Raw genomic sequence first — 288,358 nt, forward strand, 5'->3', positions numbered from 1 at the left:
GCAAAAGACAACATATCAGCCAGGTATTGCAGCCTCAATCAGGAATAACATGTGTGGCTGGTTGGTTTTATTTGGTTTCATGGGTCACATTGCATTAAGGGATTCTATTTGCTGAACTGATCCAACATAAATCAGAACAGAGAGAATCTTCCTGGAAGTCTACTTTCTTGATTGGGGAGCCAACCTGGAGTAATCTAACATTGTTTAATTCTCATGGAATTAGTCAATGATTAAAGAATAACAAAAATAGCTGATTTTGGAAGATTCTCTTCCCGTCTTGTTTCTCAATAAATTGAGGCTTTCATGGCTGGTGCAAAGTTTTTTGTTTAAAGGAAAATGTGACCCTTTCTGCAAGGACAATACGGATTTTGATTTAAGTGAAGAAGTGGTATTTGCCCTTTGCTCTGAAGTCTCATGCAACGGGCTGCAAACCACAGATTATTCTGTTCACTTAGTGAACTTTGCTGTGTCCGAACTTAAACTACAAAGCCAAATAAAGTTATCCACGTTTAAGGCCCTATCCACGCTATACCTTTAAAGCATCATGATACTACTTGAAACAGTCATGTTCCCCCTGGAATCCTGGGAACTGTAGTTTGTTAAGGGTACTGAGAGTTGTTAGAAAACCCATATTCCCCTCAGAGAGGTATAATTTCCAGAGTTCCCTGGAAAAAGGGCTGTATTGCTAAACCACTCTGAGAATCTGAGGGCCGTAACTCAGTGTTGACCACTGGCTTTTGATGCAGAAGGCCCTAGATTCATTCCCCAGGATCTTCAGGTAGGCCTGGGAAAGACTCCTGCCCCAAAGCCCTGGAAAGCCAGTCGGTGTCTACAAGACCACACTTAGATCGTTCAATAGACTGACCCTCTGAGGCAGACTCCTATGCTGTTCCAGAGAATCTTCTGGCACCTTAAAAGACCGGCACGTCTATTATTATTGTACAAGTTCCGGGGTCCTTTCCATTAGATGGGCAAAGTATTATTCTTAGTTGGTCAGTGCATGGGAGTGGGGAGAGGAATTCTGAAAGGTGGAGCTAAATGGGAACAGAACGCAGAAAGGCTCATTCACTGAAGCATCCAGAGATGCCAAATATGCAGAGTCACCTTTCAAAACGGCACAGAGTGACAGTGGTGTATCTCAACACAGTGGAGGAGGAGGCAGAGTGGTTGATGAAGTGAAGGATTGTGGAGTGGCAATGAGGAACCAGTTGGGACTAGGCCCAGTGAGGCATATGGAGTGATTCAATGAGGACAGCAATGTGACTATCTCATCAAGGTGCTAGGTTCTAACTCGCCCTGTGACCACATGGTAAAAGGCGAGCTATAAATTAAATAAAAGAATAAAGAGATACCAGTGGGAGGGGAGGAAAAGTTCAAAGGAAGTGGATGAGGGTGTGTGGGAGAAAGAGTGAGTGAGTGAAAAAAGTAGAGGGGTTGAGGTGAATAGCTTTATCACTGGAAAAAAGGAGGAAATGGTTGCTTTGCACAAGTGTCTGTCTCCTTCCATGGCTCTAAGTAAAAATGCTGAATCCCAAAAGATCAAGCAAGATGGTGTGGCTCTGCCCCAGTAAGCAAGCAAAGCGGAACATTCTCCTCAGAGCCAATGATCTGGACACCTTATAATACTTGAATTCTTTACTTTGAATGCCTGAGGAAAAATTTGCGAGACAAAAAAGCTTGATGAATTGGGTCCAATTGCTTGCTCGAGCATCGGAGTGACTTCCCTGAAGGAGGAAGATCAAATTCAAATGAGCAAAGTAAATGTTTCTCAGACAGATTGGAAACTGATTCAAAGCATGTGGGGTGTCACACATTCCTGTACTGTTTGATTGTTCCTGCAAGGCTGATGCACTTTGCTGCACATCCACTGAGTGTTTATGGAACACTCGGTTTCTTTTGGAGCCAAAAATGTTTATAGGAATCAGACTCAAAGCAACTTCTTCCTACCACTGTAGATAATAAGTGAAAGGTTTGACAGAACAGCTTGGGGTCGAAAGCTTTCTTCCAAGACTTTTTCGTCCTCATTCCCATGTCCACGAGATTCCAATCAGAAAAGAACCAAACCGCAACACAATGGAGCCATTAGCCAATGGTCTATCCCAGTTTCAGTGGCCATATGCAATGAATTCTGTCAAGTGTTCATTCTTACTCTTGTGTCCCAATGAACCCTGCACAGTACTTGGAAACCCATGCACTGTTTTTCGTTCTAGCAATCTTCCCTTGCACAGCTGTAATGTAAGCTTTACCCTCCTTAAAAATAAAGATTTCCTCATCTGATAAAAACTGGTCTGCATTTAAAGCCAAGCCTACCCAGTTTGCACTTTCTGAAACAAAATGCAAACCAGAGCACAGCTAGCCTTCAAAATCTGCACAATGTTCACACGAATGCATGTATCAGGGGAAAACGTGCATGGAAATGTAGATGTCAGTGAAAATACCATGTGAAAATGCATTATATTTGGGGAAATTAATTGCAAAAATGTGTATGTTAATCAAAACTGCGTATAAAATGTATTTATTGGGAGAAATTCATACTAAAAGGCTGATGAATTTTCATGAGATTTATTTTTAAAAGCAATGTGTATGGAATGGAATTAAAAACTGAAAAAAATGAGAAGCTGACAGAACCAGAATTGACAGATCCTTCTGTCCCTACACTGATGGTGTGAGATTCCACCTGTCCTCTTATGTCAGCATTTGCAGGGATTTGTTTTTCCTAGTTGCCTGAGAAGATTTTGTAGCAATGTCATCCAAAATGCTCTTTTGTGCCAAGCCACAAGGTCATCATGACCTGTTCCACTTCTTCTGTTTCACTACAGGCCAAATTGGAACTCTGTCCCTACCTAGAATGATGGAGATGTCATCAGTTTAATCAAAAAAAGAAGCTGGTTTAGCAAGGTAGTACCTATGAGGATTCATGTGCTTATCTCCTTGACCACTAAATGAGGCCATATGATTCCAACCTTGATATGACTCTATATTTAAATGCATTTGCATATTTCCAAAATCTCACTATTAGTGCCTTTTTTTCATATGCTGAAGGAAATGTGAGATAAATATGATTAAACAAAACAACATTTTTGGATGCAAGGGCTAACCATATCATTTTCATTGTCATTCCTTTTTATTGTAGCACAGCAAAACCACTAAAACCAGTTCCACCAAAGGAAACTCACCCACACCAATTAAAAATGACCCTCTGCTTGACTGATCAACTAAAGCTTTAGCCGATTAATCTACTGGTAAGCATTCCAGTCCCCTGAAGTAACTCCTATCAAGTTCAGCAGGACTTACTCTCAAACAAGTGTGAATAGGATCGTAGCCCTAGACCATTTAAGGCTGGCAACCCTGATGTAGAGGTGGATGTAAGTTCAATTCACAGTTATATCTCTACATATACTATTGTATATTCCGTTTAACCCAGATGTTTCATGCGTTGCTCAAATGTAGATAAAAATATCTTGACCTCCACATAGCACCCAGATGTCATGTCATCGTTGTCGTCACATGATATTATTTTTGGATTGCTGCAAAGCATCAGTGCCTAATTCTCCAACCCCCACAACCATTTCATTGCTTCATGCAAATTTTCACAAGTCATTCTTCAAGTCTCTCCCATCCTCCAGACCCTAAACTGTCACACCAAAGAAGGCTAGCAATTGGATAGAATCTCCCCAAAATAACTGCTAGTCTGCACTCACTCCACGAGCTACACATGCTACACATTACACAGACTGAAGTGTATGAGCAGAATGGGACTGTACTGTAATCACTACAAACCAAAGGTTGGAGGTGTCCTATTTTCAATGTGCTCCAATATAAAAGCATCCCTTCCATTTCTGTAGTAATCTAGAACATCGGGAAAAGAGATTTGGTGAAGGTTTCTCCCTGATTGCTTGTTTACTACATGCAGGGATTATTTTTTTAACAGGGGGCATTCAAACATTTGTGAAACCTCCCCACCTGAACTCTCAAGTAGTACTGCATGGTTGATGTCACTAGGGATGGAGGTATATTCAGTTTAGTTTGCATTTAAAACCAAAATTTTCAAATTTGAATTTTCCAAAACAGAATGAGAAATCAGGTCCTCCATCATGGAGGGCACGTGTTGCGGTGAGATCACCAGAAACTGCCTCTCTGTTGTGAGGCGGGACTGTTCGGGTGGCCACAACACCCCACTGGTTGCCCCACTGTTGCTGGGGTAGAAATTTGGCTAGTTGGGTTGGCTATTGGCTGCTGAGGGGCTATTTAAACTGCTGCACGTCGCTGGAGAGTTTCATTTTCTTGCGACGTGCAGCGGATCAGCCTCCCTCCTCTCCCTATATTTTAGGGTTGTTCTTTTGGCCTTGGTATGCCTGTCTGGGAGCTGTCTGTTTTGGAGTAGGGGCCTGGTAGGAATTTTGCCATTTGGCTGATTGGCTGGTGCCACTTGGTTTTCGCCTACCATGTATCAAATCGTCACAACTTTGTAAGGTTGGCAGTTAAGCATTTGGTTCAATGTTTTGCGGAGGGGACGTGGTTGTCTGTGCCTGCCCCTCCATTGCTGCTGCTAGGGAATTCCATTAAAGGAATCCACGGGCTCGCCTTGCCTTTGTCCGAACCCTGTCAAGGGGCTAGGGCCACGTCAGACCCCCTGGGAGCATCTGGGGTGAGCTGTGAGATTGAAGCCAGCTTCTCACTCCCCCAGGATGCTTTCCCTTACTGACATATGGTGGAGCCCAGTGTCAGTCCTGTTCCTGCCACCATGCAGGTTCAGGTAGTCTGGAACCAATGCCTAAGCAACTACTCACATGTTGTAATCAATAAAGTTGTGGCCAAAATTAATGCCAAAAACCTTAAACTAAATACTGTGTCTATTGTGTCTTTATTTGGGGGTGGTTTTGGGGGTCATCACAACTGAAACCTAGCTATTCTTTGGAATCGTTGTGTTGCAGTTCTTCAACCAACTAGTGTTTCCAAAAAATGCGTATACCACGTAAAAGTATGCATAAAAATGAATATATTATTGAAAAGAACACAGAAAGATTAAGACAAAAAAATGTTTATTAGGAGAAATCTGTACTAAATTGCTGCAGAATTTTCATGGGGATTTTTTTTTACAATAAAATTCTCAAATTGCTGCAGAAGTGCAGAGAACCAAATTTAACAATAGGAAAACATGAACACTGACATTGATAGAGTCTTCCATTCCTAGCTATCACTTTCTGGGCAGTTTTGTGAATAGTTTCAAGCATCAAAAACCACTTTCAAAAGTCCATTTCTTGAACTTTTATGGATGCATATTGGCTGGGTAAATAAAGACCAGTGGAATCCGTTTACCAGCCTAGGTTTTATGTGAAAATCCATTGTCAGATGCTTACAATAATTAATTAATGAGCAATCAAAATTTCCTGTGTTATGTCATTTGCAAATGATGTGTGAATGCATGTGGTTTAATGGAGATAGAGACAAACTCTTCTGTTCACCATTTTCCCTTTTTTAGAATTGCAGTAGATCTATAGCCAAATTTGGAATAAAGGCAGATTACAGAAATTGCCTGCAGCACTGCCTCCAGGGGAATAAAACTGTAAAAAAGCTACCATTTACAGCCCCAGTCTGAAAACCTCAGCTGCGTAATCAACAAGAGACCAGGATTAGTGAAAAATACAAGCTGCCTTCAAATGGAACTGTTTTGGAGAGCTTTCTGTTCACCACAATGTCATGCCTGTATTAAATTATAGTTTGTCTAAACAGAAAGAGTGGAATTGTTTGCTTTGTCTGCCTCTCAAGCCCCCTTGACCCATCTCTGAAGAATGATCAATAGAGCTGTGGATTTTCATGCTATCTTACATTATTGCATTTGGTGCTGGAAAAGATCTCAGGAGAGCCTTCAGAAACCAGCCTCTCCAATGAGAACGTGTGTTTTCATTTCTCACAAGGAATTGGATACCCACATGCTTCTGATGTTTACGGGTGATTAAATATTTCACGTTTATACATTGAAGACTCTTGGGGAAAACACATTGATGTTAATGGAACAAAGGCCTACTTACGGATCTCCCACGCCAATGTCATTTCTTCATAGGAAGTTAAGAAGGGTCACCCAGACTGAGAACAGCCTCCACAAAACAATTTTGGAATGGCAGATATTCTAGCAAATCTTCAGCTGTGATGGAGTCTCTGCTGTTTGCAATCAATTTATTGTTATTGTTATTTATTAAATTTTTATACTGCCCTTCACATGAAGATCCCAGGGCAGTTTACAATATAATAACACAAAAATAAATATCACAATAAAAACAACAACACCTCCCTAGTTTAAAAGGCCATAGATTGTTTAATTCGAAAAGACCCTGGAGAAGAGGAATGTTTTGCCTGGCACTTAAAGATGTGTAACGATGGTGCCAGGCGAGCCTCCCTGGGGAGAGCATTCTACAAATGGGGAGTCACTGCAGAGAAGCTCTACTGAATTGCACAGTGCAGTTGAAACGAAGGCAGAAAGGTATGCCTTCTTTGCTGCTGCACTGTGTGACGTTAACATATGAGAGTGCTGGAGGTGAAATAGTTAAACAGGTTACCCAATCAGGACCGGGGGGGTTGGAGTCAGAGGGACTATAAAACCAGCTCTGGGAGGGGCAAAGGAAAGAGTTCGTTGGGAGTTGGGTGGTTGGTTGGAGTGGGAGTGAATTGGGATAGAGTTTGTGGGTAGGTTGAGTTAGTGTAGAGAAATAAGCTGAGTCAGGAATAGTTAGGCCTAGGAAGACAAGTAAATATCTGAGAGGTGGTTTAGTGAGTGAGAGCAGGCAGCGGAAGTTATAGGTCTGGATAGGTACCCCATGATTGTAATTGACCGATGCCATTTATGAAACCACACGCTTGTTAAACTGCAATAAATAAACAAAAGTTTATGTTCCAATTTAACCCTGACTGGACTCAGTATTGTACCAAGTAAGGCCTGGGTGGTGGCAGCGAGTTTTTCTCCACTTACATTTCAGCTGTCTCCTTGCTTGTTTCCTTGCCCTAAGTTCTGCAAAAATATATCCACACACACTCAGCTGGTATAGCAACAGTTCTTAGGTTCCAATTCTATGGAGCTGAGGACAGCTCAGCCACATACAAAGTATGCAGAGACAGGGCTGAGCCCCACCCCCATTTTGAGGGGTCGGGCCCCACCAAGCCTCCCTACAGTGGCAGCAGGCCTCTCCGGGCGATGTGGCCTCCTCCGGCCATGCGTTACCTCCCTTGTGTGACATCACTTGCATGCAACAATCCCCCTCAATGTCACGTGGAACTTGGTGTCTCTGCAACAGTCCTTTGCAACCCGCAATCTTCTGAAAGAGTTAAATTGGAATGGAGCAGTGGCTTCAAGACACTGTAAAATGGTTGTCTGAATTGGATTTGTATGCATTAAAAACAATTGGCAGCTTGTCAGAAATTTGCTATCCTTAAATCTCCAAAAACACTTCATGGGAATTTGGTGGTCAGGAACGTTTGATTCATTATAAAGAGAGGAGAAAGAAGGACTTTGCGTAGATGGCCAACAAAATGTCAGAACACGTGAGCAAGAAAGCATTGCAGCACCACGCATTGTAATTCACCGAATATGTGAAAAAGTGACAGTTATAATGATAAACACTGTCATAAACATTGGCAGGGGATGAATGCAGTCTCTCTGCAAGGATTTCAGCAGGCACGCAAACAGTTAGAATTTGCATTCTTCTTTGTCACATGTTACAGCTTGTAATCCTTTGCTCTGATCTAAGGTGCCATATGGCCTTAGAAACAACACACCAAACTGTTTTCTAGTGGACTGGGGCAGACATGAACACCAAACAACTTTAGAAAACCACTAAATATTTAGCCAGATGGTTGTCTACCATAATTATTATGTAAATGCCAGAGACAAGTGTTTATGCAGGGAAGGAACTGTCCCCAGAACTGTCAATGAATGGTTAACTTCAGCTTTCCCATACGTGTGCATTCAGTTATGCATATTTGTATGAAGAAACTACCATAATAATCAAGCCTTTCTTTTGCCTTGAAAATTTTTGCGAGAAAGGCAATGTTTTTTGGGATCCTCTGGCATGTAATGTGCGGAGCGTCTGGCCAACTCTCTAGGCTACTTTCCTAGATCTCCAAAATAATTTTACCAGACACCCTTAAAGTAGAATCCCGAGTTTGCCAATTTCCATTTCATGTACCTTAGAAAACAAAATATTACAACTCAAGGGGCAGTGAAGGCTGAAAGTATAAGCCTGACAGCCTTGTCCAAACTTTGAATTCACATTGGTACAAATTAAACCATTTGCTCATGAACCACAACAACAAAGAGGCAAAAATGATTTGTGCTTAGATGTTGTTGGTTTCGAGAGAGAAAAGAATCCACTTGCTAAATCAAGTGACTGGAAAGAATCAAGGTGTGAGCTTTCCACGCTGGTTTCAGAGATATTGTGGACAATTGATCACAAGAGCACATATAATGCCAAGCTCATTAGAGAGACATAGGGTCACTGATGGATCATACCAAAGGTCTATCTTGTTTTTCACAGTGGTCCAAGGAGATGCCTTTGGAAGGCCCAGAAGCAGGGCATGGTCTATAGCAGGGGTCAGCAAACTTTTTCAGCAGGGGGCTGGTCCACTGTCCCTCAGACCTTGGGGGGGTGGACTATATTTTTTTGGGGGGAATGAACAAATTCCTATGCCCCACAAACAACCCAGAGATGCATTTTAAATAAAAGGACAAATTCTACTCATGTAAAAACATGTTGAATCCTGGACTGTCCACGGACCAGATTTAAAAGGCAATTGGGCTGGATCTGGCCCCCGGGCCTTAGTTTGCCTACCCATGGTCTATACTCTATAGCCTTCTTCCACTGTTTCCCACCAGCAATTGGTATTCAGAAGTATACAACCTCTGAACTAGAAGATCATGCACACTAACAACAAAGTCAACTGTCTAAATCATGGGTTGGAAAACTAAGGTCCGCGGGCTGGATCAGGCCCAACTGCCTTCTGGATCTGGCCTGCGGATGGTCCGGGAATCGCTGCGTGGATCGCCAAATGCAGGTTCTTTCCCTCACACGGCGGCGCCTCCACCCTATCTCCCCCCTCCCTTCTCCTGGCTTCTCGCCGCCCTGCCTAGAGGAGGAAGGGAGCTGGGCTTTGTTGGTGCCAGCAGCAGCAGCAGCAGTGCTCGAGTGGCCGCCATTTTAAGCAGCCCCTCTCCAGAGCCCTTTCACACGCCGCTCACCATCCATCCGCCACCTCCAGCCCCTGCCGCTCACAAGACGCAGGTAAGCAGCCACTGGGACTTGTGGTGTTCTTGCATCATCCCCCCCCCCAAAAAAATATAGTCTGGCTCCCAACAAGGTCTGAGGGACAGTGGACCAGCCCCCTGCTGAAAATGTTTGCTGACCCCTGTCCTAAATGCTTGTCCTTATATGGTCAAAAACGGCACACATAAGAGGGAGGTTTTAGTGGGCTCAGGGAACCCCTGGGGTTTGCAGAGATGCAATACCCCTGCAGAAAAAGGAAGAGCAAATGCAGTCCAATGTGGATTGAACATGCTCAGTGCCCACAGAATATTTGTTGACCAATGGGAGGGAGGAGAGAATGGAATGTATGCTAGCCTGGCTGAAACCTTGAACAGGAACACTCCACCAAACACTGTTTTATTGTGGTTCTCACTTGTGACTAGCAGCTCTGTTAGAAAAGCTGCTAAAATAGTGCGGACAGAGTCAAGAGAGAAAAGAAATCCTGGGAACAGGTTACTGAGGAAACTGAACAAAAACAGTGCATAATTTGAGGAGAAATAGATAATGAGGTTTTGTCTTTCTTACTTCAGGCCTCGTAGGGAGACATTCAGTCAAACACACAGAGTAAAAGTTTCATCAGAACTTCACAGCCAATCAGAGCACATGAAATCTGAACAAATACTGTGCCACTCAGCTGGCTGCTAAGCAACACCTTCACCACTATGTCTCTCTGGGTTAGCCAACATTAACACAAACAGAGTTGACTTTTACATTACAAATGGAATGACCCCCAGTGTTGCACTTCGAACAAGCTACTGATAGATTTCTCATCCAGGAACATGTCTTAAATTCCTCTTCAAGCCACCTATGTCAATGGTTATCACCACAAATTGTGGAAGTGACTTCCATAAATTAATTCTGCAAAGTAAAGAAGTATTTTTGGAGTTTCCTTAAACTAGACTAGCATGTCTAGACAGACCAGGTACTGCTCTAACTCTGATCAACAACAGTTAAATATACACTAGTCTGAAATTGTGGACAGATTGTTGTGATAACATTTCTGTGAACTTACCCATCTACCAAGAGGGGAAAAACGAACCCATTCCTCAGTGTCCTTGTACTGTATATAATTTTCAATTATCTCAATTTTCTGACTTTCAAGCACTTTTTCGAGAAATGTATATGTCAAAAGAAAATTCATCAACAAAGGTTTCATGTTCTGATTTCCTTGGACTTTAGAGCTAGCGGAATTCAGATTCTTTGTTTAACAGTGTCAAGCCTGCCAGCATATGAAAAGAGCATTATATAGTGTTTCAGATGATAACGTAGTCTAGTCTGCCTTGTTCTTTAGCCAGTGTTGTAAAACTGTCATTTCACCAGTGGGAAATCAGACGTTGGCAACTTTATCCTGGATAACATTGTAGTTTGATTGACTGCTTGGTCCATTGGATATCCTTACCAATACCTTTGATGATAACAGCAAACAGGCAAAACAGTGAGCTCCACGTCCTGTTGCTTCTACTGATGATCAGCCATGGACAAACCATGAACAGAATACTGTTATGAGATCAATTTAACTTTGATTATTTTGGATACGGGTAGCCTGTGCATGGAATGGAAGGCTGAAATTCTGGGAAGGCGTAGGAGCAGCCTGAGCCATAACCAAAAGCCAGGTGAAACACTTATTCAAAAATGCTGCAGCCTACGTATTACCAAGATTGGTTGTTAAATGGGAAAATCAAGTTTAGAGGTGTAGGGTCCTGGAGGGGGGGAAATAAAAATGGAGAGGCCTTCACATCTCTCATTAAGCCCCCAAGCTAGAAGTCCTTGTGAATGCATGTTTAGAGCTATTTTTGAAATTGAAGTGAATGGGAAGCCTTTAACAGCAATGCTCCATGTGTATGGTAGACTTCCAGGGGGACTTTGGGGACTTCTTTTCAAAAATACTGTACTTCTTTTCAAAAATACACAATGGTTTCCAGGCAATAATGTTGTCCAGACATCAAGTCTTCTTGAAACAATTTTCATGCATTAAAAAAAGGGCACCTGTTAAGTGTTTCTTGACTAGGGCTGGGTGAATATGTCGATTTTGGTTTCTATCTCATTTTTCCAGTCTTAGATTTGTAAAATTAAATTGGTACAATTTTGCCAAATATACACTTTTTGCAAAACAATTTCCCCTAATAATAGTATATTTTGTATTTTGTTTTCACTGGAGTATATATTTACATGCACACTTTAACCTAGACTGTGGATTTTTATAGATATCACCTGACTGGAGAACTGCATTGCAAAATTCGGAGAATTTCAAAGGATGACTGTGTTTTAGTCTGCTTATTGTTTTGGGAAGGGCGAATTAGATAATTTCACATTTAAATGTGAACTGGTAGATCCTGATAGATCGTGGGATCCTTAACAACTCTTGGCACTTCCACCCACCCCATGCATGCTCCTCCTCCCTCCATGACAATGGGTAGATCACTGCCAGTTTTTTTTATACTGGGAGTAGATCACAGTCTCTTGGGAGTTGGACAAGCCTGTCCTAGTAGTTCCAAATTTCCGGTTATTCATGAAACTCTTTGGAGAGACTTATTGGGATCAGGATAAAAAAGGATGTCATATTTGATTTTTTTTAAAAACTTGTTATACAATTAAATGTATCATGGTTATCATGGATACGGGACAGTTAATTTACAATGTATGCAAAAATAAGTACATCAGTGCTCTTCATTGTTATTGTTATAGTTTTATGGAACAAAATATGAATTAACTCTTGGAAAGGGGAAAAGAAAAGAAGGCCTGGGAAAGTATCTTTGGAGGAAGGGCTGAATAGAAAGGAGTGAAAACCAAAAGAGTGGGGTGGGGAGGGATCACAGAACAGTGAGTTAGTCAAAGGTAGCAAAGAAAAGCTGAACTGTCGTTTGTTCCAATTCAGGTTTTTCTGGGGAAAGCAGCAGGGCAAAATAAAAAGTGTTTGCATGTGGACCAAAAAAGTGTGGACCTGTGCTTAGAAAGCAGTAGGTAAGTGTGGGTGAGCCCTCTGTTCATATTTTGCATCACTCAAATCTAATTAATCGTCTATTTCCTTGTGACACACTTTGCAGATCTACTAATTTGTACCATTCTTCAGCCTGAATCACTAGAATCAATAGGCACTGAAAGCATTTTGAGAGGGTTGTTTTTTTTTAACATTTCCCTGACAGATTTGAACAATAACATGTAGACTGACTAAACCCCCCCAGTCGAGTGAAAAAAAAATTATATGAGGAATCCCATCAACTTTGTAATCAACAGCAAATTATACCCACCCTGTAATGACAAGGTCAATCTTTGTTAGTTTAACATCAAACTACATTTGATGCTCAGTGGATAATTCCTTCCCCCCCCCCCTCAACCTGGTCCAGCTGTAGTATGCTGAAATCTGAATCACACAGCGAAGAAAGGACACTTATTCCATTCACTGTAGGACATTTCTCCTTATTAAAATCCCTTCTGCCTCCCAAAGATAGCAATACCTGCCTTGGGGAAGGCAATTTTGATATGAAAAAACTGCCCATGGGAAGAAATCAACACAAACAACTCCCACCCACCCTGAACATGTCCAGGCTGCAGCTATTTTGAGTGAAAAGCAAACAAAAGCTCAGAGAAAAACATTCACATGACACGATCTTTGACCCAGAGGCCCAAGTTAGGCTGCCACATAGTTTGCCCCAGGGTCCTTGATTTAAAAATAAATAAATAGCTGCTGTGTGCAGTAGGACTAGGCTGGATAGGATGATAGCATGACCATACCAGGCTCTTCTGCCCTGGTTTGACCTTCAGCTACAGCTTCTGCCTTGCTGCTTCACCCTGTTTCCTGGTCTGTCCTTTGGCCTTGACCAACTTGTCAGTCTCAGCTTCTAGCTGGCTGGCTCTGTGACTCCTGGCTCACCCCTGATGGCTGTGGCCTCTCAGCTGACCACTGATAATGTAAGCAGCCTCTGGAGAGACATGGAGCATCACATATGGCTAGCCCTAAACTTCAAGAGATTTTGTTGTTGTTGTTGTTGTTTTAGTGTTGCTGCTCTTTCCTCCTTAAGCTCGTACTTTTACCCGTTTTCTAGCCCAGTGGACTGTGAAATAAATAAATAAAAGCCTGGGTGCCAATACCTCAGAATTTTTGTGTGTGTCTTTATAATTGTGCTTGTGCAGTGCAAAGGATATGGCACATCACACTGTTGAGGAAGCTGTGAACTTCCACCAAGCTTCTGTCCAAAAGCAATAGAACAGAAGTAAAATGCACTCTGGGCAGTACATACACATAATACTTTGCAGTCAGCTCAGAGTAGCCCTTCATCCTGTCACATACCATCAGGCAGCTTCCATGGCAAATCGTTCAAGGATTGGCTTACATTCTTCACACAGATGCTGTGTATTTTGATTTCCACCCTGCATGCATTCTCAATATAAACTCAGGGAGCCATACATAAATGTTTTCCGAAATCTCATAAATGGAAAAATAACAAAGCATAAAAGGAAGACATCTCCTCAGTCCTTCTCAGTGTCCCTTCTGGTAGACAAAATGAAAAAGGCAGGTTTCGGGATATCCGTTGTGTGTATGCAAATATAGGAGTGCTAACCCCACTGGGACACGGGTGGTGCTGTGGGTTAAACCACATAGCCTAGGACTTGCCGATCAGAAGGTTGGCGGTTCGAATCCCCATGACAGGGTGAGCTCCTGTTGCTCGGTCCCAGCTCCTGCCAACCTAGCAGTTCGAAAGCACATCCAAGTGCAAGTAGATAAATAGGTACCACTCCGGCGGGAAGGTAAACGGCATTTCCGTGTGCTGCTCTGGTTCGCCAGAAATCAGCTTAGTCATGCTGGCCACATGACCCAGAAGCTGTACGCCGGCTCCCTCGGCCAATAAAGCGAGATGAGCGCCGCAACCCCAGAGTCGGCCACGACTGGACCTAACGGTCAGGGGTCCCTTTACCTTTAACCCCACTGGGCTGCACTCCTAGCAAGGTCAGGAACAAAGGTGTGGCATAAAGAGGCCACCTGCCAGGTTCTGGGACACGCAGATGATGAGGGTCCAGAGGTTGGAGACAGAAGACATCACTAGATCTTAGGTACAAAGCTTTTTTCAGTGACCATCCGCAATGGAATTATTTGGAGGAGCCACACAACACTGATTCATGCAAAAGGAATAGGCCTAGACTGGGCTTCTATACATTGCTGCTGTAAAGCTTGTTCCTTGTAAAGAGCTTCTACTTGGCCAAGCCACAGTTTTCGTGCATTTTTAAACTTCCCTGTCATTTTATGTGATTATGAGAGAAGAATGTCTAGTCAAATAAAACAGTGAGCAAAACTGGATTAAGCCTTGCATTTCAGACACGGAACCTTTAGGGTATTAAATTCTCAAGTGGATCAACACAGCGGAGGCTGTTTGTGAGACTCTAGGTGTCAAATGCCAACAATGTCAATAATTCCAGTGGTACTCATGGGAGGGGGGAGAATAGTGTGAATTGGCCTTATTATAATTTGGGTGAGCTGGTGCTAAGTACTCGCTGACATGGCAAACCTTAGGAATTCTGTTGGGAAAGTAGGCATAGGCATTACACAGAGAGTAGCAATCTCCATGTGCACTTCTGCTGGCCTCCTCTTAACATTTATTGCATTCGGACCAGCATCCTTTTTCACACAGGGACCAACCTGATGCCTCTGGTAAACCCGGAAACAGGACATAAAGGCAATAGCCCTTGCCCATCGCTGCTCCCAGCTGCTGCCACTCATCCTGCTTCTGGACCTGCAGGTTCCAAATCACCAGCTACATTGCTGTGCTAGTGTGATTTTTATGTATTGCATTTGTTTTATCGATACAATGTTATTGCTGATCTTATGTTGTTCACTACCATAATTGTTTTTTTAAAAAAATATCACCAGTATAGGATTTTGTTTTGTTTTTGCAAATAAATAAACCTAGGGTCGTGGGTGACAAGAAACAACAGAAGCTGCACCTTGGGTCAGAGGAATGAGAAGACAGAGAGATGCTGAGAGCTGAGCTTTGAGGGGCTCTGCTAGCATTGTAGAAACTGTCTCTCTGGAGATCTGGGGGGGGGGCAGTGGATTTGGCTATCTGTTGGAGTGTTTAAGCTGCATGCCTCCATCTATATTCAAACTCCAATACAGTGGTACCTTGGTTTGCATACGTCTTGGTTTGCATACGTTTTGGATTACAAACCCGTCAAACCCGTGCGTGTCCCGGTTTGCAACCTTTTTTTGGATTACAACCCAATTTTTTTGGTTTACGAACAAATTTTTTTTGGAGGCCCCATTGGCGAAAGCGCGCCTTGGGTTACAACCTGTTTGGGTTTACAAATGGACCTCTGGAAAGGATTATGGTTGTAAACCAAGGTACCACTGTACTGCAAAGTGTCATTAGACTCCAGTGACCTCCATCCAAAGAATACCAAAGCCAGGTAAAAAGATGCACCCTAGACTTCCACGTCCTAGTTCAACACTCTCACCACTAAATCATACTGGCTTTCCCACTGTGCTTGTTGTTGTTGTTTAGTCGTTTAGTCGTGTCCGACTTTTCGTGACCCCATGGACCAGAGCACGCCAGGCACTTCTGTCTTCCACTGCCTCCTGCAGTTTAGTCAAACTCATGCTGGTAGCTTCGAGAACACTATCCAACCATCTCGTCCTCTGTCATCCCCTTCTCTTTGTGCCCTCCATCTTTCCCAACATCAGGGTCTTTTCCAGGGAGTCTTTTCTTCTCATGAGGTGGCCAAAGTACTGGAGCCTCAGCTTCAGGATCTGTCCTTCCAGTGAGCACTCAGGGCTGATTTCCTTAAGAATGGATAGGTTTGATCTTGCAGTCCGTGGGACTCTCAAGAGTCTCCTCCAGCACCATAATTCAAAAGCATCAATTCTTTGGCGGTCAGCCTTCTTTATGGTCCAGCTTTCACTTCCATACATCACTACTGGGAAAACCATAGCTTTTACTATACGGACCTTTGTTGGCAAGGTGATGTCTCTGCTTTTTAAGATGCTGTCTAGGTTTGTCATTGCTTTTTTCCCAAGAAGCAGCCCACTGTGCTTAGGTGCCTATAAAAATATGCAGCATATCCACAGGCTGTATTTGGTAGCTGCCAGATTTGTGAAAATGATATAGGAATTATTTAAATTTAAACCAATTTTTACAATTGGTTGTGGACTTTGCACTTGTGTTCTCCCACTGGTAAAACACCCAGAAGGCAGAATCTAGCACATCAGTGCAAAAGTCTAGGCTTGAGAACCCTTCTCCTTGATGTGTTAGCTTTCCAGAGGCATGGCATTTTTGATGGAGCGGCATTCAGTTATGTCATGCACACCTGCAATCTGAGGTTTGTCTCTTTAGATGCCTTTAGAAAGGTTAAATATTGTTAGCTGTGTTTTGAGATAGAATGTAAAGCAGAGAAAAATTGACTCATTCACCATTGTTGACTTAGCAAACCAATGGGAAGGGAAAGGTATACAACCCACATCTGACTCCCATTTCTTTCCCCTTTGCAGTCTGGCTGCATAAACTTGCTAAATTCACCATGTATGTTGCTTTGAGTCACTCAGGACGTTTATACATTCAGTGGTAATTAGCACTAAAGCATTTTTCCCTCTATGGTCTAGACACAGAAATATCCAGATTTTGTTTCCCTTGAAAGGCAGCCATCGTGGAGAATGTACTTGATCGCCCATTGCCATGTGTTTTTAAGGCCAGCTGAGGCTAAACATGATTTGAAGATTTCTCCCCCCCTCCCCTCTCCCTTTAATGATTCTCTTCCTTTCTTTACTGACTAGCAGCTTGTTTGTTTTCTTTTGAGGATGATGCCAACTATATATATTTTTATAAAGCAGTTGCCAAGGTGGGAAAATGAATGAACTCTGCCAAGAAGAAATAATAGCCCCTTTACTTAGAACTGTGCCTAAAGGAGGGGTGGGGCTGTTAAGAGTCTTTCCAGGCTACTGGTTTACAGAGCAATTCATGGTCAATTGTTAATTTTTTGTTGCATGTGATCCTGTGAACTTTCCTCAAGGCAGTATTTTGGTGGCACTCAAACTGCAATGCTTTGTTTCTGTGTCCCCACCACCACAATGCTAAAACGTGTGTGGGGTGTGTGTCATCCAATGAAGTTAAATGATTGACGGTTCAGGATACACAAGAGGAAGCACATCACACTGGACATAGTCAGACAGCAGCATTCACTACTAGTTGTGGTGGTCACCAACTTAGACAGTTTTAAAAGGAGACTAGGGGGAAAAATCCATGCAAGATAAGACTTTCAATAACTACTAGTATGGATGTCAGAGAGTTCCAACGAAACTCAAAACAGGAGTGGAAATTTCTGGTGGTCAATTAGTTGTCCCATTGGACAGAAATCAATCGTGCAAATATGATTGCTATTTACTGTTGTTGTTTTCAGTCCTCAAACAAGACATAATTGCATACGCACATCCCCCCCCCATGACATTTACACTGCATTTCCTTTGTGTTGAAATGAATGAGGTAGGATAACATAATGGCAACATAACTTTTTGCAACTGATTTATGGAGTTGCATCCAACTAAGTTCTACTCAAGGCAGACCCTTTGAAATTAATGAACTTTAAATTAGTTATGTCCTCTAATTTCAATGGATTGTATTCCTGTGACTGTAACTTGTTTTAGCTGTTTTGAATTCTGAGTTTAACCCACCCTGGAATCTGTTGGGGAAGGGAGGGTAATACATTTAATAATAAAAAAATACTACTACAAATACTAATACTAATGTCAGAGGGTTGTATCCAGTGATTAGTGTTTTATCTCATGGTTTTAAAGCCAATTTTCTATTGGTCTGTTGGCGTTCTTTGTTGTCTCGTAGATTCACCTAATGTTTATTCATTCATTGACATTTCCTAGATTGGCAAGAATTCAAGAATTAAACAAAGCACATTGACAGCAAGATTTCAAATGCAAGATCAAAGCAGATCATCTGGCAAATCTTCATATAATCTTTGCTAAGTCAATTTGCCAAACAAATTAAAAACAACAAAAACAACTGAATACAGTCTTTCACTTACTCTTCAGTTTCAAAGGATGGCAACGTGAAATTTCTTAATATTTCTGCCTTCAGCCTCTGTTTAGCAATTGCACCTAAATGAATGCATTTTCTGTAAGGTCTGTTTTCCTTGTTATTCTGGGATAAGCCAGGGGGACAGAGGTTCTAAATGTTAAGGTCAAAGGAGAAATCAGAAGAGAATTCTAAGCATGCTTAACCTGGAAATATCCCATCGAAATCAGCATGATTGGCCACCAGTGGTTGCAATTAGCTTGTAAATCTTCTTCTGGATTTTAAGTTCGGCAGGCATATAAAATTACAACTGAGGCCAGTGGAGTTATACAAGGTACCCATCTGCACGTTGCTTGCCTGGAGATCCTTCACTGCAGTTTTTATCCTCCCATGCAATTACTATTTAATCAGACTGTTAAATTCTCAGCCTTGCCTGTCTGCATGGCATCACACTCTATTCTTTTACTCAGCAAATAGTTCACCACCATGCACTGACTCTATTAATGGAGCATAAGTATGTATACTGTATTGAATTCATTAACATCAAGCTCTCTTTGTCTCATGCCATTTCCACGTTTCTGGGTCACAGAATTCACTCCCACATTATTATATAAAAGCAATTATATCATAATCTGCCAATAACAAACGGGCTTTCACTGGCTAGAACATACCAAGTATTAGGACTCCTTCCAAATGCTAATAGCCTGGGCACTTGACTAACATTTGTTGGACGTAAATGCTGCATTACTCCTGGCTTCGCCATCAAAGCCAAGTTTATGAAGTGGACTTACTGCAGTAGTGGTGTTTACATAACAGATGATAACTTTCAAAAAACTACTTAAAGCAATGCTGTGTGTCGGGGTGATAAATTTCTACAAAAAATACAGATGATTTGCCATTCAAAACCCCAGTCTTAAGGCTTAAGGCATGCAGATAATTCTAACTGCATAAGGCACACTTTGCCACTGTGTTGCTCTCGTATTACTGCCTTGGTTGCAGCTGCAAGGATAGTCCTGGTGTAACATTCGAGAGAGGGCGTGCAAGCAGCATGAATCTGAAAGATGTTGCTGTTAGCCTAAGCAAGCTTTTGATATGATGCACTACTGCTAGGGTTTTGTTGGTTTTTTTGTCATTTATTTTGATGCTTATCTGTGTTTTATTGATCTTTTTGTGTGTGTTATTTAAGGGTTGCAATGCTGTATTGATAAAAAGCTCTTAGAGTGCAATCATGTAGGTGTCTACTCAGAAGTATTTTGCACTGAGTTCAATGGGGCTTAATCCCAAAGAAGTCGGAACAGGATTGCAATCATAACCAACTAAACAAGTGATCCTGATTTATTGGATAGCACCACAGAAACCCACCACATGTTTGCCCCATATTGCGTATATCATGTTTTAGTCTATTTGTGCAAGATTGTTTCTTCTCCACTATATATGAATAGCCAGCTTTTCGGTCCACTTGGTGCAGCTGATGAACTTGTCTCTTGTCACTGAAACCTCATACTGCAATAGACTTGTTCATCTCTAAGGTGTCATTAGAGACTTAATTAGTTTACTTGTATGGAATGAGCACTTGCATTCCAAATGTAGTTAGTCCTTCTGGAAACATCAGCCAAAAACTTGTGAAAGCCCAAAAATCATTTGTAAATGTTACAATTGACCTTTTACAAATCACATTTTATAAACACATTTAGGAGTGAAGACGAAAGTCACCCTCTAGCATAAGGTTTTGATTAGAATATGTTTACAGTGTTCAGACTGTAAGAGACAGTGTATACAATTAATTTATTTGCTGAAGACATTAATCCCATGTTCAATTTGTTTGTATGATAAATGCACACACAACATATATTCCTATTTGAGGAAATTAAACAACAATGTTGCCAGATACTTTGGGGTCTTGTAAATATATTCAGGGTGCTGATCCAGCTAACTTGTGGTGCAGCTGACAGCTTGTTTACAGAGATTTGCAGCTGAAATAAAGTGCTTTGTGCTTCTCCTATTAAGACCGGTGAATAGACAAGAAATCACAAGGCAGCAAATGACTATTGGGAAGACTCAGGGATCAATATAAGCTGCCTTATACCAAATCAGATCATTGGTCCACCTAGCTCAGTATTGGTCCATCTACATCAGGGATGGGGAACCTGTGACCCTCTGTGTAATGTTCAACTTCCAGCTGCTTCCATCAACCCCTCTGAGCACTGTCGGCATGTTCCAGCTGGAAAATGATAAGGGTGATGATGATAATCAATTACATTTCTTACATGCCCTTCACCATGAGGCCCCAGAGCAGGTTACAATAGGACTATATTATGCCTCTTGTCATGCCTCAGAAACTGGTATTCAGTGGGATACTGGGGGGAGTGTAGTTGTCATGCCTAATAAACATGGCTAGCCTTATCTTCCATAAATCCATCTAAATCCCTTTTAGAGCCATCTTGTGTGGTGGCAGTCACCACATCTTGTGGAAGTGAATTATACAGCTCAGCTATGTGCTATGTGAAAATGTCCTTCCTTTCGTATGCCCTGACTCTCCCATCATTAAGCTTCATTGGATGTGCCCAGGTTCTAGTATTAAGAGAGAGGAAGATTTATATACACCTTTATCATGTCCTCTGATGTGACTTAAAAAAAAAAGTTAAGAAGTCCCAAACATTGCAAATTTTCTCCGTAACAAAGTTCCTCCAACCGTCTGGTCGTTTTTTCCCTTTCCAGCTATACAATAACCTTTTCTTTTTTGAGGAGCGCTTATCATCAACATCATCAAGATTGCCTTTCTCATGTGCTGATTCAGATTGAACGTAGCTGTGTGCCAAATTCAATCTTTACAATCTCAGAGTAAGATTCTCTTAAACAAACAAACACTAGAAAATTTCTCCTGTAGATGGGTAATATAGTGCAATGTTGTGGAAAATGGTAAAAGAGTAACTTCACTGGAATACAAAATGCAATGTGATTATCAGTAATTATTGCTTGAGCTTCTGTTAGATTTTTGAAAACAGAGAGGTATGCATACTCTCCCCCCACCCCACCCATCATAAAGGACACACCACGAGAAGGGTCTTATGAGTTAATCAGCACTTTATTTGGCATTGGATTTAGCCACATAGTGAATTGGCAGCACCTTGGACAGCACATTGCTTCTTAGTGCCCTTTAGACTGAGGAAGCGGCTTCCTTAGTAGCAGAGCAGATTCTACTGAGAACAGATTGAAACCCATAGCTTCCTAACCTACCCTGCATTTAATTATGGAGTGGCTGCATCCTAATTTGCCAATACACCACCAGATGGTACTGTCAAGCATCCAGTTATAACCAGCTGATAGTGATAAGGACATGTCAGTTTCTTGCTTTGTCTACCAGGACTCTTTATTTGGTTTTTTAAAAAGACACATTAAAGGGGTTAGACTTCCATATGTATATAACTCAGCTAGCCCTCTGGTAGGTACAATTGCATGGATTTTTCTTACCACCTTTGTCTCTTTCATAGAATCATAAAATTGCGGAGTTAGAAGGGACCCCAAGGGCCATCTAGTCAAACACCCACAATGCAGGAATCACAGCTAAAAAATCCCTGATAGATGGCCATTCAACCTCTGTTTTAAAACCTTCAAGGAAGGAGAATCCACCACCTTCCAAGGTGGCCTGTTCCACTATTGAACAGCTCTTACCATCAGAAAGTTCTTTGTAACGTTCAGTCAGAATCTCTTTTCTGGTTTTTTAATCCATTTGTTTGGTTCCTACTCTTGGGAGCAGGAAAAAAACAAGCTTGCACCACCATCAATGTGACATCCCTTCAGATATTTGAATATGGCTATCATATCACCCCTGAGTCTTCTCTTGTCCAGGATGCACCTTAAGGAAACATCAAGGATGTTTTTAATGCCCTGCCTAGTTTTGTCCTTAGAGGCATTCCCTCTGCCTGAAAGAAGTGAAATGCCCATTCTAAGATGGTGCCTGCTTTTTACACACACATATATTTAAAATACAACACCCACCAGCCCCATAGCTAGTATGCTCAATGGCCAGGAATGATGCAGTCCATAACATCTGGAGAGCACCATGCTGGCTGTACCTGTATGTGTAAGTGTAGTGGTGGCCCTCCAGATGTTGCTAGACTCCAGTTCCCATCAGCCCTCAGTAGACAAGGCCAATAATCAGGGATAATAGGGCCTGTAATTCAGCAGCATCTGGAGGACCAGAGGTCACCACTCCCATTCGATTGGATCAGTTAATAAGGCTACGACCTTATGCCCACTTTCTGGGAGTAAGCGCTACGTATCTCAAAGGACTTACTTCTGAGAATGCATGCATAGGATTGCACTGTTGATGTTGCCGCCCTCCTGGCTCTTCATCATGAGGTTTGTGTGACTCATGGCTCAACTGTGAAGGCAAGTGTGACCCCGGGCAAGCAGAAAGCCTTCTCAAGAGCAGCTGCTTGCTAAATGCGCTACCCACTTGTCTGGAGCTCCCACACAGTTCCATGAATCAAAGGAAAGTGTTTCCTCTGCAACTGTTAAAGAGTTGATTTAAATTTTCATAACAAAGCCCCTTGTTCCCATTGACGTTAGAAAATTCCAGTGTCTGCCTAATGTTTTATGAGAGCATTCTTAAAATACTTTATTCCTTAGACCGTAATACTTTCACTTATAAAAAGGAATGGCGCTGATAGCAGTTTTAAGAAGTTCCAGAAAGGGACCACTGATATTTTTAAATTTCCATATTAGTCCAGTTTCAAGAAAAAAGATAATGCCTCAGTTACATATTTTGAATTCTTTCGCGGGGGAAGAAAACCCCACTGGCTTCACATGCCAAGCTAAGAGGATAGGAAAATCAGTCCTTACTTCCTTGATCAACTTGCAGAGCTTCTGAGAACGGATTCCACTCAAGCTCATAATCAGGCTCAGTCACTACCTGCTTTATAACTAAGAAGCTGGGCTTTCCAAGCAGTCTCTGTGTGCTTCTGTTACACAGGTAACATACAAATCTATTGGTCTGGGTGCAGGTGAGGTTCCTGACCAGGAATGCTGCCTAGATCAGGGCCAAAATTACATGCTACATGTAAATACACATACGTCAAGCACTGTCCAAGCAACATTCCATTCAGGCAACAGGGACTTCCTCTTCTCCTTCTCTCTGTGTATGTTCCCCATATCTGCTGCAGAGGGTCCCCCAACCCTCTGGAGTTCAATTTCAAGGATGCACGGGGGACCACGAGGAAGAGGAAGTTCCATTGTGCAAATGGTAGTCTGCTCCATGAATGGAATGGTTTACAACCCAGTAAACCCCCACCCACCTTGCATGATGACTTCTGGGAAAAAGCAAATGTTGATCAGGACTGGAGAAGAAGCAGCAGTTTATGGAGAGATGTGAAACTTAACCCATCCTTTACCTACTGGCATGGGTTTCTGCAGAATGTCTTTCTTTGAGACGGCGGGGGGGGGGGAGTCTATGACTTTTAACTACTATTGAGTTTTATTATATTTACAGTGGTACCTCGGGTTACATACACTTCAGGTTACAGACTCTGCTAATCCAGAAATAGTACCTCGGGTTAAGAACTTTGCTTCAGGATGAGAACAGAAATCATGCTCCGGCGGCACAGCGGCAGCAGGAGGCCCCATTAGCTAAAGTGGTGCTTCAGGTTAAGAACAGTTTTAGGTTAAGAACGTACCTCCGGAACGAATTAAGTACTTAACCCGAGGTACCACTGTATTAGTTGTGTGTTTTTTTTGGGGGGGGGAGGAAGAGAAGAGCCACAGCACCATAAAAGGCTGTATGCCAGGACACTTCTAAACTTCACCACTTGGGACTGCAGCTGGGAGACTGGAAAGCAGGCATGTCAGGGAGAAATGAAGCAATGTTAGGGCAAATGGGGTGCTGCCCCACCATCTTCAATCTAACCTCAGCAAATCCTCATCTGCTTGCCATCAGTCCAGTGGCACTGGCTGTCAGCTTTCCCCAGTCTCTGTTATGCTGCCCTTGTATGGAGTAGGAAGAAGATGGGGCAAGACTAGAATGAATTGTCTCTACCTGTCATTGGTTCTGGCTCCACTTGCTGTTGGCTTCCCTGATTTCTGCCTCACCAATATCAAAGGGCACCAGCCACCAATGAGTAGGGCATACAGAAGATATAGTAAAATGATTCTAGGGCTAGAACCACCTAGTGGAAAGGACACTACTAATTTCAACTAAATGTTAGGAGGCACTTCCTAACAATAAGAGCAGTTCAGTGATGGAGAAGGCTGCATCAGGAGGTGGTAGGCTCTTCTTCACTTGAAAGCATACAAGCAGATGCTGGACAACCATCTGTCAGGGATTCTGAAGTTGCATCCTGCATTGCTGAGCTTGGAAGTAAGCAGAAGACTGGAGCAGCTGCCCTCCAGGGTCCCTTCCAACACCACAATTCTTTTATGATTCAAATAGGAAGTGGCATGGGACCAAGGAATGTCTAGGATGGCTCTTTGGTGCTACCTATTCTTCATGTTGATCTGGTGAGTATGGATAACATTAAAACTATAGTTCTTGTTTTCCGAACTTGCATTTAGAACTCATGTATTTTTTTTCTCTTAAGATGGTGAATGGTCATCCTTATTCTGTTGCATGGGTTTAATTCCTTCATATACAGATTTGGGTACCTAAAAGAGAAGCATTATATATTTCACCACTTTGGGTCATTGTGTCATGATCTGCTTCAATACTGCCTGCCTCAGTCATCCCCTTGCAGGGAGTGTGCAGTAGATGCGACTTCTGTACCTACAATACAAGTTGATGCCTGCTGCAAGTACCCCATTTGGTCTATTTAATACAGTGCTCTTCAGTCGTGGGTCCCCAGATGTTGTTGGACTACAGCACCCATTATCCCCAGCCAGCCTAATTAATAGTCATGAATTATGTGAGCTGTGACCCAACAACATCTGCAGAACTGAGGTTGAAGAACACTGATTTAATAGGCTTGACTGTACTCCAGTTTGGGGAAGGGCTAAAACAAGCTTTCCCAACATTTTATAACTTTGTATAAAATTATTTTTAAGACACCCTCTTTGGCCGTCATAAAATAAAATGTTCAGATGTTTTTAGTCTGGGACATGAAAAGGGGAAGCTCACAATTCCAAACTGCCGAGAAACCCTGAAAATACTGTATTCTTCTACTGTCCTGGTATTTTGGCAATGCCAGCTACCATTAAACTATGAATAAACAGAAAACAGGCTGCTGGGAGTGTAGACGAAAAAATATAAAGGCTGAACAAAGTAATTGAAGATGACAAATATGCCACATTGTCTTGAAGTCTTCCAAGAATAATTTGCAATGCTTATGAAAAAGAAGAAAAACAGTCAAGGCGAACTGCCCTGTTCTCACAGTGGCACTGCATTAGTAATAGGGTGGTGAGAAGGATTTGTTTTGTCCGTTAAAGATCAGCATTCTGCGATTCAGATTATGGAATTTCAACTAGTATTGAGTTGAAATTTCTAAGAAGACATGTTTCTGCGGTTTTTACTTCTCTCTTTCTCTCTCTCTCTCTGTGATACACACACCAGAAGAAGAAGAAGAAGAAAAGCAACTATGCCAAATTTTATCTCTAGAGCTGTTCAGCGGTGGAGCAGACTGCTTCTTGAGGTGGTAGCTTCTCTGTCATTGGAGGTATTGAAGCAGGAGGTGGAGAATCATCTGCATAAGGCAAGGATGGCTATCTATGGCCCACCAGATGTCATTGTATTCCAACTCCCAATCAGGCCCAAGCCAGCATGGCCAATGCTCAGGAATGATGCAGGTTATAGTCCAACATCATGTGAAAGATCATAGGTTCTCCATCCGTTATAAAATATAGTCAAAAGGCTTCTAGGTCTTAGAGAAATTCTGCTCTAAAAGTCATGGTTATCATAGAGCTGGAAGAACATTTTCATACATTGGCCCTTCATGGACCACACAACATGACCTGTACCTCAGCCAGTCACAAACACAACAAAGATTCAAAGGAACAAAGCCATTGGCACAAGTTGCTTTAGATACTCAAACAACTAAGCCAAGCCACATTTCTAGGAAACCAAAGTACAGTGGCACCTCGGTTCTCGAACGTAATCCGTTCCGAAGACCGTTCGAGTTCCAAAATGTTCGAAAACTGAGGCACAAAGGGCTGTCTGCAAATTCAATTGAGAAAATTGAAAAACACACAGTGCAAGCCATTCGACTTCTGAGGTGGGTTCGAAAACGGAAGCATTTACTTCTGGGTTTTCGGTGTTCGGGTTCTGAAAGGTTCATCAACGGAGACGTTCGAGAACCAAGGTACCACTGTATAAAATACCCTCAAAACCCTGATGGTCGCTGGTGGTATATTTTCCTGCCATCTCAAAACAGAACAGCCTGATTAATCTACCATGTCTTCCTAAGGGAAGTTTTAAATGTGGCATGAAGTTCATATCACCAGGCAGCCTAGGAATGATATGGTTGTAAAGAAAGAAGACCGGCAGGTGGGGGGCTAGCTGAAGGCAGAGTGAGGTTGGAGTGGCAGTTCTCCATTGCCCAAATGGACCAGCTGCACTGTGCAGGAAGACCAAGCAGCTGGAGCATGAAGGTTGATCTGCAGTGATTCTACGCTGTTCACGTGTTTTGAGGGAGTGCTTCTCCAGCATCCTTAAAAACAGGACATGCTGTGTTGTGGTGCCATATCCCCATTTATTTGGGAAACTCTTGTAGCGATACTGTTGACTGATTCTGCCAGTGTTCCATGACGGTAGGAGGATAACAACTTTCCACCTACATAGGTTTGTTGGGGCAGCCTGCCTCTCCCAAATGGGTTTGTATGAGAACAACAAAGCAATGTTGTGCAACAAAGTGAGAGGTTTTGAAAACATCTGGAAAGAGCCAATACTGATTTATTCAGTAATGCTGTCATAGCTATTTCTGTAGTGGAAACTTTATCTCAGAACATTTGCTGATGTACATTTATCCTTGCTTCATGTATACCCAAACTGCTTATAATGCATGTTTCATTTATCTGCAAGTCCTACATACTGGAAATCATTCTGGTATTCCTCTTCTACATTTGAGTCCCACACTAATATATTCCTCTGTAACTCTTTTTATTTGGACTCCAAATTGTATGCATTTTGGATACCCTCTATCCTTACTAAAGTAATCAATACAGTGGCACCTCAGGTTAAGAACTTAATTCGTTCCAGAGGTCCGTTCTTAACCTGAAACTGTTTTTAACCTGAAGCACCACTTTAGCTAATAGGGCCTCCTGCTGCTGCTGCACCGCCCGAGCACGATTTGTGTTCTCATCCTGAAGCAAAGTTCTTAATCCGAGGTACTATTTCTGGGTTAGTAGAGTCTGTAACCTGAAGCGTATGTAACCTGAAGCGTATGTAACCCGAGGTATCACTGTAATTCTTTTTATTTGGACTCCACATTGTATGCATTTTGGATGCCCTCTGTCCTTTCTAAAGTAATCAATAGTATGATGTAGGACTTGGATCTTATATTTGCCATTTACTGAGACAATGATGAGCCTACCTGTGGAGCAAGTAACTTGCTCCCAGTGCCGACTAGGCCACTGGTGAGAGAAGGTAACTGCCGATACACAGAATCCTTCTCAAGTCAGATGATGCCATATAGCCAATCCAGTGCTACTACTCAATATAAAACTTCTGTCTGACTGATCAAGAAGAGCTTCACTTTTAGGCTAGCTGGTGCTTATTATGAGGCTACGGGTCTAAACTTTATGTGCTTCTACACTGTTGCTATGTTTACGTAGGCTTCAGTCACATGCTGGCAAATTCAGGTTGCACAATTAAATGCACTCCCTTTGATACCACGGGTGGTAGAGAAGCAGAGAAGATGGAAAGCTATTGGCCAAGTTTGATCAGCCCTGGCTAGTTATCCTCCAAATATGGGACAGTGTAAGAATTAGGCATTTTTAAAAGAAAAAGAAATTGGTGAAGAATTCATTCATTGTTGTTTTGTTATATTATAACAGTTTTCCTAGTATGGCAGGTTCTTTATATATCCAGCAATATTAGAAAATAAATAAAAGTAACTGAAGTAGTAACTTGCACAGATCATGCCCCTATAAAGATGACCAGGTTGACTGGTAATAAGAAGCCTCAAAGAAGTTGTGAAGACTTTGCTGCAAAGAAAGGATATGGGACAGTACCGAGCAGGAAGGTTGCAGAAAATATACTAGCATCTCTCCCTAGAAATAAAAAGATAACAATAACAATAACAAACGACAATTTGTGATCCTTTCATAATACCACAAATCAGCTGCCCGAAGCAGCCATCTCTCTCTACCTAATGGTACGGCTGGCCCTGTTTGCAGCTCTGAGATAGATTGATTCAACAAGCGGTGGTAGACAGTGAATTGGAACAACTTTGTGTCCTGAACTGCATGAAGTTGGTTGGGGGGAGTGTTAAGTATCCTTACATGAACTTTCCAAAACATCTTCAAAATGTTTCTGTTTGGTTTTAACTTTAGTAGGAGTGAGGTTTGGATCAATGTTTATTTTCACTGGAGAGCTCCGTCTCCCTTTACAGTGAAATCATGGCACCTGCAGTTCCTAAAACAAACTAAGTGAGAGGACATTGCACCAAGGATTATATGAGAGGGTGGCTTGCTTATGGGTGCAGCGGAAACCACGCCACCTTGTAAACCAGCAGAATGACTCAGGACAGGGAAGACACAGCCGTTATGAAGGTTTTACAACCAGATGAGATTATTCCTTCCCACCCCAACCTTGGAAACAAACTCATGTATCATGAAAAGTTCACAGCACAGATGTGTGCACCCACAAGTGCCTGCTTTGTACATTAAAAAAGAACTATAACAGCAATGGTCCCCATCCTAGGGTCCCCCAGCTCTGTTGCAATACAATTCCCATCAGCTCCAGCCAGCACAACTTGTAGCCCAAAATATCTAGAGTGAACCAGGTTGGGGGATAAAGTACAAGCAATGGAACTCTGAAATATTAATTGGGCGGTGGGGAGGGTAACTCTAGTTCAAATATCTGTGAACTCCATTGAACTGAACTGAAAGGCCAGCAGTTAATGTAAGCTGAGCCACCCCTTCCCAAGACGAGAGACTTTATGTCTCGAATGAAGAGTGGAGCCTCTGGCTTCCCATTATGGGTTTGCGTGCTTGCGCTCTTGGTTAAACAGACTGGAATTTCTCTGAAGTACATTTTAATCAATACTTGCTATAAAACCTACAAGGGAAAAAGTTTCTCTCCAAAACAATTGGGGTCTGAAGTTTTGTTCAAAGGCAAACTATTGGCTACCTGAAAGGTGAGGGAAGAAACCATGAAATTATTCAATGGAAGCCAACCCAAACATTGGCACTTAGACCAGTGAACAACTGTTGTATGAGAAATGAGAATAAATGTACATGTACACACACACACACACATATACTAAGCAAATCTACTTCAAAATAATTGGGAAAAGCTATAAAGCCAACAATCAAAACTCATGACGGCCCCATGTTTGGCTCTTGTTAGAATCCTGAGTATTATCATTTTTAAAAACTATTGTTTCTAAGAACCTAATCCAGTCAAAAATTAAGCACATTGATTTTGATTAAAGTAACTTAAATACTGGAAAAACTAAACCTCCCATTGAAATCAATGGTGTTTAAATGTGCTTAACTTTGAGTGGGATCATTCCCATAATGTCACACTATCATGCAGAAGGATTTGGGTCCTGGATATCAGTCCTGGCTAATGATAAGCTAAAAAGAGTGCCCACAGTTTTCGCAAACACGTTTACATCCATTCTGGTGATTTTGGGGGCATGCAAATATATTCTGCCTTTCTTTTAGGGACAGGTGGGGGAAATTGGGAATGTACCCCCATTTTCTTGGTGATGGAGTCAGTGAGTTGCTTGTCTAGTTAATTGCATTCATGCCCTGCTTTTCAGCCTTTAGCTCACAAAGTAGTTTACCCCCCACCCAAAGAAAAGTCCACACAAAGTTACATTATGATTAGTGATGTGCTGGGATGTGTGGGATAATCTTTTCTTGATCTTGCCAGTTGGTGATACAGTCCAGTTTCAGATTCTGCCCCCCAAGAGATAAGAGACAGAAAGAGCTGCAGGGGCTAGCTGTTGATTGATAATGATGATGATGATGATGATGATGATGATGATGATGATGATAATAATAATAATAATAATAATTTATTTGTGCCCCACCCTCCCCAGCCAGAGCCAGGTTCAGAGTGGCTAACATCATATAAATAATACAATATGCATAAAAACAAGCAATCAATCAATTAAAATGCACCCCAAAATTAATTCAAATAAATTAAAATTAAAACTGGACAAATTACAATCCTCAGGTTAAAACTGAAAGCAGTTAATACTTGTCAGGACCAAGTGTTTCCACTGATATTATAAGGACCTGTGAGCAGGCTGGGAAACTCCTTCGTGCTTGTTTTTCATGCTCAGAAGAAGTCATATTGTTCATTCATAGATGCATTCCTTCCCTGCTCCCATCCCCATCTTTAGAGTTAGGGCAAAAGGCTTTGTTTGCCTTCAGTTTCTTTACAGGACCACTCATAGGAGGGGGGGAGCATTGTGTGTGACAGCTTATAGTCAGAAAGAATAGTAACTTTCTCTGTTCCATGCTGCCCTTGCAAATAAGATACCCAGGTGTCCTGGTGAAGATGGAAGAATAATAACTTTGCATTTATATAAGGAGTTTCTTAGTGGTGTTATTCCATCACTGCTGATGGAACTGCATGAAGTTGGTTAGAGCTGAGCCCAATCAGCAAATTCATGCTTGATCCGACATTTGAACTGAGACATCTAGTTCTTAGTTCATGCTCTAAACCACTATAACTGCAGTAGCCACTACAGGAAAGAAAGCTATAAACTGCTAAATATTTATTCTGCTTGTGTTAGCAGGAACCAAAGGAGCTGGAAATGGACAATGCTTTCTGGTGCTGAAGTAGCATAATCTTTTAACAACAGCTGACGTGTCAACTGCTAATCTTGTCCTGTGGCCCTCCAGATTTTATTAAATTCCAGCTCCCATCAGGCCCACCAAGCATAGCTTAATGGTCAGGGATGATGGGAGTTGTAGTTCAACATCACTTAGAGGACCATAGGTTCCCATCCCTGTCATAAGGGATAGTTACACACACACACACACACACACACACACACACACACACACACACACCCTACAGCTCTTTCCTTTTGTGGGCCTCTGTATATTTGACAGAAGGAACAGGAATAATGAAAGGTCTTCAGAAATGCTTGAGGTCAAGACTGTTCCAAGCACTTTTCACAAATAATGAGGGCCTCTGGGTCTGTTGTCTTTGGTGAGCTTCCCTAGGAAACAGCACAAGAGATATACACTGGACAATGAGAAGTCATAATTCACATTGGCAGGCTTTGTTTTCGGCAACTTTAAACTAGCAGCAGTTGGTGCCTTGCCTTCTGTGCAGTAGGCGAATTTCTTTACAACGATATATCCCTCTTGCAAGGAGCATTATCAGAGTTCAAGGACACATTCCAGTCAGGCAAAAACATGCAAGGAGAGGTGATGGCTTTTCCCACCTGCCTTGCCCCCAGCTCTTCAGCCCAAAGAGAGCTGTTTCCAGAGAAAGAACTGGGAGGGGAGAGCGGTGGTTGGTTTCACCTCTGCTGCTCCACCTCCAGCCCAAGAAACCTTCAGAAGGGAGCCACTGCTGCAGGCATTATGTGTGTGTGTGTATTTTAATGAGCTGAATAGAGTGAAAGATTATGAGTTGTGTATGAACATAACAGTGCTTAGTTTATTTCTTGGCTGTTGTTTTGCTAATGTGCTTTATTTTCTTTTATAGATTATAAATGCCGTATTATTTGTTAATCCGTATAGTATGACTTCTGCTTTAACTGTGATGCTTAGCTTATTTTTTTAGTTGTCGCTTTGTTAACAGTCTTTTATAGATAGTAATTGCTTCACTGATTATTTGCTCATTATTCTATATGATTTGCGCTGCGTCTGTGAAGTTCTATTATGTTCTATCATGCTATTCATTGTTCATAAGCTGCTTTGAGATTCATGAAAAGCAGCATAAAAATATTATAAGCAATCAATCAATTGCTGAGACTTGCAGGTATAGTGTGGTGTATAAATTCAATTTAAAAAATCAGTTAATGAAGCAGATGTGGCTTGGAAAGTTGTGACTTGAAGGGAGCCTTGAGCATGAGATGGCCACTGTTCCCAACCCCTCCAGGTCTGAGATTTTCCCATCCCTGCTATAAGGTTTAGCTTTCAGAAAACATTAAAATGGCCACACCATCCTGGAGCACATTGCCTAGGTACTTCCTGCCCAGTTCTGCAATACCTTGACAAGGTTTCCTTCATCTCTTCCTCCAATTCCTAGAGCACTGTTTTCTGTTGGATTCCCTGATGTACCACTCCTGAATCCAGGGATATCCTGAGGAATATCCTTTAGATAGATCCCATCTCTGTTGTCCTGCCCACCCAGCCCCTAGTTTCGTATCAGGCCTTGCATCATTCTCTTGCAGCTCCTGTTCCAGGACAATCAGCACAAAGCAACTCTTAGAAGAAAAGGAACTTTCTTCTTAGAATATTTTTTTTGCATTAAGAGCTTGGCTTTTTGTTTTTGCAAATGGTAAGTGCTGCAGTTACTGGTTATCACTAAAAAACACTTTTTTAAAGGAGGACAGGGTCCTTTTTCTGTTACTGTGACTCAGTTTTTTAACCATCTATTTTGTAGCACTTCCTGTTCCAGAAATAATGATAAAATGACAACAGTTACAGCAAAACTATTCCAGGAGTCTTGGCTTAATCAAATATTGATAAAGTTTATAATTTTAGGAACAAAGTAGCCTCAGCAAAGAAGAAAAAAAATAGATCTTGCAAACTGATATACTTAGTTTAAACAATAAATAAAAACATAGTCAAGAGCTGGAAAAGATTAGGGTTTGTTTCATACCTGTGCATTTCAGTATTTTTCCCATCACTGCAACCACGGTGTCCTAGGCTTGATAAAAAGTAATATACAACACGGAAGTAGCATACTTTTATGGAAAACCTGCAGAGATTGTGTTTAAGTCATGCTTCGTTGCTCCACTGGAAAATCCAATTCAATTTATAGGAGAATGCATAGTTTAGATCTCTATGCAACTCTGTGTGTGATGTTGATATACCTATATCTAAATCTATAAGGAGTGTGTGTGTGTGTGTGTGTGTGTGTGTGTGTGTGTGTGTGTTTTAAAAGGCTATATTTTATTTACAGGTCCAGCCCTACCATGCAACAAGGTGAAGCAGGCAGCTTTAGGCAGCAGAGCTTAGAGGGATAGATGAAGGCAGGGATTTAAAGTGTTGGGATTTAAGTGCTGGGACCTAGCACAGGAAGAGGCAGAAAAGCAGTTATCGGTATTTAATATTAGGCTCCGGATCCAAGTGTGTAACACACTTGGATTCAGAGCCTTACAATGTATCACCACCAATGTTGTGTTGTCAACACACTATTGGAAATTAGCTCTGTCTCCACATCAGCAGGAGCAACCCAAGCAGGACAAGCAATTCAAGCTGTTTTTTTCTGTATAACCTGCAATAAATAGGTGTATTTTATATATGAAGCATTTTAATAGAATAGCTATTTCATTCAAGTATGATCATCCATTGTCTTCTGAACTATCATCCTTGTCAACTTCATCCTAAGGGCAGGTTGCAGCAATTTAAAACGCAACATTAAAAACAGCTTTAAAAAACTTACAATGACAAAATCTGCAATTACAAAAATAGGGTGGGTCCTGAAAATATACATCTCAGGCATCAAAGGCATGGGTACCAAGGTGCACCTAAGGCATTATGTGACAGAAGTTTTTATTTTTCCTTCTAAGCCCCTTTTCTTTCTGTTTATTTGACTTCCCTTATGACTGTTATTGACAAAATACTGGCTTATCTTTGGCCCAAGAAGAATGCATTTGTTAGGTTACTTTTTAAACAAAGACTTCCTGCTGTCAAATACTTTGCTTTGCATCCTGGCTTCATCTACGGGATAATTATTTTCCCATTACCTCTTCACACACGTGAATTTCAATAAATCTTTTGCCATATTTCCAGTATCACATTTAAGAAACTGTGCTTCCACCATTTTGAGAATGACCCTATGTAGAACTTGCAAACACAGCATGTTGTGGATGTGGGCTGTATTTTTTATTAATTTAAAATAATTTTACCCCACCTTGCTATCACATAATCCTCAAGGCAAGTTGCAACTCATAATAAAAAACAGTATCTACACAAGGGAATCAACCAACCCCGCCCCCCAAAAATAGAAAGATAACAATGAAAGCCTGAAAAAAAGCAAATCAATTCTCTTAATAGCAAATGCTCAAACCCCACAACTACTAAAACAGGTTTTGCTTGGTGCCTAAATTAAGGTTACCAGATTTTTTCAATTAATCCAGGTACACTTTAATTAATTAATTAATTAATTACTACACATTCGGGATGTTGATGCTGCAGCAATGGCAGTGGCAGAGGGGCAGCCACCGCCTTGACCTCAACCACCACATTTCCCCTTCCTCCAAGACGTCTATCTCCTTGCTTCATGAGCCTGGGCAGCCCCTGAGTTGTTGGTTCTTTGGTGGTGGTGGTGGGGAAGTGGTGTGCGGTGGGTCAGGCATGGAAGGCGGAGAAGGAGGGCCGAGAGCAGCGGCGGTGGCGAGGCTCGGGCAGTGCGATGCCTCCCTTCCCATCGGAGCAGCCCCATCCCAACTCCTACTTGCGTGCAAGCAGGAGGGGGTGGGGATCCCTCAGCTGGGAAGGTAGGCTTCCTGTTGCCTAACTGAGAGATCTCTGCCCCCTCCTGTGAAGCCTCCCTTCACAGCTGAGAGATCCTCGCCCTGCTCCTGTTTGCACGCAAGTAGGAGTAGGGAGGCTGCTCTGATAGGCAGAATGAAGCCTCCCTTCACAGCTTAGTTGCTGGGGTCAGGGAAGGTGAAGGCAGCCCAGAAGCTGCATCTTAGAGCCCCTGCACCACCATCAAATGGGGACTTCCTAGCAGCTCCTGAAGCCAGCCAGAGCCAACTGCTCCAGGCTGCTGAGACTGTGAGACTGCCGCCGCTGTTGCTACTGCATTTCCCGGGGACATTAGATGAAATCCGGGGACTGTCCCTGGGAAACGGGGACGTCTGGTAACCATAGCCTAAATGATAGCAAGGAAGACCTGATGAACTGCTCTTTGGAGGAAGTTCAATGGATGAGGCATCAGCACAGAGAAGGTCCTCTCCCCAATGGCCATCCTGTTTTGTCTTGCACTGGACGTTTAGTGAGCTGAAGATGGAAGCAAAGCCCCTGAGGTATAGAGAAGGAGGGCAGCAAAGCAACAACTGGGCTAGTGTAAAAACAGCAGCAGGTGGCAAAGGCGGTATCACAACAGCTTCTATCCATTCTAATCTTCAACATCATTTCCCCCCTGCTCCAGAAACTACTTTGCCCTTTTAATGGCACTCCAGTGACAGGCTCCCCCCAACAAGATCTAGGCCAGGAATAGGGACCTGTGTTCCTCCAGATGTTGTTGGACTGGTTCACCATCACTGATCTAGCCAATGGCAATGCTCCCAGGACCTTGAAGAACACTCACAGATAAGGAGACATACCTCTCTGCTCAAGAGTGGAAGAAACAACTGGGGCATGTCTAGTTGTGACCATGTGAAACTTGTTTTCTATCTCTACAGAGGTGGAAATATATGGTTGTTTGGAATCATAGCTCTACATCAGGGTCCTGAGGTTCACACTTCTGAGCCCCATACATAAGAATCTTCTTCATACTGATCATATTTACTATCTAGCTATCTTTGTTGTTGTTGTTGTTGTTGTTGAAGTATCCCTGCTTTCCCAGATTTCTGATTGGTTCCAGATGTAAATGTTTCCTTATCATGTGGATGGATGTCACAGACCACTTTGTATTCACCTCAACTTGAGGTGTAGTGGTTGAGCCAGTGTGGTGTAGTGGTTAAGAGTGGTGGACTCGTAATCTGGTGAACCGGGTTTGCTTCCCTGCTCCTCCAAATGCAGCTGCTGGGTGACCTTGGGCTAGTCACACTTCTCTGAAGTCTCTCAGCCCCACTCACCTCACAGAGTGTTTGTTGTGGGGGAGGAAGGGAAAGGAGAATGTTAGCTGCTTTGAGACTCCTTAGGGTAGTGATAAAGTGGGATATCAAATCCAAATTCTTCTTCTTCTCAACTGGAAGCGTCAAAATGGTAGCTGGTCATCTGAAGACACACAACTTTGCCCACAACAGATTATTTTTTTTAAAAAATATTATTATTATTATTATTATTATTATTATTATTAACAACAACAATAGTACTGTTATGTTAAGTGCACTGTTAATATTAATGCCTTGCTTGCTTTGTTTTACACTTGGTGTGTCTTTGTTAAACAGGGAACAGAGGCTCATGTCCAAATTAGGAGATTCCTGATTCCAAGGCTGCATTTGTGGGAAACTTGTTTGGAAACTAGTACATAGGATGTGCCTATCAGAGTATGAGTGATTCATGCATTTTGCTGACAGGAGCTCAGACACACTTTCAAAATAGGATTGTAAGTAAACATGCAGTAAATTATTCAGTGTTACATTGTGCATATTTACAGCCCTTTGATTAATGAAGGAAGCTGTGTGACTGATGGACCTGCCTTTGACTTAAATCCATATAGCCATTAGGTAAGGTAAGGAGAGATATAATTAGGACCTAGCTTTTCCTGTTGTAGAGAGTTTTCTTAGGCCTATACCATGAAAGTGGGGCTAAGAGCACTGGCTTGTCTCTTTAAATCCATTACTGTTAGAGAGCAACAATGTGGATTGGTACTGGGGTGGTCATGTGTCCTATTTTGCAGTCCTCTGTTTGAGAGGTTGTCAGAGGATTGCACTCTGTTCGAAATTCTCTGTTATAAGGTTGAAAGACATCGAACCGTAAGGACAGAAAGCCATGACCTTGAAGTTGCCCATCAGCCATTGGACAGAAGACTGAGCATAATTTAATTTTCTACTTAAATTATATAATTTATCTCTACATTTGCATCTATGCAGATTGCATCACAGCCAGAGCAGTGTAGTGGTTTGACCATAGACTTAGAGGACCAGGGTTCAAATCTCCACTTTTGCCTGTCAAGGGCCTGTATGGTATATTCCAGCAAAAACTACCCCACATGATTCTGCTGTCCCAGTTAACTGCTTGCTCATGACAACTGTCCCTAGGAAGTGTCTTGTGATGTTCATCACTTCACTCTGTCAAAAGGTGTGTCAAAGGAAAGACCTTTTATCACCGTGAAAGAACTAGGCATCTCTTTTCCTGACCAGCTGACAAGTTTCAAAATGAACCTCATTCATCAGTGTTCACAGGAGGTCCGTGGAAGGGCTAGCAATGTCTGCCGAATCAGATTCACTTTTGTGGGAATACAGTCCTGCAAATGCAGCCCACGTTACCTCCATTAAATTCTTCACTGTGGAAGCTTTTAGGCTGCCATGGTCGAGAAACAGGAGTCTCAGGCTGGAAAGGGTTGTTTTCCAATCCAAGCCTTGAGAGACTCTGAAGTCAAACATCTAAGAAGGCAAGCAGCAAGGGAGAGCTGTTATGGTTAACTCACAGCCATCAACATAGCTTCTGGCTATTGAGGGTAAGTGATTGTGGCATAATGTGAAATGATTCTCTTAAACAGAAATAGCTCCAGGGAAAACATAATGGGCTGAGATTCCTGCTTGTTAACTGAATATAAGCACAGGCTTAAGAAATGACAAAGAATTGATTTTAACATAACACTGTTTTAAGTTCCTTGTCTTTTGCCATGCCAAGATTAGAGCAGAGGTCCCTCTGAGCTTCAGGTTTCTTTTGCAGTGAGAGATAATCCTCACTCCTTCACAACAATCACAAGTGTATTTTGGAATTGGATCCCTTGTTGGAACATATGTGATTCCTGCATACCTTTGGGACCAGGGGCGTCAGCTCCCGCAAGCCACCTGCACAACTGAGAGTGCTACTTGTGTCTGCTGTTCCCCTGTAGGCCCAAGTTGGCAAGTATTTGCCCAGTGGAGTTAAAGAGATGACCTGCCAGGCATGCCTCTGCTTCTCCACTGTCGAGTGGGGACAGGACAGGCAGCTGCCACCCAGAACCATTTGCCAGCTTCATTGTGACAGGAAAGCATTGCTTTCAGGCAACCGAACAATGAAGCTTTTGAAAGCAGGAAGAGGTTTGTCTCAGTTATTGATGCGCCACAAAATGAGCAACATGACTATGTCTGGGCAGGTAGACAAGGGAGGGAAAGGCTGCAGATACAGTGGTACCTCGGGTTAAGAACTTAATTCGTTCCGGAGGTCCGTTCTTAACCTGAAACGGCCTTAACCTGCGGCTGTGCCACTGCCACACGATTTCTGTTCTCATCCTGAAGTTCTTAACCCGAGGTACTATTTCTGGGTTAGCGGAGTCTGCAACCTGAAGCGTCTGTAACCTGAAGCATCTGTAACCACTGTACTTGGAATGCCAGGAAAAGGTATTTCTTCAAAGCAACTCCAAGAGGCATATGGAGCCCTCTGAAAGTCCTGACGTTTAGGGTGCTGGCAAACATTTTCAAGCAACATAGTTTGTCAACTGAACAGGTGCCCCATTAACTTCTGTTTGAAGTGCTTAGTATAAACCAGACATAGCCCTGTAGCCCTCCAGATACTGTTAGACTACGGCTCCCATCATCCCTGACCATTGGCCATACTGGCTGGGACTGATGGGAGTCAGAGTCCAACAGCATCTGGAGGGCCATAGGGTCCTCATTCCTGCAATAAATAGTGGTGTTCTAATGTGGCACTGTGGCTTCCTGAACTTCTCTTCCAAGGTTAGCTACAGTGCTGCTGTTTTAAGTCTTGTGATCTACTCATAGCCACAGTATTACTAAAATAAAATAAAATGGCTGCAGTAGATCTTTTGCTGGAATGAACTTATCCTAAAGGTTTCGGGACAAAATGATCTTGGCTTGGTGTTTACAAATACACTGAGCATAAACATTAAAGTGTTTTAGAGAAAGTTAACAGTTGGATACTTTTAAAAATCCAAAATAAATACCAACAAATGTGGGGTGGGTGAAAAAAGATATGAGAAACTGTCAAATCTGAGATGAACGATGACACAAAATAACAAAATCAGCAAGAAGTTGAGGAGTTACAGGCTTCAATAGAAAATGTAGATCTGTTGGAGACTGTTAATTAGTGATTCACTTTGCTAACACTCTGAACTTATTTAACCTACACACATGGATTATTTTTGGAGAGCAGCAATACCATAACTTGGATGTGCAAAATGAGAAGATCTCCTGGGAGCGGCGAGAGAGCCTGTTTCTTGACAACGTGATCTGTGGAAAAATAATAAGGCAGCATGGAACTTCCACTCATGCTCTAAGCTGAATGGTCAGTGTATGAGTAGCTTCAAATATGTCTGTGTTTTCCCTATAACGTGCATCAATCTATATTATCTATTTCTGCATCATCTTTCTCTTACAGCAGTCCAGCAGCTGAAATGTGCACTAGAGACCCAAGACTATTGCCATCAAACTCAATCAAGGAGGATTAGCAAAAGAAAAAGAAAAAAGAAAAAAGCCTGGTCTTGAAAATTCAGCAATCTGCTGTCTTCTGACATGGGGTAGAAAATGCCTACAGGCTAGTCAGACAGATAAAAGGCAGTTATTTCAAGTGGTGAGACTAAAGGGTCAAGTCTGTCTGTGAATTTGGAATATGTTGAGATTAAGGCCAGTGCAGTCATGACTGGATTTAGCTTCTGTTGTATGACACTGAACCCTTAAAATTTATCTATAGGAATCACTATGTGGAAGATCTAGAGACAGCAGCAGATTGTGAAGTATTACCACCCACAGCACACAGTAGGTTGAACTGTGTGAATCTGCAGAATCAGGGCTTTGTCAGACATTTTATTAAAGGGCAATGCGAGATTTACATTCAAAAGAAAACTTTTAAAAATAACCCTTCCACCATTTTAAATGCCATTCCATTGACATCTTTGGAAGATGGGCTAGACAGAACAATCAGATAGTAATTTGATTGTACTGGTTCATTATAGCTCAATTCCCTTCCAACCATTATGACACAAAAGCCCATTAAATGTGGCACTGTAACTCTTAACTGAAATGAATGTTGCCCATATCTTCTTGAGAAAAGGAAGTTAGGCTTCATGTTTGCATTAAAAATAGGCTTAAGGTAACAAATTCATCTGTCGGGCCCGAGTGAGAACTCGGCACTTTTTACAACGTAACATAAATTACAATAAATGGAATATATATGAAACATGTTAAAAATGGTCCACGCAAGGCAGGTTCCCAGGACTGGAAACAGTCTTCAGGCTATGTTCTCAACTGCTAGGTACCCATGAAAGGACCAAGTGCAGAGCAATCATATCAATCACCCAAGCCACAGCCAAGACATGACATTTCCTTTTTGGAAAAGGCCTTAAATGCTTGGCGGTGAACAATAATTCCTCACATGAGTGGTCTCCATTTTGCGAAAAGCAACATTTATTTATTTCATTGATTAATGCTTTCCTTTGAAGCATCTCAAAGCAATTCCACAATAACATAAAAATAAATATGAAACAACTGGGTATACAAAAGCAGTCAAAACAACTGCATATATAAAAACAGTTAAACCCATTACACAAAGTGCTTTTCTGGGAGTACTCAAGGGTACTCCACCCTGAATAAAAGTACTGATTACACATATATTATAAAAATCCAATCCAATCCAGGCACTGGCTGGGATAAAATTCTGTACTCCTGAATTGACCCAATACTATTTCTGACTTTTGTTCTTACCTCAGAAATTCTGACTTTTTAAAATAGAAAAATTATTATTATTATTATTATTATTCATCCATTATCACCAGAAAATATTATTTAATATTGTGCATTGCTCTAGGATCTTTTGATAAAGTGTGGCATATGAATTGAATTATTGTTAATATTAGTATTTTATGCCAAATAAAATAGTAATTAAATAAAAAATGAGGTTATAAAATGGTGCTCACCAAATAGGTTATAGGAAACGTGCAATGAGCTGTGCTAAGTTCACCTGCTTAGTAGGTCACTGACCATGTCAAAAGCACAGATCTTTAAAAATGGGAGTGTGAAGGGTTCTACATCTGTAGAAGCTGTGCAAATCTTCCATTTTTCTATTTTAAAAATAATAAAAATTTATTATTTATACCCCGCCCATCTGGCTGAGTTTCCCCAGCCACTCTGGGCGGCTTCCAATCAAGTGTTAAAAACAATACAGCATTAAATATTAAAAACTTCCCTAAACAGGGCTGCCTTCAGATGTCTTTTAAAAAGAAGATAGCTGCTTATTTCCTTCACATCTGATGGGAGGGCGTTCCACAGGGCGGGCACCACTACCGAGAAGGCCCTCTGTCTGGTTCCCTGTAACCTCACTTCTCGCAATGAGGGAACCGCCAGAAGGCCCTCGGAGATGGACCTCAGTGTCCTAGCTGAACAATGGGGGGGGAGCTCCTTCAGTTACACTGGGCTGAGGCCGTTTAGGGCTTTAAAGGTCAGCACCAACACTTTGAATTGTGCTCGGAAATGTACTGGGAGCCAATGCAGATCTCTCAGGACCGGTGTTATAACTCCATGATTCCCAGCTTTCTTTCTTTCCTTCTTTTAAAAAAGAGTATGTTCTTGCCATTGGTAGAACCTGAGGAATGAGGCAAAATTGAAATACACATTTTTGTATGTGAGAAATTGGCCTGCTCCCCCTTTCCGTGTTTTACTTCACCCCCTGAAAAAAACAAACCCCAAACCCCCAAAATTCCTGTGGACATCAATAATAGGTGGTTTCTCTGCAATTTCAGAGAGAGAAAGCAAAGAGGAATCATTTGAGCGGCATTCTGGGAATCTGCCCAGAGAGACCCACAATGTTCTATTCTAGCACCAGCACCCTAGAACTGTGAATATAATGCAAATTATACAAATCTGTTCCATACATAATAAAATATGCAGCTTAAACTGATAGCTTTATAACATAAATATAGTCACAATTGCCAGTCATACCACTGCATACTCGGTCCACACCACTGCATATGGATGCTCGACCCCTAAGTGAAATCGTTATTATATGCAATTATCTAAATCAGCAGAAAATACTAGAACTGCAAAAGACCATCATTTGCCTCTTCAGCGCCTGTGTATTCAAACTTTCCATGTCACTGTTAGGTGGGAAGAATTAAATGCTGAGATCAATAGCAACACCTTTTGCATCATGTCATCAGTGGAGAAGCTGGAATACAAAGAGAAACAAATAAAAAAGCAAAAAGCTTTGTTCTCAGCATCCACTTCTTAACTTTGTGAATTCATAAGGTAAATCAGTTGTTCTTCCAAAATGCAGTTCTTCAACATTGACTCTTTCAAATATAAATCTGCCTGAAAGTCTTTGGGAGGTCTTTGATAAATGGAAGATGGAATGTTGCTTCAGACCACTTGTTCATAAATATCTCTCTTGACAACTGAAGAAATCATTAATGTCTTCTATCCTACAGTCAATAAATAAAATGAAAGGAAGAGGAATTACTTCTGAAATGGTGCTGTGTTGAATAAAAAAAAAGTTATGTGCAGGATTTTTTTTTTTTAGGAATCAGGTTATTTAATTATAAAGAGAATTTTTTTAAAGTCTGTTTTTTTATATATATAATGATGAATGCAAGAAAAAATAATTCAGAGGTGGAAAATTACTTTGGTTTATATCAGACGTCAGGGCCAGTTCTGTAGGGCAACAAGGTTAGACATTTGCCAGAACTCCAAGACCAGTAAAGGACCCACCACCTTAAAGAGTGCTACCATTTCTGCTTTGCAGCATATTCAAGAAACTCAGAATCAGCCTAGGAGAATTTTCCAGCCTGCCTTGGGACCTTAGAGTGAAGGGTAAAGGTAAAGGTAAAGGGACCCCTGACCATTAGGTCCAGTCGTGGCCGACTCTGGGGTTGTGGCGCTCATCTTGCTTTATTGGCCGAGGGAGCCAGCGTACAGCTTCCGGGTCATGTGGCCAGCATGACTAAGCTGCTTCTGGCAACCCAGAGCAGCGCACGGAAACGCCGTTTACCTTCCCACCGGAGTGGTACCTATTTATCTACTTGCACTTTGACGTGCTTTCGAACTGCTAGGTTGGCAGGAGCTGGGACTGAGCAACGGGAGCTCACCCCGTCACGGGGATTCGAACCACCGACCTTCTGATCGGCAAGTCCTAGGCTCTGTGGTTTAACCCACAGTGCCACCCACGAGTGAAGGGTAGTTAATAATAATAATAATAATAATAATAATAATAATAATAATACACCATCCTACAACCTATTGGGCAATAAAAACTAAGGTCAGATCCACATAATATAGTTAAAGTACATGACCCCCCCCATAAGAATCCTGGGAACTGTAATTCCCTCCATAGAACTATAATTTCCAGCACCCATAACAAACTACAGTTCCCAGCATCCTTGGTGGGGATGACATCATGTGCTTTAAGTAGGCATTGGGTGTGCTATAAATGCGTGATGTGGATCTGCTTTAAATCAGGATGCTGTTCTCTCTCCCCCAGGTGCCAGACACCCTCCTCATCCCTTAAAGCAAAGTATTTATACTGCTAGTCGCCTCTGGCTACTGCCTGACTCTGCTCTCTGCCCACCTACTTTGAACAGCAGCTCCTCCCACCTGGACATAAAAGCTAACTGCATGCTACCGGCAGTTGATCAGAGCACTCTTTCAGTCTTCCCAGCGTGGTGAGCCAGTGATCTCCCCTCTTTGGGACCTTGCAAACTCAAGGTAAGAATGCTCCTATCTCAATTGCTTCAGCTGCATCCAGATGTTGTTGTGTGACATGTGCCAGCATTGCTGATAATCGTCTTGGGGCTGGGGATGCTTTGTCGGTATTTTGCAACTGACAAGTAGCAAACTGTTTTCAGAATGAAAGAAAATGGCTTAAATTACTAGGAAATGTATAACATCTGTGGCTGTGTTTTTCCTTTCTGTATTTTATATGTATCTATAAAGCAGCATGCCTGGAAATGTTATTTAACATTTTAAAATTCTGTTGTTGTGTTAAACTATGTTTCTGTCATTAAGTTATCAACAAAAATGTGGGCTTTCAAGAAGTGCAAAGATTTTCCTTAATACCAGGAAAAGGGCCTGTTGTCATATTTGGGAAAGCTCCCTCCTAACTCTTGGAAAGAGCATCTTTTCACACATTTTATTGCTCTGCAAATAAGGCATGTTTGGATTGCTGCCTTCGTGGAGGAACACCGGTCAGGTGGGTGTTTGACAACGGAGCGAAGTTGTCAAGCCAGGAACCTTGAGAATATGCCTCGAGATCGAAGTCCCAATTCCTGAAAATATAGGACAAGCTGTGCTGCACCTTCTTAACGGATAAATTGCGTTAGATATCTCTGCCTGTGTAGCAGCATAAAGCAATAGATCTTCCACATGTTTCTTAGGCAGGGGCCAACAGTGAGCCAGTAATGTTTACATATTCTAGCCTCAATAGAAAGAGTGCTGGCACTGAATTAGAGGCATTAAAAGCAAAGGCTTTGGAAAAGCATTTCTTAAATGCACCCCTCTAATTGTCTGTCCACAGAAATGCATTTCAATTTCTAGGGGCAATTCTCACACTGCAAGTGAGCCAAGGCATTAGCCACATAAGTCCCCTTTCTAAAGGAATTCCATCATATAAACCCTAATCCAGGAATGCCTGCATAGAAACACAAGTGATCAGGAATTAGTATTGTGTAAGTAGGGGCAGTTAACTGTATCCAGAAAAACAGGGGCTGCATAGCTTTATATATAACATTTTTGTACTCTTTAAGGCAGATCCATGCCATTTCATTCCTTTTCTGAACCCTGCTTTGCTATTACTGAATATTATTTCACACAGTTTCTCTCTAAATGCAGCCTCACAGTTGGTGGGATGCCACAAATCCTGTATTAATTTAGTTTGGGAGGTGTGGTTTGATACAGTAAGCATTGCAATTCTTTTTATAGAGTAAGCAACTGAAATTTTATCTCATAGTAGCAGGAAAAAGTCCAACCGAAAGTTACGTAAGTGTCTGATGTCCTCTGAAATTGCTATTAAAGTACAGAACATTTTGCTAAGCTTTAGAGATGGAGGGGGGGCGAATCTGTACTTTTTGAAAAACAAATTGTGCACACAATTTTTTTGGACAAGAATAGCTCAATACATTCCTAAATTATTTCCTTATTCTTAAACTGTTGTTTGAGCACACTCTTTATTATTATTATTTACATAGATATTGATAATCAAGTTTTAGTCTTTAACAAAAATAATAAAATGAAACAAGCCACATACAACTGAGGGGGGAAAACTTGCAAGGCTATAATTTAAGGAATGCGCTATCTGAAGAATTCAGGTTAAAATAAGATCCTACTGTGAAATTCCATTTATCATGCAAGTTTTTCTTAACCAAATATGTCTGAAAATGTACTTCAAGTAGTATTCCCAGAAGGAAACACTTGACAAAATGTGTTTAACACAGAATAGCTGCATGTGTTGAAAGTGAGACACTGCTGTAAATCGAGCTGGTTTGTTTGCTTTTGTAGTGTGTAGTGGCAGATTTTTGATTAGCAAAGAGGAATATTCCTGATACAAACTAAACTCTCCTACAGGTGCCTTTCCCGCCTTGAAAAATAGGTCAGGAGTTCAGAGAAGTGTCACTTTTCAGCATTGGACTGACCAGAGGAAATTAAGCAGTGCCTAGCTTCAGAAATGATTATCTATCTCCAAATGTATTTTTGGGGAGGGAGGAGGGCAGCTTGTTAGAACCATATATTTTATGGCAGTATTGGCACTGAAATCCATCTACAGAGTGAGGTCAATGCAGGAAAGGCTGTTGAGTTAGATCAAGAAAAGAGCACAGAAGTCCAACACAAATGTACCACATTGTAAAAGGGTGGTATTCTCAGCAGTTTCCCAGCACTCCAGTTGGACACAGGGTGTTGGTGTGTACAGGACTGCTGTAGCCACATCCACACCACATATTTAAAGCACTTTCATTCCACTACGTGTCAAGGCTTCTCCCAAAGAATCATGGGAATTGTAGTTTGCCGGGGTCACTGAACAACTTTCAGCTCTCTTAACACACTGCAGTTCCCAGGATTCTTTTTTTGGGGGGGAGCCATGACTCTTAAACTGGAATAAGAGTGCTTTGACTGTATGTTACAGATGTGACCTGTGATTTCCTGGAATATACTTACTCCATTGTTCAACTCACTGCAGAAAGAGGGTTGGGTCCAGACTTATTCATATGTAGAGTCGACCTATGGATATCAATGGGACTTGTTAGTCATGGCTTACATAAGTCCCACCATAGGAGCCATCTCTTAGGGGCCGAGGTCCCTTCGCCCCCCAATAAAATATTTGAGGGGGCTGGGTCCCCCCAAAGTTGATGGCTATTGCCATTAACACGGTGTGTGTGCGCCATGTCATGTGATCAATTATGCAAGGCGAGGCTTACCTGTCCCCTCTACTTTATTCAAGTTGACACCCCTAAGCCCCACTTATTTCAATGGGTCTAACTTGGAGTATAATTGGTCTAGAACCAGCCTAGAATTTGAATGCCTCTTGCATAAGAGAACATAAGAAGAGCCAGCTGAATGAGGTCAATGGCCCATCTTGCCCAGCATCATCTTCTCACAGTGGCCAAACTGGAGCATAGGAGCTCTCTCGTCTCCTGTGGTTTCCAGCAACTTGTATTCAGAAGCATCACTGCCTCTGATTGTGGAGGCAGAGCATAGCCATCATGGCTAATAGCCATTGAGATAGCCTTATCCTCCATGAATTTCTCCAGTCTTCTTGTAAAGCCATCCAAGTTGGATGAACATTCTCTATGACAGAATAGTATTTTGACCTGTTTTACAGTTTGCTCCATATTTTCTGTTCAGAAGATTTTCCTTCCATCTCACGCTCTCCAAATGTCCTAGCTGTAGTGTTCTGGCTCTCTCAAGAATTCATTGGAGTTCAAAGAAAAGTCAGCGGTTTATTTCATTGTGATACGTAGTCATTTTTAACATTTGCTTCCCCTATGTTTAAGGCTGTTAGCTATTATATTTGGGGGATGATTGTAATTTCCACATAAATTCCTAAATTACAGCTTTCTGACTTGCTTTGAGCCCTCTTGAATTCTAACTGCTGGGTTTCAAATAAGGCAAAGTGAACTGCTGCTTTCCTGATGGATATTCTCCTGCCAGAATGTTATCCACAGTCCATAGTTCTTTTCAGATGGATATATTAATTTGTTTCTCTCTGTGGTTTTCTCGGTCTTTTGTTGAAGGCCTGTTCTTAAATCTGTTGAATGAAAGGGGGGGGGGACCCTGCTTTGTTGGAAAAACACTTTGGTTTAAGTTGAGCATTCTTTACAGTAAAGGCTCCCTGCTCCATGATATTCACCCAGGTGTAACACTAAACTATGGTTTAGCACAGTGGTTGCTAACCTTTTTGGACCAATGGGCACATTTTCAATTTTGAGAGCATGTTAAGGGTTCCAGACACAAAATAGTTCCAGGGGAGAGGGGATAACAAAAAATGGCTGTCATGGGGAACATGGAACCACACAAAGTTAGACAGGCCACCCTGAACAACCTTCCATGGGAATCTTCCACTGGTCCCGATTGTGGAGATCACACAATGTTGATTTTGCACATGCACACACACACACTGATGCTGTTGATGTCTAATAGCATCAGGGAGCATTCCTCAGTACCAGAAAAAAATATACAAGGTGGAGAGGCAGGGATACTTCCAGTGTCTGGCGATCCTGGGGTGGGTAGTGTGACAGGCTCAAACAGCTGTGGAGAGGGAGGCGGGGCTTGTGGCTCACATTGTGAAGACAGGTAAGGCGAGAGTGCAGGTTGAAGGAATCTTCCCCACCTGGACCCTCCCCAGCATTCTCATCCTCAGGCTGTCCCGACTGTGGCAGAGACTTCCCCATCCCACCAGAGCCCTCCCCTGGGTACTCAGGAAACCATCCATCTGCCTTGTTCTGACTTGGCCAGCCCATGACAGGAATGTGAGGTCTGGAAAGTTCCAGGCAGTGCTTAATGCCTACAATGAGAGATATTTAGATTCAAACCTACCTGAAACTCCTACCCCTCTGTTTCAAAAGTCAATTCTTCTAAATCCACAGTGGCCTAGTGTTGTGTGCCGATGGTCTCTCAAAATTCTCCACCCTATATGTGGGTGGCGAAACTGGAGGGGCAATTTCGCCAAGTTTCTCTAGAGTGAGGAGAAACTCTCCAGCAGGTTGCTAGGAGTGGGGCTCACCTTTAGCAGTGGTACTAACACAGCTTCCGTTTATTTCCTATGGGGTGTGGGTGTGTGAGATTGCTGTTGCTGCTCACTAGCTACACAGGCAATTGTCATGGCAGCATGGACATCATTTTGCGTCTTCCAGGGCAGTGGGGTGGGGGAGAATGGTGACCATGAAAAATGAACTAAAATGGTGGAGAATGTTTAGAGATAATTATGCAATGTAGTCTTCATTTTTTAGGGGAGTGAGAAAAAGTGGGGGACAAGATAATTTCTCAGAAAAATATATTGGCTTTAGTTCAGATGAGCAATGTCAGGAATTCAATAAATTGTGAGTGGATAGCAGAAATGTGTCTACTGACCAATCCCCTTGCACTCTGGCATGCATGCCAGCCATGCCCTGTGACAGTGTTCAACATTTGTGAGACAGTAACCCTACAAACACGTAAAGTTTTTCCACTCCCAGTCTGCTGGAAGAACTTGGGCAGGCAAGCTGTATGTGTGTGGCAGAATTCCTGGCCACTAGGGGTGTGAGTGTCATGGCATTTTTCTGGTACCTTATCACACACTCATTGGATGTTGGCATGTATGTGGAAGTGGGACCCCTTATGTGGATCCTAGCTTTAGTTATTCAGTGATAAGAGAAAGGGTCTTGACACATATTCAAAAGAGCCTTCTTCTGTATTATTTGTGTAATTCAGGGCTTTCCCATTAGAAACAGATTTCTGGTCTCTGTCCAGTTGAGCCAATATGTGGTTTCAGGTGTTACCACCTGCAATGTGCTCTCCTGATATGTTGCCCATTTCCTGCCCTCAGATGTTATCCTAACAGGCTGAACCGATAGCATGACCAGGCATCCTGTAAGATTGTTTTCACAAATGTACGTTTTTGATGTGTGTCATTTGACTGGAACCACATATTGGCTAGAATGCATGTACAACATTCACATTGGCATTCTTCCACTATCCAGTCAGTCTGGTGTCCTTCAGATGTTTGGCTGGGGATGATGGAAGATTTAGTCCAAACCATCTAGAGGACACCAAGTTAGTGAAGGCTGATCTAGTCCATATTAATTTGCACAAGTGACCTCTTCCAGACTAACAAGTTTCTTAGAGTTTTTGCTTTAATGCAGGGGTGAGGAACCTGCAGTCCTCCAGATGTTGTTGGACTCCAGCTCCCATCATCCCCGACCTTTGGCAAATGCTCGCTGAGGCTGATGGGAGTTGGAGTCCACGAAGAACTGGAGGGTCACAGGTTTTCCACCCTTGTACCTTGTCACTTCTCACTTCTAGTGCATTGATCAGTTCTGTTTGTGGTTTATATCAAGGGGCAAAAGTGATACAGTGTTTACCAGTGGTGATTTTTACCAGACAAACTAATAGCTTTAAATATGCAGGGAAACACACAAACTTGTTTTCCCACATTAAGACACTGTCTGCTTTGCAAGCCGTTTTGTTTACACGTGCCACATTTCAACAAGTTGAATTAGGAGTTACAGAAAACAGGAAGATGTAAGATTCTTTTTGCCGTTTTAATGATCTAATGAATTGGTCATGCTGCAGTGTTTTGACTTGACTTATTCTACACGCAGAATGGAACTGCAGACCAGAGAGATCAAAAAACAAGTTGAGGGCTTCACATTTTATATGATAGCTGAGCGCAACAGAACCGAACCATCTGGAACTGCTAGTGTCACTCCTTTGTAAGTTGTGCTTTCATGGGACATGATCTGGCCAAAGATTTAGGTTGCAATTGTAAACTTCTTTATGAATAAACATGCATAGGCTTGTGTTACACACATCTTATTCTCATTGGGAAAGCTAAGCAATTTTAAAACCTTTATTCTACCTCCATGTTTAGCTTCATCCATTTATTTTGCTTAAATTTGCTTTAGTCATGAGGGGTGCAAACTTGACTGCTATGTAATATGACAAGAGGGTGTCAAGATGTCATGTACCAGTCCATGTACCATGCATAGATACATGAAAATAGCATTACATTATGGGGAAATGCTTTGCAGAAATGTGTATATTAGGCAAAAAGGCATCAAAAATTGTGCTTATTAGGACTTAAATGCTGATTAATTTTCACAAGCATTTTAAATTGCAAACTGATGTGGAAATGTGAAGTCTTGAATTTAAGAAACTGAGAAACCAAAACCGACAGATTAGCCCATCCCTATATACAATCCAGTGGTTTAACACCATTCATCCTGGGATGGCTAGAATGTAATATCTCATTCAGCCATAGAAGCAGGCTGCATTTAAACCAATTCTTGCCTAAATCTAATGAGTGATCTTTACCATTTCTTTGGAGCAGGTTGCTACCTACAGCAAATTGTTGTGTTTCTTTGTTACAGACGCCAAGCAGTAAAAAGTCATGTAAGGATGAAAAATCCCTGAGACTGAGGCAGACTAGTTGTGATTGTTATTTGCAGCTGGCCAGTTGGGATGAACCACCCCAAGGCCTACAGATTGACTGAGATTTCAACTCTCCACTTGAAGATTTTGATGATGTGCTGAGTGATCCCTCTAATGGTGTCTTGAAATAGTTATTAGCTGAGCATGTTCCAAAAATGCAGGCTTTAGGCCTCTCTTAAGCCAATGAGTGTTGAGTCAAAACATTTTGTTTCGGCAAGTCAAAACAAAATGTCTCCAAAATGTCCAAACAAAATAAAACATTTACACATTTTTTAAAAATGTCATACTGGAATGTTTCATCTCAAATGTTTCTGAAATTTCGGTTTTAAAAGAACCCACCAAAACGCTTAAAAGATCAAATTTCTCCCAGTTGAAAAGAAATAAGAAGTTTGCAGTTGTTTTTGGAATGGAAAATATATTTCTTACCCAACCCTATGTAGCTGCTGTTTGCCAGCAGAATTTCATAGATGAGTTAGTGGTAATTTGCCCTTGCTAATTCTGTCAAAGGAAGATGAGTTCTGTAAAGGCATGCAAAATGACATAATTTTTCTGAAGTTTTGCGGAAGACAATTAGCGGTGCTGAGACAGTTTTTCCTTCTTCCATTCCATTCCATTTATTCCAGAAGTTCCTCAGGATAGCCTCTCTGTGTTATCCTCAGCACCCTGTAGTAGTTTAGAGTCCAGTGACTGGCCAATGTTCCTGTGACTGAGTGGGGATTTGAACCATAGAATATATATTTTTGGCACACCGCCTTGGTGGTTTTGCCAAAGGCAGAATCCGAAGTATTTAAAAAGAAGGAAGACAGTTTCAGAGCTGCTCCCAATTTGGATTCTAAAAACATATAGCAGAAAAACAGAACAGAGCAGCTTAAACCCCAGTTTGTATTATAGGCACTTTCTGTGACACCTCTTGAAATACGATGCTTATTTTCTGAGACTTTTCTTTATGGCAGGGTTGGGTTGGTTGTTGGGATGGAGTTGGTTTGAATTTGTAGCATGGACATAACCCATGGCACGCAAATACCTTTAGATCCATGCGAAAGTTATTCATTTCTGGTTCTGGTGAGGGGGCGAGATACTGAATGCATCCAGCCCTCTTGTTCTGAGAATTCACTGGTGTTCTGTTTTCCACTTCTCTCTGCTGTCTGGCTGGGTGGCCAACAGCTTGCAGTGCTAAGGCTGCACGCTCTATTCCCAAGGCTGCGAGTACACAGTAAGTGGATGACTGCTATGTCTGTGCATGTGTCTTGGATCATTTGTTCCAAGGTCTTCTCCACAACTGCAGTAGGAAGGCACTCCAGTGACAAGAGAGTTCCTGGTAGCCAAAAACACTCTGCAAACTAGGCCCTGCCAGTGCAGCAGTAACCAAAGCAACCTTCTGTCAATAACTACTGAATATGGGCAGCCTTCACACCATACACTGAAAGTGCTATGACACAGCTGTAAACAGCCATGGCTTTCCTGCATTGAATTCTGGGGACTGTAGTTTATTAAGCAGGCTGAGAGTTAGTAGGAAGACCCCCTATTCCCCCTCACAGAGCTACAATTTTAACAACCAATCCCTCTCAGCACCCTTAGCAAACTACAATCCCCAGAATTATTTGGGGGAAGCTATGACTGTTTAAAGAGGTACCATAGTGGTTTGAATATAAGCTGCAAATGTGGGGGTGGTTGCATTATGGCTACTGTGTCTGTCAACATTCTTAGGAGTATATTTATATAGGGCTAGTTTTTGTATAATGCCTTGTCCCTTTGGTCTTGTATTCCGCTCTTTGAGTTGGTGGTTTTCATTGTAGCAGAGACAGATTATTCAATACAGGATTGCCTGCCGTCTCAAAATATACCTGTCTCCCAACAACAAATCCAGTTGATATCAGTCAGTGCTACATTCAGAACCTACATTCAGAACCCATGTCTGTTACCTAAAAGAATTTCTTTGCAAACTGCTGAAATGAGACCTGTTGTATGGACAGTATTCCGGTGTTTCAGATAACAACTTCTTATTCTTTGGCTAAAGTTGTCAATATTAATGGCAGGTTGTTGTTTAAATAAATAAATAAATAAATAAAATACTGTCCTTCATCACAAGATATCAGGATGGTTACATATTTGAGGCGATAGTTACTTCAAATTCAAATTAGTTAAATCAAGTTCATGTTCTTTCTTTCAGATTTCTGGCATGAATTCCATTATTTCATTCATTCAGCTTCTCTGCTGAATCTCTGTGGTGTCACCTTCCTTTTAACTGGTGGTCTAATGGCATACTGATCCCCATGGCCTATTGATTAATGGGCAAGTTTTCCATTTTAAAAAAAATGTTCTTAAAATTAGCAAATTCCCTGTTTGTCTTATTGAATATCTTTTGATTTAGTAAGTTTAAATATCTTGGGCTTTATCCTACCAGACATATTTTTAATGTGCATTCATTATGATTTGTGCTCATGGCCGTAGCAGGACAGTTTATACGCGATCCCACTTTCCATGCTGTTTGTGCCTACAAATGTTTTGGAGGAGACATACTGATTTGTTTCCAAACAGTGCATGTCCCCTAAGTTCCTGCTGCAATCCTGTAACTTTATATACGTTCAAGTACAGTGGTACCTTGGGTTAAGTACTTAATTCGTTCCGGAGGTCCGTACTTAACCTGAAACTGTTCTTAACCTGAAGCACCACTTTAGCTAATGGGGCCTCCTGCTGCGGCCGTGCCGCCGGAGCGCAATTTCTGTTCTCATCCTGAAGCAAAGTTCTTAACCTGAAGAACTATTTCTGGGTTAGTGGAGTCTGTAACCTGAAGCGTGTGTAACCTGAGGTACCACTGTACTGTACTACAGAAGCCGGGCGGGGTGGAGGTGGGATATCTGTTTTCACTGCCACACTCCACTCCAACTTTTGTTCTTTAGTTCTCATCACCTTAGTTTTTATGCCTTCACTCCAGTTCTATGCAGAGTTGTGATCCATCATACAGGCAGAAAAATAGAATTTGGCTGCTTGCCTCAGGCAGCTGCAGAATGAGCAAGAGATATTCAGTAGAGCTGAGCTGAAATTTCTCAGAAGACATTTTTTCTGAGATGTCTCTTTTTCTTACCCCACTCGCCAAGGAGAAAAGGCCATGGCTGACTTTTTCTAAATATTCCTCACCATTTTTTTTTATTGGCTGCCATTACCTTCCCACTCCTATCAAAACACACACACACACACACACACACTCTATATCCTAGAATGATGCTAGATCTAGGGCACTGTAAAAGATGTAAAAATGGTGATTAGGTCACAGAAAGAGTTGCCAGGGCAGTGGCAACATAAAATAAAGGGTGCGGAAGGGGAAGAGAAAACCTGAGGGGAAGGAAAAAGAAGAAGCCTTGCAGCTACTAGTGCTAATAAGGAGCGCTGCCATCGAGAAGCTGTTGGAGAATTTCTTCTCCCCTGGAGAAATTTGATGAAATGACGCCTGCAATTTCTCTGCCCACTGTTGAGAGTGTAGAGTTCTGAGAAACCATTTGTGCACAGCTATTGTATTCAGTTTTCCGGCATTTCTATGGGATATAAAAAATGTTTTATATTTTTATATATGTTGAAAGCCGCCCAGAGTGGCTAGGAAAACCCAGTCAGATCAGCGGGATATAAATAATAAAATTACTATCATTATTATTATGGAATAAGACATCCCTATTTTCATCAGAAAAATCTTTTGGTGGTATGTGATTTGGGAGATATCTGTGGAGTTCTACTGACGTGAGCATCCTCACTGGGGTCTTTTCTGGGAGACTCTGAAGATATACAAGCCCTAAATAATCATGGAAGGGATATACCCACAATGTGCTTAAAAACAGATTCCATATTTAGGAGTCAGCAAAATGGCAAAGAGGTGAAAGAAGCTTCCTTTAACACAGGAGTGGGTAAACCTTTTCATAGGGTTGCCATATTCTGGGGATCAAGAACCTGGACACGCCCCCCACCATCGGGGCACATCCAGAATTTGCAATAGCTCTCCTCTTCACTCCTTACAAAGAGGGGAAATGAGTGGAAAGGGGCCAGGAACTGCACTTTTGGTCCCACCCCAAGAGTATGTGGTCCTCCCACCCCAGCCCTGGGCCTGCTGTCCATGTGTTAGCATGGCTGTGTGTCTGGGGAGGGACATGGGTGGCGTGTGGGTTAAACCACAGAGCCTAGGACTTGCTGATCAGAAGGTCAGCAGTTTGAATCCCTGTGACGGGGTGAGCTCCCGTTACTCAGTCCTGCTCCTGCCAACCTAGCAGTTCGAAAGCACCTCAAAGTGCAAGTAGATAAATAGGTACTGCTCCGGCGGGAAGGTAAACGGTGTTTCTGTGAGCTGCTCTGGTTCGCCAGAAGCGACTTAGTCATGCTGGCCACATGACCCGGAAGCTCCCTTGGCCAATAAAGCGAGATGAGCACCGCAACCCCAGAGTCGGCCACGACTGGACCTAATGGTCAGGGGTCTCTTTGTCTTTTTTGTGTCTGGGGAAGGAGAGAGGCTTTGCTATTTTAGTATTGACCTGCAGGCTTCCCCAGAACACAGATCATGCAGAGTTCCAGTATCTAGGGAAGCCTCCATGCAAAGGATGACCTTCAGATGGCTATGCTAAAGCGTGGGTGGCAGGACTGGGGTGGAACTGTGTGACCTGTGGGCGGGGCCAGGAGCACTGTTTCTTAGCCTCTGTCTTCTCTCCTTCCCTGTTTGCACAAGTAGTATGTGAAGTAGGATACTACTGTGCTACAGAAATGTCTGCATTTCATTTTTTCAAAAATTCAGGGGACCATGCAGTCCCCTATGGCAATGAGCACAATGCACGCTCTCTCTTTCTCTGTGTGTGGCTTTGATTGTCCCCTAAATCTTAAGTCTCCCTGAGGAATTTTAAGCTTTAATGTTAAGACTCGGCTTGCCAAATGCAACACTTTTATATTATGGATTCCCTACCCCACTCCTCAAAATCTCAGCCCAGCAGCGTTCGTAAGGGAGGAAGCCAAATTAGACGGACATAAATTGTTTCTTTCTTTATACTTTTTACAAGCAAATTTAACTAAGGAGAATTGGCCCAGTCCTACTTTGTGCTAAATTTAATTCAGCTCCACTTTAGAACAGTTAAGCCAGCACCTTCCACTGGCATCCACTTCTTATAAAGCACATTCTTTGAAAGAGGAAAGAAATAACTCTCTGCTCATTTCCACTTGGCCAGCAGATGAAATGTGCCATAGTAGCATTCAGATTGTTTGCTGCAGAAAATGCTAATTTGGACTTTAGGAAGAAAGTCCCTCATGTTTTAGTTGTTCCAGAAATGCCATTACTTGTCAATGTGCGCTGGAAGTGAAGAACAAGGCTTGAAAAGTGAGCTTTCCAAAACAGTCCAGGCCAAAGCTGATTCTTTGGTTTTTCATAAGTAATAAATCATATCCTTAGCTTCAAAGGGGACACGGCCACAACCCCAAACCGAAAGACTTGGGATCATCAAAGAGCTCTGTGCTCTCCATTAAACAGCTTTGTCCAGCCCTGCTGAGAAGCATACAAGAAAACTTTTTTTTACATATGGAATGGATTCTCTAAGGAGATGCTGACCACGGTCAAAAGTATTGTGAAGTTTCCCAGTCCCTTCCCCGTGTGAGTCTTGGTTGGCCTGTGTGGCATGTTGCCAGCCCACCACAGCTGTCAATCAGGGTGGAACAAGAGTGGAGCCTTCTCAGAACTAAACAAAAATGAAGCATCTCAGTGCTTGGGAAGAGTACATTTGCAAGGATGCAATATAGTAATAATAATAAATTATAATAATAAATTTTTATTTATACCCCACCCTTCCTGGTTCAGAAAACCGGGCTCAGGGCAGTTAACAACAGATTTAAAACACTTAATTGATGCAACAAAAACAGCATAAAATACAGTATAAAATGTGAATAACAATACATTCAGAATTCAAAAATCAATTTAGGGGGAAAATCCATCCAATAAACATTAGATGATCACCAGGGCTAGCTGGCTAAATTAGTCCTATTTGTGCCAGCGAGGAGACCAGGGGAGAATTAGCTGTGGGATCTCAGAGCGGGTAATCTTCATAAAAAGGGGAGCGGGGGGGAAGGAAGGGGAATAAAATGATGGGTTGGGGTCAGAGGCAGGCTGGATAGGGGTTCCTATGTCAAAATATGAATATTTTGCCATGTAGGGTGGGAAATGGCCAATTTGTCAACAGGGATGACTGCTTAAAGCCTGGTGCTTGCATCATGCAGAAAGAGCTAACTGTGTAGTCAAATGTGGTTGCACATCTGTCCATGGGGACTCTTGGCTGTGCACTGAGGCGCCAATTTGTGAGGGAGTTTGAGGGGGCAGACCGATGTCATGCATGCAACACCAGGAGGAGCCAGGGGCGGAGGCGAATGCTACAGCAGCGTGGCTTCAATGGCTGGCAGCTCCTGCTGCTGCCGCCGCTGCCACTAGCCAGGAACTGCCACATGCCACACAATTCCCTGCTTGCCCAGGGGCTGCTTCCTGCCTCCTTCCCCTGTGCGGCAGGAGAAGGAGCCGGCTGTTGAAGCCACACCATGCTTGGCTCCACGCTTGGTGTCCTCTGCCCCATGATTTCTTCATACATTGAGGCGCCCAGCCCCTCCTCAAAAAATTTGGAGGGGCCCCAAAGAGCTCAGCCTCTAGGAGACGTCACCGCTGAATGTGCAGAACCATAATATGGCTCTTCTCCCATGGCAAATGTTTTTGGAGCTGAATGCTAAAGTTGTAAGCTCACCTATGTAGGTAAAAAATTTGGTAGACCTCAGTGGGATGGTTTAACTTGCACAAGGTTAGGATATCAATTGACACAACTAATCACAGTTAGAACAGGCCACAGTCCCCTGCATTTGGACACCACAAGGAGAAAAGCTGGTAGGAGATGGGTTGATGGTGTGAGCCTAAGGCTCAAGCAGACTCAATGCTAAAACCATGGTTTAGACCACAAACCATGCTTCAGCATTAAGTCTGAACTATGCTTATAAATGATTGCAGTTCAGTGTGTTAAGTTGGATTTGGTTTTGACCACGAGTGACCTGCATTGTCTTTCAACCATTCCTTATACGACTCAGCATCCAGACCCCCAGCTATCCTGGTTGTCCTCCTCTGGTTATGCTCTAGTTTGTCATTCTCTTTGAAATATGGTGCTCAGAACCAGACACAGCACACCAGTGTGATATGACCAGTGCAGAAGAAAGCAACAAAACTACTTGTTATCTGGACACTATGCTCCTCTTAGCTCTTTCTAAGATTGCATTTGCTTTCTTTAGCTGCAATATCACACTGCTGACTCATGCTCTCTAGGACACATGGAACCTTTTCATGTTTACTGCTGCCAAGTCAGGTCTTCCCCAGACTACACTTGTTCCTTTGGGGCTCTGTGTGCCTAAATGCAGGACTTAACATTGATTTCTGTTGAATTGTTGTTTTCGGCATGGGCCTGCCCTGTCAATATCGTTTTGAGTTGTGATTCTGTTTTCTGCGGCGTTTAACTATCCCTCCAGCCCTGTGATGTGTTATCTGCAATGTGTGGAGAGTGAGTGTGTGTGATTTATGTCACATCTGTTTTGAAGAGGGCTTATATGTTCCTGCAAAAAGTAGCATGGTGTAAAGGGAATGGGGGACAAATGGCTCATTAATCCTAGACTTGGTCATTGATCTGGCAGCTGCATAAAGCAAGGTTGACCTCTCTTCTGCTCTCCATTGTCATCATATCTGTGGTGTTTCCCCGTTCTACCTGGTAGGTATTGTTCGAAACCAATTTTCCATTTGTTTCATATTTGTTTCTTGGTTTTAATATATGTCTGGAAAAGTTGCTACTCATTATAGAAGGGATAGGCAGTTGGACATTTATCTGGGAGACTTAATAAACCATTTAAAAGGACAGTTGATGATGATGGAAGAGAGCAAAACAAAACCCAGCCAACAGGGTGGGAAAGAAAACCACACAAAGTTTTAGAAAGCTTTATTGGCGTGCAAGGGTGTATACACAAGTTTTGCTTGTAATTTAATAGCAGTTGAAGAACTAGCTGAGGAATAGACTGAAATAATGCTAATGTAACTGTTAGATCCACCCGCAAGCACAGCTAAAGCACATCCCATCACACAGTCTCTTTTTAGTAAACGGCCTTGGAGATTTCTAATGCAGAAAGACTGGAAATCTAAATCTAAATGATTGTATGACCTTTTGTTACTTTTGATTACTTCTTTTGTAATTGTAGGTTTTAAATTTGTTTTTAATGTTTTAAATTGTTGGGACCCTAGGGTGAAGGGCAGGTAATACACAAAAATAATTAATAGTAATAATAGTATTAGTGGCTAGCTGCTTTCTGTTCATCAGCATCAGCATCAAATCACTAGTTCTATTAGAGCATGGGATGAATATGCCAACTTCTTTCCATGCCTTTTCTCAAGGCCAAACCATGGGCAGCCATTAACAGAAAGCAACTATTATCCTCACTGTCAGAATCTTGCTCCTGCTTCCTATCTTATAAGCAGCAGTGTGGTTGTAGCCATTCTGTGGTGTTCCCACACTGCTCCTGCCTCCACCCATGTGGTTGTCATGCATCTGATGAAGTGGGCTTTTGCTCATGAAAGCTCATACCACAATATATTTGTTAGTCATTAGGGGGCCACAGAATTCTGTTTCTTGCTGCAACAGGTTATTACAGCTACCTGTCTGCTATTTGTGAGGTGATTTTGGCAGTTTGGCTAGGGTTACAGATGTGTATTAACACTGCAGAACATTTATTTTAAAAAAGTTATTAAATGTTGTAAAATGTATTTTTAATAACCAAAATATGTTTTATTAAAGACATTTAATTATACACTAAAATAATGTAGTCAGATTTTTGTTTACTGACATTGTAGACACACTATACCTTTAATGCACATTCAAAGCACCTATCTCTCCTAAAAGAATTCTGGGCACTGTAGTTTGTTAAAAGCTTCTTTGCATTGTAACTCTGTGAGAAGCAAACTACCATGGCTGGTGTTCTTTAAGGGAATGAACATGTTTTGAATATGCTTTAAAGGAATGGTATGTACATGGACCTTTAGTACGCATGAATATGGGTACAGAGGGTCGCCAACATGGTGCCCACAGGCATACATGTGCCCACAGGAGACTTCCCTGGCACCCGCAGTGACCCTTCCCCTCACCAAAATTCAACTTGAAAGAAGCATTATCTTGTAGCCAATAGACTAGGTTGTGGGGTGTGTTTGGTTACGGTGTTTATGTGGCGCCGACACCAGTTTCTTTAGTTTGCCATTGTGCCTACAGGCCCCAAAAGGCTGGCCACCTCTGGCCAAGAAGAATTTTAAATTAATATTGTGGTTTTAAATGAAGCCACAGTATTTGCAGTTAGTCACTTTCCTGTGGTTTGCAGCTGAGGCAAACAACTTGATTCATTGGTCAAGCTACTCATGAAACAGTTATACATGGGCGGGAAGGGGGTGTGGTAGATTTTTTTGAAAACTGACAAGGATGACTGGATTATGTTCTCCCTGATAAGATGAAGACCGTTGCATCATGTTAGTCTCTTTGTTCAGAAATGGGTGCAGAGGGATGTTGAGATGTGCACCCAAAATCTGTGGTCCAGATATGATGGTACAGTCGCTTCGCTTGATGATGCCTGATGAATGCTTCAGGAAATTTGCCCCTGTGTGTGTGAAGCTGAGCTCTTTGGAGAATTCCAGCTTCAGCCACTTGGCGAAAAACACTGGAAAACTGTACCAGCTCCAGAAACACAAACCAGATCAGTTAATTCCTATCCTGGTGCCTTAACCGCAAGTCTATACTTGTTCCTTAAAAATAAGTGGAAAGGCTAGGCATGGGCAAAATGCGAAGTGCCAAAGAAATGCAGATATCTGAGTCAGCCAAGAAAAAAGCCAGATGCCTGTAGGTAAGCCAGACACATTGGCAAGGAGTGTTAAGTTGTTCTTAGCTCTACCTGTTCCTTTTTGTAGCCAGTCTCCTGGCAAATTATATCCATACAAACAGTGCTTTTTTCATGGGGGATACAGAGGTATGCATACCTCTAAACATTTTGTGAATCTTCGTACTTTTGTCCATTTACTGTACAGTGATACCTCAGGTTACATACGCTTCAGGTTAAAGACTCCGCTAACCCAGAAATAGTGCTTCAGGTTAAGAACTTTGCTTCAGGATGAGAACAGAAACTGTGCTCCGGCGGCGCGGCAGCAGCAGGAGGCCCCATTAGTTAAAGTGGTGCTTCAGGTTAAGAACAGTTTCAGGTTAAGAACGGACCTCCAGAACGAATTAAGTACTTAACCTGAGGTACCACTTTAGCTAATGGGGCCTCCCGCTGCCGCCGCGTTGCTGGAGCACAATTTCTGTTCTTATCCTGAAGCAAAGTTCTTAACCTGAAGCACTATTTCTGGGTTAGCGGAGTCTGTAACCTGAAGCATATGTAACCTGAAACGTATGTAACCCGAGGTACCACTGTATTTATTTTCCCCCCATTTGAACTATAAAATGGTGACTTACTTGTGTCAAAATGAGAGTACCCCTAAACATTTTTTTAAAAGAAGCATTGCATACATATATGCCTTTCCACATTTTCCATCACAAGGAAATGGCTGGCAGGAATGGCCTAAATCTTGGGACATGTTTTGCAAACCTTTTCATCCCTTGCAAAAATGTGGATGGTTGGCTCCTGCCCTGACCCCCCATTCACCTTGAGGACGCTGGCCTTCAGTCCGAATTGGCATGTGACGTGGACACATAGCCAAATCTGATTAGCGGCAGAACTATGATCTCATTATGTTTTATTACGTACTCCTGCTTTGGCAAGGATCACTCTGGGAAAGGAGCAGCTGGTGGTTGGGAGGAGTTGGGGGCTCTGGAGCAACAGCAGAGGGGGAAGCGGTTTTTGCAAACAACAGCAGCAATAAGAATAGCAACCTGCAAAGTTCCCCCACCTAACCTAGAAAATGTATGTTGGCCAGTGTGTGGCACAGCCTTAGTATAGTACTGAGCTCTTTCTTTCAAGGAGACTTGGGTTTAAATCCCTGCTCAGCCACAGAGTTCAGGTCAGTCACAGGCTTATTGTGAGAATAAAATGGAAGGGCAGAGAACTGGGTGGAGTGCCCTCAGCTTCTTTGAAGAAGAATGGAATTAAAGATGTAGTAACTAAATAGCCCATGCACCCTCAACTTGGGAAGCGCTCTTGTGTAATTTCTGGAAAAGTTATGGAGTTAATACTTTGGAAAGTTGCTTGTCTGTTTGCTATCCAGTTGGACACATCTTAAAGACGTCATCATCAAATTTTGCATGATGATTCCTGGGATCAAGGAGCAGGTTTCCGTCTGTGTTTGGCTACCACTGGACTCCATTTTGAATCATGATGGTGGACTGAAACTTTAAGAATTGCACTGGTTTTGCTGTTGTTTTGTGGAATTCCAAGCCATGGCGGCTTTGAAGCTCCTAGTATGCTATACTCCTAGATGAGGTGATATCCATGCATTTTTATCTGGATTTTTGCAGTGCATAATGGCTCTGCAGGCATTCTGTTTGAATAACAAAGGCAAGTGAAAATGCATGGGGAGAATCTACTGATGCTGCCTTTCCTAGCCATTGCATAATTGGTGTTGCACACATAGGGTTTCCAACACAGGGATGGTAAGCTTGGTTAACCAGGGTTCTCTTTTCCACTTTGGAAGCTCTATGTGTTGGGTATGGCAACCCATTTCAAAATAAAGCAGATTGCTTGCTGGCCATTACTGAGTTGGCAGGACTTCCCTTGCCCATTCCTACTTGCTCCTTCATGCATCCAGACTGCACTGCTCAAAAGGGCTATATTCTAATGCTAATCTGTTTTGACATGGCTCCTTGAATCTGAGCATCTTAAGATCCTCAAATTCCACAATAAATTCTGCAAGCAGTAAATCTAAGATTTTTATTAGAATATTTATGCATATTACAGCCTACTTAATCCTTCTGCTTCTGCATGCAGCATGTTCCATTGCCTTGTGATGGATTGAAAAAGAAAGGTTCATATGGATTGGAATGGTACTCTTGGGGCCAAACAAAGGGGAAACAATGAAGCTGATTGGCGGTAGAATCAGGGCAGGCATTCTAGCTATGTTCCAATTGAATTCCATTTCACACATTATTAACTTCTGGAATTCAACACCGCAAGTTGTGGCAATGGTCACTGGCTTAGATGGCTTTTCAAGGGAAGGTTGCCATTGATAAGACCTATTAGCTAAGGAGCCACCTGGCTTGGAGGCAATATGCCTCTGACTTTCAGCTACAGCGAGGGGGGAAGGGCTGTTGCCTTCATGGCCTACCTGTGGCTTTCATGGAAGCATCTGACTGGGAAACAGGATGTTAAACTAGATGAATTGGTAATTCAGCAGGGCTATTGTGCTCTTGAAGTACTGATGCCTGAGGTGGGTGCCAGGAGCAGGTCAGTAATATCTCACACAGTATCAATGAAGCTAACTCTTTTATTCAAAGGAACAAATAGCTCAGGAGGCTAGGCCTAGTGAGCACAGCAACTCTTCCTGGTAGATCTTGGCCCAATGAAGCAGTTGTGAGGACTGAAGGTCCTCTCCTCCCCATAGTTACCTAAGCCTCTTCCCCCACCAGGTCCTTCCCCAGCAACCTGAGACTCCTTCACCTTCTCTCTCTTTGCTGCACCTTCAAATGGGACACTGGGTGCAGGGAGAGAACTGGTTGTTTCAGGAGGGAGAGACCCCTGGCTTCTTCATTAGCCTCTTGGCCCCTCTCGTCTTCAGCCTCTGCTTCTGCCTCTGATTCTGGACTGCTCTCTGCAACAGCCTTTTCCTGCTCACTAAACCCTGTTGCCTCATCAGCTTCCGACACCACCTTCTCCCAGACTGTTCCCTCCTCTCCCTCTGCCACTCATTGTGGTCCCACCACCAATCCCCTGGCTCTGAGCCTTCTTCCCTTGGGGGTTCCCTAGCTGGTGCCTCTTACCACTCCTTTGCATCCAACCAGTCCATAACAACTGATGTGCCCCTTTCAAACTCCAGTTTCTAATTAGGGGTGGATGAATATGCTAGTTTGGGTTCTCTCGCTTTATCCTTTTTCCAATCTTAAATTCACAATTTGCAGCTTTTTAAATGAAAGGAAAAAAATCTCATGAAAAATTGCCAGCATTTTAGCACAAATTTCTCCTAGTCAGCACATTTTTCTATGCAATTTCTCCTACATTTTTTTAGAAAGCAATCCCCATATAGAATGCCTTTTTGTATGTTATTTCCACTAATATATGCATTTTAATGCACAGTTTAATATAGGCACTTTTTGTACATATTGCTTGTAGGAGAACAACACCGCAAAATTTGGAGAAGTGCCAATTTCAAAGGCCAGCTGTGTTTCAGTTTGCATGTTGTCTTGGAAAGTGCTACTTTTGTAAGTTTGCCTTTACAATTGCTCCTCTATCGCTAGTTCGAATTCTCGTTCTGACCAGCATGCAGATGATGGGTTGGTCTCAAGTTTTTGCCTGGACTCCCTTTTGAAACAGTTTTCTGTCCATGGTGTTCAAAGTGTTACTTTCTATACTAGCCTGTTTTTTTATTATTTATTTTTATTTATATACCGCCCTATATCCGCAGGTCTCAGGGCGGTTCACAGAATAAAATCAGAATATAAAACCACAAAATACATAATCAAAATAAAAACAACAACCCAATAACCCTCCCCCAATACATTTTAAAAGGGCATAGGATGTCAATCAAATCAATCAAAGGTCTGGTTAAAAAGGAACGTTTTTGCCTGGCGCCTAAAGCTGTATAATGAAGGAGCCAGGCGAACTTCCCTGGGGAGAGCATTCCACAGACAGGGAGCCACTGCAGAAAAGGCCTGTTCTTGTGTTGCCACCCTCTAGATCTTTTGTGGAGGAGACACATCTTGCAAAGACATAAAGTCAGAAGATGATCTGGACTGATTGTGATACTACTGAGGCTGTTCTGGGAGTCCATCCAGTGGGTTATGCCTGCAAGATGGAGAATCTTATGTATTCAGTGGTCTGTTTGCCTGAGCTTGAATCTGAACTAAGGATTCTGAGCCCCTGTGTTCTGATTTGATGCATGATATCCAATCACAGATCATTTCAGGATTGGGGCCTCTGCCATGAGCCCTTAAACTCTGAGTCATGATTTGCAGCTTTGAAGTTTAGACAGCCAATCACATTGCGAGTGGGAGTGGCCCAGGCCTTCAGAAATGTATATAAGCAGTTGCTTTGCCCCTGTTTGTCTGGTTCTGTTAATTTAATAAAGGTTTTTGCCGTTATCACTGTGCCTTGACTCGTGGGAACCCTCTCATTTCTCTTCTCAGCATCCAGACTTGATGTGCCATGATGACCTAGTTGCTGTTCATTTTACTGGTGCATAAATCATTTAAATTGTGATGTAATCACAGCTGAGTAATTTGTGTGTTTGCAAATCAGCAATGCTAACGGGGGAGCTCACTGGCTAATTGGTGGATGGAGACTGAGCCGAGACTTTGTACAAGCCCACGGTTCAGCTGTGCCTTGTCTCTTTGGACAGCTAAACTTGTTCCGTGATATTGTGATGAATAATAAAATCAGATAAGAAAGACGGGTGCCTGAGCCAGGACAATTTTGCACGGTATCTAGAAACTGGAGGGAGTTTGTACACTTCCTTGTCACATATTTACAAAACATGGGAAGCATTAACATGAAGGCGGTGGAGCTGCTTTAATGAGCAGCAAGCATTAAGGGGAAGGGCTGCAACGCAGTGAGACAACAAGTGCTTTGTATGCAGAAGGTTCCCAGATTCATTCCCCAGCAACTCCAGGTAGGCATGAGAATGTTTTCTGTCTGAATTGCTGGAAAGCTGGCTGCCAGTTAGTATTGATAATACTGACCAGCTGAACCCTTGGTCTAAACCAGGCAGTTCCCTGCATTCCTATGTCCCTGGGTCACCGTCACTGTCTTTCAATTTAAAACGCCTGGAAAAAAGAGGCAGCTGAAGGAATTTCACTCTAGACCAGAAGCTTTTAAACACTGGTGTTAGTACAGTGGTACTTCAGGTTACATACACTTCAGGTTACAGACTCCGCTAACCCAGAAATAGTGCTTCAGGTTAAGAACTTTGCTTCAGGATGAGAACAGAAATCGTGCTCCGGCGGCACGGTGGCAGCAGGAGGCCCCATTAGCTAAAGTGGTGCTTCAGGTTAAGAACAGTTTCAGGTTAAGTACGGACCTCCGGAACGAATTAAGTACTTAACCTGAGGTACCACTGTATTAGCATTTATATCCCTCATTTCTCTCAAGTTGTGTTTCAAGGATTATTTATTATTCTTATTATCTTTATATCCTGCCTTTTTCTTCGACGGGACTCAAAGTGGCTTACAAATTAAAACCAGAATTATTGAAAACGTAGGAAAAATAATTTAAAAACAACCAAACATCAGTAGAATTAACTGTCTGTCTGTCTGTGTCTCTAATTTGTTTACAATATACAAATAATTGTGATAAACCTTTTAAAAACAACATTATAAAATACAAAGCAATAAAAGCAAGCTGTTCAAAAGCAATCATCAAAATGCACCAGAAGACATTTAGAACGAGCAGTTAAAATACAGTCCACCCTGACAGCAGCTCAGTGATCAGCACTGCCTGTGCCTTCGTCGCCAAAGGCTGGCCTGAACAGGATGCTCTTAGCCTTTTAGGAGAAGAATAAAGAAGAAGGAGATATTCTGCCTTGGGAACACTTCCCACATCAACGTGTGTGCCCAGGAAACCCAACATGTCTGCCATGCAGTGGCAGAAGCAGTGGGGTGGGCAAAGCCTCTTGCACGCCTATCACTGACCCACTTCTTGTATGACCCACCTCCTGGGTAGACCAGCCCCGTAGGCAGTGCAGGGGGCTACAGCATAGCTGTCAACTTTCAGATTTGAAAATAAGGGATCAGCAGCCTTGAAAATAAGGGATCAGCAACTTCACCTTGCTCACTGGAAGGACAGATCGTGAAGCTGAGGCTCCAATATTTTGCCCACCTCATGAGAAGAGAAGACTCTCTGGAGAAGACCCAGATGTTGGGAAAGATTGAGGGCACAAGGAGAAGGGGACGACAGAGGACGAGATGGTTGGACAGTGTTCTCAAAGCTACAAACATGAGTCTGACCAAACTGCGGGAGGCAGTGGAAGACAGGAGTGCTCTGGTCCATGGGGTCACGAAGAATCGGACGTGACTAAACGACTAAACAACAACAGCAAGCCTCACCTGTCCCAGGGACAGTCTACGGGATATCTAACAATCCGGGATAGCAGCGGGAAGCAGCAGGAAACAGCGCTGGAATAAGGGAATTTCCTGCAAAAAAGGGGAAGGTTGACAGCTATGGGCTACAGGGAGAAAAAGGAACAAGGGAATGTTGCTTTTGCCACCTACCCACTCACATCTTGCACTTCAGTTTGCAAAAGCACCGGAACTTGTGAACTTCAGTGAAGAACTGCTTTTGCAAAGGGAAGGGCTACTTTGGATCCAACCACAGCATTAGTTTGCTTCTTTCCCTCGTTAGATTTGACTTGTCAGCTTGAGGTGTATAAGCAAATGATAGACACCAGCAGCCCAGATTTAAAAACGTAATGTTGGATCTTTCTTAATCCAAACAAATGTATTTGCTTCCCGTTGCTTCTTGACAAGTAAAATCTCCACCCGCCCCTCCCTGCTTCTTCCCGATCCACCCAGCCACAGGGCAATTACATAGGCTCATGTCTTTGTCCAAGTCTCTTGTAGAAAATTCATTCTTTCATAACAAGAAGTAGTTAAGCTTTGAACTTTCCATTTTTTTTGGAAAAGCAAGAATGGAAAAAATGTTTTCATGGGAGAAGAGTGTGCATTTTGGATCTGTCAACTGCTTTTTGCTTATTTCGGGCAGGGGAGGGGGACCCAACTAGAGTATTAGCTGCAATCCAGTCTGGTGTCTGATAAGCCGCACACACTAATTTTGGATTAAGCAGATGAAATACTACTACTTTCATTCTTCTCCAACACTCATTCATATTGAGGAATAGTTTCTCAGAGTTTTGGTTCATTATAACAAGCACATAACTGCTGCAGAAATGCAACAGGTAAACAACAACAACAACAACAACAACAACAACAACAACAACAACAACAACAACAACAACGTTTACACCCTACCCATATGACTGGGTTTCCCCAGCCACTCTGGGCAGCTTACAGTGCATAAAAACGCATATCTGTTTTATGAACTTGCATTGATTTTATACTGGCTTGTCCATTGACTTCCCCCGAAGAATACTGTGAACCAGTTCAGGGAAGCTGCTGGGAACACTCTTAAGGATTGTTAATCTCCTCATAGACTTCTAAGTCCCCAGAATAGAGGGAATACTTATTCACCAGTTTGCCTCTGTGGTATAGATATGACAAATGAAAGAATCTGGCATCCTTTGACAGAAGTTGCAGGATATAGAAAGCAAGAAAGGTGTCCAAGGAATATTGAACTGTGGAGATTTGAGGGCTTTGCACATAAATTTTATGAAATAAATAACATTTAAAATGTCAATATAATGGTCACAACCACCATAAATCAAGTATTCATGACCCAAAAGAGCACATTCTGTTTTCCTGTGCTGCCTTCATATTAATTTTATTCCTGCATTTCAGGGGGTTGGACTAGATGACTCTTGGGGTCCCATCCAACTCCACAATTCTAATATCAAGACTTTACCCAAGCCTCCTGCCACCAACATATCCCAAATATCTGAATAATGTTCGGCTAAAAGGGAATGTTGGCAGTAGGATAAAAACTTTCCTATACCCAGGATTCACATTTGCCTGAGCATTATCCAGATTGAATAATCATTGGGACTGTTATGTACTGAGTTGGATAGCATCCAAACTGCAGCAGTCTGATTGGTCCTAGAACAATAGGATCCAAAAGGCAGCAGTCTGATTGGTCCTAGAACAATAGGATCCAAAAGGCAGCAGTCTGATTGGTCCTAGAACAATACAGCAGTATGATTGGTTGGCAGGAACTACCCAATCATGCTCCAGATAGAAGTGAATCCACAACCTGATTGGCTTACAGTAGAATTCCGGAATTAGCCAATCATGTGCAGCCCATTGTGTAAATAATGTATATAAAGCAGATACTTTGAGGGGACATTCATTCATTCCTCCTCACCACTATGAGCTGAATAAAGAGCATGAAATCACTTTGCGACTCTGAGTATATTTCAGGGACTGTGCTCTTATATGACCAATACATTAGAGCAGGAATGAGGAACTTCAGGCTCAAGGCCCAACCATGGCCCTTCATTTCTCTATCTGGCTCTTAGGACTTTCCCCAGGCCACACTCCACATTGGCCCTGCTCCACAGCTTTCTGCTCAAGTGCTCTTGACCACCTGGAATGTGTCCTTAAACTGTACTAATGCTTCTTGCTTGGTTTGCTGGATAGGGTGGAGAGGTGTGTGTGTAGAAACCTCAGACTTTCGCGTGACTGGAGTGTGGTCTATTCTAGAAAGGTAAGAGCCACATACAGTGGTACCTTGGGTTAAGAACATAATTCGTTCAGGAGGTACGTTCTTAACCTGAAACTGTTCTTAACCTGAGGTACCACTTTAGCTAATGGGGACTCGCGCCGCCACCACCGCGTGATTTCTGTTCTCATCCTGAAGCAAAGTTCTTAACCCGAGGTACTATTTCTGAGTTAGCGGAGTCTGTAACCTGAAGCGTCTGTAACCTGAGGTACCACTGTATCTAATAATAATAATAATAATAATAATAATAATAATAATAATAATAATTTATTTATACCCTGCCCATCTGGCTGGGTTTCCCCAGCCACTCTGGTTGGCTTCCAACCAAATATTAAAAACAATACAGCATCAGACATTAAAAACTTTCCTAAACAGGGCCACCTTCTGTTGTCTTTTAGAAGTAAAATAGTTGCTTATTGCCTTGACTTCTGCTGGGAGGGCGTTCCACAGGGCAGGCGCCACTACCTAGAAGGCCCTCTGCCTGGTTCCCTGTAGCCTCGCTTCTCGCAGCGAGGGAACCGCCAGAAGGCCCTCGGCGCTGGACCTCAGTGCCCGGGCTGGATGAAGGGGTTGGAGACGCTCTTTCGGGTATACAGGACCAAAGCCGTTTAGGGCTTTAAAGGTCAACACCAACACTTGGAATTGTGCTCGTACATCCATTGTTCCGCACACTTTTGGCTCTGGCCCCACTCACTTCTGGCATGTGGCCCCAAGAATGTTTCCTACAAAGGAAGGTGGCCCTCAGGAGCCCTCACCAAAGCATTAGAGTTTCTTAGTGCACAGAGGCATTTTTGCTGGCTTCTTCAGAATTGCAGAACTTTCTGTCCCAGGAGATCTGTTAAAGAACAGTAGATGGCCATTTTTTGTTAGAGTTTCACAGTCTCATAGATAAATGATGATAGAATCAGAATTATAGAATCATAGAGTTGGAAGGGACCCCAAGGCTCATCTAGTCCAACCCTCCTGCAATGCAGGAATCCCATCTAAAGATCCATGACAGGTGGCCATCCAATCTATGCTTTAAAACTTCCAGTGAAGGAGAGTCCACCACCTCCCAAGGGAGTCAACTCTACAGTCAAACAGCTCTTACTGTCAGAAAATTATTCCTGTTGTTAGTTGGAATATCCTTTCTTGAAATTTGAAGCCATTGGTTCAAGTCCTACCCGCCACACCAGGGGCAAAAACAAGCTTTCTGCATCTTACCTGTGACAGCCTTTTAGATACTTGAAGATGGTTATCATACTTCCTCTCAGTCTCCTCTTTTCCAGGCTAAACATACCCAGCTCCTTCAACCGTTCCTCATAAGGCTTAGTTTCCTGACCCTTGATCATCTTGGTTGCCCGCCTCTGCACACATTCCAGCTTGTTAATATCCTTCTTAAATTATCTTGATTAATAGCTTTGATGTATCTAGTCTGGAATAGCTGCGCTTTCAGTTCTTCATTTCTGACTCCCCTTGAAGCATACAAACACATACATGCAATATGGATGCACATGCGTGTAGGGATCAAACTGCAGCCTTGATGTGATTTCAGCTACATCCACAAACAGATCTTTTCATGGTCGCTTGTGGCATTTTAGCACTGTGATGGAGAACATGGGCACATCAGTAAAAATAAAGAATTTTGATGCAATTGTACGTCATTCACATCAGAGCTGAATTTTGTAGTCTTTGATTGATGGTGGACACCTGCATTTGCAGCCAGACTGGTGGTGGTGGTGAGATGTCAACAAGTGGTAGGAACTGAGAGCTGATGAAAACTCTGCATGCTTGAGTTCCAGCTTGAATTCCTTATTAAAAGCACAACCCACAAGGCGTGGAACGCAGGGCAGAGCAAACCCTCTGAGCAGTCACAGAATGGAATGGGGAAGCTGGCTCATCCTGAATCACTTGCCAGTTGAAGACTTGGCATAATCTCTGAGATGGTCTGAAAAACGGTTTTTAAGCAAACATGACTCGTAGGCTTCCCCCTCCTTTTTTATTCTCTTCCAGGGCTTAATAAAATTTCCTTAATTCTCAAACTTTTTCCTGTCTGCTTTACATACCATTCTTTCAACCATGAGGAGATGAATTGGTCCAAAGTCAGCTCTTGGCTCTTCTGTACTTTCCATTCAGAATGTGTCTTGTTACATTCTGTGTTCCTATCTGAATGTTACATTGGAGGGTTTTCTTTCTTCCTGAGCTCAAATGCATGCTATGTTGTGTGGGCAGTAAAAAGAAGAAGGGGGGGAGCACACTGTTCATCTTGACTTTCTCAAACTAGGTTGAATCAAAGGTTTTAAGAGTAATTGAAAACATATTTTTACAACTGTAAAGAGACGGTTAGGCGTGGAAGCCATAGAAATATATTCAGAGCCACATTCTTTTCTCAACGTTTATTTCTTAATAAGTGTAATCTTGCACCTAAGGAACCCTAAAAAAAATGTTCATTGCGCTGGATCAGCTGGAGAGCAAAGCCTTGAATGGCACATAATGAAGATTGGTGCAAATTAGATGAAGGGTTCCAATACAGTACGCTAAGCCTTTAATCAAGTGGGACTGGAAATGTTTAGAACCTTCTGACACACATTAGATGCCTTGTATGCCTCCACACAGGTGGTATCAATCTAAAAAAAGCCCCAAAAACCAGGACTTCCAGTTTTAGGAGCAAGCAGAAAAAATAAACACACGTGCATGTATTTAGGTGCCTATACGGAATATGGCCAAAGCTCATTTTTTCCATTAGTCAAGGGGACACTCAAAACAGCTGGATTTTTCAAAACATGAATTAATTGCTATTTTCATTCAGTTAGACTGAAATGGAGCTGGTGAAGGGGTCAGTAACGATTCTGGAAGGGGTGTTCCCTGCAGTTGCCCTGCAACCCTGTGGGTACCTACTATATCCTTCAAGGAAGCAACTTCAGTGAAGAGAGCGAGGGAACTGATGGCTGGGTGCACCTGTGCTTGGCTGCAGGCATAATGGCCCTGAGGAGGGGAAATTCAAGTGTGCCCATGTAACATGCAGTAAGAACTCATGCAGATGAGCCAGTGGGGATGTAAAGGATGTGCGGAGCAGGGTAAGAACAGGGCAACTTCTAAAATAGCATCCCAGCAGCCATACAGCAGGTTCTGGGAGAATGTGGTTTCCCCATGGCAGCAGCACTTCATTGAAGAGACTGCCTGGACTAGGGATGGCTGAGTCAGACTATTTTCTGTCAATTTCAAACATATTACTGTATTTTCAAACATATTACTGTAATTGGCATGCCTGCTCTGTTCCTTTTCTGTGGTTTTTTTTTAATGAACAAAAATGTGTATTTTAATGCATATTTTATCACAAAATGCACATTAAGTGCATAATTTGTCTCCACTTATTTTATTCCAAAATAGGCAAAATAGACATTTTAAATGCATTTTTGTGTGTTTTTAGCCAAGGCCTGTATTGCAAGATTTGGAGAAATGCAAAATCTGATTGACTGCTATGTTTTGATCAAGCCATTTTTTCTGGGATCTGTAAACCAGGTCAGTTCATGTTGCAATTCATAAATCAAATTCCTTGAGTATCCCTACTCTGGGGACTCCCCCCTTTCATTATAAATCCAGGGGGTTAGGGATAGCACACACGTTAAATAAGGTAATTTATTATACCTGAAGAGTTGGGAGGAAGAACTTTGTAGGGAGAGTAACAGGATTGAAATGTGTCAGATGGTTTTCTAAAACTAAAACCCATCCTCCATGGCACTGTTGTATGCCTTCTTTACATTAATTGGTGCAGATCTTTTCTGTGGCATCACATATAGGTCAACATTTAAAATATACACAGAAACCAGGCTAATGTCAAGGTTTCAAAGCCTGTCAAAGCCCACACCCCAACAGGGGTCTGACTGCCAACCACAGAGCCCAGGCCAGCTACAGGCTTTGATAGGGGCTTTGGGGTATAGCCTTAATAGGCTCACTTCTTGCCGCTTGTGGTACTGGGTGGTCACCACTTACATTTCCCACAATGTCCTTGAGGGACACTGAGTTAACAACACTAAGGAATTTAAATGGTGGCCACTTGGCCACCCAACACTGAACACCATGAGAAATTTAGAGGGAGGGAGCTGCCTAGTGACTCCACATGGCGATGTCGGGTTTGGCCAGAGCCCTTTGGCTTTCCTCTTCCTCCTTGCTCTTGCTGCCTAATCACCTGCCATCACTGAATATAAGCGGCAAACCATGCCTACCCAAAATACATAATAAAAGCATAAATGAGAACAACCCAATAATCTCTCCCTCCTCAACATGTTTTAAAGGAACATTGGATGTCAATCAGCCAAAGGCCTGGTTAAAGAGGAACGTTTTTGCCTGGCGCCCAAATGTGTATAATGAAGGCACCAGATGAACCTACCTAGGGAGAGCATTCCACAAACGGGGAGCCATTACAGAGAAGGCCCATTCTCATGTTGCTACTCTCCAGACCTCTCATGGAGGAGGCACACGAAGAAGGGCCTTAGAAGATGATCTCAGGGTCCGGGTAGGTTCATATGGAGAGAGGCGGACATTGAGGTATTGCGGTCCTGAGCACTTGACACCGTATGGCTGCAAAGGAACAATAACAATCTCAAAATGAGTCCACAGTTGTTCCTTGGCTGTACACTGGCTGTGAGTGGCTCTCTGTGGTTTCAGATGAGGTTTCCCCCTTGGTCCTACCTAGAGACGCTGAGAACTGAAGCTGGGACCGTTTTCATGCAAAGCATGCAGTCCACAGCAGTAGCCACCAGTGTGGTGATATGTGTTTTTATATTGAGCTACTGCAACTATGTGGTGGCTGATGGGAAGGCAGGCCTAGTCAACTTGGCACAGGTGCTACATGAAGTACCATTGGGCCTATGTGTAGCAGTACATATACTGGGTGAACCAGGCCTGACTTCCCAACCCCATATTGTTACATGCCTGGGTCTTTCTCTTTCGGCCACTGGTCTGAATACTGCAGCCTGCAGCTTGGGGGCCTGTGTATATTGTGCAAGGAGGTAGTTTCTATCCTGAAAATAGGAAGTTGATTCAAAGCCAGGCTCACGCTTTCCTCAGTCACTTTAACTCCGCACAAGGTTCACAGAAATTTAATCCAGGAGGAATATACAATCTGAAGACGGGATGTTTCTTTTCAAAAGAAACAGAGTGTATCGACAGATACACTTGTCGCGGCACTTGTGCTGCGACTCTGCTGGCTAGTCCTCCGGCATTATAGAACATTATAATTAACACCAGGTGACTTGGAGGAGTTTGATGAACAGCAATACATTGGGGGGGCCCTCCTGTACAGCCACCTGTAAATCATCAGAACCTTTCCCTTAATGAAGGCTGTGATAGAGAAATTCTATGTCTTTTCATTCTCATCAGTGGTGCTGGAAAGGCTGAGTGTGTGTGTGTGTGTGTGTGTGTGTGTGTGTGTGTGTGTGTGTAAAAAATTAAAATGAGGTGCTGGTACTCATATCTTTATAAAATGCCGTCATGTGTGTGCACAGGGGGAGAGATGAGGCTTCTCCATACGTACCATCACAGAAAAGCCACATATGTATATGAAAATGAGATACCAGCACACACCAGAAGAATTTCCTGTCTCCAGTTATTCAGAGTTACAAACTGGCAGTTCGGACATCATGAGATGGCCTTGGAAATTTCCAAAAGATTGCTTTTGTTTTCCGGGACTTGAGAATAAATACCGTACACAAACCTCTTGTTTTCCTTTGAAACCATAGGGACTGGAAACAAAAACAAGCCACATGAAAAGAATGGAGCTAATATGCTGAGGATTCAGAGGAGAGTTTTTAGGAAGGTTCTTGAGAATCTGTGTGAGTTCATTCTCCTCATTCTTACTCCAAAGAGCTCAGGGTACCATGCCCCCCTTTCCCCCGTTTTATTCTTACAACAACCTGTGAAGTAGATTAGACTGAGAGGGACAGCGACTGCTGCACGGTCCTCTGAGGAGCTTCATGGCCGGTTAGGTATTTGAATCTGGATCTTCCTTATCCTTATTCAACTCACTCACACTTTCCCCTGCCTCTTCTCTGCCCTGAAAAGTGATGTAATGGCTTTGCTCATATCCAGCTCTTAATATAATCAGCTTGCAAAACTATTGAGACATGACATTTGCAAACTGTCTTGTTCCTACTTTTAAGGATGAAAGCAGAAGTCCAGCAGACTAAACTATCAAATTATTGTGATGATACAGTCTAATTTCTTGAATAAGACGTAGTAGAAATAAGTAATGACAACAACAATTTGCTATTATTAATTGAAGCTTTCCAAAGAACTTGGGTTTCTTTATACTTCTATTGAAAACTATATGCCAAGTAGGCTTTGCTTTTTGGATATAAGAAAATTACTGTCACTATTCCATTTCTCATGACAAATGATCTTTATAACAGAGACCGAGAGGGCTGTGTTTATTTTATTATATACTATTTATATCCCATCTTTCTTCTGTCATGGAATCCAAGGTGGCATGTGTGTAGTTTCCAGGAATAGGAACATGGGAAGCTGCCTTATATTAGGGCAGAACATTGATCCATGTATCTCAGTATTGTCTACACTGACTGGCAGTGGTACTCCATGGTTTCAGGCAGCCCTACCAGGAGGTGCTGTAGATTGGATCTGGGACCTTCTTCATTCAAAACAGATGCCCTACTACTCAGTTATGACCTTTCTTACTTTGCAATAACATATTGATAATGTGTGGTCTGAGAGAACTCCTATTAAAATTGTTGGAGATTAAGTCAGAAGCATCCTTCTTTAAAACACATGTTTTTACAATGCCCTACACTTTCTAAGTTTTGGGAGAAAGTAGTGGATTACATAAATATGACTGTGCAGAAAAATATTCATAGGAAAATATTCTTTTGAGCTACATATGTGGAATGTGACATCCGGACAACGTAAATGGGTATTTCATGCCCCTTTTGTGACCAAAATACTGATACTGATGCACTGGAAAGATGAATGTACAGGTCCATTTAATCAGTGGATTAAAGATATGACTACAGTTGCAAATTATGAATGGACTGCTTATAGATGTAGACTTTTCATGGACAAATATAGTGTTATCTGGAACGCATTCATAAAAAATATAGTAGGTTTCTTATATATGGATAATAATACTTGTACATTAGATAAATATATAGGGAATTGTAATAGTTAACTTTTATAATGATACACCTTTTTTAAATTATGTTCAATTAAAGTTTTCATTAATTTAAAAAATAATAATAACATGTTAGTCCTCCCAACTTTAGACTGGAGAACTGTGTGTGCTAGGACTGAAATGAAGGATCAATAAAAGATTTTTGTGGTGATAGTGGGGAAGTGAAAATGGACCGCTGAACATGTTCTGGAGGCAGCAACTTCAGGGAACATGGTTAGTCTTAGCAGTGGTGGACTTCCTTAAGACTGTGGCAGCAGCAAACCTTTCAGATTTTTACCTCTCAGAATGGCCCCAAACAGCATTGTTCCAGGGGAAATGGTAGATGGGCTGCAGAGCCTATCACAGATACCCCACCCCCAATTTCTCCACCCCACAAAAAAATTAATACCTCCTCTTTAATGTATGGGCTGCAGAATTTGGGCCATTTGTAGTATGCATGTGCACACACACACACACCCAACCCTTGTGTCCCCTTGTTAGTTTGTTAATTTGTCAAACCAAAGTTTCCTGTGAGGTTCAGACCAGGAAACTGTGATTAGAGTGATCCACTCAAATACAGGTTGCGTACCAGAATAAACCTGTGGTTTGTAATCCTGGTTCAGAGGGTTTACTCAAACGACAGTTTGTCGATTTGGACAATACTGAAAAGCTGTGCTTTGACAAGCTAGGATGTGTTCTTTTAAACCAGGTTCACAAGGAGAGGAAGGACCATGCATGCATAGGATTTGTTTGGTTTTCCAAACCATAGCTTGGAGGATTAGAGAACACAATGTCAGAATGGAGCCACTAAACTTTACCAAATAGATCAGTCTCATTTCTTTCTGTCAACAAATCCATTTGTGAGTTTGATTTTTCTTCTTCACCTTTTTAGGGTTTACTTCTCATGCATTTACCTCTGCCCCCCCCCTTTTTAAAGAAATCACAAATAAAAATGTTATGCATGTACAATAAGGCTGAGAAGTCCGAGAAGGGTTCTAATCTTACTATAATTAGTTTTTATTGAAAAGGCCTGCTTCTTTTTGTAGCTGAAAGCTTCCAGCTCCTGCTTTCAAATCCACCCTTGGTATAGAATATCAAATTTTTGGTCTCATTGTTCATGTTCTTGGTTTGGCATGGAAGCATACAGTGAGAGGATTTGGAGATGTCCCTGGAAAAATTTTACCTTCCCCCTTTCAGCCAGAACCAAAGATCCAGCTCTACTGCTTTCAGAGTCTCAAAATTCCTACAGTTCACCTTGTCACTGAGTAGACAGGCCAGAACTTCCTGTGCCTACTTTCCTCCCAGACAGGTGATTTCCCTCTGATAGTGCTCATCGTCTGTTCAGGAGGAGTCACCCTTGAGTGCAAAGGTGGATTGCTGTGCTTCAGCAGTGCTGAATGGGGGTCACCGAGCCCATGGACATCTCTCCTAAAATGATGTATTATTAATTTAATAATGATGTAAGTGTATGCGGGAGGTGTGGGGGAGTCCCAAGTAACAATTGAGAGATGTTAAATGGACAATGATAAGTGCTTATCTAATATATGCTCTATTTGAAAACTTTAATAAATATATTATAAAAAAAAAAAAATAAAATGAGATTGGAACTCAAGACACCCTTCATGTCACAGCTCACCAAACCACTGAGTCATTGCATCAGCAGAAAATATGCAGACTCCCATTTTTTTGGAACTGCCCACAGATCATTTCGGCAATCTCACTACTCAGAGGTTTATAACACAGCATGTGCACACATATAAATAATTTCCCTACTTTCCCTCTTCCTTCCATCTTCAAAGAGCAAGCACTGCATGACCAGATGTTTTTTTTAAAGACATCCAGAACCTCCACACTTGACCCTCATTTGTCTAGTTAAAAAGAGATAGTTGCTCTGAAAAAATAATGATGTGTTCTTGAAATCGGGCTTTAAAACAGACAGTGAAACTCTAGTTATAAATTTCCACTCCACAGTTGAAATTTAAGTTAGCTTGCCATTGCCGTGTGATGTATCTAAGCTTAGCTGTGTTACTCAACCTGTCACACAGCTTATAGCAGCACTGTGTACATTTAGTCAGAAGTCTGCTCTATGGAGTTCAATGGGACTTACTGCTAAATTAGTGTGTACGACAGTGGTTTCCTGCAGGTTTGGAGAACCCCAGTGTGCCACTATGAAATCTACATTTGAAAATTCAGCAGCTATATTGGATGCCTCCAACACACTATGCTCTATGGAACCAGAAGTCTTCAAGCAAAACTGACCTGTACCCACTTCTCAGTGTGGACTCAATTCATGCCAGAGCCAATATGAGCAACTTTGGCAAACTTCTGGAGAACTTTCAGCTAAGTAATCTAGGAGGCTCTCCCAACTATTTCTGGAATAAACTGCAGATGAAGTTTCCATCCATCCCTAGAATTGAAATATATATCTAGCACACACACACACACACACACAAACACACACACACAGTGGTACCTTGTGTTAAGTACTTAATTCGTTATGGAGGTCCATTCTTAACCTGAAACTGTTCTTAACCTAAAGCACCAATTTAGCTAATGGGGCCTCCGGCTGCCGCCGCGCCGCCAGAGCACGATTTCTGTTCTCATCCTGAAGCAAAGTTCTTAACCCAAGGTACTACTTCTGGGTTAGTGGAGTCTGTAACCTGAAGTGTATGTAACCCAAGGTATCACTATATATATATATATATATATATATATATATATATATATATATACACACACACACACACCCATTATTTTATTTAAGATATGATAACACCATCATACTGGTCAAAATCTCTGAAGAGGTTCATTTTTTTCAACCAAAAATAAACACAAGGCATGTTAAGGCTCATTATCCTGATCTGAAGGGTTTGGGTTTTTGTTGTGGTCAGACTAATCCATTTTACTTTCAATATATGATTCTATTCTCTTTTTTTCAAGTGTAAAGCAAAGCTGTCCACCTTCCCTTTTTTTGCGGAAAATTCCCTTATTCCAGCACTGTTTCCCGCTGCTTCCCGCTGCTATCCCGGATTGTTAGATATCCCGTAGACTGTCCCCGGGACAGGTGAGGCTGCTGATCCCTTATTTTCAAATCTGAAAGTTGACAGCTATGGTGTAAAGTGATGTAGAGAACCCTCCCACCACTACTGCTTTATTTATTTCTTCCTCCATCTACCCACTAGTAGCTATGTTTAAGTGTGGGACAAAACAGCAGAGATTCGAATATGAAGTAAAAACAAAATACATTATATTTTATTTAAAATGCTTATTCATATGAAGACACGTGGGGAGGTTCATGTGCAAATCCTTATATGTTTCCTGTCACTTTAAATGATATAGAAAACACAATACAGAGCTTCTGCCGCTGTAAGAGCTTAGTTATCTAAGCCTTTGTCCCCTTCCTCCATTAGGAACTGCAACCAACAATGCTATATCACTCATTCCCAGTTAACAGTCATCAACAAGGCACTGAGGAGTGCACTTGCAGTCTTCCATCAGGTCCATAACCACTTTCCATTGGAGTCTGTTCCCCTCTGCCTCCCAACATTTAGCCCTAAATGTTGCCCAGGCTCTGATAAAGCAGAATGACATCATCATCATCATTTTTAATTTGTATAGCGTCTTTCTATCTTACAATACTCAAGGCGGTTTACAAGCTGAAGAAACAAAAAATGTACATCTTATAACAATCTAATGCAATAAAAAATGTGATAATAAAACATAACTTTAAAATAGGTAACCTATATCAAAAAAGTAACATTCAACAATCATTAGAATAGTATTAAACAATAATAATAATAACATATAAAAGTTAAACAGAAATCCACTCAGCAGTTACAATAAATAATAAACTAAATAAATAATAAAACAGTGGCAAGCCACGGTACATAAAATAATACAATACAAATTGAGAAGCAGAGACTAGAGGGTGGGGCAAGGCAGGTGGAAGGAGGCCTTGCCTGACTGACGAAGTCTCTCCCCTCACAGTTCTTCCTCCAGGACCAGCTCCCTTATGAGGACTCCTAGGGCCAAAGAGTGGGGCAAGGCAGGTGTAAAGAGGCCTTGCCTGATGGAGTCTCTCCCCTCATCAATGGTTTCCCCATTTCGTTCCTGCTCTCTTCCCTCCCAGTTCCTTGGCAGCACACAGCAGCGGAAGCCCTCCCCACCCACATAGCAGGACCCTTAGAAAAAGGTCATAATAATCCTCTCAAAGCGTTCTCACAGAAATCTGCTTTCAGACATAGTTTTGACAAATTCCTGTTTTTATCTTGGAAATCTTGTCTACGAGGAGCTGCTAGTAGGGTCAGATTGTTCATGGCCTGTGCAGTTCTAAGGATGGAAAAGGCACATTAGATCATCCTGCCTCCCTGCCAGAACGGCATTGTTCCTCGCAGTACGTTTTCAAGTGCTTATTTTTATGGGTCCCCAGGGAGAGGAGAGATTCTCTCACTTCCTTTGGAAGACTATTCCGCAGCCTAACCCAGCCAGGGACTTTCCCTGGTATTTGGTCTTGTGTATCTCTGCTGGTCCCCCTCTAGTGGTGTCCATTACTGAACGACACTCCCTTTCAACCAGTCAAACACCCATATTTTCATCTCACACTCAACGTTAGGGATCACGGAGGAAATTCAATCCAATTTGAATTTAAACCGTCCTAATATGCACTTTAGGGACGCGGGTGTAGCTGTGGGTTAAACCACAGAGCCTAGGACTTGCCGATCAGAAGGTTGGCGGTTCGAATCCCCGTGACAGGGTGAGCTCCCGTTGCTCGGTCCCTGCTCCTGCCAACCTAGCAGTTTGAAAGCACATCAAAGTGCAAGTAGATAAATAGGTACCACTCCGGCGGGAAGGTAAACAGCGTTTCCGTGTGCTGCTCTGGTTCTCCAGAAGCAGCTTAGTCATGCTGGCCACATGACCCAGAAGCTGTACGTCGGCTCCCTCGGCCAATAACGCGAGATGAGCACTGCAACCCCAGAGTTGGCCACGACTGGACCTAATGGTCAGGGGTCCCTTTACCTTTACCTAATATGCACTTTACGAAACAAGAGCAATCCTTTGAAACTCTCATGTCTACGAATTTTCGCAATATACATATACTAGGGTAAATTGGCTATTAAAATATACGTACAGTGGTACCTCAGGTTAAGAACTTAATTCGTTCTGGAGGTCCATTCTTAACCTGAAACTGTTCTTAACCTGAGGTACCGCTTTAGCTAATGGGGCCTCCCGCTGCACGATTTCTGTTCTCATCCTGAAGCAAAGTTCTTAACCCGAGGTACTATTTCTGGATTAGTGGAGTCTGTAACCTGAAGCATCTGTAACTTGAGGTACCACTGTATTAGGGAGAATATGTTATTTTAGTGGAAACTGCTCTGCAAAAATCATGAAGACTGTTTCTGCACGTGCTGTGGAGGGAAATGAGGGGCAGATGGGGCTCGTCAACTTGGGATGGTAGCCCATCTAAGAGAAGGAAAACTGTGGTCCTGAACTTCCACTGCCTGGCAGCTATACTCATTCATGAGAAAGGTTTTGGGAGTAAATCCTGATGAAAAATCTGTACCTGCTGCCTTGCCTGACAACACTGGGAGAAGAAAAGGCTAATGAGTAAACCCTACGCAAATCCGGAGTGGAGTCCTTAGGACAGTTGGATGGCTTCTTGTACTCCTCCTTCCAGCAACTCCTGCTGCCAAGCTGGTACCAAATGTATTGCTCTGCTTTCCTTTGGACCACATCAGCGAAGCCAAGAGGAGGGCCAGTCTGCCTAGGGACCATTCCACCATGGATGTGATGTGCTGAAATCAGCATTTTAACCAGTGCTGGGAAAGGTATGAGCTGGTGAGCTGGTTCTGGGAAACACACGCTTAAGCAGTTGGAACACAGCATTAGTTGAATGATAAGCCAGGAGGAAATGTTTTGTGCGGCAACAGCTGCTCTTGGCAAGGTTGTGGAATGCACAGAAAGATTTGGTTGGTTTGTCTGAAGCGAGCCTCCTCACCCTCAAGGTGCACTGCATCCCCTAGAATATGCTGCCATGTGGTTCCTGGCATTAGTATTGACTGAGATACATGTGTTGGAAGCAATCAGGCCATCACATGTTCCTTTCCCACTAATTAGAATGAGGGACCATTCTGCAATCTGATTATGGTAAAGCTCTCTCAAAAACCAGCACCATCAGTGCTTTTTTAATGGCAGAACGTGCCAGAACACAATTCCGGTATCTTTTTTGGTCAAATCCGCTCACCTTCTCTGGTGGGTGCATCTATCTCCTCAAGCGAAACCCTCTTCTCAGGGTAAGAGTAAATGGTTTGCATGCAAAAAGTCCCATGTTAATTCCCTGGGCATTTCCCCTTACATAGGGCCAAGAATCCTGCGTATGTCCCCTGTCTAGAATCCTGGACTGCTGCCGTCTGTCAGTGTAGACAAAACTGACTTAGATGGACCAAGATTACTCAATATAAGGCAGCTTCTTATGTTCGTAGATCTCCCCGCTGCCATGCACTTTGGCAAACCACTCAATCTCAGCCCTGCATCTTCAGTGTGAAGATTAGAATGCAACCTTATGGGTTTGTTGTAAGGCTTGCAGGAGATAATGTATGAGATGCTCATTTCTGAATGCTAAAAAACACTATGCAAAGTGCTCTGCTTCTCTGGATGTGATAGGGTGTTGTTTCTTATTAGGAATGTGTTCAGTAACACGTCTCCATTGTCTGAGCTCCAAGGGAAGCCTTGCAACAAATTTGTCCCTCGAGCACTTTGGGTCCAGGACGCAGGAAACCTGGCAATTGCAGAAAAATGTTGGCAAGTGGATTTTGCAACCTACCGTTTGTGTAAAAATCCAGTTTATTAAAAACAATAAACACACAGCCCAGTGTTATGCCAATTTAATTATACAATTTTAGAGATTTAGTGCTCCCACCGATTTTTTTTTTTAATTGTTTGAGCATTATGAGTAAGATCCGGACAGATTCTGTTTCTAGTTTGGACTTGATCATAAAAATGACGTAATAAAAGGAATTCAAATGAATCACCTCTTGGAGAAAGAGAAAATAAGTTACTGAATTCTACAGAAGTTAGACAGGAAGGTGTAGTGTTTCTTTAAACACTTTAATTAACAAGCATCCTGATTCCTTCTGAATAGTGTAGGTCAGTGACGGCCAAACTTGGCCCTCCAGCTGTTTTGGGACTACAACTCCCATCATCCCTAGCTAACAGGACCAGTGGTCAGGGATGATGGGAATTGTAGTCCTAATCAGCTGGAGGGCCAAGTTCTTTCCACATCATAATATAAGGAAAGATATTCCATATATTAATAGCAAACTCATTATCTGAGTGTGGATGCTTATGTAACCAGAATGGCACCAGCCATGCTCAAGAGAGTAAAGGTAAAGTGACCCCCGACCATTAGGTCCAGTCGTGGCCGACTCTGGGGTTGCGGTGCTCATCTTGCTTTAATGGCCGAGGGAGCCAGTGTACAGCTTCTGGGTCATGTGGCCAGCATGACTAAGCTGCTTCTGGCGAACCAGAGCAGCGCACGGAAACGCCGTTTACCTTCCCACTGGAGTGGCACCTATTTATCTATTTGCACTTTGACGTGCTTTCAAACTGCTAGGTTGGCAGGAGCAGGGACCGAGCAACAGGAGCTCACCCCGTTGCGGGGATTCGAACTGCCGACCTTCTGATCGGCAAGCCCCTAGGCTCAGTGGTTTAGACCACAGCGCCACCTATGCTCAAGAGGGAGGGATCAGCAAATATGGAGAAGCTTCAGGGTTTGCAGAAGTGCAAAAGATTTGTTGGGGGAAAATCCCCGGGAGTGGTCCTTACTCCTCCCCTAAACAGTACAATGAAGACAATTTTGGTATACTGTATATATGAATTTAAAACAGACTTTTATTTAAATCAGCCCTTTCATTGTAGATAACTAAGGTAAAAAACATTCATAGCAAGAGTCCATGTCATAATGGTGGTCAAATGGCCAAAAAGAAGGGAACCTGCTTGATAGTTCATTTTCAATGAATTCCTCCCAGATACTTAAGCCCAGGTAAATTTAAGCATCATAGAAATCCCTTTCACAGGTGGGACCTGGTTGTATGGATGCCTATATGATAGGAGCTGCGTATTCATGAGCTTCTTCAGTGCAATGTCCAGAAATGTGACCGTGTGTCCTCTCCTGTTATACAGAGCATAGTCCTCTTTATGAAGGGCTGTCCAAATCTGGTTTCAAAATAAAGGAGAGAAGAGGTTTTGATGTTGCCATCAACAATTAGCACCAGGACAGCAGACAGATCATGCACACAGGTCACCTAGTTAGTTTTCTCTGCAGCGGTGAGATTATATTTCTATTTAAATTATAGTACTGATTTCAAAAATGACACACACATATGCAAATCTTATGGTGATTATTTTACACATCCTTTATGAAATTCATGCATGAAGTGGGCTACAGGGTGGTGGCTCTCATGATTCTGCTTAATTAATTATTATTTCCAAAAGACTCAACCTTGATTTCAGCAAGTCCCATCAAGGGTGCCATGTATCAATTCAACTGGTGGTCTATCAGTAAGTAGCAGTATGTGTGGTGTTGTCTGATATACAGCAAACAAGCAAGAGATATTTTATTTCATGGTTCTTCCTAGAACCTTCTTTAGCACAGTTTGCCTTGCCTTTACAACTAAGGTCAGCTGATCCACTTGGTCTCATTGGCAGAGAGGAACTCCTCCAACTCTTTGCTGGTGAACATAGAAGTACTGCTTGACCCAGCTGTGTGTGGGAAGTCTGTGGATACTGAATAATTGGCATAAATCTTCCATTGTTATGGGCAAAGGTCTGTTTCAATGGAAAAGATCCCTAGTCACTTGGTGGTTGACCATAGTCCTATTTCACTTTCCCCATTCAACAACCAAACTGTTGAAGAAATTGCTGCATAAAACTGCATTTAGCATAGACGATCCAGGACAAACACCCATTTTAAAAAGATGAATGGACAGCACCACATACTCTTTGAGGTGTGAGAATATCTCGAAATGACGAAAGTCGATACGGTAAGTTTCCTCGCCTAGGTGTCATTCCAGCCAGTGTACACATGCTTCCAGCAGCAAGCGCAATAATTCTTCACTGTCACATCAGAAATGCCAATGGCTCCAAAGAGGTATAGACATTGTTGTCTTGATGCTGCTTCTCCTAATATTCTGGCAGAAGTTGCCAATTCACTGGTGGATTGGATTAAATCCTTTGTTTATCCATCACATTTCCAAAGTGTGCCTGTGAATGCAACATGCAACCAAAAATTATAATCTACCAACAAAAATTACTGGAGCAGATTAACAGAGAATATTGAATAGTTTCATCACATTTCTTGACTCCTTTACCATTGCTACTTCTAGCATTCTCTTCTGAAATGAGCAAGAGGAGCTTTAAAAGACAAAGGTTCTATGTGCACTATACATTTGAAACAATATTCTACCACTTTAAACAGTCATGGCTTCCCCAAAAGAATTGTGGCAGCTGTAGTTCGTTAATGGTACTGGGAGCTGTTAGGAGACCTTTAGTCCCCTCAGAGAACTACAATCCCCAGAGTTCCCTGGGAAGTTTAGTTCTCCACATTTCCATATCAGTTCACAGGTAGGGTGGTTGTTTTTTTAAAAAAAAACTCACAAAAATTCATCAGCATTTAAATGCAAATTTATCTTAACATACATGCAATTTTGCCTAATATACACATTTTTTTCAAATCAATTTTCTCTTTTTAAAATGCATTTTTTTGGTACTTTATGTCCACTGGTATATGCATGTTTATGAACCCTTTACTCCATTATATAAATTTTGGTACCCATTACTCAGCCAGAGACCTGCCCTGCAAAATTCAGAGAAGTGTGACTTCTCAAAGTATGGCTGTGTTTCGTTGCTCCTATGGTTTCAGAATGTGTGGATTAGGTCGATTCACATTTGATGGCAATCTGAATGGAATGTCTTCATCATCCTTGCTGCCAAGTAAATGTTCCTAGGGCTGCGGTCCGAGTGCGCTTAAGCCCTTTCCACCTTCGAGTCACTGTAGCCCTTTGAGGCATGTGAAGGGGTGTGGAGCTCGTACTGCCCCAGAATGGATTCAGCTGTTGAAACAAGTATGTGTGGTTTGGGAGTGGGCATTGCCACTGTGATGCTTCTTCACTCCCAGGTGAGTTTCATTCTACTTGGATCGAAGTTTTGAAATGGGCCTATGAGTTGGGCAACCACCTTGTGAATGTTCCCACACACCTCAGGGCTTATTGCCTCTTTCAAATATGTTGGGGCATTTGCAAGGCAGTCAATCGCAGTAAAAGGGGTGGGGTGGGGGTGAGGGGAAAGAAAATAAACTTGTAACAGCTTGACATCTGAAATCACTGGGATCAGGGTCATTTGGGATGCAATCCCTTTGCGACCGAACCTTACAGTGAAAACAGTAGCAGAAGGTCATGTGTTTATGAGCCTCAGGAACAGATCCCTGAAGTATCAGCAAAAGAGGTGCTATTATTAAAACTAATCCACGGCATGGGGGTGGGGGGAGGGGAGAGTCATTTTAGGACATCCTGTTTGCACCGTTCCATCTGGAATTCTTTCCTACACTGTAGGAAATGAACAAGAAATGTTAGTAGTAGGGGTGTGTCCTCTACTAAAGCAGCACATTCTTTGAAATGCTGCCGCCGCAATCCAAGAATCTGGAAGCAGTCAAATAATCACCATCCTCTTCCAGCCAGAGCCTGGAAGAAGAAGAAGAAGAAGAAGAAGAAGAAAAAGAATATCTTCAGGATGATGTGCATAGCATGGCTTCTTGTCACACATACACAGTTCCGCTCGGACCTGTGTGAAATTCTCTGCTGACTTACACTCGGCATTCATAACTCCCTGAAAACCAAGGATTTCTGAAAAGGTTCAGGACTGGCCTTTTCACAGCTATGCATTAACCAGCTTAGGGGGGAGTCACAGGACATCCCAGTGATAACTATTTTCTCAAAGGCAAATCAACACTTTAAATGGAATCTTTGTGTTAGAGTTTAGTAGAAATTAATGCACTCCTACTCTCTGTGTCACTCCTTTGTTGGGTCACATCCATACCATCCATTTAAAGCACTCTTATACCACTTTAAGAGTCATGGTTCCCCCTCACATACACACATAATCCTGGGAACTGAAGTTTGTTAAGTATGCTGAGAGTTGGTAAGAGACTCCTTAATAAACTACAGTTCCTAGGATTCTGTGAGGAAGAGCCATGACTCTTAAGGTAGTATAAGTTTGTTTTATATGTGTGGTGAAGTTGAGTGCTTGGTCTCCAGCACATTATGCATAGACACATGCGAAACTGACATGGACCAGATATGAACTGATCCATCCGTTCCTAGACTACAGCCTCTAAACTCTTGTTTGTATGAGCAAATGCCTGTACGGTGTGTACAAAATTAGTGCTTCTTCCATTATCCCATAAGAGAAATGATAGGGAGAAATCCGGCCCCATCACCATTAACTTACTAAGGTGTTAATGACTAGAAATGAGTTTTCACACCCTTCATCTTCTGCACCCCCGCAAAAGGTGTTATACTGCTCATTGAACTGGTATTTCACTATTACTTAGAGTTTTTAACCAAGAGAGAGAGAGAAGATTTTGCTGCCAAGTAAAATATTCGTTCAAAAATAAATAGGTGGTAAAATGGTGCCGCTGCGAAGATTATAGTGAATGTGTGCAGAGCTGTGATAGGTTCGCATGTCAAAATCTTAGCTCTTAATGAAGACAGAAGATTGTTGCCAATGGCATTGACCCCTGTGGAGATTTCACTACTCTTCTGTCTTTCTTGGGGGGACGGGACTGGGCTTTCTGTGATTAGAGTAAAGATGGAAACATCACTTGAAAAAGAGGGGAACAAATGGATGACACCATTGTGTGGCAGGAATGTACCCTACTGTACAAAGGTAAGAATTATATCCATTGCTCTGCCTTCTTTTACCTCTGGTCTTAACCAATTTTTGCCTTTGGCTTTGTCCACCACTGGACTAAACACCCACAGAATTATTCATGGGGGGATGCAACTGTTGGGCAGAACAAGGTCTTCCACCCTTGGTTTAACTGGGTCCAACTATGGCACAGCTTTAGGGGTGGGGTCAGTGCTGGATTTACTTATAAGCTAAACAAGCTATAGCTTAGGGCCCCACTCTCTTGGGGGCCCCCAAAAAATTTAAAGGCGAAAGAAACTGGATGTACATTTACAAAATATAAGATAAAAAACAAATAAAACCTATGTACAGCAACAGTGTTTTGTGTTGTGTAGGCTCCTATGATGTAAGTAATGGCCCCCGCCTGCTAGCCTGCTCCCTAAAATATCAGTAGTTTGCTCGTTTCTATATCAATTACTTTGATAAAATACATATTTTGTTATGTGCAAATGGCTTTAGATACCTATTGGGTCTATAAATTACCATATAGCATATATTCAACACAAAAAAACAGTGACGTTTTGTTATTGACAAAGGACATCTGGACATATAAAGGGCCCCATTACCTTCAGTTGCTTAGGACCTCATCAAACCTAAATCTGGCCCTGGGTGGGGTGAGGGTCTTTTCCTCTCTGCACAACTTGTTCTCTGGCAAACTGATGAAACAGACACTGTCTGCTTCAGAGGAACATATTTATTTCTTCTCCTTGCATATTTGCAAATAAAGCAAATATCACCAGTGTTCTCTCATCCAAAGAACATGAAACCCTGTAGCCCTGGGTCTGGAACTTCTCACAGTTTGGAGAAGTGAGGTGAGGGTAAAACAGTATGTTCTGTAGACAGTTCTGGGTCATTGCAGCCTTAGTACAAGGGCATCGTACTGTGCAAGTTCATTGGTCTGGGCACTCAACGAAAAGGTGAGTAAGAACCTCAAAGACTAGCAGAAATATTAAGGAGAGTTTCTAAGCCATGTTCAAGGCGGACTCATACACAATGTGTTGAAATAGATCAAATGGATGGGGGCAAATAGTTCCTCATGCAATGGGCTGAGTTGTGTGAGCAATATAGAACATGGAAGAAGTATATTCTGGGCCAGGTGGTTCATTTGGAAGGGTGAACCTGTCTGGTGTAGCGGTTAAAGTGCTGAGACAGCAGGGTTCAAACCCCCACTCAGTCATTAAGCTTACTGGTTGACCTTGGGCCAGTCTCCCTCTCTCCCATCCTGACCTACCTCGTACGACAGTTGTGATGTTAAAATGGGGAGACGGGAACAATGAACACCACCACCTTGAGGTCCTTGAAGGAAAGATGGAATATACATGGAAGAATTAAATAATAGATTAAATTAGATTAGATAGAGTTATCCACTTGGAGAACAGATCAACCAATGACTTTGAGAAGAGAGCAGATATCCATAAGGATAAAACAAAATAAGAGGGGCATAATAATTTAATAATAATTTTATTATCTGTACCTGGCCTCTGTACCTCTGACTAGTTTGCCCCAGGCACTCTGGGCGGCTTACAACATATATAAAAACAAAAGCATAGGATGACTGAGCATTACAAGGGTGTTTGGCTTGCAAGTAACCACCAAACGATCAACAGGAACAACTGGTGTTGTGGGACAGAGCCACTCACCCACCCAACACTGGCATCACTGCAGCTTAACTGGATGGGGATGGAGCAGGCCACAATGACAGCATGAGTGGAGATGAGCAGACACACTGGTGGGAATGCCCCATCTCATCCAGGTAATCTGCATCAATGCCAGTGTTGAGAGGGCAGCGCCTCACCACCACACTGGCAACTACTGGGGACCCCATCCATCCCTGGAAGTTACTCCTTTAGGACAAATGAGGCATGGCCCCACCACTGTCACCCTGCACTCAGGTAGCCACCACCTTGCCTGTCTTCTTTTTAACAACAAGCCCAGGGGGTTGGCACTGCTTGTCAGTTTCCTCCTCCTTAGTCTCAGTGTTGCCCTTGCAGGACTCAGCAGCCGGGAGGAGGATGGGGACAAAACTAGAATTAGCCGGCTCCACTTGCCATTGGCTACTGTTTGTCTGCCTGCCTACCAGTCCCAATGGGCACCAGCCACCACTGGCATCTATGTCCCCAAATGTTAACTAGTGTTGAAAATGAATCAAGGCTAAGAGGTTAGTATCAAGTTATGGAGATTTAGTGGGGGGAGACGTTACCCGAGCACATTTGTTCATCTCCTACTGTCATTTGCATTGGATAATGACAGTGTAAAACTGAGCCTGTAAGGTGATGTGTTTATGAAAAAGAAACTATTTCTCCCATAAGGTTTTGCACTTGACAAAGAAAACGTAAGTATCCTTATTGATACTGCATGAACAAAAGGATCGTGATATGGCAGTGAGCAAGTGTAAATGGGGTGGATCCATGACCCTGCCAGAGAATTTTTAGAAGATTAACTTGAAATGATACATTTCCCAACAGTTTAGAAAGCACACTGGTAGATTTTTATTATTATTATTTGCTGTCGTCACACAATATTCCCTTCCAAGTATTTAACATTTGCAGGATTTCATATTTTAATGTGTACAGTCCATAAATAAGCTGAAAAATGTCATGTCCGCCAAAGAGACTAGTTGTGGGGCTATTCTGTGATGTGGGAAAATAAGCCACTCTGAGACCCGTAAAAGGGTTGTCCCTACATTACACTGAGCACAGGTCCAAGCTCTTGTGCAAGTGTATACACTTGTTCATTTGTATAGCTCAATTGTTGCATGCACAGACTTCAGATAGTACACTTGTTGAATGTAACACATGAACACACAAACAGTGTGCCATAAAACAGGGTAAAGTGTGGGAACAAATACAGGTTGCATAAGCTAAAAGGTTTTCTGCGTATACTCAGTATACCTGAAGGAGCATCTCCACTCCCATCATTCAACCCAGACACTGAGGTCCAGCTGGTTCCCTGTAACCTTGCTTCTCACAGTGAGGGAACCACCAGAAGGCCCTCAGTGCTGGACCTCAGTGTCCGGGCAGAACAATGGGGGTGGAGACGCTCCTTTAGGTGTACAGGATCGAGGCCGTTTCGGGCTTTAAAGGTCAGCACCAACACTTTGAATTGTGCTTGGAAACATACTAATATGACAGTCTCCGCCATGTCTCAATTCTCCAAGGGAACACAGACCCTGGAACCTCATGGGCTCTTGCCACCACTCAGCAGAGAGAGGGGGAGGCACCCAACTTTTGTAACAATATAATAAATAAAAGATTCACGTCCAAGCTCTGACATTAGAAATAGATTCTGGATCAAATCCTTGATGATCTCTGGCATGGGTTTATTTTTGTAGTTGAAGCTGTTAAGTGTTTCGGTTTGGAAAAATAATAATGAATAGATATAGCCCTGTCCACGGCACATTGCAATCAGAGAAAGCAGGAAAACAAATAGGTCCCTGTCCCAAGGAGCTTACAGTCTGACATTTGAGGATGGGTTGGGGTGGAAAAGGCAAAGATAACAAATGAACACTGGCGATTACATGAACTTAGATTACCTTTGTGGCTGGGCGAGTAGACTGAAGGGCTAAGTCAAGCCCTGCTTCCAGCCAAGCAGTTCAGGATGGCAGCTTGAGTAGATAAATGCCGAAGATCTAGATCTTGCTAAGAGCTTTTTCATTAGCTAGGGTGTTTTCAAAGTTTTCCACAAGGCAGCAGTGGGTGGGTCTCCAAATGGGAGCCAAGCATGAAAATGGCATGTGTTTTATTTTATGTAAAGCTCTTCCAAGTACAGAGAGGTAAAGGGAGCCAGCTAAGTAAGTCTGTGTTGACATGTAAAAAAAAAAAAAAAAGGTCAGACAGGAATAAGTGGCCTCAGAGATGTTATGTGATTGAAACGAACCTCACATTCCAAAGTCGGAAGGACAGGGAAATGAAAAGGAGCCCAAACAAGCGCCCCACATCATCCGTGTAACCGAGCGGCTGTAGTCACCGTCCCTTTGGCTCAGGATTTCTGCTGCGTTCCAGTAGACAGAAAGCACCTGGGAACACTCTGCCGAAAGGGCTTGATTCCTTGACAGCTCTGGATGATGGCCTACATAAGCGAGGAGGGAAGAAAGGGGGGCATTGTCTTCCTCCCTGCTACGGTGCTGCTTAATAGATCACCTCCAGAAGCTAGCATTCATTACACTCATAGAACTCCCCCCCCCCCCGCTTTTCTCTAGACAGTCAGTGTAAGAAACTTGTTTTAAAAAACATGTTTTTGGGATTCTGAGTGCTTGCTGCTCCAGGATAAACTCGCTGCACATGTTGAGGGGTTTGCATCAGTTAATTTTGGGAAAGCTTGGTGCAGGCGTTAGTTTCAGAACATGTGCGTGGGCAGCCACATCCACAGGTACATTCCTATGTCTTGCAGCCCCATCTGTTAATCCCCTGATGGACACGACTTTATTCTGCTTTTTGGAAATCTTACAGGCTGATGAATGTTAGATGGCTTGGAGCAGGGTTCTTTCTTGATTGACATTCAGGGCCTTTTTGAATCAAGAAAGAACCCTGGATTTTGATTTCCCCTCCACAGTGCAATACTTACACCCAGTGCTTTTTTTCTGGGGGGACGCAGGGGTACGCATACCCCTAAACATTTTGTGACTCTAATGGGAGAAGAAACTTTAAAAAATTAAGTTTCTTCTCTGGAACAGTGAATCGTCAGTTCTGTTGCTACCCCTTATGGTGATCTCATTTCTCGTCACAGTGTTTCCTGAGTCTCAGATGGAAGCGGGCATTTAATGTGTGAAGTAGGAGTTGGACTCTAGCATGGTGATTGGTCAGTTTTGTTGTTACCACCTCCATTTCCTTTCCTGGTGATTTTCTTGAGTCAAAATGAGAGTACCCCTAAACATTTTTTTTAAAGAAAAAAAACACTGCTTACGCTACTCTTGATCTATCTGCCTCCTTGGTAACAGAGGAAAGATGTGCCGACCAGCATTGAAAGCAGAGGGTCCATATACTTCACAAAAACATCATAGGCTGCTGCATACATACCATACATTCAAAGCACATTTTAAAACGCTCTCTGCTAGCCCACTGCCCTTGAGTGCAGCGAAGGATGCTAGCCTGTTACTACAGTTGAAGTAAGATTGAACTACCAGTCCAGTTGTCCTCTCTAAGGCTACGTACACACCATAACTTTATAGCACATTCAAATAACATCAGGGATTGAGGCAGCCACCTTGGGTGGTGAAATCCCAAGGGATGGCACTCCTGTGGGGGCCCTGCCCACCCCTCCTGCCACTCCTGGAGAAGTAGCTTCTGGTGAGATCTTGCAGAGCTGTCACAAGATCTCACTGCGGCTGCCATTTTTCCTTGCTTATTCTGTGGCGGTGGGATGCCCACCCCCTGTTGCTGCAGCTTCTTGGTTCCAATGAGATCTAATGGAACTCTTGGAAGATCTCATCAGAAGCCGTATAGCCCCAGTAAACAGGGCAGGGCAGGGCAGGGGGCGGTAGCAGGAGGAGGCAGACCTTCCTGTTTTGCCTCAGGCAACAAAATGGGACAGGCTGCCTCTCAGGCCAAAGAATCCTGGGAACTGTGGTTTGTTCAAGGTGCTGGGAATTGTAGCTCTGTGGGGGATAAACTATAGTTCCCTGGATTCTTTGGAGGTGGGTAGAAATGTGTTTTAAAGTTGTGGTGTGTACACAGCCTATGTGGAATGAGGGGGTGTTTTGTCCTTCACCAGGGAACATAGAAGCTGCCTTACAGCAAGTCAGAGACCATTGGTCTTTTAGCTCAGTATTATTCACACCGACCAGCTGTGGCTCTCCGGGATTTCAGGCAAGAGCCTCTCTTACCCAACGTGAGATGCTGGGGATTGAGCCTAAAATGGACTACGTGTAAAGTGGATGCTTTATCAGTGAGCTTCAGTCCTTCCCGGAATGTCTTTGACTGGCCTTCAGTGCTGTACCTGGGGCACTGTGGGAAGTTAAAATGGCATCTAGATTCAAAGAGCTGCATGGTATGTATCCATAGTGAGTCCTGCCATCATCCTGGGTCTCTGGCCTGAGGGGTCCAGGTGCTGACACCAGCCCTGGTGTGAATGCCACAAAAGCCAAGCCAATAAGAAGCCTGAAATCCTAAACGAAGGAGGAAGAATTTAACAAGGCAAAGTCCAGTAGTCAATGCTACAAGAAGGGATGCTAAAATGCCCCCATTTTCTGTTTCCGAAAGTAAATATACTATTTTAAAAAACTCCCAGGATGCTTGTTATGCACATCTGTGTAGCTATTGTCAGTTCCAGGTTCCCAATCTGGTCATGAACCAAACTGGCCTGAATTTTCCTAGCAAGGGGCTTAGCCTTGCCAAACCAACTGTGGTGACCTCATATTCACAAGATTTCATAAAAAGCAGAAATGACACATTTATTCACTTTCAGCACAGTATTTAAACTCTGAGGGGGTGTGTGCTATTTTAGGCCTTTAGAGGTCCCCAATAGGTCTCACAGTGCCTTCTGAGTTCTGGAGCCCTATGGATGATGCCGTGTGTGTTTGTTAAAGCAGAGCAATGTAGCGCTGTTGTCATTTTTTAAACTTAAATGAGAGCCAGTGTGGTGTAGTGGTTAAGAGATGTTGACTTGTAATCTGGTGAACCGGGTTCGATTCCCTGCTCCTCCACATGCAGCTGCTGGGTGACCTTGAGCTAGTCACACTTCTCTGAAGTCTCTCAGCCTTACTCACCTCACAGAGTGTTTGTTGTGGGGAGAAAGGGAAAGGAGATTGTAAGCCGCTTTAAGACTCCTTAGGGTAGTGATAAAGCGGGATATCAAATCCAAACTCCTCTTCTTCTTCTTTTTTCTTTAAAAATCCTCCACTGGTGTACTTTAATAATAATAATAATCCAGAGCTTTTCAATGTTCCAGAGGCAACATTTTGGACTGCATTTGGAAATACAGTGCAGAAACAAAGCAACAAAATGACACGAGTACTAGAGAGTCCCAGGTCTGACTTGCGGGGCGGCGGGGGGCAGGGGCGGCAAGTATTGACAATGAGTTTTGACCCAGGAAGGGGGGAAACCCCTGATTCACTCCAATTCACTTCACTGTTTGGTATATAGGTACAGGTAAAGGGACCCCTGCCTATTAGGTCCAGTCGTGGCCGACTCTGGGGTTGCGGTGCTCATCTTGCTTTAATGGCCGAGGGAGCTGGCGTACAGCTTCTGGGTCATGTGGCCAGCATGACTAAGCCGCTTCTGGTGAACCAGAGCAGCGCACGGAAACGCCGTTTACCTTCCTGCCGGAGCGGTACCTATTTATCTACTTGCACTTTGAGGTGCTTTCGAACTGGTAGGTTGGCAGGAGCTGGGACCGAGCAACAGGAGCTCACCCCGTCGCGGGGATTCGAACTGCCGACCTTCTGATCGGCAAGTCCTAGGCTCTGTGGTTTAACCCACAGCGCCACCCACGTCCCATTGTTTGGTATATACAGAGCACCAATGTACACACCTGGCAATGGTGTCATCACACAGAAATACTACTTGTGAGCTGTTTTATGCAATGAACACAATTTTTAAAAAGCACATTGGAGCAACAGTTTTCATTCTCGTGTCCAAAGTGTGTAGAGTTAAGGGTCTACTTTCAACTGCGCATAATTTTATAAGTAAGCAAATGTTATAGAGATATCTAGAAACTTTGCCAAGCTGAGGGCTGTATTTCCTTCTGGGCAATCCTCTGCATACACATAGATGAATATATAGAAATGTTTACTTTCCCCACCACTTAGTTTTAATGTATCTATGTAGGTTTTTTATTTGGTTAGTTGTTAAGTTGCTCTGGGTTGCCTTGGGCAAGATAAAGCAACTAACAAGAAACAAAATAATAAAAATAATAAAAATGTAAATAGAGTGATCTTTCCCATCGTGGGAGAAAGCTGTGACCGAGTCAATTGTGTGCCTTCTCAGCTTGCTGTCCCACTGCTGATGGGCAGATTCCTGCTCTCCCTTCTTACGGTTCTTTTTCTGGTCAGTGCTTCAAATATAGGACGCCTTGAAATAGAGGACTGTCCTCTGTTAACAGAACATGTAGATACTGTAATGTACTGTTTATGTGTAGGTACTATGTATACATGTAGGTACTATAATGTACTGTGAGCAACAGCTCAGCTGTTAAAGTGGACCAGTAGCAAGGCACAGGCAATATGCTGCAGTTTTATACCTCATTAACTGTCATGGCTTCCTTCAAGAATCCTGGGAATTGTAGTTTGGAGAGGTGTTGAGAGCAACCCTACGTCTCCACCTCCACTAAACTTCAGTTTCCATATTTTCTTGAAAAAAGGGAATGGCTGTTAAACCAGTTTACATTTGTATTGTGGAACTAGCCTTGCAGTTCTGTCTCCCTGGCTTTTAACTGACAAAATCCCTTTATTATGTCTCCTTGTAAGCCTTATATGACCTTTATATACACAGCACACATTCAGATATTTGAGTAGGTTGTTCAGTACTTTCCTAACTCATAATGAAATTCCTGGGAGTTCTATCAAATGACTTCAGTGGAAAAGAGAGGTAGGCCAATCAGACAGGCAGACTTTTTGTAAATCCAGCAATTAATATTTCAGCAACTTCATTTATTTTTATATCTCTTTTCTCGGATCCAGGTTTGCTTCAACAGTACATGCCTAACATTTGTCTCACAAGAACATCCAAGGGAAGACTGTTGACAGGCAAATGGTGGCTAATACATTATATACGTTATAAATTAAGCAACTTTTAGTTGGCCCATAGAAATTTCTCACTGAATGCCATTATAAATTGCATTCGTTGTACGTTTCCATTTCCACTGGTTCTAAGGGATTTTATTTCTTTTGAAATGTCAGCTCTGTAACGACTTATGGCCAGACACTTGCTTGCAATCCTGTACAATCATTGAGCTCAGTGGGGCTTACTTCTCAGCAAGGATTTCACTGCAACTTGTTTACTACTGAGAGGCAGCCCGAGTTCAGAATGCAAAACCACTATAATTGGTGAATGGTGCATGCCAGTAGAGACACAAGTGGGCAGAGTATTTAATATGACTCTTACCTTCAATCCAGCCATGCAGAAGTCAAAGTTCTCTCTCTCTCTACACACACACACACACACACACACCACACATCCCTCCATCCTTCATTCATCCAAGCAAGCAAGACACACTTGTACAGTTCAAAGACACACTCCAGCTAGCAGATTTTTTCTAGTATCACTTCCAAGTAGGGATGGGTGAATCGTCTGGGGTTCTCGTTTTCCCAGTCTTGAATTCACTTTACTACATTTTCACATCTGTTTGAAAATACTTTTTTTCTTTTTTAAAAAGTTCTCATGGGCATTCATCAGAATTTTCTTGTGAATTCCTAACAGACACATTTTTTTGCAAGCCATTTGACACTATATAATGTACATTTAATGTTATTTTTGCTCATATTACATTATGTATGTGCACTTTACTTAGGATACACATTTTTCCATACATTAATTGGCCGGAGAACTGCAATTCAGAATTTTTTTGTGGGGGGGGGGCGGATTTTGAAGAATGTCTGTGTTTCAGTTCTGATACAGTTTCATGAAATGTGAATTATTATTATTATTCCGCCCATCTGAATAGGTTCCCCTGGCCACTCTGGGTGGCTTCCAATAAATTAAAACACAGTACAACATTAATTCACCTTTAAATGTGAAGCCGCCTGAATTGCCTCCCCATCCCCACTTTCCAGTCCAGTTGCTGTTGTGCTGTTTTCTTCGAATTGCTCACATATATTCCCCTCAGGTGTCGCAGAAGGAAATGCTTTCTGCTTGCATGTTCCAAACATTCTTTTGGTCATATAACCCTTTCAGAGTTAAGCACCCTGGCAGACTGCTCCTGCTAGGAATGGCTTAATTCCCCCACCAAAGAAGAGGTGTTGTTGTTTAAATAAAGTAGCTACTGTAACAGATTTGCTGATATGTTAAGAGCATTACAGGATCTAGAGTTAGCTTTGGGAAGCAAATCTCATAAAATACTGACAGAAATTAAACAGTGAATTACTGAAAATGCAGAAGACATTGTAAAACAAGGTGACCTGACTTGTACCAGATAACAATGGGAACAAAATTGCTGGCTGAAGAAGATGCACTAGACGACATGAAAATTTTGTATCACTTGTTTATTGAGCATTCATAGGTGCATGCAGTGCTTACACAACATTGCCAACTGGTGGTTGTTATCCCATATTCTTCCCGTCACTTTTTGGACTTTTTGCATTAGACAATGCACAACCTAATTGCGCTAGAAAGTGCCGACTAGCAACCATATTTTAAGGCAGGCATGTCCAAAGTCTGTTTTGGGGTCCTAATCTGACCCACCAGTTGATTTAATCTGGCCCCTGTGGCCCTCACGCATGTTCACTTCATCAAATCTAGTGCTCTTTGAAAAAAGTTTGGGCACCCCTATTTTAAGTGAACAATTTGTCTGGAAGCACCCAAAGACTGCATTCAGATGGTCACTCACAGGGCCAGATTTAGGTTTGATGAGGCCCTAAGCCACTGAAGGTAATGGGGCCCTTTGTCCTTTGTCAGCAACAAATTGTCACTGTTTTTTGAGTTGAATATATGCGATATGGACCTAATAGGTATCTAAAGCCATTTGCGCAAGTTGCCATGCAACCAGTCCATGCAGAATGTAGGCACCCAATATATAGAAATGAGCAAACCAGTGATATTTTAGGGAGCAGGCTAGCAGGCGGGGGCCATTACTTACATCATAGGAGCCTATACAACAGAAAATACTGTTGCTGTATGTAAGTTTTTTATCTTATATTTTGGAAATGTACATCCAGTTTTTTTTTCCTTTACATTTTTTGGGGGGCCCCCAAGAGAGTAGGGCCCTAAGCTATAGCTTGTTTAGCTTATACGTAAATCCGGCACTGGTCACTCACTACACAGTCAATAAGGGTAGCAAAATATACACAATCCATTGGGTGCAGTATCATAAAACACCCACATGTAATTTGAACTAGCCTTCAGGAGGCAGCTGCTTCTCTGCTTCTTAGCTTCCATATGTAAACAGACTACCGCATTTCTTGGCTGCAGTCATTTGTGTAACCAATATGCTGTTAAGGGTGGGATCCATCCAGAGGCCCCTATAGGTCAGTGATGTGAAATTAAGGGCATTCAGTTTCCCATTCCTTACCTGTAGGCAAGTTGACGGATGCATTCTTGGCATGAATCTCATAACATCTATCCTTGAAGGCTAGCGCTCATTAAAGCAAGGCATCAGTTTTACGGATATGTTTCACTCTCTCCAAAGAATGAAATTCAAAGCAATTCCACCCCCACCGTTCAACCCAGACACTGAGGTCTAGCTCCAAGGGCCTTCTGGTGGTTCCCTCACTGCGAGAAGTCAGGTTACAGGGAACCAGGCAGAGGGCCTTCTCGGTAGTGGCACCCACTCTGTGGAACCCCCTCCCGTCAGATGTCAAGGAAATAAAAAACTATCTGACTTTTAGAAGACATCTGAAAGCAGCCCTGTTTAGGGAAGTTTTTAATGTTTGATGTTTTAGCGTGTTTTTAATATTCTCTTTGGAGCCGCCCAGAGTAGCTGGGGAAACCCAGCCAGATGGGCGGGGTATTAATAATAATAATAATAATAATAATAATAATAATAATTGATGATGATGATGCACATCCATAGATCAGGTCCTCTCCTTAATTCTATGTCTCAGGACAATGCAGCATTAAGAAAGAATGGTTCAAAGCAGTGGCAATCATACTAAAATAGATATAATTAAAATAAGGAACTATTATTGCTTGGTGGAATTCCCCTCTGAACAACATATATTGTTTTATTGTAGAATGACAGCTTGTGGCTGTAGATGCAAAGTTCAGGCCAAATAATTTATGTGCCAAATACACTTAGAGCTCTTAAGCCAGTCATGCCATCAGACTGTCTGCTACTTCAAAAGCTGTACAACTGGAAACACAAGACTCAGCTGTGCTCTTACAACTTGTGAAATTTCCTATGTGAGGTCAGCATCTTGAATTAAAACCTAGGGAATTTTCTGGGAAATGTTCCCTGCCCCGCTTCCCCTCACCCCCCGCAGCTTCAATACAGTCATAGATTGCTACAGATTTTTCAAAACTTCATTGTCTCCCTGTGAACATTAAGAACATTTCTCAACAATCTTGGCTGCTTTTCATATATTTAAAGGGTTTTTTGTTTTTGTTTTTAAAAGCTGATTTTCAGCTACCAGATTTTCAGCTCATGCAGAATTAAATTATGGAGGTGAACACAATTCAATAAGCTAGTTGGCTTTATTTTTAAAAACTTATATTTGGTTTACAGTCTTAATGGAAAGATGTGACTGATTTTTAAATTCATGATAAACTCTCTCTCTCTATATATATATATATGACTCATGAGTCATGAAATAAAATGTTTTTATTCTGAAATTATCTTTTCTGCATTTCTGAAATTGCACAATTAATGCAAAACCTATATATAAACAGGAATGTGTTCTGACAGCTGGTATCAATTTGGTATTGCATGTATATGTAACCAAATATTACAAGTTTTAATTCATTGATGTATTTTGTATTTGTTTTATAAATGCAATTTTACTGTTCATCTTATGCTTTTCACTACCAGGATAATTTTTCTTAATATTGGCGATATTGTTGTTGTTGTTACTGTTATTGGTGGTGTGTAGGTGTGTGTGCTTTGCAAATTAGTAAAGGAATCTTACATAGAAATGCCTTCTCTGGATAACTTTTTATATATCATAATTGACTTTAAATGCTACCTGAATAAATTGTATTATATGATTTTTTTTCTAAGCTGTTCACCAAGAGAAGATAGAAGCTATTAATATACACTTGTTATATCTTTAGATCTTAAGACAAGGATGAACCTTCAGATGTTGCTGGACTCCATCTCCAGTCCCAACCAATATGGCCAGGCATTAATTGTCAAGGGTAGTAGGAACTGGAGTCAAAAGCATCTGGAAGACCACAGGTTCCTCATCCCTGTCTGAAGGATTGTTTAAAAACACGTTTAAGATTGATGTTCAAAATCTTCTTGTTTACAACATATTCGGTCATTTCTCTTGAGAGCTAGTGGTAGCAGGTCTTTTTTAGAATGATCTGTCAAGCCCTGCTGCTAACTCTTTATTGCCTGAATGCCTTCCAAACCTGACCGTTCGTTGTGATCCCATCCCATGCAAACATACTTTCTGTCTGTGCAAGTTCAAGTGAGACAAAGAACGTATTGTCCTCTGCCGTGTAAGAGCTGAGACTCTCTGGATAAATATTTGGGAAATCCTTCAATGCTTCACTTGTAGACGTTTGCTAACATCCTCTGCTTTGCCAGACCATTTTATTAATTGTTTATTTGACCAATGGAATCTGTATTGTTTGTTACTAAGCTACAATGAATATCACTGTCTGCAATACATGTAATTACAAAAAGACCTTTATTGTCCCCCACTGTATTAAATGGGTCTTAGTCCTTAACTTGATCCCACTGAAATTATAGAAGGAAAACTGGTTAGGTCATATGTCCTCAGAACAAATGCAATTTTGAAAGAATCAGGAATTTAGTGCAATGATATTGTTTATAATCTTCATAATCTTCATCATTGTGTTTTACAACTGCAGTCATAACTAATGGGCAAAGTTATAAAAAAAAAATTGCAGGTTAAGTTTTGCTGGCAAAGCCAATGGGCAGACTGGCAAAAAGTGCCACCAGTGAGATCCCCACTGGGAGCACCAGCAGAAGATCCAAGAAAGGAGTATTCCAGGGCAATGCTATTTTGCTAGAAAAAGAGGAGCCAGAAATCCGCTCCACTTAAATGTGGGGAGGAGTTGCGGTGGACCACGTGACTGCCCACTCCCCTCCGGGGGCGGGGGGCGGAGTCCCGCGTTGCCCGGAGGATCCCGGCCATGTCATCACAAGCCAGTTTCAGTGCCACTATACAGCAAAATTGTCCTTGACCTGGCCCCAATCACTGAACCAGCTCCAGACTAAAGCAATCTTCCTGCCCCCTGCCACATTTGGTCCTGGCCATGTGCTGCAGCGCTGTTGGTGTGGCAGTGGCCTCACCTCTCCATGCAGCCCTGCTGATCGGCATCTGGGATTTAGAGTGCACTCTCTGTATGGAACCAGCTCAATACGTCTTCTGACACTGCGCTGCACATATCCCTGTTCTTCTTTAAAGTCCCAAAGCCATAGTAACTGAATGTTGACAGCCACTGGGAATTAACTGGAGCGTATACTCTATTAACAGCATTACTGAGGCTCTTATAAATACTTTTGTGTTATACACACACACACACACACACACACACACACACACACTTTAAAGGTGATTATTTTCCTTTTAAAATAGCAATAAAAACAGAGGGTTAAAAAACAAAGAATGTCTTCAGATGCTGCTGTGGTACATGCTTACTATTAACTGACATATTTCTTCAGTCAAGTATTTGGGAAGGCAGCCAGAGGCCATTGTTATGAAAGAATAGCTTGTGATACCTCTGCCTGTCTCACAAACTTTGTGAAATCTCTTAAAATCAGTCTAGGTGACTTGCTAGCCTTAGGACCAGTATGTACTTATGACTTATTTACTCACCATGTGCATGTGACTAGCCTACAGCACTGGGTTCAGTCCAGACTGAGTTAGGCCAATCAACTATAATAGTAAAACCTAAACTGCTTTGATGTTTTCTACAATCAGTCAATATATACCTTTTATGAAATAAAATAATAAATAAGCCTGTGGTTGAAGCCCACCCAAAAGTAGTGACAGTCTGGGAGTGCTCCTGGCAGAGTGGACAATAGCAACAGATTGTATTATTAGAAGTTGTCAGAGACTAACAGCACCAAGAAGATATTGCATCCATGCCTATTTGCCAGCCAGTCAAAATGGTGACACTCCGCCAAGACTGTCCTTGCTATTTTGTCCAGCTGTTTTTGTCATCATGAAGAATTAATGCCTTGGGAATGAAAGGAATGAAATACAGTTCTTATAATGTTAAAATGGGTCTGAATTACTGCCTCAAGCTATCTGAGAAAATCAGAAAATATATAATTTTATCTGAGTAAACGAGAAAATTGTATGAAGTAAAGTTTGCACACTTTCTACCTATCTCCTCCTCCTCTAATGGAAGCATGAGGAGTCAGATTTTTTTTTGATAACTCCAGTTTACTGTTACAGCTGAACTCTGAACTGGAATTAATCTGAACTATGGTTGAGTTAAGATCAAGTAATAATAAAATATATAATAATAATTTATTATTTATACCCTGCCCTTCTGGCTGGTTATCCCCAGCCACTCTGGGTGGCTTCCAACTGAATATTAAAAACAATACCGCATCAGACATTAAAAACTTCCCTAAACAGGGCCGCCTTCAGTTGTCTTTTAAAAGTAAAATAGTTGTTTATTGCCTTGACATCTGCTGGGAGGGCATTCCACAGGACAGGCGCCACTACCGAGAAGGCCCTCTGCCTGGTTCCCTGTAACCTCACTTCTCGCAGCGAGGGAACCGCCAGAAGGCCCTCGGCACTGGACCTCTGTGTCTGAGCTGGATGATGGGGGTGGAGATACTCCTTCAGGTATGCAGGACATGGAATGAGATGAGCCTCACTCTCTGGAATTCTTTGTAGACAACATGTCCCTTTCCCCCATTCTACTGCTATTGGAGCATCAACGGTAGCGCAATAGGGAAGGGACAGCCACAGAGTTGCATGAAGGAGGCCTCTGTGGGTAGACCTGCGTGCTGCAAAGAGGGAGACCTGCCCAACCCTGTGGCTCCTGGGACGCCTTCCCATGGACCACAGAATTGCACCTTTAGTCTTTGAGGAGCATTCTGTAGTCACTGGTTTACATTTACTGGTTTTCTTTATTGTACTTTCATGCTGTTTGCATTTTGTACATTACCTTGAATGTTGTTGTTTTTCAAAAATGTAATTAAAACATTTATATATAATAAGCAGTACTATTTTTCTAGAAAAAGAGGGGCCAGAACTCACCACAAATGCCTCCTTTGTTCTCTTATAATGGCAATAGCGCACACCTGAGAGGTGCCAGAATTGAGCTCTGCTGAGTTCCTGCTGGAAATAAAGCCCTGATAATAAGCGATGCTGATAATATTGAATACAAGTATTCTGAAACCTGATCTGGGACCTAGTTTCATTCTGAAATGCTGGGACATTGCCAGGATTTTAGTGGATACTTAACACAATATTTACTGATGTAGCACACTGTACAGTCAGAGCTGTTTTTGCTGTTTAATTTGTCCTGGACAAATTGAAATGTTACTGTCCCCACACCAGCCCTGTGCCTTAGGAAGCACCAAGCTGCAAAACAATAAGCGCATTAAACGATCAGGAGTTGACCATAATACTATTTCCCCTTCCTATCATTTTTCTTTTCTTTTTTACTTTCTTCCCATTACAACCACATTTGCAGCTGGTGGAGATCAGGAGACTCTCATCACATCCTATGAAATGCATCCAAAATATCATACCAAGCCCATGAGCTTCGAAGCTGTCTCTGTGTATCACCTCCAAAGAGCTCTCCCTTTCCAAGACATTTGCATAGCTGAGTTTTTGAAACCCAAACAGTTTTACCTAGTTTGCCTCTATAGGGGAGTGTTGTCTTTCTGCCATGATTCCTGCAATTGAATGGGAAATTCAAGACCCATAGTCTTCATAAATTGTTGTTGTTGTTGTTGTTGTTGTTGTTGTTGTTGTTGTTGTTGTTATTCACTATGATAAATAATGCCCTGGAAACTCAGGCTGCATACACATCATACATTAAAGTATGTGGCTTTCCCAGAGAATCATGGGAACTGTAGTTTCCCCTTCACAGAGCTACAATTCCCATCACCCTTAACAAAGGACAGTGCCCAGGATTCTTGGGGGAAAGCCATGTGCAAATGCATCCTCAGTTTCCACAAAAGAAGTCTCTCAGTGAGCTAACTTCAGACTCTTGGATAACTACTGCTTCAAGCATATGAGGTCACATGTGCAGTCTAGTATTTTGCTGGACCAATGTGTTGACTTGTGAATATAGTGATGTCGTAATGTCTCATAAATCTGTCTGTGTCGATCTTCCTCCTCCTAAGACTGAAGAGACAAGAGTGTGTGGGAAAGCTGAGAGTGAAAGGGAAAGGCTGGATTTGAGGAACTGACAACACCTCATCTAGAAGATAGCTCCCCGAATAAGGCTGTAAACACATTACCATCTTAAAACACAGCAAAGTGAGGTTATTTTTCACTGTGCTTCAATTCAAATGTGCATGGTACTTTCCACATCACTATGCTTGGGACGCGGTGGTGCTGTGGTCTAAACCACAGAGCCTAGGGATTACCGATCAGAAGGTCAGTGGTTTGAATCCCTGTGACGGGGTGAGCTCCCATTGCTTGATCCCTGCTCCTACCAACCTAGCAGTTTGAAAGCACGTCAAAGTGCAAGTAGATAAATAGGTACTGCTCCGGCGGGATGGTAAACGGCATTTCCATGCGCTGCTCTGGTTTGCCAGAAGCGGCTTAGTCATGCTGGCCACATGACCCGGAAGCTGTACACCGGCTCCTTCGGCCTATAGAGCGAGATGAACGCGCAACCCCAGAGTCGTCCGTGACTGGACCTAACGGTCAGGGATCCCTTTACCTTTATGCTTGGATGTGTCACCATGCTGCCTGCTGTCTGTCCACAGGGTGGAGACAGAGTTGGGATGTCTTTGCCTGATGTGAATTGCCAAGTTGGTTTCCCTTCCCCTCCACCCATCCCCAGTTCCATCCCTCCAGTTGAGCACCCCCAGAAATTGCCTTCGTGCAGCTGTCAGCTTCAGCTATGATCCCATACATCTCCCAGATACAATGGAGTTTACTCACAAGTAAGAGAAGAAAAGTCCAGGGAGCACATCGAAGTTTAAACCCATTCTTAGAATTTCTAGTCCCTCCTTAGCACCTACAAACATCTGAGAGAGAGAGAGTGGGTGGTGAAAGGAAGAATTTTTAAAATCCACAGAAATGCATTAAATGTGGTGCTTGTTTACATGTCACATTTACAGTAGGCTCCTGTTAATGATCAAATAAATAAAAACACACTCTTCCTTGGAGAGGACCATCTTGTCATTAGCAATACTGGCAGAGGTATAAAGAATTTAGCCCTGATCATCTGTCTTCACCAATTACCCATGACATTTTTATTGCAATGTGATTTATAAAGATGCTAATCGAGTTTTAACTTCTGAGGATCTTGAATGGTTACTAGTGTAGGCTACTTATTCCTGAATATGAACCATATTGTACTGAATGAAAAACCACTGTGCTTTGAATAATACACTCACATCCAGTGGGTGCTGGAGTAGACTCATCAGCAACAGCTATGGTGGCAAGAACATCCTGGGATCCTAGAGATGCATGGAGAACCTGCTTATAGCTGTGTATCTTCTGGGAGCTGTGATCACCTGCAGAAGAATAGCCCTCCACTGTACTAGGGGCGGCGGCGGGGGGGAACATTACTGAATCCCTTAATGCCAGCATTTGATCCGAGGAAGAAATATCCCCAGGCTAAGAGAGCTTAGGCCATGTGCCTAGTAGAAGTCTAATCGCTTGATGACATAACATGACACAGTGAATGCTTCCACTCAGCTCAGTGGCGCATGCTTGCAAGTCTCAATGCACAGGAAGCCATCATCATCTGCCCTGTTTAGTCCTCCTCCAGTGAACTGAAGGCAAGGTTATTTTCTTCCTCTTAAGCAAACTACTTGCACAGTACTGTATTAGCAGAGATATGGTTAATGTGCTGCTTTGCCATGAACAGAATGTGGCAGGGGGAAGGAAGAGATTTCTGTTTGTGTGCGTTTTGCACTGCAAAAATTGATTCGCTGTGTGGAGGAACAGCCTTGGAACTGAAACAGGTGATCCTTCCAGTCAAGAAGTGAGAGCAAGTGTTGTGATTCCAGACTTCCCTATTAATAGATTATAGCTAACGGAGTGCAAACTTTGTCCTAAATTCAGGTGCATTGGGGGCAAAACATGATCAAATAGTTTTTTCATCCTGCTGCTTCTGTGCCTAGCACCACTCTATGCATGTCTACTCAGAAGCAAACCCCACTGAGCTAAACTAGTCATAAATATGGCCTACAGGCATCAGAAAGAGCAGAAGGAATTACTAGTATCTGTGGTATCTCACAAAGGTGAGGTATAAAAGGTGTGGTGTAAATACCATAAACAAATAATAAACGAGACTTACACTCAGTAAGAGAGCATAGGATTACAGCCAAACTGGACAATCCTACACATGTTGCTTCAGAAATGGTCTTATTCAATTCAATGGGATTTACTCATAGGATTGCAGCCTTAGTAACCGAATTATTGGCAATCATTGCCTTGGTATGTTCTGCCAGGGTTTTCAAATTGCATATCTTTTGTGTGTGCTTTGCTAATGTTTTATATGTAATTAAGTTATATTTTGGGATTCTGCCTTGCTAAAGGTCTTGCTCTACCCTGATTTTCTGTCCTGCTTCCTGATTTTTCTGATGGCTCAATATATAAGAAAATGCAATGTGACTCAGCTGTCAAAAGCTGTTGTAGGCTTTTTCGTAGAATCTGCTTAATGACAACAGGGAAACGTTGCCATTATATAAGAAAGACAGCCTTTATGCCCAATAGTCTACAGACCTTTAAATTTCAGAAACAAATATTTGAATCTACAAGATGGGAGGAAAGATACATAAACATATTGAAAAGCCCTCTTGTTGTTAAAACTGAAACAATCCTTATAGTGATCTTGGTTAATTGCAAAGTTACCTCTCTTTTTCAGCCTTTGTCAGAATAACAGAGATACAGTACATCACTTGATATAGCTTTCATCTTCAACCCCGCATCAGAAGGAAACGCTCAATCTAGTACATGTCAGTAATAAATCACAATGATCGTACCCCACTGTGGACATCACCTCATTTCATCATGGCTCTGGACTTGTTTGATTTACCTTTTCCCCTAGTTAAAGTTACACATATAGTTTTTAAGTGTGGGTGGAGATTGCAGTTTCTTGTTCTGCCCATCAGATGCATTTATAATGTCAACTGGACCATTGGCCCTCTATGTGTAGCCAGTGGTATAATGAATAAACTTTTCATAGATGTATAAGGTCCTATGCATGGTTGATGTCCAGATCATGCTCGCCATATATAAGTTGGACATCAACCATGCAGTGGATTTTATGCATCTAAATAAAGTATGGAACATTGTATGGAACTGATTATTTAGTAGAATTCAATGGATTTTATGCATGTCAACACTAAAGAAATGTTAAATCCATGCATAGATGCCTGGTGAACCTGAAGTTGAAGCAGACACACTTGGTGAGCATGATAAAAAGATACAGTCCTCTTTTGTTTGAGAGAGTGTGTGAACTAGTCCAGTGTCTTTGGTGGAACAGTAACTCATGCAACTAGGTCTTAAATCAGGATAATTTATCAACCTGCCTGTATCATACTGAGGTCATCTTTGGAAGATGGGCTTCAACCATCTAGAGTTAGGAAGGTGACAACCAGAGAGAGGGCCTTCTGGGTTGTGTGCACCAAATTTATGGAACTCATTCCACAGAGAACTTCTTTGCAATGCCATATAAAGACATGTTGATGTTCTTAAGCCTTTTGATACTTCGTTTATTCTAATATGCTATTATTTCTTTATTTACACACAACTTCTGCACTGACTGCTGCAGACCAGTAGGGCTTCAGAAATGGCAGTTTCTCCACCACAAAATCCACCACCACTTCAGTATTACTTTGGCAAATCTCAAATTTCACTGTAAAATCTTAAATTGGAATTGAACTATTTATGGTTGAAAATTCTAATCTAACATTTGAATGCTTTTTTAAAAATATATACAGGATTTTTGTTTGTTTGTTTGTTTACAAAGGGGTGATTTATAGTTCAAAATGTAACCTTTCAACTTATTTTTTTCTAGGCGCTGGTGATAAAAATATTTCTTTCCTTTCCAAAGTCTGATGAAAATCCAAGGCTTCTAAACACTCTCGTGCACTAACTCACAGCTCCATCCTTTCCCCCAAAATCTTAATGTAAGTACCACCATCTTTTGAAATTCCAAATTTCATATTACATGTACTAAGCCTGAACATAAATGGTTTAAAACTCTGGGCCCTCTTATCATGATTTGGACTTGAGAACTTGGATCAGCTACTCAACTAGTTGTTGTATGTCTTAGTGCTTAAATTCTAAGAGAGAGGAAATCTGCTCTGTAGACAATTTGTAGACAATGTTCCATATGTTTATGCAGAGAATTCAAAAATGCAAAAAAAAAATTGTTGAAAGATAGAAAGGATGGCGATTTGATGGAATGCTTAGAAACCCCCTCATTAGTTCAAAGGTTTTTCTTGAAGTTCTTTCAGCTGTGGAATTGAGGTGGAAATATTCATTCGTAATAATGGATGCTTACCTCTTCTTCAGGGGACTTTTGGGATTTAAGGGATTCTTATTGATTTATATTACCATCATGTCAACTGTATCCAGAGTAAAAAGGGAAAAACAGTATCACGTTTTTAATGGTAATGCTTAGGGCAAGTAGGCATTTGTTCCTAGTATCCACAGTCATCATATGTGTATAACTATTCACAAGCATGACTTCGGGAAGAAACATTCTTTTGCTTAGCAAAAGCTTCCTTTATTCTAGCTTTGCGAGTGGGAAAGAAAGGAAGGAAGGAAGGAAGGTTCAGTTTGCATGCCATAGATCCCTGCATATTTTACATAAACTAAACCATTCAGTGTTCCATTTTTACATCTATCAAAACTTATTTACACTGTTTATCTTAATGCTGCCAATGTTTTCAAATGTACACAATTTTCACCCATATATTCATTAAACATTTTCCAATTTTCTTTAAACGTATATTCTTCTTGTTCTCTTATTCTGTAAGTTAAGTCTGCAAGCTGAGCGTATTCCATCAGTTTAAGTTGCCAGTTTTCTTTAGTTGCGACCTCACTCATTTTCCATTTTGGGGCTAACAAAAAAGGCTATTTATGTATGCCACTACTGCGGCCCATGTTTTGTTAGGGGCACAAAATTTCAACACCCGGTTGAAATACAGTTGAAATGCCTCAATACAGCTGCGTGCTCCTGTCACTGGGTTCCGTTGAAAGCAGCTTCTCCATGCGAACCAGAAAGTGACCTCTCCAGACAACAGAACGACTCTTCTTTTCTTATCTCTGAGGCTGTGATCTCCTGGATGACACAGATGCCATTAAGCCATTGAATGTGCATGCCTACTCCATCTATTTCACTCCCTCCCACCCCTCCGTGCAGCCCAAAGCTGGCAACCCACACACTATGCCACTGATCTCCCCCATGTCTCCTATTCTTCCCCCTGCCCCCTCTCTTACTTAAAAAAAAATATGAATCATAGCATTAAAGAGTTGGAAGGGGCCCTGCAATGCAGGAACCACAGTTGCTTTTCTGCTGCTCTAGCGATAGCAACTATGGTGATTGCTCTGCCGCTGCTGGGTTCTGGAAAGGAGCCAAAGCAGGAATCCTTCAGAACCAGGTATTCTGGGAGAGGTGGCTAGGAGAATACTTGAGCTGTCACACAGTTCGCTGCTGTAGTAGTGTAGGGATTTTCCAGGCCACCTTGCTCAGAATGGCTGGATCTAGGAAGGACACCCTTCTCCCTTTCTCAGAGTCCAGATGGCAGCTGGTGGCAGGTAGCCCACATGCCATTGTGGATGGGGTCAGATGGGACCAGCCTTCACTCTACCATCTGGGCCTGGCACACATGGTCAGCAGGTTGGACTGGTTCAGAACCCTGGGCCTTCTGGTTGACTGCTGGCTCTAGGCAGAAGGAGAGGACAAGTGAGTGGGCTGCAGAGCCATGGAGAGGAGGAGTGGTGTCGTGAAGACACCTTACCCAGGGTCCCCACAACACCTAGAGCTGGCACTGCTGGGAATGGTGTGGGATATAGTGTAGGGGGCTGAAAGTAGAAAGAGGAGTTGATGGACATACCTTGCATGAACAAAAGAGCAACTCAGGACTCAAGCCAACGTATTCCTTCTTTTGGACATAGGGACTAATACTTGGAGAAGTTATACAAGTCCGCAAGCTAATCGAAGAAACAGAACCTTGAATACTGACTCCAGCGCTGTCCCTTTTAGCAAACTGGTGCCTTCTCCTTCCTGAGTCGGCTGCAGCCGCTGAAAAGAATCGGAATGTAATGAAGGTTTAGACAAACCTTGGCACAAATATTCCACCACAATGAGTGTTTATCTACCGAGATCAGCCAGCTTTACGAAATTGAAAACACACTGTTGATGCGAACTTACCCCCAACGCAAAGCTGCTAACGCTATATGCAAACTTCAGTGGCAGGTCCCATCTCCCAAATTTACAAAGATCTGTAAGCTTTTAGGCTTCACGTCTGTTGCCAAGGACATTTGTATCCAATAGAGATTCTGGGCTCCAACCAAAAGCAACACTATAATTGTCTCCACCAAAAACAGGAGGTCCTCTCTGGGATTTCCTGTCTCTAAATCCCACCCACTCCCCACTTCCCTCACAAATGGCCTTCCAATGTTGCCTTTTCTGAAACCCCAAATGAAAATATGTTCAATTTATGCAGGTGAAAAGAAGATGCTCAGCTTTCATCAGGATTCTCTCTGAAAGCATTAGGCAAAGCAGAAATATACCTGTTGGCGGTTTTAAAGACATTTTATAGAAAAACACACACACAATCATGTGAAAATAATAGTCAGACTTAAGGATTTAGATTAAAGTAACAAAATATTTTAAGAATGCGCTTGCCTGAGTCTCTTCAGTCTGTCTGGGATTCCTTTGCTGTAATCCAATGTAGGATTGGCCCAACTTAATCATCGCCAAGTGGATATATATAAAGGACTTAAGAAAAATAATGTATGCTTTTTTGAACATACAAATGAAAGAAATAGAAATACATCCAAATAGAAAACTCTGTACAGTTCATTCTCTCATTCCAGCCGCAACGCAGAGGGGGGAATATATCTAGGCAACCTCAAAGGGACTCACGAGCTTAGTATCAGTTACGCAATGGTCAAACTGGAATTTTTGATTTTAAATTAAAGGCACAAGCTAGCACAGGTTTGTCACGATTTATGCATTTTGGTCTGCATGCAGAAGGTCACAGGAACTGTCTTACACCAAGTCAGACCACAGGCCCATTTAGCTCAGTGTTATCCAAACTATCTGACAGACACTGTTAAACCTGAAGACATCCCAAGCCAAAGCACAGGCAATTTTGGGTAGTGGTTGGAGTGTTGGATTAGGACCTGGGAGACCAGATTCAAATCCCAACTCAGCCATGAAGCCCCTGGGGTGATGACCTGTCTCTTAGCCTAGCCCACCTCATGGGTTTGTTTCAAGAATTAAATTGGGAGGGGGGAGAACTATGTACACTGTCTTGACCTCCTTGGAATATAAAAGGTGGAATTTAAATGTAATAATGAAATAAATAATAAAATATGTAGAAGAAAATGAGGAACTGGAGGTGGGCACCTCATAATAAGCTTTGGGTCACCACAAATAGTTCGTCCATACCTCCAGGGAAGTGTCTTCTATGTGATGGTGTTAAAGCTTATCTGCTTTAATGCTTTATTTGAGCACAAGACTAGGGCTTTTTTTCAGCCAGAACTTACCGGAATTCAGTTTTGGCACCTCTCAGGTGGGCCCCAAGGGAGAACAAAGGAGGTGTTCATGGTGAGTTCCGGCACCTCTTTTTCTAGCAAAATAGAACCGTGCAAGACATTGTTAAGCTCAGAAACCCCATGCCAATAATAGCCAAAATCCAAACATAAGGATTTCTGTTACGAATGAAACATTGAAATGGATTTGTTTTTAAATGTTCAATAACTTTAAATAATTACAGTGGTACCTCAGTTCTCGAACATAATCCATTCCGGAAGACTGTTCGCAATCCAAAACATTCAAAAACTGAGGCACAAAGGGGCTGTCTGCAAATTCACTTGAGAAAATTGAAAAGCACGCAGTGGAAGCCGTTCAACTTCTGGGGCGCGTTCGAAAACAGAAGCATTTACTTCTGGGTTTTCGGTATTTGGGTTCTTAAATGTTCGTCAATAGAGACATTCAAGAACCGAGGTACCACTGTATATAAAAATGACATGGCACAATCTGGCCAAATATAGCACAGCCAAATATACCCCCCTTGATTTCCATGGGAAATAGGTGAGAGCACTTTCACTTGATAATTTCTCCTGTTTGAAATTGGTAGGGCATCAGCGCTTAACTTTGGCCGGATCACACTCCCTATGAGTTGGAAAATGTTAAGATTAATTGGACTACATCTTGTGTGCACAATTATCTAAAGTGTAGCATATACTTCATATTATTCCAGGAATAACCAAACTTGTTCCGTATGTTTGCACTAAATGGCAAGCTTACAATACTTTATTTTATAGCAATTATTAAATATTTGTGTAAATTTGTACTTTGGTATACATTGTGTCCAACAGTCATTCCAGTTAGATCCATGACATATTTACCTAAACCAAAAGGGATGCACAACATTTGCATGCGATATCATTTGTTATGAATTCATATAACTATCCAATGGGTTTGTGGGGGGTGGAGGTGTGTGAGTTAATGAATTCTTCCTTCATTTTTTCTGGGATAAATCATACCTAGAATCATGTTCCATACATTATAATGTTCCTAAAAGCAAGCTCTACATGTTAGTATACCTAAAATAATTCTGTAATAAAATATCAGTGCTCAAATTTTCTTTTTTTTTAATTCAACTTATGTTGGGCACAGTACATCTTGAATTGCAGATTCAAAGCATTATATATAAATTTAATTTTAAGCTTGCGGTGTGCCCTTTCAGATGGTGGGAGACGCCAAAAAAAGGGGCATGCGGATTTTTCCCAGAGCGTGGGAGTCTGGGAGACTTTTTGTATGCAATAAAAGCTCATCTTTCAGAGCATGCTGGTGTATGATATGCTTCTGTTGCAATAAACTTGAGGTTCAACCATAGACTGACTGGACTAATCTGGAGAAATTATCAGTGAACCATGTTCACTGGGTGATATTGCCAGGGTCTTTGTGCTAGTGGCTGCCACTGCACAGTGGCGTAGCGTGGGGGTGCAGGGGGGCCGGCCGCACCGGGCGCAACATCTGGGGTTAGGGCAAATCCACAGGTTAGGGGGCGCAAATCCACGGGTTAGGGGGCGCAAATCCACAGGTTAGGGGGCGCAAATTACTTGCCTTGCCCCGGGTGCTGACAACCCACGCTACGCCACTGCCACTGCATTCAGTTATGAATGAAGCTGGATTGGGATTTCTTTTCCGGGGGGGGTCATGTAAAGGCACTGAATCTGGCAAGTTTGTAGTAAACTTTGAGCCTGAACAAAATTTAAGGTTTAGGTAATGAGGGATGGCATGGGAAACTTAACTGTTAAACTGCTATTCCAACTGTAGGTGGCGCTGTGTCCGAACGGGGGCAGTTAGCTATGCTGCTGTTCTAGGCTGTCCTTAGCAATAAAATTGTTCTGTTGGGCATCTGTTTGAGTCCAGGGGCACCAGATAGGGGGGCCGAGGGGCCTTGGCCCTTCACAATTTTTTTTTCAAGCAACGGGCCAGGCTCCCTCAATATCCCACATCAACGTATGGATGCGGTGGGTGCATGCTGCTTGATGTGCTCACATTACTCATGCACGCTGTGTGGTGTGCTTGCGTCATGTGTGCAAGCCATGTGGCGTGTGCACAACATGTTAGCATGGCGTGCTCATGCGGCAGGAGCACGGCATGTGGCGCTAGTCAACGCGCCTGTTTGGGCCTGTTCCCTTCTCTGGAATGACCTGACATTGAAATTATAAATTGTCATATACATCACATCCTGTGGGATTTCCACCCCGACTGAATAAAGGCACCATGGATTGAGAATGCCACATCCACAAGTCAAACTGGGAAGGCAATCACAGTTCCTCAAAAATTCATACTCAGAAAGAAAATTTGGAACCTTCTGAAATACAGGTATTTGGATTCAAATTGTTGGTGAACTTGATATTTGTCTCACATGTCATTTCAGGTTTAGTTCCTATTTTATAAGCCTAGGGGTTTTGTGAGGGTGAGACAGGTCACAAGGAAAGCAGCATTTGGACCAAGCCTTGTAGTCTGTTGCAATGTGAAGCGAGTAGCCTTTGGCTGAAAAGAAGCTGTGAACTTACAGCGGCTGTCTAGACGGGTGACGGTAGCAAGTTCTGCCACCTCTCTTCCATGTGAATAGCATCCCTCTTCTTGGGCCTTCCATATTTTGGGAAGGAGCCACAGACTTAGAAGCGACGGTTTCAAGAACAAGGTTCAGCATTTACTTAGACAAATGCTCCCATTCCTCACTTTGTTTGGCGAACTGTCACTAAGTAAGTAATGGCAGAGGAAAGGAAAGGAAAGGGTCTGGCTTAGGGCCTGAGTAATGATGCCTAAGTATGCATTACGCTTAGTGAACAAAGTTCACAGTTTGCAGCTAAAGGTCACCAGGAATTCATGCATTCTTGGCACTCTCACTCAGTCCAAAGGAATGTATCAGACTTTGGTGCTTGGTATTTCAAGGTCGTTCCTTTTCCAAAGTTATATGAAAGCACAAACCAAGGGGGGATGAGAAAAGGTGGATGTGTCAGGGATTCTTTTTTCACCATGGTCTTCATTATTGCTATCTGTCAAACAGATGAAGTATTAACAAGAGAGAGGTGTTGAAATATCTATTGTGGTTTTTTATTTATACGTCAAATTTATTGGGTAGGATGCTCTGTAGTTGTCCTATATGTTCTTCTTAGGCAAAGGTAAAGGGACCCCTGACCATTAGGTCCAGTCGTGGCCGACTCTGGGGTTGCGGCGCTCATCTCGCTTTACTGGCCGAAGGAGCCGGCGTACAGGTCATGTGGCCAGCATGAGTAAGCCGCTTCTGGCGAACCAGAACAGTGCACGGAAACACCGTTTAACTTCCCGCCGGAGCGGTACCTATTTATCTACTTGCACTTTGATGTGCTTTTGAACTGCTAGGTTGGCAGGAGCAGGGACCGAGCAATGGGAGCTCACCCCGTCGCGGGGATTCGAACCGCCGACCTTCTGATCAGCAAGTCCTAGGCTCTGTGGTTTAGCCCACAGTGCCACCCGTGTCTTCTTACTAACCCTAAAAAGACATGGGGCCAACATCGCTTAAGAGATCTCTTCTTCAAAAGTGTTGCTGACATCACAGGATTTATGGTTGATCTATGTAGGGGGTGCTGGATCTTGCAAAAGACGACTCCATGCAAACCCAGTAACCCTGAGTGTGCCCTGGATTATGTTCCCACAAAGGCCACTTTGAACTGTCTCTGTGTGGGACGGCTGCTCAACTGAAATTATTGTAAGAAGCACATGTTTTGCAGATATTCAGATCATAAAAATGTCTCAGATATTTCTCACACACTGTATTGTGGTACGATGAGCTGTAAACTTGAAGTGCGCTTGGAGCAATGAAGCATTATCCAAGCTGATGGTTGTGCCAAAAAGATGAGTTCATGGTGGCTTAAATGAATAGCCCTCAATTATTTTTTAAAAAAGAAAATGGTTCTGCAGATAGGCCATTTGGGGTGTTTCCCACCTTGTAAAATGCCTTTAAAAATGGAATTACATTAAGAACATAAAAGAGTCCTGCTGAATCAGAGCAAAGGTTCATATAGTCCAGCATTTTGCTCTTAGAGTGACCAAGCAGATGCCTATGGGAAGCCTGCAAGCCGGACATGAGTATAGAAACACCCTCTCCACTTTTGATTCCCAGACGCTGGTAGGAAATAATGCTTATTTTGTGTATGTTGGTCCCATGCGATGATTGCGCACCTGGAGTTTATGGCTCTGTGTATAATTTCTGAGAAGCTGTACTCGATCACAGCTTCTCAACAGGTTTGGCTGCATGTGCACAGAATGGGTGAGAAAACCCAGGAAATATTCTTACAGAAAGTAAATGCAGCTGTACTGAACCACAAGGGAAAATAAAATGCAGGCTGATGAAAGTTTCTGGGAGACTCAAAAGTTTGCGGACTATTTTGTAGCATTTAGGTTGGCCTAATACAGGTATTGCACTAGTGTGGATTCAGCAAATGTCTGTGATAATTATTCCACACAATTCTCTATGTGCACAATTCAAGTTATGCATTTGGTGTAGGGATTTTGTGATGTGTAAGGTAGCCTAAATAGTTCTTTTATTGGCTTGCTCTGCATAACGCACCTGTCATGGCACTGAGGGATTTATGAGTTTCCAGCTCATCCTCTTCAAAGCATGACTCTGTTGAAACTGAGTGGATCAGTGGTGCCACCTAGTGATCAGTATAAAATCAGAATTTTCCCAAGTAGAAAAGCACAAACTTTCTCTCCCTCCCCCCCCCCCCCCCCCCGCCCCTGCACACTTGTATTTGCCAGTAGCATTCTATAATAGCAGCCAGGGTTTAAACAAATGCTCTTATTTCACCAGCTACATTCAGCTATTGCCATGTTTTTGGTTAAATTTATAGAATTTAGGATGTTTGTAATTGGGACGTCTGGTTCCCTCCCCCTCACTGGCATACATTCTGAAATTACATTCTTTTCTTTATGCGTGCAAGTATCTGTATTTAGAAAGATTTCTGTTTCTTTTCTGGCACAAGAGGTCAGAAGAGATGGATGACTTGTAGGCTACAAGATCATATTATGCATACCTGAGCACTGGTTTAAATATTAAGGTAACCAGCTTCTGCCAATGAGCAGCACTCAGCACCATTTCTCAGTGTTGAGATATTATGGTGGGGTCATGGGAGCACAAAGAACTCCCTTTGACCAAGTCAGACCATTGACACACCTAGCTCAGTATTGTCTACATTGAAAGGCCTGGCAAATTTTGCATGCGTTTTACCATTGAGCTACAGCTCCACACACCCCAGGCTTCCCTCAAGCCAGACCCTTGACTTTTTTATTTTCCCAACCTGTGTGGCTAGACTTTAAAACTTTTAGCCTCCTGGCCCAAAAAACAGCCTGAAGCGCAATATATTTTGCAAGAGATTTTATTCTCTTCAGCTTTTGTATTGCTGAATAAAACTTATAAACTTGCAGACTGACTAGAGTTTCTCCCCATGCTTGGTTTGTGGTTTCGTTTGAACGTTCTGGGGTTTCTGTTGGTCTTATTTATCTGAAAGTTTCTTCACAACAGTAAAAACAAGATCAGAGAAAGGAAAGGAAAGATCATGGGCGGCGTGAGTTCACTAAAAGTTGGTTCAAGTCAGGCTAATCTACTGCCCTGCTTTTTTCAACAAAGGAAAACAACAGATCCATTCTATTTAGATTTTAAGAACCGAGGAGCAGCCCTGCTGGATCAGGCCAAAGGCCCATCCTGTTCTCACAGTGGCCAACCAGGTGCAAAGGAAACCCGCAAGACCTGAGTTCTCTCCCCACCACAATGCTCTTCCCGCTTGTGATTCCTAGCAAGGTAAAAAAAAAAGCCATTGATAGTCTAACCCTCTTTTAATAAGAGAAAATAAATAGAAGGAAGTTTAGGTAAAAATTTGACAACATTACTGCATAAGAAATTATGATTCAAACTGGAAATTATGGCTTTCAGCAATATATAAGCCTGGGCCAGACTGGTTTTATGTTGGGGCCACTGTGAGGAATGGCAGATAGATCCAACTGCTTAGAAAATCAAATCACAAAAATGGGCCTTGCCAGGGTATGGGTTGCAGATGTCCAAGGGTGAGACGTTAACGTTGAGCCTATGGTGAGTAATATGAATAGTTCAGGATAGAGTTGGTCATTACCCCTTTACTGACTATATTAACCCACATAATCAGCATGGGGAATGGCTGTGTCTCAGTAATAGAGCATAAGGTAAAGGTAAAGGACCCCTGGACAGTTAAGTCCAGTCAAAGGCGACTATGGGGTGTGGCACTCATCTCGCTTTCAGGCCGAGGGAGCTGGCGTTTGTCCACAGACAGCTTTCCGGGTCATGTGGTCAGTATGACTAAACCCCTTCTGGCTCAATAGAACACTGTGATGGAAACCAGAGCGCACGGAAACACTGTTTACCTTCCCGCTACAGCAGTACCTATTTATCTACTTGCACTGGTGTGCTTTCGAACTGCTAGGTTGGCAGGAGCTGGGACAGAGCAACGGGAGCTTACTCTGTCATAGGCTGCAGGGTTCAATCCGTGGTGTTTCCAGGTAAGGTTGGGAAAAACCCCTGCGTAAAAGTCTTGGCCGCTGCTGCCAGTCTGTGTCAACAATACTGAGCTGGAAGGGCCAATGGTGTGACTTGGCATTAACGTCCTATGTTCTTAGGATTCAGATGTGCATTTAGCTTTGTGCCCTAGAGACACTTGATGCAGGAATTCATCAGTTCTCTCTTACGCTACAAACTCTATGAATTAGCCTTTCGTGGTAACATTTCATGGTAAGTGGCAGCTGGACACCAGCTTATCAGTCCTTGATCTCTAGAGTAACAGTTTTTCCACTATGGACAGTCAGGCCCCCAGAGTGCTTTCTGTCTGGAGCCAGAGACATCAAAGTAAATCCGTTATTTTTATTTGCCATTACTAAAACATTTGCAGAACATGCTGGAAGAATTGTCTCCCTGTCTGTTCTTCAAAGAGCTTACTGTGCTAGGGAAACCTTAGAGACCCTGTGACAATGTAAACAGATGTGCTGACTCCTTGCTGAGATACACAAGGTTCAAAATGAACCAAGATGATCGGCTTGCTTAGGTATAAATCACTCTTTGTGTACATAGCCTTTTAAAGAGTAGCATGAGCAAAAAGGCCAGGCCCCTGACCCAAGATGCTTACAATCTAAATTAGATAGCGTTCAAGTGATGGGTTCTTATACCGTAGAGTCTTCTTTGAATATCTGGGGAATGGATGAAACTCAGTGGTACAGTAAATGCATAAATTCACTGGTTCAATTCCCAGCATCTCCTGCAGTCAAGCAATTGTAAATGCTCAGCACACAGTTTTTAATGTGGTATGCTTTTGCAGTTTTCTAGTTTTGTGCAGATCTGAGGGTTCAAAAGAAAAGAAAACATATATAATGCCTCACTCTGTTCAGGAGCATATCTGAAATATTTACGAGCATAACTAAAAAGAAACCAGAGATTCAAGGAAGCAGTGGGCCTGGAAAGGGGAGTAGCAGAAAGTAATGATTGAGTCACTCACGCCAAAACACCTGTGACCCTGAGTGGAGCTATATGGGGCCAATTTTCCCCCAATATGTTTGATTATTGGGTAGATATGAATTTACAGAGGAAAACCATTAAAATTGGTGTTGTTTAAAGGTAGAATTATAAAATTGTAGAGTTGGAAGGGACCTTGAGGGTCATCTAGTCTAACCCCCTGCAATGCAGGAATCTTAGTTAAAGCATCCATGACAGATGGCCATCCAGCCTCTGCTTAAAAACCTCCAAAGAAGGAGAGTCCACCAACTCCTGAGGCAGACGGTTCCACTGTTGAACAGCTCTTACTGTCAGAACGTTCTTCCTGATATTTAGTCGGAATCTCCTTTCTTGTAACCTGAAGCCATTGGCTTGGGTCCTACTCTCTGGAGCAGGAGAAAACCAGCTAACTCCATCTTCCAGATGATAGCCCTTCAGACTGAAGATAACTATCATATCTCCCCCCCGTCTCCTCTCTTTCAGGCTAAACATATGCAACTCCCTCAACCGTTCTTCATAAGGCTTGTTTTCCAAATCCTTAATAACCTTGGTCACCCTCCTCTGCACACGTTCCAGATTGTCAATATCCTTCTTAAATTGTGGTGTCCAGAACTAGACACCGTACTCCAGGTGTGGTCAGACCAAGGCAGAATAGAGTGGTACTATTACTTCCCTTAATCGGGACACTATACTTCTGTTGATGCAGCCTAGAATAGCATTAGCTTTTTTTGCTGCTGCATCACACCGTTGACTCATGTTAAGCTTGTGGTCCCCTAGATCCTTTTCACATGTGCTATTGGCAAGCGAGGTATCCCCCATCTTATATTTGCACAGCTGGTTATTCTGCCTAAGTGCAGAACCTTACATTTGTCCCTGCTGAAACTCATTAGGTTAGTTTTGGCCCAGTTATCCAATCTGTTAAGGAATGCAAATAGCAGCAAACCCACACTTGGGTAAACTTGGGTGTGGCAAATCCTGACCAATGGTCTGACTCAGTATAAGGCAACTTCTTATGTTCTTCTTATCAGAAGCAAAATTGCCTTTGCGTGGATTTACCATTTTAGTTAACAATTCAAACATGAGTTCATGGATAAGCAGCTTAGCTGAAGACATTTCATATTTTTAAGTCAAATATTCAATTTCCTTCTGGCACTGTATGCTGCCACCTCTAAAATAACAGACTTACAGGCCTGCTTAGTTTTCACTGATGTCAACTGCTTGGTGTCTGCAAGAAACAAGCACCATGCTAACAGGCTTTTCAGAGAAACCCAACCCTTGGTTTTTTGGTCCATCTAGATTATTAAAATATCAGTCTTCTTTTGAAAAATAATAATAATACAGAGGGCATTTGGGGCTGTTGTATTTTCTTCCATCCGGTCTCTGTACCTGGGTAAAAAAACCCAATCACAATGTTTCTTTGCGTACAGCCAGCGAAGCAACATGTTTGATCGTTTCTGTTAAAAGCAGAATATGGCTTAAGATCTGACTTATCCCAGTCGTGTTATTTGGCAAACTAATGACACAGTGATTAAACCACTCAGAAATATATATATCAAAACCATCTGTGCCTGATTACATTTCAACTTTATTTTCAATTTAGCTTTGTATGTACCAGAGGAATTCGGCAGTTCCATTATTTCCTCATCAGGATAGCAGGAGAAGTTCCAAACAAAAGTAATCTCCAAGATTTATAGGCTTGACAGTAGTGTTGACACTTGGCAGGCAAAGCCTCTTAGGAGGAGGAGGAGGAGAAATGCTCACTTCTCCAGGTATGGAGCAGACTGGCTGCTGAGGCAGCTGTGCATCCCAGTGAGTGATGTGAACAGAATTTTGCCTTGACAATCCCACTTCCAGATGCATTCAGAGACCTGTGAACGGCGATCAGCTGCTTTTTAGAATGTATTAAAATTGTGCAGGAAACAATACATGTGTGCCTGCTTTCTCAGCTTTCTTTGGAAAGCAAGGATCAGCCATATATGTAACTTTCAATGGAATACCATTGCCTGCTTCTCTCCCCTCCCTCAATGGGATACAAGGGCTACTGTTACTGAAGTCGCTGTTGGAAAAATACCCTGGGGTGCCCCTGGACTCCGAGCGTCCTCCAGTAAAAGGCATTTCCCTTCTTCTCCAGTGCGCTTCAGCAACATATATCAAATGATATATGCACACTAATCTTCTAGCATAACACAGCAAGAAGCGTGAGACATCGTAGAGCTAATCTACGTATTTATTTACACACTGTGTACAGACAAACAGAATCATGGCGTCCTCTCTCTCCAGCTCCGAGAGAAGAAAAAAAGGACAAGTAAAAGCAAATGTACAGTACAATAGTACATACAGCGGAAGAGATAAGACTGTCTTCCGTTCCCACACTCTTTCCAGACAGGCATGTGATTTACACCAGTCTCATCTGCAACATCGGAGGCGTGAAATACTAACAGTTACTTCTTTTTGTTGATTTCAGCAGGAAAAAATAATTCATTCAAACTGTTGTAGATAAAGAACAAGTAAAAAGTATAGTGAGAGGGAGTTGGTGGGGTAGAGGTAAAAAGGTAAAGGTAAGGTGAAGGACCCCTGGATGGGGTTGCAGCGCTCATCTTGCTTTCAGGCCGAGGGAGCCAGCGTTTGTCCACAGACAGCTTTCCGGGTCATGTGCCAGCATGACTAAACCGCTTCTGGTACAACAGGACACCGTGACAGAAGCCAGAGCGCACGGAAATGCCATTTACCTTTCCACCACAGCAGTACCTATTTATCTACTCGTGCTGGTATGCTTTCAAACTGCTAGGTTGGCAGGAGCTGGGACAGAGCAACAAGGGTTCACTCCGTCACGGGGATTCGAACTGCCGACTTTCTGATCGGCAAGCCCAAGAGGCTCAGTGGTTTAGACCACAGCGCCGCCCACTCCCTATGGTAGGGCAGAAGGGTCCCTCTATCCAGCACTCCTAACTAAGCTGATCTCTTGCCACCTGTCAGGTGGGTGGGAGTTCCACTGGTGGCAACTAGTGGAAGGCCCCAAAATGTAGCATTCCAGACGCAAGGAGACAATGAGTCTGCCTGGGATCCATTGGATCCCACATCCGTCTCATTGCCATTGTGCAGCAGCATCACGCCCAATTGTGGCACCACCTGCAGGCAAAGCAGTCTTGCCGCTCGTACCTTTTGCCCTGACCACCACGTATAACAGGGCTGCAGTAGTCTCCCTGCTCCATGAGCAGCCTATGTAGTAGTTATAATAAATATATGTTCAGGAATGAGCCGATTAGGCCCACCAACTGCATGAAGCACCCTTGGGCAACTGCTGGGGACCCAGCTGCTGCCACCTGCCCTAAGGCCCCTATCTGAAAAGAAAGGAAATTCTGGCACTCCCATTAGAGTTGGGCAGCTGGGTTTAGAAGCTATCATTTAAATTGCCTACAGCGTCAAAGCAAGGCTACATCCAATCTATAGAACATTCTCCATATCAAACGACAGGAGTGTCCTCTTCTAACAGCATTCAGCTGAAACATCTTTCAGACCTTGGCATTAAATGCAGAGAGGGGGTGAGGAAGAGAGGGTGCAGCCAGCATGCAGAGGATGTTAATGCAGAGGATGCTTATTTATTTTAAATTGTATATCCTGCTTTTTACCGTCGAGGTCTCAAAGCAGAGAGCAACATTGAAATATGCAAAAAATTACAGCCTCTAGAATTTAAAATCTCAACCATTAAAAAAAAAATCTGTGAAGCATTCATGGTGCAAAGTCTTCTGAAATTTATTTTATTTTATTTATTTCATAAAATGTATACAGTGTTTGATTATAACACAGAGACACACGACACACACACACCCTCAACGTAGTTTACAAAAAGAGAAAACAATAAATAAATACGACAATCTTGACCAAGAATCTGACATTTAATAAGGGCAATGCCTTTCTAACTTCTTGTGGGAGGTAGTTCTAGGGAGTGAGGTCCAAAACACTGAAGGCATGACTTCTCATTGGGGTATACATGAAAATGTGCACATGCTTGTCTACCTGCACACGTTTATCCCTCTTGTGATCGAAGTGAACACCTGAAAAGGGCGACAACAGTAAAGCAAAAGAGATGGGAGGGGCAGAGACATATGTGGCCAGTGGTTTTCAGCCTTGTTTTCCTTTGGGGTGGATTGTAGCACTTCATTTTGCTTTTTTGGATAGACATACCTTCTCTTCCAGAATTGGAGGGAAGGTACGCACAAGACAAGATTTCTCTCTTGCAATTGGGTGGGGGAAATGCTGCCTTCCAATAAAAACGGTCTGAAGGGCCAGAGACCTTTTCAAGAAAAATATTGTATAGACATTTTTCATGGTTTGAATATCTCCCTTGGACTGGGATTTGGGGTTTCTAAGGAGCTATAAAATTAATACAAAGAAAAGAAAACAAGAGAGGCGGTTGTCTTTCTCTCCCCACCCCTTCTTGGACGGGATAATCAAAGTACAGTGAGCTGAATTACTGTACATGGCAGAGACTCAGGCCCAAGACACAAACTTCAATTTTGCTGTACTTTTCTGAAAGACAGATAAGCCATAAAGCAGCGTGGAGGCAAGAACTAAGAAAACACAGTGTGCACAGCATCAAAGTGAACAAATGAAAGGCCAATGCTGTGTTTTGCTAGTTTGTACAAAGAAGTGGGTAAGAAAGTATTTTATGGCAAGGAATCAAGCCATAAAACCATGGGATTGCAACAGAGAATCACATTCAAGAATAATATTAAGCAAATTTAAGCTAGCATCATACTTAAGCATTTCGTGGCTGCTTCATATGCAGTGGTGGCTGATGGCCATTGGGATAGGTGGGGTGGAAGGAAGAGAGGGAGGGAGGCCAACAGCAGGGGGAGCCAGAGTCAATGACACAGGTAACCACAGACGACAATGGGCAGAGCGAACTAATTCTTGTTCTACTAATTCTTGTTTTGCCCCAACTTCGTCCCTGCTGAGTTATTCAAGGGCACCACTGAGACAAAGGAGGAAGAAGCTGGGGGGGCAGCTTTGGGGGGGAGTTGTAAGGAAGAGAGTAGGCATGTGGGGACTAGCTGGGGGCAGACTGAGGCAGGTGGGGTAGGGCCCCATTTGCCCTGATGAGCCAATCACCATTGTTCACATGATACTTTTTGGGAGCTAACAAGTTGTTGTTTCCATACCGCCCTTCATCCATGGATCACAGGTTTACATTATAAAAATATATAAATTCATACCGTACTAACAAACAAAAATAATACCACCACCTGCCACAGTTTAAAAGGCTATAAATTGCTTAATCAACCCAAAGCCTGGTTGAAGAGGAATGTTTTTGCCTGGCACTTAAAGCTGTGTAACCGAGGCACCAAGTGAGTCCCCTGAGGAAAGCATTGCACAAACTGGGAGCCACCATAGAAAAGGCCTCTTCTCATGTTGCCACACTCCATGCCTCTCATGGAGGAGGCAAGCAAAGAAGGGCCTCAGATTATGAACACAGGCAGGGAGGGCTGCCATACATCTGTTTTTCCCCCAGACATGTCTAGAAATCGGACTGTCAAAATGGCGTCTGGGCGGATTTTCGCTGAATCTGCAAAATGTCCAGGAGAACCGGGATGTATGGCAACTAGGGAGATTTTTCAAGAAAAATGCTTTTAAATTAAAATAAAAGCCCAAAGACCTATTTATTTTAAGGATATGTCCCCCCCCCTTCAAAAACACCCCCCCCCAAAAAAACACCCTAATCACAGGGTCTGGGTCAGTTCATGTGGGGAGAGTCAGTCCTTGAGGTGTTGAGCCCTGAGCCATTTAAGGCTTTATAGGTCAAAACCAGCATTTTGACTTGAACCCAGAAACTATGGCAGCCAGTGCAGTCAGACCAGGATCAGTGTGATATACCAGTTCTCTTCTGCCAATAGCAGCTTCTAGTCATATGTCCTTGGTGGCGGCAGTCGCTTCTCCAGGGTCTATAGTCATACATCCAACAGATGAAATGTTTACAACAAGCTATAGCTGGACGGATTGAGATATTCTCTCTCAACCTCTCTCCGTGTATATTTATATTTATTATATTTACTCTATCTGATGCTTTCATTGAGGTAATATTTTTAATTGCATTTTTAAAATCTAGAACAACAATAAATGCATTTTCTTTTACAAATGCTACACACTCTATCATGGCAATGTTGTAGAGCCTGCTTGGGGGTCTTTTCCTATTTCAAGGTAGCCTGCTTTCACCTTTGCAGATCTGCTGTGCCGTTCCTCATGCTTCCTAAAAATGAATAGAAGAGCTTTGTTGCCAATGTCACTTCCCTGCTTTCGAAAGCACAGCGAAATTGACAAAATCCCCTTAAGGAAATCAAAATAGCAAGAAGAAAAGACATCCCGTGGGGACGATGGTTTTAAGAGGTTCATGCAAAAGGGGAAATGAAGTGTAAGCTTTTAGGACCATCTCACAAAAGCTAAAGGTATTAGGGGCATGCTTTGAAGCTGAAAACGCTCCCATTTCAACAGTCAATTATCCTTTCAAATGTCAAGATATTTTAATGGAATTGTTTAGATACTTGAAACATTGGTGGAACCGTTAATTTGCATCCTCCTTTTGCAAGTTGGCTTTGTCAGCACTTTGCAATATATTAAACTGAACAGCCTGATTCAAACCAGATTAACAAGAACAGAAAAGGGGGCAAAAAACCCCTTTTAAATGTAGAGCAGAATGGATAATTTTGCATATCTGCATTTAAATGGGTATATGAGCAACAATAATTCAGGTAATTGTACACAATCTTGTTCCCAGCTCTCTAGGCGATATGCTATTCAGTTTAAAAACTAGTGCTGCAGTGTATGGACTAGAACCTCCATTTACTAGCTTTAGGATTGCTGAGTCATCAAACAAGGGAAATGCAAAAGAGGTCTACATTGCCCCCCTGGGCTCCTCTGGGATGAAGGGCGGGGTATCAATTTAAATAAATAAAACTGGGCAAGAATTGTGCTCAGATAAGCCTTTTCGTTTGAAGTGCATCTTCTGTTTTAAAATGTTGAAAAGGTGTGCTTACTTTTGAACTTTATTTAAGGATTTCATTGCTGTTTAGTGAAATGATCAAGGGAGTTTCAGGGTCCTTAAATTTGCTTTGACTTATTCAATCAAATGTAAATATAAAGCAATACTGAATCATGTAGAGTAGAATTGCTCCATACTTTAAGGTGTGTCCTTTTTAGGCCACAAAGAATCCATTCAACCCAAGTTTTTCATTATTCCTCCTCTGTTCTCTGCTAGTGAGATGCTAAGCCTAGAAACAAAACTTGCAAGTTCATTCCAGTTGTCTTCAGTGGAACTACGTATTTGTTTACTGATTTGGGGGCAAAAGGAGCTTCTTGGATCATGCTGAGAAATTTCCCCCAAACCATATTTTTGTCACTTCATCTCCTCCATGATGAGATATGCTTTCCTAGAGCTGATTTGTGTAGTGACTGTAGTCCATGAGAACAAGGAGGAGACTCACGATTCTGTCGTAACCCTTGTATCAGGGGCACATCCACTTGCAGAGGGGAAATTGATGGGATGACTTGGGTTGGGAAGTCCAAGACAGAGCTTACACCTGTTGTCAGGGAACTGACATCGGAGCCCAGAGTGGAGGTAGGGCTCTCCAACGATGCAGGAGAAGGGACCAGCAGGGAAAGGGAGAACACTTCCCTTGGGGAAGGAAATTGGCGTGACACCAGGAAAGAAGGGGAGGAGGGAAGGTCTTTGGAGAGAGGGCTCCAAGACCCTTCCACAGGGTCCAGCGGGGAGAGCCCAGGACCTCCGCTGGCCACGCCCACTCTGCGCAGGAGACTTCCGCGCAGGGAGGCTAGGCGGAGACTTGGCGTCAAACAGCTTTTATGTTGGAAGAAGTTTAGGGAACGCCCACTGACGGATTCTGCCAGTGACTGAGACAGTCGCCTTGTAAGGGCTGTCAAATCAGGGAAAGGTTTAGCTACCCCAACAGCTGGGAGCAGTTTGGAATTTACGCACAAGCAACCCCAATTCCCATTACACCTGTATTGCAATATTCTAAATACAGCTTTAACTCTTTTTGTATTGTAAATGGCATACACAGGCTCAAGCTGATGAAGACTATAACTGAATTGTGTATCACATAACAGATTTTCTTTCATGAAGATAAGCTGTTTTAAAAATCCGGACCCACACGTTCAGCACTAAAATATTTAAACCATACATATAATCCTCTTCCCTGGCCATGTTTGTGAGGCTTAATTATACACACACACACAGGCAATTCTTTCTGAAGTGTGAAAACTGTAACTATTGCTTTTCTGCTTGATAGCAAAATAAATGTTTTTAATAGAAAAAAAACCAAAAAAAAACAAAATAGTTTTGTTTATCAAATGGTTGCATTGGAATTATATCTACATATGCAAATGACGAGAGTGTCATACTGAGGGCTTCATTGAGTGTGAAAATCCATGCATTCCTGGTCGTTTTTGCCTGATAAGTCAGGTCTTAAATTAGCTGACTTTTAAATCCACATCGACTGAATATAGAAAGCAAAGAATGGAAGCTGTGTGTAATTATGAACTGGCACATTATGCATTACTCAAATATGTTAATACTGTGCGTGGCCCCCTCTCCCAAGTATTGAGACATTTGTTCTTAACTTTCACTACTTAGTTAAAAAAAAATGTGTAAAGAATGTTTGTAAATGCCTGAGGCTTTAACTGTCTACCCATTTTGTGGGTGTTTTCCCAAAAGAATAGTCATTGTTTAAGGTGAAACTATCTGTTTCGAGTCTGTGTCATTGCACAACTATGCCCTGTGCCACAGCCTCAGCTGTGCAATTCTGCACCAGTTAGCACTTCCTAAGCAGGCCCAAGGGCAGCCCTGCATAGAGCACATTACGGTAATTGAGCCTCAAGGTTACCTATGCAGTGGTCAAGCGATCCCTTTCCAGGAGGTTTCATAGCTAACAAATCAGATACAACTGGTAGAAGGCATTCCTAGCCACAGAGGACATTTGGGCCTCTAGTGACAAGAAGTATCCTTGAGGTAAGAGCCCTTGATCCAAGCATTTGTCCTCATAAACTATTCTAAGTTGGATCGCTTTCATAGCAAATCTAGCCATGCTGAACATAGCAGACTTAGCTGTACTTGACTGCAAATGTTTGATTTTATCCATTATTACTGTGGAGCGCTACTGACTCTCAACCTCTCTTCAGATATTTCCCCCCTCGGAATTTCATATAAATGCAACGTGAAATGACTGCTTCAAATTTAATTATGATGCAAACAAAAAATCTGGATTTTCAGAAGAGTGGGGATTGTATAGAATTGTACAGCAAACACCCCCTCTAGTGTGCACTTACAAATACTGCTTCGTGGTTTCCACCCTCTTTTTTCTGTTTAGTTCTATTAGGCCAAATCTTAGCTTCTTCTAGCTCTTTCTCTCAGGGAACTTGTGAAGAGCCTTGCTGCATTCAACCAAAAGTGCATCAAATCCAGCATCCTGTTTTCCATAAGTATGGCAGCCCAACTAGATATTTCTGGGAAGCCTACAAGCAGTGCATGAGGGAAAATGACCCCCTGCTGCTGCCTGCTGCTGTAGAATGTGCCTACAGTGGTACCTCAGGTTCCAGACACTTCAGGTTACAGTCTCCGCTAACCCAGAAATAGTACCTCGGGTTAAGAACTTTGCTCTAGGATGAGAACAGAAATCACACGGCAGTGGCGCAGCGGCAGCAGGAGGCCCCATTAGCTAAAGTGGTACCTCAGGTTAAGAACATTTTCAGACCTCTGGAACGAATTAAGTTCTTAACCTGAGGTACCACTGTATAGCCATCTTGACTAGCAGTTGACAGCCTTATCCTGCATGAATTTGTCTCTTTTAAAACTGCCTATATTGGTAGCCATCACTGCACCACGGTAGCAAATCCCACGGTTTAACAATGTTATGTATCAGAAGAGCAGGAAGGTTACATTATTTGACAAAGGAAGAGCAGCATTAATTGAAGGGTCAAAGAAACCCATCCCAGATTGCTCACTTGAAAGTGTTACATCTCAAGAAATAGGATGGAGTTTGTCCCCTCTGCCAGTCGATCTGCACATGAGCAATAAAAAAACCTAGCAACTGGGTTCATGAAAATGCACACACAAAAATAGCTAGGAACCAAATAATTCAACAAGATTGAAAGTTCAAGTCCTCCAAGTTGGTCTTCCAGGCATCTTCTCTGCTGACCGAATGATGGAGGAGAAGGTGTGGAACCAGCTTAGATAGCCTTGACGGCTGGGACCCATGGACTCTAGGTGTGACTGATTTCAGCTTCCTTTTTTCCTTCCTTTTAATAAAAAATGTTTGAAATGTTGTTACCATGCAGTGCCATGGGAAGAATACGATGTGCCACTGGGAATACGATGGTGGCTACAGCTATAGCTGCTTCACCCAGTACTATAAAGAAAAGCACTTAGGTTAAAGAGGTTAAGATAACTGCAGCCACCACAAACCTCCTTCTTCTCAATGCCTCTGGTTCCATCCCTCACATACAGTTGCCTTTGCCATTCCCCACTCCCTTGCAACTGCTGTTCTGTTCTGTTTTGTTGCAGGTTATGGCTTTGTTGCTAGCACCTATGTGGCTTTTGACGGCGGTTGCATCCCTTTACCTTGGGCTACTGAGGCCCACCCAAGCAGGTGCTTATTATGGGATCAAGCAGATGCCTCCCCAAGTGCCGCAGTACCAGCCCCTGGGGCAACAAGTACCTCACATGCCACTGGGCAAAGATGGTGTTCCAATGCAGCACATGGCCAAGGAGGGGCCACACTTGCCCTATGGGAAAGAATATGTGCCTCAGTACATCAAAGAAATCCCACAGATACCCATGCTTGGCAAGAAGGGGATTTCAAAGAAAGGAAAAGGTAACATTGGCAAGACGTGAGCTGTCCTTCTTCCTGCTCCTTCCTACTTCGGTTCTTAACCATCCCTCTGTCATCTAACAGAAAATATGTATATTTGTTTGTATAGTAAGTGAACATAAAGAGTTATTTCTGGATGGAGCTCTGCGGGGTTTCTGCATGGCATGCCGAAAAGGTTTTTTAAATACTATGTCTATAAATATTTCCAAGTGACCTAAGGCATGTATTTCTGCATTTTGATGAAGTTTCATACCTATTCCCCAAATATTCAGAATTTCCAAATTCATTACACACCCTTAGCTTAAGAAATAGAACTCTTACTTGAAACATTGTAGAGGAAGGGAGCTAAGGCATGTACATCTGAAAGCAGGAGTCTTATATTTGGAATGCATTCAGAGAATAACACTGTGCCACTGAAAATGGTGGAGATAGCCATTTAAAATATGCAACGTGGTTTTTAACTGTTAAAATGGCAATGCTGTTTGAAGACTGTGGTTATCAAGCCACCTCAGTTGTGGTATCAACTGCATTAGCAGCAAATCTGAGAGCCAGTGTGGTGTAGTGGTTAAGAGCGGTAGACTCGTAATCTGGTGAACTGGGTTCGCGTGTCCGCTCCTCCACATGCAGCTGCTGGGTGACCTTGAGCTAGTCACACTTCTCTGAAGTCTCTCAGCCCCACTCACCTCAGAGTGTTTGTTGTGGGGGAGGAAGGGAAAGGAGAATGTTAGCCAATTTGAGACTCCTTCAGGTAGTGATAAAGCGGGATATCAAATCCAAATCCAGGCGCAAGCTTACTATATTAATTCCCCTTGAAGTACTTAGATGATTGGCCTGTCAACTGACATAATGGTTAATTGTCGCTCCCTCTTTCTCTCTTGTACAGCAGAACTTCCATTAGCCAGTTTGAGAGGTGAGCAGGGTCCTCCTGGGGAGCCTGGACCAAGAGGCCCACCCGGACCACCAGGGATACCAGGACATGGAGTGCCAGGAGCCAAAGGAAAACCAGGTCCACAAGGATATCCAGGGATTGGCAAACCAGGCATGCCTGGAATGCCGGGAAAACCAGGAGCGATGGGGGCTCCGGGATCAAGAGGAGAGATGGGACCAAAGGGAGAGATTGGACCTATGGGCATTCCAGGGCCCCAAGGGCAACCAGGACCTCATGGACTCCCTGGAATAGGAAAGCCAGGTGACAGAGGATTGCCAGGACAGCCAGGAGGAAAGGGCGAGCCAGGGATGAAAGGGCAACCTGGAATGCAAGGCCCCCCAGGCCCAAAAGGAGATAAAGGTGTTGGGATTCCAGGATTGCCAGGGCTAAAAGGTCCACCTGGTTTACCTGGTCCTCCAGGTCCTGTTGGGCTTCCAGGGGTAGGCAAGCCAGGGATGGTTGGTTTCCCAGGCCCACAGGGACCTGCAGGCAAACCAGGGCTTCCCGGAGAGCCAGGGCCTCGGGGGTTAGGTGGGGCTCCTGGAATTCAAGGTCCTCCTGGCCTTCCAGGTGTGGGGAAACCAGGCCAAGATGGAATTCCAGGGCAGCCAGGGTTTCCAGGTGGGAAAGGTGAGCAAGGCTTGCCAGGCTTACCTGGACCTCCTGGCATGCCTGGGATTGGGAAGCCAGGTTTCCCTGGGCCTAAAGGTGAGCGTGGCATGGGCGGTATTCCAGGACCACTTGGGCCTAAGGGTGAAAAGGGGCACATGGGCCCACCTGGTATGGGTGGGCCACCAGGAGAACCAGGCCAACCAGGATTGCCAGGGTTAATGGGGCCCTCAGGTGCTATGGGGTTTCAAGGGCCTAAAGGAGAAGCTGGAGCTGTTGGCCCTCAAGGACCAATTGGTCCAAAAGGTGAAGTTGGTTTACAGGGTTTCCCAGGGAAGCCTGGTTTCCCAGGAGAAGTGGGGTCTCCAGGCCTAAGAGGCTTACCTGGCCCAATTGGACCAAAAGGGGAAGCTGGTCACAAAGGCTTGCCAGGTCTGCCTGGTACTCATGGGCCCATGGGTCCCAAAGGAGAGCCTGGGATCCCAGGGGCTCAAGGCCTCCAAGGCCCTTCTGGAATCCCAGGCATCGCAGGACCCAGTGGCCCAATTGGACCTCCCGGGCTTCCCGGGGTGAAGGGTGAACGAGGCCTACCAGGCCAGCCAGGATTTCCAGGAGCAGGGAAACCTGGAATTGCGGGGATGCAAGGCCCACCTGGGAAGCCTGGGTCCATTGGTGCTCCTGGCCAGCCAGGCCTCCAGGGACCTCCAGGGCCTCCTGGCCCACCAGGCCCACCAGTCATAATACAACCCACACCGCCAGCTATGGGACAATATTTGCCTGAGGTGGGTCCAGGCCTTGATGGAGCAAAGACGCCATACGGCTACAAGAAAATCAAAAACGGCGCCGCTTCCTACGAGATGCCAGCTTTCACAGCTGAGCTCACCACACCTTTCCCACGGGTTGGAGTTCCTGTGGTGTTTGACAAGCTCCTCTACAATGGCAGGCAGAACTATAACCCACAGACTGGCATCTTCACCTGCGAGATCCCAGGGATTTACTACTTTGCCTACCACGTTCACTGTAAAGGGGGGAATGTTTGGGTGGCTTTGTTCAAGAACAACGAGCCCCTGATGTACACATACGATGAATACAAGAAAGGCTTCCTGGACCAAGCTTCTGGGAGTGCCGTCGTTCAGCTGACGCTAGGTGACAGAGTTTATATCCAGATGCCATCCGAACAAGCAGCAGGACTCTATGCTGGGCAATATGTCCATTCATCTTTTTCAGGATATTTATTGTATCCCATGTAAACCAAAACACTCGGACAGAACAAAAACTCCCCCTGCCCGTTCTCCAAATCTATACCATTGAAAGGTGCATTTAATGACTTTTATTTTGTTTTCTTTTTTGGACCAACATGTACAATCATTCAAATAAAATTACAACTTCAAACATTATTTACAGCTTGTTATAGAGAAAAGTGGTGGCAAACCCAGTGGAGATCTATTTGCTGCTGTACACTGAACATGTTCAACATTTGCCTTGGATAATGACTATGTCGGGGTTCACACCAGGTGCTCATGTGATGCGCTTTTACCGTTTGCTTACCTGAAACATTCAGCTAAAGGGGGATATGGGAAAGAAAAAGAAACAGTGGTGCTGATTTTAGAGTACTGTACAGCAACAGTAGTGCTGGTCACATCCACATCAAGGAAGGAATTCAGTGGAGCAATAAGTTGAAGTCCCTCAGCAATGTACTAGTTGCACTAGTATAAGAGTGTTTAAAATGTACGATGCGGATGTGAACTAGAGGTGTAGAATCCTGCAATGTAAATTAAGCTTCTCCTTCCCATAGTCCTTTCTTGCTGTGCAGGACTCTTCCAACTTGTACCTGCAAAGAATGACAGAAAAGAATCGCTTTTGGTGTTAGCTAAGCAAAGAAATGACCCCAAGTCCTCAGAAAGCCAAGGAAAACTTTCCCAGCTCTTTTTTCCAGTGAGCAGTGGGTCATTTCACCAGCAACTGGGGTACTTTCAAAGGCATTTATCTAGATCTATAAGTACTGGAAAACAATGACTTTTTAGATAAAACTTTCAGTCCAAGTGATTGTATCTGTTATGTGAAGACAAGTGAAGGTGAGGACAGAACAGGTTTGTGGTTGCTAGATAATCCCTGCTGCCTCACAGATCAGCCAACAGACCTCTGGAAATAGGTATATGGAATAGTGAACATGTAACAAAGGCAAGGTGCTGAAAGATATATCTCAAACAAGCACCAATGGATGGAGCAAGAGTTGAGCACTTCTACGTTGCTTTGATTTCATTCGGTGAAAGCTACGTACTGTACATGCTTAGCACCAAAGTACATTTGACACAGAATCACATATTCCCACCCACCCATCTGCAGTTTACACACACACACACAAACACTGCAGCCACAGAGGCTGAAAAAAAAAAGACTCCTGTAGGAGGGAGGAGAGCAGCTTTTTAACTTTCTCCTCTCTTGACAGTTTTCCAGCTAAAAGCAGCCCCCTTTCCCAACCACCTTTTCTCCATAGAAAAGCTGCATGGGAACAATTTTCAGTGGAGTTATCTTCAGACGGGAAAGAGTTTAAAGTGACTCCACTCTCTCCCTACTGGTCTTCCAGTTCTCGATTGCAACCTCTACTGCTTCATTAAGGAGGAAGTTACATGGAACTCCATGTAGTGTTTAGTTTGGCCACTCCTGCACCTAGTGAAATCAAAAGCAACATTAACAAACTTAAATTTGGCTGAATTACACCCCCACCTCCACCTTGTTTGCCTCTTTGTTTGGGACTCAGTAGTTTTCTTTGGAATAAGCTGAGAACTGAAGTTGCCTCTTCATTGGTCCACTTCTATCTTCACTTAATAAATGGTGGATAAGACGTGGGTAGCGCTGTGGGTTAAACCACAGAGCCTAGGACTTGCCGATCAGAAGGTCGGCGGTTCAAATCCCCACGACAGAGTGAGCTCCCATTGCTCGGTCCCTGCTCCTCCCCACCCAGCAGTTCGAAAGCACGTCAAAGTGCAAGTAGATAAATAGGTACCGCTCCGGCGGGAAGGTAAACGACATTTCCGTGTGCTGCTCTGGTTCACCAGAAGTGGCTTAGTCATACTGGCCACATGACCCGGAAGCTGTCTGCGAACAAACGCAGGCTCCCTCAGCCTATAGAGCGAGATGAGCGCCGCAACCCCAGAGTCATGTATGACTAGACCTAATGGTCAGGGGTCCCTTTACCTTTACCTTTAAGCTAGCTAGCAATGGTTCAGGATAGCACAGCGGCTTCTGTTTTGTCAGTCGTCTCCTGAAAGGGCCTCCTTGCATGGAAGTCACGTCACGTGGCTGGCGACTGCTTCCCAGTCCTTTGAATGTGTGCTTCGTTCCTCATTGCAAATGCTTGCCCCTGAGAACATGCAGGCTTCAGATTCTTAAGAATGTGAAAGCAGCAGTATGCTGTGGCTGCAATCCAGCACAGAGTTAGACCTGCTTAAATCCATTGGCCTTGAGCAAAATGTGTGCATGTGCAAAAGGTAGCTGAAACTAGTGACAACCATGAAGACTGACTTTCTGGTAGAGAAGAGGAAGGGGGGGCCTGAATTCATCCCTGCTTCCTTCCTGATGAACATCTGATCAGTGCTATCACCAAACAGCTGAACAGGACTGTGTGGAGGCAGAGAAGGGAAAGAACTGCATGTACAAGAATGGCCCTAACCCAACAACTGGGTTTCAAGAGACGCTGGGCTACTCTGGAGACCTCTCAAAGGGTAACAGAGTTTACCCCTCCAGAACCTTGGGGTATGTCTACAGCAGGAGTCTGCACCCCCTAAGATTTTCCTAACTGCAGCCTCTTTTCTTTACTGCAGTATTTATATAGAGGGGGAGGGTAGCTCTCTGCCACATGCAGCGTGATGTGGCAAATGCAAACTGTGCCGAGCGCAGCAATGCAGCTTGAGCTGGTCCTCCATATGGGCAGCACTCGTGTGGGCCCAAGGTTTCTCGTACGGATCTGGGTCTAGAAACCTTCTGGAACACGTATACAAACCCCTAGCATGGAGCGGCATCAATGAGCTTTAAGCGCTCTAACCCTTTGATGGATTGTGTCCTCTCTCTTCAACAACGGTGCTAACGTCACAGTGAAAAAGGATGCATTTCGAAGCTGCACATCACTTTTGTTACATTAGTTTAAACGAGGTTACGTCATTTCTTCATGTAAGCGGAAGCCTCTGGGTGAAATTCAACGTCGTGCCCTTCCGAGTGTTGCGTCTGCCCAAGCGTTTCAACTTGCCAGATGGAACAATCCTCTCTCTTCTCCTGCTGTGTGCTGTTCTGGGGTTTCTCCTGACACCACCACCCCAAGCCAGTTTCCAGGGTGGGGGTATGTGGGGGGTGAGGGGGAAGAAGCCCTGTTGCACAAGCGGAAGTCCTTACACTTGACTTCCACTGAAAGGGCTCGTTTGCTGAATCCTCCCAACCATGTTTAACTGAAAGAAGCCTCTTTCACGTGCAACGAGTATGGACTCAAACTAGCACTTCCATTATTATGATGATTTTTAAAATACTGTCATTAATTTTCAATTTTTATATCACACATACAACATAACTCAGCCATTCCATTATTTAAACAGAGTTTCATGCAGCATATCTTTTAGCACAAAACTGCAATAACGGAGACATGAAAATGAGAAGTTTTATAGAATGCTGAGATGATAGGAAGCTTCTAAACTGGGGTATCTTGGGGCCCGTTGCTAGGCTATAGGTATGGAAGATATGAAAATAGCAAATAAATTTGTATTTAATTTTTTTGTACTGATTGTAAAAGATCTTATTAAATACCTTTTTGAAATGTTTCAGCATATTTATTTCTTGTCATTCCATGAAAAGCAAGAACAATGACATTTGTTGGGAATTATGATGATTTTGGGAGGGAAAGTGTGGCGTGTCACGATGAGTTATGTGCTGCACCCATTCTGTGATTTGTAAAAAGGACCCTAGGCTTGCACTTACCTGTACTTAGCCACTTACCTGGAAGTAAGCCACACTGAACTAAGTGTGACTAACTTCTTAGTAGGCATGTATAGGATTCAGATTAAATTGTGGAGTTGTATATATGCTTTCTGCAACCCATCAGTCATATTTTTTGCATCATGTGTGCCTATCTAAGCAATAGTGATGCAGAACTGGATGTACTTAATTTTCAAAAGAGGACAACAAATCCATGTGTGGCATTTCAGTATGTTTATTATAACAAAAATAGGTCTCTGTATTCACATTGATAGTTTCATTTTAAACAAATAGTAACAACAGACCACAAAATTTGGGTCAACAGACAACAAAGTTGAAAAGCCATGAATATTTTCATTTAACAAGATATGAATTTACACACATACGCACACATACATACATACTTAAAGTATAAAACAATGTCAACATTTTAAATGGTAAGAAAGCTAAGGTGGCTTTGGGGGACAGAAAAAACAAGCATTTAAGGTCTACAGTGACGTAACACTAGCTGATTTTCACTACAAAATACATTTCTTGTGACAGTGATATCTGCTGCTTGATATTAAGAATTCTAACAATAGTATATCAGAATCAAAATACTGACGAGTTCAAGAGTGCAAATCTGAGCCATCATTTTTTCCATTCTCATATTCCAGTACTCCCTTAAATTATTAAACCAACTGAGAGAAATGAAGCTGCTTTCAAGAATGGAACCAATGACCTCGATATAGAACCTGGAAAAGCCAAAGTACTTAAAGGACTGGGATTAGTTAACCCAAAACATGGTCAAAACAAAAAAAAAAACTTTTCTTCCAGTAGCACCTTAAAGACCAACTAAGTTAGTTCTTGGTATGAGCTTTCGTGTGCATGCACACTTCTTCAGATTCTTCATCTGAAGAAGTGTGCATGCACACGAAAGCTCATACCAAGAACTAACTTAGTTGGTCTTTAAGGTGCTACTGGAAGAAAAAAAAATTTTTTGTTTTGACTATGGCAGACCAACACGGCTACCTATCTGTAACCAAAACATGGTGTTTGGGATGTGGTGCTGTTAGACTGCACACTAATGCTACATTTTAATCACTTAAAGTATGTGTTGAAATACTATTCCAGAAGGGTGAGGCTGGGGGTGGGGATAAAGGAAGCCTTCTCAAGTGTTGTTGTAGGAATGAAAATAATGCCGGGTCACAAGTGGACATCACATTTGAGCACTGCTGTACAATCCACAGGGCTGGCATTTGTACCTGGCCAGCTTGGGCAGCAGCCAGGATCCCAGGACCCTCTCAGGGCCCACCACTGATGCCTGCCTCTGAGGGGGGGCTCTTTTCCTCACAGCTCAGCTCTCTGAACCTGGCTGCCTAGCTGTCATATAAATATCGCATCATTCCCCCTGCATATCATTGCTCCAGGACATTGTGGGAAATTAAAATGGCAGCTATTCTCAGCCACTCAGTACTGCCTAGAATGCCACTCTGACTGGCTGCTGTCATGGACTGGTCAGCTTGCCAAGGCCCACCAATAGGGGAGGGCATTTCTCAAACCTAGAGAAATCACACAACAGTTATGAGACTGAAACAGAGTGGTGTGGCAGAGGAAACTGACCTTACACCACAAATAAGTATATTTTTTAAGAGACAAATCAAAGTAGTCTACTTGCAGTTTTACCAAGGTGCTAAATGAATGTCAACTTTTAAATGTATAAATGGGCTCATTTATACCTTTTCAAAATGGCTATACAGTACAACTGTTCATTTGTTATTTTAAAAATTCACTTTTTACAGGTAGGAATAACTGTGTTAGGTACAAGTCAGCGAGGATTCAGATATATATATATTTAGATCATATGCTGTACCTTTTTTCTACCAGCTGTCAGGAGTTATACAGAAATCACATAATGGTATGAATTTTTTTCCCCCAGAGAAAAGTAATCGGTATGCCAAGGCATATAAGTACCTTGCCACATAGGCCAGTTCCTATGCACAAAATCAGAACCATAAGCCATGCATGTATATAAACAATGGTAATGAGAGGTGGGGGGGCATCTTAAACATACACAACAATTGCAAAATTATTATTAGTTTTATAGAAGAATATCAAGCAGAGACCTTAAATGCTTTCAGAAAAGTGCTCTAATTAATGAGAAAACCAGGTGGGAGGAGGGTTTAAAACTGAAACCAAATAGACCCAGAAACTTAGGATCATCTTCCTTGGGAAGAATCATTGCGATCTTTGGTATAGATAATTTGGGAGAGCACACTTGCATTTGAGAGCAAAAGGGCATTGAGTGGGTCCAATGGAAGATTTAGCAAGTGCACACACACACACACACACAAATTACACAGGCACTTATTACCCACTTAGCTTTCCTGAATATGGCCCTGTTCCCAAATTTCTATTATCAGACCTTATTGAACTGATTTGCTCCTAGAAAAAGGTACAGGGCTAATCAGCTCTAGATTTCCCACCAGTACAGTGCTTACACCTCTGACAACAGCCCAATATGCCAAAAGGTAAGGAGATGAAGCACTGGCTGTCACTTTGTCTCCACGTAAAGAAAAGGATTCACTCATTATTAGTAATAATAATTTGTGTTGCAATGCTTTATCTTGCAAGGTTTCCGTGAACCCTAGACATTTCATGGATGAACAATGCAAAGGAGAGAAAGTGGAGGCATATGCAATAAAACCTGCAAGCATTGTGAACTGGGTTTCTCTTTACCCCTTTGGCAAGGCTCCTGGATCTGGAAAACAGAACAGAAATTGACAGGTGAAGCTGTCCGCCTCCCCAGTCCTGAGTTGCAGCTGCCTGATTGCCAGCCCTACCATACTAATCAACAGGTGGGACTCGAATCAGGCAGCTGAATACATGCAGCACTTATGAAGGGAAGACCACAATTTGTTGGGTTTCTTCCTTCCTGCTTTGAAGCTGTTAAGCGAATGGACAGCCCCATCAAGGGAAAAACGTACAAGTTGGGTTTTCTTCATTCACACACATCTCTGTGAAATTTTCAGGCAGACTTTGGCTAAAACTATGAAGCTGAAATCACCAACAATGTGCATTGTTTAAAAGAACATCTCAGCTATTAAGAGTTCTTTCCCTTTTAGGGAGAGACTTCAGCGTTATGCTTAAAAAATGAACAGTGCAAGTAATAGAAAGCAGAAAGGGTGTCTCACAGTTGCTCAACCAATCTAAACATTAACAACACAAAAGGGATGCATAAGCCCTCAACGTTTCTTAGCCTTCAGATTGCATGCACTACCAACATAAATTATTGTTTATGGCTTCATGTAGGATTCTAAACCACTGACTGTTTGGAACAAATATCTTCAGTTCTGGAATTGTTCAGAAGAAGATTCACCAGTGGCCACCAATTCAGCCACTTCAAAATTTCAGAGACATTTTAATTAATTCATGTAGAAACACACAAGTTTCCTATTACAAGATGTTGGGGTTTTAGAGCAGAGCAACTGCTTTAGCTTCAGCAATAATGCAATTATTTTAAAAACTCAGCTACTCTCAAACCACTTTTTAACAGTACCAGTGAGAAGACTCAGACCATCAAAATCAAACTTTCCATGTTACTTATGTATTAGGAACAGAGTTGTGAGCGGACCATTATATTTACTGTCCCTATCACACCTGTGTCGCCTTAACCCATAATTCTCCTTGGAAAGGCCAATGTTTGTATCCATCCAAGCTGGATTAAGTAGCATAAATGACTTCTAGCATTTCTGCCATCCTGGAGCTGGATGAAGATTCATTCATGGACCTCTCTTTTAACACCTCTCTTTTTCACTCACAAATTTGACAGAGGACTTTGTATATGCCCCACTTCCAAAACCTAGACCTCTGAAAGTCTACGATGGTGCTAAGTGATCACATGGAGACAAAGCAAATTGGGGGTGGGCGTGGAAAGAAGAACATGAAGAAAAAGAAACCAGCAACTGAAAACTCCATGTTGTATCATTTTTATAGATCTCCAACACTATTTGCGGAAGGTTGCGTTTCTTCCATTATTCAATAAATCCACACATGTCAGTTAACTCTGATGGTTGCTTGCTGGTCAAGTATCAACAAGGCAGAGGCATTCTTCAGCGTTTTCAACGCTTGGGGGTTATGCACAACGTGTCTTCTTCAATCCTCTTCTTAAATAACTTGGCAGATATCTTATTAAAAAATAAGAATCCAAATAAAAAATGAGTCCACGTCCCACTCCAGATCAGTCTGGTGGTGAATAGTGATTATTCTTCCATGTTTATTTTTCTGTGAGATTGACCACAATGCTGCGGTCCACAAGTTCCTTCAGAAACCTTTGTTCAGCAGAAATATCATGGTATTCATTCTGTGCAAAACAAAAATAACACAGAATTTTGTAATCTTTTTTAAAAAAGTGAAAAGGGGGTATCTGTATCTTAATCCCGGGGCCCTATCAGGAGAACATTATGTACCCTAAATCTCACTGAAATAAATGGGATTCTAACCAAGGGTCCTTGATTTTTAACTGGACTCGGTAGCCAAGTCAAAAATGATGGTGCCACTTCCCTGAACTTGCTTGCTAGTCTTGCCACTGCACAGCTAATGTGCTTCAGGTGCTTCTGAGCAAGGAAATGGGAAACCTGAACAACTGCTCAGCCAAGTAAGCTCCCCACCTCCCTTTCATGCCCACCTCTGCAGCTCCAAGGGAGGAAGGCTGGGGCTTGTTATGCTTGCAAGGGGGCAGACACATCCTTGCCATGGTCAGCAAAAATGGTGGAAGATTGTCCCTAAGTGACAACTTAAGAAAGCCCCTTTATGTAAATTGCAACTTTAACAGAGAAAGCTTTCTCAGGTAAAGTGCTGCAGACCACCATCCAGTTCCCTTAGGTTAGTTGACAGCCTTTTCAAATGAGGGTCCCTGCCAGAAAAGCATACAGCTGGTGGTTTGTCTGTAAGCAGGACAAGGTATGAGCCTGGGTTTGGACGACATGCTAAGCCAAGCCTTGGCTTAGTCCGCAGCAGCAGGACTAGAGGAGGAGCAAAGGGATCCCAATCTCCTCTCCAGGAAGCCACAGATCCATGCTAAGCCATGTTTCACTTTGCCTTATGCACCAACTGAGCCCAACCATAGATTAGAAATACAGGGTTAAAGCCAATGGCGGCTTTGCGCTGGTGGAAAGCATTTCACTCACACAAGATGGAGCAACCCATTGCAGCCCCTTGAAACTGAAATATCCTACAACTGGGGTGGGGCGTTGAAACAATATGTACAGAGGACTGGAAGGGGTTCTGCGAAAATCAGGCACCCTCTCTTTCTGCTAGCACCAACCTACTATTTGATAGAATCCAGTCAAAATTAAAATAAAATGGAATGAACAAGATATGCATGCTAAGAAGGAAGTAGCACTTTACCTGGATCATCAGAGACATGGTGTCATGACCATAGTAGTGCAAAGAACTGTTTCGGTCCTCAAAGTTGTACCTGAAGCCTGCCAGGTGAACTTCGCTGCATATATGAAATGCAAAAGCAATGGCAATTAACCCTGTGGTGGGATGCTTGGGTTTCTAAAAAAGCAAAACAAAGCACAAAAATACAAGCTGCATAAAACCAAAAGCATTTTATCTACAAACACACTCATCACACGAACACAATGTGTTAGTGTTTGGCAGTGCTATTTTTCTAGAAAAAGAGGTGCCAGAACTCACCATGAACGCCTATTTTTAATGGCTATGGTGTCCATCTGAGAGGTTCCAGAACTGAGTTCTGGTCTGGCGAGTTCTGGCTAAAAAAACAGCCCTGGTGTTTGGTTACTTATTAAGGAGAAAGAAATGTTTTGCCTAAATTAAAAACTTTCATTTCAAGCTTCAGAGAACTAAAAGCCAGATTCAAAACACTTTGCAGCCTATATTATAGTCAAACCAGGGACTCAGCTACACTGGCAAAGAAAAAACATCAGATGGCGCTGTGGAGTTCTGTTTTTGCTAACCTGATTTCTCATACAAAGTTTGCAATGTGTTTAACTGAAACACTGCTTTGATGTGTCTAGATCCAGCCCAGGATTATACCATTATTAGGAGCATCTAATATTAGGAACCTCTTGAATTTCACAAAACAGCAAGGAAGCTTTTAGGTTCTCCAGAATTCACCTTCTGGCTGGATATTAAACAAAAGAACAAAAGGGTCTGCTTGGCCATCTAGTATAAAGGAGGAGTCCTGGAGAACTCAGATGCTTGCTCACTACTTTATGACATCTGAATTCATCCTAATAAAGGCATTACCCGATTGTGGGTTTATGTGTCTTCTTTCTATAGCACAGGCTTCCTGTGGCATTGGCTGTGTTACAGAGTTCCTCACAGGAAACTCCAAAGCCAAATGGTATTTCAAGGTGCTTGTGCATCATCATCATCATCTGGTTTGATAATAGCCCTAATCGGTTATCCTAAAAAATCTTGAAATAAAGCACAGAAGGAAGGAAAACAAACATGCTGACTTCTATTCGTACAGGCTCACCATGTGACTTAGGGTTTATACAGCCTCCAACTCATGTAGAATGGCAGGGACAGTAATAGTTCTCCTGAAATGAGCAGTGTGAAATAATACTTACCACGTGTTTGGAGAACCTTGTAGGCAAGTGGAGCAGTTCATAGGCTGTTTTCCTGGTAATGGCGGGATCAAGGATTCTGATTTGGTGGGATTTATATATCATTTGTGTTGCTGGTTTTTTCCAGAAGGCATTTGTTCTCTGTGGAACAAAGAGCTTGCATTTAGCATTTTAAAACTGTGCCTCTGTTACATCTTGGCAAGTCACATTACTGGAAGGGAAATTATCTCGACGAGTTCACACATCACTGAGAGGGGAGAGGTAAGGGAAAAAAACCACACGTTGCCTCACCCTGAAAGAAGCCGCCCCAGTTGTAAATACTCAGTCACTTTGAGTTCCTGAATGCATTCTGTGTCATGGGGCAACATTTATGGGAAAGGGAAATGACTGAATAACGAATTTCCTAAATGTGAAAACAATAAGATGATAATTCTTTTTCATGGCTAGATAACAAGAAAACTGTATAACAGAACTGGCAAGAAATTTAAAACATTGTGCTGGGAATTTGTGGGAGAAACACAGCTTTTCAGAATAGATAGTGTCAAGGTCAAGAGGAGTCACTGAAAGATAGCCTTTCCTATTACAACATAATTCACATATTTTTGGCACCTTCTTAAAAGCTATATATCTGGCTAAACTATATGTAAGCGATTACAACAACCTTTCAGATCCTAAGAAAAAATGCAACACAATTTGTTTACTTTTTCCACTTCGAGGAATGAACTGATCAGAGCTTCAGTGATTATACTGATAAGCAGCTTGATGAAAAGCTAATACCTGTAGCTTCATCTGCCTGCTGACTTTGATGCAGAGTAGATTCTATTTATTAGACAGATCTACGGTTTCTGGTAATGTCCCTTTGCCCAGAGACTGGAGGGGTTAGGAAAAGGGGTTTCCATTTTCAAAGAAGCGCTACATTTTGACACACAGTCAGGCCTGATGTTTTGATTACAGATGAGGATTTTGATCACTGCCATTTTTAAGTGAGCATGTGGGTGAGGAACAAATATACAAGGAATGTAAGTATTTTCTGAGAAAGGAAACAGTTGGACAAGGACAGAACAAGAACATCTTAAATCTGCCAAACTCAAGGACGAGAGGCAGACTCCTATAGCATGGTGCCGTTATAGACAATGGGCACAGATTGAAGGCGTATTGATGAAGGTTTTGTTCCAGCATTATGCCGTTGGGAAGGGGAAGAAAGAGAGCTCTTGTGCTTGAGTCCTGCTTGCTGGTTTCCTACAAACATATGGGACTAAATGGTACATTGGCTTGATCCAACAGGCTGTTCTTATGTTTGTTGTGGTCTTTTCAGTGCTAGGTGAAGACATTTTTAAATCACCCAGGCCTTTGAAACGTGTTGTAAAACAAACACTAGGCCTTTATTGTTTATAGTAGGTGTTAAATAAACCTTTATATTCCTGCTCTTTTAGTGGAGTTTTAAGCTGAGCTATAGTTTTATTTGGTCTCTGTGGGCAAAAGTTATATAATATTTTGAATTTGTTGTTGCTTTAATTAATGCATTTTGTATTTTTTTTAAAAAAATGTATGAGAGCTTTATATTTTATTTTGTAAGGGCATTTTATTGATGAGAAGCCATGTACATTTCATTATCAACATCATTTTCAACAATGTATGCATACTAACAAATAAAATAAAACTGGCTTACTATTAAACGCTGGCCACTTAGCAGATCCCAAAGCCATTTTAAGTCATGGGTCTTGAAGACAACAAGAACCGCAGTTGTGTTAGGGTCATAATGAATTGGATCTGAAAAACTGGACTCTGGATAAAAGAGCCGGAATGTCGTCTTTCGTCCAACGTCTTCTTCATAGCCTACAACAGGTCCATTATTCATTCTGTTGAAGAACATTAAAAAAAGAATTGGTTATACAAAACTAAATCCCATTTTTCCGCAATACAGCTTCATGCCTACACAGATGCCCAGTTCCCATTTAACACCAAGCCAAACCATGGCTTAATAAGAATGGGGAAGCATGCAAGTTGTAGCCCAGGTGCTCCAGCCCTGTTCCTGCTTCTGCCATGCTACCTGCCACTAAGACACATATCCCCATCCCCACACAAAACAGATCACACATCCACATACAGTCATACCTCAGGTTACTGACGCTTCAGGTTGTGTGTTTTCAGGTTGCGCACCGCGCCGAACCCGGAAGTATCAGAACGGGTTACTTCCGGGTTTCGGCGCTCGTGCATGCGCAGAAGCACTAAATTGCGCTTTGTGCATGCACAGAAGCACCAAATTGCAACCCGCCGTGCGCAGACGGGTTGCGAAAGTGCCTCCCGCACAGATCACGTTCACAACTCGAGCGTCCACTGTACCTAAAACAGGCAAAACTAGGATGGAAAAAAATGGTCAAATCACCATAGGCCGCCATCCCCCAAACTTATCAGGCAGGGCCCTTTCCAAAGAATTTTAGAGGGAGACCAGAAGACAAAGCACTGGCCTCCAGCTGCCCATTCCTCTTCTGTCCCTAAGGAGAACATTTCTGTGCACACCTGGGTACAGTGGCCTTCTAGGGAAAGCAAGGGAAGAGGGCAGGGTGGGTGGAAACCTCCACTTCTCTTTCTAGGCCAGCACTGATGAAAATAAGGCCACTTCTTTTACTATAAAAAAAACCCCCACCCAACACCATTTTTAAAAAAATTGGGTCGGGGCTGCCACAGTGTTAACAGGAGCAACGTTGGGCAATGTAACAATACTCCTGCCTATATAAGGAAGTTAAAGAAGAAGAGATCTATAAAGAAGAGACGGTTTAGTGAAATCACTCATAGCTTCTCTAGACTTTTCATTGCCAATATGCAAATCAGTCTTGAGCAAACACTTCTATTGCTGAAGAAACAGTTCAAGAGTAAAGTGTACATTCTCTTTAATGAGAAGCAAGTTATTGAGGAAGCTCACTGGGTTCTGAGAGATTACAAAGCCCGGGCTGGCTGCTGCTGCTGGTGGAACAGAGAAACCAGATGTCCAGGAATAATTAACCCTTCAACACCTTCTCATACGCTGTATTTCTCTTCTTGTCCCTATGCTTCCTTCCTATTCCACAACTGCCAGACCACCACCATTAGAAGACAACACAATAGTAAAGGTATATCTTGCGGATGGTTGCCAGTCACACAATTTTCTGGATGTATCTATTTGCAAAACTTCAAATATTGCCTCCCACCCACCCCACCCAAAAAGTTGAAAATTATAGGATTTGTACCAAAAAGAGAAGCTGGCTGTTTTTTTAAATACTAGCACCCAAGACTGATGACAGTGGCCTTTAATTCAAAAGGGAAAAGTCATGGTAGCCACTATTTTGCAGATGAACAAAAGATTCATATAGGGAAAATGATGCTGAACAATAGAAATACTTACTAAAACTTATTAATTAATGCAAAAAATCCATTTACCTGATTACCACATCATAAGAATCAATTGTCTCCCCCAGACTCTTGTTTCGAAGCACCCCTCCATTGCCAACAACAACACATTTTTTACAGGATGGGCTGCTGGAACAAAGAGATTGTGATCAATCAAAGTTTTGTGGAGAAGATGCTTTACTCCACCTCACAACATAATTAGCACAAACATTTAAACTCTGAGACAATTTGACAATGAAAGTGGATAGCCAACCACTTGAGGAAAAAAGAATAGGGAATATAACCAAATGATTGGAGGAATTAGGTAGAAGGGGGGGATTTTAGGACCGGCCAGCCCTCCTGGTAGTTTTCTGCTCCTGACTGCAGCTTCTGAAGCTTCTTTTCAGGTTTTCCTCTTTTTAAAAAAGTAAGAGAATCCAGGTCTTGTATTGCTCTTGGACTCACAGTAGGGTCCTGTCCAGATGCTGTGGACTACGATTCTCATCATCCCTGGTCATTGGCTGTGCTTGCTGGGGCTAATGGGAGCACCACAAAGCTCTTCTTCCACTATGTGTGCTTAACTTTTTCATAAACCTTCAGTGAAGCCCCTTCTCTCCTGGGCCATACAAGCGGTTAATAGATTCTTCTTCTGAAGGACCTCAATTGCCACTCCAGCCACCTACCTAGACAGCACCAGGCAGTGGGTACGTCCTGTCCTTGAGGTCCTTCTAGCCTCACAAGCCTCAGCTTATTAAACAGGCTGGGCATTCTCAAAGGAGGCATTGATTGCTTATCATTCTCTTCCTTTCTTCCCTCCCACCCAAGAGCCTGAACAAGAATGCACAATGTGTACAATAAATTCATGAATATATCTTAGCTTGGCACTTTGCTTGCTGACATAAATGCATATAATGTAACAAACTTATTTGTTATCTGTGAGTGGGGCATGGCGCTCATGAGCCAGATTAGGAAGCAGCAAACAACACTGGTTCATGTAACATTCTGGTGTGGAAAAAGCAGACAAAGGCAACTGCTGTGTGACAAGCTCCCCGAAACCAAATATCAGTGCTTAGCACACAGCAACCAATCTACAATAAAACAACACAATACCCTCCCACCTTCCTCTCCATTCCCCAGCAACAGTAAGTCTATTCTGTGGTGTTGTTTGCACTGCACAACCCTTCACCTTTATCCAAACCAACCTCTTCACCCCCCAGGAGAAATCAGAAATGTTCTTTCGAACTCTGGCATTGTTTTAAACTTAACATACTTTTCTCCCTTCTTCTCATCCTTTTAGAACGAGGGTGATCCAAATGTTGGGAGTTGAAGCTAAATGTTGGGAGATCTGGGACAGACAAAAAGAAGTACTTCTTCACAAAGCACAATGGAATTCGCTACCACAATATGAGAGGTGAGAGACTCTGTGTTGACCAACATGTAATGGCTTTTTCCACCTGCATTGCCTCACCCTCCAGCCCTAAGAGAGCCGCTTCCAGAGAACTGGGAGGGGAGAAAGACTCTGTTTGCCATCAGGTGGTTGGTTTCCCCTGTGCTGCCCTAAGGAATCTTCAGAAGGGAGTTGCTGTCACAGGCATGAATTGAATAGAGTGAAAGATTAGTAGTCATGGGAGTCATGGGATCCTAACAGTGCAGTATCACAGGCAACACGAATGGACCAAGATAACTCAGTTGGTAGAGCATGAGGCTCTTAATGACAGGGTTGTGGGTTTGAACCCCATGTTGGGAAAACAACATTCTCTTTCCACAGGCATCTGGCTAGCCACTGTGAGGACAGAATCCTGGATTAGATGGGCCTTTGGTCTGGTATAGCAGGGCTCTTCTTATGTTCTTAGTTCTACCTTATCCATACAGTGGTACCTCAGGTTAAGTACTTAATTCGTTCCGGAGGTCCAATCTTAACCTGAAACTGTTCTTAACCTGAAGCACCACTTTAGCTAATGGGGCCTCCTGCTGCCACCGCGCTGCCGGAGCCCAATTTCTATTCTCATCCTGAAGCAAAGTTCTTAACCTGAAGCACTATTTCTGGGATAGCAGAGTCTGTAACCTGAAGCGTATGTAACCTGAAGCATATGTAACCTGAGGTACCACTGTATTTAAAAATTAAGCCACCCTCAAATATGAAGTTATGGTGTAGAAATCACATGGATCCAGGACATTAAAATGGGACCAGCTGGTGAAGGGCAGGTAATTGAATGTATATTTTCAGGACCCATTCTATTTTTCACAAGACCCTTTTTTGGTATGTTTTTCTAATTACATGTTTTTAAACTGGATTTTTTTAAATTTTTTTCTTTTAAATGATTGTAACCTGCCCTGTGACCTTACGCTAAAGAGTAGATAATAAATTAAAATCATCATCATAATTAAAATGGCCAACAAGATTTTTAAAATGAATGAAAAAATGAATGAATATTGATGTCAACAATTGAAGAACTGCCCAGATTTTTTTTTTTCTTTAAATGAACAATCAAAAGGGCAAATCCTTTTGAGTTCCAATTTGCATTTAGAACTCAACTGAGCTATGCAGTGAGCAATTCCATCTTGTGTGTCCTGGGCGGCTGGGTTTGTTGTTTGTTTTTTTACATGGGCCTTAATCTCAGCTAAAATGGTAGCAATTATATCAATCCAAAGACTGTATTTTTCATCAACAGTTGGCAATAACACAAAAAGAACCTCACCTATCATCTTCAGTGAATACTCTGCAGTTTTGTAGTCTTGAAAGTGCCATATGAAAATACCTTTCTGTAATACAAATTATTTTAGAAAAATCATTAATTAAGAATCAGCACTTTATTGTACCAACAAAATTAAACGTAATTGTGTTATGTGCATTTTTAAATAAAATATTAAATTGTCAGAGGTCAGTGTGAGTTTGTTAAATAAGTTTATGGCCTTTTAATCTCATGAACACTGTTGGAGCAGAGACTTAAAACCCCAGTGGCAACAGTCATACAAAGATTATGAAGAATACAAGTTTCTTATGCTTATCTCTATTCCATGTTAATTGATGGAAATATATGGAAGCAGCCTATAATTCCCTGCTCCCAACCAAGGTGCCAGAACGTTTCTGTGATATGCATCCTCACAATTAAATTGGGCCCATTCTGCACATTCCATATCCCTGCAGGCACCACCTGCAATTCAAATGTTTAAAATGAAATATTGCATGGACCTTCCAAAACATTCAATTTCTCCTCTCCACCCTAATTATAAGCAGGTAAAGAAGGGTGCATGCAATACCATGTTTGAAGTGGAATGAGGAGGGGGAAGCAGGAAATCTCATTCTACATTTTCCATATCTGCTTGGTGGTGTCCCATACTGCCTTTAAACAGCAACACCTCAGAAAAAACTTTACACCCATTAATAAATAATGAAAGGTTCACTTTCATCATTTAATCTTGCATAACCTTATATTTAATGCAGCACATATCAATGGCTTACCCGCTCCTTTTATTCCATAAGGTAGTTCGATCCTGTGACTTCCATGGTCCCCAGACACTTTTACAAAATCGTTAATGCACAGAAAAGGATAGAATTTTTCCCCCCTAGAGGAAAAAAGAGGGGGGAAATATTAAAATGTTAGTTCATTTGTTTTATAAAATGCCACGTTTTGGTGCCAAAAAAGAAACCATCCCAAGACTGCTTACCAACATTTCAGACAAGAACAGACAATAATTTTAATGCATTATAAATAACCCCAAAACAAATAAAAATGGGAGTAGTTAACAACCAGCACATACAACACATCAATAAAAAAATGAATGAAACAAGTAAATTTGAAAGGTCTACGTAATAGTAGAGGGAAAGTCATGTGTACTTATTTAGGGAGAGATTTCCAGAAATGTGGGGCAACCAGAAGAAAGGCCCTGTCTTTGATGTCCGCTTCGGTGATGAGCTTTGATGACTGTTGTTGTTGTTATTATTATTATTATTATTATTATACAGAAAGCAGGGCCTCTGAGCCTGGTTGTAGGATCTAGGAAGATTCATATGAGTGCAGAACTGGTCCCCAATCTTTCAGTGTTTTAAAGGTCAAAACAAGCACTTTAAACTGAGCCTGGAAACAAAGAGGCAGCCACTGTAGACAGCACAGTGTTGCTTGGTTCCCACAAGTACAGTCAACAGTGGCGTAGCGTGGGGGGTGCAGGGGGGCCGGCCGCACCGGGCGCAACATCTGGGGGTTAGGGTTAGGGGGCGCAAATCCACGGGTTAGGGGGCGCAAATCCACGGGTTAGGAGGCGCAAATTACTTGCCTTGCCCCGGGTGCTGACAACCCACGCTACGCCACTGACAGTCAAACCTCAGTTGTCGAACGTAATCCATTCTGGAAGCTCGTTCAGCTTCCGAAATGTTCGACAACTGAGGCACGGTTTCCAACTGGTCCCAGGAATGTCCTGCACCCAAGCGGAAACCATGTTGGATGTTCGGCTTCTGAAAAACATTCAAAAACTAGAGTATTTAGTTTGGGTTTTCGGTATTTGGGAGCCAAAACATTCCAAAACAGAGGCGTTCGGGATCCGAGGTTTGACTGTATCTTAAAAGTTGTATTCTGTGCAGGCTAAAGTTTCTGAACTGTCTTTAAAGGCAGTCCTACATATTGCATAATTTCCTCTGCATGCAACCAGAGCATGTGTAGCTGAGGCAAGATCTGTTTCTCCCGAAAGAGCTGTGGCTAGTGAACTAGCATAAACCGAGGCACTCCTAGCTTACTAGGTCACCAGTGTCTCCAGATTGCACATAATCCAAGAGAACCCCCAAGCTGTGCACCTGGCTCTTTTAGATGGAATGCAACTTCATCCAAAACTCATACAGCAGTCTGTTCAACACTCAGAACTCCCATCTTTTCTAAATTAAACTTCATTGATTTGCTCTCACCTATCCAAAATCTCCCAGTAGTGATGTATGGAAGTCAGATCTGGACCATAAAGAAGGCTGATTGCCAAAGAATTGATGCTTTTGAATTATGGTGCTGGAGGAGACTCTTGAGAGTCCCATGGACTGCAAGAGGATCAAACCTATCCATTCTGAAGGAAATCAGCCCTGAGTGCTCACTGGAAGGACAGATCGTGAAGCTGAGGCTCCAATACTTTGGCCACCTCATGAGAAGAGAAGACTCCCTGGAAAAGACCCTGATGTTGGGAAAGATGGAGGGCACAAGGAGAAGGGGACGACAGAGGGCGAGATGGTTGGATAGTGTTCTCAAAGCTACCAGCATGAGTTTGACCAAACTGCGGGAGGCAGTGGAAGACAGGAGTGCCTGGCGTGCTCTGGTCCATGGGATCATGAAGAGTCGGACACGACTAAACAACTAAACAACAACATCCAAAATCTCCCTTCAGACATACATTCAAAGGTTTTCATCACCTCTCTAAGACTAAGTGCTCAGAAAACATTTGTTATGGATGCCCAATAAGCCTGACTATTCCATAGTAAATGCCTTTTCTGGAAGCAATGATCACTGAAATGAGAGCAAAACTTCCACTAGATTTCCAGAAGTGACTTTTATATCCTATGAAAGACTGAATAAAATGCAGTATTTAATAGTACAGGAAAACAGGAAGATGGATTAAAGTGCCTAAAAAACTCCTTTTAGGAGGGAGTGTGTCATTTGTGAAGGCTGTTAAAGCAGAACAGAAAACGGAAGTGAAACATTTTCATATGTACATTCTGGCAAGTGTAGCTTTTATAGACAAAAACCAGCTGGCGTCTGGCATACAGGCTCGATGCCTGATACACATTGCTTGGTACTAATCCTCATGTTTTTGTGGCTCTAGTGCTGCACTGGTGAAAAAGAGGTCCCTGCTCTTATTGTACATAAATCTGCACTTAGGGTGGTCTGTGCCCACACTTGACTTGTATAAAGTAGTTTGGTTATACTGCACTGATACAACATACTTGGTGTTGAACTGCATTGGTTTTTCAAGTCATAGCCATATTTTGGATGAACTGCAGTTCCCAAACCACCTTCAAAGGTAGCCCAGGTTAACACCTTGCAGTAGTTTAAGCTGGAGAATAACAGGGTGTGAATAACTGAGGCCAGACAGTCGTACAGAAAGTGCAGCAGCCTAAATTGGTAAATGGTGCACTATGTCACAAAGGCAGCCTGAACCTCCAGCGAGTAGGCTGCTGTTGCTTACTGGAGGGAGAGGAGCGAGGCAGTAGGGAGGCTGGTGCAGTGCAAACACGCTGGTAGAACCAATCTGGTGTTCCTGCTGGTAATTTGCACCACAAATACCTCCCTGTTATCTTGCCCCTCCTGATCAACAGCAGCAACCCACCTGATGAGAAGTTAGTGTAGTGGCTCCATCCCACCTGGTGAGCTGCTTCTGCTACAAACTTGTTCTTTTGGGGTTCAGATGGGAAGCCTGTGTATCAGGAGCCGCATGCAAGCCACCACCTTATTGAACATGGCCCTTAGTACCTTCTGAAGCTGCCCCACTCTTCTATCCCATCAGAGTTCCTTCCTGCTTGTTCATGCCTTGCTTATTTTCCTTGGCTTTTTGCCTTCTTTCTGTGTAGTTAGTGCAGAACAACTAGAAGGACCAGTATTTTTTTTGGGGGGGTGTAACATGAACTGGTGTGGGTGTTGTTCTTTTTCCTGACTGCATCACTTAGGGTAAATGTCTGATAAGTGAGGTATGTGAGCACACATGCTAAGTCAGAAAATAATTGTCTTCACTTGCTTTCCAGAAAACTGTATTGATCTGTAATGCTTTAAAAAAAAACCTCATGAGTATACTTATTTGAGAGTAACCCCATCAAATTCAATAGGGTTTACTCTTCCCACCTTGGATCAAATCTACGCTTCCAGGTGTCATAAGAAAGCTGCAGAGATAGTGCAGGATAGTGCACACCCCGGAAATGATCTCTTTCAGCTTCTGCCTTCTGGAAGAAGGTACAGGGTTATAAAGACTAGGACTAGCCACCTGAGAAACAGTTTCTATCCAAATGCGATTTTGGTTTTAAATGCGGTGTAAGGAATCTCTAGGGTAGTATATTGTATTTAAAAATGGGGTATCAGAGTTTTTAGGGGCTAACCAGGTTGGGATAGCTGGGATAGCAGGCTTGTTGGTTTTTGAATGTCTTATGTAGATTTTTCAATTTTGTTGTTCTGTATGGGACAATGACAATAAAGATTATTGTATTGTATTGTATTGTATTGTGAGTAGAATCTGCATAGGACTGCGAATTCTAACCTTTGGTAGCCACGGTGAAAACTGGTCTTTATTTGTAAATCCAAAATATATTTGTGTCTAGCTCCACCCGCCACCAACATGTGGACACCAACAGATTACCATCAAGGGAATGCAACTAGCAACAGAAAAGAAGTCGCCCACCCTTGCTTTTGGAAGAGGGGACTGCAAGCCCATTCAGCACATGGTGACCATTAGTAATCTGGGTTGATGACCCCTTTCCCCCTTTTCCCTTACTTTATTAAAGATGAAACGCCAGGTTTGTAAGGGCAACCTATTATTTGTCCTTTTCTGTCTCCTCCATCTGTAGGGGGCAACCTAGAACAACAACGACAAATTCATTAAAATAGACAGACTGATAGGAGGTAGTGAACATCTGAAGCAAAATTTTATACACACACACACACACACTCCATTTTATTTACAAACAATCCATAAGACCTGCCACAGCCTTCAATCTCAAATTAAGTCTTTCTAGGTTGCAGTGTTTTCAGTGCACAAGAGCCATATGCCTTAAACTACACAACACGTGATGCTGAACTGCATATGCTTCTTCCCTGGTTTATGGGCTACTTATTCTGCAAGTTCAATGACTGATAAAAAGCACCCAAAAGAAAACTTTAATAGAGCTGAATGCAGAAAGCTTTGAAACATGACATGCCCCACCCACACTGCCATACGACACAAGCTAAATTGAAAAGGACACTGCCGATATTATAGTGTGGTTATATAAATCTATGGTGCAACTACATTTGGAATAGTTTTAAGAAGGAAGGTTGCAGCATTTGGGGCTTTTTAATTCAGAGAAAAGATAAGTAAGCAGGTTAACAATGGGTGCTAAGTCTGGGCTTTTCTCGTGGTTTGTCTATGGATCATGGCGTCAGTGCAACTGGCATACGTTTCAGATAAAATGTACCATTCATGAACTATCTATGACCCTGATACAAGCTCCTGTCTTAAATTCAATCCAGAATGTACAGCAACCATCCTGACCCTTAAGAGGTACATACTAATCAGCATACTAATCTTACATGTACCAACACAGTTGAATTACCGCCCTCCTGTAAATAGGAACCAGGCTTCACAGAGATAATGAAATCCTCTTTCAAGAATAAATTTATGATTCGGGAACTGTATAACCATATTGTCTTCCTGTACTGAAGACTTCAGAAAAGTGTAAAAATTAAAGCATCATGGTGTTCCAGTTTGGGTATTGAAAATCACTTAAAACTGTGAAATCCTCAAGCATCCTTAGTCAAAATAAGGTAGTGCTACCTTTTCAGATTAAGTCCCTCTCAGGCCAGGGATGGGAGAAGGGTCAGAGACACTTGCCTATAATGTCATAAGTAATTCTGCAGTCATTTGGTTTTTCCTCAGACACGTTTGCTAACTAACCTACCAACACGTTTTCCAGCTCCTGAATAAGACATGCAATTGCAGAGGTACAGCCAAACAATTCTGGGACAGATTTGCAGTGACAAATTAACAGGTAGTTTGTCTAAGTCTAAGAAGATGTTGTAATTACCAATAGTCATTTGTCCTTCGCAGGTTTCGGTGTAGTATAACATACATCACTCCCGCACCCAAGAGAATCGCACATATGATCCGTTTCATGACTGTCAAATCTGAAACAAAAGTTCAAAAGAGAATCGTTAGTGTTATTTCTATTTGGGAGAAAGAAAGAAAGAAAGAAAGAAAGAAAGAAAGAAAGAAAGAAAGAAAGAAAATAATCTGTCACCTGTCATTTATCAGTTTCACAGGTTTTCTTTAAGTGTATGGACTACTCACTCGAATTCCAGCTAAAGTACAAAGGGGTTCATTGACATGCTTGCCTATTAATATGATATGAAGGCAGCTGTGTTTGCTCAATAGGTTTTAAGGTGTTTAAATAAACCAGTCATGAAACAAATCTTGCATAGGCTTTGCTCTGAGCCTGGAAAAATGGTAGATCTTTCACAACTGTTTGACCAGCTATCAAAGCTAAGTTCTGTAATAATATCCTCCGTGATCCTGGTTAAGGGCCTCGTAGCAATCTGTTCCTATATTTGTTCTCTGTCTTTGTTTTCAGCTTGTTTCCTTTCCGCTTTATGTAAAACACCTCCTCTGTAGCAAATATTGTGGCTTGCTGAAAGCAGCTCAGCGCATTCTCTCTAATATACTATTTCCTAAACATGGCTTTCTGAACTGAGCATCTTGGTCAACCTGCTTCAGCAAAATGGAAAACCTCTATAAACCCCCCAACAAGCATAGACTTCAGATTTACGCAAGAGAGCACTCTATTAAATGGAGAACCAAGGCTGATTTAAATGCTCAAGAGCACAGATGGCCAGGGAGCAGCGGAGGGGAAGGGACTCTAGCATTTCTTTCCTCAATGGGGCCAAGATGACATGAGTTGTGCTAACTCCATAAAACCTACTACCTCAATCTGGTGCCTTCTCAACTACTACTCCCATCTCCTGTTGGAAGTGCAACAGAGAAGGCCATACTTGTTGGATCTGGGCAGATCAGCCAGGAAGGAGAAGCCAGTGGGGAGGGAAACTGCCCTTTTGTAGGACTTGTCTGGTCAACCAAAAGGTGACTCTAACTCAAGCAGTAGCGTAACAGCAAGTCCTTGGGAGAGGAAAGAAGGGATGTTCTTTTTCCCTACTGCCTGTTTTCCTTTGGGTTTCAAAGGAGAGGTTCAGAAGCACCCCTCATACTGAGCCAGGGGCCATAGTGCTGACCACGATGCCCACATAGCAGGGGTTAAGATGGCAGCCTAAGTGACCCAACACATTTTGTCCAATTCCACATCCAGATGTAGGGTCTTTAGTTGCACCACATCCATGATGCTGAGATGTCCCGGCTAAGGACATCTGTGTGCCACCCATTTCTTGTTCCTTCCAACTGACTGCTTTCAATGGCACCGTGTTGCTTTTATTGGTATTATTTGTATAGCTTTGATATATTTTTATATGTATACATATAGTTTTAATTTAATTTTAATTTTTTTAAAAAATAAATTCTCTATGTTTTTAGCTGTTCTTATTTTTATATGTAAGCTGCCTTGAGTCCCTTTCACGGAAGAAGGTGGGATATAAATAAATACATCATAATAATCCCTGGCAACAACAACTGGGGCTGATGGGAAGTTGTAACTTTGGGGAGGGGAAAACAGCTGGGGGCACCAAGTTGGGAAAAGTTGCCGTAAAGCGTTCATCAAATGAACTCAAATGGTTCAACATTCTGCCTTAAAAGCATGAAACTATGTTTCAGACCCTCTTGAACACTTGTTTCATTTTTAGATGAAATGCTAATTTTGCATACCTCTCTCGTGAATTTAGGTGGGCAGATTCTCTATTAATTACAACTTTTAAAAACCCCAGCAACAACAATCTAACACGTTACAGCTCTAATTGTTAAAACACTTTGCATTTTTGAGCACGTCTGACCATCCAGTGTATTTGTATAACCTAACAAATCCATCAAACAAGAATTTCTGGACAGCAGATACCCACACCCAGCTGTTTCAGTTCATGACACACATGGAAAGGAAGGGCTCTAAATTTTATGGATTGTTAACCTGGGCAGAGTTGTGCCTGCTCTAGCTAGAAAAAAAACTATTTATGCTTGGCAAACATATAAAATGATGTGAATTGATTCTAATCTGCAAAGGCTTGAGCAAAGGCTTGACTTCCTGAATTCCTCCCTATGATCACTACTTACTGAACTTGGTAAGCCTGCTGTATTGCCCAGAGTGTACAAGACAATCACAATTCTATAAAAAAAAGGAACAAAAATGCCATGGTGCCCGAAAGACCACCAAATGAGTTGCAGCATAAGCTTTGGTGGGGAGCAAATCCTCATCAGATGCATGACATGTTATCCACAGCTAATGCCATGGACGTGTCTGGAACCCAATTCCCAAGGAGTACTGGCTGGCATCTGACTTTAATATCTGTCACTGCCTAGTATATCTCAAGGAGGTTTAACAAACTGAAGGACATTGTCCTCTTTCTATGCTCCTCCCGATGGAAACATGAAAATGGGGACAGATATACCCTGCTTTAAAGATATACCCTGCATAGTTGTTTACATTCTGTCTTCTCTTGTACAGGGGTACCTTGGGTGACATACGCTTCAGGTTACAGACGCTTCAGGTTACAGACTCCACTAACCCAGAAATAGTACCTCGGGTTAAGAACTTTGCTTCAGGATGAGAATAGAAATCGTGCTCCGGCGGCGCAGCAGGAGGCCCCATTAGCTAAAGTGGTGCTTCAGGTTAAGATCAGTTTCAGGTTAAGAACAGACCTCCAAAACAAATTAAGAACTTAACCCAAGGTACCACTGTATATTATTTACTACAAAGCTCGATGACTAAGCTCTCTAGCAACAAAATGTCTGATTTACTGGTATGGCGTCTGAGCACTGAACCACTGATATATCGCAAGTGGACTCTTTACTTACTGTGTTTGCAATTGTTTAAGATAAAACCTGTTTGGGAAAGAAACTACTTTTGCCATCTTTATGGACATTTGAAGTTTGTATTGCTGCATTTTTGCAGCTCTGTTGTTTTAATATGGTTTTGAAATATTGTTAAAATGATAAACTACCTTGAGCTCCTTGCAGGAACAGCAAGGCATACATGTAATAACATCAACAGATTTGACAGCAAAAGGAAAAAGTGAGTGAGAAGGATAGCAAGCACTGAAGCAGCTACTACATCTCTGAGTGGGATCAGGTTGCCTTCCTGGTTGTCATGATGTTCTCCCTGGGAGGCAGTGGGAGCTTCTCAGTGGCTCATACTTCCCCGACTGCCTTCAGCTCTGCAGTCCCAGGACTGTTACTGATTCCTATTACTGCTAACATTATTGATGGAAACTGTTGTTGTTTTAAATTGCTTTAAACACTGCCCTGGGAGTGGTAACACTTAAAGGTGGAGTATAAGTTTCAAAATAAATCAACACATAAAAATATTTTAAGGTGCCAGAAGATGTTTTCTTGTTTTAACAGCGACCCCTCTGGAGTCACTCAGTACAGACACAAGCTGTTTGAAAAAGGGCTTTCAGGCAGCCCTGTGCTTTGAAGTCCCAGAAATTGGGGCTTCAAAGTGCAGCTTCACCTTATGTCGTAGTGCAGGTGGTCAGCCCACCCACTTGTCAAATTTGTTCCACCAGGAGTAAGGAGATAAGAATATGACTTGCTGGCCAGAAAAGATTACCTACCCTTTCCTTAAGGGAAGACAGAGTGAGACGAAGAGAAAGATGGGCATATTTGCCTTTTAAAAAATTTGGATTCCCTGTCACAGGGCCATGTGCTCTGCAGGCTAGGCCTACCCCCATGACTGGCATGCTATCCTCACCCAACCAACCATGCATTTGACAACTGTGGCCAATGATCTCCCTAAGTATGGACAAGCCTCTTGCTGTTGCCAAACATACAGCTGATGGGGGAAGTGGGCACTGGTTGCAACTACACGTACAGCAGGGGAAGTCTATGAAGCCCAACTAGCTCCTCACGGATGCTTTAAACACATTAAATTGTGCATCTAAACTGCCCTACTGTGTATTCCTTCCAGCAAATCTAATCCTTGCTGCCATTCTTCAAATGGCTTGCAAACACTGCTCCTATTTTAAAATGCCAGAGGATCAGTTTTCTTCCTTGTGCCAACATAAATACTACATTCATAGGTTTTTGTAAAGTTACTTATTTTCATAGCACTAAACTGTTTGCTTTCTCAGGGTATCTTAAGCTATCCTGATAGCAGTAAGCCAGAAAGCAAAAATCAACAATGGTTGTGTTTTTTTTTGCAGGAACAGTGTGTTTTGGTCTACTAGTATTCTGAATGCTCAGTAATTAAAAGACTCCCTAAAGTAAAGGTCACTAACCCCCAAACCCAGAGGTTGGATCAGGTACCCAAAGTGATTTTTCTGTCCCACGGAGACCCTACTTATTTGGGGGGGGGGGGGGTAAAAATGGAGGGATGACATAGACACAGCACAGGGGAGGGGAGGGGACAAAGTTTTCCACCCATCCCAGTAACTTGATGGGGGTCCCTCTTCCGGTTAAGATGGCGACAGGTCCGACAGACAGCTCCAGAGCGCCACAGATCTAAACTGAGTTTTATTTGATTTTAACCTGTTTTAAACCAAGTATTGTATCAACTTTCAACTGTTATTTTAACTTGGAAGCTGGAGAGCAGATTAACAGCAATTAACAGGCCTGGGGCTTCTCTGTTTTGTTGACATCCCCTTTTATAGAGTGGAGGCGCGGGAAGCGGCTGAAACAGAAACTGGAATTATTGATATTTTAATTTGGCTTTAACACAGCTTTTAATTAGACTTAACTTGGACTTGTTTTATCAACTCCCCATTATTTTGGAGACCTGAGGGCTAGGGACTGTGTTGTTTGTTGTTTGCCGTTTGCCAGTCTAGGTGGCCTGTCCCCTTTTAAATAATTCCACAGTGTAGTGAACGAAGAAGTGTTTTAAGTTGCTACATATAAATCGCCTTGGAGACGAGGCTGAGAATCAATCATTACGAGAAACAAACTGGCCAACCTGGGAGGAAGCTGGCCTCAATAAGAATTCTTATATCTTTAAATAAGGAATTTCAATTATTTCCTTCATCTTCCTGGGTTACAAAAAGCTTATAATAGGATAGTGATGGCCAAACTTGGCCCTCCAGCTGTTTGGGGACTACAATTCCCATCATCCCTGACCACTGGTCCTGTTAGCGAGGGATGATGGGAGTTGTAGTCCATAAACAGCTGGAGGGCCAAGTTTGGCCATCATTGCAATAGGGGAAGATGGTACTCATTTGTGCCCAAGCCTCAAGGGCCCCCCTTTACACAAGGAAAGCTAAAGGACAGGCCCAGAATCAGAAAACCATCCTGGACTTTTACCGGACAGACAACAACACACCAACAGGGACTAATATCACAAATACAAGGTGCCTGAACGCAATTCAGCCTCTAGATAATCATGAAAGTAGATTTTATGGGTTAATCGTGCTGTTAATTTATTTCATTGGATAATTCTTCTAGCTCTTGCTCAGTATGTTAATTTAAACAGCAGTGTTATTCCCCAGATTTTTCTCAGCCATTCTGATATGGGAGGCGGATTTTCATTTCTCCAATAACATCTGCAAATCGAAAGACAGAACGTTTTCAACTTCTGTCCAAATCGTACATAGCATGACTGTTTTAGGGTTCCTAGATAATATAATACATTGTTCAAAAGTTCCTTATCTCAACAGAACATCAGCATATATGCACAAATTCATATTTTACTGATTTACACCTCCAGTATCAGATGAGTTTTATATATTTTGCTTAATCTGCGTAGTTGTCAAATGCTACTCCTATACAAATTTTTTAAGCTTTTCTTTATGATTTACACTTATCAGTAGTGATGATGCAGTATTAAACAGCCAGAACTGTTATTCAGTTTCCATATAGAGATTATATATTGATAAATCTTTCTCATTTTTTTAAATGTTAGAGATAGTTAATCAAAATTGGTATCTTACAATATCTGGTATATTTTGCTAATTAAGATGCTCTGTCTGGTCTGAGTGAATCAGCATCTCTTTCAAAAGATCTATATTCACAAAGATATTTGGAATGCATTTTCAGTTGACTGGCAATATGCCTTAGCTGGAAAGATTGTGGCAGTTGTGCAGAATCAATGTTACTTGTTTATATGAAATTATGTGCCCATAAATAATCCATTAAAAAAAGAGAGAGAAACTTCCAGTATTTTTGAACACTATACTAGTGAATTTATTTGTGAGCCAAGATGTACTTGGGGATATGCTTGGGGGCAGTGTTAGAAACAGAGATATGAAGGCTAGGAGCTAAATGGCACCTTAAACCTAGGTTATGGGCACAACAACGGAATGTCTAGGCATACTTTTTAAATAACAAGAATACAAAGCTGAAAATAAATGAACTGCAGCTAAAATCTTATGTTCATTTTTCACATGGTCTAGTCCTCTTCTGAAGACTGCAAAAAACAAAGCCATGCTTCCTCTGCCCTCCCCTCTAATATTCTTAAGAGGGTCCCTTCTCCGGTCTTCAGAGAGTGGCTGGAAGTGGGGAGGCAGAAAAAGGTCCTCCTTTCCTTCCACTCTGCAGTTTTAATCTGAAATCTTAGGTGCAGCACTGCACCCAGACCTCAGAAACTGCTCATGCTATTGAAATTACTTGTCACAAAACGTGCCTAGAACCATGGGAGTTTTGAATGCTGCTTGAGGGTAACTGATGTTAGTGTTTACGCCAAACTTTTAATACAGATTTAGAGTGGATGTCAAGACTTGAGAATCAATAACGTATGTTCTTAGTTGTACCGTAACAGTTTCCAGAACTGCTATTATAGATCTCTTTTTTCTGCCTTAATTGCTTTGCCTATTTTAAATCACCTTGAGATACGGGCCAAGTTTTACTGCTTGAAAATATCTTGTTAGGGCAGGTATTTCACGATCTCCTTTGCTTCTTTTCCAATATAGGTTTTCACTGGTGATTCTCTGTGGTTTTATTTGATCAGATGCATTTTATTTTTAAAAATTGGTCAGCTTTTTAATTTAAAACTTTCAACTTCCAATGCATTCTAGGGTGTTGAGGGGAAACAATTTCTGTATTCACCAGGCCTACAAAAGTTCATAACCATGAACCTCTGCTACCTTCCTTCCAAATTATATTTGTAAAGCCTCTTGTTTTGCAGCAGGATGCTATGACTCCTGCCCACATAACTGCTTTTTTGCCTCTTGTTTTTACCTGTACACATCTGTACAGCATCCTTTTTGAGCTTGGGAGTGGGGAGGAGAAAACCAAGCAGAGTATTCTAAATGTGGATGCACCATGACCTTCATAAGAAGCAACCCACTTGAACTCTGCAAGAGCTTTGGTCTCTATTAGACTCCTCCCACTTGCTCTTAGCACCCAGATAAAAGAAAGAGGAAGCTGTGGGTGAACATTTCAAACAGCAAAGCACTTTTTTCTGGCAGAACTCCCATGCATTTAACAGTTGCCTGGCAGGTAGTCATTTAGCAGCTTGAAACGTTTTCCTACATGGTGAAGTGGTGTGGAAGGCTTCCCTTTCCTGAGCATGTCTGCCGTCCAAGTAGCTCTTAAATTACAGAGAATCCTTGCCAGAATGGAGGCTACCAACAGCACTGGGCCCTCCTTATCTGCAGGTGAAGGAAACAGAATGATCAATATAAGAACAAGCAAACAAAGGAAGTGTGGGAGGATTGTGGGCAATATATCTTCTTCTTTGGCGATCCCTCGTAGATGAATAAGAAGCAGCAGTATGTGATGTTGCTATTGTCTCTTCCTCTGCCAATAAGAAAAAGGGGTTGGCGAGGACCTCATATCAGGTGGACTCTACATAAATGTGGTATCTACTTCTGTTCAGAAGCCTTTGAGTCATATCTGGCTCAGTAAGAGGCACTCCTTTAGTTTCCAACCAAAGGAGAAAGAAATTTGACAAAGTGGCAACAAAATTTGGGAACCAGGGCACTTAAGAACCCAACCAAAAGCCCACTTAGTCCAGCATTCTCTTGTCACAGTGGCTAGGCAGAGGCCTCCAAGAAGCCAGAAAGCGGGGCACAGGTGCAACAGCACTTTAGAGGGCTAGGAAAAAGAGGGGCTGACCAGGGGCATAAGCAGTTGTGGGAGACAGAGGCAGAGCACAGTGTTAAGTCCTTCTTCAGGTAAACATGCCTAGATCAGAAAAAGAGGGGTGTCTCTCTCTTTCTCTTTCTCTCTCTCTCTCTCTCGCTGTGTGTGTGTGTGTGTGTAGTTGTAACTTGAAGGTAGAAAGATGTAGCACCAAGTCATTATTCCAGGGGAGGAGTCCTAGAAACAACAGGCAGCCAAGGATAATGAATAAATAAGGTCAACCTGGACATAGGACTCAATGTATCATTAGAAAGCAGAAAGCACATCAGAGTTTTATATTGTAATAGAAGGTACAGAAATTATTTCCATAGAGACTGTACGCAAAAGTGGTTCCTTCTGCAGCTACATGCCCGATGAAAATTTTTCCCCTGTGCTGAAGGGGGTGCTTTTCCTAACAATTCACTTGGTGTCACATCTACTTTGGCCCTTATTTAAGACAGCAAAAGACCTTGAGAAGCTAAGGATAGTAGAATTGGAGAAGTTCAACTTCTGCAACATCCGTTGTCATGGGCACTCCAAAAGTACTTAACAGTGCTGCATGTTTAGGAACTTCCTCAAACTAAGTTTGTATTGATATATGAGGAAATCCCAACGAAAGAACAGTGACAAGGAAAAGTGATGAGTTATGCAGAGTTGGCTAAACTGACATATAAATTGTGGGATAAGAACAACTGTGGCTTTAAGGAAGAATGGGAGCTTTTTACAAATTATTTTAAAAGGCAACAAAATGAACTGGACTCCTTGGCAGGTTTTGAATAAACATACACAGATTTATTGGTTGATAACATGTTAGATAGATAATGTAAGGATATGTAAAATTTTATAACATGCAGAGAATAATATGTGCTGAGGAATCAAAGAGAGGAGCTGAGGGAAGTCTTTGGTGGGGGAGAGGAGGGGGGATGGAAGGGGAAAAATAATGTATGTGGTTTGATAATTTGTTATGTTGAAATTGCTAATAATTTTTTTTTAAAAGAGGGGGGTGGTATTGATATAAAGTCTCACAGAATAGCTTGCATTTGAGAAATGAATTCATGCTGAGTGATTGAGTCTAGGGAGTGATGGACCAGTTAGCTTAGGTCTGAATTATGCACATGGAGCAGAACCACATCAATGAGCAGCTACAGTCAAAATCAGGCATCCCCAAACTCGACCCTTCAGTTGTTTTGGGGCTACAGTTGCCATCATCCCTGACCACTGGTCCTGTTAGCTAGGGGTGGTGGGAGTTGTAGTCCCAAAACAGCTGGAGGGCCAAGTTTGGGGTTGCCTGGTGAAAATTGTTTGTCTTATCCAGCCATGTGAACTGAGCCAGAGTGACTCATCCACATTAAACATCAAAGCTTAACCCATCTCATCCACAAGCAGGTACCACCATGGACTATCTATCCTCTTTTTCCAGGACCTGTTCTCTTTTTTCATGGGCAGAGTCATCATAGCAATTCATAGTTAAAAGTAAAACTCAGCAAATGTTTCCTCTTTTTTGCTCTTCAAAATATGGCAACCCTATGGGACCTTCAGGGAAATAAATTATTTTTGCAAAATGAAACACTGCCCGCTCAAGCAGATGAGTGTGCCAGCATAGATGAGAGAAAGTTTTACGTTTTGTTTGGGAAGGTAAAGCATTCATTAATTCCCATACCTAACACACACTAATTTATATTATATCTCCCCCAGCTACACATCCATCCATATTCACCCCCCCCCCCACACACACATACCTCTGTCCTGAAATTATTGTAGTGGGGGGTGATTTTCAGAGAGCCTGTTACTAGAGTTACCGGTAACATTCCCTCCAAAGCTACAAACTACACCAAGTTCCCTCCCATGCAAAAATTCATATTGGGGAAAAAACACTCACAAGATTTTTCCCAAGCCTAATTATGAAGTGAAAGGGCAAGAGAGAGAGAGTCATAGCACACAGGGAGAAGAGGGTTAATCCTTCCCTCTCCAGTTGAAACTCCTCCCTCCCAAATGTCCTCTGTGCAGCAATTAAATTTGAAAGCATCCTTCCATTAGTTCAAGTGGAAGCGTATTTTCGAGTCTCATTGCTGCACAGGGGAAGAAGTGAGGAAAAGCAGGTTGTGGGCCACATAGGGAGACTAGTGGCTTCCCAAACAGCTTGATGCTAGAAATGTATACAGTTATGCCTGGCATGGAGAAAGAAAGAATTCCCTCTCATTCGTGATACTAAAACTCAGGTTCCTCCAATGAGGAAATTGCACAGCAGCAATGGAGGTGGGTCAGTTGCAGTGTACGAGTGCTGCCCCTTGCAGAACTCAGTGGGGAAGAGGAGAGGGGCTAAACTAGAACAAGTTCTCCCCTTCTCCAATTGGCTCTGGCGCCACCTACTATTGGTCTGCCTGCCTTCCACCCCAATGGGCACCAGCCACCGTGGAGTAGCAGCAGATGCAGAAATGACTACTTATTCATGCAACACGTGTTTAATTTATGGAACTCACTGCTGCGAACTGCTGACGATGGCAATTATGTTGTTGTTTAGTCGTTTAGTCGTGTCCGACTCTTCGTGACCTCATGGACCAGAGCACGCCAGGCACTCCTGTCTTCCACTGCCTCCCACAGTTTGGTCAAACTCATGCTGGTAGCTTTGAGAACACTGTCCAACCATTTCGTCCTCTGTCGTCCTCTTCTCCTTGTGCCCTCCATCTTTCCCAACATCAGAGTCTTTTCCAGGGAGTCTCCTCTTCTCATGAGGTGGCCAAAGTATTGGAGCCTCAGCTTCAGGATCTGTCCTTCCAGTAAGCACTCAGGGCTGATTTCCTTAAGAATGGATAGGTTTGATCTTCTTGCAGTCCATGAGACTCTCAAGAGTCTCCTCCAGCACCATAATTCAAAAGCATCGATTCTTTGGCGATCTGCCTTCTTTATGGTCCAGCTCTCAATTACATACATCACTACTGGGAAAACCATAGCTTTTACTATACGGGCCTTTGATGGCAAGGTGATGTCTCTGCTTTCTGCTTTTTTTCTGGCAATTATGTTAGATGCCTTTAAAAGTGGACTGGACAGATCCATGGAGAACATGTGCCTACTGGTAATGACAACTGTGTGGAACCTCAGGAACCTCAGCTGCTGGGGAGCACAGAAGGTCTGCTGTCCTCTTTTCTGACTTCCCAAGAAGTCTAGTTAGCCACTGTGGGTATTTTGGCCTGATCCAGCAGGACACTAGTTTAAGATATAAATGCATTTTGCTGCACAAGCTGCATGGCTGGTTTCTGGGCAACTGCTATAAATTAAGCAGTTGCCTGCTTGCGGAGAGGGCTTCATGGTTATGGATTCCATATGCTTAACATAGATGGGGCGCACTGTGTCCAAAAACCCCTATGAGAGATAAAACATCTAGATACAGAATACCTCTCTCCCATGCACATACTTTTAGCCTATGGGCCATCAATTGCTCTAGCCTGATTTACAAGCCACAGAAGGCAAAGGCAGGAATAATACTATTAGAGGCATGGATTACCTTGTTTGAACAGAAACGGCAATGTAATGGAAAATGCATTAAACATACAATTATATGAGATAATGGGTATTTTTATTTTTTTTAGAAGTTCACAGATAGGTCAAGGAAGGAAACATTCCTTATATCCTGTCGCAGGAGTAGCATGGACATTCATTACGTTAGTGCTTACGAGGAAAGAGGCAAATTACGCTGACAGTAGGGAGTGTCTTGTTTCTGAAGAGCTTCATTGTGAAACAAAACATGCTGCTGAGCACTTGGCCAAACAAATAGAAATAAAAAAGCCCAGCAAGCAGAATGCTAGACAGCCAATTAAACTTCTTTTTTTCAGAAAGCTACTGACTTCTAAAACAATCAATCAGCAAGAAGCTGTTCCTACTTACAAGCACTGCCAAAGCTGACTGGATCTGTAGATCCCTGGGATACAGATAATGAAAGCACATTGCCCTCCCCCATTTTTTCCCATAGCAACTTTGTTACTTACAGAGCAATCCTTAATCTGGCAGAATGATGGCTAAGGGGCTGTTATAAGATCTATGAGTGCTGCTCTGCCACTGGAGAGGGAGACTCTCTCGTATGTTCATGTAAAGCCCCCTGGGCATAGAGATCTCATCAGTGGTGGTAGAGAGAACAGGGTGGCTGGCATCCAGCTAAACAGCTTTGCTAGTGCAAGCACTTTGGGCTGTGTATGGTATTTCCTCTCCCTCTCTTCTGTTTGTATGCCCCCTTACTCTGTTTCAAATGGTATGGGGGGGATCCAGACCATATTTAATGGGCACAAAACTTCAGGGTATATGAATTTGAATGGTTCTCTTCCACAACATGGATCACTGCTCCTAAGTAAGTCAGGCTCAACACGCCCCTCCCATTCCATTACAAACTGCAGGCTTGGGTTTCTCAACAGGCCCTGAAATATATACATTCTCTTTTCCCATAACCTTTGGATTTTAATTTTTGTTTTTGCTTACCGGATAAGTTCAACTCTGCTCACTACTCTGATCTTTTAGGCCGTCCCAATAAAGGCACAATCCACTGTTGCTCTGATATGTGTTTTCCCTAATGAGCCAGTGTGATTTTTCTGCTCCTAACAGTATTAACTGTATCATGATATTATATTATTATTATTATTATTATTATTATTATTATTATTATTATTATTTGGGTCTTTCAGCCCATCCTAACACCATTCAGATGCTGCTGAGCTAGGGTTAGTGGGATTTGTTGTTCAGGAACATCTGGTGAGCCAAAGGTTCCCCATTCCTGCTCTAGTCTTCCCTTCCCTTCCCTTCCCTTCTCTATCCTTTTATTTCCTGACAGCAGAATACCTCATTTTCTAAAAATATATTTACAGGAAAGGAAGACTGACCCAGAGATGCTATATACTGGATTGCTTTTTATATAGATTGAAAAGGGTTGCATTGGAGAAGTAATGTGAGCATTCCAATTGTAAGCTAAAATCAAAGCACTAAAAGGCCAAGCTGCAGTTACAATTCATGCACCCAGTCTATAAAGGCAGGTTTCAAGGAGACTTTTGCAACAGCAGTCTGATTTTCAGAACCACTTCACTTGTTACAAAATACCTTTGACTCTGTAGGAAACAATGTGCAACTCGTGTTTAGATAATAATGTGCGATGGTCACACACATTGTTGCTTTTCTTAAGAACACAGGGATCTTCCCTATACCAAGTCAGACCACTGGGTCCACTTAGCCCAGTATTGACCTTGTTTGCACATAACACTATGCCAAAGTTAACATTAACCACAGTTAAAACTGAGGCATCAAGTAGATGGTCACTTAAACTGTGGCTTATTACATTCCCTTTCCCCATTAAAGGAGATGCAAGCCAAGAAGAACCACTCTTCACTCACAGCGCTAATGCTTTGGGGCAATGACAGCTCATTAACCATAGTTAAGAAGGAGGTCCAAGTTCACAAATAATGCTAAGCTATGTTGTTGTTTAGTCGTTTAGTCGTGTCCGACTCTTCGTGACCTCATGGACCAGAGCACGCCAGGCACTCCTGTCTTCCACTGCCTCCCGCAGTTTGGTCAGACTCATGCTGGTAGCTTCGAGAACACTGTCCAACCATCTCGTCCTCTGTTGTCCCCTTCTCCTTGTGCCCTCCATCTTTCCCAACATCAGAGTCTTTTCCAGGGAGTCTTCTCTTCTCATGAGGTGGCCAAAGTTTTGGAGCCTCAGCTTCAGGATCTGTCCTTCCAGTGAGCACTCAGGGCTGATTTCCTGAAGAATGGATAGGTTTGATCTTCTTGCAGTCCATGGGACTCTCAAGAGTCTCCTCCAGCACCATAATTCAAAAGCATCAATTCTTCGACGATCAGACCATTCTTTATGGTCCAGCTCTCACTTCCATACATCACTACTGGGAAAACCATGGCTTTAACTATATGGACCTTTGTTGGCAAGGTGATGTCTCTGCTTTTTAAGATGCTGTCTAGATGCTACGCTATGGTGGATGTTAACTAATGTTTTGTGAGCCAGCCACAACATTTGGTTAATGAGTGAGCTTTGGTCATAGTTAATAAACCATAGTTAAGCTGCCTGGCCTGGGTTCACATTAATGCTAGCCCATCATTTAAGAAACCACATATTAATAAACCTCGGCTCAGCATTATGTGCGAACAAAACAATTCTCTATGTAGACCGGCAATAGCTCGCCAGGGGTTCAGAGATCTTGCCAGGGTTTCAGGGTTTCAGGGGTTCAACCTGGAATCTTCTTCATGCAAGGCAGACACTCTACCACTGAGCGGTGGCCCAAGCTATGGTCCAAAAATGTTTCCCCCACTTTTTGTGCACAAACCAGGAAACTATTATTCCACTTTCGCTGCAAAGTCACTGGACACGTACAGTGAAGCAGTCCTTGCATTTGAACACACGGACAGCAGACATGATAAAAATTATTTTCTGAAAAGAAACAGTGAGAAAAATCTGCAATTCATAATTCTGATTTTTGCCCTTTCCAAAATTCCCTGCGTTGCTCTGAAAGGGCACGTGTCTGTGGTCAAAAGCATGTCTTATCAGAGGCTTATTTGTCCCTGCATGCTTCATTACCTTCTCACAAAAGACCAACTTGCAAGCTGCAGGCAGTTTCAAAGAAACATGTTTCAAAAGGAAACTTGCAACAGGCTTGTATGAATCTTTTGTTTCCTGTGCCAAGATAACCTTTCCCCACAGCTTCCTATCTTTACAACACCTCTTCCTGCCCCCAGGCTCCCCATCTCAGGCTTTGTATCCTGGGACAAGAGGAACTGTTGCCTGCTTGGATGAGAAAGGTTCCTTTGCCTTTCCAAGAACGAAGACCATCTGTTTCTGGGGAAATGACAGGTTCCCCTTTTGGACCTCATTCTTGCACACTATCCTTAGAATCATAGAATTGTAGTCTTGGAAGGGACCCTGAGGACCATTTAGTCCATGGGGAGGCAAACTAAGGACCGGGGGCTGGATCCGGCCCAATCGCCTTCTCAATCCGGCCCACGGACGGTCCGGGAATCAGCGTGTTTTTACATGAGTAGAATGTGTGCTTTTATTTAAAATGCATCTCTGGGTTATTTGTGAGGCATAGGAATTCGTTCATTATTATTTTTTCAAAATATAGTCTGCCCCCCCCCCCACAAGGTCTGAGGGACAGTGGACCGGCCCCATGCTGAAAAAGTTTGCTGACCCCTGATCTAGTCCAATCCCCCGTAGTGCAGGGAAATGCAGCTGCGGGGCTCAAACCTGTAACCTTCGTGTTATCAGCACCATGCTCTAACCAATTGAGCCATGCAATCCTTGCTCCAAAAGTACAATAATGGGGGCAGTTCCTTCCTAAGAACTCACTTAACAGCAATACTGCACTACAGAATCCATCTATGTGAACTAGTTTTTGGCATGTATTGATTCTGTAATACTGAAGCCTATTCCCGAGGCATATTTTCTTGATCTGCTACTGCATGTAGAAAATGACTAACATATCACTTTGAAGTTCTGAGAAATCTAAAGTGTGTGAGAACAAGTTTGGGGGTGATGGAAATAAAAAGAAGCAAAAAACCACAGATTGGTGGCATCTAAAAATGTAAATACATTTGTTTCTCAGTTGTTAAGAAATGTATTATTATTATTATTATTATTATTATTATTATTATTATTATACACTAGTGCTATGAGATTTCTGTCAATCAGGGTTTTTTTTTGTTTTTTTAAAGGTACCATCATCTCGTTTTCAACTGGGAAATTGTGGAGGTTATGTAAAGTTTGCATAACAGTTATGAAAGAGGGGATAATCTTTAAAGCGTATGGAAAAATGGACAGTGTCACTTGCTTTGGCGTTCACACAAAGGAAGAGAAAAAGGAGGTGGCACAATTGTAACATGAGAATCTCTTGAAAAGTAAAGCTGATTAACATGAAGCAATCAAATACATTTCCACGAGTATAAAAGAAACTATGGCAATCCTATATTCAGTGGCCTGGTATCAAATCACATTGCACTAAACGACCCTTCCTTCTGAGCAAACATGGGTAGGATTGCACTGTAAATGACATTCAGCCATGCTACATTGACAACGATTTAAAGAACAAATAATTTTAAAAAGAAGGACTGATTAAGTGGAAACCCATGAAACAAGCTTTTTTTTAAAATCCTTTCTGCGCCTACTTTGCTTTCCAACACATACCACTCTTTTTACACACAGACATCTCATACTCCCAACACTCAAACCTAAACTATACTTGAAGTTAAATGTGCTTTTCCACCTAACTTGCAACATGTTTTTCTTTCATGCAACTTGCATTGCCATTTGTGAGAGATAACTAATCACAGCAGCCAATCCTTCCTAGCATGCTGCTGTCCTGATGAAAACTTCTGTTTTGAAGGTGCAGTTGGCATTGGAGGAGATCCTCCATTGGCATCTGTGTGGCGATTCTCCGTCCCTGCAAGCTAACAGCGCTTTCAGAGGACGGATTTTAATCAAGACTGAAACAAGGCCAGAATAGCTTAAATTTTCCTTCCATTCTTGCCCTGATACAAGCTGGTACAATATTCATTTTTTTAAAACCCTGCCTGATAAGTAGCTGAAATGTTCAAGTCAAGGGTGAAATCCAACAGTGTACCATAGCTTTTAGGATTGGGAACTGGGGTGGGAGTAAGAGCTTCTCACTGTGCTCAATCTATAACTGCAGTTGGAAGTTCTGCCTTTCTCCTGTAACATGCAAGCACGGTTCAAGTGGTGGACTTAGAATGTGCCTACAGTGGTACCTCGGGTTACAGATGCTTCAGGTTACAGACTCCGCTAACGCGGGTAGTGCTGTGGGTTAAACCACAGAGGCTACGACCTGCCGATCAGAAAGTCAGCAGTGCAAGTAGATAAATGCAAGTGCAAGTAGATAAATAGGTACCGCTCTGGCGGGAAGGTAAAAGGCGTTTCCGTGTGCTGCTCTGGTTTGCCAGAAGCGGTTTAGTCATGCTGGCCACATGACCCGGAAGCTGTACACCGGCTCCCTCAGCCAATAAAGTGAGATGAGACCACAACCCCAGAGTTGGTCACGACTGGACCTAATGGTCAGGGGTCCCTTTACCTTTACCTTACAGTGGTACCTCAGGTTACAGACGCTTCAGGTTACAGACTCCACTAACCCAGAAATAGTACCTTGGGCTAAGAACTTTGCTTCAGGGTGAGAAAAGAAACTGTGTGGGGGCAGTGGGAGGCCCCATTAGCTAAAGTGGTACCTCAGGTTAAGAACAGTTTCAGGTTAAGAAAGGACCTCAAGAACAAATTAAGTTCTTAACCTGAGGTACCCCTGTATTTCTTTCTTCAAATCACCTTCCATAGAAACACAAGAACAGTCTGTTGGATCAGGTCAATGGTCCACGTAGTCCAGCATCCTGTTCTCACAGTGGCCAACCAAATGCCTGTGGGAAACCAGGGAGCAGAACATGAGCTTGAGAGCACTCTTGCCTCTCATGGTTTCCAGCATCTAGCATTCAGAAGCATTGCTGCCTCCAGATGAGGAGGCAGAGCGTCAGCACCATGGCTAGTAGCCATCCATAGCCCTCTCCTCCTCCATGAATTCACCTGGTCCTCTTTTAAAGCCATCCAAGTTGGTTGCCACCAACACCATTGCTTCCTGGGGGAGCGAGTTCCTTAGTCTGACTATGCACTGCAGGAAGAAGTACTTTCTTTTATCTGCTCTAAATCTTCCAACATCCAGCTTGACTGGATGTCCCCGAGCTCTATCCACTTTCTCCATGCCATGCATAATTTTATAATCTTCTATCACGCCACCTCTTGTTCGCCTTTTCTCTAAATTAAAAAGTTCCAAAGGCTGCAACCTTTCCTCATAGGGAAGTCGCTCCATCCCCTTGATCACTTTCTTGGCCTTTTTCTGTACCTTTTCCAACTCTACAATATCCTGTTTGAGGTGAGGTGACTAGAACAGTACAAAGTACAGTCGTACCTAGGTTTTCAAACAGCTTAGTTCTTGAACGTTTTGGCTCCCGAACGCCGCAAACCCAGAAGTGACTGTTCCGGTTTGCGAACTATTTTTGAAAGCCAAACGTCCAACGGGGCTTCAGCGGCTTCTGATTGGCTGCAAGAGCTTCCTGCAGCCAATCAGAAGCCGTGCTTTGGTTTCCAAACATTTTGGAAGTCAAACGGACTTCCGGAATGGATACTGTTCAACTTCCAAGGTACGACTGTACTCTTAATTGTGGTCACACCATAGATTTGTCTAACGGCATTATGGTAATATCGTATGTAACATGTCTTGTTTTCAGCCATCTATATAACCCCGAAGTTTTGCAACATATACAAAGTAACTAAGCTTAGTCACATGTTTGTCTCAATGCCACCAGCCACAACACCACATCCTGGTTCTTAACTGTAGTTCAGTTCAATTATAAAAGCCTTCTAAAGTTTTTAACACAAAAAATAATAATAACAAGAAAGGGATTTTCATGTTATGCTTGCATAAACATGTGTTCCGGCACTATAAAGAAATGGGAGAAATGTCTCGCCTTTAAAATGGACAGCAGGCCATGCTAAATTAAATATGCTTTTAACACCACTGATTTCAATGAAATTAAGCACACTGTAGTCTGTGTTTCAATTATAACATATCTCCAGCTGACACCAGTTTCAACAGTGTCACTTTACAAGCTCAGGCATATAACCTACTAGCATTACCTCTTTAGGATTATAGCTCAGTAACACAGGAAGGTATCTTTTTATTTTTAAGAAATGCTCTCTCTATTGAGCGTCTAGTTTTTCTGGAAAAGCTTGGTTTAAAAAGTAAATAAAAGCTAAAATTCCAATGTAATCGTAAGACTCTGAGAGCGGAAAGGCTAAGGAAAACATCAAAAGGTCACAAGACATGGAATACCATCACGAGATAAGTCACACAGTCCATTTTATTTTCCAGCATAGCCTTGTAGCCTTCGGAAATTCAAAGCCTGCAGTCCTGCAGAAGCATGAGAGCCCCGTAAAGAAAAATAAACAGGGGCAAGTGAACAGCAGCATGTCACAGGTATTAGGTTTGCTAACAACTGTGAGTCAACAATAAGGTGGAAGAGAAAGGAAGGGCTCTGTTCATTCATCCATCTCAATAATGAGCCCTACCTCTCTATGTCGTACAGAAGGGACTCATAAGAACATACTAGCCATAACAACTATGCTCTGCCTCCACAGCTGGAAGAAGCAATACTTCTGAATACCAGTTGCTGGAAACCACAGGAAGGAGAGGAGTCTTGTGCTCATATCCTGCCTGCTAGTTTCCCACAGACATCTGATCAACCACTGTGAAAATAGGATGCTGGACTAGATGGGCCACTGGCCTGTTCCATTAGGCTCTGCTGGAAGAAAAATCTGCTGGATCAGGCCAATAGCCCATCTAGTTTAGCATCCTGTTCTCACAGTGGCCAACCACATGTCTGTGGGAAACTCGCAAGCAGGACCTGAGCACAACAGCACATGCCATTACCAGCAGCTGGTATCCTGAAGCCTATTGCCTCTGACTCAGGAAGTAGAACATAGCCATCTAGGTTGGTAGACATGGATATTCTTATCCTCCATGAGGTCTCACAACCCTGCCCCTTCACACCACTGGCATGCCAGCTTACAGCTAATAACTGTCTCCCACAATACCACTCTTTACCTTGAACGGACCTGCTTAGGAAGCCTGACTCAAGAGTATAAGCACTTCCAGTCTTCAAAAGGCAGGCATCTTCAAACCTTTTAGACCCAGAGCCCATGTTTAATTGGCAGGCCCATTTCTCAGTCTTTTACTACATCTTCATATGATGGTAGTGATCCTTCTGCGACCCACCTTGGGTCATGCCACAACCCACTGATGCGTCCCCACGCACCAGTTGAGAACCAGCGCCATAAGGCATATTAATGGGAAAGACTTCAAGTAATTAATGCTTGGACCAGCAGCTTTATGAAACACTTCCAATTGCTGTTACACCTCATTCTCATAACTGCTTGCCTCTTATCAAAAGGCAATTACTCCACAAACTGCAGGAGGTAAGCTTCCCCAACAGTTAGCAGATGCCTGCCCCATTGCCCTTCTTTGAGGCTGTACAGGCAACTCTCAGCTTACATGGGGATTATATTCTGGGGACAGCAGATAAAGCCAAAATAATGTATAGTCAAAACGCATTGGGTTGCATGATGGGTGGGATTGCCAAAGTCTTTTTTCATGGATGCCTCACCCCTTTGATAGAAAAAATAATTGCCAAGCGCATAAAGCTGTCTAGGCACACTTTTTTAATAATAAGAATACAAAGCTGAAAATGAATGAACTGCAGCTAAAATATTGTGGTCATCTTTCACATGGTCTAGTCCTTACCCTGCCCAACCCCCTAATATCCTTAGGAGGGTCTCTTCTCCAATCTTCAGAGAGTAGCTGGAAGTGGGGAAGCAAAAAAAGGTCCTCCTTTCCTTCCACTCTGAGTTTTAATTAGAAACCTTAGGTGCAGGACTGATCCCAGAGGTCAAAAACTGCTTGCGCTTATGAAATGCCCTGTCGCAAAATGCGCCTAAAACAATGGGAGTTTCGAACACTGTCTGCAGCTTGAAAATTTGCTACCTTTTCAGCTCTGAAAATACTTTTTTTTTTTTTTACAGGTTCTGCAGCCCTATTGCAGTCCATTGATGTACATCAGAGAAGGGTGAGTTAATGTGATGATTCCCACACTGTACACACAGTGTTAAGGACCTGCCCTACCAATGTGAGAGCCTCAACTTTGAATTTGTTCTTACTAATTTTGAAGGTACATCAGGTTTAAGGACTTGTTTGTTTTGTTCTGTTCCTTCTACTCTTTTATTCTCTTTCAGAGAAATCAAAGATATATAAATTGTTAAAATAAATAAATGCTAGTAGGGTTAAGAGTGAGGTCTGCAAAGGCAGAACCAAGGGAAAGCTAGGATCCAATGGGAGGCAACTGATTAAGAAAGGGGGGGAACCCTGCAAAAGGACAGAGTTCACTCCTCTGCCCTCATTTCTCATCTAACTGCCTTCAGCTCCCACTCACTAATGCCTTAGGATTACATCCTTAAATCTCTCATTGGCTTCAGCCAGCATGCCAAACTCTCCATACCACTATACGTCAAGCAGGGAATACAAATCCATAAATGTCAGCTTGTATAGCACATGAACTTCCTTTCCAAAAGAACAAGCATCTCTTTGTAATCAGAGGTAATGATCGGAAGAGTTGTCTACCATACAAAGCTTTCCTTTGCACCAAGGACAGGACTGCGTATGCTGAAGAAATGAACCTAAAAAACCAAATTCTATGCCCTTGGATAGATTGTCTGAACTTGCATAATTCTCCTGCTTCTAATAGATATCAGTGAAGGAAAGTGGGGGTGTTGGAAACTAAAGCTTTAGATCCTGGGCATTGGAAATTCTAACAGCAAAATCCTATGTATGTTTACTCAACAAGGTCTCTACAGTTTTCAGCCAAGCCCCTGGCTGACTGACTACTGACTACTACAGACACTGCCTAGTGTGCACACTTGTGACCTGCATCTTTGTTACATACGTAAGGTCTGGAAACTTGCTTTTTTAAGAAGAAGGGCAAGGAGGAGGATCTCAGATACTGAGTTCCATATACAGGTAACCAACCATGAGCTTTTGTGGCTCTAGGGCTCTTAGTAGACCACTGGCTTAATATGAGTCAACAGTGTGATGCAGCAGCAAAAAAAGGTCATGCTATTCTAGGCTGCATCAACAGACATATAGGCAACTGGCAGAGGGGGGACAGAGGCAAAAGGTAAGGGTTGAGACCTTTCTCAGCAGTTTAACAGCCATGCCTGTTCTTGGTGTTCCAAGGAGTTGCTCATACAGGGGTTTTTGCTGGACAAGTATCTACTGGACAATCTACCACTGAGCTCCCCACCAGGTTAAGTAGTGGAGGAATGAGGTTCCTGGCTCAGACCAGATTACATATGGACTACTCCACTGCCTGCACAGGTTACAGTAGCCTGCACTGCACTGTTACTTTGTTGAGCTAATCAGTGCTCTTCGGAGTAAAATTGTGCCACTACATGCTACTATTCTCTCATTCAGGGTGAGGTCAAGTGCTGTAGAGAGGAAAGCAAAAACTCTCTTGAAGAAAGTTCCTGAACAAGTTCCTCTCTGGCCACCAACTCAAAGCCATGCTCTCCAAATTGCTTTCCTCCCTGCAGGGAGAAAGATGCTCCCCCACATAGGTTAAAAACAAGCAGCTTGGGGAGGGGGGTGATTTTGAGATGCAAAGCAAATGTGGAACCTAGAATTAAGTAGCCTCTCCCTTCCTGCTTTTCTTCCAGTTAAGATTTGTAGCCTACATAGGATCCTTTTGCTTAAAAAAAAATGCAGAGAAAAGGAGCATGGAACTCCTTCAAATGTCTAGATCAGTGCTTAAGTGGATTACAGGGAAAAGGCACTCTGAACACATGCTAGTATGCATGGTATATATGGTATGTTCCCAAGCCTGAATTTCAGAGTGACTAGTGCACACTCAAAGCCATCTTTTCCACACCTCTGAACTCCCCAAAGACTGGCTCTTTTCTGTTCCTGAACAGACGAAGACTATAGGATGTCCCTATTTTCATTGGAGAAATGTGGGAGGGGACGTCCCTATTTTAATTGGAGAAATGTTAGAGAGTATGCTTTCAGGGCTGCTCTGTGTAATGCTTGACAAGGAAATTGAGAATAACCACTGGATAATGCATTCCAGGCCTTGATTCCAAATTCTGCCTGGGACAACATGTAGTCTTTGCATAATGTTGAAAAAAGTTGGAGGTGTACCTTTTACTCAAGCTGTGATATACATCAACAACTTTACATCAGCTTAGTGTATTTCCCCACAATGAAGGTTACAGATGTTGCCCTAAGGCTATGTATTCATAGTGCATGGTGTCACAGTAAGCAAGTTAAGCACTATTAACTTGAGTAGGAGTGGGAAAGCTGGTTTTTATCCCTTGTACTTCTGAAAAACTTCTTGAGCAAAAGTACCGTATTTTTCGCTCTATAAGACGCACCAGACCACAAGGCGCACCTAGTTTTTGGAGGAGGAAAACAAGAAAAAAAAAATTCTGAATCTCAGAAGCCAGAACAGCAAGAGGGATCACTGCGCAGTGAAAGCAGCAATCCCTCTTGCTGTTCTGGCTTCTGGGATAGCTGCGCAGCCTGCATTCGCTCCATAAGACGCACACACATTTCCCCTTACTTTTTAGGAGGGAAAAAGTGAGTCTTATAGAGCAAAAAATACGGTATGTCCAGCCTCAGCGTTATGTGTGCACTTCAGTGTTCCTAAAATGTGGACTGAGGTCTGTCCTCAAACCAAAATTTTAAAATAAAAGCTTTTAAATATAAAATTGTATAGAAAACATGCAACAATTATTCATTTCCCCAGAAGTATATTCCATCATTTCTCCCAGAAGTGGCTTGAGGGGAAGAATAAATCTTTATTTATAAAAAGTGTGTTTATAAAATTAATTTTGACAGGATATTTTTAACCTGTTGCTGTTCATAACTTAGCACCTAAAATTAGTGTTTGAGGGCATGGATAATTTTTTGCAGATTAGTTCCAAATACAGGGCTTATACCAGTGCTCAAAATTCCCCTGACACCACGTGAATTTGCAACTAGCGTGGGTCCAATTGCGACCATGTGGAGATCTCTGAATGCCAGGTTGATGACTGACATCTCCATCTGGCTGCCCCCCCCCCAGTTTTCTTAATGAAGTAAGCAGAAGAGCTTAGTTATTGCATTTATATCCCATCTTTTTCTCCAAGGAGTACATGGTTCCCCCTCCCCGCAGTTAATCCATACAATGACCCTGTGAGGTAGATTAAGAGGCTGTGACTGGCCCAAGGTCACCCAGTGACCTTCATGGCTTGAGTGGGGATTTGAACTCTGTTATCTCACAGGTCCTATGGGGAAGCTATATAAATTAAGTAAGAAATAAGGGGAAAGCTTGAATTTGTTTTATTTGATGCGTTGTAAACCACCTTGAGATTTTTTCTTTAAAATATAAAGTGGCATAGAAATCCAATGAATACTAATAATAACAACAGTAAATCTAATTAGGAAAAAGGTGCCTAGACATTGCATTGCAGTGACTGTAAACTAGGTTTAAGCTGCTGTTTGGCGATTAGCTTATATATCTGAGTTTGTAACACTGGTTTATACTCTCATTCTCTAACATGGATTAGAATTGCAAATGTACGTTTAATTCCCCCTCCCCCACTTAAATTTTAGATCTTCAAAGGGAAGGAGGCATTCTGCACAACACTGCTGCAAAGATGCACTTCAACTCTCCCTACAAAATCCTGGCTGAAATGTTCTAAGACAGTGATATCCAACAGGTAGATTGCAATCTGCTCAACAATGATTGCTTCATAAAAAAACCTTGGTAGGTCACTGCCAGGTTTTTTTATAGTGGGAGTAGATCTCAGTCTCTTGAAAGTTGGACATGCCTGTTCTAAGAGGAAGCCCATATCCAAAAGTAAATGACAACAAATCATATGCAGAGGAGAAGTGAATATTACAAACCCCAAAACACGGCTAAGCACAAAGGATGTGGGAAAATTATATAAAAGCAAATCAAGTGCACTGGAGAATTACATTACAAATCCATCTGTTTTAAATGGGACTTCTAATCAAATCAGCTTTATCTTCTCTTTTCTCCCCCAATAGCCTAAAAATAAAACAGGCTGTCAGTTTTTCTAAAAACAGACATGGATCTCTAGCTGGAGATTTCCCCAAGGAATGGTCCAAGAACCACAGAATCAACCTGAGAACCACAACAAAATATTTTCCATCACTCTATAGCCCGTGTTTCCTTGCCTTTCCAATAAATTTCCTTCATGTGCAAAAACTAAAACCTAAAATAAAAATGGGACACATGCAGAGAGAAAAGCCTTTGGAAGCAAACTGTGATGAACATGTAAAGCAAGCATGTTTGAGCAACTTTGTTCAGTTTGCATAGCAATCTAACAGACATTTCTTAGTAGTAAGCACCATTAAAATCAGTGGGACTTGGAAGTAAATATGTTCGGGGGTGGACTACACAGTCTATAAATAGGTCTTATGATTACCGTGCAGCAAGCAACAAAGGGAAGCCACAGCTTGAAACAGTAAGCAACAATTTTGACAACCAAATAACCATTTCTCTCATGCCCGTTTACAGTGTCCAAATTTCACTCTGTCTGTAGAGATTCTTAAACACATGCACTTACAGAATTTGCTATTCCATTTTCCAGAACCTTTAATTCACCCATGTTGGTCTGGTCCACTTACCTAGGCTGCATTTACACACAAGTCTATTCCATTTTCACAATAAAAAATTTTTTTTCCTTCCAGTAGCACCTTAAAGACCAACTAAGTTAGTTCTTGGTATGAGCTTTCATGTGCATGCACACTTCTTCAGATACACACATGAAAGCTCATACCAAGAACTAACTTAGTTGGTCTTTAAGGTGCTACTGGAAGGAAAAAAATTTTTTTGTTTTGACTATGGCAGACCAACACGGCTACCTATCTGTAACTGGAACCATTTTCACAATGTTCCCCTAACTGTCATTTTTGCACATTCTGTTTGAACTTCCACCCTTCCGGAAACACAGCAGAATATAGCACCCATTTCTGTATTATTTGCAAATGAAGTCTAGAAGGAAATAACACGGAAATGAGAGCTAAACTTGTGCTATATTCTGCTACATTTCCAGAAATGGCTTTTATGACACCTAAAAGTTCAAATACAATGCTGAGATTAGCATTTAAGGGACAGTTGGGATAATGGAATTAACTGCTGTGTGAATACAGCCTCAAAATGATTTCCATTTAGCTTTCAAGCAAATGGACCAGAGATGAGTACATACACAAAGTATGGATGATGTGTAATGTTTCGTGGATTTAAGCCTGCTGATTTCAACGGATCTAGTCCTGAGTATACATTAGTTGGATATCACCCAAGTATATTTATGATTGATATTGGTTGTAAAACATAAAGTCAATTAACATCACTAGGGCCAAAGTCTTGACCTCAATAAAATTCAGAATTTCACCATTCTGGAAGTCTGGATTTGTGGAAAGACAAATGTTTGTGGAGAGTGGGAATGGTTTCGTTAAACCTTTTGGCTGCAAGCTGTAAAACCAACACATAATAGACGCAAGGTACTTGGAAAAAAAGTCACAAGAGGTGAAGGCTGTTCTTGTTTAAACTTGCCTAACTTTCACCTCGGAAAAAATCAAAGGGCCCAGACATCTCTTTAAACTGTTTGCACAGACTCACCTCACCAGGACCAAAACCGAATAAATGTTTTTAAGAGCGTAGGAAGAAAAGTGAGACAGAGAAAATTATAAGCCACAACGATTGAGGGGGCGGGCTAGTGAGGGAAGGGAAGACTGGGCCACCACTGCCTGTCTGCATTTAACCTTTTCAAGGAGCGATGCTGCTGCAGCAGCCGCTCTCTACCACGTCGGCCCTTTTCGGCTGCTTGCTAACAGCACCGAGAGGGAGGAAGTCACGCCTCTCTCAGCAGATCTCGTTTCACTCCGAGGCCTTAAACTTTTCGCCTTTTTTCCTGGAAGCACGGGAGGCAGGAGGGACAGGGAGGCATGGAAACCGGGAAAGGTTTCCCCTCCGGCTTTGAAAAAGCACGAGGAGAGAAGCCCCGAGATCTGTGATCGCTACAGGATTCCTCCCCAGGAAAGCGCGGGCTGCCTCTGACGCCGATGCGAGGGGAAGTTTGAAAGGAAGAAAGCGCTCTCTCCGTCTGTCTCTTCCAAACTTAACGCCACATTAGGAGGGGGGAGGTCGGGGAGAGACAAAGGCAGGACCCCGAAACCCGCGCGGATGCCGGGGGGCACTTTTCTCTCGCGTCCTACAAAGTTTGAAACCGATTCGCCAAGCTCCTCTCGAAACCCGCCGCGCCTCGTGCAGCCACGCGCTGCCTCGCTCCAAGCCTGAGGCGGGAAAGGTTTCAAGGCTTGCAGGACCTACCCGCTTTCCCTTTGCCTTTGTACGCAGGGATCCCCCCCAGCTACATCCAGGTGGGAAAGAAATAACCCGCTTCACGCGAGCCTAGGGATTTGCGCGGAGTGTCACGCTTGGTACCCGCAATCCTTCCGCACAAAGCCTTGCATCCCACCCACCCCCATTTCTGCAACAGACTAAAGCGCAGAGAGAAGGGTCGCCTCGCAAGCGACCTCGTTCAACGCGCCCAGGCTGGCCCCTTCCCTCCCCGCTGGCCCAAGAGGCAAGTCCTCCCTCAGAGGTGGGGAAGGCGCCAGCGTCCTAACAGCCAGGCAGCTGCGGAGATCTTTGCAGCGTCAGGCGGCCCCTCCTCTCCACAGACGTTCGCTTTCCCTTACCGCGCCCGACGGGCTGCTGCTCTTTCGCTAACCTCCAGCGTGGCTGGAGCCGCTTGCGCTGCAGCGCCGGGGCTTTCCCGCCTTGGGCTCCCAGCAGCCTGTGCTTCCCGGCGGCGGCTCCTTGCTGCCTCACTCTTCGGCCCTCCCGTCGCTCCGGCGGGTCTTCAGCGCGAAGGGACGGAGCCTCATCTGGGCAGGAGGCCGTGGCGGAGAGAGGGAGGAGGGAGACGGACGGACGGACGGTGGGAGGGACAGAGCCTGGCGCTAAGACGGCGCTGCGCCGCCTCGGCTGCGAGCAAGAAGTCCGAGAAGGCGAGGGAGTCCGCGGCAGGAGGAGAAGCAGGCTCCGCCCGCTGCAGCCGCCGCCAACGGCCTGCCCACTCGAGGAGAGGGAAGCCCTCCAGGTCGCGGGGCGAGCCCGGCCCCTCCTCCGCGCACAAGGAAAAGTTCAGAGGCAGGCGAGGAGACGGGGCAGCTGGACGAGTCCGCTGCGCTCTAGGGGACGCCGGCCGCCCGAGCGAGGTCTCGGAGGGCTTTCGCCTGCCACAAGCCAGCCCCCAATATTGCTGAGTATTGGAGGGGGGCCTTGCAGGCCTGGGTGAGCCCGGCCCCCTGCTCCAGGCAGGAAAGCTAGAGCCGGGCTGAGCCTCCCCACCTTGAAGACTCCCAGGAAGGGAAACCTCCTGCGCCAACCTGGTGACTTTATTCGAAGGTTAAAAGGTTAGGGCGCTTTGGGCCGGGAGGACACATTCCCTTAAAGAGGAAGTGGACTCCTAGGGGCCGAGGTCCCTTCGCCCACCCCTACCCCAGTGAAATATTTGAGGCGTCCGCCCCCAAAGTTGCTGGGCATTGCCATTCAAATACAGTAGTGCCCGTGCATCGCGTCATGTGATTGATTATGCAGCGTAGGGCTTACCCGCCTCCCCCATTTTATTCAGGTTGGCACCCCTGATGGGTGGTGTTTTATTTTTACTCTTAGCAGACCTCTTGACATTTAATGCACCTAAGGCAGCACGTTCTTTCATTAATTTCAGTGTTTCTGCTTGGGAGTGAACACCTAAGGCCCCTTTTCCTGTGTTGGTAATGTGGTTGTTAGGGCCTGTTTGCTCGCAGCTCTTTCACACGTGTTTTCTGCATGGGGTGCTTCCCACAAGGCAGGAGGAGCTTCTGTTGTGAGGATAGCCCAAAGTTTCCATCTCCTGTTTGACTTCTGGGAAAGGGGGGAACCAGCACATTGGGAAGATGTGGATTCTAGACTGGAAGCGAAACATTTCTCTCTTTTTTTACACCAGAGTCCAAACTCCAGCTTCCCTCTCTGTTTGACCTCTCTCTGAGGGAGAACAGAATGGGAAGTAAACAACACAGTCAAATATACTCAAAAGTTCTTTTCTATAGGACTTACTCTCAGGTAAAGGCTGTCTGAGGCGGTGATGCTGTACAGACTTACTAGGGAATAAGCCCCACTGAACACAGTCTTATTTCTGCATGAATATGTAGAAGCTTGCACTGAAAGTGTAAAGATTTCTTGAAATGTGTGGGGGGGGGACCTGTGCCATGAATGTAGCATGAGACTGGCAATTCAGTTGCCATCTTTTGAGTTACATGTAAATTGGTGTGCCATCTGAATTAAAACCTAGGACAAACCTGTCTGAAAGACAAACAGGGTGATGCAGATGGCACTCCTAATTTCTGTCAAGCACAGGAGTCCCATAGGCATATAGCCAGGATTTTTGTTGGGGGGTGCACTACCAACATGATTGGTCAGTCAGTTAAGTATTTCTATCGTTTTAGTTGATGGGGAGGGCAGCGTATGAGAGTCCACTATTGCCTGCATAACTTAAGTTTACTGTACGTTGGGATACTGTTTGCCAAAAAGCATTATTTGCCCTGTTCTTTCAGAAGCTCTTCTGACAGAACCAGATGTCTTTCCTTCCTTCCTGCATTCTCAAAAGTGGGCTTGTGGTAAAGCAATCTGATATTCTTAGAAAACACCCAAACTGAGGGTCTGGTTCAGCCCCTCCCATAAGCCTTTTCTTTTTTATTCCCCAAGATTTTACCAGTTTGGTAGTGGTGGCATCCACTAAGATGAATAAATAAATAAAGTGGGCACAGAGTGCTTTAGAGATGCAAATTTCCCCCTCTCCAGTCATCAGATCAATGATTTGATAAGCAGGGAGGGGTGATAATTCCATCCTCAGCTGATATGCTGAGGGGAAGTTTCTGCCCTGTGACTTTGAGAATGTGTGAGAGTTATCCTGCAGGAAAATTATTATTTACTTCACTGGGTGGGAGCTAATAAGTTGTAAGCTGCTATAATGATTTAATGTTTCTGAGGGCCACCACTACCCATAAAAAAAGGAAAGATATCTACATTTCTGACACAAGTTAACTTTGTATTTTCTGTAAAGGGCATGTGAAACAAAAGTCTCCCTGCCCACAAAGTCCCTATTAGTTGAAACTCCAATATGTTTGTTTCCCACTATGATTTTAGTTATGTAAAGGCCATTCAACACCTACAGAAAACTTATGATCAATGCACGTTGGGTAGACCGAAAAGCCAAGATTAGAATCCATTATCATACCTTCAACGCAGGAGCTGAACCATTGCAGAAAGAATCACCCCTTTCCCCAAGGTAAAGAAAAGACACTTGGGACATGCTGCCTTTTACTCTTGGATTGTGCAATTCAAAGCAAAACTGCAGAATGCTGTCCTGTGCATCATAAAACACTGGTATTGCATTACAAGATGACATATTCACCAGAGAATCTGCACTAGTTTTGCTAGGTTTGTGTCAACACACTTTGAAAAATAGTCTCGAAACTCCAAATAAGAGGAACTTGAGTGACACATCAGTATCTGAGAGAAATCTTAAGTGTGTACTTTTCCATGAATTATTTTTGGCTGCATCCTAGATCTATGTTTCACTGTACTTTGCCATTATAACGAGGAGTAGCAGGCTAGTATTACCTTTACTTTCGGTTTAGGATCAAACCTGTTTCCACTCTCAGAATTATAGAACTGTGGTGTTGGAAGGGACCCTGAGGAGCATCTAGTTCATGGGTAGACAAACTAAGGCCCGGGGGCCGGATCCGGCCCAATCACCTTCTTAATCCGGCCTGCGGACAGTCCAGGAATCAGTGTGTTTTTACACGAGTAGAATGTGTCCTTTTATTTAAAATGCATCTCTGGGTTATTTGTGGGGCACAGGAATTTGTTCATCCCCCCCCCAAAAAAAATATAGTCCAGCCCCTCACAAGGTCTGAGGGACAGTGGACTGGCCCCCTGCTGAAAAAGTTTGCTGACCCCTGTCCAACACCCTGCAAATAACTGCAATGCTTCTCATAGCGAGCAGATTAAATAAGATTGCTCATAGCTTTAATCATAATGGGCAGATTAAATGGGATTGTCAGAAATGTGACACATCCTATTTCCAAGATTTTGATATTTTGTGTATTCTCTTTTATATAACACTACCACTTCAGCCTGAAAGTCTGCCTTCTAGTGCCCTGATTTTACCTTATTGGAACTGGAAGCAAGAGAAATTGTGCCCCAAGGCAAATAAAGCAAGCCAGCCTAATGTCAACACTGCTGATTGGCTAGGCACCAGTGGCTGCCTGAATATAGGTACCTAGCCTTCAACATGCTTTGGGTGCAATTCCTATCAGTCATGGCTAGCATTTCCAGTGTTCAATTCTGTGATTTACCCTACATGATTTGCGACTGCATTATCTGAAAGAGCACATTCTCCCCTATGAGCCTGTCTAATTTTAAGGGAGAGGCCCTTCTCTCTGAGCTGCCAACATTTGAAGAACATTTGGCAGGAACTGGAGGGAGGGCCTTCTCAGTGGCTGCCCCTGTTCTGTGGAACTCCTTGCCAAAGAAGACCTGGCTAGATCCTTCTCTGATAAACTTCCACAAGAAGGCAAATATAAGTCATAAGCTGACTTATAAATATGTCATAATTGGTTTTGTATTTTTTATTGCTATTTTAGCTACCTTGGGGGGGGGTTAAAAATGTGTTTTCTTCCTGTTTTATCCTATTTTCTTATATTTTATTGTATTTGCATTATAGTTGTTTGCCACCTTGAGCTTCGTTTGGTAGAAATGCCAAGATACATATAATTTTGCATACAATCTTTCTATATACATAAAAATGTAAGGTTTTCATTGTGCAGTCCACACTGGAGGATTTATAGTGCTGTATCACAGTCTTGGATTCACCTGAAGTCAAGGCAGGGGGGCTTAAGATAAAACAGCAGCAGAGGTTTGAATAAAGCAGGGATGGAGAGATACATAGGAGCTATGAGAGAACATGGGGATTGAAGGAGCTGGGTAGAGAGGGAGTGAGATTCCCCTTCACTTCACTGGCCATTTTATCAAAATGTTCCTTCTATTATTTCCTCTTTTTTCATACATCACCAGCTTCCTTTAAAAAAGTTTCCAAAGTATTTGAAAACCATGATTTTTGAGAATAAATATGACCTTACACAATTTATTCTGGTCACCCAAATCTGCATTTTCAGATATGGAATCTGATGAATTGATCTAAAAGTATCTCCAAACTATTGTTTTGTATTATGCACATGAATCCAACTGGATCCTAAAACTTACACAGTATCTCTTCCCTTGTGCATGTTGATTCCCTTCCTCCTTTTCTTCAACCAAACCAGCAAGTTATGGTTGCACTTGCCCTGCAAACCAGGTATTGATCCTGGTTTCTAATATTGGTTTCCAGGGAAAAGCACAAGTCATAGCCAATTCAGATGAAACAGTCACCTGTGTTTTGCCTCACACCGTGAAGGAGAAAAGGAATTGCAGCATGGCGGGGAAGAAGAGAGTCCAGCCAGGTTCATGCACAGAGAATCATACCACTTGACATTGCACCTGAACCATCCCTGTCTCTCTGCTTGCAAAATAGCAGAACTGGATTCAGCCACTTGATGCCACTCAACGCTGGGGAAGAGAAACCTGCCATTCTGCACTCATTGCTTAGTGTGTACTGAACTGAAACAAACTGAAATTCCAGCAGAGGATGATGGCTTATGCCACCTAATTTGCTTATTTATGCTCTCTCCCCCTCCCCACCCCACAGCGAAGCCTGACCTTTGATCAGCTGTTCTGTTTCTCATGAAAACCATAATTTACTCTTCGGTGTACTCAACAAAATGCCCATCACTACGGCACACAAAGACAGAGCTTCCTTTACCTGGCTACTGTTTTTGTCCTGCTGCTGGATAATATGTTACTTTTCTCATGCTAATTTAATTATAAACATATTATCATTTATTTTAAAGGAAGAATCTCAACACAGAAAAATACATACTGTACATAACACATGTTCAAAAACTGCAGTACACAAGAACTTCCAAAGAGCTTGGAGGAAGAAATGATTGCATGACTTTCACAGGCAATGCTTTTTGCTACGCCACAGTACAAAATGCCATGAATGAAGTAGTCCTGATTTGTTGTGTCCCATTGTTGATAATACATGTTTCACACCTACATGTGGTAGTCCAATCACATATTGGAACAGCCCCCACGATGGCAACAAAGTCCTGAGCTTCACTAGTCAAGGCTTGCTTATTAATCACAGTTATAATCCACCCTTCACTGCATGATGCCGAAGTGGGGAACATAAGTAAAATGCGTGAACAGCATAAAACATAAGAATAACGAAAACCACAGTTAGAACAGACCGGTTAAACATTCTGAAGGAGGTAGCTACCTTTTATTTTATTTATTCCAATCTCCTGTGAAGGCCTGGGCAAAGATGTGTGTCTTTACTTGCCTATATATATATATATATAAATAAAAATACAGTGGTACTTTGGGTTATATACACTTCAGGTTACATACGCTTCAGGTTACAGACTCCGCTAACCCAGAAATAGTGCTTCAGGTTAAGAACTTTGCTTCAGGATGAGAACAGAAATTGTGCTCCGGCGGCACGTCAGCAGCAGGGGGCCCCATTAGCTAAAGTGGTGCTTCAGGTTAAGAACAGTTTCAGGTTAAGAACAAACCTCCAGAAGGAATTAAGTTCTTAACCCGAGGTACCACTGTATGGCATTCCACAGTCTAGGGGTCCCTCAGAGAAAGCTCCCTCACATGCTACCACCCCCAAAAAATTCAGTGGGAAGTAGGATATTGCAAGTAGGGCCTCCCCTGCCAATTTAAATACCTTGACAGGTTGGCAAGAGAGAAGGCGCATCTTCAGATATTTGGGATATCTTAAACTCCACAGGGATCACCATTCTCAGGGCTTTCAATGTCTGATACTAGCTGAGGCAGGGAAGTTGGAAGGCAGCAGAATGTGGTTTCTGATCTCTTGGGGGCTGTGCTAGAGGGGGCTGATGAGCCTAATGCTAATTCACATAATGCAAAACCATCGTTTAGCATTGTGCCCAAATGCAGCCATTCTTGTTTGCAGAACTGTGGGCTATTTCCTCAAACAGGTTATAATTAACTTACGTGACTCACTGCCACATAATGTGGTGATGACCATCAATTTTGACGCTGATAAGGTGGCATTAGAGAAGACTATGGAGATAAGCCTGTTGGTGGGTGTTAACTTTCTGGTTCCAAGGCAGTGTTCTTCTTTGCTAGCTGAAAAGCAGGGGATGGCTCTTGCTATTTTCATCTGCTTGTGGGCTTTCTGGAAGCACTTGGTTAACCCCTGTGAAAAACAGGATGGTGGAGCAGATGGACCTTTGCTTCTTTTTATGAGGGATGGTCAGGATTGTCTGCCATAAACCAAGTGTTTATGTAAGTCAGTGTGTTTATAGTGTTACATGTACATGCAGATAAGAGAGTGATAAAGAGAAATGTTTGTCTTGTATCTATTTAAGCTTGTAAACTTTAAGGTTACACCTTGAGGGCCTTCTCTGTAGTGGCGCTCTCCCTGTGTAGCACCCTCCCTTAAAGAAGTCAAGGAAATAAACAACTATCTGACTTTTAGAAGACATCTGAAGGCAGCTCTGTATCAGGAAGTTTTTAATGTATGATGTTTCAGTATGTTCTGATATATGCTGTGAGCCGCCCAGAGTGGCTGGGGAAACCCAGGCAGATGGGCTGGGTATAAATAATAAATTTTGTGAATCACGATCATTTTACAGTTGCACTCTGCCCCTTGCTTATGTGTTTGGGTTCATATTCTGTGACCATCAAACACTGTATTCTGAAATGTCAGGGGACTCCCCCAAAGCTGGACACACTGTGATTCTTAAACCCTTGTTAATCATTATGTCTCCTTTCAAATGAGTTGATGCATTGTTTAATTTCCCCGAGCCTCATTTCTTCCGTTCAGCTACAACACAAATACTACGTTATTAATTGGTTGTAGCTATGATGGTTATAAACCACCTCCAGAATCCAGGGCCTCATGCATGTAAGGATCTGTTGCTGGGGAACAGCAAGAGAGAGCTATTGTTCTCCAGCTTTGCATATGGGGTTCCCATAGATAACTGGCTGGTTACTATGTGAATACAGGGCACTGGATTAGTTGGACCTTTGGACTGATCCCTGGAGGAGTCTTCTTACCATCATGAATTCACATATTATTCGTGGAAAAATTGACCTACAAATTAAGAACCATGAAGAAAGGACACCACCTGACACCACCTCAAACACAAGAAATCTTTGGAAAAGTGACTTTTCATAACAAAAGTCTATCCCCATGACTGATGACATATGTATCTCTGGAGAATAATAATATCCAATATTCCAACATTCTGGAAGGCATAAGTGTTATTGTGCTACTGTTCTGTTTAGTTGTTCACCTGTAAGATAGATAGATAGAAGATAGATAAGTGTTTTAAAAAGGTTTTCATGGATTATTTCATTTATTCCTGCTACATATTATTTGTTCTCTGACTGAAAGATCTGGACTTCTTTATACTTGATGTGGTTAATGTTTGCAGTGCTGGAGGGTTAGACTTTAAGCCATCACAGCAGGTTTGCAAGAACTATAGTGTCCCTATGAACCCTACTCCTTTTTTCTGTGTAGTCTCTGGACTGGAGTGTTTTATATCCAGTTCCTTGCTTTTGTGAGAATATAGCTGCAGGCCATACAGCAAACAGTAATACTAAAGCATATTAAAGTAGAAGTTGGCAGGTACAAGATATCCAGAGCACATTCTGTTGCTGCAACGGCACTGACAATCTTATCGTTGATTTCTTGCAACATTATTTCAGGTGAGAAAGAGAAACTTAGCCATATACTGCTCCTGTCGTTCTCTCCCCCCCCCCCATTTGTCACCAGCCATACCCCGCACTACTAGACGCCATCAGCCCTGTTAATGGAAATTATATTTGCATGCACTATGTTTATTGTGCATGCTAACTGAACTCACTCTTCAAAGCTACTATGAAAATGTTTATTTAATATATTGCTAAGGGGCGGGGGCAGGCCGCAAAAGGGGATACCAGTGTGCATAAAATTTTCATACTGGAACTTTGCATTGGATTCCCTGTTTTATATGTATAGATGCAAACTTAAGGTAAAAAGGTAAAGGTACCCCTGCCTGTACGGGCCAGTCTTGACAGACTCTAGGCTTGTGCGCTCATCTCACTCTATAGGCCGGGAGCCAACGCTGTCCGCAGACACTTCCGGGTCACGTGGCCAGCGTGACAAGCTGCATCTGGCGAGCCAGCGCAGCACACGGAACGCCGTTTACCTTCCCGCTATAAGGCGGTACCTATTTATCTACTTGCACCCGGGGGTGCTTTCGAACTGCTAGGTTGGCAGGCGCTGGGACTGAACGACGGGAGCGCACCCCGCCACGGGGATTCGAACCGCTGACCATGCGATCGGCAAGTCCTAGGCGCTGAGGTTTTACCCACAGCGCCACCCGCGTCCCAGATGCAAACTTAGATAAGTGCTATTATTTAAATAGACATACAGTGCCAGAGTGAGGAAGACTATAACCAGGTGATCCATTTGTCTGCTATGCAGGTGTTATCTGTTGATGGGCAGCAGCAAGGCCCCCTCCTGCTCTCCCTCCTGATGCTTCTTTATCCACAAACTGGGCTTGAACCAGACAGCACTTCAAAAAGGACACTGTCACCTAGAAAGCAGGGCACACAACCACCCTGTGTTGATCCTGTTCTTATTCTGAGTACATTTAGGGAACATCTGTATGGTACTCCCCCATCCTCCAATAATTTATTTTTCATTTTTGTATCCTCCTAAGCTACTTCCCCCAAAATGCTTCAGGTGGTATATGCAGTTTGTTTGTTTGCTTCGTAAAATGTATACACCGCTTGATTGTAAAAAATCATCTCAACGTGGTTTGCAAAGAGAATAGAGTTCTCAACAGAGTTCTCAGTAAAAGCTATAAAACAACTCTTGAAACATTCAATCAGCAGTAAGCTAAAAACAGATTAAAACATCTCCATTCAACCAAAAAGTTTTTTTAACAGAAAAATTCGGTTTTTACAAATATCTTTTCCTTTCAAAAAAACAACAATCAATTTTATGCATATAAGGATTCCCTGAATCCTCAGATCTCCCTCCGCCCCCTCCTGGTTCCCATTATAAATCTTTTTATACTGCATCTTATAACATTTATCTGTGTTTTGTATGTGTCCAAATTTTAACCTTCAAATTCTTCCATTACAAGTGTTAAGTCAATCCTGCTAACGAGTTTAAATGTTTACAGTGTTCTTCAAGATAGTCTATGTATTTTTTCCATTCCTTATTAAATTTCTTATCTTCTTGATTTCTGATTTCCCCGGTCATTTGTGCCATTTTAGCATATTCCATCATTTTAATTGTCCGTTCCTCCCTGATTGGAACACTGTCTTCCTTCTGTCTCTGGGCGTACAGAAGCATTCCATCTCTGGGAGTAGAGAAGCATTCTCGCAGCTGCCGTTGCATACGTAAAAAGTCTTTTCTGCTCCTTTGGTATTTCTTCACCTATAATTCCTAGTAAGAAAGATTCTGGTTAAAACAAAAATGTTTTTAGCAGGCACCGAAAAGAGTACAGTGAAGGTGCCTCGTGCCAATAAGACAGGAAGTTTCAGAGTTTAGATGCTGCCACACTCAAAGATTGATTTCTTACAAATGCAGAAGGGGTATACTGCAGCACCTGTAACAGGGCCAGTTGCACAGATCAAAGGGGTCTAGTGGGCATACATGAAATAAGGCAAACATATGAATAGTAACACTTTGAACTTGCCTCCCTAGCAAATTGGCAACCAGTGCAGATATCTGAGCACAGGTAATTCTATTCCATTTGAATTACCTCTCTGGTGTCTCCCCGTCTGACAGCCAAAAATTGTGCCCATATGAAAGTGGCAGATAAGATGGTGGAAGGACCACGAGTGAGACTTGGCTCAAGTTGAAAGGGAGAAGAGACAGAAGAGTCACACACAAGGACAGCAAAACATTCCATGCTATCATTACAAACATTCTGTCTTTTGATCAAGGCGAGGCCAGTCTTGGCCACCTTCATAGTACCAGAGCACTGTTCCTTTGACTTCCTGCACAAACAGGAAGTTCAATAATATACGCTGACACATTGAGGAAGTTTTCCAACTCCCACAGCTCCAAAGAAATAGAACAAGTATGAAAGGAATTTAATGAATGAGATGAAAGCCAAACCCTCCTCCTTCCCAAGAAACTACTCATAATTTTATATTTCGACTACAACTTCCTGAATCTTTTTATATGATTCGGCATTCTTTTATGAAATATACAGTGGAACCATCGTTTTCAAGGAATCCCTCATCACTAGCCGGGCAAATCTGGAACTATACCTGATGATCTGATAACATTAATAGTCTTTACTTGGACTTTGTTATTTTAACTCATGCACAACTGCACTCATTCCGCATGCCTGTTTTATCGTTTTGTTTCTCATCTGTTGTTATAATTGTTCTCCATTTTACATATATTATAAAGTGAAATAGAAAATCTTTAAAGAAAAATCAGTTAACTAGTCGACACTACAATTCTGGAAGGCACCATATACCAGAAGAGATTATGAGTAGCAACACTCTTTGGTTTAGCTTCAAAGATTTCAGAATGTTTGCAAAAGAATGGGACTTTGTTTATGCTGTGTCAGATCTACGGTTTTCTCAGTCCAATGCATGGCCGAACAGGAAATACAGACTGTAAACAGGCTTCTGAAGAAATCTGATTGTACCTGCCCACCCATAAAGTAAGCACATAGCAGTGTAAAGCAGCAATCCACCCAACCTTGCCATTCCTCCGGAGCCATTCCCACTCCCTTGGGGTGGCAACAGCAAACCTTAACAACTTATGGGTTGCCTTGTACGTTTCACCTCTCTTTCTCCCAATGCATCACAGACAGCGCCATTGCGAAAGGCCCCAGACTGAGCAAGGAGTCAAAGAAGCAGTCAGATCAAGTGATGGGACTCCAGGGTACATCATGCATGCCCATGCCCATGCTGGCATTGCAGCATTTGTCTCAGTGGGTGGTGAGCAGCAGGCAAGAAAACCCGTGAGCAAGTGGGAGAAAGGTGAGAGAGAGAGAGAGAGAGAGAGAGAGAGAGAGAGAGAGAGAGAGAGGAGAGAGCTGCGTCTGCTCCATGGGCTACTGCGGTGTCACCCCCAAGCTAGCCTGCTTCCCCCAGGTGAGTGAAGCATGCTGTCCTACTGCAGGGTTGAAGGAAGATCCAGCGACTAGCTGTATGTGGAATTAGAAAACAAAATAGAAAGGGAAGGAAAAGAGTATCAACCTACTCAAGTCCCTGGCAGGTCACAGAAGGCATGCTGGAGGGAGATTGTAGTTGTGTGTGTGTATGTGGAAGTTACAAAGTAAAAAAAATGTCCCCAACCACACGATAAAATTAGCTTTCCAAAAGAGGATTTCAACAAGCCTTTTAGATAGACATCTTGCCCAGTCTGTCTCTGTATCGGAATTGTTTTTAGATGTTTTCATTGTTTTATCGCTTCTGTGTTTGCTGCCCTGGGCTCCTTTGGAAGGAAGAGCATGATATCAAGTTAATAAATGATAATGATGATGATGATGATGATGATGATGATACAGTACAGGGATGTTTTGAGAGAAAAGAAACTGAAATGGGCTTTCCCCCCTTCACACTCTCCAACACACACACACACACACACACCTATCAATACCTAAATATTATATATACATATATTTGTTTTATTTATTTATTGCATTTATAACCAACCTGTTTTCCCAAGGAGCTCAAGGTAGCTTAACATGGTACTCCCTCTCCTCAATCAACCCCCCCCCAAAAAAAACCAACAACACAACCCTGTGAGGTAGGTTAGGCTAAGCAGCCCAAGGTCACCCAAAGAGCTTCATGGCCAAGTGGGGATTTTGAACCCTGGTCTCCCAGGCACTCTGACCACTATAGCACACTGTCTTTCAATCTATCTATGTCAATTTGGGGCTGACTGAGCCACTAGGTCTATATAGAACAGCAGGGGAGGTGCGGGAAGTGTCCTCTTTCGTAACTGGCTGGGGAAACCCAGCCAGATGGGCGGGGTATAAATAATAAATTATTATTATTATCTTTACACTTGTTACAGCTCATCCTCTCCAGAGTCCTGAACATGAACATTGTATTCCCAGCTGTCTGGGGCCTTGGCCAAGAGGACTTATTGTACTGGATGATGGGATATACTGTAACATTTTGTTCCAGATCCACTTGTTTATGTATCTTTTGCAGTAACTTCCCCATGTGAACTTGCTCTGTGTAGATCTTCCAAACAAAGACTTCTGGGGCTGCCTCCATCTTCAGAAGTAAGGCCACCCATGATAGTGTCTTTTCAGTCAAGTTTTTATTCCATTACCCCTTTAATTAGAGAAGGAGATGCAAAAAATAATACAACAGCTGTGGCATTTTTTTGGTTAACTTATGTGAGCAACACTTGAACAAATACATCGGTGTGTTACTTAATTTTCCACCTTTCTTTCCATGAGAACGGCTCCAGTTTATGATTCAAGCTCAATACACACTTTATTCCTAAGGATTATGACTGTGATATATATATATATATATATATATATATATATATATATATATATATTTAAATGCGATGTGCCAAGTCATGACATTTGCAAACTTTTGAAAAAATTGAGGCCATTGTATTTATGGACTATTAACGTAAGACTATGTGAAAAGCTTTCCCCTATGGTGGATTTCAGGGCAAAGGATTAGAAATGGCTGTGTTGCCTTCTGAAAGTTTAATTGAAAAATATATCTTGAATGCCTAAATGTAGCTGAGAGAACAAAAAGGAAGCATAGGCCCTGAAGCTTATCATGATTTTCATGTAGGTCATAAATTGCAACATCTAGACACAACTGCAATGTGCTAACAACAAACCGTACCCATGGAAAACCCTATCTCCTTTAGGCAGCTGTTCAAACAACCCCATACGTCTTGGAGTGACACTGTACTATTTGTGACAGCGTTTTTTTCTAAATCTACATAATACCATCGCTTGCTATTTAAAAGCCATATTCTGTGATGTCGAACAGACTGTTGTTGCTATTAAAACTGAAAGAGTGTGGATATCATGCCCAGCCCCCTTTGCCCACTGGAAAATTCCTTCTCCATAGACTAGTGACTTCCAGGAGCAGCCCATACCAATGATCTAGCTTGGGCTCGAGGGAGAGACTACCAGAATTGCCACCTGATAGCTCCATCTTGGAGTAAGAGGTGCCCAGAAATAGTTCTCTGCCTCAAGAGCCAACCCAGGCCCCTCATACTCAGGTGGAGTGCCTATTTACTAATTTTCATTAGTAAAGGGCTGTACCTGAGGTATAGCCTTTCTCCTGAGGAGGACTTCTTCTGGGAACCTCTGAGGAACTACAGCCGAGCCCTGACTGGGGTTCTGGCAGTTCCTGCTTAAAAGCCCCACGTTGAGAGACCTGCAGGAATGGTTTAATAGCATTATTGTTGCTATTATTTGCAGACTTCATCCTGCACTTTCTCTTGTAGTATCTCTGATACCTTTCCACAGGGAAAAAAGTCACAATCTGCTTACATTCCATCATATATGAATGAAAGTTCCTTTTTCTTTTTGGCATTTCCAGAAAAGTCTTACCTGGACTGAGCTTCAGTTTGTTGGCTCTCATTACTGAGGTGAGACATCGGTCCAGTACATCCAATTTTCTAAATTCTTCAGAGCCAGATCTCTCATCTCATATCTTCTTGCATATAGCCTTGCATTATATAGCCATGCATGCCAAATATATAATTTAGCTAAATGATGATATCTGGCCTAGTCTGCATTGGACTAAAATCCTTAGCAGCAAATTTAAGCCATGGGTGGAAAGTTTTGCTATGCAAAAGAATGAGCAGAGATTCTATCCAAAGCAATTTACATAAAGTGATGTCGTCCATTATAACGTGACAGAAGCTTCCAGAAATTTGGTTCATTTAATATTTGTATAAGAGAGTTGATGGATGGCTACAAAAACATAGCAACCGAATGAATGACAGTCTTCCAAAGCAATATAGGGACTCCAAACTCTTGTGTTTGGAGCTGGGCTCTTCGCCAACTGCCCTCCGTAACAGCCTGTTTCAGCCTGAGCACAAGTGTCACTGGGAGAACAGGGGGCAACTCTGGACAAGAAAGGAGAAGGCACCAATCCAAAACCCTGCTGGGGAGCATTGGGACTTACTGGATGGGCAGGGTTGCAGATGCAACAATGCCCCTGCCACTCACACCAGCCATAATGTGCTGTGCCAGCCTGGAGGTGCTGCAGCGATCAGGCCCAATGCCATCATGTCACAGCAATGAGACTAGCTTGGGATCCACTGGATCCTTGGCTGGCTCAGCTGCTCCCTGCACCTGGAACACCCTGGTTCAGCATGTTTGGTAAGCTACTACCAACAGGGATCCTGCTAGTGGCATCTCAGCCTGCCTGCACATTTGGTGGGTATAGAAAGAGACCAACAAAGGTTCATATGGTTAAAGCTATGGTTTTCCCAATAGTGATGTATGGGAGTGAGAGCTGGACCATAAAGAAGGCTGATCGCCAAAGAATTGATGCTTTTGAATTATGGTGCTGGAGGAGACTCTTGAGAGTCCCATGGACTGCAAGAAGATCAAACCTATCCATTCTTCAGGAAATCACCCCTGAGTGCTCACTGGAAGGGCAGATCGTGAAGCTGAGGCTCCAATACTTTGGCCACCTCATGAGAAGAGAAGACTCCCTGGAAAAGACCCTGATGTTGGGAAAGATGGAGGGCACAAGGAGAAGGGGAGGACAGAGGACGAGATGGTTGGACAGTGTTCTGGAAGCTACCAGCATGAGTTTGACCAAACTGTGGGAGGCAGTGGAAGACAGGAGTGCCTGGTGTGCTCTGGTCCATGGGGTCACGAAGAGTCGGACACGACTAAACAACAACAACAACAGAAGGAGACCTGGTAGTCTTGTTGCCACTAGATCTAAGAGCTGAAGTACAGTTGTGCCTAATCCTGAAGGAGAGATTTGCTAACCTTATAGGGAAAATCCTAGGCTGCAATTCCTGTTGGTTGAAACCGCTAATAAGTGGGGTCATCCTTCTGTAATCCCTACTAGGGCTATAAGTGTGTGAGCCATTCTAGGAGCTGGGATTCTGCTTCCCTTGGGATTGGCTGATGCTTCAGAAATAGTCTAGACATAGACACGCAGACGCTCCTGAAACTGGTTTCAAGGGAAGAGCAGATTATGTCTATGTCTTCCCTTGCAGTATGATGGAATTTGACCTTTTCAATTTTTTTGTCACAGAAATAAAATAAATAAATAAATAGTCTAGACATTGAAAGCAGCTACAGGACCTTCTCTGCTGATACCTGCTGGCTGGAATACAAATTTCCTCCTGCCATCCAGATGGCAGAAGCATTTGCAGCGTACACCCAAGTGAATTGCTGCCACCTACTGGAGAATTTACATTGCAGCATTCTCGAGTTTTTGCATTTTTGTGGAGTGCATAAGGCACCTCAGCTCACTGACTGCATCCTTGAATTAGCTATGAGTTGCTTCAAAAGACATAGACTTACTCTAGCAAAGCCACTTCCAGGCCTGCCCCAGGAGGTGGGGTTGCGGGCATCACGCCCTCCCCACGTGAGCGGGGGCTGGTTTCAGCCCCCGCGAGAACAGGGGAATCCCAACGTCCACGCCTCCCAGCCAGCCAATCGGCTGGCTGGGGGGGCGTGGCTTGCCCTATTTAGGGCCGGAGCGGAGGGGGCTCGCCCTCTCTTCTCCGGCTAGCCCCCACGTTTTCCCACCCTCCCTCCCTTTAGTTGGGCTTTAGGTAGGTCTGACTTTGCTATGGACTTCGGTCTGTCGCCGCAAGGGGCATGGTAGGAATTTTTCCCAATTGGCAATTTACAGCCTTTTGGTTTTTCGCCTACCTCGTAGCAACTCGTCACAACTCTTCGGCATTGGCGGTAGGCATTGATAAGAAGGGGTTAAGAGGATGTGTGGGGGGGGAGGAACGCCATCACCTCCCCCCAGTGAACGAAGGGTGGTCCATTAAAGGACTCCGGGGGGCGTGGCCCTGTCCGAAGCCTATGGAGGTGTGGGCCAAAGGCACGCCCCAGAGCGGTGACCCGGGGGAGCTCCTAGTCGACGTGCCTCGGCAGGAGACTCCCCCGATTAGTGTTAACCCTTCCCCGTGTCTCCAGCAAATGGGCTGGAGCCGGATAGTCGATAGGACCAATGCCTAAGCCAATGCCTCTCATTCCTGAATTCAATAAAGTTGTGGCCTAATTCGCCCAATTAACCTTAATTATGGTGTCTCGTGTGTTTATTTATCTTGGTGGGGGGCGGGAACTCGCCACGCAAATCTAGACAATGGGAGGAGAAGGGCAGCTGTGGATTTACAGAAATTTCTGATTTTCCAGTCTCTTGTTTGTTTGTTTGTTTGTTTGTTTGTTTATAAAATGTATATTTTACCCTTTGTCAAGCTTGCAGGTACCCCTAGATATGTCACTGGAGGCCTAAGCTTTCTCTGTGACTAGGAAAGCTTATAACCACTCTGTGTGGTTGCCCTTGGGGCTGGTTCAGAAGCTCCAGCTGGTGTGGAACACAGAGGCCAGCCTGCTGTCGGAGTACATGTGACAGCATTATTTAAACATCTGCACTGGCTGCCCATCTACTACTGGGCCAGGTTCAAGGTCCTTGTATTAGTTTACAAAGCCCTAAACAACTTCAGTCCAGCATGCCTCAGGGACCACTTGAACCCTCATATGCCACCTCAGTCACTAAGATTAACTGCAAGAGTTTCATTGGCTGTTCCCCGAGTTAGAGTTCATCCACCCTTAGTTTTTGCACCATGCTTTCTAGGCACTTTCCCGATCTGTGTCTTCCCCCAGGAAAACCCACTCTTTAACACTGAAGCAGAACAAATGGCAATTCAGGTTTCCCACAGAATTGTTTTCAAAATTATTTTTTCAGAACTGTCTTTGCTGGAGCAAAAAAAATATAATAATAATTACTTGGACATGGAGATTTAAACTGTGGACCTGTGCCTAGAAACAAGAAACAAAGGGAAGTCTGGATGAGCTTTTAGTGCAGCTCAGCAACAGCAACAAGCAACCAAGTCTTTAGTGTTGTTGGCCTAGTTCCATGAAATCCACTGCCAACAGAGATTCATCAGGCGCCTCCTGTTTCAGTCTTTAAATGGACACACACCCCTCACAAAAGGACAGATTGCTAATGCTGCTATTGTCTGTTAACTTGAATAAATACTGTGCTTAGCCATATTTCATGAGCGTGGGGAATGTTACCCAGACATCCAAACTAGGGTCCTAGGTTTTCTTGGGCAGGGGCTTGAGCCACAATTGAATACAAAAGGTCCCTAGATCAGGGTGCATAAACTTTTTGTTCTGGTGGGCCAGATGGTTATCTTGCCCTACCCTGCAAACCAACTTTGAAGCTGCCCACCAGTCAATCATCTGATGTCATAATGACATCAAGTATCGCTCTCTTTCGAGGCCTTGACAAACTTCTTCAGGTGGACAGCAGCAGCAGAAGGTGGAAATCAGCATCTGTGTGATCACAAAAGACTGTGTATTTCAGAAACACAACATCTGCACGGGAGCAAATGCCTTTCTTCTGTACCATTTTTTAGTGCAGGATGTTGTAAACAAAAATATGCCCTTTTTCCCTAATGGGGTATCTAAGAGCCCATATAGAGTCCTTACATAGGTTCCCAATAGGTAGGAGAAAATAACAGAGGCCAACCAGAGAATATTGAGAAGCAAAGCAGCTAGTAAGCCTGATCTTTATTGAACTGTTGCAGCAGGGTCCTCACTCACTACACACAGGAGGGAGGAGGAACCCAGAACAATGGCACGCATGCCTTATATAGACTTTTGAAATTGCCACCCTGTAGATCAAGACCACCCCCAGATACATCATACCTACATCTCAGAAAAGGCAGTCTAAAACAGAAATTTGAATGTTGTTTTTTTCCTGTCTGGCAGGTTTCTTGATTGCATACCCTGCTTACTAGATTGGATTGCCTGAGGAGCCTGGCCAGTCTTTTGTAATGATAAATACTTAGTTCCTGGGCCAGGTCACAGGCTCACACCCTATTCAAACACAGACATACCCTTAAGACAGGATTTGTGAAGGAAAAGACAAGGGGGAGGCTTTTCCATTTTCCTTTGACCTTGCAGAGAAAACATTTGGTCAGTTGGGGACAGTTGGGGAATAAAAAATGGTTCCAGGTCGGTCTTCCTGTGCTGATCTATGTACGTGCTTGGTTGGTACACTTATGAACATTTAACATATATCTAAGACCTCAAAATTCCTATCACAAGGAAAGGAAGAGAGGCCAGTGAAGGTAACACCACAAAGCACCACCTCTTCTCCAAGACTGAGTTGGCCATTTATAATCAGTTCTGCCACCTACCGCAGCCAGTCCACTCACCAGGTGGGTGATGAAGCACCCGCTTCAGGCAGCTAGTGCAAGACGCCCCACTGCCGAGGTGGCGCCAAGCTGATAAACACATATACCAGGACGAAGAATTCCTTCGTCTGGGTTTACTCCACGAGTGCTTAGGACTGAACCTCTTGATGCATCGTGATCCGACGCTCTCACGTTAAGAGAAACAGGACCCAGGGCTGCGGGCGCGCTTTACTATTGTGATTTATTGAACTTCTATGCCGCGCTTCCTCCGACGATCACAGGGCGGCTTAGTTCAGTTTGCTCAGCGCCCGCGTTGACAGCCCAGGCCACCAACAACGCGCCCTACGTGCTGCCCTGCCTGCCGCGTTGCGCAAAGCAAGCCCTTCCCTGCTCAGACGCCCATTCCGGAGCTTGCTTGGGAGTTGTAGTCTGGCTGCCTCCCGGGGGCGACGCAAACCACGGAGCGCCGAACTACGTTTCCCAGGAGCCTTTGCTCGGGATTGTTTGCTTGCTTGCTTCCCCCGCCCCTTTCCCGAGGCGAGGGGGCGTGTGCGCCTCTTCCTTGTAGTCCGGGCCGTGAGAAGCAGTCGGTGGCCGAGCTCCGCGCTTGCTCGCCATGTCGCTGCTGATGCGCGGGGTTTGCGCCGCGGGCGCCCGGGGCATGTCGCTGCGCGCCGGGCCGCGCTGCTGCTGCAGGAGGAGCTTCTGGGCAGGCGGCTGCGGGGCGCCGCCGGGAGCTTCCCGCTGGGCTGAGAGACTGGGCTGGGGCGCGGCGGCGGCGGCGGTGCTGGCCGGGCTGGGGCTGGCCCGGCGGGCCGAGATGGAGCGGCGGCAGGGGCAGCTGGCTGGTGGCGGCGGCGGCCGGGAGGCGGAGGGCGACGACGAGCTGGCGCTGCGCTGCGAGCGCTTCATGGCGCCGCCGGTGAGCGGGCTGGGCGAGCTGCGCGACCGCCGCGGGGCCATGCGGAGCCGCATGGAGCTGCTCATCATGGAGACGCAGAGCCAGGTGTGCAGCGCCCTGGCCCAGGTCGACCGCGGCGCCCAGTTCACCGTGGACCGCTGGGAGAGGAAGGAAGGTGACCCAAGTTCCGGAGGGGGGTGCCGAGCACACGCACGGAAGTGCACGTCCTACACGTGCACTTCGGGCTCCCGGAGTTATTGTTGTCATTGGCTTTTTTTTTTTCCTCCTGGCAAGGGCTCTCAAGGTGGCTTGAACCAAAAAAGGGTAGGACGTAATAACAATGATAAAAAATCGATAGAATTTATAGGATCTGTTAAAGCAAACGGATCGCTGAAATCGTAGAGTTGGAAGCATAGCTGTCAACTTTCAGATTTGAAAATAAGGGATCAGCAGCCTCACCTGTCCCGGGGACAGCCTACGGGATATCTATCAATCCGGGATAGCAGCGGGAAACGGCGCTGGAATAAGGGAATTTCCTGCAAAAAAAGGGAAGGTTGACAGCTATGGTTGGAAGGGATCCCGAGGGTCATCCAGTTCAACCCCCTGCCATGCAGGGATCTCAGTAAGATCATCTAGGATAAAAGCATCACAGCAAAGCACCCTCTATTTAAAGGCAGTCAGTTCTGACCACCTCTGCACAGAAAATAAGCCCTGCTGAATTCAGTGGGGGTTTCTTCCTTAAGTAAGCATGGTTAGGTTTGCAGCCTCATTGATGCAGAATTGCCACCACTGTACTCAAGGGACTTGGTTCTGCTGTAAGTAAGGTCAACCACAAGGTTACTCATGGGGAAGTAACCACAAGGTTACTTTCTCGTAAATGTGTACAGGATTGCAAGCACTGCTTGAGCAACACCTTTCAAAACAAAGCCAGAATAGCTAGTTTGGATTTGACTCCCTTCTTTACCCAAAGAGCTGATGACTTGGAATGTGATTGCAATAAACTAGTGCCAAGGGTAAAGGATATGTAACCTTTGTTACCTGCACCTGAGTTATGGGCCATGTGAGTTTTAGGGGTGCCTGTATATATGTGTGTGATTGGGGATGCTGCCACAATGTCATGTTTGGCTGTGTGTTTTGACACCGCTATAGTAAGTGTGAGCTGTAGTGGTAGGTTTTCAAAGTGAGGATTAATTGCTTTTTGACACCTTTCAGTAGATGTGTTGCAATTTTGGTGATTGAAGACACACATACTCCTATCACTGTGTTTATGGGTGAACTTGAATCCATTCGTGTTTATAGCTATCAAACTAGGACATAGTAGCTTATTTTGGAGCATAAGAGAGTGTGGTCTTTGTGTACATACAGTGAAAATGCCTAACATAAGGAAGTTGCAGATTGGAAGGGGTGGGAAGCTTAGAATATCTTATATTTGGCACTTTTTTAGCCCATCTTTTGTGTATGGGATCTGGACTGTATGTTCATACAAGTCTCTTTATGAGAGGGACGTCCTTTAGGGAAGACAGGGAGACATCTGGGAAGTGTGTGCCTTAGATTGATAATTGGAGTTTTAAAAAATGTAATCTTAGAATTTTTAATATGTAATTAGTATGAGAGTACCTAACCTTTGAACAGTTTCTGTTTGTGACTTTGTGCCCAGGGCTTCAGGGGCTGTTAATAAATGCCTCTCAGTTTTCTCCTGTTAATCATATTTGCTTCTGGAGTGAATTGCCAGATCAGGAACAAAATGTTATCTAACAGATGCAGAAGAGTTGTAAAAGTCAAAGTTGCACAGTTAATTGAACTAGACCATTTTTTAGAGGCAAAATACCCTTAAATGATTTGTGTTTAATGGGCAGCTGACTTTTGAAGATGGGCACGACTGATTGCAAGGGAGGGTTTTGTACGACTGAGGCCAGTGTGGCATGCAGGGTGCGTGGAGTAAAGCAGATAAGAAAGGAGGGTCCCACTGAGGTCCTATCTGCTCTTTACAAATATCAAAGAACACTGCATCTTTAAAACCAGAAAAAACTATCACGCCTGCTTTTTGTCCTAATGCACATCGTTTTTGAGAGGAAGCTTTATAAAAATATCACTTTAATATATATATTTTTAAAAAATTAAGAAAAACTTAATTGGTTGATTTTCTTTCTGCTTAATGAGGTGGAGGGTATTTCTGACTATAGTTCTGCTTAGTAACAGATCGTAGTTTTGTTCACACATCACAATAAGCCAAGGTTACTGGCTTACATTGGGAACCAGCAGCATACTGGAAGCCACTGCCCAGTTACTCCTGCTTCACTCTTCCTTCCTGCAAGCCAGGAAGCTGCAATTAAGCTTGACTTCCTGTGATGTCCAAACCCAGGTTTGTTGCTCTTTAGCAAACCAGACTTAACCCATAGTTTGTTGTTGGCTTATAAATGCTGGTTTGTTAGGAGGCAGCAGACCAGGATTCTCCTTGTTTTGGGCAGTATAGAAAGCCACTCTTAATGATGATTTCCTGGGTTATTTCTCCTTCTTGTGCCTGGGGCAGGGTGAAAAAGGAATAATCTGACTGGGCACAAGCATTCTGCTTATTTCTGAAACCATAATATGCTGGCTATCTTGTGTATTGTGACCTGTGAACATGGTCGGTGACTGTTCCTTACAAGCTTCAGGTCATTAGTAGCCGTCTCTCCATGAAGTAGTAATGCATCCCAACTTGATAGAAGTTTAATTGAAATAATACTTCTGTGAATTTTTCATGCCTCAAGATAATTATTTTTATATTTTTATATTATTTTTATATCTAATTTATCATTGCACAGTTTATCCCACTGCTCAAATTATTGAGGAGCATGGATGGAAGGAAGACTTTAACATCAATTTAATTCAACATTCTTCTGAATGCACCAGTTTTAGCAAAATCATCAACAAAGTGTAAAAGTGTCAAGTCCCACCTGGCCCCTCCTCTGTAGTTTGAGTGCTGCCTTTTCCTGTTCTGAAGAGCCAAGCTACCAAATTGCCTAGGTTTGGATAACTATATGAACAGGTGTCTTTACAAATGGCGTACACTAATTTTGAACTGATTGGTAGTGAAATGAAATCCTGCTTCTTGTTTTAATAGGTGGGGGAGGCATCAGCTGCGTACTACAGAATGGAGAAGTCTTTGAGAAGGCCGGAGTTAATGTATCTGTTGTTTTTGGACACCTTTCTGAAGAAGCTGCTCAACAGATGAGAAGCAGAGGGAAAACCCTGAAAGGCAAAAGTGGTAAGGCATGTTGCTCTGGAAATCTGGATCTGCCCAAGGCCAGGCTCTGAAAGGGAGCAAAGCAAGGCAGGCTTCGGGCTGCATACAGGGCAAGCTGAGGCAGGGCTCAGGCACGAAGCAAGGCTCAGGCTCTGCTATAGGTGCATAAGAGCTCCAGTGTCATCTCAGCAAAAAACAAACTGAAACTAAAAAGTTGTAGGTCCGTGCAATTTCTTCTGGGATGCGCAATGCAGAATTGGAAGCACGGTTAGAAAAAATTGTTTTGTTTTCAGAGCTGGATAATGTTTTCATTGTTGGCACAGACTTCCTTTATTTTGCCTTATAGGAAAACTGCCTTTTTGTGCTATGGGAGTCAGCTCTGTTATTCATCCAAAGAACCCTCACGTCCCCACCATACACTTCAACTACAGATACTTTGAAATTGAGGAGGCTGATGGTAAGATCAGTAATGAACCAGGAGTGTCTGAATTATATGGGAGTGAAAAAATAATGGAGCCCACCTTTAGAAGGAAGAATTCTTATGCTGCAGTAAGAGATTGAGAATTGCCCTCCTTAACCTCTGCTTGCCTAAACAAGATGATCTGTGGCATGTATAACAGATCTCTACAGCCATTAAAGAAGTCAGCAGGAGGGAGAAAAGAAGATTGAGAAGATGTAGGTAGCAAATTTATCTCCTTTATTCCCAGTGGGATGACTTTCTCAAGGAACATGAATTTTACCGATTAACCTAGGCGGTGTGGAATCTGCTTGTCATAACATCCTAAAAATATCTGAGCATTTCTCTTCACACTGGTCTCTTCAGTTTTCCACAACTATTTTAGGAAGCATTTCAGATGCTTTAATCCCTGGTTTTGCAGGATGTTCTGATATGTATTCTGTGACCAAGGGACAGTAGTGTCAACCTGCCTTTTATATATGAACTTGGTTTTTATTACTTTTTAAAAGAATTTCTCTCATCCATAAGCCTGGGAGAGTGCAGAAGTTAAAATAAGTGCCTTGTATGTAATCAATTTTCTCAACTACCCTTCAAAATTTTCCTCAGATGTATTGGCAAGTATAATGCAGGCAGTTGCCTTAAGTTCACGGTGTGTGTGTGTGTGTGTGTGTGTGTGTGTGTGTATTACAGATGAGTCAGTAAGTAAATGCATGTAATTATTCATATATTACATGAGTAAGTGTAAAAAAGTGATGAGTTAGAGACTTCCGCTTGCAGAACATTCCTGTCTGCTGCAGCCTCCTGTATACCCTCAAAATCAGCTCTAAGGGGTTGCAGGGCCCTCCAGAGCAGATTTTGTGGGCATGGCAGTGAGGGGAAGAAGGGGAACTCCCATTGCATAAGTGGAGTTCAGGTCGTGGAGCATTGGAAACAGTTCAAATATATCTAGTAACTTTCTTATGGGTAAAATAATTATGTAGTTGTTGGGGGGTTTTTTTGCCCTTAGGTACGACACAGTGGTGGTTTGGTGGTGGAACAGACCTCACTCCAACTTACTTGGACAAAGATGACGCCGTTCATTTCCACAAAACTCTGAAGGAAGCCTGTGATCGGCATAATCCAGAGCTGTACCCCAAGTTTAAGAAATGGTATGTAGAAAGCCCTAATCAAATTTTCCTTGAGGAAGGAAGAAACTATCATAAAACATCTTGGAGCTTTTGCCCTATAGTTTTAAAGTTGTCCTCTATCTAATAATAGCAGCAGTAGTAGTAGTAGTAGTAGTAGTAGTAATTTATACCCCGCCCATCTGGCTGGACGGCTCCCAACAGAATATTAAAAACACAATTAAACATGAGACATTAAAAACTTCCTTAAACAGGGCTGCTCAGCCAATGTCTGTACTGTTGAGGTCATTAAGAACTGAATGGGATCAGAGAGAGTCGACTCTCTTCCCTCCCTCCGTCCCCTCCCCTCACCCTACTCTTCTGCTAAAGGTGGAGGTTATGCAGCTGTGCTCCCCCCCAGGCTGTATATAGTGATGTATTTCAAAATCTGCCGATATAACCAAATTTTTTGTGCCTAACATTCATGGTTGTAGGTGTGATGATTATTTTTATATCAAGCACCGAGGAGAACGACGAGGGATTGGAGGCATATTTTTTGATGACCTGGACTCGCCTTCAAAAGAAGAGGTCTTTCAGTTTGTGCAGAGTTGTGCCAAAGCCATTGTGCCTTGCTATGTTCCCATTGTGAAGAAGCACTGCCATGACACGTTCTCACCAGAGGAAAAATTGTGGCAGCAGATCCGCAGAGGGAGGTGAGCTTTGGAAGGCTTCAAACCACGGGGAAGGGGTGCTCTTTTGCTCGTCGGTTGATCAGCAAGATGGCTAATCCAAAACCTTTTTGCCCCCTTTTCATAAAATGTCAGTTTAATACATTTGAAGTAACCAAGAACCTTCTTCGTGTCTTTGTCCTATGTCAGTGGTATTCTAATTTCTTCATCATCCGAAGCTCTACCAGGCTTCTAACTGCCAGCCTGTTGAGTTGTGCCCAGAACTTAATTGGAAGACACTGAATTTGTTTCCCTGTTGACAAGATAAATACGTCCCCGCCAAAGAAAACTGAACTATATCAGCATACTAGTATCCACAAACTAATGACAGTTTCTGAACAATCTTGTTGCAGCATTTGAAATTTCAAGTGCTGACTATGTCTGATTATCTTTCGATTCTAAAGACAGCCTTGGAGCATGGTTCTGGTTTTGTGAGATCAGGGCGTTGCTTGAAGGGAAAAAACACAGGGGCTGCTTCGTGTCTTCTGATAAACCATGTAGAGGCTGGGATTAGGGTAGTTGAGTTCTGGTTTTCCTTGCACTGAGATAAGGAGCGACAAGCTAACCATTATAACCCCTTTTCCCCATTCATTGTGACTGGTCTTTAAGATAGAGAGTTCTCTGCTGTGCAAATTTTGAAATTGCAGTCAACGTGACTGGCTGTATCCTATAACAGAGCTTTCCAAACTGTGTGTTGTGACACATTAGTGTGTTGGCTGCAGTGTGTAAGTGTGTTGTGCAAACGCTCCCCACACTCCTGCCGGCGCTAGAAAGGGGTTAGTTTAACCTCCGGGTTGCTAGTAAAACTCAATTATTGTGTTGCGAAATGATGTGTCACCAACACAGATGCTTCAGGTTACAGACTCCGCTAACCCAGAAATAGTGCTTCAGGTTAAGAACTTTGCTTCAGGATGAGAACAGAAATCGTGCTCCAGTGGCGTGGGAGCAGCAGGAGGCCCCATTAGCTAAAGTGGTGCTTCAGGTTAAGAACAGTTTCAAGGTTAAGATCAGACCTCCAGAACGAATTAAGTTCTTAACCCGAGGTACCACTGTATTTTTGTTTGGCTTTCAACCTCTCTCTCCTTTAATTTGAGACACACCAAAAACTTGTTGTTTCCAACTTTTAAAATGTTACTAAGCATTCGTTTTCTGTCCTGCTTCAAAGACAATGGCTTATACTCTAAGGTAGCAACTAGAGAAGGTGGCAGGAGACCTGTGACCAGTTGAGATTGTGGCCCTGGGAGGGGATTAGCATATGGGATAAGGATGCTGCTGTAGAGCTGAGAAGGCTTCTGTGGTTGGTTCATGTGTTGGAATGGCAAAATTATGCCTAGGACTCAAATGTAATTTTCAGTCTACTGTGACTGAAGGTAGATGTTCATTTGACAGTCCATTCAGACAGCTTATTTGGAAGCCCGTCTTCCTCATTCTTGCAAAAATAAAAGTTTTTCTGTGTTTCCTATTTTGTTCAGGGAGACAATACTGAGCGTTGATTGTTACACAAATGCTGAAGTAGGTCTCACACTGATGCTCTTTTGTTTCTGAGCCAAGCAATTGAGCAGTTCTTTTACTAGCAATGTTGCTAACCTATGTGCATGGCTGGATTTATTCCAAGTTTCTCTGCAAACATCGACTTTCAGAATTCAGCTTAAGATCATTGGACTCTGGGTTATTTTTTAATTTTTTATTTTAGCTTATAATGAAGTTCGACCTGAAAATATGTGGAAAGTGCTTAGTAAAATCATGAAGGCTAAGGCTTTTATGCAGGATTTCCCTGGCCAGGTACTGGAGTAGAATTTCCTGCAGAACTTCTTTCCTTTACTTGTAATTAGCAAAGCCAGAATTAGTAACACAGTTTAAGGAAACAGACAAAAGTCTCTCTTTCTCCCCTGTGTTCTCCCACAGGTATGTGGAATTCAATCTTGTTTATGACAGAGGTACTAAGTTTGGACTTGCAACACCAGGATCTAGGATCGAAAGCATTCTTATGTCTTTGCCACTCACTGCCAGGTAAGAGCATCATCTCAACTTCTAAACAGAACTTTTCAGGTATTGCTTGATAGGAATGTGTGCTAGCTAGCTTTGTGCAATAAGTAGCAGTAACTAGCTTTCTCAGAATCCATATTTCCATGTGCACTAAGCCAACACTAGGTGAAGAATGTCCTTGCCACTGTGAGAAGAACACTTCCCTCTGGAGAGACCCGAGAGGGGTGGGGATAGATAGATATTTGCTGCTGCTGGGTGCTTAGTGAATGGGCAACTGTGAGGGAGTGGCATCAGCTGGGCCTTTTTCCATGATGTGAACCTGAACTCAGTAGTTCCTTATAATTTTGGGGGACTCGGCTGGCTGGCTGGGGATATTGCTACCAATAAGAAACAACTTGCCAGCTACTGTTTTGTTCTGCTCCTCTGGATTTGATGCTTAAATGAAGAACATGCCGAGTGTCTGGCCAGTACAAGAAGCTCTGCTTCCCCTTGACTACCTCAGGGTCTGATGAGTGCTCACCTGGGTTTGTGGCCAACAGCCCCCCCCCAAGTCCCTCCATCTGCATATTTTCCTGTTTTGGAGAGAGATGCTGCTATCAACTCCATAAGGGAGGGTGGTTTGGATGCTTATCTAGTATGAGGAAGAGATGAAGGATATTCAAAAGTCCTGCTTTACATACAGGTAGACCTTTTTTCAGGGAGTTCTTAACTGCTTTACTTACGTGTCTTCCTGGCTATTCTACGGGGTCCCTAACTCTTGGGAGCTGAATTGGAGGGGGGTGGAGTGCCACAGGCTGCAGGGAGAGGGGGAAATTGGTGGACACCCCCCTCCCCTCCTCTCTAATGAATCAAATCACATAGACACCCGTTGGGTCCCACTCTGAGATATCAAAAGAAGTATGAAACTGTACTGTCTAGAGAGCATGCATCCTGCTCTCCAGGTGAAAGTAATTGTATGTTTGTAATTTTAAAATTGTTTGCAGGTGGGAATACATGCATTCTCCTCCAGAGAATTCCAGGGAAGCTGAAATCCTAGAAGTTTTGCGCCATCCAAAAGACTGGGTGCCCTGACAAGCTGCGTCGGCTGCCCTCAGCCAGCCATGAAGAAAGGACACAAACTCCTGCCTGCTTGCTCATCAAACTGCCATTGTGTGGCAGTTAGTTTTTTATCTCCTTATTCTCTTATCATGTGCCTTAGAAATAGTGTTTCGATTTTGTTATGTGTAAATATCCATTTTAAAAGCCACAGGCTGCTCCGTTAGCAGTTTCTTGGCGGGAGGATCACTTGACCATTTGTACCGGTATGATACACTGCTGAAAATGCAACAGGCTTGGTGCAGAGGCAGCCCAACAAGGTGAAATGCGCTCAAAATGTGGTCGGCACACACTGCCCTAAAACTCTGCACCAGCTCCTAAGGTTTAGGCCCAAAGCGGTTTTTCCAGGAACCTCCTTTGATTTACCCTCCTGATTGACATGATTCTGTTATAGGCTATCTTAGCCCATTTCAGCAGTTAGGAGTTGCTTTCTCTTTAAATCCACTTTGTGTCCTATGGGGTCGTGTATTTTAAAGCTTGTCCTTTTGATCTGCAATAATTTCTCAAATGAGTAATATGATGGGGAATGTTTTGCAATGAGAACAATGTAAAAGAAATTTGGACAGTGGTTTCCTGTCACTAGATCACCAGTTGAGGTTCCTGTAATATGCGTTCACAAACAGTACTGCATAAATTACCTTATATAAAGTACAGTGCATTATGTTTGGGAAAGGGCCGTAGCTCACTAGTGAAGCGGATCCTTTGCATCCAGAAGTTCAATCCCAGGTTTCTCCTGTGGGGAAGAGGGAATCCTTTTGTGTGTGAAACTCTGGAGACTAGCCTCTGCTGGTCATTCTCATACAATACTGAGTTAGATCGACCAAGGGTCTGATATTGTATTGGGCAGCTTCCTATGTTCCTACATATTTGAACATGTGCAAGTTTTTTGAACATTTGCCCAGCAGATGCACAGAGTAAGTAACATTTCTCACTTGCTGGATGATTTTTTTTCAGCCTTTGGCCTCAAGAAGCCTTAACCTAGTCCAAGGGAGGAGTGTCTACAGGCCCAGAAGCATGGCTAGGGTTGGGCAGTGACAGCTTGGACCAATTTTAGAAGTTGTGCACTCTTTGTATTTCCCACATTTGTAAATAAAATGAAAAAGCTGCATGGAATAGAATGCATACCTTTCGATTTTCAGTTCTGTCTCGTATTAACATTTGCAAGTGATTCGTTCCAAACATAAAAGTGAGCCTAGTGACACTTGGAAAACGACCGTAGACATATAGACCGTAGACAGCTTATTTTTATACCACTTCTCAGCCCAAAAGGCTCCCAAAGCCTCAATTAATTCAAATCGATCCTGTCTGGGTTGGCAGAATGTACTGTAGGGATGTGTGGTGATAAAAGAATGTCAGCTGAGAATGTCTTAAAAAGAGCAAAACATACTTCTGTCACATCAGATTTATGAAGAAAGGATTCTCTGATCTCAGGTTTACTGCACCTGCACCTTGTCAAGAAAGGCTTTTCTTAAACACCAAGGCTTAGATTTTACATGTGGAAATGGCTCTATGCCTGTGGTATGATGTTGTTCTACTTGTGTTGTAGCGAAGGTCACAATACGTTTTTAATAATTGAGCCGGAGTGTGCTTCCTTAGAATTTTAAGTGGTTTGTTTGTTTTTGGCAACGCTTTCAGTGGTCTCTCTTACTAGAAACCTAGCAACAGGGGTGTAACATTCATGATCTGTTAGCCATGCTGGCTAGGGCTGATGAGAGTTGGTGTTCAACAACATACAGAAGGCCACAAAAAAACTCCCCTCTGGATTTAAAATTTTCAGTAGTATATTCTGCACTACACTATGCACTAGTATATTATACCATGCACACACTTGGGAGTAAACCCGTTAGAACTCAGTGGGGCACTTCTGAGTAAACATACATGGGATATTTGCCTTGAGCTTTATGGGTTTCAGAAAATGAATCAGCTCTTTTGTGCAAAAGTTAGTATTGTGTTTCTGTGTGAATGTGTGTCTTCAATTGTTCCTCGGTTTTTCACCCAGTGCAGAAAATGGAGGAATCTGCGGCAATGGAGAAGCTGGAAGAGTCAGAGAAATTCCAAAGGCTGCCATGTTTTGTAGATTTGGCCGAATCCTTGATGATATTCTGCCTCCAAAAACATTTGGAAGTTCCCAGTATCATGTGCTAAGCGTGTTGCTTGATAAGTGCTCCAATGCAGTAGCAATGCTATGATTGTTTACATTGCTACCTTCTGAATCTTGAATCAGAAAAAAATGCACTAGTGTTCGTTGGCTGTTAACTATTTGAAAATATTGCTCAAGTTTTGCACAGCAGCGTTTCCAATTTCTTCCAAGATTTCTCCCGACCCCAATCATTTAAAACCCCTGGTTTAAAAGGGGAATTTCCCCCCTTGAATTTTTCCATGTCTTCCATTCTCCCTCCTGCACAGCCTTCAAATCTACAAAACCTAATAACTTATTTAGTGCTCATACAAAATGCTGTTGACTTTAATGTTCTGTTTGCCAGCAGAACTTTACATCCTTTACTGTGAAACTGAATAAAGCGGCTTAGGCTACAAACCTGTGTGCTGGTCATTTTTCTTTCAGGCTTTAGGGAGCTATGTTTTCTGGCAATCATCACAGGTGATGAAAAGTAATGAGTAGGTAGGTAGTAATTTAAGTGGTTTATTCTATACAAAATACAAAGGCAATGTGAACATGGGGTCATTCCCAGGACTGGATTCCTCATCGGTAGTCTTGCATGCACGTTGCTGTGATGGTTCTTGGGCCTCGGATGTGGCTCATGCCAGCCTGGTAGGTTCCTCCCTGGGCTTCTGAGCAGGTAATTCATCCCACCCCTCATCCTATTCCAACCAGCTCCTCTAGGACATCTCAGAACTCAAGACACTTGAGAACTACCCAGATAACTTCATTTGCTCATGCATCCTTCATGGGACACTTACTCTGTATAACTTCGTTGTTTATATAAATTTGTGTGTGTGTGTATGTATGTATGTGTGTGTGTATATATATATATATATATATATATATATATATATATATAAAATATATATTTTGAAAGTTATTAGTCAGGCTGCCCACTATTGTACCTCATATTCAAAAGCAAAACTTAAATTTCACTCTTCTAACAGTTCAGTTTGTGGAATTTCGAACCAGACCAGTGTTTTGAAAAAGCGCTGCTTAAGTTTTGATTCTTCTGGCACATGGATGACCCTAAGCAATATTCAAAATTATGCATTTAATATATTTATATCCTGCCTTTCTCCCAAGTTGGGATTTGACTACCTTCTCAAACAGCAGCAGTAACTTCAATAGGCATTTATTGCTGAAGGCGCAGACAAACCAAAACAAATAGTGCTTTTATTTGCCATAAGATCTCTGCTCTGTGAGGGTGGGTGCAGATGTACCCACTCATCCAAAATGCATCTTAAGTGGTGGTTCTATATTAACTTTTAGGTTCTGTGAAAGTTGGAAAACACACTGCTGTACACAGCTATAGGTAATCTGAGAACAACTTTTAAGAAAGCAAGCTGAGTGTGTTTTGCAGCATTTTGGAGTAGGCTCCCGAGGAGGAATTCTGCTTTTCTTCATATCTGTTGCTTTCAATGAGTAATGTAAAAAAATGTGGTCAATGACTTTAAATGTTATTCCCTACATTAAGTTGTTAATATTTAAGAGTTGTGATTCTTGTTTGGCTTCCCTGAATTTGTTTTACTCAGTTTCCTGAGTGTCACCAAAAATATTCTACTTACAGAAAGCCCCCAGCAAAGATGCCTCCTATTTTAAGATACCTGTTAAATTTTCTATATAAACTAGACTAGGTCCGTTGAAAAGTGTTTTTAAATAGGAAAAAGCAAACGTTTCAATAAAAACTTGAGAGGTATACCCCACCCCACACAATTATACCATGCAACTAGGCTGTTGTATTAGTTATGGATTAAGAAAGCTACCCTGTGACATCAGGGGCTTAATTCAACTGCAGGAAGGGTGGAGAGGAAACTAAAATATTCCCCACCATCAACATGCCGCATATTTACTAAATCTTACGATCTAGTTTCTTCCTTTACGTTTTCTGAATAAGGAAGAGGCAGGAGAGATGTCATAGCAATGGGTGGGCTTCCATCTAGGCTAAAATGGTAATATATGTGTGGGAAACCATCCGATACCTTTATACAGAAGTAAAACTATCTAGGGGCTGTCATCAGAAGAAAACTATTTCCAAATAGTGTAAATGCATGCAGAACACAAAGGTTAACAGGATCAAGACCAAAAAAACACAGAAGGAATGCGGGTAGTTAATGAATCAGAAGGAGGCTTTTGCTTTGCTTAATGAACAGTATTAAACAATTTAATTACAACCTGCAGCGAAATGTTAAAGACTGCCCCTCTCGCTGCTATTCCTTTTCAAGTACGCTTTTTCACGAGGAATTTTCCAGCTCAGCGGTGGCGCGCCGTGATCGTATAGTGGTTAGTACTCTGCGTTGTGGCCGCAGCAACCTCGGTTCGAATCCGAGTCACGGCAAAAGTTTTCACCTTGTTTTCTGGGCCTTAAGAAAGCAGAATAGAAACCTGATACAATAACCACCTTTTGTTTCCAGTTCTTGCTTCTTTTTTTCCCCTTTTAGAAATGTTTCCCGTATTTCTAGAGGAAAAGGATGCAAAGGAGTCCTCTTTCCTCCAGCCTCTCTAACGCAATTTATCAGGGGCGCACAAAGCAATCCATTAAAAAAGAAACCATTTTAGTGCATTGGAGACATGGTGCAGAAGAAAGAGATTTTATTTATACATACTGTGTAGAAGCCAACTGCAGGGCAGAGACCGTCCTGGAGAACAAAGTAAAGCCTATGGGGAAATTTGCATGAATAAATATAAAAATAAAGCAACTGTATCTGTAAAACTAACGTTTGCCCCAAGAGGAATAAAGTAGCAAGAAAAGTTAGCTGGCCCGTACGGGGATCGAACCCGCGACCTTGGCGTTATTAGCACCACGCTCTAACCAACTGAGCTAACCGGCCACAGCTGAAAGAGCCGCTTAGATTTTGCCCCTTCCAGAAATTCAATGCTAGTGTGAAGTTTCGTTTTTTTCCAAGATTAGACTACTTTACTGTATATGCAGCACTTTGAATTTCCCCTGATGCCCGCACTCTGAAAACACGCATATTTTTCTCATTGCCAAGGGAAATTGGGGCGGTTGCCTGCCCGATCTCATGCACAGGCAGCGGCGGAGAAAAGCAGAAACCCAGGGGAATGATCGCTGCTTGTTTTTCTGCAAAGAATGAATGTCTCTCCGCCTCTCGGCAGCTCACTGCCGCTTCTGCAAGCGAGGGGACCTTCAGCTGGAAGGATCAGAGGTGACAAGAGGTGACACGAAGAGGGAAGCGAGTTTTACAATTTTATCCTATCCTCTTAGCTATATTATTCCTTCTGCAAGACCTGAAGCAAAATTAGGAGCCACCCGCTTATTCGGAAGGATCCCGGGTTGGGTTCCGGGGTGTATTTTCCTTGAAATCTCCTAAATCTCATATTGTGGAAGAGGAAAATTGGGTTGCAATTCATCGAGCCTTACCTGGATCGACTCCTATATATGTTCCCCACAAAGGGGAGGGAGGGTCTAGCATATATCATGCTCATAGCTGTCAACTTTCCCCTTTTCTTGCGAGGAATCCTATTCGGAATAAGGGAATTTCCCTTAAAAAAAGGAAAAAGTTGACAGCTATGAATTCATGCTAAATAAAGCAAGATGTTGTTGTTATTGATTTGGCTCGTTGTGGGGTATTTGTAAAATAAAAATAAAACAAAAAAACCACATTTATTAAGCACATGTGTTTTTTTTTACTAAGGTCTGCTAAGTGACAGATAAGGCAGTCTCTGCCCACACACTCAGAATCTAATAGTCATCCTAGCATTTAGACATTCCTGCATTGTGAAATGCAGTAGTTGAATTATTCTTTAGGGGAGACCTCAATAAAGGAATGATGTAACAATAGGCGCCGTGGCTTAGCTGGTTAAAGCGCCTGTCTAGTAAACAGGAGATCCTGGGTTCGAATCCCAGCGGTGCCTTGAGAGTTCCTTTCATTCTTCTAGTTTAAGCTTTTCCCCCACCTAAAGAGCTAAGGGGCTACATCATCTTATGATTATTCTATTTATGGTTTTTGCTCTGTGGCATCTCAGCTTGAGCAAAGCGTTCCTGTCCCGAGAAAAGGAAGCTCTCAAAATTCAGGTGTGGGCTGTATGAAGAGGTGAACATAAGGATAGAAGGCTGTATTATTGGATTTGATGAATATATGAACTTGGTTCTGGATGATGCTGAGGAGATTCACTCCAAGACAAAATCAAGGAAACAGCTGGGTCGAATCATGTTAAAAGGAGACAATATTACTCTTCTACAGAGTGCTTCTAACTAGAAATAGCTATTGAGTTTGTTTTGCTTATTATTTTAATTTTTAAACCTATAGAAGAAAACATGCGGTGATTTAATGGTATCACTCCCAATTCTACCGTTAGTGTCTGAAGAGTGAAGAATGAAGCCAGTTACTTAATTTGTGCTTGAATAATTTTCAATAACTTTTCTAAAATTGGTGTTGAATGGTAGTTCTTTATAAATAAAACTTTTTATTAGTAAACAAACAAGCTACTCCTCTCAACTGCCTCACTCAAAGCTCGCTTACTCACACCTAAGTGGCAGGGCTCAACACCAAGGGGGCGCTGCAAAGATTGTGCATCTGAGCATGTGCAAAGTGCCTGCATTTCACCGGGGCCATCAAACATGCCTCCACCTCGTCCTCATATCAAACATGAGAGGGCATGGAAGCCTTGGTTTCCATGCAATGGGTGATGATCTGAAAGGGCTCGTGTTCCTTTAAGAAGAATCCCAGGCTCGTTTCGACTGCAGACCGTCTCTCCAGATCGCTTTGCTTCTCGCCTCTGCTAGCAGCTTCTGCAGCAATTAGGCATTGCTCCCGCAATGTCTTACTGAAATGGGGTGGGGGCACCTCTTTGGTCCCCGCTCTGTGCTTCTGACCCTTCTGCCGCCGCCTTGGCAATATATCGTTCAGAAAAGTTTAATAAAAATATTTATTTCCTCCAACCTCTGAACACTACATTAAAGAAGGGCAATAATAATAATAATGATAAAACAGGAGGGAAATATTGTTTCGAATACGTTAGTCTTTCTTTAGTCGCAAAACACATCGCAGATTTAAAAAGAAACTACGGGGGGAACTACATAGGGAAATGCTGGCTGTTATTAGCACTGAAACAAAGAAAATGTGTTTGTCAGAAGTGGGATTCGAACCCACGCCTCCAGGGGAGACTGCGACCTGAACGCAGCGCCTTAGACCGCTCGGCCATCCTGACACCTAGAAAGTTGAGCTCTCAAACAGGTCCTAGTAATCTCAAACATAATCCAAGATTACATTGAGTACATTCTTCAATCCATAAATTTTAAATATGTATGGCATATAAAACAAAGGACTTGCTAACACTCAGTTCACCCTTTGGCAAGCTATTCATGTGTCCCCAGTTTTCCTCTTACACATCTCCCTAGAACACACCCATCAGTCTAGTATTTTTGTTGAACCAGGTAGAGAATCTCTATGCAGAGGTTCCAAGACCATTGCAGGCTACAAAACTTGCTCTATATATACAAGGTTACCGAATAGTCTTTTTGCAGTATAAAGCAAGTCCTATTTTCAATTATTGCAAGCTTGCAATTTATGTAGTGCAAGCTTAAATGTCTGATCACCATATGAAACAAAAATGGCCCCAAGACAGCACTCTTTGAGGATCAGATTAATAATTCTTTCATAGCTAATATACTTCCTTTTCCAGAGGAAGCATGATTTAGTGAAATACATTTACAGACACACAACCTGAAGGAAGCTTTGGTGTGTAAATTATTAGGAAACAGATTGAGATAACAAAATGCAGCAGCAAATTTAGGAATTCATTCTGATCTGAGGCTCCAGAATGCCTTTTGGAACCATTTAACATGAAGGCTGCTGGCCAGAGGTTTAAAGACTGTCTCAAGGCAAATCTTAAAAAATGTAGTATAAACACCAACAATTGGGAAACACTGTCCTGCGAGCGCTCCAGTCGGAGAACAGCCTTTACCAAAAGTGTCATGGGCTTTGAAGACACTCAAACTCAGGACGCAAGGGAGAAACGTGCTAGGAGGAAGGCACGCTTGGCAAATCCACACCATGATCAACTCCTGCCCAGAAACCAATGTCCCCACTGTGAAAGGACATGTGGATCCAGAATTGGCCTCCACCGTCACTTACGGACTCATTGTTAAAACTGTGTTTATAGAAGACAATCTTATTCGGCTACGAGTGATCGCCAAAGAAAAAAGCTCTGCCTCCAGTCAGAGGCAGTGTCCTCCTGAATACCAGTTGGCAGAAACCACAGGAGTGGGGTGGTATAAGAGTGCTTTTGTGCTTGAATCCTGCTCACTGCTTTCCCACAGAGATCTGGCTAACCACTAGAAGGATCTGGCTATCTTTGGGGATTTCCTGTTAGTGCTCCTAGTTGTACCATCCAACTCCTAACATGCTTGCCCATCCTTCTGCAGTATATGGCCTGATCTGAACCAATCCAAACTGCAGTATTTGCTTGTTGTTTTCTTGTTGGCAAGTTGTGACCTTCAGTATTTCAACTGCTGTTTGAACCACTTTGTCTATAAAGTTCTTGCAGATGAGCAGGGATGGCTTTGCACACCAGGTTTCTAAGTGGCCTCAGTTGGTGTTTACTGGGACAGCAGTTCAAAGGAAAGGATCCTGGCCATTGCTGGCCATGTGATATGGAGAGAAGTATTTACCTTGCAGTGGAGCATACTAGGTGGGTGGAAAAACACAATACAATAGTCTGGCTAGCTAGCCATGATTCAATATCAGACATAGGCGGAACATTCTTCCCAAATTTCAAAGGATCACAAGTAGGGTACGTCCTCCTATAGAAAGGTTTAATTATGAAGAATGAGGTAAGGCAACACTTAACCACTTTTATTCATTAATAGAGTGAATTTTCAAAAGGCGCATACAAACGTGGCAACCACATATTTAAAACAGAAACAGTGTTTAAATGCCAAAAAGGAGCTTGAGATCTGCCAGGGTGAGCTTTGTCGAAGAATCTACTCTTCCTGACAACACTTTCTGGGCCAGCTCTTTTTTCTTGTTTTGTAGCTCCGAGATCTTTTCTTCTACTGTCCCTTCACAGACAAACCTAAAATCAAGCACACAGCATTATGAGTACAGGTTTTGTGCATCCTCATTGGTCAAGCTTTCAAAATAAATTAAGCACAGTGCAAAGAACTGAATCAGGCCAGAGGGTTGGATCCTTACACCCTCCACCCTTCACCTTGTTGGCCAACTTTGACAGGGCATTGGGACAGTTCACCTAACAATCATCGCGTGTCAATATGATGTAAGGTGATGATTTCAAAGGGACTCCCTGCAGCACCCATCAGGGCTGAAAGCAGACGCTTCAAAGGAGCAGGCTGTTGATGCCAATCAGCTGACAAATTACTTTCTGAGCAGATTTTCTCAGCACCAATAATCTGTGGAGCACTGAACGTGAGCCCCTTTGAAGAAGCACCACCAACTGATTGGCATCGAGAGGAGCTCCTTTGATGACATTGAAGCTTCAACAAGGAATGTCAGGTGTTGGCCAAGTGGGTGTGGTTTGGGGAAATGGGCTTCAAGGCCCTAATCAAGCTTGCATGCTAGAGGCTCCCCACCACTGTTTTAGAAGAACTGAGCTGTGATCACGTACAAAGCTCATGAAAAGAGATCAGGAGAGCAGATCAGAATATCCCCCCCCCCCAAACTTCAGCCCCTTCCATATAGCACCTGAAGAAATCTCACAACCTCTAGAAATTATGCAAACAGAGATGGTGCAAAAAGCAAAGCAGGACCTGTGGATCGTGACATCGTTTTGCTGTCCCACGCGGTAAATGCGGTCACAGGCTTGGTCCTCCAGTGCTGGATTCCTGAAATTTAAGAAACTGTTCAGTCATTTCCCTCTTTATAACTATAGGTTAATCTAGCTGAAAAATATTGTAGCTCATACAATTACATCTAGTACACAGGATTGCCAAAAAGCAAGTCAGATATTATCCCCTAACACTTTAAATCTATCTCAGCTTTGGAAGAAGTAGTGACAACATCTCCCTCAATTTCCTCCCAGCTTCTTGTCATCCTCCTCCCCCTGTTCTGTGGCACACCTGGAATCCTGTTCCTTGAACTGAAGGTGCTTGTGGATAAAATGAGTCCCTGCTTCCTCATCTTCTCAAAGACCAACTAAGAACTAATCTGGAAGGCGATTTGCTAATGCAAGGTGATTTACTGACAACAGATTTAACAGTGAATATTTTTTATTTATTTAACAAAATTTATATGCCGCTTCATTTTAGCAAAACCTCTTAGTAGTTCACAAGAAAACAAAACCCTGCGGTTTACAGAAATATGGACTATATTTTCCAGTTGCAACGATTTGTAAGAACCAAATACATAATTTGGAGTCCAATCATTTTGGAGTCCCAAATGATCCTATCCTTTTGGTCAACTCAGATCTGATTCTTGCAGCTGCAAAAACACACACAGAAAAAACACCACGAGAAGGTTTCTGTTAAGTGGCAAAAGCTGCCGCATCTTTACCAATGCATGTCAAGGAGAAAGAGATGGTTTCCTCCAACTAGATTGAGGCCAACACCTCCAGCCAGAAGAGAGATCATCATCACCTGTGACAAGAGAAAGCTGTGAGGTGTCGCACAATACATTTATACACCGTTTCTCCTCGGCACAACCTGCATACATTTTGCCAGTTACACTGCTTCTTGGTTTGTTTCCAGAATCAATTAGAGTGCTGGATTTAGCCTACAAAACCCTAGACAGCTTGGACCCAGGTTATCTGAAATATCACCTCCACCCACAGACCCCTACCTAGACCTTTGGTGTTTTGGTATAGTTTCAAAATAAACTCTTTCTCTTGCAGCACAATCCTAACCATGCCTACTTATAAGTAAGTCCTACTGAATTCACTGCAGCTTGTTCCCAGGTAAGTGGGGCTAGGGTTGTAGTCAAGAGTGTGGTTTCACAAGTTTTATTTTGCCTCTACTAGGGAAAGGTTTATGTTGTTGTTTTTACTGACTTTTTGTTTTAATTGTGTGTATATATATATATATATATATATATATATATATATATATATATAAAATCTATCTACTATATCTATCTATATATCATCTATCTACTATATCTATCTATATATCATATCTATCTATATATCTTTTATATATAAAATTTGTAAGCTACCTAGAAAATGTTACGGGCCGGTGACTATATAATTATCAATAACATGAGCTAGAAACCTAGACTGGTATTTTATAAAGCAGAAATTCTTAAATGCAGAATTGTGTGCCCCGCAATGCTTGTTTTTACAGTATATGGTATGTTAAACCTAGAATGTTTACTCAGAAGTAAATCCCACTAAGTGCAATAGGGCTTAATCCTAGGCAAGTGGTTATAGGACTGTCAGATTTTTGGCTAAAATAGCTACTGGTTAACCCTGCCTAATAATTAAGGATCAGACCTTGCACCGATAGTCACAGTGACAACAAGCTACAAAACTCAGCAGCTTCTCTGATCTTTTCCCATACCTCAGGTCCTTCAGGATTATTGTTGAATTCCTCAACCACATCCATCCTCTGCTTAGGATTCACAGAGCCATCCACTGTGGCATATTTCATGCTCAGCTTCTCAAGGTGTACTGCCACAATCTTCAGCATACTAGTCCACTGAGAAACAATGACACTAGGAGGAGGGAGGGGGAAAAGAAAGAAACCAATCAATCAATCAATCAATCAATCAATCAATCAAGGCCCTGGTGCAAAACTCACATTAACTACAAACCACTAGAAATGGCTTTAGACAAGTTATAGCTTCTCAGCCTTCACCTCACCCCTACTTTCTGTTATATGCAGGTTTATGGAGAAATGTTAAACTTTTTGTTGTGATCTTATAACACCTTGGGAAAGCTTTATGTTTTGAAAAGGAGGCCTTAAAACTGTAAAAATAAAATTAAACACCAGCCCATCTTTTCCGGCTGGTGTAAAGTGTACTGAGATACGTGTATATGAAATACTTAAAAACATTTGAGGTGGTACTATATAAAATGATAAGTATTAATATTCTAAAATGGCTGGAATGTGATACATAAGCATACAAACGCCAAGCAAGTATCATTGTGAATGTTAAAATTACTGGAAACTATTCTTCTTGAACTGGATCTCATACCTTTTGATCTCTTTCCACCATTCATTTAATCAATCTACCAAGTCATTAGTGATGGCTTTCTCTCTGTGGTTAAGTATTGAAAACAGAAAGGCAAGCTACAAGTTTTAGTCCATGAATGAAGACATGAAGCCCTCCAGATGTTGTTGGACAAGAACTCCCATTACCCCTGACAATTAACTGGGCTGGTTGAGGCTGGTGTGAATCGGAGCCCCACGACATGTCAACAGCAGAGTCTTCCCCATTCCTGCTTTACCAGTTCACATGGGGATCTACATTTCTCTTTCGCCCTCTTTGAATACTCCCAGATTTCAATGCATTTGGAATCTTGAGATTGGCACTGCAAGTGTTCAGAAACTGCACTGTGAAATGGAAACCCCTTCTTAATTGTTCTATTTGCGTGCAGTGGACCCTCCGGATACGAACTTAATTTGTTCCGGGGGTGCGTTCGCACACCGAAAATTACGTAAATAGAGGTGCGCTTCTGCGCATGTGGTGAAACCCGGAAATATACACTTCCAGGTTTGCCGTGGCTGTAACCCAAAGATTCTGTATCCAGAGGGATACGTAAGTAGCGGTACGACTGTACTGTTCTTCCTCTAAGGCATTTACACTGTTAAACATCGTATGAACTAAGATTTATGGAATAAACCTCTTGAAACCAGCAGGCCTAACTTCACCATGTTCTTTACTTCCAGTTGGTTTACTCTGAGTAAAACTCAGCTGAATAAATCCCTGTGTTTCTGAGTGATCACCTATCCAGATACACAACTCTACCTGCCGTTGCTTCTGGAGAGGCAATTGCAGGTCCTTCTCACCATTACCTACACACCAACATTAAATAGCATCCAAACCCACCCTTTGATGTTCCTCGAAAGTCATATGGTATGCCCGTACTTACGCTTTCTGGGAACGCCCTTTGATGGCCTTCAGCTCTTCCAAGAGATGCGACAGCTAGAAGGAGGGGGAGGAAAATGCACTTATAGCCCTAAGCAGGTTTACTCAGAAGTCCCACTGAGTTGAGTGGGGTTGACTTTCAAGTAACTCTGCTTGAGATTGAAGCCTCATTTATTTAAATCATTTTTATTCCACTCCAGCTGAAAAGGCTCTCAGAGTTGTTTGTGTAAGAGATCAATAACAAGGGAGTCATGCCTTTGGGCTTGCAATCTAAAATAGTGGTGGGCAAATACAAGGCTTGCTCTTCACTAGAACCCTAAGAGCTGCCCTCCAGAGCCAGGTGCAAAGGGCACAAAGCCAGAGTTAAAGAATTAGAAGTCTATGAGCTCATTCTAAGCCTAGGATTTTGTTTTCAGTACTAGAAATGCCCTGAGCCCACATTCCTTTCACGCAAAAGTCCACACTTGGTAGCTTTCTTCATTCCAGCAGTCTAATTTAGATGGAAAATACATTTTGTTGTTATCATTGTTCAACAATGGGAGTCAGAAACCCTTGCTGATCTACTGCAAATAATCCTGAGATCTGCCAAAGGATCCTGATCAAACTACTAGTAAGCCCTGATAAGACACAACACAAAAGGAAAAGTGCATGGGGAGGGAAGAGGAAAAAATAACCAACTCAGATACCACTTCTTAAAGCTACTGAACTGATCTCAGTTGAGGAGGGGCCAAATGGAGATGATTCCCATTTCTCTCTGCACAACACGATAGGTTGACTCCAGATGTACTAATGCTAACGTTAGCTGTACAAATTTTAGGAACCATATCTAAGATGGGATTTCCCATCTTGCTATATGAAATCACTACAAAGTTGAAACAGGTGGTTAGCCCACTTTGTATTGCGTAGGTACACAAATAAATCCCACAACAGAAGACTTGGTTCTTTGTCACTGTGTGTTTGACTACACACTGTTAAGAAGGAAATACATTTTGTACTGAGTTATAGCTTTTGTTTGTTAAAATGGTTACTTAGGCTGCGATCCTAACCCTTACCTGGGGGTAAGCTCCACTGAATTCAACAGGACTTTCTTTTGAGTAGACATGGTTAGGATTGCATTGTTAAATCAGGGATGGGAAATGTGTGCCCTGCCAGAAGTTATTCATGTTGGACTACGGACCATGCTGGTTGGGGAGAGTCATTGTCCTAGAGGGTCAAAGGTTCCCATTCCTGAGCTAAAGAAATTAACTGAATTGGGGTTCTTAAAAAAATAAAAGTGGAGGGAAGGAAAACCCTGATCCTTAGAGCTTACTAGAAAAGATTGTCATAGCTCTGTTACCTTAAAGAGCGCCACACCTAATAGACATCAGGTGCCCTTTTAAATGTGTTGTGGAATGGGGGATTATTGGGTTGTTTCTGTTTTTGTTTTTATTAAGTATTTTGTGTGTTTTTTTGTATTATGTACCACCCTGAGATCTACGGATATAGGCCAGTATACAAATTCAATAAATAATAATAAAATAATAGATGGGCTCACCAAAATTGTCAGGAGCTGAGCTTTTTGGTGGTGCTTCATGCCCTAGAAATTAGTTCTCGCTATACTCAGAAGAGAAAATTCAGAACAGTAGCCTCAGTGTTACAGAAAACCCTCCCAGGGGAGAGGCAGATGTCAACACTGTACAGATTGGGACATGCAGTGAAGACATATTTATTTCAGCAAGCACTTTAGGAATGCTAATGTTGTTCTTTGTGTTCTGTTTTACCTACAGATGTTTGATTTCTGCATTTCTTTTTGCTGCAAATCCGTCACAAGATCTAGGATTCTAGGTGATTCATACGCATGCTAAATAAGTAATGACAACGATACCTTGGTGCTCTGTTTGGTTGCTTCGAAGAGATCCACGCTAAAAGCTGTACCAAAGAGGTACACCATAGGGTCACTGGTATCATTGGGTTCAGACAAGGTCAAAGCACTGAGCTGCTCCTCCAAGGAGAGGGAGATGCCTTCACTATTCAGGTTAGTCGGGTCCAGAGCCTTCAGTGTAAAGAATACATATGGGGCATGGCAACTTTCTTATTGCAATTACATTTATATCCCACCTTTCCTCCAAGGATCTCAAGGTGGCCTACATGGTTCCTCCCCCTCTCCATTTTATCCTCACAACAGTCAGGTGAGGTAGGCTAGGCTGAGAGATTGTGACTGGCCACCCAGGGAGCTTCAGGACCCAAACCCCCAATTCTCTAACCACTGCACACCACAGTTCTGAACCAGGTGCCCCCAAGCCTGTCCACATAGTTACCACTTTCAGCAAGGACAGGTGGCAGCAGCACTGGCGGAGCCTCAGCAGAAGGGACAAGATGTGAATGGTGGTGGAGACGGGAGGAGCATCCTGGCTATGCTTTTCCAGGGTGCCTTGTGGGTGGCATCTAAACTGCTGCGCTCCTGTCAGAAGATGAAATGGCACAGGTGTCAGAGCAACGGATTCCTGGAGCTACCATTCAGTTTCTTTAAGAAGAATCTGAAAACCAACCAGTGAATATTTTGAACAATTTTTTTTTTTGTATATAACTGACAGATAGAAATGGGAAGTCCTTTTTATCTAGTCTTCTTTCTTTTTTTCTCTTCTGTTCCTCTCCTTCCTTCCTTCCTCTTTTGTTTTCCTTGGTGTCCTCTGCTCTTGGGTCTTTACTGGGATTATTCACACAAGGAGGTCAGGAAGGACCCTGACTGACAGGCAGGGAAGGGAACGTTTCCCAAGGTGAGAGGATGGGAGCAGAAAGGACATCTCCCAGGTGAGAGCTGGGACAACCCGCCACTTTGTGTGAGTCGAGGGTTAAGAGCTACCTTTGAGACAGGACTCTGCATTTTCTTTTCTTTTTCTGTTTTTATTGAGATTAGTTTGTTTTCAATAGTATTGTATTATGAAAAAACCTAAATATTACGGTATTTTTCGCCCTATAGGACGCACCGGCCCATAGGACGCACCTAGTTTTTTTTTGGGGGGGGGGGAAATAAAGGAAAAAAAATTATTTCCCCCCCCCCAGGCGCGGGGCTGGGGCGGGGGAAGCCCGAGCTTCCCCCTCCCCCAGGCCCCAGAACGGGACCCAGAGCCATGCCGAAGTTGCGTGCAAATTTGGCATCGCTCTGGGAGCTTGCGGGACTGGAGGAGGGGGAAGCCCTCCGCCAGCCTTCTAACCAAGTCGGGGGACAGCGGGAAAGGCGCGCTGCGCCTCCTGCTGTCCCCCGAGTTTGTGGGGCTGACGGTGGGGCTCTCCTGAAGCCTGTATTCGCCCCATAGGACGCACACACATTTCCCCTTCATTTTTGGAGGGGAAAAAGTGCGTCCTATAGGGCGAAAAATACGGTACTATTCTTTTGGGGGGCAGAAAACCAACCAGGAAATGTAGGCATGCAGATCTTTTGCAAATTTTTCAAGACGAAGTATAGCAGGTGGCACTAAAACAGGGATGGGGAACCGTTTTTAGACTGAGGGCCACACCCCAATCTAGGCAATCTTCCAGGGACCACAGGCTGGTAGTGGATGGGGCAACAAATGAAAATTTTCCTCAGAGTGGGCTCAATTTTTACACACACACACATACCCCACTCTCGATCCTCCATCTAGGAAAACAAGAGGCATTATCAGAGTTCAAGGATACCTTTTAGTCAGACAAAAACACTTGGGGAGGGTGCAAAGAAGAGCTGGCGAGGGGCATTTGTAGCTGTGGAGGGAGCGCAACTTGGAAAAAGCCTTGAGGGCCAGATCGAGGGGGCTGGAGGGCCTCATCCGGCCCCTGGAGTTCCCCTCACCTGCACTGTATTCTGGAGATTGCTGAAATATATACTGTAGAATAGGTACAGAACAGGGCAAAATTAGCTGTGGGGGTGAGGCCACCCTCATCACATCCCTCTCAACACTTTTTCTGCAGTTGCTAGGGGGAGGGGCAAAGAGTTTAAATTCCAACCTTTGTCAAATGGGTTCTCCCCAGGCTGCTGTCCTGTACACTGCATCTCCTGTCGTTTGATGTAGGACTGCAGGGTTGACCTGGTTGAAGAAACCAGAGTTAAATTTAGGCAGCTTTGCAACCCCAGTGTCCACGGTATAAGCACAATAAATGTAGATGGATGGGGACAACGTTGAACACAAAAGGAGAGAAAACTTGGGGGAAAAGAGGCAGCATATTTGACTCCTGCCCCCCAAAGAACAGTTCTGTTCTCTTTTCAAAAACGACTCTCTGCTGAGACAGAAGACATTCTGTTCCTAGTATCATCTTGCTAACAACATGATAATGGCAGCGGCATCAACATGCCAGAAAATAAAGTCCTCATTTAAACTATCAGGAGACTAACAAGAATCTAGGTCAATGAGGAACAAAATGCTTAGCATGTGAAAGCACTAAAGGGGGTGGCGAAGTACTATTCTCCCTTATTTGCCAGGAGGTGAGGACACTGAAATACTTTGCAGAGATATTATTATTACTAGAACTGCTTCTAAATTAATTAAGATACTACACTAGTGATATTACTTTCATTAATAAATTCATTTATTGTGTTCTGCCTTTTTTATAAACCACTTTGAAGTTTCTTCTAACATCAAAGTGGTATATAAAATGAATAACTAGTATGCCACCCTACTACAGTGGTGCCTCGCAAGACGAAATTAATTCGTTCCGCAAGTTTTTTCTTCTTGCGAGTTTTTCGTCTTGCGAAGCACGGTTTCCCATAGGAATGCATTGAAAATCAATTAATGCGTTCCTATGGAGACCGCCTTCAGATCAGGTCTGGGGACAGTCTGTCCCCGGACCTCTTCTGAAGGCTGGCGGGGGGAGAAGGACTTTTCTCCCCACCGCCAGCCTTCAGAACAGCCTTCTGAAGGCTGGTGGTGGGAAGAAAAGCCCTTCTCCCGCCGCCAGCCTTCAGAAGAGTTCCCGCAGGGCTGCCTCGGCTGCGGATAGCAGCCTGCTGCCGGGCGCAAGGGGCGCTCTGAAGCAGAGCGCCCCTCACGCGGGGCAGACATCTGCAGCTTGGGGAGCCCTGCAGGAGTTCCCCGCAGGGCTCTCCAAGCTGCGGATAGGGGTAGCAGGCTGCTATCCGCAAGCTGCGGATAGGGGCAGCAGGCTGCTATCCGCAAGCTGCGGATAGGGGCAGCAGGCTGCTATCCGCAGCTTGGAGAGCCCTGCGGGGAACTCCTGCAGGGCTCCCCAAGCTGTGGATGTCTGCCCGGCGTGAGGGGCACTCTGAAGCAGAGCGCCCCTCACGCGGGGCAGCAGTCTACTATCCGCAGCCTAGGCAGCCCTGCGGGAACTCTTCTGATGGCTGGCGGGGGAGAAGGGCTTTTCTTCCCACCGCCAGCCTTCAGAACAGCCTTCTGAATGTTGGCGGTGGGGAGGAAAAACCCTCCTCCCACCACAAGCCCCGGGAACAGAGGAGAAGCGCTGTGCGCCTTCTCCTCTGTTCCCGGACCTCCCACCGCAAGCCTTCAGGACAGGTCCGGGAACAGAGGAGAAGGCGCGCTGCGCTTCCCCGCTGTCCCGGGAGATTTCCCTATGGGCTTTCGTCTTGCGAAGCAAGCCCATAGGGAAATTTGTCTTGCGAAGTCGCTAAAAATCGGAAAACCCTTTCGTCTTGCGGGTTTTTCGTTTAGTGAGGCATTCGTCTTGCGGGGCACCACTGTACTAAATGAATTAATACACCGCACTACCACCACTAATGTAATCAATGTACCACTTCATGTCCAAATTGGCTTCTAAGTGGTATGTGACCAAGATGGTGATTCCTATTGCATACAGCGCTGAATTATCAGGACATCTAGGGAAGAGCAGGTTTGCATCAGGACGGCTACAGAAAGTGAGGTCACTGTGTACACAGTCCTTTACAGGCTGAAATGAACTCATTCTTAATGCCTTCACAGGCCTCTATCATACCTTGATCTTCTGAAAAGCACATCATACACCGATTGCTCTTCTTCAGAGAGTTTTAGTCTGTGCAGTCGAGTGCAACGTTGAGGCAGCAATACCTAGAGAGAGAGAAAAGAAACAGACTGAAAAGTGTGTCAGTATAATTTGCACTAATATGGCTTTTCAAGGAGACATTTCTCCTATGAAAGGTCCAGGTGGCACATTTTGCTTTCTGCCCACCAGCAGGTCTAAGGATTCTATGCAAATTGAGCACTGGCTCCTTTTACACTTCTGTATTTTAATGAAATGAACTAATCATAAAATGAGCTTTTCAGGCAGCCAAAACACAGCCTCAGTAAGTCCAAAGAGGCAAATTTTGACAGATGCTTAAAATCCCACTGTTTAGAGTCTCTTTGTTAAGAAAAAATTAAGCAATGTACAGAACAGGAGCGGGCGAGTGGAAAATCAGTAGCTCACCAAGCCATTTTCAGTGGCCTGCCAGCCCCTGACCCAATTTACTGATGGCATCAGGACTGAATGAAGTGCCTGTCGTCTAGCTGCTGCCGATGAGAGCAAATCAGAGGCAGAAAGGGGAAGGAGCTCTCTAGTCCAATGTTTCCAGAGTGCTGATGATGGTGATGAGCTCAGGAAACAACGGAGATCAGGGCACTCCTTCCTGTTTCTGGAGTGCTCTGATCTCTTTTCAGCATCAAGAGCCAGAACACTTCATTTGCTGGTAAATGAAACCTGCAGATGGAAGGAAAATGGCACATTTGGCTGCGTGTGCAGAACAGCCCTAACTGGCCATCAGTGAAGAGAACACAAATCCCAGAGACAGACAAAAGGAGATGGGCCATCAATTACCAAAGGCTTGCCAGATGAGTCCAGCTGGTTCTTAGTCCTTCGCAATAAGAGGCTCCTGGTTAAGAGCGTCAACCTCTCTCCTCCTTTTCTTGTATTGTTATCCACCTGATTCTTCCACACCTTGAATTCATCGAAAGGAGAGCAGCGAAGGAATCTAGGAGGGCAAATGGCAGCAAGAGGAAGGCAGGAGTGACAGGGGAAGTACAACAACTAGGCTCCATGGAATTGGGGTGGCCAGGAAATATTTTCCATCTAAAGGTGTTGGGACAAAAGTTAGCCCCCCCTTTTAAGGTGTGCACTTTTCCTAAGTTGTTTTTAAATGTGCAGGTATTTTCTGAAGGTGTGCGTCTTAGGAAAACAGGAATTTGCTTTCTTTGCAGCATGTGTGACAGACAGTGAGAGAAAAACTTGTAAGCTGAAGGCCGATTAAAGAAGAGACTTGCAAATCAGAGTTAATCTACAAGGGTGTGTTCAACTCACCTTAGCAGGGCGTACATATCCAAGAGGTTGTTCTGAATGGGTGTCCCAGTGACGGCCCACCTGGCGGTAGCTCGCAATTTACAGGCTGCTATTGAGGCCTGGACTTTGGGGTTTTTGATGTTATGGGCCTCATCCAGTATAATTCGAGCCCAGTGTATCCAGAGCAGGGGAGAGAAGGGAACGGACTTATCCTAGAGCAGAAAGTAGACCTGGTTTTAAAATGCAAGACTTAGAAGGAAAGGGGGCAGAGGTTAGCTGAAAAATAGTTTAATTTGGTCAGGGTCCGAGTCTATGACATTAGATTACAACTACTCCTTCTGTAATAAGGATTTAATATTTCAAACAAATAAAAACACTTAAATTTGAAAAAAAAACATATTTCAACTTGAGACTTAATTATTTTTATTTTTGGCTAAATTCTCCTCTTCTCTGCAATTACACAACTCAGATGTGATGCATGATATCCTTGTTGCTAACTTGGCACAAACCAATCTGATGGCAAGGCTACCCACCATACGCATTTTAAGACTAAGATGCAGCTTTTATCTCAGCATCTCCTAAAAGCAAGTCTGGCATGTTTTCAGTCACCTGCACAACGTGGTTGTCAGCAGCAACTTCTGCTTCTTCCTTCTGTGTAGGGATTTCCTTGGCAAGAATACTGTAAGTAGTGACAACAATGTCGTATTCAGAAAGCCTGTGAAGAAGAGGAGAGGGAGAGCTGGTGAGCAATATGACCACTTTAGGATTTTAATCTTGATGCAGAATCAGTGTGGCTGCTTCCAAAAGGTCACACTCAAGCTCACAAGCACCAATCATACGTATGCTTGTTCAGAAGTAAAGTCCATTGTGACCAATGGGCTTACTCTCCAATAAGAGTGCTTGGAGCCACAGCCTGTGAATAACTCAGCACGGAGTCTTCTTAGGAACAGAAAAAAAGGAACCAATGGCAAACTTGTCACCTGAGGTCCTTCTCCATGTCCCCACCCATTCCCCAGGAGGTTTGGAGGGTGGCAACTCAAGAGTGGGCCTTTTCTGTGGTGGCCCTGTCTATGGAATGCTCTCCCCAGAGAGGCTTGCCTGGCACCATTATTACAAGACATTCCTCTTTACCCAGGCTTTTAGCCATTATGTGTTCTATGGCCTGTTAATACTGGGGGGCGGGCTCTTAGTATTAGTTTATTATTATGCTGTCTCTTATTATGCTTTTATTATAGTGCTCTGTGAAATGTGTTCTTAATGTTGTACACTGGCCAGGGATCTTTTGATAAAGGGAGGTATATAAATTGAATATTGTAACAATAAACTTGACTTCTATCAATTGTGTGTATATTTTCTTGGCAGAGATGGGGAAAGGAAGAGACAAAGTAGAACACGTGGTGCCACAGAACTTGTATGTCGACACCAGAAGAGACAACACGCCCTGTAGAATCACCTCAGCCCAATAACTGAGGAAGTACTTCTCATTCGCTTTGTAAGGACGTGCAGCAATGGCCTCCAGCAACAAGATACACAAAGCAGGACACAGCTGCAGTATGCCCATTGCCCACATCTTGTGCGCATTTAGCTTGCAGTTTCAAGTATACACATGGAAGGTGGGGGTGCTCTTGCGAGATCTCACAGGTCAGATTGTCCTGTGAGGTCTCGCGAGAGAATCCCTACCAGTTCCAGAGCTAGCAAGGCTGAGAGCTTAAAAGCAGTCTTTGTTGGGATACTGCCAGGGAGACAAAGGCCATCACTGCCTCCACGTCGACTCCGGACGTCCACCGATCTCCCGTAGATACGCAGTTTCAGCTATTAGCGACACGAGCTCACAGAACATATCTTCCCACATTCCTGGGCTCATGCACACTCTGTCAGCAGAGTTCACACAGCAAAAGTCGCACTCAGGAGAGCATTATTTTACAAGTTTTATTCAGCGTTGATCAGAACAAAAAAACATGACTGCCTGCTTCAGTGTCTTCGACACCAAGAGAGAAAACGAAAGCAACAGAAAACATAAACATCCTGTGAACAGGAAATGCGCAGGCTGTGACACAAAAAAATTTTTTTCCTTCCAGTAGCACCTTAAAGACCAACTAAGTTAGTTCTTGGTATGAGCTTTCGTGTGCATGCACACTTCTTCAGATACACAGGCTGTGACGCAAACATCCTGCTCCCTTTTTTAAGGTGGAACGGAAATATCCTAACAGTCTTTGCACCAGGGTTGCTTTTTCCACAAGTGTCAGAAAGATGGGAGGGGTGGTTCTTGCTGAACCTCTACTGGTAGGGAGTTCCAAAGGGCAGTACCTGCCACACTAAAGGCTTGGTGTCTACTGAAGGCCAGCTGAAGCATGGGAAACCATCAAGTGTCCCAAGAGAGGATCTCAGAGGTGGAGCATAAGGAATTGTATGGTCCTTAAGGCACTTTGGGAGCAAGTTGGGCTCAAACAACAAAAAAGGTGTTTTTTAGCTTAACTCAGGTGACTATGTTGCATCAGCTCTCTATGCCTGTGCTTCCGCAATTCAGGATACCTAAGCATTGGACCAGGCCAAGGCTCTTTAACTTCCAATGAGCTGGAAGCTGTGCACTTACACAGTCGTGTTCTTAATTCGGCTGGATCCATGGTACAAGCAGACTCTCAGCCTGCCGCTTCTGACGTGTCTTTCTACCTCTTTTTTCCAGTGATGGATCAAAGATGCGGGGCAGACAATCAGCGTGCCGTGGGAAGCGATTACAGAGGTATCTTGAAATGCAAACATTAACAGGTAAAGATGTTTCACGGTAACGTCTCAGTAATGCAGAAAAGATCATAATACTGCAGGCAGTATTTGCAACATTTGCTTTCCAACCAGTAAGAGAATCTCATTTTATTAAATGGTGAAAAACAAGTGCAGACGGTGCTGCTAAAATTGGCGGTATCTTGTTATTTCTGTACCTTGCCTTGACACTGAAAGCTCGAGTTTCTTCTCTTTCCCTTTGTCTTTCTGTAAACACTTCTGAACCAGAACAAGAGCAATCATTGTCAGAGTCTTCCCTAAGCCCATATCATCCGCTGGGAAGAAAAAGCAGCATAGAACAAAACAGAAATCAGGGAGTGATAGGCATGTTTGGTCCTGGATATCTTAACTTGCTGACTCAACTGTCTGGCAGGTAAAACTATTTGCTAAGTGTCCTGCTGTGGTGCCCCATCCTTCAGGGAACAGAAGGAATTGGATCTGAAAATGTAGAAAATGTTCCTTCATCCAAGCGTGGGCAACTTGTGGTCATCCAAATGTTGTTGGACACCACCTCCCATCAGGTCTAAGGCAGCATGACTAATTGCCAGGGATTACGGGAGTTGTAGTCCAACAATACCTGGAGGTTCACAAGCTAGTCAACAGGTTTATCCAAGAGAAGCTCTAGTTGAACGTTAAGACTGCAATCCTATACACCCAACCTTGAAGTAACCTGCATTGTAAGGATCTGTCCATTCTCACTAACAACTTTCCATCACCCAAGACAGACAGGATGTTTGTAAATCCTTCAAGTGATGGAGCACAGATTAATATTTTGGGGTGGAAGGGCCACACAACCCCCTTGTTCAACACAAAACCTAAAAGCAAAGCTCCTTTCATTACAATCTATCTGAAAGCAAACACCAGAATCACATAATGTCTAATAGTTCCTTACCCAAAATTCCTCCACACGGTTTCTGACTCTCCCTCCAGAGAAGCCAAGCAAGCGCCTGCTTCTGATGCAGGAGCAAGGAGACCTGAGAAAGCCAGCCATAAGGTGCAGAATTAATGGCTTTTTCATGTATTTACGGTACAGATCAATTGCGCAGAGTTCAGAGCTAGGATGGGGAACCTGAAGCCTTCTAGATGTTGCAGGACTCGAACTTCCATCATCCCGAACCACTGGTCATGCTGGCTGGCACTGACGGGTACCACAGGCTCCCTATCCCTGATCTCCAAGGTAACCAGAATGGCATACATGTCAGGTAATGAATTGCTTTTTGAAGAAAGGTACACTCAGACCTCTGTCTCAATAAAGTATAAAGTTTAGCTTAAAACAAGACATGTCATTTATTTATAGAAATAATATTATCCCATGCTTCCTCAAGCAGCTTAGTGGGATACTTCATGGTCAGCCAGCTACCATCCAGATCCACAACCACTTTGTTTTAGCAATAATACAGCACTGGGCACTCCCAGGCCATTAAAACTGGGGTTATGCAATCAGCCTACAACTCTATGATTCCACAAACTAAGATGGTTGGGTGGGACTAGTCTGCCATTTATTAATCTTTGTCACATTCTTCTTAAGCAGATGAGCAACACGGCACCTGTACAATTTAGTAAGATTCATTGCTCCCTATTGCTAGGCGGCAGCAAACATTTGTAGCTATTTGTTTCAAATGGAAGACGAGCCTCGAAGGGTTTTACTGAAAGCAGATGATCACAGATGAAACTATTTCAACCCCTTCCCATGCTCTTTTTCTTGCCTGCACAAAAATCGCTCAACATTTGTAGGTACACTGCTAACGCACTTCTTAACTTGGCGACATATTGGGGAGAAAAGATTATAGGAAAAGCAAGCTGCGCAACACTTTTAATTTGTCCCAGCTCACCTTTAACCCAGGTGGATCCTCAGCCACTGCTTCCTCCTTCGGGCAGGACTTAAGGGAACTGTGAAGCTGGTTGATTGCATCACTGGTGGCATCATACACGGCTCGGAGGCGGTCTTCAGTCATTCGGCCTCCATAAAGGGCCTGCATACGGGAATCCTCTAAAATACAGTAGCAGGAAAATTAGAACAATGAGCAATCACAGTGCTGATTCTGAAGGATGTGTGATGTAGCGGTTAAGGCAGAACTTAGTTAAGCGGTTATGTGTCATCAAGCAAGATAGGTTAAGCATTTGCATGGGGAAGTGTCTTCACTTAACAGCACAGCTAAATACGCATTTATTTATTATTTATTATTATTACTATTACTATTATTATTATTATTTGAATTTATATACCGCCCTATACCCAGGGGTCTCAGAGCAGTTCACAGAATAAAATCAAGATATAAAACCACAAAATACATAATCAAAATAAAAATACATTTTAAAAGGGCACAGGATGTAAACTGGATCAACCAAAGGCCTGGTTAAAAAGAAACGTTTTTGCCTGGCACCTAAAGGTGTATAATGAAGGCGCCAGGTGAACGTCCCTGGAGAGAGCATTCCACAGATGGGGAGTCACTGCTGAGAAGGCCCGTTTATGGAATCCTTCCCACTTGTAAATGAATGCGCTGGGGGCGGGGGGAGCCCAATCTTTATATGATACAGTGGTACCTCGGGTTAAGAACTTAATTCTTCTTAACCTGAAACTGTTCTTAACCTGAGGTACCACTTTAGCTAATGGGGCCTCCCGCTGCCGCCACACGATTTCTGTTCTCATCCTGAAGCAAAGTTCTTAACCCGAGATACTATTTCTGGGTTAGCAGAGTCTGTAAGCTGAAGCATCTGTAATCCGAGGTACCACTGTACTTGTAACAAAACCATGTTGGATTTCATCACGGCTGCCCCCTCTCCCACTTACCTCTATAAGTGCTACTGGAACACTGACTAGATCCCAAAGGAGGGTGGAGCTCTAAGGAGCTGGCTACTTGAGGCTCCTGGAATGGCTTTGGTCCTCGCCCTGTAACAGTATTTGGCTGTTCTACGGTGGTCTTGGAGAACGGATTGTGCAGTTTCTCTTCACGCTTACTGCTGTTCACGTCTACTGCTGTGTAAAAACCGATTGAAATATGCAGAAAATTGTAAGTGGTACAGTCTTTCCTGGACAGTACCAATTCGGGCTGCAAACGCTCCTTCGTATTTTGTTTTGATAAACCAGGGGTGGAGAACCTGCGGCCTTCCACTGACGGGAGAGGTCTTGGCGCTGACCTGCTCTAGGACACAGGCAGCTTATCTGACTTCCCTGCCTGTCAGGGCTGACTCCAGGTTTTGGAGGACACTTCCGGACCTGCTCTGTGAGTCTATCTCCTTGCCACCATTAATCATCAGCTGCTCCTTTGTCCTTGCCACTTCTTGCTTGCCAGGCAGAGAGCCAATGAGCAAGCAGACAGTGGCATCTACTGCCCCTCCTCTTCCTCACCACCTTTGTCTGGGCCAGAGAGAGACAAGAGAGGGAAATGAGCAGGTTGCAATGGTGAAAAGGAGGAGCAAGTCAGGATGGGGGGGGTATCATCAGTGAGCCCTTTGCTGGGGCTCTTGGCAGAGGCTTGATGATACCAGTACTGCTGCTTCTGGAAGATAAAGAATGCAACTACAGTGGTGCCTCGCAAGACGAAATTAATTCGTTCCGCAAGTTTTTTCTTCTTGCGAGTTTTTCGTCTTGCGAAGCACGGTTTCCCATAGGAATGCATTGAAAATCAATTAATGCGTTCCTATGGAGACCGCTTGCCAGGCTGGTGGTGCGGAGAAGGGCTTTTCTCCCCACCGCAAGCCTTCAGGACAGGTACGGGAACAGAGGGGAAGGCGCGCAGCGCTTCTCCTCTGTTCCCGGGGCTTGCGGTGGGAGGAGGGTTTTTCCTCCCCACCGCCAACATTCAGAACAGCATTCTGAATGTTGGCGGTGGGAAGGAAAACCCTCCTCCCACCGCAAGTCTTCAGGACAGCCATCCGAAGGCTGGCGCGGGGAGAAGGTCTCTCCGCCCCACCGCCAGCCTTCGGAGGAGCCTTCCAAAGGCTCTCGCGGGGAGAAGGTCTCTCCGCCCCACCGCCAGCCTTCGGAGGAGCCTTCCAAAGGCTGGCGCGGGGAGAAGGTCTCTCCGCCCCACCGCCAGCCTTCGGAGGAGCCTTCCAAAGGCTCTCGCGGGGAGAAGGTCTCTCCGCCCCACCGCCAGCCTTCGGAGGAGCCTTCCGAAGGCTGGCGGCGGGAGGAGGTCTCTCCGCCCCACCGCCAGCCTTCGGAGCAGCCTTCCGAAGGCTGGCGGCGGGAGGAGGTCTCTCCGCCCCACCGCCAGCCTTCGGAGCAGCCTTCCGAAGGCTGACGGCGGGAGGAGGTCTCTCCGCCCCACCGCCAGCCTTCGGAGGAGGTCCGAGGACAGTGGGGAAGACGCGCTGCGCTTCCCCGCTGTCCTGGAGATTTCCCTATGGTCTTTCGTCTTGCGAAGGAAGCCCATAGGGAAATTCGTCTTGCGAAGCGCATCGAAAAACGGAAAACCCTTTCATCTAGCGGGTTTTTCGTCTTGCGAGGCGTTCGTCTTGCGGGGCACCACTGTATGTACTCAATGATAAAGGAAAATGTTTCTTCCTTAGGCATATGAAACGTGATGTTCATAATTCTGAATGAATAAGCTTACCTTCCTTTACACTTTCTTCTGCCTCCAGGTTCAGAGAACTCAGTGCTGCTTCCAGGTCCTGCACCTGCTTTAGTAACCGCTCGCCTTTATCGGGTAGAGCCTGAACATTCACGATTTTCAAAGTGTTCTAGGGAGAAGGGGGGGGGGGAAACAAGGGAGAGAAATGCGTTACTGACTACGTGAATGCTCAACTTCCCCACCTTTACCTTACATTTTCTCCGCAACAGCTTTGAAATATTTAAGAGTTACATAGAAATCAACCAGCAAGCAGGAATTTGGATGACTCTCATATAATAAATGCTGCATGTACTCCATTGCATGCACAAGCCTACATATCCCCACTGATTTCCCTTTGCTATGAACAGGTCAGTCACTGAGAGAACAGTGCTTGGTCCAACCAAGCAGACTACTTATGCTCTTATCAGTGGAACACCGGATTAGGGAATTGTTTCATGTGAACTTCCAAGAAGGAAGAGTGCCACATGTCAACGAGAATGAAGGAAGCACACATAACTGGAATCAGCAAATAACTGAGTATTGGGGAAGTTGAAAAGAAGTTACTGCTCTGTTCCACTTTGCTGCTACCCCTATTCATCCTCCCTTTCTCTTTGACCCACCTTGTGCAATATTGCTGCCATCAATCAGCCCCAGATATTTGGCTGCCTAAAGCAGAAGAGCAAATGATGCCCCAAATACACTTAAATCAAGGTGTTTAGTACACAGGGTGGCCAAGTTATTGTGGCAGCTCAGGCAGAGAAGCCCGTAAGCTCCTCTCCCACACTGGCAGTAAAAGCATGATAAATCAAATAGCTAACAATTTGCTGCCCATTAACATCACTCAAGCTTCACTGTGTCTAATAGGAGGGCTGGCTTCAGGGGGCATTTTATTTTATAGTCTTCAGAATAGTTTAAATGGTTAAAATTGCCCAAGAAGTAAATTTACTATAGTAACATTTTCACACAGGGATCTGTGATGTGGGGTAGAAAATTTTCAAGTGCTTTAGGTTTCCCTTTTCCATTTAATAAGTGCATTAGTAACAATGAATGGATGCCAATTGCAGATACAGTATTAGGCAAGATTTTTTTATCTTTGATAAATATGACTAAAATAAATGATAAAGTACATCACTGTAGCATCAGAAAATTTTCCAACGCAACTGACAATTTCTGGATGCAAATTAGCCTAAGTAGCAATTCAAAAATTTCCAGAACACCCACATCACTGATTGGGATATATGTATTTAAATGCTTTATTGTTAACTGCTTCTTTCAAATATTTCCTGGGGGGAGGGATGACAACTATGTGTTGGCTAAACTGCATATTCATTACAAGCTTGTGGGCTTCAGACAAAATGTATGCAATACACTTCGTGTGACACTGGCCTAAGGCAAAGTCTGATTGCTTCATTATAATTTTTATAGAACTAGCCCAGTTTTACCAAGGCTCAAGGAGTTGCTATTTTGATATGGGAAGCCTTTGGCGATCAGGTACAGAAAGAATAAGCAAGCAAGTGTGTGATCAAAAGAGAGACCTTTTTCTGCTTCAGCTGAGCTGAAAGTTGGCTATGAAGAGCTTTGGAATCCAGACTTTCTGCCATTTGCAAAGAGGCCTTTTTGTGTGATGTGGAAGACAATTTTTTTTGACTGTGATCCTTCTGCTGTTGGGAATCCAATTCCTGCCCAACAGGCAATTTGGAAGATACAAATCTGTCATGTTCATCACTGCTGGCATTTTTACCAGAACTGCTTTTATCTTCTGGAGCAGTTTTCAACTGTAATAGTTTCTCTGGGTTTTCTTTAGGGTGCACCGCTGGCAAGCCTGTTAATTCCTGAACAGTCACAACTTGCCTGGGCATCAGTGTTGTCTCTTCAGTTCCCCAGTTGTTACTTGTCTTCATTTTTACTGCTTTGTCCCTGCAGGTTTCTGATCCTCTCCTTCCAAGTTGCGCCTCATGAATAGGCTTTACATCTAATGTTTGGCCACTGAACCTGGGCCATGACTGCTTTGGGCCTTCCTCTTTTTGCAATCCATATTCAGCAGATCTCAGAGCTGAATCCTGCCTTGTGTGTCCAGAAGTTGTCTCAAAGTTTTTGCTTGAACTACATTTGTGTGTATCCAAAAATACTGGCTTTTTAATTTCAGTTGTGGACTCGCTTGCTTTTGTTTCTGTTTCTATTCCTTCCTTGGGTGATCCTTCACATTTTTCTCCCAACTTTTTGTTCTTGGTCTTCTCTGGTGCTGGATGTTCTTTCTTAACAGATTCAGATGGCAACTTCAGCTGATCCTTTTTATCCAGAACCTGCATTTTATCCTCATTTCTTGATAAGTTTTTGTCCTCACTGTAGTTTGTTTGTTTGAAAGATTCGTGATTCTTGCTTGGTACTTTGAATGGATTTCTTTGATCTCTATGATTATCGAGCAGACTTGCTTCCGAGACTTGCTGAGATTGTGGCTTATTTGGCAATATGGTGGCTTTAGAATCCTATAAAACACACAGGTGGAATGTTAGGTTTACCATATAAATCAGACATCTTGAAAGCTAGAGCTAAGTGCTCTCTATGCTTCTGCAGAATAGTTGCACAGAAACTCATACATAGGATTAAAAAAATGACATTCAGGGGATCTTTATTTTCATGTATTTTTAAAAGTTATAATAATATTTTTTTTGAAGATTCGGAAACTACACAGGTATTGAGATTAAAATGCTGTCCTGTACAGTTCCCCATTCTTCATGACAAATGGTATGACTGCTAATGTTCATTACATCCAAACCCAATACACTTCCTCCAATCTCTGTTCTTTCTACCTGCCATGGGATACTTCCACACCATCTCTTCCCTTCCAGTTTAGCTTTACTGCAGCGATAAAACAGCCTGGTAAAGGAAACAAAACATGGAGAATGAAGCTAGTTTTCAGTACTAATACCCCATATCCCTGCCATTAGAAATATCAAGGGTTCTTCAGAAAATATACTTGTATGTGTCTGTCTCCTGTTGCTGCATCAAAAACTGGAGGTCCACCACATGTTTCTCATGCACCAAGCAGTGAGAAGGGCAAAGCCTGTGGAAAGGAACAAGGGATATCGATATAAGCAGGAAAATTTAAGGAATCATAAAACAGCTTCAGCACAGGAGAATTTTCTGTTAGATTTTTGCCCAAGATGACCATCCAATCTAACACTCTAGCCACATGCCAGGGCCACATTCCCACCACCTCAACAGGCATATACACAATTAGCACCATAGCAGGTAAATTTGCATCACATAATGGGGCCACACTCAGTATTAATGCAATAAATAAGCCAAGCCATCTACTACAAAGGCAAGCAATCCCTTCCAAGGCTACTCACTCGCCAATCGAAACATTATCACCTGATCCCAAATTTGAAACCTATTCTAATCCCACAAATATGTTACTACAGAACAAATCTATTTTCCAATGACACCAAACAGCTCTCCTTTAAAGAGTAACTTGGACTAAATGTAAACCATCTTCCATGGTTTGTCTGGTGTTGTGTTTTTTTTAAAAAAAGATTCCTTTGCAATTAAAAGTGGCAGAAACAGAAAGGTATTTAACCTACTTTGTGAGCAGCACAAATTCACATGGCTGCTGGCCTTGGACACCACACACATAAAAGCTTCTGCCTTTGTTTGGGCCATCCCGGATACCAGTCTTCAAAAGGCAGGGATGACCTAGACAGGAACAAAGTGAAAGATAAATATGAAGAAAATAGAAGCATGACAGAGGCTCTGTGTCATCAGTCAAAATTTCATCTCACTTCAAGAACCTGTATGTCTTTATTACATTTTCATCTCACTCTTTGCCTGCCCTCCCCAAGAAGCTTACAAGGTTCTTTATCTCTCTCAGCCATATTTTATCCTCAAAACAGGCCTGTGAGGTAGGCTAGGTTGAGACATATTGACTTGCTAAAGACTAGCCTTCCTAGTGCTGTAGTTAGCCACTTCTGTACCCTGTACAGACATTCACACCTGTGATTCCCTCACTCACACTGCATTTGGGTTCTACTGCTTAAGAAAAAGTTAAAATCCATATTTCAACCAGTAAGAATTCCTTTTGTCAGTATTGCAAACAATCTCATCAGGATTAGCTACTAGTCATTCCAAGAGGTCTGCAGCCTTGTGAGGAAAGGGACAGAGTGTGCAACACTAGCCTATATAGGTGTACTCAAATGACCCACTGAGCTCAAGTGTGTATAGTCAAACCATGCCATTATTATATGAATCCAGTTCTTCCCGGTCCTGCGTTTTAGCATAGGCCCATCAGTCAGAGCAACTGCCCGTTTTGGGTGGTAGGCAAAGGAAGCAAATTGTTAATGTATTATTGCTGCTGCTGTATTTTTACTGCCACGGAGGGAGAGAGAAGCTTATGGCCTTTTTTTGCTTAAAGCCATAACTACTGAACTGGCTATGTACCTCGGCAGTAGCAGCCGACAGTCTACCCTGCAGAAGTTGCAGGATTCCAACTCCCACCAGCCAGTATGGCTAATGGTTAGAGATGGGAACTGTAGTCTCGCAGCAGCTGAAGGGCCAGAGACTGCTGTTCAGCCTCAGGCGGCAGAAGCTGTCGATCTGGCCCTGATTTGCAGCCAGGCACAGAAACCTGACATGCACCTGAGCGCAAAGCACTGCCAGGCTCTTTGCCAAAGTAAAGGTAAAGGTACCCCTGACCATTAGGTCCAGTCGTGGCCGACTTTGGAGTTGCGGCGCTCATCTCGCTTTACTGGCTGAGGGAGCCGGTGTACAGCTTCCAGGTCATGTGGCCAGCATGACTAAGCCGCTTCTGGCGAACCAGAGCAGCACACGGAAACGCCGTTTACCTTCCCGCTGGAGCGGTACCTATTGATCTACTTGCACTTTGACATGCTTTCGAACTGCTAGGTTGGCAGGAGCAGGACTGAGCAACGGGAGCTCACCCCGTCGCGATCGGCAAGTCCTAGGCTCTGTGGTTTAACCCACAGTGCCATCCACATCCCTACTTTGCCAAAGTAGCTCTGGTTATTTTGCTGGTGTTGCTATTTCCCCTTCCTTAGCTCTCTGAAAGCAAAGGAGGCAGCCTGGTGCCTAGCAAGTAAAGACATGCCCGATCGCCCCAGCAAACTTCATTTTTTTAGTATTTTTTACTACTTTTTAGTGTTGTGAAATTACAATCAAAACAAAAAAGGAGACGAAAACGCCAAAGATGATGATGATGATGATAATAATAATAATAATAATAATAATAACAATAATAACAATAACAATAATAATAAAGCATCGACCGGTAACAAGGTATCCATTTGCAAATAACAAAGAGAGGTGCAAAAGTGAAAGCATGCTCGAGCAGCGAGCTCGGCCCGTATTGAAAGTTGCACAAAATCTCAAAAAGAGCCAGACATCTGCACCCCACGCGCAGGGACCCGAGCGCCCCGCCTGCGCCTCCCGGCTCCTCACCATGCCCGCTGCACAGCACTTTCTCCATAGCCGAGCCGCTAAGCAGACGCCTCGCCTTCCCGTCGCCTCAACCCGGCAAAATTCTGTACAGGGTGGGCGGGAGCGGCGAGAAAAGACCTGAGGTAACGCCCTCCCGCCCCCGTCAATCCCCCGAACTGCCAATCGCGTCGTCCTCCTTCGCCGGCTGAGCCAATCACGACGAAAAGTAGGCGGGCCGGAGGGAAATACGGACGAGGTGTTGAGCCTCCACAGAGCGCAGACGGAGCGCGAACGGCGTTTCCTCTGCCCGTACGGCTGCCCAATCACAGCAAGCGGAGGGGAAAGAAAGGGGCGCTGGTTGGTGGGGGAAGCAGCCAATGGATTCATACTTCGGAATTCCCCGGGTTGTTGCCAGCTGGGCGACTGGTTTCATGCTCTTTGCAGACACACAGCGCCCTGTGATGAACTGCAGTTGGACGAGCTCGCGCTCGCTTTCCCCAGTGTCATTTGCACCCCCAGAGATCCCGCCCTCTCCCAGTCCCTTTGGAGAACCACTGGCCTAAATTCTGGCTTCTGTAAGACGCTTTGAGAGCCATTTCCCGACTAAAGGGGCCAGCTAGAGGTGTGCCAAGTATACATACTTCAACACCGCTCAACATATTATTGAAATATTAACCAGTGTGGAAATGCTTTGAAATAAACACAGAGAGGTAAATAGGTGATCACTTGGGAAAGGAAAGGCCCATTGGTGCTTGACCGTGGCCTTTGGCTTGATGATAAGCACTAGCTGGACACCTACAAAGAAAAAGGAGCCAAATGAAGATTACAATACCTATCTGATGGCCACTAGTCCACCCCAGCTTCTTCAATCAACAAATATTCTTATCTTTAAAGTGCCACAGGGTGTTTTTGTTATGTACTGAAGTTCTCACCCTGAGCCAGCAGGGGGATACTGTAGATAGTTTTCACTCAGGTCCACATATGCAAATAAGGGATTGAAAGTGACATTCAGTGATTGGATAGTTAGAGAAAGTTGCTACTGTTGCGTTGTAGTGGAGCTCTATATAAGCAGGCTGGCTGAACCCTTCAGTTCAGGTCTGTGAATAAACAAGAGCTGTTTGAAGAATTGCTGTGTCGTCTGATATGTTCACCCACAACTTACCAGTTTTGCTGCAAGAGATTAACACTAGCATACACCTACTTCTCTGGAAATTGTTTTAGGCAGAAAACAGGTTGTGTGGTTGAAAACAGGTATATATTGAAGTTAATGTCACAAACGTAAGTAAAGTTATGGAACCTTAAGACTTGCTATACTTCTAGACAACAGTGCAATACTTTGCATGTCAACTCAGAGGTGAGACCCTGTGAATGCAATGGCTCTTATTCCCATGTTTAGCATTGCAACTTTAACTATATCTATAGGCACTGCTTAATATTCTGTTTTGATTAAAGAACTGTGTGGTGTAATGGTTATGATGCCAGACTAGGACTAAGGAAGCCTAGGTTCAAATCATTGCTCAGCCATGTTCAGTTGGTGACCTTTGGCTAGTCAGTTTCTTAGCCTAACATGCATCACAGGGTTGTGAGGATAAAGTGAGGAGAAGGAACCACGTACACGACCCTTGAGCTACTGTGAGGAAAGATGGGATATGCATGTAATTAATAATAGTAATAATAATAATAATCCAGAGAAAATATGTGCTGATAGGCTAAAGATTAAATTACCAGTTAATTGTGTTGTATAAGGCATAAAGGTTCTATAACATACAGGCATTATATAATCCTACTTATAACTTCTGTTATAATATTTTGAAACAAAAGCTTTGTAGAAAATTGTTAAATTTACTGTGGGTTTTTTTGTGCCACCTAATCAGACCTTGTTGAAAGAGTTGATCCTTGCAAATGTCTAATAAATCCCTTATTTTCCTGACAGTTTTCCTTGGGATAGAAAATCACTATCTTCATACATTTTTTTAATTTTTCAAAGCATTCATATAGAAAACAATATATCTTTTTTAACAATTGGGGGAGGGAATACAAAATGAGAATGCAACAATGACAAAAATCTGCATGAGAATATTATTTCATTAACTTACTTTTCTTCTCAGTAAGAGTACCATAAGGAAATAGAGAGACCTGCTGTACCAAAGCAAAGGCCCATCTAATCCGGCATCCTGTTCTCACAGTGACCAACCAGATAGAGGCCTACAGGAAGCTCACAAGTAGGACATAAGTGCAACAGCACTCTCCCTGTCGTGAACCCCAGCAACAGGCACCAAGAGGCATGCTACCTCTGATGTGGGAAATAACATAGGCATCATGGATTAGTAAACATTTATAGTCTTATCCTCCATAAATTTATTTAATCACCATTTCAAAGTTCTTTGCAACAAAACAGCAAATGCTGACCATAGCTATCTGACTCCTCCATCTATTCCTCCACTATGGAAATAAGGCTGGTTTCATAGGCCCAATTACTACCAATAGGTTTTTTTCTTTGAAATACAGGCAAGAGAAAGCGTATCAGTCTCTTGAAAATACTTTTGGCTTCTTGATTTGGGGCACAAGCTTCCATTGCCACTATGTGACTTGAGAATTACCTGGAGTCTGAGGGAGCTGGTAGCAGTGTCCTGAAGGCACATCAGATGTGACAATGACCTGAAGACATCGCAAGATGCCAGGGCTGGCCCAAGATATGCTGCTGCCTGAGGTGAAAGGCAGGATGGTTCCCTGCTCCAGCTCCACCCCAGTTCAAATACAGAGGCTGACTAGACCACCCAATCTCCAGGCAGCTTAGAGGGTACAGGTTGGTTTGTATGAAGCAGAGTCCCTACAACATCTTTGCTCTCCTTTATCCCAGCATCTGCCACCTTGCGCTGCTTAAAATTAGGGCCAGCCCTGCAAGATGCCAGTTCTTCAGCAGGTAAAGTTAGGATAATCTTCCCCCCAAAAAATTCACATTGTGTCTATGCTACTATTGCAGTATATCTACTTAGAAGTAAAGACTGTTAAGTTCAATGAGACTCCCAGAAGTGTACTTAGGACTGCAGCCTTAGATGTTAGCCACATTAGCCTCCACCTGGGATTCATCTAGAGTGGATTCCTTAATATTTGAAATATATAATTATTTTCCATTTGCAGTTAAGGAAAGGGAAAAGCAAGTATAAAAATGCCGCTGTTCTGTAGAAAGGTTATTAGCAGCAGGAGTGCTTGAACACATTTATCAAAGTTGTTAAGAGCTGCTCAGTATTGCAGAACAGGTGTTATACACAGAATATTAAAACATTTCAAAGCTCTTGGCACAGTTGTAACTGTTGTAAACATCATTTGGGTAGATGGTTTGAGAAAAGGTCTGTGCAAAATCTTGGACTCCTACCATCAAAATAATTGGTTACTCTAAAGATTCATTTGTTTAACCAAAGATTGGCAAGTGCTTTTTGTCACACAGTGATTTACATTACTGAGCAGAGTAATACAAATGGAAACATATCCTTATGAAATTTAAAAGCGCATCCAGAGGTTTTTCAAGCCTCACCTTATGGCATCCTCCACACCCCCTGTAAAGGAAAGGGAGTATTTCAGAGCACCATTTTGCTGTGGTGCTAGGAGGAACACTTAGAAGGGAAAATTCAGCAACTCTTCCATGCACATAAAAGCATTGTTAGCATATTCACTAGGCTATTAGCAGGGATGGGGAACCAGTGGCCCTCCAGATATTGTTGGACTCCAGCACTTATCACCCCCAGCCTGCATGGCTGTGATCCCAACCATATTTACTTGGAAGCCGTTCCCACAGATGTAAGCAGAACTGAAGTGTAAATTAAAAGTGGTCTTCAGGAGACCATGCTACAGCACCACCACTAAAAAGAGTCTCGTTTCTTCCTTCTAACGTTAAAGAATTAGTAGCTATGGACATACTGTATGTCTGGAGGTTTATTCATGGCACTTGAAATATGTTTTGACCACTGTATGATAATTATTTAAGTAATCCTATATGGCACAAGTAGGTAAATAGAACCTACTATTTCTGTATGTTATAGATGGGATAAAAGGAGAATTTAAAGGCAAGGTGTCTCGCAGTACACACTGTTGAATTCAAAGCTGCCCCTGCGAACCCAGCATTCTGAGCTAACCATTTGCTAATTTTTGTCAAGGCCTGATTAGTGATAGCTATGCTCTGGCATAGCAAAACTCCCAATTGTTTCAGCAGACTCAAGATTTCAGCCTTTCTGTGAAACCCAAAAAAGAAGTACGGGGTTGGGGGGAGAGAAGAAAAGCGGGACAGAGGCTTTCAAGCAGGTGTCTGAAAAGGTTTCAGTTTGACTGAGTATGAGTTGCATTGTGTTGTGGATGACTTGATGAATTCCAGTTTTCAAACACTCACTTTATGCTGGTTTCACATCAGGAAAACCTGATTCACAGCTTACCTGGAAACACCGCCAATGGGATGTAAAAACTGGTTCAACTGTTGTGCATTAGTTAAAACCACATACACGGCACTTCTCAAAAGTCATTAAGGTAAGACTAGACATACATTTCTGCATGTGTCCAACCATAAAACACCTCCTGCTTTACAGTGCCGTCCTAACTTATGTCTACTCAGAAGTACTGAATTTAGTGGGGCTCATTCCCAGAGAAATGGGGTTAGGATTGCAGCCTATTCATCTCCTTTCCAATCTGGTAAGGAACCAATCCTTGATGCCTGAAAATTTTCCTTCTCAGTCTCCTTGTCTTCCCCACATCATGCCATCTCTCAGCCACTCTCAAACACTAGACATGACAAAACTCCACTTTATCTATTAAGGCAACTGTTGTGTTTCTTTGTACTGTTCTCCAGGAGCATGTGAAGGAAATTGCATTTTATGAATTTGTTGCATTATGAAATGTTGCATTTATGAAAGCATAGGGTGGGTGGAGGAAAGGAGCTGTCTCAAATGGATAGTGTCAGTGGGTGGAATTAAAGAGAAAACAAGTAGGAAGAGGATCCTGTAAGGAATCCCGTATCACTTCAAGAAGCAGAGCTTATCATTCATGTTGTGAGTAGCCTCCCTTGTCTACTTCTAATTTCCTTTTCATTTTGACCTGTTTCCTAACTGAGCAGTCAGGCAGGCACAAGGTGGCCTTAACCCTACCCTGAAGGGCAAAACACATATATTTGACATATGCACACAAATTCTAATACTGTTAAGACAAGACTTCAGGTTTTTTCTTTTTAAATGTCCTTGGACTAAAACGCTGAAGGCCATTTTGCTTTCCTTTCAAATGGCCCTGTATCGTCCCTAGTGGTTCCGTCTGTTCCTTGTTGGGAGAAATTTCAAGTGTTCCCTTCCTCAATGCTTTGTAGCTGCAGTCTTTGGCCAACGTGGGTCCTGCCCCCACGCCGGGCACCAGCGTTGCTGCCTGTCACAGTTCGCACTGGAAACAGAGAGCCAGGTAAAGCGTCTCCACCAAACAAGGTGATCCTCACGTCTGCCTCAATAGCTTTGGCCAGGCTGGATGCGTAACTGTCCAGAGACTTATGAACGTCAGCTTTTACCTGGAGAACAGAATTCTTTGCCGCTTCTGAACAGAGAAAACAGACAGTTTAGAAGAACGTATGGAAGCGTTGCCCACAAGGAACTATTTGTAGACTTCATACACAAAATAGCTCCTCAGTGGATCTATTAATACAGATAATTTCAGGATTCTACCATGGAATAACATAATAATTCTAAAGCTAACCAAATGGAGAGTCAAAGCAAAGCAAATGCCTGATTTTAATAAAGACATCTATCTGTAAACTTAAACTACAGTGTATTGGCAGCAGATATTGAGGCTGCTTGCAAAAGTCATCTAAATGGAGAAAAAAATGGTTCTGAATTAAACACTGACTTCAGTAATAACAATAGGACGAATACTTGTATCATTGTTTTTTGCACCCAGCTCCATGAGCTAACAAAACATCTGCCCATGCCTGGTCTTACCAGTAGCACAGAAATTACAGGTTATTATTTTATTCAATACCTGCAGCACTAGTTCTGTAATTTGCCCTTGAACAATTTGCTTAACTCAGGTACCACTTTATTTTATTGTCTTCTGTGTCTTATCCACTTACAATCTATAGCTCCCCTGTATGGGTCCCCTGATTTTAAAGTAGTTTTCATCCTTCTTTTCTGTATGTTTCACCCCTTGGCTTTTTGCATGTTATTCCTTAGCTTCCATTAGTGAAGAACAGCTGCCATGCTAAAGTATAGCTTAGCAAGATGTGAACAGTTTAGTGAAAACTGATCAAGCTTAGTTACCTCCTGAAGTCACACATTCCCTGCCAGCCTCCCCTGCTCCTTCACTACCTGGAGGAGTTTGGAAGCTTCCACCTTGAATTAACCTCAGTTTGTCATGTCATCTGGATCTGGAACAATGGCTAATCTTAAATATGGTTAGTTTTAAACAAACTGGTTTCAGTAACTAGAGTTTTGTTGGCGTGTTTGAAACTAGCCATAGTTAGTGTTAACCATAGTTCATTGGTCCAGATAACACACCACACCACAGGTGAACCAAAACCTTCAAAGTTGAATATAGTCAAGTACTGTACAGTGCTTTTCTTCTAGAAAAAAGGTGCCAGTACTGTGTACCGTTGATTACCCCCAGAAAAAAGCACTGACTGTACACCTTATGTATTGGCTGAAAGGTAAAAGTAGTAAATAAATCGTGTTTTATCCAACATCTCTTTTCTTCCACCTTATGTCTCATATTTTGACAGAGATCTGTCTGGTTTTTAACACTTGCATAGTACACAGTAATATTTTAAGTGTTTTCTGTATGCTTTGGACTAAAATACCCAGCCTCAGCACACCTTTAGTTTGTTCCACTTCATCTTCAAAAGTCACAGAACTCCTCCGTCGATGGGGATAAAGGCAATGTGGGTGATGAACTCCATCAGAACTATAGTCTTCAAGCAGCATGACATCTGTTCCTAAAACAAGACCATGGCTTGTACAGTTAACTTATGGAAGAATTACTATGATGAATACGCGCAAAAAAAATGGGAGGAGGCATTCTCTTGGGTACAGAGGTCCCAAGCCATGGAGGGCTATATAGATCAAGACCAGCACCTTGAATTGCTAAACACTGTTACCAGCAAGTGCCACTTTTAATCCAGTTTCTTATAATAATAGTTTCTCACAACTTGGAAAATGCAAGTGAAATTTTAAAAAAGGAAGAGTTACCTGAATCCTGAGAGCAGCTGAAACCTGTATCGCCAGTGCTGCTGCTGTGTCCTAAAGTCCTCTCACCTGCCATGAGAGCTGTGAGATGTGGAGAGAGTCCCAAATCTGCAAAAAAAGACCTTCAGCATTAGCAAACTACATCCTGGAGAAGTGCTGGGAGATTTAACAAAAGCATGTTCCAAAGCTCCCACGACTTATTATCCAGCTGTTTGATTTAGCCAACAGCTAAACTGCAGCATCTGTACTGAGAGTTAATGAAAAGGCTGCTACAAGTATGTTTGCATAATCCAGAGTTAAACACCAAATGACAGGAATACCATCTCCAAAGGAGAAATCAAAGACGGGGAATTTATTCCTCTCCCTTTCAGTGGTAGTGGAATCTGAATGTTTCCCTGTCGACATGAGCAACTGATGTTTAAGTAACCTTAACTAACACATTTGAGAGACTACTAATATTTCTTCAACATCACCTGGCAAGCATAAAAATAATAAAAAGGCAACAAGCCTTTGGGTGAGAAAGTGGTATTTAGAGAAATCATACCATAAGCCATACCACCATGCTTTATTACCTGTGATCCTATTAGAAATACTAAATAATCTGGATGTCCTTTGCCGTTGAACAAATGATTCTCTGTAGTACCGGTCTCCAAAGCACATTCCCAGCAACTCCTTGCGTACCGTTTTATTCCAGAGTCCATAAATCAAAGGGTGGCAAATAGCACTTGTAAAAGACAACCAAGTTGCCAGTGTCTCCAAAGCAGGAGAAATGCTGTCTTTCCCCCAAAGTGCCTCGGATGTAATAACCACCATATAAGGCCCCCATGTGATTACGAAAGCACCAATCACAACCAAGATAGTTATCAAAGCTTTGCACTGATTGGCAGAATAAACGACTCCTTGGAAAGCGTTCCTTCGGCTGCCTGACGAGGACGTTGAAGTGCTGGAGTTTTTCCTCCCATTCCTTTGGGTGTCTTCCTCTGCGATGACCACGCTCCCACAGTGAATCTTCCGCGCTTTAATCCTGGCCACGCGGAATATGAATCCGTAGCAAATCATCATGACTAAGAAGGGCAGCAGCGCGCACCAGATCTGCCAAAAGGCAGTGTAGCCTGCTTCTTTATGCCACGCGGCCACACACATCCATTTGAACTGGTCAAACTCTAACGAAGACCAGCCAAAGAGCGGAGGAAGGCACCCGATGAGGGAATGCAGCCAGACGTACAGAAGGGCAACAACAGCTCTGTTACCTGTAATCTTCATTGGGTAAACCATCGGGTACAGGACAGCGTAGTACCTGAGGAAAAATAAAAGGAGGATTCAGCAACCTAACAAAGCATGCAGTAAGAAGGGGAAATGAGTATTTTCTTTAAAAAAAACAAAAAAAAATTTCCCTTCCAGTAGCACCTTAAAGACCAACTAAGTTAGTTCTTGGTATGAGCTTTCGTGTGCATGCACACTTCTTCAGATACACACACGAAAGCTCATACCAAGAACTAACTTAGTTGGTCTTTAAGGTGCTACTGGAAGGAAAAATTTTTTTTTGTTTTGACTATGGCAGACCAACACGGCTACCTATCTGTTTCTTTAAAAAACTTGCTCTTGGTTATTTGAAACTTGCCCCAGTAATCAACCAAATGGGCAACTTCTACAGATACAGCTATTGCATGGTTTGGAGCTCAAAGGACACACAAAGCGATGATGCTAAAATATAAATTGTACAAATCTGTCATTATGGTGCAGTTTTTAATTAGGTATGCTGGAGCACCAGCTGACATTTATGATGTTACATGAATGTGCACACTAAATTTAGCGCACACTAAATTGATTTTTGAATTATGAATTTATTGTTATTCACGTTTTATACTGTATTTTATGCTGTTTTTTGTTGCATCAATTAAGTGTTTTAAATTTGTTGTTAGCTGCCCTGAGCCCGGTTTTCTGAACCGGGAAGGGCGGGGTATAAATAAAAAAATATTATTATTATTTTTTATTAGGTACAGGGGAGGGTGCTGTCCAACTCAGACGCTGCTTGCAGGCTTCCCATTGTAATCTGGCTGGCCGCTGAGAGAACAAGACGCTGGATTAGATGAGCCATTGGTCAACCCAACTGGATTCTTATGTTCTTATCCTGTTTCCTAGAGTGGCCAGCCAGATGTCTTCTGGGAGGCCCCATAGAGGAATGGTCCTGTCTGATCACTCTTTGATGCTTGTAAGGTAAAGGTAAAGGCCATTAGGTCCAGTCGTGACCGACTCTGGAGTTGCGGCGCTCATCTCGCTTTATTGGCCGAAGAAGCCAGCGTACAGCTTCCGGGTCATGTGGCCAGCATGACTAAGCCGCTGCTGGCGAACCAGAGCAGCGCACGGAAACGCCGTTTACCTTCCTGCCGGAGCGGTACCTATTTATCTACATGCACTTTGACATGCTTTCGAACTGCTAGGTTGGCAGGAGCAGGGACCGAGGAACGGGAGCTCACCCCGTCGCGGGGATTCGAACCACCGACCTTCTGATCGGCAAGTCCTAGGCTCTGTGGTTTAAACCACAGCGCCACCCGCGCTTGTAGACTCCCCCAAAAGTATTTTCTGTCAGGACAATCTTGTCCTGTATTACTTTAAGCCGGGTCTCCCTCTCTGCACAGGTGTATTCTGGCTTGTCTTTACTGCTCACCCACATCCCATCTGTAATGAAAGCAGCTGGATAGCTCAGTTGGTTACAGCCTGGTGCTGATAAGACCAAGGTTGCAGGTTTGATCCCCATAAGGGACAGCTGCATATTCCTGCATTGCAGGGGTTGGGCTTAGATGATCCTCAGGGTCCCTTCCAGCTCTGTGATGCTATGATTCTATGACAACATACCGGTCGATTGCAATGAGTCCAAGAGTGAGCATACTGGCCGAGCTGATCAGCATGTAGAGCAGGGCAGAGAAATTGCACCAAACGACTCCGAAGATCCATTCCCGCCGGATGGAGCTGGTCACGACAAAAGGAAGAACCAGCACGGAGAGGAGGAAATTGGACAGGGTCAGGCTGAAAACAAACTTGTTGCTCAGCGTGAGGAGGTACGACTTCTTGTAAAGAGTGAGGACGATCACCAGGTTTCCTAAACAAATGAAAATGGTGATGACAATAATAGCAATGGACTCTGTAACTCGGCCAGCTCCGTCTTCCAGCACCGTAAGGTTCCCTGAGGCGTTCTCGTTGCTGAGAGGCGAGTTGATGCTCATTGTCGGAGCGTCCTGTGTTGGAGCAGCCAGGACATGCTGGACACCTGAAAAAGAAGAGATACTATATATATTCTCTGCCAATGCAGGTGGAGACTTACTGGCAGATTTTTCACACTCAGTGTCTGTCCTATTCTCTTGAGGAATGCTGCATATATACCATATTGGCCCAAAGTCACACTTTTTCCCCCAAATTCCGACTGTGAAAAGTTAAAGTGTGGCTGATATTTGTGACCTTACGATATCGCTGCTGAAACAGCTGCCCACGAGGGCCGTCAGGGGTGCGGGACAAGGGTGCCCGTCCCAACCGTGGCTCCCAAGCTTTGCCCGAACCACCAGAAAGAAGGAGGAAGGGGGGGAAGGCCACCAGCAAAGCGGCGTGGCTCCCCCACCAGGAAGCAGCCCAGGAGCGCAAGGGAATGGTACGCAGCCCACCTTCTGCTCCCAAGCCTCCCCTGAGCTGTGGTAAGGAAGGGGGAAGGCCACCAGCAAAGCAGTCACTGTATTAGGCAGCTGACGACCGTATGGGCTTCGGTGGTGAGAGTGTGCTTGTTTGGGACGGGTGCTTTTTGACCCCCCTTTTGATTCCCAACCACCCTCCTTGGGCAAGCCTTGTGTGTGTTCCTCTTGTGTGATTGCACTTCATTGGGCGGATGCCTTTCGGAATCCCCCTCCCCCTCCAATTTTAAGGGTGCGGCTTATATTCGGGTATTGTTTTTTTCCTCCCCTCCCCCCCAATCAATTTTCAAGGTGTGTTTTATATTTGAGTTGTGGCTTATATTCGGGCCAATACAGTAGGTAGTGGGGGATGTCTCAATTGGAAGGCACAACTCAGTGTAAACAAACAGCCACCTTGCCCTGAGGTGAAGGAGAAGAAGCAGAAACAGCTTGATGAGCTGCCACCACCCAGTTCCAAGGGGTGTAACTGCCCTCCTGCAATTGAGAAAAGCTTCTTCAAGATTAGCCTTTTCTGTTTTATTATAAAGTTTTATTGATCATTATTGTTTTAATAATCTACTGAAAAGTGGCACCCATCACCATTTGGATCCAGAGTAAATTCGTTGAGCACACTTCACATTGAAATTTATGGGACTTCAATTCTATCCCTACTTACCTGGGAGTAAGCTCCATTGAAGTACTTACTTCTGAGCAGACATGGTTAGGTTTGCACTGTTAGCCTCCAATGTTTTTTCAGTATTTCCCTGACATTTCAAGAATTTCAACCAGCTACAGTAGCAGTAGCAAAGTTGAGGCGGCAATGAGTTAAGAGTTCATTGTATGGGTAACAGATCTGTCTCACAGTGGCTATTGTGTATCTAATTGCTTGGTACACAGATAATTCTCTATTTCCCTTTACACCAATTAAATCTGCCCTTTGGGTGATAACAATAATCAACAACAGGGTTAAGTACATAACATTTATTGCATTCCACACAAGCAGATAGCTAGTGATAGGAATATCTCCCTGTTCCAGCTTTTAAATGGAAGCAGGGATTTCTGTCCACCATCTGCAGTACCTTTCTCTGTTGAATGAGCAATAGTGTGCTCAAGAATTCTGAAAGATTTTAGACGTGTATGGCAGTAGCAATTCTTACTCATTAGGAGACTCAAAGCATTTTCATACATTTAGAAAGGACCAGCCTCCTCCCTCCATAGGTTACCACTGGTACCCTGAGCAAGCTGCCCAAAAGTCCGTCAATCAGAGGTATGATTCTAGTCAAATGCAAGCACTTTCTAAGATCTGGTGACATCAGCTGGGGAAAAATAATCACTTGCTTAATTCTCACATTGAAATCAATGGGATTTTAAGTGCTCAACATTAGTTTTGCATGTACATCACAGCACAGTTTTTTATGCAGTGACACAAATGCAACCTTTGCCCTTTTGATCTGGATCTATTAATTAATGCAGAGCATGTAATACCACCGTTCCAAAAGGGGCCTACTAATACAGATCAGAAATCCTACACTGTATATCAGCTCTTTTCATCCACAAAAAAACAGAACAATTGGTTCCCTCTTTCTTGTGGTACAATCCTGTTCGTGTGCAGAAATGTAATACAATACTATAAAACGGGTAACTTAGCTGCTGTGGTGCTCTCCAGGTGTTGTAGCCAATGGTCAAGGATTATGGGAGTTGTGGTCCCAAACAGCTGGAGGGCACCACATTGGCTGCCCTTGCTATGAACCACATGGGCAAGACCAATCATGTGAGCCTTATCTTCAAATATCTAAAAGGCTGTCACATGGAAGATGGAGCAAGCTTGTTTTCTCCTGCTCTGGAGAGCAGGACCTGAACCAATGGATTCAAGTTACAAGAAAAGAGATTCTGAACATTCTAAACATCAGGAATAACTTTCTGAAAGTAAGAGCTGTTCGGCAGTGGAACAGACTCCCATGGGACGTGGTGAACTCTCCTTCTTTGGAGGTTTTTAAGCAGAGGTTGGATGGCCATCTGCCATGGATGCTTTAGTTGTGATTCCTGCATTACAGGAGGTTGATGCTCCTCAGAACCCCTCCCAACTCTACCAGTCTAGGATTCTTTCCCCAAGTGCATTGCTTCATTCACACATTTGCCAGCGACACGGGGTTCCACCACGAGGCAGCAGCTCCTTCCCGCACAATTGTGTGTGTGTGAATCAATGGAAGCCGTCTGTGATCTTCAGCAGGCCTAGAGTTGCATGCACCAAAAGACGGATTCGGGCAACGAAGCTTCCCCATCTCATTCGCTTTTGGGTGTGAGATCTGGGGATCTCTGCCAGCCCAAGATCTCGTCACCCGTCGAAAGCAACCCAAACGCAGAGGAGGCCGTCGGTTCCGAGTCCCCCACTCCCTGGATGCTCTCGACACGCCACCCTGAGAAGTGGACGAAGCCCTCCGCTTCTCCCCGGCCGTCTTTGCGCCTTGTATTCCCCCAGTCCCCGGAGCTGCCCGCAATCAGCCGGGCTTTTCCTTTTTTTGCTCCGTGCAAGCGTCTTTGGAGCCCAGCCCTTTCCCTCTGGAGCTGCCACCCGTGGAGGCGTGGAAGGGGCCGTGGCGGCGGCGGCGGCGGGGCTCTCCGCGCGCCTCCCTCCCTCCCTCGCCCGTCTTGCCAGCCGCGGGGAGAGACAAAGCCGGTTCTGTTCCGCAGCCGCGGAGGCCCCGCCAGTTCGGGGGCCGCCCAGAGCCCGCCCGGGGGCCGGAGGGTCCCCTCCGAAGAGGCGGCCAGCCGGGACCTCCTCTCGTACACAATGGCCCCTCCATTGCGCGCGCGCTCTGGCCCTTGCGCGCACCTTCCCTTCATCCCGGGCTGGGGCGCGGGGAAGAGAGACCCACTCACCGTCAGACCCGACCGACCTCCTCCTGCTCGACCGTCGAGGGCCAGCGGAGTCAGGTTACCGCGCCCAGGACCCCCCACAGCCGCCGCCAGACTCCCAGAAAATGCGCCCGACCCCCTTTCCTCCCCGTCCATCCTCCCAGCTACTCTTCCCCATCCCGCCAGTCCCAGTTTCGCTCCTCCCATTCCCCCTCCCTCTCCTCCCCTCCTTTGTCCTTCCCCAGTTTGCTGCCCCTCTTTTCGTATCGCCGCTTGATCTTTCGCGCTCGCGAGGCGAAAGAGAGCCACGGCTCCGCGCTTGCCTGCGAGTCGGCGCCGTGGAACGTGAGGAAACGACGCCGAGGCTCGCCCTGGGCAAAAAGTGCTGCCTTGCCTTTTAGAGTCCACTCGGTTTACTTGAAAACCAGCAGCTGGGAGATGTTCCTAAGCAGTACTCTGGTTCACCGCCAGTATTAAACAGTTTATATTATATAGCTGTTCTCCCCTCCACCCTCAGGATTCCTGTCTTTCACACTCCATAAACTTTCTCTCTCCCCTCCATTTTGCTGTGCACCAGACTCAAAACTCAACACGGAGAGAGATAGGGAGAGAAAGGAGTATTTGTGGGAAAGGGGTGGAATCCACAGTATTTTAGCGCAAGATCAGAACAGCACACAAAGCTAATTTTGCAAAAAGGGCTTTCGTTCAATGAAACAAAGCACCTTCAGGGAAGTTACAGAATTCAGCGGGTTTTCCAACAGTTTGCGTCCTAGTCCATCAAACTAAAGCAGAGTTAAGGGACCTGCGGCCCTCTCCTTAATTTCATGCAGCCCTTGGAGTAATTTCAGAATGTCGCTGGCAAAGAGTGGAAAGGAGAAGCCGGTGGAAGAAAAGAAGTTGTTCCACCCAGTTTTGGTTCCAGGCCTGCCCACCTCTGGAATGCAGCCCTAGAAGATGACTCCTGAGGGATTCAAGTTGCCCATGCCTGGGCTAAATTCTTCTGACTGATCCAAAATGAATTAAACTGAGAGCCAGTGTGGAGTAGTGGCAACACTGGCTTCCCCCAAAGAATACTGGGAACTGCAATTTACTCTTCACAATTCCCAGTGCCATTAACAAACTACAGTTCCCAGGATGCCTTATAGGAAGCCATGGCAGCGGTGTAAATATGCTTTAAATGTCTGGCTATGATTGGGAAGATCTGGCTGCAAATCTTGGCTCGGGCATGAAGCTCACTGGGAACAATCTCTTCCTTTACCTATTTCACAAAGGTTTTTTTTTTTTTTTGAGAGAGAAACTTTATTAATTTTTAAAATAAAAACAACATCAAACTTCTATATCAGCAAGGGGAGAATAAGGAAAACTACAATCGATAAAAGAAAGGTAAAATAATACCCTCCATTAATCCATGCGATGCATCTTTTATAATCACAATACAAGGGATTGAGAAATCACTTAATCCTATTCTTCTAGAACATAGTCGCTCTAAAAAACTTAGTTGGACCATTGTCTATGTTCCATCTCTGTTGTATTGATGTATATATATAAAAATTGACCAAATAGCATAAAAATGATCTGATTTAGATTCTCCCCTAGTTACTTTTCTTTGATATGTAAGATGCTCAGAGAGAGCTATATCCCAGACTATACCAAACCAATAATCAATGGAGAGTGTGCATGCACACGAAAGCTCATACCAAGAACTAACTTAGTTGGTCTTTAAGGTGCTACTGGAAGGAAAAAAATTTTTTGTTTTGACAATGGAGAGAGGTGAACAAGTTTTCAATTTGCTGGCCATTGACATTCTAGCCACCACTAGTAATAGAAAGATGAGTGTCTCTTGTTGCACAAAGTTTTAAGGATGAAAAGGCAGCAAGAACTGTGTATATCACCCTGAACTCCTTGGAGGAAGCTTTTATAGTTGTCTTACAGTTGAGTTACAAATTCTACATACTTCTTTGGGGTTGTGTATAGCATGGTTTAGCAGCTAGGCTTTTGAGCTGTTGAAAGACGACTGGATCTGGCAGCTTCTGAGTACATATGGGTTACTTTTGTATAGCTGAGTAACAGCAACATGTAAAAATGAGTTTCAGCTATTCTGCAATAAGAAGAACCATATTATTTGTGAGATTAAACATTCTTAAATTGTTTGAAAAAAGAAAACTTATGATGTACAGTAAATGGAGAAGAGTCCTGTGTAACATCTATAAATATGTATCTGGACTCAGCCAGTCCTGGCTGTAAGAATAAGGCTACTGCGAACACTCAAGAGCCTCATCTCTGAAATGTGAAAGAGTAAGATAAACATGCTTTCTAGCCAAAAGAAAAATCCTTTTGCTCACTGGGTGAGCTTGCTATATCACTGGGTGTTGGAACAGAAAAGTCTGTGGGTGGGTGTTTCCTAAATGCAGTTAAGCTGCTGGCAAGTGTTAGAAGACACAGAAAATTTAAAAACAAGCATTTTGTGTATGCAACATTTGATTGGTTTTGTTAATAAATGAAGAGTTATGATGAAGTAAGCGTTTTGTTTATTCGGTGTCTTTCCTTGCTCTTCTCTACCCACGTAGCCCTATCCAACTGGCAAAATTTAAAGCACCACTTCATTCCCTATTTAGATTAAATGATAAATAGAAACTGATAATTGGGCAGTTGAAGGAACAAAGGAAAAGTATGTGCTTGGCCAGAAAATGAAAAGATAACAGATTCTTGATGAATGTTTGACACAAGAACTCTTATGGAACAGAGGGATATGGAATATGAGGGTGGAGTGTCCACTGGAGGATTTTGCCACACCCTGGGCAGGGCACCTTCAACTGGCCATCCCTTAGCCTGGACAACAGTTGCTGCTCCTTGTTCTCAGGGGAAGGGCAGTCCGGTGTGCTGGAGCAAGTATGGAAGAAGGATGAGCAGAAGCTGCTGCCTACCCCCATCCCCAGGGGAAGATAAGAAATTGCCATATACCAAGTCATTAAGCACTGATTTATAAGTCGTCCACAACTCATTTCCATAAAGCAGCATGGTTAACAGGAAAGCCTGGTTGACCTTGATCTTGGTTGTTAGCACCACATTCTCCCACAGCCTTTTGGAGAGGCGAACCAATACCATAGCTGCCTTGCCAATAAGCTTGTCATCTCAGTGACATCTACGCTCGTTTGGTCACATCCGCAGAATGGAAGAAGGCAGGATCCCCAAGGACGTGCTCCACAGGGAGCTGGCTTCAGGCACTAGGCCAGTTAGCAGATCAACTCTGCAAAGATGTCTGCAAATGTGACATGAAGGGTGGCAACATTAACCATGCCCTGTGTGAATCCCCTGCAGACAACCACAGTGCCTAGAGAAAGACAGTCAGTTTGTGTATCTACAGCAGTGGCAGCTGTTCTCAACCTGTGGGTCCCCAGATGTTGTTGGACTACAACTCCCATCATCCCTGAGCTCTGGCCTTGCTAGCTAGGGGTTGTATGGGATGGGAGTTGTAGTCAAACAACATCTGGGGACCCACAGGTTGAGAAAGGCTGGACTAGAGGGAGAGTAACTACTGGGAGGAACACAAAGAGAAGCAACACAATGGTGCACCTATAGCAGCATAACCAGAAGCCTTCATACCCCACTTGCAACAAAACATATCTCTCCCGTATCAGTCTCTACAGCCACAGGAGGCACTGTGACTCTGCAACTGTTTGACTTTAACCGTGAAGGCGCACTCTTCCACTGTCTCCCGAGACAGACAGATGCCAACAACAACATGATTTATACAGTACAATGTAGAAATAAGGACCTAGTGCATTCATTGGCCAGACCACTGAATAGTGAGAGCAAATTTAGTTCTTAGTTGGGTATAATTCTGACTGCATTTATATCTGGCAAGAGCTAGAGGTTTGTTGTTAAATGAAAATTAAAAATTCAGACAAGGTGCATTTGAATTTCCTTGAGGGAGTCAGGTCCTCCTGTGGCTACAGGGCTGCATAAAAAGCAGATACTCAACAGATGTAACCCCCATGTCTCCATATGGGGAGGACTGCACCACTGAAGTTGTGCCTGCAACACAGCCTTTAAAGGCATGGGAGCCTGTCTACCACTTTAAAAACAAAAACAAAATAAAACCCTGTGCATCTTTTGGGTAGACACAACGATTCTGTTGAAAACATTGCACCTATGGATTGCATACACTCAAGGGCTATTTCAAAACTACATAGCAGGTAGAAAATGAGCGGCCATCACTTTAAGCATGTCACTTTCTGTTTAATTTCTGCTTTCTTTGAGGCTTTGGCGAGGGCAGAAACTCCGCACGCACCAACCCGGCGTTTTGTTGTTGTTTAGTCGTTTAGTCGTGTCCGACTCTTCGTGACCCCATGGACCAGAGCACGCCAGGCACTTCTGTCTTCCACTGCCTCCCGCAGTTTAGTCAGACTCATGTTTGTAGCTTCGAAGACACTATCCAACCATCTCGTCCTCTGTCGTCCCCTTCTCCTTGTGCCCTCCATCTTTCCCAACATCAGGGTCTTTTCCAGGGAGTCTTCTCTTCTCATGAGGTGGCCAAAGTATTGGAGTCTCAGCTTCACGATCTGTCCTTCCAGTGAGCACTCAGGGCTGATTTCCTTAAGAATTTCCTTAAGAACCTTCCTTAAGAACCCGGTTCCTTAAGAACCTTAAGAATTTCCTTAAGAACCCGGCGTAACCCCTGCGAAAAAAAACCAAACGAGGCTCTCATCCTTGTTTAGTCTCTTTTCCCCTTTGCATGGGGTTTGGGGAAAAGGGGGCGCAACTATTTCAACTATTTCGACAAAAGGCCTCCCTGCTTGAGTTTCCCCACTGATTCATATGCATTTGCCCCGCACATGGGAGACGGCACCGACTTCCACCAAGAACCGGAAATGTTACTAGCGAAAGACCGCAGCCTCTTTTGCAACGCACATGTGATGAACCCGGAAGCGGAAACAGGATTCTTTCTGTTTCCGGAGGCGGCTGTTTGGGGGAGGGGAAAAAAAAGCAACAACAGACCCCGCTATTAATTCATCCGACTGCTCCTTTTCGGGGTTTTCTTCTTGGAAGGGTCTCAGAAAGTCGCTCTCTCTGCCGCTTCTCCCTCTCTATGCTACTTCAGTCGCCGCCAACATGATGCCCGTATTCAAGAGCAGCCGGAGGGACTTCACTTTCGGGCCGTGGAAGCTGACGGCCGCTCGGACCCACATCATCAAGTCGTCGGAGGCCGAGAGGTGTGAGGCGGGGGGGGGGGCGGGGATACTAGGGAACACTCGCCAGAGCCTCCGCTTCTGTGTCGGCCGAGCCCTTCAGGTTGCAGCGGGCCAATTCGGATGGCCGGCGGCTTTTATTGATGGGATTTCAATGAAAACAAGCCCGGAAATCTCCCTGGGGGGCTGAAACGTAAAGTGACCCCTCCCCCCGACCGACAGCATTTTCCACTTTCCTAAAAATCCCCCCTGGTCCCAAGTGTGCAGAAGGCAAATGCTTTGCAGGAGGGCGGGGATTCTTTTAAGGTTTCTGAACTGGCATGCTGTTTTACTAATCAAGTTACAAGTGCTACCTAGGGTTACATACGCTTCAGGTTACAGACGCTTCAGGTTACAGACACTTCAGGTTACAGACTCCACTAACCCAGAAATAGTGCTTCAGGTTAAGAACTTTGCTTCAGGATGAGAACAGAAATCGTGCTCCGGCAATGCAGCAGCAGCAGGAGGCCCCATTAGCTAAAGTGGTGCTTCAGGTTAAGAACAGTTTCAGGTGAAGAACGGACCTCCAGAACGAATTAAGTACTTAACCCAAGGTACCACTGTATAAGGTTTCTGCCAGACGACTAAGTCCTCTGATCAATCAGATCATATGCACTTCACTAGTTATTTATAAGTGATATGTTTGTAGTTTACTTTCTTGCTTTCTATGGGCCGCTTCGCGTGCTGCTACATTTGTGGCAAATCCTCTTGTGTAATGATCTGACAAGCATGTTTGTCGTGCTCATGTGCTGTAAAGGTATTGTGGTAAATTGCAGCTTCCAGTGAATTAACCTCATGTAGTCTTTCTGGGGACTTCGAGACAGACCAAAAATGAAAAGAACATACAGTGGTACCTCAGGTTACATACGTTTCAGGTTACATACGCTTCAGGGTACAGACTCCGCTAACCCAGAAATAGTGCTTCAGGTTAAGAACTTTGCTTCAGGATGAGAACAGAAATTGTGCTCCAGCGGCGCAGCAGCAGCAGGAGGCCCCATTAGCTAAAGTGGTGCTTCAGGTTAAGAACCGTTTCAGGTTAAGAACCTCTGGAACGAATTAAGTACTTAACCCGAGGAACCACTCTATTTGGAATTAGATGTGGCATATTGTAATATTATTCAGAACAAATTATGCCTCTGTTTTAAATTATGTGGTTAGTGTGAAATAGTTCCAAAGCGACATACCTTTTTTTATTTCCATGCAGATTAGCTGAAGAACTACACATGCCTTGTGTTCCAGAAATGATGTTTGGAGACAATGTCTTAAGAATTCAACATGAATCTCTCTTTGGAATAGAGTTCAATGCAACTGATGCCTTAAGATGTGTAAATAACACTCAAGGTATGGTTAAAGTTGCCTGTGCAGAGGAGTGGCAAGAAAGCAGGTAATAAGATATAAGATTAATCTAATCTAATATGACAAATTAATACGTTCCGCTACTTTGGAGCAATAGCTTAGATTTTTACTTTTTATGTCACCCACTTGAGATGTAACCTGGATAAATGCTTAATGCTTGTCACTTTCTCCCTTAACATAAATAACATATTATTGTACATTTTCTCTTTCCCTCGAGTCACGGTGTTTGAGATCGTGATGTAAGGGAACCACCCACTAACAGTGCCTCATATGCTTATTACTTCTTGAGTCCACAGCTTTAGTTATGATGAAATAGGTTTCTGACATTTCTGCTTGGTAACAGTGGCGTAGCATGGGGGGTGCAGGGGGGGCCGGCCGCACCGGGCGCAACATCTGGGGTTAGGGCAAATCCATGGGTTAGGGGGCGCAAATCCACGGGTTAGGGGGCGCAAATCCACGGGTTAGGGGGCGCAAATTACTTGCCTTGCCCCGGGTGCTGACAACCCACGCTATGCCACTGCTTGGTAATACAGATGCGCTAGCCAACAACTCTGAGCAAAAAAATATTATATGATTTCTGATCTAGAATAAACAAAACTGATCCTGTATAGCTGATAATGTTATGTCATTCTTTAACATCTCTAGGAATTTGCAAATATGCAGGCGACATTTCCATAGCCTCTGTAAAAAACTGGGTCTATCTATAGAGATCCTTTGGTTCTGAAACTGACATGCTACATAGTTGTGTATCTTTTCCCTTGAGGTCTGAGCCTGAGCACACAAAGGAAGTTGTTAAACCATATGACTGGACCTATACAACAGATTACAAAGGAACTCTTCTAGGTGATACATTAAAGTTAAAGGTACGTTCTTAAATGTGCTGTTAACGGCTGTGTACTTTGTAGTACTAAGCAGTTAAACAATGTCTGAAGAGCACTCTTATAAAAAAAACAAAACTTTTAAATTATTTTGCCTCTTCCAGGTTTCTCCCACAACAGAACATATAGATACAGAGAAACTAAAAGCCAGGGAACAGATTATGTTCTTTGAGGAAATACTTCTGTTTGAAGATGAACTTCATGATCATGGAGTTTCAAGCCTGAGTGTAAAAATAGTGAGTTTGGTCACTTTGTACATGTTATATCTTACAGTAGGAAATGTCTTTAGAGTTTGACTGAAGGAAAAAACGAAAAGGTGTAGTGCCCAAACTTACATTTCTTTCTCTGTGTTAAAGATATTCCTTTAAGATGTCAGCTAGTTCTTTCTCTCCCCCCCTAAAGGCCAATAGAAGCTCAGTATTATATTGGTTTGTGTACAGTACTTGTAAATTGCTTAAAAGCCTATTTTGATATTAAGCATTATAATAAAAAAAAAAACCCAGTAATGATGGGCTGGATGCAGTTTCCACCCCAACTTTTGCTTTGCTTAAGACTTTGAGACAGGAAGTATCTAGCTCATGAGGTTCCATTAAAAGGACAAGATAATTATCTTGTAAAGGCTATTCAGATTCAATTGAAGTTCTGTACTGATATTAACTTGATACTAACTTGTAGTTGGCACTTTATTATTTTTGTGCAATCTGAGATGCTGTCTGAAGATTTAAATCTGAGTTTCTGATAACAATTACTTTGTAACAATGTATATTCTGTAATACTAAAGTTGTGATTGGTATGCATGTTGTTGTTGTTTTTGTAAGACTTTGTATTAAAACTGAGTACAGGTCAGACATTTTAGTTGCATAATGTTATACTCTTGCATAATATTTACAATTTAAAGGATATATATCCACAAGAAAGTATTTTAGTTGAACAGTGGAAAAAGAGCTACACACTGAAGTTTTTATTAGGACAAACGCCGGCTCTCTCGGCCTATAGAATGAGATGAGCGCCGCAACCCGAGTCGTCCGCGACTGGACCTAACGGTCAGGGGTACCTTTACCTTTTAAGAGCAAAATATTGTAGATGTGTGCAGGTGCAAATTATTTTTCCTGTTTTTCACAGAGGGTAATGCCTTCAAGCTTCTTTGTGCTCTTGAGGTTTTTCCTGCGAGTTGATGGTGTGCTTATCAGAATGAATGATACAAGGATTTATCATGAGGTAAGGAAATCCTAATATGCTTATTTTGTTCTGAAGACCATAAAATGGTTAATATTTAGAAATGAAATGCCATATGCTGTGATTTGTACGTTTATTATTATTATTATTTATATTGTCTAGCCATTACAAAAGATATATAGAGAGAGAGAGAGAGAGAGCGCGCGCGCTCGTTAGCGATATCGTGATAGGTACAGGAAGATGGCTTCCTATTTCTTAGGAATCGTTAATCAAGTTTGATTAGAGTTCTGAAGACTCCTGGAGTCTTAAGAAAACTAAGTACAGACTTCTCTGCACATGATTCTTATCCCCTTAGAACTGTGTGAACCCTTAGTAGATTTATGCAAGGGCATTTCGGGGTAGTTGCTCTGGAGTAACCATAATCTCTGGTTTCCCAACTTTCTTTTTTTAAAAAAGAGTAAGTTCCTAGCATTTGTAAATCCTGTGATACAAAGCAAAATGTGCAGTCCCTTTTTTTGGGAGGGCGGGGGAGACGACTAGCTTGCTCTCTCCCCCTTCAGTGTTTCCCCCCTCCCCCAAAATCCTTCAGGTGCCTATGGATTCATAGTCATAAGTACTGATATGTAATCTTGTAGAAGAAATGCCTTTAAACTAAACGATTCAGATTCATTTTTAAACACATATTGCTTTCTATACCCATCCTAAGGCAGCTGACAAAAGCTTAAAAGACAATCCAGTGAACAGAAATTCAAAATAAATAAACTAAAAGACACATTACAATAAATATAAATTAATATACAAATTAAGAAATTCAGTAACCAGAACATTTGTCAAGTCTAGATGTCAAGTTCAGCTGTCAAGTTTCATTCATGCAATGGAACAGTATCTGTTAAACTAGACAAAAGAATTCTGTCACTCACAAATGATATGGAAAGATTGCTTAAGTATTATTTCAAATTAGTCTTGCTAGATTTAGTTGGTTCCACACAACCTGGGTAATATTCATTACTGCAATGATATTGTTGGTGAAAAACACAATTGGTACATTACTTGTTCAGATTTGTAGATTAGAGGATGTCAGAAACTCATCTTCATTGAAAACGATAGCAATTTAAGGTCTGATGCAAGAGATTTCTATTTTAGTTTCGTCTAAATGGTAATGGGAAAAGCATGTTCTCACATCCAGCCGTCTGCATTGTCAACTTACATTTAATTTCTGTGTATTAAATTCACATTTATTGAAAGTAAATCTGGGAATCTGATGTGAGATGTGGTAGTGTCTGCGGTTCCACACAGAGGCAACTTAAGCTCCAAAATAGTTTACTGCTACGGAAGATAAAGCTTCAGTAATACAGTTTTGGACGTTGATATATACATACAGCTTGCAGGCTTTGCAGATACAGATCTATACAAATACAAAATACATCTGTTGTTCCAGCAATACAAGATGCAATACAGACTCTGAGTCAAGTACGGACTCACTGACTGACAAATGAACTGATATACCTTAAGCACCTATATAGTTGGCACTGGGCAGTTGCCATAGCAACTGGTTTGGCTGACACTGCACCTGTTGGCTTATCTCATACAAGGAGTGATTTGTGCCCATGACAGGTTAATTAACCTCTTCCCCATGACCAGTCCTTCCAACATGTCTGTCTGTAGAATCTTATATTATTTTATGCAGTTACATTTCAGCTGTTTTCTTTCTTACTAGGCTGATAAACACTACATGTTACGGGAATACACCTCGAGGGAAAGCAAAATATCAAGCTTAAAGGTATTAACATTTTAAGCATGAGCGTCTTTCTCTTGTCAGTGTTGGTAACTTCTTGAAGCAAATTACTTTTTGATAGGGCACTGGCAGATGCTATCTTTCATGAGCATCTACAAGGTTTTATTACCAGGGAAATGAAATTTTAAAATTATTTTGTGTATAGTAAGACCTTTTTTATTAATAGTTGTTTTTTACTGAGCTTTAGTCTCCAGGGTAATGCATGTTTTCACTACTTGGTCATGTTTCTCAAGCTGCCCATTTATGGGAGAGAGACTCGCTTTGAAGCAGAAATTTGGTAGTGTTAATATGTGTAAAGGTTATAGAAACAATATGAATAACTAATTCTAATTTAAGTTTAACAGTGCCCCTTTTAAGTCTGTATAGATATGTTTTCTCTTTGGCTGGGCTCTGCATAATTCTTTCTCTTTTGGTTTTAAGCATGTTCCTCCACCCCTTTTTACGGATCCTAATGAGGTTGCTCAGTATTTACCTGTCAAGGAGAACATATGTGAGAAGTTGGAGTTTCCTGAGAATTTGCATCCTGAATCTGAAGCAGCACCAGAAGGCACTTAAGTGGGATCTCCGTAATTTTGTGGACTTGAAACAGACCTTGTTCTGGAGACCATGTAATGCCTCGGTCGTTGTCACTGAAGATTTATCTACTTCCTAGATACAGATCTATTTGGATGTCTGACTAAAATTTCTGTAGCTGTGGATGGGCAGGAGCAGGGAGCTAATTTCAAACTTTTGCTAATGTTTTTGTTGTGTCTATTTCAAATGTGCCCTGGAACTGGTTCTGGACTGTAGTTACCTGACATTGGAGAATAAGCCCACAAATCACCAGTAATTCTTTTGAAGCATACAGCATTTCAAGAAAGTTTAGTGGGTTTAGGAAAAATCAAGACTCATACATAAGCTCGAACAGCTACTAAGAACTTTGTTTTAACATAGTCTTTGTTATACAAGGGCCTTGTTTCATAAGATTCCTAGGACTAAGCACATTGATCACTGATGCTTGGTAAGTTTTTGGATCTCAGTGGATGGTATTACTCTTTTAATCAGTTGCATGGTGTCTGTCTTTAAATAAGAAATACATGAGAAACACTATTTGGCCTTGTTCACATGCAACATTAAACCGTAGTTTAAAATAAACTGGTTTTGCATAAATGAGCTCTCCCTGGCTTCTGTCTGTGGCACACAGAGGAGGAAACAAGCCTGGGTTGGACATGCTGGAACATGTGACCCTCTGCTTGTTATTTGATTCTTGCCAAACCATGAGTGGTAAACGAAGAAGAAAACTTGGCTTCCACTTACGGTTGGTGTAGCTTAGTCAGAAGTGGTGGGTGATTTCATGGGTGAAATAACGATGTGTAAAGTATGGTTTAATTTGGTATGCGAACTAGGCTGATGCCTTCTAAATGAAACTAAGGGCAGCACTGAGTGTTGTATACTGCTCATGGAGCAAGATTTTACTTTCCTACCCAAGCATACACCCAAAATCTCACCCTCTGGAGCAAACTGAGGATGCTAGAGGGGCTACAACAAGGAGGAGGAGAAGGGGAATGTGAAGTCCTGTTGTGTGAGCAAAAGTTTGTTCCACTCACAGACATCATTAAGTACAACACAATGACCATTTCATAGATCTTGGAAAAGCAATTTAACAAAAGTTTGGAGGCAAAGTGGAACTTGGTTTTCAAATTGGGGCTTTCTTTGCTCCTCGCCCTACATTCCGCCAAAAGCAACTCCCGAGGACTGAGGGTCCCTCAAAATGCAGTGGAACAGAGGAATTGGAAAAAATGGACAGGGCTTCCAATGTGCATGCAGAAGTTCCTTTTCCATTTGTGGAAGATATCTTTGGATCCAAGCCAAAGAGTTGCATAATTAGTTTGGTCCAGTAGTGTTTCACGGTAGGTTGCTTTCTAACAGTTTTGATGGAGTTGGTTCTTAAGCAAGCTAGGCATTTATAATAGGTAGTAATCGTTGAAATGGATTGCACAGTACCATATTCTTGGTGAATGTTACCTCCCATTAAAAAAATAATAATCCTGGGAGTTAATATTGATTACATTGCCAGAATATGTAAATTCATGAGATTCCTTTATATGGTGTCAGTAATTTACTTTGTAGTAGTCTACTTCAAATATGTTTAACTTGTAATTTTAAGTTATCGATATTTTAACTTAAAACAATTACAAAGATATTCATATTTGTGTTCTGAGAGTACTCTGCTACCAAGCCGTTTTCCTGCCTTTCTAATGAGCTATATATTTTGGATGAAAACCTGTGTTTCATGTGTTTTGTTCTGGTCCTGTTGTTTTTTTCTAATAAGAGAAGAGATTAATTGTACTGCTTGCAGGAGATGGGGGAAGTGTGTTGTGTGTTTTCCCACCCCTCCAAAGGAAAACTTAAGTTGGGATTCCCACCCCTCCAATGGCAGTGGAAGTTTAGAAATATCCTGCTAATAGCATATGCATTTCTGCTGCCATGACAGTATTTCTTCGGTTTCACATGACGGTGAAGAGTCTGAGCAACTGTTTCAGGCTTGCTTGTTTTTCTGTGCCACCAATTCATTTTTCAGTGGTGAGCAAGAATTTTTTTTCTATTCTACATTTCCCCACTTCTAAAACCTAGCTGCTTTGGAGTTTCAAAGCAGTCAAATGCTATGCATGTTTAATAGGAGTTCCCTTGAACATTGTAGGACTTATTTCTGAGTAAACACGCATAGGATCGGATTGATGAGTTTTAAAGGTGGATTACAAAGGATCAATGGTAAAAAGGTCACCACTGAACATACCTGCATGTGGAAGACCTTGACTTCATGCAAATCGCTCAGTGATGCAGTTTGCACTGCAAAGCGATTCTTCTAAAGAATTGAGTATGTATAACCTGTAAATAACATGCATGTGTCGACACCACAATTTATGCAGATGGTCAGCTGATTCTGTAATTCTTAGGAATCTCTCAGTTGCTCATACTAACCGTTAATTTTGTTGTGGCTACCTTTCTCTTCTTTCATTATTACCAGTCATATAATAAACAGAACAAAGATGATGGTTGCTTGACCTGGGGAAGGAACCCGGGTGAAAATAGATACAGAAAGATGAAGGACAAAGGAAGGACAAGCAAGTCTCTTGTGCTAAAGATACCCTCAGTATCTTTAGCACACGTCCTATTGAAATGGAGGGAAATTGCCCTTTCATTTCAGTGGGATTTGTGCAGAAGCAGTTTTAAGATTTTCACACACAAAGGCCTCTCATATTGTCCTTTAGTCAGCCAAATAAGTGATGGTTTGTACTATAATCAGCTGTTGCTAAATAAAAATGTATGCCACATTTTAATCTCTCAACTTCCAGTTGTCTTTACTGTGAGAAAGAAATATTTTCCTTAAGTAGCCTGGTAATAACATTAGATTGATCTAAAGTTCTGTTGTAGGAAGGGGGAACTGGTTCAGCTGTTCAATTGGACTCCAGTTCCCATCAGCCCTAGCCAGTGTGGTCCAGGATCAGGGCTGGTGGGAGTCCTGGTAACAACATCTTTAGGGTCACAGGTTCACTACCACCTCCCTTATAGTGTCCATAAATTCTACAAGTGGGATTGTATTCTGTTAACTACCTCGATGGCCAGTGTGGACGCTATTACAAGATCACATGTGGAAGGGAATGTATTGACCATTTATATGCCTGAGTTAAAACTGGGATACCACTTAAACACCCTGTTTTCTCCCCCCCCATGTGTTATTTTGCATACTGTACCCTAGTGCTGTACATCTAGAAGACAGAAGATGGCACTGTCAACCTTCAGTGAAAGGAGCAGCTGAGCAGCTGTGGATCTTTACATTTAGTCACATCTCATTTAGCATTAGGAAATGCATATTGGCATCTAACATGAACATTTTAAAATGAATAACTGCACAGTTAGGTTTGCGGCCAGTGTGGTGTTGCCATTTCACCCTTCAGTCCCATGCTATGGTCCAGACAAAAATCATGAGAAGTGTTATTTACGTATGTTAAGATAGCTTTCAGTAGGGCAACAGTTAAAACACTTTAATGATGGGTAGCGTGTGTATGCTACAACCACATTTACACACTGGCCCAAACTATTGACACTTTTTAGTAATTGGGTTTTGATTTTAAGTAACAAAAATCTGTCTGGGGAAAATACTCTGAAAAAGATCTAACCCATAGATTTAAATTTCATTTTTATTTTATTTTTTAAAAAGCAATGCTAGGATTGCACCTGATCACCGTGAGTTGTGAATCTGGGTTCCATCTTCCCCTTAGCCTGCTTAGTCAGCCCTGATTAAGCTGCTATTTCCCAGTCAGTATGCAAAACAGGAATACTAATCAATGTGCCCTGCCAGTTATTTAGGAAGACACAACATCTTCAAACCAGGAGAGGTCTGGAGGGTGACAACACAAGAACTGGCCTTTTCTGCTGTGGCTCTCGTTTTATGGGATGCTATCCTCAGGAAGATGCCTTCATTACATATCTTTATGCACCAGTCAAAAGCATTTTGACATATCTTTGGCTGATGAACATTCTAAGGCCTTTTAAATGTGTTTGTGGGAAGGGAGGTCACTGGTTTTCGTTTCACGTATTTCGTGTTCTCATCTTGTATTTTTATTTTGTGAACCGCCCTGAGATCTTCGTGTGAGGGTCGGTATACAAATTTAGCAAATAACAGCCATCAGCATAGAGAAGAAGGAAAGTGGGGCGGGGAAAAGCTTGCTACTCTCCGGGGGGGAAACCCCGGCGCAACCCGCCTACTACTGGACATAAACTCGGTTGCCACAAAGAGGATCGGAGGCGTAGTCGAAAGAGCGCTGCAACGCGCAGGTGCGAGGAAACACCCCCCCGACTACATATCCCACAATGCACTGCTCCAGGCGCTGAGGGGAAAGCTTGGCGAGCCCCGGCCTTCTCGATTGCTGGGAGTTGTAGTCTCCGAAGGGCTTGGGCGGCGAAGTGGAGGCAGCCGCGTCGGGAAGTGGAGCTCGCGAGGGGCGACAAGTGTCATGGACAAGCTGAAGCGGGTTCTCAACGGGAAGGACGCCGAGGAGCCGGGGCCACTGGCGGAGGTAAACCCCGGGGGAGGGGGAAAGTGTGGGGTGAAGGAGGCTCTTTCCATGGCTTTGTCGCCCGGTCTGCCTCAGGCAGCTCCTTTCGCCGCCCCGGTTCCTTCTCCGCACCCCTAAGGCGCTTAGCCCCCCTCACCAATTTCAGGGGAGCAGCTGAGGCCGTCGTTGTTGATTGGCCCTTTTTGGCCCCTTTCATTCCTCTCCTTTCCTCAACTACCTGCTATTTCCCTCCCCCACCCCATAAAGGAAGGTCGCCTATAACCTTCCCCCGTGCCAGGGGGGCTTTCTGAGCCTTCAACTGCGCCGTGAGAGACCCTTCCTAGCGCCCAGCTCTCTCTCCCCTCTCTTGGCCAAAGTGCGTGTTGATGCTTCTCGTTTAATTGCTGCCTTCCTGCCCGCCCAGGTGTTTGGGATCTGACGTCACAAACTCCAGGAAAAAAACCCCACGAGCCAAGCTCTAATCCTGTGTACAGTGTACACGCTCAGTACTGCTCAAAGCTCTCTTCGCCCCACCAAGGAAAAAAAAAATGCTGCCTCCCCTTTTGGTACTTAACTGTTGCTGAACTGGACTCGAACCCACACCTTGCTTGTAATTCAGCAGCCGCTGAATAGGTGCGCAGAGTTCACCCAGGTTAGGGCGGTTCTAGAGAAATTAATTTGGGGTTTATGCATCCGACCAAAGAGTCGTAAATTGGTTTCACTGGTTTGTCTTTCAACAGATCACTTGGCGTATTACGAAAAGCTTAAATGCATTTCTTTTGACTTATTGAAGGAAGTGTGAAAAATACAGGACAGACTGAATGGCTGCTTATCATGACAGCTATATATTTACTCTAGTATCACACCCAGGATGCCTCTGAATACCAGTTGCTAGAGAGCAGGAGCTGAAGAGTGCTAGTGTGTTAATATTGCACATCTGGTTGGCCACTGTGAGAACATGATCCTAGGCTACAGAAGGGCACTTCTTGTACTGTATTCTTTTGTGCTCAAGGGACGAAGGCCAAAGGGAAGCTGTGTCATAATTGTTTACTACTAACAGCACCCTGGGTAGAACTTGCCAAAACGTAAGGAGATGGAAAGCGAAACACCACTGTCTCAAGGTGTATCTTTGTGATTGTTTGGTATGTTCTAAAACTTAGCCTGCAAGCTTTAGTTGACCAATTAATGCAGATTAAATTAATACTGATTGGTGAAGTCCATAAGTAAAACCTGTTTTGGTTTTGCTGTGTAACTGTGATAGGGGGCTAGAAAGAAAATACTACGGACAGCATTTTCTTCCAACAAAGGTGCCGTTTCTTGCATAAATGGAAGTCCATTCTGCTAGTATAAAGTCAGCTCTGAATGCAACCCTTGGCATCAGCTGGTTCCCCAAAGTAATTCAACACAATAAATGTAGGCTTAGTTGGGTGCGGGGGGGGGGGGGCTTTTAGAATGGTGGGATGAGCGGTGAAAAATTATTGGATCCTCTCTGGTTCTTATCCTTGCCGCTACTTGTGCTGTTTACTCTAGCTTGGCAGATGTAGCATGATATTCTATTCCCAGTTTAACAGGACTAACCTTGCTGTAGGGAGATAGGCCTGCTCCTTGTGTGCTCTGTTTGTTTGGTAAACAGCTTGATGAATACTTAATTACCAATTATTATTTTTTTGCCGGTGTTAGAGCATATCAAGAGTAAGAGAATCTTTTAAAATTCAAAGTGACTTTAAAAGTAATGTAAATGGTTAGAAAAGTGGGATAGTTGTACTGCATTTTATTTTATTTCTAAAGGGCATTGCATAAGTGCTTCAGGAGACCAGTAATACAAAGTTCACAAGATGAGGCTTATCATGTTTGTTTGTGGAGAGAGTTGTCATTATCACTAGTGATATACCTATGACACTTGCACAACCACAGTGCTATGCTGTAGTTTCAACAGCAAGGAATTCACCTCTGAAAGGGGATTCTGAATGCCCTTGTTAATAAACACATTTGGGCTGGGAAAACACAACATCCCTGCAGGAAACCAGCAACCTTGAAGTTTGCATTTGGAAGTATCTAAGTATCTAAGCAGCAAAGTCTGGCTGCTAAGAGACTTTGCTCCAAATCAGGTAGTCCTGGGTTTTCATCTCTGCTCTGCCATGAACTCACCAAGTGGCCTTAGGCAAGCCAGTCGCTCAGCCTCAGTCCTCATCTCGGTTTGCAACCTGATGGATAATAACACTCATGTAACTTACAGGGTTTTTGTAAGGATTGCAACTAGATAATTGAAGCTCTTTGAGCACTTGAAAATGCTCCAGACATGTTGGGTATGATAATCTTTATTTATGTTCCAGGATGATCTTTGTTTAAATTTAGTTTGCTTTTTCCATCAATTTATTATCAAAATACAAGAATTTTGAACAAAATAATTTGTTGCAAAATATACAAATAAATTCAAATACAACAAAATATTTTGGAAACATAGGATCAGTTCCATTCTACTTTTTTTTGTTTCCATGTTTTTGTTTCCATGTTTTAGCTACTTGGATTTCAGGCAACTGCATATTAATTGACTGATGTTATATAGATTAAAAAACTAAATGGTTTTGCTATTCTTGGATTTTATAACAATGACTAAAATGATCCAAATCTGCTTTTATTACAGGAATGCCCTTGCTTACAAAATATTTATACTCCGATAGCTGATAGAAACTTTATAGTATTTTCAAAACTATATTATGTCATAAGAAGGAATTAGAGTAGAATCAGACATAATACAACTATCTGAATACATTTGTTATAAAAGTTGGATTTTTTTCTAGTATTTTTTTTTAAACGGAATCCTCTTTGGAGAAACTTGGCACGAAACTTTGACTATGCGAAACAGTTGAAATGGATTCAATACACTCTTTGTTTTTAATATTAGAACAGAAATAATGCTAATGGCCAGGGAAATGTAGCTGCTTCTGTGAACATGTGAAAGGAATATGCTCAAAGTTGCCTTGAGTAATGATTAATAGAAGCTGTTGTCGAAGAAGAAAATTGAATATTGCCTTATATTAACATTGAGGAAGTGATATCTGTTCATAGAACAGATAAGACGAGGCACTTTTCACAAAGATGTTAGAAGCATGTTTGTGAAGTTTTCTCGTGTAGTGAAGCTGCTGGAAGGAAATGAAAGCACCTGGCTGTATATTGATGCATGCCTTTTTAAAACCTTGACACTACAATTTTAATAAGACTCTCTTTTTTCAAAAAAAAATTCCAGGTGATTGATGCATCTTCCTTAAGCTGGAGTACGAGACTGAAAGGCTTTATAGCTTGTTTTGCTATTGGCGTTCTGTGTTCCATTCTGGTAAGAGCTTTTCTTCCCCACCTCATCAGCTTTTGTTGGATAAAGTTTGGATTTCTTGAATAATATCTCCCACAATGCAAGGCAACCATTTCCCCCCCAGCTGCTCAGTATTGCACTCAGCTCCATCATTCCTGAAGGAATATAAAAGTTTTGACTCCATGAAGAGTAATCACGGTGACTGATCTATCCCCTTTTATTTTCACATCAGTTGAGATAGTGCAATCTTTTACATGCTTGCTGTGGAAAAAGTCCTACTGTAGATTCGTAGGGTTTACTCCAATGTAAATGTTCACGGGCCACACCAATTTTGTGCGGGCATACTTCCTCTTCTTTCTCCTGCAGCCCCTATGAGTTGTCCAAATTTTCTCTGGAGGGTTGAAGGACCTTCTGAGGAGGATTTTAGGGGTGCAAAAGAGGGAGAAATGCAAAGGGAAGTCCTACAAGTTGTACAAGCAGAAATCCATTTCACATCATTAGATGCCACCTTGTAAATTTTGCAACCTAAATGTAATTTGATGTGGAATATTGGTTGCAAGTTTTCTGCACTGTCATGAGAAGCCTGTTGTTCAGAGAGAAAATACAACCCAAACCATCATAAATTCTAAGACTGGAAAGACTAATAACAATAATCTCTCTAATATCCTTTGTGTAAATTTGACTGGTGTTTGATACTTTAGGGATACTTTCAAGCAACCAACAATAAGCCAGTGATTTGTTCTTTTTCATTCATAGTTGGGATATCAAATCCTTCTCCATAGGCAAGTCATAAACTTGTATTCAGTCATTGCCTTGGCTAACACACCTAACCTTCATGAGACTGGGTACATGCAGCCAGCAGTTGTTGTTTTCCCAGTGTGGTGAGCCTGGCTTATTTATGTGTTCAGAATGCCAAGGACAGACTGATTGAATGCTGATTGAGTTGATTGTCTTGCTCCCCACTATTGCAGGATACTAAAAACATACACAAAACAGTTACACATATATATAGATGTGCATATATAAGTGTGTATGCACAGTTTAAAACAACAGCACATACATCTGATCAATACGAAGCCACTACAGAAAGCAACTTGGGATCATGTTGCATGACTCCCAGCTTGATGAAATCTAAATTTGAAATATTATTGCTTTTAGATGAAATATTAAGAGGATTTTTCATGAAAGTAAAATAATAGTAACATATGCTATTTTTAAAATAGGCTTTGACAAAATAAAACTTAAGGCAACACATTTTATGTGATAATGGATGAGAGCAACCAAAATACTTATCTTCTCTACAGATAATTGTTTTCACAGACTTCTTTTCCTTACAGTGATGGTGTATGTTCCTTCTCTTGTCTGTCTTTCCAGGGTACTTGTCTGCTATGGGTTCCCAGGAAAGGGCTAATCTTGTTTGCAGTATTTTACACACTGGGGAATATCGCGTCTCTTGGAAGGTAATCTTCTTTTCCTTGAATTAGTAGGTTTGCTCAGAATATCAAATAGGTGAATGAACTAAACAGTTCATGCTTGAAATATATTATCTTTGTCCTTTTTCCATTTTACCATCAAAATATTTTGCAAACGAAATGTTTTGATTGTATCCCTCTCAACTCTTATTCCCTGTCTCATGTTTATGATTGGGGTTCAGCGAAACAGTTTAACTCTGTTGGCATGGCTTCCGTATTGTTTTTAATACTATATGATTTTACTACTTGTTTTCCAATAGAGTGTTCCCTAATTTTCTCTTATGAGTTGTACTATGTGATTATAGTATCTTTGAGGCTAAAGTATGGTCTGTTTATGATTCCTACAATACAGTAATGGTAGCAGTTTACGCTTGTATAATGTGCATTTGTGTGTTTTGCTCTTAGCAGATGGGTTAAATAATTTTTTCTTATAGCACTGTCTTTCTTATGGGACCGATGAATCAGTTGAAAAGAATGTTTGAACCCACTCGTTTGATAGCTACAGCTGTTATGCTTGTAAGTAACAAAACTTTTCTGTTTTAACTTGTATTTGAATTGAGAAGGCTATCGGTGTTAATGCTTTTTTAAAGGGAATTTGCTTAATTTTAAAATACAAGCAAATGTAGCATATAAAAGTACCTTGTGGTAAACTATCAGTAGTCAGAAAACAAGTCAGAAAACATAGTCAGAAAACAAGTGATGCAAAACAAAGGGGCAGAATTTCCAGCATGTGTTTCTTGTAAAATAATAATAAAAAATTGTAAGTTCAAGTCTCATGAACTGAAGGAGCAGTTAAGGGAGGTGTGGGGAACCTCAAGCCCTCTCTACCTGGCCCTCACAAGTCTCCCTAGGCCACCCCCCCCAAAAAAAATTTGCATTCCAAATGTTTCTGTCTTGAACTCTGGTAATGTCTCATGGTCACCTGGCTGGATGATGGTGTGTGACTGTGTGTGGAAACTAGCCTACTGTAGAAAGCTAACATTTACATTCAGCATTCCATTCATTTTTGCCTCTGGCCTCACACACCACAGCTACATGGTCTTGGATTGAAGAAGGTTCCCCATGGTTTGTTAACTGTGCTAGGATTATTCTGTTGGTTCTTCTTAATATAGCTTATGTTGTAATGGGCATGTGGGCCTTTTCTAGCGCTTAATTATGTGCATTTGTTTATAGGAAGGGTAATAAACAAATAAATGATTTGTATTCCCGTATGTCCCCAGCACCTTGTACCTGGAGGGCTATTGTGTCTGTGTATATAATGATCCCATTTAGCTGTCATGGCAAATGTGTATCTTTAGACTGCTCCTTCGGAACTGGACTGATGTTTCTTAATTACGACTGCTACTATGTTTGAGATGGGGGCTTTGTCTTTTTTTTTTATTTGTGCTGGGATAAGATACTGGAAATAGTTTGACAAATATATTGGACATATTCTTAGGGCTTTTATTGACCTCTGATTCATTGCAACTATATAGTGTGGGGGTGTCCTTATCGGTACATAACCTCCTAATTAAGTGGCGTATGAGTATTTAATTAGGAAGTTCTGTACCAATAAGGACACCCCAACTTGATACACTTGGGGTGTCCTTATTGGTATATTGCTGAAACCAGGTCCTTTTGTCATGAGGTAGGGGCAAAAGTGTTGCCACAATTCCCTGGAAAATCCAAAATGCATAGGTCACTCATCTATTGCTGATCCTTGGGTTACTTTAAATTAGCTATAGTGTACTTCAGTACTATTGGGTCAGATGTGCAGACTGACAGTGCAATTCTATTCATGTCTGCTCAAAAGTAAGTTTCACTTCAGTTCAGTAGGACTTACTGTTGCTAATAATTAACTCAGTATAAGGCCTTCCGATATTTGTGTTCTCCAGGTGACTGATAAACATAAAAGATAAAATACAGTATGATAAAATAACAATAGCATAAAACATGCAGTCTGACAATTTCTAGCATAGAGATGAATTAAACCAGATGATTAAAAAGAAGAAAAATATTAGGATTGCAGCCTGGCACTGTACTCCAGTGTTGAAAAAAACAAAAAAAACCCTGTTCATCTTCAGTTACAGTTTTAATGTCTTGCTTATTTTAAGATTGTCTCTCCTCTCTTTTAGTTATGCCTCATATTAACTCTTTGTGCAGCTTTTTGGGTAAGTACTTGAATCTCCGATGCAACTATGCATATAAATTTAATGACATTTTCTTTGCTTGATTTATGATTATTCCTTCCTCTTTCAGTGGCACAATAAGGGACTTGCCCTCATCTTCTGCATTTTGCAGTTCTTCGCCTTAGCATGGTAAGTAATGCGCCCCCCCCCCCTTTTTATGTCTTTTGGATTGTGAGCCTGCAGGCAAGGACTGTCTTCATTTTTAAAATATATATATAATATTTTAAATTTATACTGGTCTATCACCCCAAGATTGTGAAGGCAGCCTGAGGTGTTGGTGAGCACACTGACTGAATGGAGATTTGAAAACTGGCCCTTGCAGGAATCCACCTCAGAGCCTGGGTGGGTCACCTGAGTGGGAGGAGGGTAACAGCAGAGGAAGGCCCCACCTTCCTGCTGGGGGTGGTGGTGGCTTCATCTCCCTCCTTGTCTTTCTCCCTGGCACTGTGGGAAGCTTTTTTGGCAGGTCTAATGAAACTGAGGCATGGTGAGGTTGTCCTAAGCAGAAATTGAGGCAGGCAGGGGGAAATGTGGTCCTGGGGAGGGAAAAACTGAAATAAAGAGGGGTGGGAGGATGCTGAGCACACTGAGTAGAACTGGCTATCCCCTAGTTTTAATATATGTACAGTGGTTTGAAAATTTTAGGTGCTTTAGAGATTATTATTATTACTATTTATTAATAGCAATAGGTTTGTGTACATGTATAATAGGAGAGGTTTATTTCCTCATCTTCTCTGTCACATATCTTTATAAAAAGACTGCAATAATGGAGCCCAATGTCCATAATAAATACATCACCTCCTAAATTTCCCTCAACCAATTGCTGTTTGGGATTCCATTTGGACAGGAAGTTTCTTACGAAAGTCTAGCTACCTTAAAGTAAGAGTCACCAAGGCCTGGCTGAACTATTGTCAACTTCTGTTGATCTTCCACATTTGGCCACTTTCCTCTTTCACAAGTGGTCCCCATGTGCGCAGATGTTGCTAACAATGAGAAAATTGGCTCCTGTTCTACCTTTCTCCTGGAAGGAGACTCTACTTCATGTGGAAAGGGTGGGAGAGGTGATGGAAACTGATCCTGACATGGATAGTTGGAAAACTAAACTGGAAAGCAAATGCTAGTTTTAATTTGTCAGTCACTTATCAAGCCACAATATGTGGTAGACTACCCTTGGCATGGGCCATGTGTTATGCAGACTTGCCATTGACACTCTGTGGGAGAGAGTGTGTGTGTATGTGCCTGTTCTTCCTAATACATGTGTTTGTCTTCTCTCTCTTCTAGGTACAGCATTTCCTTCATACCATATGCAAGGTAATCTTGACTTCCATTTGCTTCAGGAGCTACCCAGGTCATAAAACATAAAAGGAAAATTTCTTCTGTGATATGGATGGCTGGAAAAATCGATCTCCCTTTAATGCGTTCTTCTCTGTATTCTCGAGATTACTTGCTATGTGGAATGATTGAATAGAGGAGGTGAAATATTTCACTCGTAGGGTTGATATAGCGCTGCGTGATTGAAAATATAGAAAGTTCAGCACTCTCGTGAAATGTGTTTTATGATTAATAAATCCCAAACAAATATTTATCATTTAGATTGTTTATATAGTGCCATTACTGTACTTGAGAAAGTACAAGAGGGTAGGCTCCTGCCCTGAGGGCTTAAAATATATAATTTGATATAAAGAGACAACAGAGGAAGTGGAGGCAGGAGCAAATAAGGAAAGAATGTGTGGTTATTTCAGATACATATTTCACTTTGGTTACAGTAAAGCTTAGGGGCTAAGGAGTGGAACCAAGTTTTCATGGAAAATGTTGGTTTTGTGGGAACAGAGAGTGGCAGCATTATATATTTTTGTTTGTGGCAAAACTACCAATAGATCTATGTTGAAAGTCTTTGTAACAATTTGCAGACAGGTAGCTATGTTAGTTTATTTCAAGAAAAAACAAAGTCTGGTGGTGCTTTAAAGATTTAAGGTTTTTTATTATGGCATATGCTTCATCAGATGATGCCACAGAATTGTTGCTGAGTCCCTGCAGGCCACCCAAAACCTGTATACAGTGGTACCTTGGTTCTCAAACTTAATCCGTTCTGGGAGTCCATTCGACTCCCAAAACTGTTCGAAAACCAAGGTGCGGCTTCCGATTGGCTGCAGGACCTTCCTGCAGCCAATCGGAAGCTGCGTCAGACATTCAGCTTCCGAAAAACGTTTGCAAACTGGAACACTTGCTTCCAGGTTTGCGACGTTTGGGAGCCGATTTGTTTGACAACTAAGCCGTTTGGGAACCAAGGTACCACTGTATTGGCAGATAGTGCCATATACAGTTAGCGGGTTAACCACCACTGCTGAAAAGGGAAAAGATTAATGTAGAAGGTAGGGTTAAATGGCAGTGGAATGTAAAAGGTAAAAATGCATTATGAGACAGTTGAATTAGAGCTTGTGTATGCAATTTGACCCTTCACAGCAGCAGTGATTGGTGATAACAAAAAACACCTTAGCATTGTTGAGTGAAGTGGCCATATAATTAGAGGAGAACATTTGCAAAATGAGCATGGTGACCCTTCATACCTATAGTGGGACAGGAAACCATTGTCTCTATTCAGACTCAGATTAATAGAATTGAACTGCTTGAGAAGTCGCAATTCGGTAGAGAGGATGGCTTCTGTCCCACTACAGGTGTTAATTTACCCAGCAGTGCTAAGATGATTCTGTTTGTCAAAAATCACTGCTGCTGTGAAGGGTCATTGCTTATACATTTTAAATAGTTGTGCGGCTTATTCAAATACTTAAGGGGACAGTGTATTTGTTTTTATTTTTGCAGGGATGCTGTGAAGAAGTGTGTCACTGTGTGTATCACATAACAGAGACGCAAATGACTTGGTAAGTATTGGGGGGGGGGAATATTGTGGTAAAATAGCTATATTCCCAGCTCCTTCTTTTTAATGCAGTAATCTCTGACTATACACTTAAGTAGCATACGTAAACATTGCTAGCTTTTTATTTTATTTTATTTGAAAATGTGTATTTAAATCTAGATTTTCAAGATAGCTTACAAAAGAGAACCATAAAACAAATATAAACTGCCCTGTACACTGATGACTCAACTACATTTGTAAAGCGTTTTATACGTGTTATAACACTGTGACACCAGATGGTGCTGTGGAGGCCCATTTTTTGCCAACGGGATTTCCCTGTATGAAGTTTACAACGCATTTAACTGAATCTCTTCTTTGATATGTCTAGATTCAGCCTGTTAGTACTTGAGCTCCAGTCTTAAACAGTCTAACTCATTTGAGCTTGTTTCTGGATTAAGTGAGGCAGCTTAATGATTACCTATATTTGCTGAGATGTACCAAATTTTTGCTCTTTGCTGATGTCACACTGTAGAAAGAGAAATTAATTGCGAGATGGTCTTTTAGGTGCCCATATTGGGTTGTATCCTATGCTGCTGTTCTACTTGTACAACTTGAGCATTGGAACTTCCCCCTTCTCTCTTCTGCAGCCCACTGTACACCTTCAAAATCTGCTCCAGACGTTGGTGGAGTGGGGTGTGTGTCTTATTTCCCATTGTTATGAGTAGGCATATATTTTGTCAATTTTAAAAGGCTTTTCTACATATTCGCTGCAGTCTGGAGATGTGCATAAACAGAACCCACAGTTTTGCTGGGACTGCAGATAAAGACCGGTCTGTCATGTAGAAGAGGCATAAGCACTTCTCTCTGTGTGCAGAAGCCTCTGTATACCTATAAAGCAGGGGTCAGCAAACTTTTTCAGCAGGGAGCCGGTCCACTGTCCCTCAGACCTTGTGGGGGGGGGGGCTGGACTATATTTTGAAAAAAAATGAACAAATTCCTATGCCCCACAAATAACCCAGAGATGCGTTTTAAATAAAAGCACACATTCTGCTCATGTAACAACACCAGGCAGGCCCCACAAATAACCCAGAGATACATTTTAAATAAAAAGACATATTCTACTCATGTAAAAACACGCTCATTCCCAGACCATCCGCGGGCTGGATTTAGAAGGCAATTGGGCTTGATCCGGCCCCCAGGCCTTAGTTTGCCTACCCATGCTATAAAGTGTCTGACTATAATTTAACTTGTGCTTTGGGAAAGGAAAACAATATACAACCTGACTGATGTAAAGTTGTAAATGTTGTAAAGGCTTTTGACTGAGAGCTGTCATCATTATTTCAAAATATAATTCATTGCTTTTGTGCAGGCCAGCAAGATAAGCACCATCTCCTTACACTGAAATGTGACCTTGAGGACTAGAAGGTTTGCACAGTCATATGGCGTTTGCATCTGAACACACCTTCCTAGGGGCAAGGCTATTAATCTTGCTAAGTGAACCTGTGAATCACTGGACAAAGCTACAAAGTATTCTCCCAAGGGTAATGAGTTTTGTGATAAGAAGCCCAAAGAGCAACAAAACATTCCTTTCACTCGCTTAGCTAAGCCGTTGTGTGCATTTGGTGCAATATTGTCAACTTCAGATTTTGCTGTTTTGCTGGTGACAATGATATTATGGTAATTGCAAAGTAGGTGGGATTTAAATTTACTAGTCACACATTCTTAATTTACAGGGTCCAAAGAACAGCTTACACATTGGCTACTGTGGCCTTATAGCAAAGAGATTGATTTTCAGAGTTCATTTCTTGGGTCCCAAAGTACTTTTTGTCTCCTACCATCGTATAAGGGAACTTAAGAGGAGCTGCCTTCTAATTGAACAGCAAGCATGATTCCTTATTGTAATATAACCGAGACATTGATTCATTGTCCAACCAGCAACAGAAGCAGCATGAGCAAATATACTAGTGGGAATCATGAAAGCAAGCAAGTGCCCTTCCATTTCTGCAAGCAGTTTACTGCCTACTTTTTATGGTCTCTGAAGTAACATCAAGACCTCTGCCTTAGTGCTAACATTGCCTCATGAATTATTTGCCACTCTTGCTGCTTCGGTTTTGCTAGATTCCCACCCACATCCATCTAAAATATGACTTTGTACAGCTCTCCCAACTGTGGAGAGGAGGAACATCTCGTGTTTTTCAACTTCCCTTTCCCCTATTTAATCTTGCTGTTTTGATTTCTGTTTACATTGTCTGCCTAGCTGATGATTGCTTTCAGTTGGAGGGGCTTGTGTCATGACATTCTGGCTTCCTAATAGGATGTTATCATGTAATGATTGGAGCAAACACCTAGACATCGGGAATCTTTGCTGCATTACACTTTTTGAACTGGTGTCATTAGATTTTTTTGTCTCCATTTAAGAAGGAATGAAGGGTATTCTCCCCTCCAAAGAAATACTGTACAGTTATTCGAGAGTAATTTGTCCTTTTTTAATGCTATCCTAAAGCTTGTGTCTTAGAATTGTCAATAGAGCATTTTGGGAAACCTTGAAGCTGCAGGTGTTTGTTTGCAAAAGAAAAGAGCCACTGAACAAATTCTTTGCTGTAGTGGCTTTTGGGACTGACCGTCTTAATCTAGTATACCTCCTATTCTGCTTTCTCCCATCATTGGGCAGAGACTAGCACTTGTGTATCTGAGCGCAGAAATTTCCTTGAACAACTCTGGAGTACCAGAATTCACCCTAATCTTGTCTAAAACTCTCTCTATAGCTTTTTCATAGGATATTATTGACTATTTATAACCTGGGTTTTTAGGAAGCTTAGTTGTACTGTGCAGCTTTGCCAAGCAAGCACCTTTAGAGATTTGCAAAATTAGGTATTTATGAGGATTTTATATATTTTTTTAGATTCTAGAACTGCAGCTCTGATGTCAGTAAGCTATAAAAATGAAAGTCTGTGAATTTTCTTGGTTTGAGTAGTCTACCAATTTACAGTGCGCAAGTGGAAAATTGCAGCCTTGATTTATTAGTCATATAGGCATAGGGCGAAAAGGCACAGGGTTGCCAGTCATACCCTAAGACAGCTATTGTTGCACAGAAGGCAGAATTTCATCTGGTGTGGCTTTTCTCATCACATCATTGCAGTAAGCTAAGAGCCAGGTAGAATTTTCTTAAAAGGGACAGGGATCCTTCAGCATCTGGGCTTGGTAGCTCAGTACTGGAGAAATACTTGCACAGGGAAGTCATTGCTGAGAAGTGGCAGGGGACAACTCTGCCCTTCATCTACTTTTCTCAGAGTTTGGAGGGTCTGGTTTTTCTGTACAGGGGAGTCATAAATCCTATTGGGTCTTTTTAAAATACCAGCTCTGATCTTCTTACCAGCTAGCTTTTTTAGGCTGGAGACAGACAGTAGGTCTGTTCCTCCTCCTCCCCAAAGTGTAGAAGGCAATGTGCACATCACAAGCTGGAACCTTTGTTTCACATTTT

The 288,358-nt window shown here is 42.9% G+C and overlaps 7 protein-coding genes and 2 long non-coding RNA genes across 25 annotated transcripts in view; 5 read left to right on the top strand and 4 right to left on the bottom strand.

Moving 5' to 3' along the window:
• The first annotated feature begins 43,873 nt into the window (after window positions 1–43,873).
• Window positions 43,874–138,081, top strand: COL8A1 (collagen type VIII alpha 1 chain). 4 transcript variants are annotated; one of them, XM_083611555.1, is made up of 7 exons: window positions 43,874–44,124; window positions 64,360–64,448; window positions 75,291–75,383; window positions 109,621–109,732; window positions 131,430–131,739; window positions 132,620–136,119; window positions 136,485–138,081. In XM_083611555.1, exons 5-6 carry the CDS (start codon window positions 131,433–131,435, stop codon window positions 134,521–134,523), a joined length of 2,211 nt encoding a protein of 736 aa, XP_083467681.1. In that variant the 5' UTR covers window positions 43,874–44,124; window positions 64,360–64,448; window positions 75,291–75,383; window positions 109,621–109,732; window positions 131,430–131,432; the 3' UTR covers window positions 134,524–136,119; window positions 136,485–138,081. The 4 variants fall into 4 exon arrangements, with proteins under 4 accessions (XP_083467681.1, XP_083467680.1, XP_083467679.1 ...); XM_083611554.1 differs by lacking the exon at window positions 75,291–75,383; XM_083611553.1 differs by lacking the exons at window positions 64,360–64,448; window positions 75,291–75,383.
• LOC310761674 lies at window positions 84,719–99,890 on the bottom strand. The gene is made up of 3 exons (XR_014547658.1): window positions 99,830–99,890; window positions 85,706–85,969; window positions 84,719–84,922 (listed from the first exon to the last, which is right to left on the bottom strand). It is a non-coding gene; the product is annotated as an uncharacterized lncRNA (long non-coding RNA).
• A 1,250-nt stretch (window positions 138,082–139,331) lies between the features above and the next one.
• ST3GAL6 (ST3 beta-galactoside alpha-2,3-sialyltransferase 6) lies at window positions 139,332–185,028 on the bottom strand. 6 transcript variants are annotated; one of them, XM_083611716.1, is made up of 10 exons: window positions 184,392–185,028; window positions 156,920–157,019; window positions 155,632–155,712; window positions 151,643–151,746; window positions 150,879–150,942; window positions 148,231–148,326; window positions 146,483–146,672; window positions 144,817–144,954; window positions 143,624–143,776; window positions 139,332–142,577 (listed from the first exon to the last, which is right to left on the bottom strand). In XM_083611716.1, the coding sequence occupies exons 2-10, from the start codon at window positions 157,006–157,008 to the stop codon at window positions 142,491–142,493; spliced, it is 1,002 nt and encodes a 333-aa protein (XP_083467842.1). In that variant the 5' UTR covers window positions 157,009–157,019; window positions 184,392–185,028; the 3' UTR covers window positions 139,332–142,490. The 6 variants fall into 6 exon arrangements, with proteins under 6 accessions (XP_083467842.1, XP_083467839.1, XP_083467843.1 ...); XM_083611713.1 differs by having other exon boundaries at window positions 148,231–148,329; window positions 184,392–184,858; XM_083611717.1 differs by having other exon boundaries at window positions 184,424–184,690.
• An 18,777-nt stretch (window positions 185,029–203,805) lies between these two features.
• Window positions 203,806–215,271, top strand: CPOX (coproporphyrinogen oxidase). Its single transcript, XM_083611661.1, has 7 exons — window positions 203,806–204,315; window positions 207,244–207,387; window positions 207,713–207,823; window positions 208,830–208,971; window positions 209,421–209,639; window positions 211,560–211,664; window positions 212,624–215,271. Exons 1-7 carry the CDS (start codon window positions 203,856–203,858, stop codon window positions 212,709–212,711), a joined length of 1,269 nt encoding a protein of 422 aa, XP_083467787.1. The 5' UTR covers window positions 203,806–203,855; the 3' UTR covers window positions 212,712–215,271.
• Window positions 215,272–221,693: 6,422 nt separating this feature from the next.
• On the bottom strand, window positions 221,694–246,016 carry TTF2 (transcription termination factor 2). 2 transcript variants are annotated; one of them, XM_083611494.1, is made up of 23 exons: window positions 245,906–246,016; window positions 244,036–244,147; window positions 243,429–243,515; window positions 243,262–243,328; window positions 241,987–242,937; window positions 240,455–240,581; window positions 238,687–238,869; window positions 237,728–237,885; window positions 236,788–236,869; window positions 236,054–236,170; window positions 235,711–235,861; window positions 233,727–233,832; window positions 233,139–233,329; window positions 232,659–232,812; window positions 231,822–231,913; window positions 229,863–229,942; window positions 228,197–228,339; window positions 227,764–227,931; window positions 225,904–225,956; window positions 224,369–224,522; window positions 223,368–223,450; window positions 222,626–222,700; window positions 221,694–221,934 (listed from the first exon to the last, which is right to left on the bottom strand). In XM_083611494.1, exons 1-23 carry the CDS (start codon window positions 245,931–245,933, stop codon window positions 221,790–221,792), a joined length of 3,507 nt encoding a protein of 1,168 aa, XP_083467620.1. In that variant the 5' UTR covers window positions 245,934–246,016; the 3' UTR covers window positions 221,694–221,789. The 2 variants fall into 2 exon arrangements, with proteins under 2 accessions (XP_083467620.1, XP_083467619.1); XM_083611493.1 differs by having other exon boundaries at window positions 238,687–238,872.
• Window positions 233,877–240,614, top strand: LOC310761639. Of its 4 annotated transcripts, XR_014547614.1 has the most exons (6): window positions 233,877–234,102; window positions 234,480–234,668; window positions 235,801–235,883; window positions 236,929–237,072; window positions 238,984–239,119; window positions 240,483–240,614. It is a non-coding gene; the product is annotated as an uncharacterized lncRNA (long non-coding RNA). The 4 variants fall into 4 exon arrangements; XR_014547615.1 differs by lacking the exon at window positions 236,929–237,072; XR_014547617.1 differs by lacking the exon at window positions 238,984–239,119 and having other exon boundaries at window positions 240,483–240,598.
• A 1,828-nt stretch (window positions 246,017–247,844) lies between the features above and the next one.
• On the bottom strand, window positions 247,845–259,813 carry GPR161 (G protein-coupled receptor 161). Of its 2 annotated transcripts, none has more exons than XM_083611588.1 (6): window positions 259,626–259,813; window positions 255,943–256,354; window positions 253,659–254,383; window positions 253,090–253,194; window positions 252,717–252,836; window positions 247,845–251,446 (listed from the first exon to the last, which is right to left on the bottom strand). In XM_083611588.1, exons 2-6 carry the CDS (start codon window positions 256,308–256,310, stop codon window positions 251,199–251,201), a joined length of 1,566 nt encoding a protein of 521 aa, XP_083467714.1. In that variant the 5' UTR covers window positions 256,311–256,354; window positions 259,626–259,813; the 3' UTR covers window positions 247,845–251,198. The 2 variants fall into 2 exon arrangements, with proteins under 2 accessions (XP_083467714.1, XP_083467715.1); XM_083611589.1 differs by having other exon boundaries at window positions 254,337–254,383; window positions 259,626–259,749.
• Window positions 259,814–264,680: 4,867 nt separating this feature from the next.
• TIPRL (TOR signaling pathway regulator) lies at window positions 264,681–273,362 on the top strand. The gene is made up of 7 exons (XM_083611745.1): window positions 264,681–264,814; window positions 266,034–266,213; window positions 266,949–267,048; window positions 267,168–267,299; window positions 268,186–268,281; window positions 269,957–270,019; window positions 270,455–273,362. Exons 1-7 carry the CDS (start codon window positions 264,714–264,716, stop codon window positions 270,587–270,589), a joined length of 807 nt encoding a protein of 268 aa, XP_083467871.1. The 5' UTR covers window positions 264,681–264,713; the 3' UTR covers window positions 270,590–273,362.
• A 1,434-nt stretch (window positions 273,363–274,796) lies between these two features.
• SFT2D2 (SFT2 domain containing 2) overlaps window positions 274,797–288,358 on the top strand; it is a 14,843-nt gene continuing 1,281 nt past the window's right edge. Inside the window, exons 1-10 of one of the 4 annotated variants that reach the window (XR_014547568.1) lie at window positions 274,832–275,094; window positions 278,321–278,407; window positions 279,758–279,843; window positions 280,290–280,371; window positions 281,970–282,005; window positions 282,094–282,152; window positions 283,305–283,334; window positions 284,844–284,902; window positions 286,247–287,698; window positions 287,733–288,358. The exon at window positions 287,733–288,358 is cut by the window's right edge and continues 1,281 nt beyond it. Coding sequence is in view for 1 of the 4 variants with exons in the window: in XM_083611786.1 (XP_083467912.1) it covers window positions 275,032–275,094; window positions 278,321–278,407; window positions 279,758–279,843; window positions 280,290–280,371; window positions 281,970–282,005; window positions 282,094–282,152; window positions 283,305–283,334; window positions 284,844–284,883 (483 nt within the window). In the remaining 3 variants the exon portion in view is untranslated. Of the gene's footprint in view, window positions 275,095–278,320; window positions 278,408–279,757; window positions 279,844–280,289; window positions 280,372–281,969; window positions 282,006–282,093; window positions 282,157–283,304; window positions 283,335–284,820; window positions 284,903–286,246 lie in introns of all 4 variants that reach the window. The other 3 variants (XM_083611786.1, XR_014547570.1, XR_014547569.1) reach the window with 3 other exon arrangements.

This window comes from Podarcis filfolensis (assembly GCF_964270895.1).
Source record: "Podarcis filfolensis genome assembly, chromosome: 4".
In the NCBI taxonomy this organism is placed as follows: Eukaryota; Metazoa; Chordata; class Lepidosauria; order Squamata; family Lacertidae; genus Podarcis; species Podarcis filfolensis.

Bases quoted from the DNA above. Each gene is read 5' to 3' on its own strand.
- COL8A1 (XM_083611555.1), top strand. From the start codon at position 131,433: ATGGCTTTGTTGCTAGCACCTATGTGGCTTTTGACGGCGGTTGCATCC. The intron at 131,740-132,619 runs GTAACATTGGCA...TCTCTTGTACAG, and splicing joins GATTTCAAAGAAAGGAAAAG to CAGAACTTCCATTAGCCAGT.
- ST3GAL6 (XM_083611713.1), bottom strand. From the start codon at position 157,008: ATGAAACGGATCATATGTGCGATTCTCTTGGGTGCGGGAGTGATGTAT. The intron at 148,330-150,878 runs GTGAGGTTCTTT...TCTTTGTTCCAG, and splicing joins GTATTCACTGAAGATGATAG to CAGCCCATCCTGTAAAAAAT. The intron at 142,578-143,623 runs GTAAAGTGCTAC...TGTTTTGCACAG, and splicing joins CCATGTCTCTGATGATCCAG to AATGAATACCATGATATTTC.
- CPOX (XM_083611661.1), top strand. From the start codon at position 203,856: ATGTCGCTGCTGATGCGCGGGGTTTGCGCCGCGGGCGCCCGGGGCATG. The intron at 207,388-207,712 runs GTAAGGCATGTT...TTTGCCTTATAG, and splicing joins AACCCTGAAAGGCAAAAGTG to GAAAACTGCCTTTTTGTGCT. The intron at 208,972-209,420 runs GTATGTAGAAAG...TCATGGTTGTAG, and splicing joins TACCCCAAGTTTAAGAAATG to GTGTGATGATTATTTTTATA.
- TTF2 (XM_083611493.1), bottom strand. From the start codon at position 245,933: ATGGAGAAAGTGCTGTGCAGCGGGCATG. The intron at 238,873-240,454 runs GTAAGCTTATTC...GTTTTTACACAG, and splicing joins AGAAGAAAGTGTAAAGGAAG to CAGTAGACGTGAACAGCAGT. The intron at 225,957-227,763 runs GTATCGTTGTCA...CCCTCCTTCTAG, and splicing joins CAACCAAACAGAGCACCAAG to CTGTCGCATCTCTTGGAAGA.
- GPR161 (XM_083611588.1), bottom strand. From the start codon at position 256,310: ATGAGCATCAACTCGCCTCTCAGCAACGAGAACGCCTCAGGGAACCTT. The intron at 254,384-255,942 runs GTATGTTGTCAT...ATTTTTCCTCAG, and splicing joins GGACTCATTGCAATCGACCG to GTACTACGCTGTCCTGTACC. The intron at 253,195-253,658 runs GTAATAAAGCAT...CTTTTTTTGCAG, and splicing joins TATTTCTAATAGGATCACAG to ATTTGGGACTCTCTCCACAT.
- TIPRL (XM_083611745.1), top strand. From the start codon at position 264,714: ATGATGCCCGTATTCAAGAGCAGCCGGAGGGACTTCACTTTCGGGCCG. The intron at 264,815-266,033 runs GTGTGAGGCGGG...ATTTCCATGCAG, and splicing joins AAGTCGTCGGAGGCCGAGAG to ATTAGCTGAAGAACTACACA. The intron at 267,049-267,167 runs GTACGTTCTTAA...TGCCTCTTCCAG, and splicing joins GTGATACATTAAAGTTAAAG to GTTTCTCCCACAACAGAACA.